At 47.4% G+C, this 288,358-nt stretch overlaps 1 protein-coding gene and 2 long non-coding RNA genes across 8 annotated transcripts in view; 2 read left to right on the top strand and 1 right to left on the bottom strand.

The window, feature by feature from the left end:
• Positions 1-12,169, top strand: part of LOC138810583 (uncharacterized) — a 13,201-nt gene extending 1,032 nt beyond the window's left edge. For 2 of the 3 annotated variants that reach the window (XR_011367177.1, XR_011367176.1), the window contains exons 2-4: positions 3,735-3,813; positions 7,511-7,653; positions 12,014-12,169. This is a non-coding gene — a long non-coding RNA (uncharacterized lncRNA). Of the gene's footprint in view, positions 1-877; positions 949-3,734; positions 3,814-7,510; positions 7,654-12,013 lie in introns of those variants that run through there. The other variant, XR_011367175.1, reaches the window with a different exon arrangement.
• Positions 12,170-20,556: 8,387 nt separating this feature from the next.
• Positions 20,557-23,351, top strand: LOC138810584 (uncharacterized). The gene is made up of 2 exons (XR_011367178.1): positions 20,557-20,902; positions 22,541-23,351. It is a non-coding gene; the product is annotated as an uncharacterized lncRNA (long non-coding RNA).
• A 26,371-nt stretch (positions 23,352-49,722) lies between these two features.
• On the bottom strand, positions 49,723-261,660 carry LOC138810518 (tetratricopeptide repeat protein 7B). 4 transcript variants are annotated; one of them, XM_069997742.1, is made up of 22 exons: positions 261,486-261,660; positions 238,721-238,875; positions 234,805-234,973; positions 206,844-206,974; positions 192,569-192,690; positions 172,283-172,361; positions 166,801-166,973; positions 158,777-158,840; positions 154,390-154,527; positions 139,369-139,452; positions 138,237-138,341; positions 136,867-136,984; positions 134,172-134,229; positions 127,680-127,752; positions 124,867-125,027; positions 107,760-107,876; positions 101,195-101,292; positions 96,335-96,499; positions 92,612-92,662; positions 84,331-84,471; positions 76,548-76,750; positions 49,723-50,727 (listed from the first exon to the last, which is right to left on the bottom strand). In XM_069997742.1, the coding sequence occupies exons 1-22, from the start codon at positions 261,604-261,606 to the stop codon at positions 50,506-50,508; spliced, it is 2,748 nt and encodes a 915-aa protein (XP_069853843.1). In that variant the 5' UTR covers positions 261,607-261,660; the 3' UTR covers positions 49,723-50,505. The 4 variants fall into 4 exon arrangements, with proteins under 4 accessions (XP_069853843.1, XP_069853844.1, XP_069853846.1 ...); XM_069997743.1 differs by lacking the exon at positions 96,335-96,499 and having other exon boundaries at positions 261,486-261,658; XM_069997745.1 differs by lacking the exon at positions 261,486-261,660 and having other exon boundaries at positions 234,805-234,969; positions 238,721-238,803.
• Between the last annotated feature and the right edge of the window lie 26,698 nt (positions 261,661-288,358).

Below are 288,358 nucleotides of genomic sequence, written 5' to 3'. Positions count from 1 at the left end.
TCTCTCTCTCTCTCTCTCTCTCTCTCTCTCTCTTTCTCTTCTCTTTCTCTCTCCATCTTTCTGGCATTGTGAGGGTTTGAACTCAGGGCCTCTTGCTTTCTCTTGGCTTTTTCACTCACAGATATGCTCTACCACTTGAGCCATGCCTCTAATTCTGGCTTTTATGCTGGTTAATTGAAGATTAAAGTCTCTCAGACTTGTCTACCTGGGCTGCCTCTGAACCTTGATCCTCAGATAAGCCACTGGAGCCTGGCCATTTCAGCTTTTTAAGAAAGAACTGTGAATGAGCTGTCATTTGACTGTGAGCCCCCTGTCTGCAGAGACAGACAAGGGAACTCAGATCTCTGACACTGATCTCTGCAAGACCTTATACTGTGCGGTAAGCTGGAGGCACAGAGGAGAATGAGCAGTGGGGAACCATGCTGTTGCAGATAACAGTAGTGATGCTGGACAAGTGGCAGCCTGGGCACCTGGGAGCACAGGCAGGGGTCCTGAAGGACAAGGGCACAGAGCCGTAGGAGGACCAGAAGGCCTGGGAAGAGGACTGCATTCCTTTGCATTCAAGTTATAGTTTCTGATATAGAAGGGCATACTGCAGGAAAAAAAAGTAAGTAGCAATTGGGGACAGGACTGGAGGACGTAAAAAGAAAATGCAATGTGGCCTTCACTATGGGTAGGGAGAGAAGCTTCTGGGGAAACTCCCTCCCACCCCCATCCCAGCAGAGTTCTAAGAGGGGCCTGGACCTTGCCCCCTCTTGACAGGTCTATCAGCAAGCTCCATTCCTCCTTTCCCCTCCCCCATCACAGCCTGTCCATTCTGGTCCACGGAGCTCCAGAAGGAGGTTCTGAGAGCTGCGTATCCTAGCAACCTAGCAACCTGGGAGGCTGGCATCTGCAGGGCTAGGCTCAGATTCAAGGCTCTTTCTAATTCCCCAGCCTTCCTCTGTGGTGAGCCTTCCTGCAGGGACGTGGGGGAGGAGGAGGAAGGAGAGGAAGGGTGCGGGAGGCCTGGGTTAGATCTTTCCAACAACACAGCCAGAGATGGGAGTGAGGGAAGTGCAGTGGGGTCCCTTAACTGAATACTCCACCTGCCTGTCACCAGGCCAATTAATATCCACTTAGAATATAATGAGTCTACGTAGTGATTGTCAGTGACTACTAACATCCGAGATAGACCTTGGACACTATGTTCCTTCTGATGAAAGATCACAACCTGTTCTCAAACAAGCGCACAAACCTGAATCAGATCAAGCAAGTAACCTCAGCTACATGACTTACAGGGAAGCCGGGGAGGCATAAAGGAAGGGATAATACAATAGCATGTTAGTGTGTTTAAACCACATGGTGGGGCCATGGCCAGATTTTCCACAGACAAAATAAGTGCCAGTTTTCATCAGCCAAAAATAAAAAACTAAAGATGAGAGGGGAAAACATAGGAGGAATTTATAACTTTACAAAAGCTGAAGAGAAATATCCAATCAATGATCACACATGGAGTTAATTTGGATCCCGATTCTTAACCAATAAAAAGTCAACCATGATGAGAAAAGCTAAAAACATTCATGAGACAAAATTGAGGAAATCTGAGCACAGAACTGGATATTTAATGATATTCCAGGGGATAAAAAAGGTATGGGGGATAACGTTGAAGGTTTCAAACTGAAATATCTAGGAATACATTGCACATTGTCTTTGATGTGCTTCCTGATAATCCACACAAAGGAGAGAATACAGGATTGAATGACATGAAATCAGTCCCGAGTCATACAAAATTACTGCTATGGAACTGTTGTTGTTTGTTTTTATGCTGGTACTGGGGATTGAACTCAGGGCTTTGCATTCTCAGCATTTTTTGCTCACATTTTTTGTTCAGCCACTTGAACCACACCTCCAATTCTGTTTTTTTTTTTGCTGGCTAATTGGAGATAAGTGTCTCTTGAATTTGTTTACCCAGCTTAGCTTTGAACGGTAAACCCCAGATCTCAGCCTCCTGAGTAGATAGAATTATAGATATGATTGATACAGGACTATTTTTGACATTTAAAGCAGCAATCCTTTGGTATATGTTTGACGTTTTTGTATCGCAAAATATTCTCTTATAAAGATGCATGCCTGATAGTTATGCCAGTCACCCGGACCTGTTTATTATACATTGTGTCCATGTACCGAATGTCACACTGTAGTCATACATCCATACAACTGTTTCATAGTCACTAAAAATAAAGGGGCAAAGGAGAGGGTCAAGCCTGCCTTCCTAGAAGTCTCTGCCCAAAGGAAGAGATAAACGAGGCTGGCACCTGTTGGACTGCCAAGGTTGGTGGTACATGCCTGTAATCCCAGCACTTGAGAGGCCAAGGCAGAAGGATTTTTTTGAGTTCAAAGCCAGCCTGGGCTATATAGTGAGACCTTGTCTTTAAAACATAGTGAGGAAGTGGTGCTGTGGCTCAAGTGGTAGAGCACTAGCCTTGAGCTGAAGAGCTGAGGGATAGCGCCCAGGCCCAGAGTTCAAGCCCCATACCCGACCAAAAACAAAACAAAACAAAACATAGTGAAACAAGATAAAAATCCATAAGGAGGGGCTGGGAAGGTGGCTCAGTGGTAGAGTGCTTGCCTTGCATGCCTGAAGCCCTGGGTTCGATTCCTCAGCACCACATAAGCACAAAAGAAAAAAGCTGGAAGTGGTGCTGTGGCTCAAGTGGTAGAGCGCTAGCCTTGAGCTGAAGAGTTGAGGGACAGCGCCCAGGCCCAGAGTTCAGGCCCCACAACCAGACCCCCCCCAAAAAAAAATCCATAAGGACTGTCATTTAAAAAATCAAAAACCAAAACCAAACAAACAAAAAACCAGCTCTCAGAGACAGCTGTAACCAGCACAGACTATTTTGGTTCATCATCACTAATAACATCATGATGATGATGATGATGATGATGATGACGATGATGATGATGATGATGATGATAGGAATTTACTGGTCACATGTGACATGCCTTCATCTGTTTGAACCACAGAAGATGAGGTGTCCTGGGTCATTCTTGAAGCAAACGGTCCCCATGCAGAACGCTGGCCAGATGACCTGGTGGTGGGGACAGAGTTTGGCTCCCGGAAGTGAGAGGTCTCCTATCACCTTCTGCTTCATCCAGTGGCCTCTGCCAAGCTCCCATGGCTGGGCACCTCGGTGTTCCTTCCCCTCCACCCCTGGCTGTTTGTAGAGTGGGGTCTCCATATGTGGAGACGGCTCAGGTCAGTCGATAAAGTTCCTTGCCTAGTTCTATTTTTATCTGGGTGCTGACTCCATCATTCAATCAGCCAGCCACAGGTCTTCTTCATTTGGGGCTAGTGTAATGTCTTTTCTGAGCTCAGTGCTGGTTGCTGGGGCAGGTGGGTGGGGGGTGGGACACGGTTAACAAGTTCATGCATCACACCTTGGCTCCACTTCCTACTGCCTTGGGGACTTAGACAAATGTGTCATCTCCCCTTGGACCTCAGTTTCCTCCCTTGCAAATCTGGGATAAGCCTGATTCATAAGGCTTTGTGTGTGTGGGGGGGTGAGGATTAAATAAGGTAAAATATAAAAATATTGAGTAGCATCTGGCACACGGTAGGGCTCAAGAAACAATAACTCTTGTACTAAATGGCGAGGGGAGAGCCAGAAAATTCTAGATGTCTTTAGTATTGATTCTACTTTTCCTTTAATAACTATACTGAGATTTACATTTTCAAGTTTCTCCACTTTTAGGTACAGCCATGTGACAAAGTTCTGCCATGAAATGGAAACACATGTAATTTTGGATTTCTGGAAGAGCAACTCAAAAGAGGTAAAGCAGTGGGGAGGAGAGCTTCTTTGTCCCATGCCTTTCTCTGCTAATCTGGAATTCATACTTGATGGTTTGAGCTCCAGCATCCTCTTTGGGATGTACAGTGAGGATGATGAAACAGCCTAAGAGTTTGCCTATCTGATGGCGTGGTGGAGCTGTGTTAGGGTCCCTGGATTATCTCCTTCCTTCTTCCAGGTGTGAGAGAAGAAAACTTGACTAGATGAAGTCTCTTAGTATCTCCAACTTAGTCTCAGGGCATGAATTGTACATATGTAACAACCAGAATGGCATAGACACTGATGAGCAAGGAGAGATCAGCACTGGGCTAGAGCAGCAGAGGAAGGGGCTGGTTGTCTGGGGGACCTGGAGCTCTTACTAGAGCTAGTTACCTGTCAGTACCTGGCTTTTAATATGTTAATGCTCAGTTCAGCCCTTACCAATTCAAGCCAACTGGAAAACGGCTGAATACCAGCCCATCCTTGTTCTCACTTACATAATGGGTAAAAAAGACAACGAGAAGGCCTTTTAGACCTCCAGTGCAGCTTGAAGAAATGTTTAATGGGTGAGTGAAGCATGGGTGATTTGATGTACCATGTGACCTGTGGATCCACTTGACTGGTGACAGAGAGGGAGAGAGAGAGAGAAGGAGAGCTAGACACAGACAGACTGTAGAGGGCCTGGTAAATATCCCTGACAGAGGCTCCCTCTGTAGCCCAGACTGACTTTGAGATCCTCCTGCTTCAGCCTCCCGAGGGCTGGGATTATAGGTGTGTACTGCCATGTGAGACTCAGAATATGCTTGAATTTGAGGTAACAAAGAACATTGGTGGAAATCAGTGGATTTTAGGTGATTGCAGAGTGAGGAACCACTGTGTTGTCAGGCCAGATGGGTGTTTAGTTACTATTATGGTATACGAAGACATCTCTGTCAGTCAGAGCAGTGATGCGCCCAACTGGACCACATGGGAGCAGGCCTGGATGTAACTTCTCTGTGGGAGAAATGTCAAGGTCACAGTGCCGGGAAGTGCAAGGCTGCCATCATTTCTGAGAACATCAGCCTCAGCCCCCAGCCTGGGGGCCAGTGTGCCCTGACCATTCCAGCTGGCTCCAAACTGCTTAGAATGGTTCTTACTGTCTTCTAAATGGACTAGGCCATGTGCCCTTAAAGTATTAAAAAAAACACCCAAAACCCATCTATATCTTCGGTGGAAAATATCCAAAAAAGAAGCTCTGAAATAATAAGCACTGAAATAATTAGCTTGGGCCCTGAGTTCAAGCCCCATGACCAACTCTCCCCCCCAAAAAAGGGGGAAGTGTTTGCATATACATATATTACATCCTCGAATAAATCCTCTCTAGATAACATGTAAAGGATCTAATATTACCTAAGTGTGATGTGATTAGCTATCATTTTTATGGTCCAGGAAGGAATGGCCTATAAAAAGGCTGCATATCTACAGTGCAGATGCATTTGTATATATTTTTCAATCTACAGTTGGTTGAATTCACAGATGCCAATTACACAGAAATACGGGGCCGCCAGGGAGGACCAAGCAGAGCTCCCAGAATCCCCGCAAGCCTAGAAGCAACCGTTCATTCATATTTAGGGCAGTTCTGAGCTCTCCACATTGCACATTATTTCTGGGATCCACCCAGAGGATCATATTTTAGACCAGTTTTATGTCTTAATGGAATAGTAACCATCTTCACGTAATTTAAAAAGACTGTTTACACAGACTCCTGAATCTGATCATCCTGAAAACTCTGTGAGTTTCCCCTTCATTTTTTTTTTTTTTTGGTAAGGCTCAGGAAGTTTGAGTAGGTTGCTTGAAGTTACATAATCTCATTCTTTGGCCATACTGGATTTTTCTGTGGAGCAGTTATTTTTCTGGATTGACAGGCAATGGATTTAGTTTAGCATTGCAGATGGGAGGAAGGCAGAGCCTTACAACATCGCTGGGTTACTCTGAGCTTTGACATCTCATAGAGGAGTTGAAGAGTGTAGACCACCACAAAGGGGAATTGTTATGGCTGGGTTAGGACACCTGCCTACATTATACTAGCTAGAACTCAGCCACATGGCTCCATCTCAAAGCCAAGATGTTTGGGAATACTTCCATGGGTAGACAAAGGCTTTCTAATATCAGAGTCCTTTGCTGGGTGCTGGTGGCTCATGCCTGTAATCCTAGCTACTCAGAAGGCTGAGATCTGAGGATCACAGTTCAAAGCCACCCCAGGCAGAAAAGCCTATGAGACTCTTATCTCCAAAAGCCGGAAGTGAGGCTTTGGCTCAAGTGGTAGTGCTAACCTTGAGCACAAAAGCTCAGGGACAGTGCCCAGACCCTAAGTTCATATTCCAGAACTGGGACACACACACAGTCTCTCTCTCTCTGTCTCTTTGTCTCTCTGTCTCTGTCTCTGTCTCTCTCTCTCTCTCTCTCACACACACACACACAAAGGTAAGTAGTGGTGTGAATTGTCACAGGCCACAGACTACACAATGACCTGTCTTTTACAAAATCCATTCCATTCTATTATGTACTAATTGGTCAGCTCTTATTTTGATGGATGGAAGAAGCACCCAGTGTCCCGTGCTCTTGTAAAACAAATTGGCTTTCAGCCCACACCACTGAGTAAATAATAGATCTCCACATTGGAAAGCCCAGGTGGGTCACTGGTGTCCTACCCATGGGTGTCAAAGTCTATGATCCTTCATTCTAGGGCACAGATGACTGTATTTACTTATGGGGGTACTCACAGAGTGACTCCTTCTGCAGTCTCTGTAGTTGAAGTTGGGGTTTCTCTTTGGGGACACTGATTGCTAGGGTTCTCAAACCCTGAGCTCTAGTATTAGTGCAATGGGAAGACTGGGTGAGGACCAGAGTTGGTAAAGCCACAGGGAAGCAGACAAGCTAAGGAAAGACCGGACCTGCCCTGATCCAACCTTTTCTCACTGGACTGTCATATCTGTTCCTGTCTTTGCCTCCTCCATCAGACCGAGGCTCCAATATCATCCTTATTATTATTATTGTTGTTGTTGTTGTTATTGATTAGTATTAGTGCTGGGGCTTGAACTCTGGGCCTGGGTGCTGTCCCTCAGCTCTTCAGCTCAAGGCTAGTGCTCTACCACTTGAGCCTCAGCACCACTTCCAGTTTTCTGGTGGTTTATTGGAGATAAGAGTTTCATGGATTTTTCTGCCTGGGCTGGCTTTAAACTGTGATCCTCAGATCTCAGCCTCCTGAGTAGCTAGGATTACAGGCGTGACCCACCTGCACCCAGCTCCAGATTTTTTTTTTTTTGGTCGATCATGGGGCTTGAACTCTGGGCTTGGGCGCTGTCCCTGAGCTCTTCAGCTCAAGGTGATCGCTCTACTGCTTGAGCCACAGAGCCACTTTTGTTTTTCTAGTGGTTTTTATTGGAGTTAAGAGTCTCACGGACTTTCCTGCCTGGGCTGGCTTTGAACCACAATCCTCAGATCTTAGCCTCCTGAGTAGCTAGGATTACAGGCATGAGCCACTAGTGCCCTGCTCAGTTTTTTTTTTTTTTTTTTACTGGTTAATTGGAGATAAGAATCTCATGGATTTTTCTGCCTGGACTGACTTTGAACTGCAGTCCTCAGATCTGAGTATCTAGGATTACAGGGGTGAGCCACTGGTACTTGGCTAGTTCTGATTTTATTCTTCCCTGTTGTCCCAGGAGCCAGCAGTGGACTTGATGGAGTGGATGATGTCATATTTACCCCATGGGAGGGGAGAGTCCAAGAATTACAATCCCAGTAGCTGACCCAGCCTGGCAGCCATCTTTCAGCTGATGATGCATTGACTTCCATTCCCCCAGAGGTATGATTTGGGAGCATCCTCCTGGGCTAGGTGCTCCTCTGGCATGTTTACTCATACTCAGTATTTCTAGCTGATGAGGTCTCAAAGGATTTCGCAACTGATATCCCAAACTCTTAGGGACCATTTACCATTAGGCAAGCACTGATTCAGGTGTTTACTCATTGACTCTTCATAATAGCCCTGTGGAATTTGTGTAAACCTTACCCGTGTTTTATAGAAAGCTGAAGGGTAGAGATGATCAGGCCACTTGCTTCCCTGTACCTTGGCTATGGTGGGCTAGTGTCCAGGCCAGGGCTCCCATGTTCCAACACTGTTGGTTGTTGATTTCCTATTGCTCATCCTTGGTGGTCCAGTGGCTTGCCTGGACCCTGTGATCTGGAAGGCTCAGACCGAAGGGACCTGCTTTCCAGGTTGAAAGCCAGGATGTAACAGGGCAAGCCTCATTGGTCAAGGATATTCCCTGTCATTGCTTGCTTTCTAGACATTAGCAGCCAATGATACTTGGGCAGCCCAATGTCCCTGGATGGAGAAGTAAGTACATTTGGTCCTCTGCGAGACCATGGTAAAAGCAGGAGCAAGCTTCCTTATCCCACCAGAAGCAGTGGCTTGAGTTCACAGGGGCCAGGTCATCTAGAAGGGCCTGCAGGGAAGATAGGGATGGAACTGTGAAGTCACAGTTCTGCCTTTTATAGAAAGCAGACAACAAATAAACCTTTTTTTATTATGAAAAACTCAAATATACAGTAGCACCAAGAGTCTGTAATGAACTCCCACTAAGTTATCACTTAGATTTCACATTCCACAAGCTCTGCTTCATTTATCAGACACAATACCATCCTTACTTCCAAATTAACATTTAATTGCTTAATGGCTAGTAAATTGAATGGCCCCATTATCTCCAAAAATCCCTTCTGTCACTGTTTGAATCAATATTCCAATAAGGTCCATGCACTGTCTTTGCAGTGTTATAGACTCTTTTATACTGTTACAGAGTTTTTGAGATGTATAGACTCCTTTTTTTTTTTTTTTTTTTTTTTTTTTTGGTCATGGGGCTTGAACTCTGGGCATGGGCGCTGTCCCTGTGCTCTTCAGCTCAAAGTGAGTACTCGCTTGAGCCATAGCGCCACTTCCAGTTTTCTAGTGGTTTATTGGAGATAAGAGTCTCATGGACTTTCCTGCCTGGGCTGGCTTTGAGCCTCAATCCTCAGATCTCAGCCTCCTGAGTAGCTAGGATTACAGGTATGAACCACTGGCGCCTGGCTGTATAGTCTCTCTTAAGACTCTCTTGAGAGTCTATTGACATTGCCTATCTAGTCAGTGTGGAGCCAAAACAGTGATAATCTCATGATGTTAGGCAACTTTCTGGAATGGTGACCAAGTAGCTGAGATGCTGTACTTGAAAGGAAGGAAGATTTGAGCTCATGGTCTCAGAGGTTTTAGTCCATGGTTGTGTGGCCCTACTGCTGTGGACCTGTGGCTATGGCAGGAATCATGAGACTGAGGAGCCTGCTCACCTCATGACAGCTGGGAAGAAAAGAAAGAGAAGGGCTTAAGGTGCCAACACGCCCTTCAGTGGCACATCCCCAATGGCCTAACTTCCTTCCACCAGGCCACGCCTCCTAAAGTTTCCACCACTGCCCCAAAGCAGCACCACTCTGGAGACCAGACTTTCAACATAAGGGCCTTGGGGAGACAGTCCAGATGCAAACCATAGCAGCAAGACTTCTCCTGCTTTTATTAGCTCCAGTCCTTCTGTAAAGGGAAACTTTTTTTTCACATACATGGCTTGTTTATTCCAAAGCTATGATAAAAGCTTAATTCATTCCTCTACAGAGGAAGAAAGAATCATCCTGTGGTTTTGCTTTGTGACAGAGTCTCCCTATGTAGTCCAGGCTGACTTTGAACTCTCCACCCTCCCACCTCATCCTTCCAAGTGCAGGGATTACAGCAGATCTCTCTCTCTACCACGCTTGGCTGAATGCTTTTTCAAAAGTACTGTGATAACCAGTAGAATTTAAAAACATACCTGAAATATTCCCATCTATTGCATTCATTATTCTAATTGACAAATAACGTTCCTTGTCTTTGGTTAGTGGGCATTCACTCAAGTTGCTTCTTGTGTCCTTTTGTCATCAGCCCTGTTGTTCCAAGGACAAAACCTGTGGTTTCAAGGACAAGATGATCTAGGCTCATCCTGCATGTTCTTTGCTCCAGTCCTAAAATCAGCTACTTCTCTAGTGAACTCTAGGCTTTTGTATGAGAAGTGATACTTAGAGACCACAATGTGGATGCTAAATATTCTTATTACTATTCGACTTTTATTGGCTCCAAGATGGCTGAGTGGACAATGCCAAGGAAAAGTTAGGAAAAGGAAAATAAGCTTTGATGGCTACTGACATTTCACATCAATAATAGAGTCTAGGGTAAAGTTTTAACTTTCAACTTCGTATTTGTATTTCTTTTCTCTAATTCCATAAATACTATGCGTGTCTCCCTCTCTGTCTCACTCATCTATCATCTCATCCAACTGTTATCCATCCATACATTTATGTATGCATCCATCTGTGAACCTGTCCATGCATCTCCCCATGCATGCCTGTCTCCACCCGTGCACTCATGCATGCATCCATATCCACTCACCCATCCATCCACATTCATTCATGCAGCCATCCCTCCACCCATCCATCCACCACCCACCTATTCATGAGTGTAGTCATGCACATAGGAATAGTTTGAATGTAGACCTTTCTAGATGTACCTGTTTTAGTAGTTTTGATACAGAATCAAGTAAAAAATTTTTTGTCAGTTATGGGGCTTGAACTTGGGGCCTGGGTACTTTCCTTGAGTTCTTTTGCTCAAATATAGGGCTCTACCACTTGAGTTACAGTGTCACTTAGGGTTTTCTGCTGGCTAATTGGAGATAAGAGTCTCATGGACTTTCCTGACTAAGCTGGCTTTGAATTGTGATCCTCAAATCTCAGCCTCCTAAGCAGCTAGGATTCTAGGCAGGAGCCACCAGCACCAGTGGATTTAGCAAATTTTTTAAATGGAAAAAAAAACTTTAAACATTAAAAAATCACTTTTAAAACTGCAAGAAATTAACCTCATTTTACATCTTAAAGTTACATGTTATTTTGACTATATGTCCTAAGGGAAAGCACACACACACAATTCAGTCTTCATCATTTTTCTTTCCTTTTTTTAAAAACAAGGTTTCAAGTTTTTGGAGTACAGGCTGGCCTCAAATTCATTTACCGCCTGCTTCAGTCTCCCAAGTGCTAGATTACCATCACAATTGTCACAAAACAATCTTTAATTGTCTTGCCTGTATATTATTAGTGACAATATTGTTATGGTTATGTTGTTTTTGTCTAAATATTTTACTTTACTTTTTACTGTTATAAATGCTCTTATTATTATTTTTTTTTTTGGGTCCGGTTGTGGGGCCTGAACTCTGGGCCTGGGCGCTGTCCCTCAGCTCTTTAGCTCAAGGCTAACGCTCTAACACTTGAGCCACAGTGCCACTTCCGGCTTTTTCCTTTTTGCTTATGTGGTGCTGAGGAATCGAACCCAGGGCCTCAAGCATGCAAGGCAAGCGCTCTACCACTGAGCCAACTTCCCAGCCCAAATGCTCTTATTTTTGCAATGGCTAACTTTTAATATTTATGGCCACTATTGGTATGTTCATATTAATTTCATATCTTACTACTTTATTATACTGCTACTATTATTTATAACAATTTCCCAATATTCTTTTGGCTTTTCCACATAGCTAGCTAGCAAGATATAGTCTATTTTATTTTTTGTATTTTTGCCAGTGCTGGGGCTTGAACCCAGGGTCTGGGGCACTGTCCCTGAGCTTCTTTTGCTCAAGGCTAGCACTCTACCACTTGAGCCACAGTGCTACTTCTGGCTTTTTCTGTTTATATGATACTGAGAAATCGAACCCAGGGCTTCATGCATGCTAGGCAATCACTTTACCACTAAGCCACATTCCCAGCCCAGTGTTTTTTAAGTAGTTGTATGGAAGAGTTTCCTACATATAATCCCATCATCAAAAATAGTTATGTTTTACTAGTTGTTTTCCAATTCTTCTTCAACTTGATTTTTCTTATCTAATTGCTTTGGCTGATATCTCCACCATTGGGTTAAATAGTCACAATGTGCTGTATATTCATTGCTATGGCTTTTGTTTGTTACTATTTGTTTTTGCTTGTTAGTATTTTAGTTAAGATTTTGCTAGCTGTAAGACAGTCAATGAAATGTGACCAGAATGGTGCATTAACCACTCCTACATAAGTCCCAGAATTAATCTTGCAGTGTAATTTTTCACACTTTTCCCTCTGCTATTTAACTGTAGACAAGCAAGATGAAGATGTGGAGGGCTGAATTACCACTGGAAGGACATTCATCTAGTAATTAAGAATATAGTTTTGGAATGCACAGGAAGCAATTAGAAGCTTCTATCATGTTGTGTCTATTGTCCATTTATGGGTTGCTTGTTATACCAACTAACATTACCTGAATAAATACCATGTTTAAACAACATGTCCTCTTTCTCTCATTTTCCCCTCCTCTTATCCTCATGACCTAGCTCAAAATGCCAGCTCCCTGGTGAGGCCTTCTTCAATCTTGGTAGGCAAAAATTAATGAGTCATTCAAATCTTCTATGCTCCCAGGGCATTCAGTATATGCTCCTTCTTGATCACTAACTAGGCTGTGAGTTTTTTCTTTTGTTTATGCATTTTCTTTCCGTCTGCAAGGTGTCTGGTCCGCAGCTGGTGCCTGGGTCCTTGAGTGAGGAGGGAGTATGTTATATATACCTGTGTTACATATACGCTCTGCAGAAAGTTTGATATGTACAGAGGGACATAGCAATGGCACCTAAACATGTCTTCCAGCTTCAAATCTCAAAGCAAACTGCCGGTCTAGCTATAGCTTTGGGTCACTGCCAGGGACAGCACTTAGTAAATTAGGCTCCAAGTTTTGCATCAGAATGAATGATATGGGTAGTATTTCATGGTCCTATTTCCTCCTACATGGGGTTCAAACTCTGGCTCTGTTTGCAGCTGGCTGTGTGGTCTTGGATGTGGCAGTTCCCCTCCAAGAGTCAGAATCTGGAGAGAGGAGAGAGACCTGACCTGAGGGTGGGCTTAGAAAAGCTGAGATGTAGGGAACAGAGGCCGAAGGAGGCCACCAGCCTCAGTTGAAGCTGAGGAGCCCGGGGGAGTTTATGTCAGCAGTCCCTCAAATGCCCAAATTATGGGCCAAGCCTCAGCTTTTCCTGTTTGAGGTAGCTCAGCCCCAGGCAGTGACTCATGCCTCTCTTTTCTGTGCTACACTTACCAAGGTTTTCTATTCCAAAGACATTGTGGTGTCCAGCCCCGCACCATACAAAAGTAAAATGTACTGTAGTGGCAATATCACAGTCCAATTTGATCCTGCCCCGCCCCAATTATTATTTTGATAGCACTTTTGCAACATTGCATATCAAATTCTAAAATGCATGATTCTTTCTCATTGGTGTCTGGTGCACCAGTGTGCCATTGTCTCCAGCGCCTGCTTGGGCTCCTATTGCAGGATTCTGAGGGTAAATGACACTATCTCAGAGCACTTGGAGAGTCTGGTGTCCCAGCTATCCATGGGAGCTGAGCCTGATTCCTGTTCCTATGGACAAGTGCTAACCCTGAACCCACCTATGGATGGAAGGGAACCAGGTCTCAGAGTGGCAGGTCCCAGTGGAGCATGGAGGAGGTAGGAAGTCTCGCGAGAAGCAATGTGTAAGGTGAAGGAGTGACAAAAGGCATGGGGATGTGGACAGGTGGGATGAGGGGCGGGCTGAGATGAGGAAAGCTAGCAGAGGGAGGTTTGTGGGAAATATGTCCTCCTGTGAGCCCTCAGGTTGGCAGAAAACTGTGGAACAAGCTCCAGTACTTCCTGGTTCAGAAGCCAAGTGGGCTGGTTGGCTGGGGTGATTGGTGAGGTAGGGAGGGTGAAAAACAGCATTATGGAAGAAAGAGCCCCAGGCTGGACTTAGAACTAGCAGCCATGTTATTTTATAAAGTACTCACTTTGGAAATAGATTGCTAGGATCCAGATCTGGGCTCCGACATGTACTACTAGCTCCATGATCCAGAGTTGATCCAAACTAGAAAGTGTGGACAAGCTTTCTTTAGCTTTCTTTCTGCTGAGGTTCTGAAGAGAAAGGAAGCAACTCCAGCAGTCCCAGCTAGCAAGAGGCAGAGCTGGTGCCTGAGCAGTGAGATTCTGACACCAATCTAAATGCTTCATCGAGGACATCAATGTATCTATCAGGCACTAACCACTATCTACCCACTAACCCCCCAATATAACCCTCCATCCCAATACCCATCATTTATCCACAAAGTTACTAGTTCCTTCATTTCCCCATCCATACCTACCAACAGATCCGTCAATTTGCTCATCCATCCTTCCTGCTATACCTTTACCTGTTGACCTCTCCACCCTCTGTCTATCCACTCATCTCTTCACCCATTTGTCCATCCAACCACCACCACACACATCCATCCGGAGGGAATGGCAGTTAGATATGTAACCAACAGTGTTTGTCACAGGGTGTGAAATCTGCAAAGATCCCTTTTAACCCTCCTGTTTGTAATTGGAGTCAAAGTATTTGCTTTGTTGCTATTAGGCTCATAGTATTGTTCTAAGTGCTGGTGAATGGGATAAAGATTCAGAAAAAAACCCACACAACATAATTTTTTTCTAGAGAACTGTGACACTGAGATCTGAGAATCATGGTTTTAAGCCATGCCCAGATAGGAAAGTCTGTGAGACTCTTATCTCTAATAAACTACTCAGAAAAAGCCAGAAGTGGCGCCATAACTCAAGTGGAAAAGTGCTAACTTTGAGCATAAAGAGGCTCAGGGACAGTGTCCAGGCCTCAAGCTGAGGATGGGAAACAAAAAGGAAAGAAAAGAAACATGGCAACTAAATGAATTCAAGATTATGGATTTGATCTTGGATATAGAATATAAAAGTACATTATTGGGACAATTGATGACATTTTAATATGGAATAGATAAGAGTAATTTCTGGAACACTTAATTTTCTGTTTTTGGCAGTAATGGACAACTGTTCTGTGGTTATATAAGAGAATGTTCTTTTTCTTAGAAAATTCCCACAGAAGTTATTTATGGATGAAGGGGAATGGTATCTTCAACTTACTGCAAATAATTTCAGGAGTTACAAATATCAGAGATAGTGTATATATAGTATACATACATATATACACACATATACATATATATCTAGATCTGTCTGGACAGACGAGGAAAGAGGGATAAAAAGAAGGGTGAGTGAGGAAAAGAAAAAAGAGGGAATAGAGAAGAGAAGGAGAAGGAGGAAGGAAGAAGGAAAGAAAGGAAGGAAGAAGAAGGAAGAAGGAAAGAGAAGAAAGAGAGGAAAAAAGGAGTGGAACAATTGGTGAATCTGGGCCATGGATATAAAAGAGCTTTTTGCACTGTTTTTGCAAAATTTTTGCCTGTTTGAAATTAGGGGAAAAAAGCCAACCTTCAAATCCAGTCCCTTTGTTCTGGAGAAAGATGTACGTGAACATAAGCAGACACTCGGGCCTGCGGGCACTCATCCCCACCACCCAGCAGCTTATTCGCAGGAGATCTAATGGGAGGGTGGAAAGCCTGAGGGGGGTGGGTCAAGAGAGAAGAGGTGTGGGTGGGCCCAGGAAGGCTGCAAAACCTTCAGGCGGTGAGAATTTGGGAGAGGCAGAAGCAGCTTCGGAAAAGCCTACAATAGGTTATGAATTGGATTATGTGTCAAGAGTAAAAGGAAAGATTGAACTTTGAAATGCCTTCTTGAGATTACTTTTGGGGGCTAGGAATGTGGCTTAGTGGTAAAGTACTTGTCTAGCATGCATGAAGCTCTGGGTTTGATTCCTTGGTATCACATACATAGAAAAAGCCAGAAATGGTGCTGTGGTAGAGGGCTAGCCTTGAGCAAAAGAAGCTCAAGGACAGTGCCCAGACCAGGCCTTGAGTTTAAGCCCCAGGACTGGCAGAAGGAGGAGGAAGAGGAGGAGGAGGAGGGGGGGGGGAGGAGGAGGGGGAGGGGGAGGGGGAGGGGGAGGAGGAGGAGGGGGAGGGGGAGGGGGAGGGGGGAAGAGGAGGAGGAGGAGGAGGAGGAGGAGGAGGAGGAGGAGGAGGATGTTGGTGTGGTGCTGGTCTAGGGATGGAACCCAGGGCCTCATGTATGCTAGGCAAGCAGTCTACAGTATGAGCCGTGTTGCCAGAGAGGTTCTCACTAACTTTACCCTAGATGTCCTCAAGCTTATGATCCTCCTGTCTCTACCTCAAGAGTATCCAGGATTACAGGCATGTGCCACTATGTCTGACCACCTTTGTACAAAGACTGATTCCCATGGAGCCCTGTACCATCTTCTGGTTGTAAGTGTCTAGCTTGATCCTATGGCAAAGAGGTCACTGACATGATGGCCGGAGAAGTCCCACTGAGCTACTGGAAGACTAAACTGTACAGCCAGCCTGAACTTACGTGAATGGTTGCTAGGCAAGCAGGAAGAGGAAGCCTTGTGCATCCAGAGGAGATAGGGAAACCCACAGAGAAATAAAGTATCTATGGCACCATCCCACACATGATTCCTGCTAATTCTTAGTAACCCATTTTACAGATGGGAACACTGAGTCACAGAGATTGTCTACTGATAAATGGCAGAGCTGGGAATTGCAAGACTCTGAACACCTCAATGTCATCCCATCCAGAGAAGAGCAGCTGGTGAGGAGACATTAGGGCCGGCTAGAAGGGGAAAGCCTTGAGTGCCAGGAGCAGGAAAAGCTCAGATTTTTCCACAAGAGAAAAACCTTAGCAAAGAAAGCCCCTGCTAGACATGGGATGTTAGGAAGAGAAGCCAGGGTGTCCCTGGTTCTATCCGCCATGGCTGCCAGCCATCACAAGCCAGCTTCCTGAGAGACCCTGTCTCATCCGAGTGACTCCCCTCGGAGGCTGGAGCTGCTTCCTTCAGCACTGGCTTGCTGGAAATCGGGGAGGGGAACTGGTGGTTCTGTGTGGGCAGACTCCAATTGTGAAGCTGCTGCTTCCAGTTCTTTCCTGACACAGGCTGGGGAAAGCAGGATGGATGATTACTGAACGGCTCCGGCCTTCCTCTGCAGGTTGACTTGCATTGCAGCCTTCCTTGTTCCCGTGGTCTTCCAGGGCCCCGCAGCAGGGTGCTTTCCTGGGCTGGCAGAGGAGCAGAGCAGATAACACCAGGGCTGGGACATGGCTGAGGTTTGGAGGAATAAAGATCTCAAGGCCAGGGTGAGAGGAATGACAACCAGAAACTCACTAGGTGATTCCATCATAGGTGAAGTAGGAGTCTTGATTCATCAGGGCTCTTTTTTTGACAAGGTGCTGCAGGACAATGGAGTCATGCGATGGAAGAAACTTGCGTCTTTGAAGGGTAGAGTGAAGGACAGCATCCTATACCTTCCATCACATATTTGGGCCTATTTGTCACAGCCACCCCTAGCTAATACTTGGTTGGAGCTGTTGAAGGGTACCCCTCAATTCCTTCTGCCATGGTGGGAAGTCACATTTTTTTCTGGGTCTCTGTGTTCCTATGTGCAAGAAGAGGGGCAGTTAGGTGACTGGCCATCTTTTCTGTTCTGTGACTCGGTTTCCTAGTGGGCAGGCAGCACGCTGTGAAACCAGAAGCCCAGTCAAATATTTGATGAACCAGCCTCACACTATCCTTACTGCTGTAGGTGGAGAGGAGTCTCAGCAGGTTCGAGAATGTGAGTGAGAAGCAGGTGCTGGCGGATCAATTACAAACTGACAGGAGGGCCTCCAGTGACAGGCCGCCCGGCTGGCTCAGACAGCACCTGAGAAGCACACAGAAAGGAAGCTGAGTGAATACACAGAAAGCACAAAACTAGGTGGGCTCGCTGACAGATGGACAACAGACTCAGGGTTCTAAGTAGCCTTTCAGGAAAGACATTGGAACAAAAGTTACAGTGGGAAATGAACCAAGATGAATTCAAACCAGCAAAATGCAAGAAAGAGACTAGCTAGTCTTGGCAACAAGACTTCCCAACACGTTGTCTGTCCCCAGGTGGCCTGGGCATTTTCGATGACCATGTACCCTTCAGGAGCCATATTGGATCACTACTGGTGAAACACCTGAGGGTGTGTCCAGAGTCACCCTCAGTTATACGTGGGGCTCACTTAGAATACTCACTCCTGGGGCTTCCTCGGCTACCCTGGGGACCATTGATGCTTTACAACAAGGACTGATAGTTTCTATATTAACTAATGTCTGATGCAAGCTTTCAGCTTAGCCTTTGTAGCACAAACACAGCTACCATAGACAATCATGAACAAATGGGTGTGGCTGTGTTCCAAGCAAACTTGACAGGTCAGATTTGGCCCTTGGGTTGTATACTCTATCACCAAAGTTAGCAAAAGGACAGACTTCAAAGTGGATGTGAGGAAGCTTCTGAGGTTGGAAGGTGGGTAGACCGGTGACAGAGCTGGGCGGGGCTCAGCTGTCTATTCAGGTGTCCCAGAGGAAACACTTTTCAGAGGCTTACTTTAACATATATTAAGGGAGATCCCACAAAATACCAAAGGGGGGATTCTGGAGGCTGGAGGCTGAGGGGATTGGACAGGGTGTAATTCAGTGCTCAGTTCTGCTTTGGAGGAAGAAGTTTTTTGAGTTGCACAACTCTCCTCTCTGTTCCTTCCCTGTTCTGGCGCTGAGCTGGTTTGTTCTGCCCACACATGGAGACATGAATAATACATCTGAGAGGCAGTGTCTTTGATCATGTGGCTCTGGGAGCCAGGTAGACATGTGTAGGGATGGCTTCAGTGGAGTCTGTGGTGAGCCCACAGGTGGCTGGGGAAGTCTGTGGTTGGCTGAGTCTTTGGTTCTTTCCAGCATAGCCAATAACTGGGGTAGCCTCATGAGTCACTTTTTCAGTCATTGTGAATAGAAGTGAGAACTCCAGGTTTCTTAAGGCAACCTTCTGGAACATTCTAGAATAAACGGGAAACAGGTTCTGATTCCTTGAATCTCACAAGCAGCATATGATATGGGATCTCCCCAGAACTCAGCTGTGAGACTCTAGGTTACCATCAATACATACTCCAACCCAACTGGCCAAACTAGAGAAGCAGCTAACTCATCTCAAGGGGCCCAAGACACCACCCAGATCACAGAGGTGGCTGCTCAAATCAAAGGAGCCCCAAATTGAACATGAGGAAAATACATCTAATAGCTTAACAACAATGTTCAAGTATTAGGAGGCTCCACCTCCCTGATCACAGCTGACTGGGCCTGCGGGAGCACTAGACCTATAGAAGCCAACTGGTATCCTGGTAACCAGGCAAGGCTGACCAATGGTATCATCCCAAGGGAGTAGTTCTGCCCAGGGTGGTGGTACCAGTAATTAAGGGTTCCAGGCTGAATCTCTGAAATTTGAGCCAGAACTTTGGAATAAGTGTGGGGTGATCATAGAGGAATCAGAAGATTAAAAAATGGCACCAAAGGGCTGGGAAGGTGGCTTAGTGGTAGAGTGCTTGCCTAGCATGAATAAAGCCCTGGGTTTGATTCCTTAGCACCACATACACAGAAAGCCAGAGGTAGAGCTGTGGCTCAAGCGGTAGAGTTCTAGCCTTGAACAAAAGAAACTCAAGGACAGTGCCCAGGCCCTGAGTTCAAGTTCCAGGACTGGCAAAAAAAAAAAAAAAAGTAAGAGTAAGGCCAAGTAAGAGAAGCCTGAGAAGCCTGAAGCCAGAAGGCAGGGAGGAGCAGCTGGAACCAACCTGGAGAAGACTTCAGCGATTTCTTAAAGCCAGGAAGAGACCATTCTTTGTCTCCAGATAAAAACATCTGCTACTGTCCAGACTTTTGCAGTAGCCAGTTTGTTCTGATCTTTATAAGCTTGGTCAAGTCCTCACCACAAGGTCTTGCCCAGGGACCAGCAGAAGCAAGCTATAAGTAAGATATCCTTATCTACCACCACCTGAGAGGCCTGGAGGGTAGCAGTGAGCCCTGGGAATTTGGAGGAATTCAGAGGTGGGATTATGTGACTTGAGCCAAGCATCCTGGGTGAAGTTCTTTCTCTCTAGGGCACCCCTGGCTAATGGAATGAATGCTGGGAATGGTGCCTCAGTCTCCTGCCTCCTGGACTTTCCAATGTCCTTCTCTGAGCACCAAAGGTAAGAAAAAAAAAAAGCATTTGTCAGCCAAGTCAAGGAAAACAGCCCCAAAAGTAGTGGCAGGGAGGCCTGGGCGGTGGGCATTGCCCTCTGCCCTGGTGTCAATCAAGAAGGTCGGTGCAGGGTGTTGATAGAAGTAAGGAAGAGATGGGGAGATCTGTGGAGTCTCCAGAGTATGGTAACATGCCCTCCGTGGCCCCTCTCAGGGCCACCCCATTTCCATCTCATTATCACCCCGCAGGTTCTCAGACAAGGAAGACTTGGTGGATGGGTGGTGGTGGTTGGAGTCTAACCATTTACTATGGGAGCTGAGTGAGACACTGAGCCTCCCAGGAGCTCCACTTCCTCATCTGTAAAATGGGATCAGTCATAGTACCTATGGCCTGGGCTAGGACAGGGAGATGACTTTGTACAGGTTGAGTCTGGGGAATGGCCCAGCCCACAGCCGAGCCAATAACAAATGTCAGCCGGGAATCCTGAAAGCGAGGGCTCCAAGGGACACAAGGAGAGGAAAGAAGAAACATTATACGAGAGGGAGAAGGATGGGGGTGGGGAGAAGGCAATGAAAAGAGGCAGAGGGGAAACGTGGGGTGTGTGGGGTGCTGTCCTTGGCATCTCCAGGTTGGTTCAGGGCTCATTTTTCTTGTTCTTACTTTCCCTCATATAATCTCCCCGGAATTCGGAGGAATTCTACTTCCACCCTGCTGCACGGCTTGCCACCGTCCCCCCCCCCCGTGGTTGTCATGGTGATGGAAAATCTGGACCCAGTGGAAAGTTCTCTGTACTCTTGGCAACGAGGCTGCAGCACCCTGCCTCCTGCCTGCCTGTCTGCCTGTGCGTGGGCGGCCATCTCTGGCTGCTGCCAGGATGTGGGGCCAGCGTGGCTGGCTCTCCATGGAGGCCCAGCCCTGCCCCCATACCATCAAAGGTGTGTCCAGCACCAGGAGCCCTCAGAGAGCATCATGCGTGACCTATTTTCCAGCCAGCCAGCCATGACTGGGCCAATGCTTTACAGGTATCTATCTCATCTGGGGCCTCTCTTCTGGTGGGCTTGAAGTGCTTAGGGTCATTGCAGACAGGGCACAGGACAGCTGCCTAATCGACCACCATGGCCCTGGAGAGGCCATCCCCACTTCTGTTTCCCCCCACCAAGCACGGCGATGGTAGGAGAGTGGCTGAAGGTTTGCTTCCCTCCAAACTTCATGTGTTAAAAGTTGAATCACCAGGGCTGGGAAGGTGGCTCAGTGGTAGAGTGCTTGCCTTGCATGCATGAGGCCCTGGGTTTGATTCCTCAGCACGGCATAAGCAGAAAAAGCCAGAAGTGGTACTGTGGCTCAAGTGGTTAAGTACCAGCCTTGAGTTGAAGAACTGAGGGACAGCGCCCAGGCCCAGAGTTCAGGCCCCGTGACTGACAAAAAAAAAAAGTTGAATTATTAATGTGATGATTTTTGACAGGCATGGCCTTTGAAATATGATTGTCACAAGATAGAGCCCTTATGATGTTAGGGAGGCCCCAGAAAGCTCCACACCCCTTCCAGAAGGAGCCAGCTAAGAATCAAAATATTAGGCTCTCGCCAGACACCTAATTGTGCCAGTACCTTGGGCCTGGACTTCCAGGCTCGTATGACTGTAAGAAATGCATTTCTGTTGTTAATGATTCACAAACTCCATGATATTCCATTATAGATTAGCATGAATGGATCAAGACATCTTTTCAAAACCTTTCCCTAAACAGACCATGTTCATTGAGTAACACACACACTAGCCCAGGATGGTCCCAGAGCTGGATCACCCAGTGATCGCGTGGTGGAAACAGGGACAGTTCCACAGCTAAGGCATGAATGTTAGCCTGGAACCGGCAGGGGAAAGTGCTCAGGTTGGACATTCACGGGGTTCCCCAGAACCCACAGCCCAGCTAGAGATGAGAAATGAGCTGCCCGAGGAGCGCAGGCTGTGGACAGCCAGGTAAGGTGTCCTCACTCTCCCATGCCATCCCACCCCATGGGACTCTGCACATTTGGGAAGAGTGAAGGGGCCCTGGGCACTTGAATGTGTCCAGCTCTTGTAAAGAAAGGGCCTCCCTCCCTGTTTCTGGGGATAAGGTGTGAACCACAGAGCCCAGGGCTCTGCTACCTCCATGGTCCCAGAGAATAGAGATGAAGCCCTTTGCTTCCAACTTCCCATAAAAACTTGGTGTTGAGAGAGCACTGCCAAGACAGTTCTCATGAACTCTGTCTAGACACGGCATGAGGACCAGATGCTGGGGACAAAGGGTGGAGGCGCAAGCTTATTCACAGTCACAGAAAGTGACTCTCCTCCTCTCTTATAATAGGAGGCCAGGGACAGTGGGTCAATCCTGTAATTTCAACTATATGGGAGGCTATAGGTAGGAGGGTCATAGGTCATCCCTGGGTAAAGATGAGACACTACCTGATATACAACTAAAAAACAAAACAATGCTGGAGGCATGGTTCACATGTCAGAGCACTTGTGCCTAGTGCAAGTTACAGAATTCAACTCCAGTACACACACACACACACACACACACACACAGAGCTCTGGTTATTAACTACTTTTAATTCCTTCACTGGGTAGCTACTCATTAGGGCAAGGACTGTGCCAAACTCATGTTTCTCTTCCATGTTCCTAACAGAGTCTGGCAGAGTAGTCCTGGCTTAACCTAAAGAGAACAAGCAACAAACCATGAAGACATTCCTCTCCCTGTCCTGTCCACCACACCTGCGTTTCATTCATGAATTCAGTCATTGGTTCAACTCGAATTTACTGCCACGGACTATGTGCTGGGCATCTAGCAGTGAAGGGAACAGACTGGAAAACTTAAGGAGAATGGTGAGGTGACATCACACAGGAATGTGAGAAGTACCGGGACCCCCACCTGAACACAAGCGAGACCTTGCTCAGCTGTTCAGAGTCTGAAACGTCTTTGTTCCAACTCCACAAAGACCTCAAGGATAAGGTTTAGTATAAGAAAAAGAAGCAGGGTTAGAATTCCAGGAGGTGGGCAGAAGTATAACGTGGAGGGGGGAAGCAAGGGGCCACAAGTATTCCCTCCTCCGCCATCTACTTCCCAAAGTAGATCTCAGCAGGAGCTGGAGAGGCAGTTCAGGACCATGGAGAGCTCTACCGTGTCCATGCCGCTTTTAAATAACCCTAAGGGGACCAGCTCAGGCTGTCTGTGGAGATGAAGGGCAGCTCATGCAGGTAGAGAAGCCAGGCTGAGAGCCAGGGAAGGAGGGCTTGGGGGAGATGACTTCGGTCAAGGATACTGATTGTCACCTCTCCAAGGCCCCGAGAGAACTAAGCCCATAAAGCACCTTACGGGAACCCTGCAGACCACAGAAAAGCTGCAGGATGACAGAGACAAAGTGTTCCTTAAGAATCAAGTGAATAGCATATGGTACATTTAGAAACATAACATAATAAATCAGTACATCAGAAGGTGATTAATGCTGTCTCCCTCCCCGCCTCCCACTACCTTGAGAAAACAAGTGACCCTAAAAGTATTGGTAAAGTTCTAGAACTTCACATGGATATAGTTCAGTCCTCCTCCAGGGGGAACCCAATCTGTGTGAGAGAGAATGGTGGGGTAAAGGGCCCATGGAGTGCTGGATTGAGTCCATTTTATCTTCAAGGCACATATTGGAGGAGCAGTTGCTGTGGCCATCCCAGGTCACCTGTTGTCCCCAGGTTTGTGACCCCAGTTTCCACCATCATTCCTGCTTATTCTGCACATGCATTGAGGCAGTGCTGTAGTAGACGTTTAGAATCTATTTATGAGCAAAAAAGTAGTAGGTGTCCCCATAAAGCTTATGCTTTAGTGGTTTGAGAGACATAATAATGTGTAAAACAATGTCAAATGCTGTAGTACTTTAAAGTGGGTAAGTTCTATGGAAAAATCTAGCAGGGGATGAGGTAGAGATCTTGGCATATGAAGTTTAGTGAGGAGCATAGAGCAAGAGTACACACATGCTGGGCACTAGTGGCTCATGCCTGTCATCTTAGCTACCCAGGAGGCTGAGATCTGAGGATTGAGGTTTGAAGCCAAACCAGGCAGGAAAGTCCATGAGACTCTTACTTCCAATTAACCACCATAAAATCTGAAGTGGCGGTGTAGCTCAAAGTGGTAGAGAGCTAGCCTTGAGCCAAAGACAGTACCCAGGCCTGGAATTGAAGCCCCAAGACCTACAAAAATGAATACAGACACAATTTTATTTTCTGATTTTTTTTACTTGATGTGCATGGAATCTCTCTTCATGTCAAACACTGTGAATCTTTATCATTTGAACAGTGGCTCACTCTACAGTTAAGCATACAGCCTGTTTCCAAGGTTTTACTGTTTCAGTACAGTACTGACTAGGATAAATAAAGACCATGCTATCCACAATTAGTATGTATTATCTTTGTCTTAGACTCACCATACAAAACTATCATGGATGAAATCTGTAGCATGCCCCAAATCAATAGAGTCAACTATCAATAGAGTCTGATCACCACCATGTATTTGTCAGTAAACTTCTTTCTGAGCACAAGTGCGCACGCGCGCGCGCACGTGCGCGCACGCGCACACACACACACATACACACACACACGTCTAGCAAGGTAGGGGGTTTTGAAGCACCAGGGACTTCTGGTTGGGGAAGCGCAGGTGAGGAAGGTGAAGTTTTAAATATACTAGATCTCACTGAGCAAGTGACGCCTGAGCGAAGACCTAACAGGAGTGAGGAACATGGCCTTGCAGATATGTGGGTGATCGGGGCTCCAGGTAGAGGGGAGCTGGTACAAAGGCTGTGAGTTGAGGAATGTGGCTGTGTGTGGGAGGGAACAGGAGTGGATGGGTGAGACCACAGGGCACTCAGCAGGTGATAAGAGGGAAGGTAGGAGCCCTTGTGCAGATGAGCTCTTGCTATGAGTGGGTAGGAGTCATGGGAGTCAGGCTTCTGAGCAGAAGAACAATGCAATCTGTGCCTGTGTTTGTCAGCTTTATGTTACTGTGACCAATACCTGCAATAAATCAACTTAAAAAGAAAACAGCCTTCTTTTAGATTTCAATCCATGACCGACTGCCTGCATTGTTTTGTGCTTGTGGCAACACAGTACATCATGTGATGGAGGTGGCCATTCACGGCATGGTAGTGCAGAAGAAGAAGAAGAAGAAAGGGCTGGAGTCATGGTCTTCCTTTCAGGGGAGTGCCTGCAGTAACCAGAAGACCTCCCTTTTAAGGTCCCACCAACTTCCATGGGCTGGGGACTAAGCCTTTCACACTGGGACTTTGGCGGCCATGTAGTCAAACCATAGCAGCTAGGGCTGAGGATGGACTGGACAGGAAAGGGGATTGGAAAAGAGGCCACAGCACTTATCCAGATGAGATGCTGGCAGCACGGTCTAGGCTGGTGGCCAGGGCAGTGAGGACAAGCCAGACTCAGCAAGTTCTGAAGGTAGAAACAACAGATTCTGCAGGTGGTCAGATAGCGGGGGAGTGGAGGACGAAGGGAGCCCAGGGTGACTCGAACGTTGGCTTGATCAACTGAGAGGATGAGAGGGGCAGGTTAGGGGGGGGTGCAAGTGCTTTCTGTGAGATGCCCATTGGCCATCCCAGGATGACACTGAGGAGGTTTTTGCATTCTGGAGTTCACAGCCTTAGAAGGCTGCCTGAGCCCAAGCCTCGACGAGAGCATTGGAATGTAGGATTTTGTCCCTCTCTACTTGTCCTGTCACTGCTGGCTCAGGTTTAGGAGCCATTGGCCCTGCCTCCCAAGGCTGTCTCTTGTGTATCTGAACTGCTCAGATTAAGATTTCTGTCCTGGGGTCTCAGGCCCAGGGAGAAACAGATAAGAGATGATGTGTATGTTTTTGGCATCTAATTGTAATCCTTCATGACACCATGTGCTCCCCAGATACCTGGCCTTCCCACCAGGCCCCTTCTCCCTGAAGTGGGCTCCAGTGAGCTTCTGTGAGTGCCACCAGAGGCCTCTACCCAGCGTGAAGGAGCATTGACAGAGGTCATGAGGATTCCATGAGAGAACTTGCCAAATGCTCAGTCTGGGGCCTGGTAGAGTGCAAGTGCTAGACGCAGTAAAATACTCACCTGGGAGGCCACAGATCGTGTGCTGACTCTGAAGCTAAGTCTTGAGAGGCGGGTGGTCACTAAACAGATGAAGAGAGGAAGGAAGAATTTCAGAAACTGACCAGAGTCTGGTGGAGTGACACATAGCGCACAGAAAGAAAGGGGGGAAAAAAAGAAAAAGGAAGGAAGGAAAGAAAGAAAAAAAAGAAAAGGAAAGAAAAGAGGGAAAGAAAAAAGAGAAAAAGGGAAAAAGAAAGGAAGGAGAGCTAGAAAAAGAGAAGGGAGAAAGTAGAGAAAGAAACAAGAAGAAAAGTAGCACATGAAAATAAAAGTTAAAATATTCCACTATTTGTCCCTGTGTCCCCAAACCATCTGTTCGTCCTGGGCATGGCAGCCCCTCCTCTTCCCATAGCAAGTGAGGTCCTGACCCTCCTTAAAGGACAGTGCTTGGACAGGATGGAGCTTGGAAGGAGAATACAGCCCGACATTGAGCCAGAGGAAACTGGCACCAGCTGGTCTGGATTCAAATCTAAGCCTCACACCTTTCTAGCTGTGTGACCTTGGGTAAGGCACTCACCCTCTCTGCTGAGTTTCCTCAACCGTGGACCAAGAGGTCATCACAGGACTTGCTTCACAGACTTGTGAAGACTAAAGGACATCATGCATGGAAAGACCCAGGAGATGTGAGGCTGGTTCTGCTCTGGCCTCAGCCTCCTGCTCATGGTCCATAAAGCCTGTCTCAGTCTGTGGCGCCATTTTATGGAGCAGGATGTAGAGGCAACTGGGAGTGGTCAGGTGACACATCAGACCCCAAGCTTGTGGAGGGTACAGTCAACCAATCAGAGGCTCGGGGTCTGGCTAGGCAGGGAAGCTGTTACCAAGAGACCTGGTGAACACAATGGTGAGAACTGAGGCTCGGGAAGCAGAAGAGATAGGGTGACGGGGAGGCGGGGAGGCTGGTCCCATAGGAAAGGCCGTGGAGGCTCTTGCCACAGACACCTGGCTGTCTTCTTTGGCTCCCCCCAGATCCCTCCTGCCTGGGTTTTCAGGCCTGCACTGCAGCAGCAAAGCCATGTACTAAGTCACCCAGCAGCTGGCACAGCTTCCTTTGGCTTCCTGGAACCCCTACTCAGTCCATGGTCCAAGAGTGCCTCAGAGCCTCCGCTTCTGCCCCTGCCCAGCCGGCTCACCGTGTGTCCTTCAGCAAGTCCCTTCACCTCCCTGGGACTCCGCCCCCGCCCCCAGCTGTCCAGTGGGATTTACCACCTCTGGAATGTTGTTGCAGGAGACCAGGGACATTGAGGACCTGCGTGTTGTGAATCGCACGGCCTGCGGTGGGCCCAGGGATGCTTAGGGAGACTTTTGAAAGGGAATGAGCAAGTGCATGAATGAAAGAATATCCGACCTTGGTCCCAGGAAACTGATGAGCAGTTCAATCTCATGTGCCTGCTGCTGACTGTCCTCTCCTGGATGCCTCAAGGAACAGATGCCCATACCTGGGCAAGGCACCACCTGTCTGCCCACCTCTGCATCCTCTGAGCATCAGCATGGTCGCCTGCTTCCCCCAGTGGGAGGCCTTTCAGCATACCACCCACATCCCCTGTGCTGCTCTGCCGCCTCAACTACCCTGCCACTCTCTCCGGATCACCTCTGTCACCTTGGCAAGACTACATCATCTCTCTCCAGCTACTTATGCTTGTGACCTCCCACCTGACTTTTATCCAGTGACATGCTCCACCCCCCTGCCACCCTGTCCAACCTGCAGATCTCAGATGAACCGTGTGTGTGTGTGTGTGTGTGTGTGTGTGTGTGTGTGTGTGTGTGTGTGTGTGTGTGTGTGTGTGTGTGTGTGTGTGTGTATTGTGAGGCTTGACTTCAGGGCCTGGGATCTTGTATGCACACTAAACAAGTGCTCTACCACTGAGCTATACCTCCAATGCATTGTCATACATCCTCTAAAGTGGGGAATAAGGTTGGGTTATAGGGTCACTATGCAAACTTGCCAAATATTTATCAGTTGATTTGTGTGTGTGTGTGTGTGTGTGTGTGTGTGTGTGTGTGTGTGTGTGTGTGTGTGTGTGTGTGTGTGTGTGTGTGATAGAGCTTGAACTCAGAGCATTGGCACTGTCCTTGAGCTTTTTTTCTCTCAAGGCTGGTGCTTTACCATTTTGAGACACAGAGCCAATTCCAGTTTTTTGGTGATTAATTAGAGAAAAGAGTCTTTCAGACTCTCCTGCCCTGGCTGACTTTGAACTGTGATCCTCAGATCTTAGCCTCCTGAGTAGCTAGGATTACAGCATAAGCCACGGGTACCTGGCCAGATGAACCTTTTTCTAGGAATCCTGTTACCCCTCAGTATAGCCCACATGGCCACTGGAGACTAGACTTCAGCTAGTCTCTCTTTTCTACTTCAGCTCTTCCTGATCTGTTGCAATACAACCTTCCTTAGGTTTCTAGAACCTTTCTGCTCCTTCCAGGCTGTGTCGCTTTGCCCATTCTATCCCTTCCTTGTCTGTATGACAAATACCTATTCCTCAAATCCTTGAGAAACATCGGGGGAAACCCACTGTGACTACCCAAGGTTACATGGTTCCCCCTTTTCTTGTGAACACATTTAGTATATTGTGTTTCTCAAGTTGTATGTTAAAGTGTTTGGAATCCCTCTTCCATCATATGAGGTATTTCTAGAACAAGCTCATGGTTTATTCATTCAGATTGCAAAAATTTAGACATGAATATAGATGTGGCTATTTAAATCTAAGCAGTTTCTAGCCCAAGAATGTGTTCATACAAAATGTAATCAATGAATGTATTGACAGATAGAGAGGCTGGGGGTAGACCAGTGGAAGGATTTAGGCTTATTTATAGATGGAATGGGGGTGGATGGAAGCAAGGAATCCAGAAAAATGGCTGGATGGTCAGATAGATATATTAAAGCAGTGAGGATGGTAGAAAGACATGACAGTTGAATGGAAGGAAAAGATACATATTGCATGGAAGGATAAAAGATGAGTAAGTGCATGGATGGACAGAAAGAGAAATCTACAGAGTTAGGAGGAAGGATGGAAAATGGAAGGAAGAGAAAAAATAATGAAAAAAGAATAGTTGTACAGAAAAGAAATGAGGACTGCAGGTGTAGCTGTGTGGTAGACTGTTTGCCTATTACATGTGAGTCCCTGGGTTCAATCCCCAGCACCACACACAAAGAAGTGTATGTATGTGTGAAATGAGGGCCAGGGGAGTGGAAGGGAAGGCAGAAGGCAGAATGGATGGATGAATGTATGGCAGGATGCATGGATTTATAGGTGGATGAGACAATTTTTATGTCCATTGAGCTGATCATTTTAAGCCACCTGATCTAGTTCATATATCTTACATATTTTGGCCGCTATGCAATAAAATATTACCTATATGTGGTTATTAAGAACTAAGGTGTTATTTGTCTAACTAAGGTCAGTCAGACAAATCGATTCAAGGGAGGGGTACAGGGGAAATGGGGCTCAGAGGGGTTCTGAGCAGTCTGCCAGGTCACAGCCCCTTCTCAAGTCCTTGCACTTGTGCTCAGTCCTTTGAACTACCCAGAGCTCTGAGCTCTGCCCTTCTGCTCACTCACCTCTCCCCAGAGGCTCATTCTGAGCAGTACTTGCCTTTGCATTGACCTACAAAGAGTTTTTCATGGAATAAATGGGAAAGGAAATGACCTCACCCTAGGCCTGCAGCTGGAGAGGCCTGGCAGCGCCAGCTGCCTTTCCACCTTGAATGTGACCACATGAGGAAGAGAATCTGGCACCTGCCAGGCTCCTGACAGAGATGTTTGGACAGCTTCAGAGAAGTCTAGGTGCCCAGAAGACCTCATGGGAGATGAAAGGAGGGGGTCAAGGTGCTTCGCATGGAATCTAGAGCATGAAGAGCTCCCAGGCTGTGGTAACGGCTCAAAGGCTAACCCTCTACCCTCCCGCCTTTTCTCCTGGTGGCACTCGCTGCTGCGTACCATAGCTCCTTTCCTATGGATCTCTCTAAAGAAGCATCTGAGCTGGGTGCTAGTTATCCCTGCCTTTTGTTGGTTAATTGGAGATAAGCGTCTCATGGACTTTTCTTCCCAGGCTGCCTTCAAATCCTGATCCTCAGATCAGGTAGCTAAGATTACAGATGTGAGCCACTGGCTCTGTCTGGGTTGGTAAGCCGTGCTAGCTGTTTTCTCTAAAGCAGCCTGAAGACAAAGAATTCACTTTTGAAACTGAAATGCTTCTGTGTTTTTCCTCTTCTCTGTGTCCTCCTGAAAACAATTTGGGCCTTTCTTTTCATGCTTCATGACCATAGAGACTGAAAAAAAAAAGAAGAAGAAAAAGAAAAAAAAGAAACTCTCTGCTTTGGAAAGTCAGGGAGAGTCCCAGTTTCCAAGGGACAGAGCTGTGGGGCAGGGGGCAGGCCCTTTCCTTCTGACGTGCAAACGTGGTCAGCCAGTCCCCACCCTGGCTGGCTGCAGACACTCAGCCCTTTGTGGGCCTCATGCCAACTGCGGGTTTTAATGATCTTGTTTTCTAGAGTTAAGAAGCTGTGGTTTTTAATCACACCTCAGACTACCACCCTGGTTGGTCCCCACCAGTGTGTCCCTTACAGGATTCAACATACATACAATCAGAGGACCTGTGCTGTCACTCATTCATGAAAACACACAAGACTATGTGTCAACCTGGGTGCCAGGGGTTCACACTTGTAATCCTAGCTACATAGGAGGCTGAGATCTGATGATCAAGGTTTGAAGCCAGCTGGGGCAGGAAAGTTCAAGAGACTCTTAGCTCCAATTAACTATTAAAAAGCCAGAAGTAGAGCCATTGCTCAAGTGGTTGAGTGCTAGCCTTAAGCAAAAAAGCTCAGGAATGGTGCCCAGGCTGTCAAACTCCAGGATTGGCACACACACACACACACACACACACACACACACACACACACACACACACACACACACACACACAAATATATATATTTGTTCATTTAGAGACTTGTCCTAGAAACCTTTACAGAGAACTAGAGTATGTCATCCAGTTTTAAAGCATGCTTCTATAAATTATATTTGAGTTGTGCAAATACATAGCAAAAGCATGAAAATATTCTACTTCGGGGCATTGTAACTGCTCATCTCCAAACAGGCCTGGCCTCTCTCTCCCTTTCCCTCTCCCTCTCCCTCTCCCTCTCATCTCCCTCTCCCTCCCTCCCTCTCTCTCTCTCTCTCTCTCTCTCTCTCTCTCTCTCTCTCTCTCTCTCTCTCTCTCTCAGTCTCTCCCTCTCTCTCTCACATTTCTCCCCTCCCCTGCATTTTCAGCACAGCAATGAGGGCTTCTATAGCAAAACTTTATGCACCCTTTAGGATGGGGGTCAGAAAACCTTGTTTATAAACCATCAGATAGTGAGTGTCCTAAACCTGTAGGTCATGCGGTCTTCCTTGTAGCTCCTCACGCTGCCATTCTAGCACAGAAGCAGACGTGGGCAATAGCAAATGAATGGACATGGCTATATTTCAATGGAACTTATAAAAATGAGTGAGGAGAGGGCAGACCTGACCCCGGGGCTGCTGTTTGTCTCCCTCTGTTCTAGAAAAGGGACAGGCATAGATGACCAGCATGGTGAGGAGTCAGGAAGTCCATATATTTGTGGCTTGGTGGCAGAGCTGCATGGGGCTCCAGGTGGAGAAGATATGGAGAGTCCCAGGGTGAGGGAGGGGATGCACCCCGAGGCTGTTCATGTTGGGGGATGTCACAAGGGGGGTCATTTTCATTCATGGTAAGAAAGTCCAGCCATAAGCAATGAAGAGGTGAGCCTCCCTGCTCCCCCGATCTTTATAAGCATGCAAGCAGAGGTTGGGGGTTGGAGAACCCTTGATGTTTTCTCTTCGAGTCAGAGGTTCTTTTATTCTAATCAGGACTCTTCACAGATACTGCTTTGCTCAGAGAAGAGCCCAAAGTCCCCAGAGAAGGATGACAACCTGCACGTTCCGGTCCTGCTGTTTGGTTGTCCTCAACTTTCTCTCCTCCCCACAACCCCACTGCCCATGCTCCACTGAGCCCTGCTGGCTTCTGGATTGTCCTCTGAGCCCCAGATACACTCAGCAGCACCTCTGCCCCGGCTTGAGTCTTGGTCTCCAGACTGTTTGTCCTTGTCCCTGCCCAACTCCTTTCCCTCCTCAATGCCTACTCCTGCTCCAAGAGTCATTTAGTTTACTCACCCATTCCTCCATGGTCTGGCTTTCCCTACGGGAATGACAGCTCCAGGGGCAGGGGCTTCTCTCCCTTCCATTCCTTGGTGTGTCCCCAGCATCTGCCCAGCTGAAGGCACACAGAGATGGCCTAGTCCTGCCCTGGCCATTTGCTCTTACACTATGGTGCTGCTGCTCCTCCCCCAGAGCTGTGGGGTCTGTATTATTGCTCCCTTGAACCTGGGGTTTGTGTCAGTAGTGGAGTTGCGGGGTGATGTGAGGTATTAGCCCAAAGAAGGAGTGGTCAACCCCAAAGTCAACAGCTCACCCAGCCCACAGTGAGGAGGACACTGTGCGAATGGCTCCGTCCCAGCCCTGTTGTGGGACAGAGGCTGGGAGTAACATCCTGACAACCTCAGAGCAATGGGACATGGTCACTAAATCTTGGGTTGCTGAGCTCACTGGAGAACCAAGCGTGAATGAAGGCTGAATGTTTGCTGTTCATAGCCATGGTCTCCATGCTATATGCTGCTCCCTTGCAGAATACTTGGCCCTCTGTGTGTGTGTGTGTGTGTGTGTGTGTGTGTGTGTGTGTGTGGTTTGTGTGCATTTTTTCTGGGCACTGCCTCCCTCTTATGCTTTCTGGAACCTTCTCCTGATACAGGTAGAGTGAGGTGTATGCTCTGCTCCGTTTTGTCTGGAGTCTGCTGAGATTTGCTCCCCAGGGCACAGATCTCTGCTGGAGGCCATGATGCTCAGGCCCTGGGCCCTCCATACTGGTATCCCAGAAACCCTTTGTCCTCCTGCTCTCCACGCTCCTCCTGCCACCTCCACCAGCAACAGTGAGAAACTGAGGCACAGCTTTGTCCTTCACTTCCTGCTTCTGCCTGTGTGACCCAGGAAAACTCAGCCCCTGCCAGACCTCGGGAGTGGAAAATGTAAGCCTGGGCAGAGCACAGCTGCTTGCTGCTAGGGGAGCGGTGCACCCCTGGGTCTCACACATGAGCTTCATCCTTACGTTGTGATGCTGCCCCAGACAGTGAATGTCTCTGAGCCTCAGTTTCTGATGTGTGAGAGGAAGGGATCGTCGTGGTTCCTTCCAGGGTTGTTGGGGGGATCTGGGAGGCGCTGGGCACACAGTAGGCATGCAGTCAACAGCCGTGAGAGTCGCTGTAATATGCCCTGCTGAGGCCATGCAACCATGTCATGTGGTCCTGTGGTCCTGTGGCATTGTGATCCACAGAGGTTGTGTGACGAACTCCGTGCCACGTGGCTAATGGATGGCAGGAATGGAGCCTACATTATAGATTCAGGGCCAATCTCTAGAGCCAACATCTCCCCTAAGTGCCCCCACATGTACCCACGGGCTCATGAGCTGCTGGTTCCTCATTGTAGGAGGGGTGGGCACAAACTCTAGGCCCTTACATTTCCCCTGCTACTGCCATCCTCTGGCTGGAACAATGTGCTGGAGTGAGGGTGAAGGAAGAACAGATCTAGCCAGGAGCCAGATACTAGGACTAGCTCCAGGAAGGGGAAGCCCCAAGACATGCCTTCCCCAGGTGAGGAAGGGCCCACTCACCCCTGACCTTCTCCGGCAGGAGGAAAGCCAGGGCTGGCTGTTGGGAACAGTGGGCCAGGATCCTGGCAACCCCAGGCCTTGGCTCGGAGCTGTGGGCTAGTGTGGGGCGGGGAGGCCTCCCTGGGCTGGCCTGCCCCCAGTCTCCAGGAAATCCTCATCGTGGCTTGCTGCCCAAAGGATTCCCTGTAGCGAGTGCAGACTGGGCCAAGCAACACGGGGCATTTGTTTGGGGAGTCGAGGTGTGCAGCAGGAGTGGGTGGGTTGGGGCACTGGACAGGAGAAACAGCCGCTTGGAGTCATGGGCGGTCTCTGAAATCAAGCTGTAAGGCAGAAATGCCCTCCCCCTCCCTCTGGACCCCCAGTGTGGGGCAGAGGCCAGAACACAGTTTGCCCTGCTTGAAGCCAGGGAGTCAGAGAGGGTATGTGCTGGCTGAAGGTCACACAGGAGTGCTGACCGTCTGCCGTTTGGGGCCAGGCTTGGCACGGGAGGACTCTGTACCAACAGCCTCGAAGGCAGCCTTTGATGTTTTTCCAAAGAAGCTGACAGTGTCTGTCTAGCATGGCCGAGATAACTTATCCCTGGTAGCTAAAAAGCTACCAAGATTTCGCCAAACACGCTTCCTGTGGTCCCCTACCTCTTTGGACCAGCTGGTGTCTACCAGTAGCTCTTGCTATTGCTCTAGAAGGCTCAGAGTGATCATTTGTTCATGGAAGACATTAAAAAAGAAAATAACACCAGGATGCCTAAAACTCGATCTCTCTGTACTTTTAAGCTTGAAAAATGCCCACAGTTCTGATGGCTCCCTACCTCCAAGGGCCTGGCGCTAGGAGCTGCCGGGCGGGCGGAGCTGGCTGCCACCCTGGTGACTTGGCCAAACCCAGGCAGGCAGCATGTGAGGGACAGGCAGGTGGCCGCACCTTCAAACCAGCTCGGGGCAGAGGACAGCTGTCTCTATGCTGTGATCGCGAATGAGGGGGAGTCCCTCCAGCCTCAGTTTCTCCACCTGGGCGTTAAGGGCTAAGCAGAGTGACCTTTCCGAGGCCTTCCCACCTCGTCCCTGGCAGTGGAAAACCACCTAGCACACGCTGTGCTGCACGCGAATGCTCTCTAAGTTGTCACAGCAGAGCAGGCCCCCAGGCAACTCCTGTTTACCGAGGCTGAGCAAATACAGCTAGGCCCTTAGCAACAAGGCACAAAGGGGCCCTTGTCTTGCTGCTCCAGTGGCTCCCTCACCCCTTGGCTCTGCCCAGCTGGGAGCTCTCTGAGAGGCAGGCCGCCTGATTCACAGCCACCTGATGGGTGGCCATAGGGGGCTGTAAGGCCGGTTGTGTGGGGTGCTGTGGCCTAGGCCTTGAGTCTGTGAAGGCCCTGGTCCTCCCACTAACCGGAAATCAAATCTGTTCTTCAGATCAGCCATCAGAGGCTCAGGGACATCCTTTAGAGGAGCAGGTGCTCCCCGGATGAAGAGGCAGGGCTCCGTCTCAGTCGTGGCCTTGAGATGTTAGCCTGTCATGATGTGACTTGTGACAAGGAATCCACTTGGCTCCTCTGGCCTTGGAGGAGAAGAACAAACATGAGATTGTTGTTTCAGGCCGGGGGAATTAGACTAGGGGGTGAAAGTCTGGGGTACATTTCTGGTGCCTCTTGACATCCAGCGCTTCCACAATCTACTTTGGAATAAGAGGAGAATGCACAAGGACCAGGGTTCCAGCCTCAACCCTGCAAAAGAAAGTAAAGAAGAAGAGAACTGTAACCCCTCTGTACAGTATCTTTATGATTAAAAAAAGAGTATGAAATCTGAAGAGGAAGGAGAAGGAGGAGGAAGATGTGGAGGAGGAGGAGGAGGAGGAGGAAGAAAAAGAAGAAGAAGAAATAATATGAGCTGGGCACGGGTAGCTCATACCTGTTATCTTAGTTACTTAGAAAGCTGAGATCAGAGGACTGTGGTTTGAAATCAGCCCAGGAAGAAAAGTCTGTGAGACTCTTATTTTGAATTAACCAACAAGTTAGAAGGGGAGCTGTGACTCAAGTGGTAGAGGGCTAACTTTGAGCAAAAAGCTAAGGGACAGCGCCTAGGTCCTGACTTCAAGCTCCATTACCAGCACACACAAAAAAACCCCAAAACATAACAAAAAAAAAACAGTACAAAGTTCTCACGTACCCTCATTTAGATGAACAAAAGATCAGAAGCCCTGGGAACAGGGCAGTGAAGAAACGTTTTTGTCCCTGTTCACTTTGGGACCTACAATATAATGGGTAGTGACAGACCCACCTTCTCTGGGTTTGAGGAAAGATTAAATAACTTATGTCTAAAGTGTTTGGAGAAGTGCCAAGCACGCAAAACAAAAAGCTTACTACAGATAGTTATTACTTTTATGATTACTGTTGGTTCAAAGGATAAGTGGATAAATCTCTTTAAAGGCCCATTTGGAGATGTAGCTCAGGTTTCAATGAACTTGACAATTCTAGAGCCAAGGAAATAAGATAAGTAGACAGAAGAGGATGTTCTAGCCTTTATCAGAAAAAAAAAAAAAATGGGAAAGATCTAAATGTCCACAGAGAAGGAAGTGGATAATTGGATTACAACCTCATGTATTGGAAGGTTTGCCAGGCAGGGTGGAGATGTTTATGTTGACATCACAGTAGTGAAGAGCTGCCAATCCAAGGGTGCCATTCCATAGAAAGGCAAGCTCACCTCTGTGAGTGTGTGTGTGTGTGCATGTGTACACACGCACGCACGCGCATGTGCCTGGTCTTCCTATCTCTACCTCTTGAGTTGCTGGAATCATAGATGTACACTATCCCACCTGCTCTTTATTCTTTACACTTTCCTCTACTGTTTAAGAAAATATAAAACTTTTGTTCCTAAGTCTCACTAAAAGGCTTTTAGTGCTTCTAGAACACTGGTGGCTCATGCCTGTAATCCTAGCTACTTAGGAGGCTGAGATCTGAGGATCACAGTTCAAAGCCAGCCAGGGCAGGAAAGTTCATGAGACTCATCTTCAATTAAGCATCAGAAAACCAGGAGTGGAAGTATGGCTCAAAGTGGTAGAGAGCTAGCATTGAGCAGAAGAGCTCAGGAACAGCACCCAGGCCCTGAGGTCAAAAAAATGAAAAGCTCACTAAAGCTAATTTTTGTTTGTTTAACCTTCGGATGTAAAGTAAGTTCAGAGAGGAGACCTGAGGCCTCATCTTCTGTATGTGGACGCCGAGGAGCCTGGAGCAAGGGGCTGCGAGAACTCCGAGGCTCCGCAGAGAGGCCACCAGTGTGCAAGAGTGGGACTGAGGAGCAGGTGGAGGCAAGGTCACATGACTGGAAGGCCAGGTCCAGGGCAGAAGCTTTATCCAGAAACTGCCAGAACTTGATTTAAAATGGGATTCTGATGGGCCCAACCGCTCTTAGTGGCTCAGGGCTCAGGGTTGCGGTGGAAGGGTCTGGGAAGGGGGTGTGGGCTGAGCCTCCTGCCTGTGTTCTGCAAAAAGACAAGCCCCAAGGAAGCAACTGGACTCTCACAAATCAGCACCCTTCCTGTTGCCACCTGCTAGGGCTGTGGCCATCACTGGGTTCGGTCAGGCCTAGACCACCCTAGAACCTTCTAGAAGAGCTGCTCCCAGGAGTCTGTTGGGATGTTTGAATCCACGGGCATGGCTCTGTGCCCTTCAGCGTAGCAGCAGCATGAGCAGCTGCTACTGCAGGATGACTGGGGACTCCTGTGCCCATTTTCTGGGTCCTAGCCACTCCTGGCATCATCAGGGCCCATTGCCCGAGGGCAGAAGCAGCAGCCCAGCAGCATGCTGGTGGTCCAAAGATGCCCTGCTGTCAGCCGGGGCCCAGAAAACTCCACCAGGTGGAGACTCTGTAGTGCCTTGTAAGATTTCCAGCAGCGTTGCTGGCCCCTTCTCACAAGAGAAGGCAGCCGGGGCCAGTGGCTCATGCCTGTAATCCTAGCTACTCAGAAGGCTGAGATCTGAGGTGTGAAGCCAGCCTGAAGTGGGCAAGACCATGAGAATCTTATCTCCAATTAAACACTAAAACAACCTGCAGTGGCACAGTGGCTCGAGTGATAGAGTGCTAGTCTTTAGCAAAACAAAACTCCAGGACAGCACCCAGGCTCTGAGATAAGCCCCAAGATTACCACACAAACAATAACAACAACAGATACAAAGCAGAACAAAATTACTGGTGGCCATCCCACCAGTTGTAATGATCCAGAAACAGCACCGAAATGGTACAATCACCCCCTTGTCTGGAACCTCCGCTCCAGGGTGACTTTCATGGCCATCGGCCTCTTCTTGAATAGGGTCTCTGTGCCTTCTCTGTCCTATACAGGCACTGCATGTGGTGGGCGCTCCGTGGGCCTGGGGTGCTGCAGTAGCTCTGGGTCTCACCCAACCCTTTCCCTCCGTCCCCTGTCCTCAGTCAGCCCACAGCCAGGAAGATGAGCTGATGTCAGGCTGGGAAGATGAGCTGGCTCACATTGGAGCTCTCCACTCCAAGGGGCTATGATGAAAACTCCAGTCCTCAGAAATAACCTTCGATGGTCTCTTTCTAAGCAACTGTCCCCATGCCTGCCTCAGAGTGGGACACCAGCTCTGCACATGCGCCCTCTCCTAGAATCGCTGCACCTGGGTCCTTCTGCCAAGCCATTCCCTAGTACTGACTCTCAGCAACTAGCGCCACTCAGAGGAGCCTGTCAATCCCTCCCCTGCCCTCCCCTGCCCTCCCCTTCCTTCCCCTTCCTTCCCCTTCTCTTCCCTCCCTCCCCTTCCCTTCTCTTCCCCTTCCTTCCTGAATTCTTTCTTTCTTTCTTTCTTTCTTTCTTTCTTTCTTTCTTTCTTTCTTTCTTTCTTTCTTTCTTTCTTTCTTTCTTTCTTTCTCTCTCTCTTTCTTTTCTTTCTTTCCTTCCTTCCTTTCCCTTCCCTCCCTCCCTCCCTCCGTCCCTCCCTCCCTCCCTCCTTCCTTCCTTCTTTCCTTTCTTTTCCTTTCTCTCCCTTCTCTCTCCCTCTCTTTCTTTCTTTCTCTTTCTCCTCCTCCTCCTCCTCCCTCTCTCCCTTCCTCCCTCTTTCCCTCCCTCTTCCCCCCCTCTTTCTGCCAGTACTAGAGTTTGAATGCAGAACCTGAGTCCTGTCCTTTAGCTTTTTTGCTCAAGGCTAATGCTCTACCACTTGATCCACAGCTCCACTTTTTTTTTTTTTGGTGGTTAATTGACAACACAGATGGGAAGACTTTGCGGCCTGGGCTGGCTTTGAATCTTATTCCTCAGATCTCAGCCTCCTGAGTAGCTAGGATTACAGGTGTATGCCATTGGTGCCTGCCTGGAACTGTTACATTCTTCTTAACACCCAAACACACTTGTGAAGGGTCACAGTCTCGGAACAGCAGCCCTGGGACGGGGGCTGGCGGGTCCCTCAGCCGGGGAGGAGACAGCCAGGAAACTTCCAGAGCCACATGCAAAGCCAGAAGCCATTCATGGTAGGCAGCTGACCAGCATGTCGTAGAGGGGGTTGAAGGTTAACTTCCGCAGCAGCTGCCACCAATGTGCCCACTTCCTGCTGGCTCTGCGTGAGCCCTGGAATGGGGACCCCGGGACCTCCTGCTGTCTTCGGTGAGGGGGTCCTAGAGGACTCTGGCAACAGTGTGAATAAAGAGTCCTGGGAAAGCCACCCCAACAAGGGCCTGGAGCCGCAAGCCCCTCCCGCCTCCAAAGGGCTCCCGACACAGGCCGGTTTCTGGCTATGGTTGCCCCTGTAGGGGACAGATGGACTGGAGTTCAGGGCTCCTCGTGCCTCTCAGGGAGTTTGAACCCCTGTGCCTTTTGTGTTCCCTGTCCCCTACTGACCTCCAGAAGAGGATGGAACTCAGAGGCTCAAGGGGTAAACATCTTGACTGGCCCTTTTTCTCCTCTTCCTGCCCAATGGATTTCTGATTTGGTTCAAAGTAGCAGGAGACAAATCTTGTCTCATTTCCAATTGGTCTGGTCTTCATATGACCATTTGGTGTCACTTTGCCAAATCCTGTCTTTTGAAGCTGGAGGCAGCTACTGACCCAGTTTCAGCAATGAAGTATAACAGCAACTTTGAGGGGGAACTTCTGGGAGAGCTTTGGCTTCTTCATGGGTGTAACAGGAGAGTTTTCTTGGTTGCTCTTCCCTTTTTCCTCATACTGGAGCACGGACATGATGACTGGTGCTGTAGCAGCCATCCTGTAACTATGTGGTCTCATTAACACTGCAGGTAGTTGGTAGAGAGGTTGAAAAGCCTGGTTCCTCAATGTCCTCAGCAGGCTACCAAACGGCCCTGTGACCACCTATGTGTAGCTCAGAATGATGTGACTGGGTCCCAGTTCTGGAGTGTTACTTGGCCCAGGCTTCAGGCCACCCCCCCTTAATATTTTTTTTTTTTTGTGGGTTGTCAGGCTTGAACTCTGGGCCTGGGCACCATCCCTCAGCTCTTCAGCTCAAGGCTAGCACTCTACCACTTGAGCCACAGTACCACTTCCGGCTTTTTCTACTTATGTGGTGCTGAGGAATCGGACCCAGAGCCTTGTGCATGCAAGGCAAGCACTCTACCACTGAGCCACCTTCCTAGCCCTTACCCCCTTAATCTTGCTGAGTTGGTTTTCCTAATGTAAAGGGGAAGGAGAACGGTGGTGAGGGTGGGCTGAAGTTGACAATTAGCACGTCCAGTCTCATAAAACCCGAGTGGGCCAAGAAGACCACTGCACCCTGGGAAACCAAGACAGAGAAATCCAGCAAAATGCCAGTGGAGAGCCAAGACCTATGGAGCCATGCCACATCACAGGTACCTGTGTGTTAGAGGGCTCTGCGCCTGCATGAGTGTGCAGGGCTGTGTGTGTGTGTGTGTGTTGAGGGCCGTGTATGTATGCAGACTTGTTGTGCAAGAGTATATTGTGTGTGCACGTGTGTAGGGACTGTGTGTATGTGTGTGCATGCAAGAATGCATGTGCAGGGGTGTGTGCCCACATGCATGCAGGGGGTCATGTGCAAGGGATGTGTACACAAGTGTGTATGTACACGTGTGTAGGGCGAGTTCATGTGTTGCATGCAGGGTGCGTGGTGCAGGGTGTGCTCACATGAGCACACAGTAAGTGTGCACACAGTCACCTAGGCCAGTGCGCAGGTGTCTCCTGGACACGGCTGCAGCCCCGTCCCTCTTCCCCAGCCTTCCCAGGCTCCAGCAGGGCTCCACCCCCACTCCTGCCCTGCTGCTGCCCAGGCTACCACTGGTACCCACTGGCACCCCAGGGCCCAGCTGCTCCCCAGGGGGCGGGGGCTGCCTCCTGCTCCCTTCTCCAAAACAACCACCACTGGCTGTGGCATTGGCAACAGCTCCCCAGGGGCTGCCACCTCCTTCCTGTTGGCGCCAGCCTGGGCCTCCCCTACCGCTTGCTCCAGTAGCCAAGGTGGGCCCGACCCTTCCTTCTCCTCCTGACATCTTCTGGCTATGGGCAGTGGCTCCCTTTCCTAAGACCAACCAAGTCAAGAGGATCTTACCAGGCTGCTTTCTCCAGCTCAGGCCCGCCTTGGGAGCGGGGTGGGGGGGGGGGTCAGCAAGGAGCCTGCACGAGAGGGTGGGACAGCCCCAGCTCCCTGCCCTGCCCTCTTCTTCCACTTCCTCTTCCCGTCAGAGCAGATCCCTAGAGACCGGTGGGGGGGGGGGCCCTCTAGGACCTCAAGCCCTGACCCAGAGGTTGTCCAGACAGAGCAAAGCCTCTGAGCGACCTTCCTGCCCCTGCTTCCCCCCTGCAGGCCCCTGCTTCCCCCCTGCAGGCCCCTGCTGCCTGGCCTTACCTCCTCTTCTGTGTCTGGTCCCCGTCTCCCTGCAGCTGGAGCCCAAGGCAGCCCCTCCTCCCCGGCCCACCTGAGCCACAAGCATCATCTCCAGGACTTTCTTGTCTCCCTCAGCAAACCCACTGTCCTGCTCCAGCGTCCCCTCCAGCCCCAATCCCCGCCACCCACCCCCACTCCCACCCCTGAGTCCTTGATTTGGCTTAGGCCCTGAGCCAAAAAGTCATTAAAACCAAGTACAGCCAAGGACAAGGGAAAATTGCTCTTCTGACAGGAGAAAGCCAAACACTGTCACACTCCAGGGCCACTGGCCCTCTCCCAGGAACTCAGGGAGGACTCGAGGTGGGGGCAGGGTGGGTGAGCAAGGCAGGGAGTCCGGCTGGTTACAAGTCGCAAGAGGGCCCTGCAGGGCCAGGCAGGCTGGATGTAGAGACCAGCCCCAGTTCGTCCTGCTGTCTGACTTGGAGCCTGCACCGTGGGACTCCTTGCAGCACTGGGTGCCCTGGAGCCTCTGCTAGGAAGGACTGGCTTCGGCCTGAGCCTCACAAGATGGTGAGCGAGCAGAGGCCAAAGGAGGGTAAGCAGCCCAGATGAAAGACACTGGGAAGACACCTGGCTTCTCTCGTGTTGCCTGGGGTCCCCTGTGCCTGCCCCATACCTGGCTTGCAATCAACAACACAGAAATTGCAGTGTCTTTTTTTTTTTTTTTTTGTCGGTCGTGGGGCTTGAACTCTGGACCTGGGCGCTGTCCCTCAGGTCTTCAGCTCAAGGCGAGCGCTCTACCACTTGAGCTACAGCGCCACTTCCGGTTTTCTGGTGGTTTATTGGAGATAGGAGTCTCACGGTCTCTCCTGCCAGGGCTGGCTTTGAACCGTGATCCTCAGATCTCAGCCTCCTGAGTAGCTAGGATTACAGGCGTGAGCCACCAGCGCCCGGCTGCAGTGTCTTTTATTTACTTATTCTTATTTATTCTTAAACACAGGGCCTTGCACTCTTGCTCAACTTTTTCACTCAAGGCTGGCACTCTACCATGTGAGCCATGCCTCCAGGTCTAGCTTTTTGGTGGTTGAGGGGAGATGAGGGTCTCAGAAACTTTCCTGCTCTGGCTGGCTTTGAACTTAGCTCCTCAGAAGCTATCTTCCTGAGTAGCTAAGATTACAGGTGTGAGCCTCTCCTCAGCCTCCTATGGGGGAAACTGTAGCCCAATGAGAACTCTGGGATGGGCAACTCATTTAAGAGGGTTAAAACACAAATTTGGCTCTCCTTACCTCATGTCCTTTCATCTAGGGATTACTACATGTTGTGCTCTCCATGTGTGCGCATATATTTTTTTTGTTTGTTTGGGTCAGTCATGGGGCTTGAACTCTGGGCCTGGGCACTGTCCCTCAGCTGTTCAGCTCAAAGCTAGTGCTCTACCACTTAAGCCACAGCGCCACTTCCAGCTTTTTTCTGCTTATAGTGCTGAGAAATTGAACCCAGGGCCTCATGCATGAAAGGCAAGCACTCTACCACTGAGCCACCTTCCCAGTTGGTTTTTACAACAAGCCATCAAGTGCCTTTATTTCCTGTCATTTGTCGATGAGTACAGTGTGGCACAGACTGGGTAATCGGTAGACCCCAGGTGACAGTGCAGATACACAGTGGAGCCGGGACTAGAGTGCATGCATGCCACGGGACTCCAGCCCTCATGGCCGCATCCTCCAGTGAGGCCAGCAAGCAGCTGTGAGTCCTCCACCCTCGTCACTCCCCCAGCCCACGCGGAGCAGGACGCCTGCTGAATCCCTCCAGTGGTTAGTGGGGGTACACAGCAGGTGTTCCAAGGAGGCTGATCTAAAGTGAGCAGTCCTGGGGTGCTCTGCTGAGAGCCCCTGAGGACAAGCAGGCTGAGGGGGCTCAGGGGCAGGATTTGAGTGCAAGCTGTTCACTTCTCTCGCGATTCCTGGGCAGAACACCAGCCCTCTGCCCTTATGCAAGGACATGCAGAAGGACAGAAAAGCAGGCGTGTACAGCGTTGCTTAGGGCCCTTTGTAGGGCTCACGAGCTTCGTGTGTGAGACCCCTTCGATGTGGGTGCATGAAACGCGGCGATTTGGGTTTTTGAAGTAAGAAAGGGTGGAGGCCTGAGGATTAAGCCAAGCAGCTGGCCCTCTTGTTTGTATTTCACTGTCCCAGGTCCTCAGCCCAGCCATGTCACTTGGCCGTGAATCAGGTTGAAGGATGACTGTGCGCAGTGAGCCACCATCTGTGCCATGCCAATCCAAGCCATTCCTGTGGGCATGTCCACCGCTTCCCCCAGCCAAAGAGAATCAGGGATCTAGGAGCAGAGGGCTCTAGCCAGCTGCTCAGTGAAGGGGCTGAAGGGCAAGGCATGATGGGAAGTGGTCAGGGCCACCAGGTTTCTGAGAAATACCACTTTGTAATTCTTTCTGAGTTGCTGGATTTCTCTTCCTCCCTCCCTTTCTCTCTCTTCTTCTCTCTCTTCCTCCCTCCCTCTCTGTCTCTCATTCTCTCTATCTCTCTCTGCCAGTCCTGGGGCTTGAACTCAGGGCCTGGGCACTGTCCCCAAGCTTCTTTTTGCTCAAGGTTAGCGCTTTTTCTGTTTTTTTTTTTTGTGGTACTGAGGACTCGAACCCAGGGCTTCATGTATGCTAGGCAAGCACTCTACCACTAAGCTACATTCCCAGCCTTGGATTTCTCTTTCTTATAGATTCTCCAAGAGGAAAACTCAGCTTTTAGGTTAGAAGAGAGCCAGACACACACACAGTCGGTGGCCAGAGCATATGGCTTCCATTTCCCCCAGCACAGGCCCAGACATATGGTGCTTGCAGATTGCAGACACAGTCGCAGAGACCTGTGCTATGTGTTGGTGCTGGCTTTGCTTGGCTATTCTTCCCGCCATTCTTCCTGAGGGCGGGCGGGTGGGAAGGAGGCCACAGGAGGAGGCCCAGCCTTTACTGTCTCCAACCTGCAATGCCATCACATAGATGGTATGGGTCCTCAGAAGGTAGGCCATGGAACAAGCCTGCATCCTGTTGTCTACTTCTGTCTCTATGAGTCTCAATCCCTGGACAGAACAGGAAGAGGGTGGAGTGGTTCAGGACTCCTGATACTTGTTGATTCAGGGAGGCTCAGCTGCGGGGTGTATGGGGAGCGGAGGGGGGGGAGGAAGGGGGAAGTACAGGAGTCCTTCCACTGGAAGCTCCTTTCAGGGTAATGGGATCAATAACTTGCACCATACTACCATAGATTTCAAGGCTCATCTATCTCTTCCACCTTTAAAGGGGCAGGGCTTTCATAGGGGGAGACTGAGGCACTCGGCTGCTCTTCCGTGAGTCCTAGCTGCAGGGTAGAAAATGCCCAGCCCAGACAGCAGCAAGGATGAGGCCACTACCTGCAATCTCCACATGCTCCTGGAAGCCTGGCCTTCTAGTGAGGCGGGAGAGGGATGGGCCTGGCAGAGCAAGGGAAGGGTCTCCTGCCAGGTCCTCGGCCCCGGCTACGCGTCCTGCCTGGCTGAGCACCATTTCCTGAGCTGCCCGCCAGGACAGCCCAGGCCCCTGAATCCCTTCCTAAAAAGGAATCCGGCTGTGGTGGCCCAGGTTATTTTTAGACAATTGTGTTGGAAAAAAATCCCAAAGTACAGTAGCATCATGTGTTTTCTGGAGTTCAAACCCATGACCAGCATGTCCATTAGCCATATCTTTTTTTTTTTTTTTTAACTCTTTTTACAGATGAAGAAAACGAACTTCAGAAAGAGGTGTGTCCTTTATCATCATGCTGTCATCAGGAGAATGGCCTGGGGGCGCTGACCAGACAGCATTTCCCTAGAGGAAATTGCTTAGTAGGTATTCCCATTGGTTGAGATGTGGGGCTGTGTGGGTTGGATTGGCACAGGTGGTCTTTATTTAAGGCTCAGGGAGATGGGACAGCGTGACAGGTCACCTGCTGCCCTCGGGCTGCTTGTACAGATCCTCGAATAGGGGGTTTCAAAGAGAAGACAGCCTCACACTCCCCTGCTGGGGGGGGGGGGGAGCGGAGTCTCCCAGGGGCCAGAGCAGGCTGCCTCCTCCACAGTCCGGCTGGACAGAGATGCTGGATGGAACCGGGTGCTGGTGGCTCATGTCTGTAATCTAAAGCCAGCCCAGGAAGAAAAGTTCATGAGACTGTGATCTCCCATAAATTACCAAAAAGCCCATAGTGGAACTGTGGCTCAAGTGGTGAAGCGCTAGCCTTGAGAAAAAAAAAAGCTCAGGGACAGTGATAAGATGATGCTAAGTTCAAGCCCCAGGACTGGCAAAAACAAAGAAAAAAGAAAAAAAGAAAGAAAGAAAAGAAAAGAAAAAGAAATGCGGGGTAGAACGAGCTGGAGTCCAGGTCTCAGCTGGCCACAGATGACTCCCCACGTGGCCACCTGTGAGTGGACATACTCATCTCCTGACAAGTGGCAGGACAGCTTACCATGACATTGGATATTAACGATACGACATTACTCCAATAGCCCCAGCATAGCGGAACCGAGAGTCAGCTACTGCCAGCCAGCGTTGTTTTGAATAAAATCCCCAGAGCTGATTTAGGGAAAACCCATCACTACCACCATCACCACAACACTATTAAAATGGTCATGATTTTTGCTCTGGTTTCCCTAGGAGAAAGACTCCTGTCTAGCAGGTTTATTTCTTCTTTCATTCCTATTGGATGGTACCATTCACATTCAGGGCCGGTCTCCATCCCCTTAGTTAAAATTGTCTCTGTAAACACTCTCACAAACACATTTAGAAACAGGCTTTATGACTCTTCTGGGTATCTCTCAGTCCAATCAAGGTGACAGTTAGGATCACCCACCGTGACAACCCTCTGAGGTGGATACTGTATCTAAACACAGGGACAGGTGAGAAACAAAGGCTTCTTTGAAGAGGAAGGAACTTGCCCAGGGCTGGGTCTTACAATTGGAAGAGTCGAGCCTAGCTAGGTTCCGTGCCCGTAGCACGCAGTCTTACCTTAGCTGTCCACTTACCCATTCCACGCCCCCCTACCCCCCAATTATCTCTGACTCAGGACAGACATCTGCAGCAATGTTAGTTCATTAGCTTGCATTTATTGAGGACATTATCTCTCTTAATCCTCAGGGCTCTTGCATTTATTGAGAGCTTTTTTTGTGTTTTTCGTGTATTATCTCACTCCCCATGGCTCTAAACAGACCAGAGTCAAACTCAGGGTTGGAATCTCTGGGTTCTGTCTCCTCCAAGACTAGCTCACCTGAAAATGTGGCTAGATCATACCATAGCACCCACATGGTCCAGCCAGAGCGGGGTTCCGGCTCTGGCATTTCAGGCATGGATAAGCACTCACATGAAAAAAACCTACACGAAACTGATGGAACTAGAGTCTGATGACAGGATTCAGAATCAAGCAACCCAAACCTCAAAGGATAGTGGAGTCCTCACAGTTATACCACCTGTTAAAGCTACCTCCTATAAATAAATATACATATACATATACGTATGTGTATATATATATTTGGTCAGTTGTGGGGCTTGAACTCTGGGACCTGGACACTGTCCCTGAGCTCTTCAGCTAAAGGCTAGTGCTCTATCACATGAGCCACAGTGACACTTCTGGTTTTCTGGTGATTAAATTGAAGATAAGAGTCTCATAGACTTTCCTGCACAGGTTGGCTTTGAATGGCAGTTCTCAGATCTCAGCCTCCTGAGTGGCTAACATTACGGGCGTTAGCCACTGGCACCTGGCTTGGTTACATATTTTGAGGACAGTTGTAGTTAGTGGGCAGATTGAAGGCACCTATGTTCCCCACGTTCTAGATTCTAACCGGTACTGGAGTGTCTTTCTGATTGAGGTTCTTTTAAAATTGTTATTATTATTGTTGTTGTTATACAAGGGAGGTGCCGTTTAACAAAGCAGTTTATGAATACTTCTTGGTCAGTGTCACCCTTTCAACATTCTCACTCATCCCTCCCCTCTCCACCCTCCCTCGCTCTTCTTCATCTGATTGAAGTCCCTACAAGTGAGCCTGTTATTCTCAGATACACATGAAACACAGCAGCACACGTATGAGTCACGTGATGCACTGTGGGTTATCATAGCAACTGAAGATAATGCAAGAGGTAGGTCTGGTGATCACCCCTGTTTTGCATGTGGGAAAACAGACTCAGAGATGCAAGTGACTCACCCTGGACACCCTGCATTCTATCCAGGATCCTACCTGATATGGGTGGGGTCCCACAGCTTGTTTATCTATTTATCTGTCCAAAGTGTTGTGATCATCAGCCACATCTTAGCTCACTTTCCAAAAAATAAAAATAAAAAAAGCCTTCTCTGTTGGGCAGACCTGGGCACCTGTCAAAGGTTTACCTCATTGTTGCCAGGTATTTCTCCAGGGAGTGTCTTGTCCTTTAGACTTCTGCTGCCTCATTTCCAAGTGAGGGAGTAAATGAGTGAATGCCTGTAGTTGGGCAGGTGTGGGAGGTCAGGGGATGCGGGGGGAGGGAGGTCAGAGGACCGGGAGAGAGTCAGGGTAGAGAGCAAGTAGGGCCTCTGGAGCCTGGATTCTGTTCCAGGCAAGAGGTGGGGCAGTCATTGAAGTGTTAACAGAGCAAAGAGATATGATGTGCCCAGAGCTGCGTGGGAAGGAACCCAGAGGGCCTGTGGAAGGCCAGGATGAGGGGGAGAGGCTGGGTCATGAGGCTGGGATGGAGGTGATGTGGATTGGGTGGGAAAGATAGGATTCAACGAAAGGCAGAATTTGGGGTGATGAGAATTTGGGGTGATGAGAATTTGGGAGAGGCCTTGGATGGGGCCTGTGGGAGACCACAGCATTTCTTTGGTACATTTTAGGGATGAAGAACCACCCACTATGTGTGCTCTGAGCAGAAGAGGGAACTGTAATGCACATGTGATGGATGGAACAATGCTGGGCTCCCATGCTCCAATGGTGACCCTGGGCTGCAGGCTCTCTTTCCATCCTGCTCTCTCTTCCTGAGCTGGCACCATGTTCACAAAGAGCCAAAAGGCCCCCAGTAACCTCAGCCTGCATCCTGTTAGGACATCAAACCTAGTAGCAAGAGGTAATTAAAAAAGAAATATTCCATAACCAAAGTGCCAGGGGGCTTCTCATTGGCTAAGCTTGGGTCACATGCCCAAATCATTGAAATTGGGGGGAAGGGGCTGGGAAGGTGGCTCTGTGGCAGAATGCTTGCCTTGCATGCATGAGGCCCTGGGTTCGATTCCTCAGCACCACATAAGTAGAAAAAGCCGGAAGTGGTACTGTGGCTCAAGTGGTAGAGCACTAGCCTTGAGCTGAAGAGCTGAGGGACAGCGCCCAGGCCCAGACTGACCATAAAAAAATTCCATGGTTTATTAGCCACTCAGAGCCCTAAATACTGCCCTGCAAGGTCAGGCCTGAGACTGGAGGCTGACATGCTCTGTCCACAGGACTTTCCTTCCTTCTTGTCATCTCTCCCCAGTCCTCGGCTGTCCCCTCACCTGTCTGCCTCAGCAAGCCAGGGATGAGTTCTTCTTGACTTTGAGGTAATTAGAGCACAGTTCAGGCCTTCCACATTCCCTTAGATTCTAGCAAGGGTGGGGGTGGGTGGGGTGTGGTAGGCTCCCCACAACTGCTCAGCAGAGTTGTTTTGGGGGATGGCAGAAGTCTGTTCTGTTTCCCTCTGGTTCCTGGTTTTGCTGTCCTGCTCTGTTGGATTCTGTTTTTAGCTCCAACCCCTCATGGTGGCTCATCTCAGGCTCACATGCAGTTAGAAAGAGTGAGAACACCTCCTTGATTGGACTATGTTTAAGTCACATGCTGACTCTGGAACTTCGGTGACCAGTGAATGCAAGATATCGTTTGGCCGGGCCTAAGTCATGTGATCTAAATCTCTAACCCTATCCTGAGGACACAGGAAACACCTATCTACTATGATAGACAAACATGTGTTTTCAGAATACAAATGAGAGAGAGGCTTGGAAGGAATAAAGTACTTACTTGCCTGGCTGGCTCAGACAGAGGGTGACAGAGCCAGGCCCAGACCCAAGGTTTGTTTCTCTAGTGGCTGTCACTGGGCCATCTCAAGTAGGATGCAGGCTCCCCACCCCAGGAACTACGCCATAGCCTTTCTCAGGTCTGCAGCGCTTGTGAAAGACACGAGCTAGAGGTCCATTTAAAAATTATTATTTTTTTATTAACATCATCTTCCCATTTAGCCAAGTGTCTGTTGTGTATAAGGAATGTCGGTAAATATTCCATTTGAAGCTTCTTTGTACATATTTCCATCGATAAATAAACTCTGAATTCACATAAAAAAGTTAAACTTAAATAACTCATATTTTCCTTCTCTTGTAACAGGCATATATTGGTAAAATATAAATATTCTTGGACTCAGGCTTTGTTCTAAGTAAAGAGAACAGTTATTTATCACATGGTACAATTATTGACAATAGAACCAAGAAGTTGTCAGCTGGTGTCCTGGCATGGACTGGTACTGAGGTGGGAACAGAAGATTCACATTTGGTTTCTGGGCCAAGGAGGAGGAGGGGAGGCAGGAGGGGACAGAGGACAGGACAGTTGCTTTCTTTACAGCTTTGATAAAAATAATCTGTTCTGCCACTGAATTTTTTTAACTTGGAATATATTCTTCTATATTTACTGATTAATTCCATAATCATTTTACTTAAAACTCAGATGTCAACTAACCAAACAAATATGGCACATAATGATCCATTTTGAACAACGTTTGGAGATTTGAAACTATCATTGGGCTGGCAAAGAACAATGAGAGAAATCAATGCACGAGGAGAGAGCGATGATTTGGGGGTGGCTTGGTGAATTCACTGTGGTCAGCAGAACACCTGTCCAGGGCCTCCATGTGGCAGATTCGTCCCCTGGTGGCCTACGCAGGGCCTCTGTGGTCTGCAGGGCAGGTGAGGCAGGCGGCCGGCTCAGAGCACACGGGGGATTATGGTGAAGGGCACAGCAGGGCTGCTGGCCTCCAGCTCCAAGGCTGTCAGGAAACACTCAGTGGCCGCTGCGTCGTTGCCCTGAGCTTGGAGGACCTCACCCAGCCCGTTCCATACCTCGTGGGCTGTCGAGTTCACCTGGACAGCGTCCCGGAGGATCTTTTCTGCCAGACTGTAGCGGCCTAGCTGGTGAAGGATCAGGGCCTGCAGGAGTGAGAGACAGACATGAAGACAGACGGTCAGAGACTCAGGAGCTCTGGTACCTATCTGTTCTTGGGTTGGCAGCCAAGTCTGTGGATGAGGGAATTATGTCTCTACTCAGCTAGTTCTCAAGTAATTCCTGGACTCCAGGTTTAAAGCCAGGGCCTTATACTCTCCTTTAGCATTTCTAAATTTTTGCTCAAGGCTGGCATTCTATCACTTGAGTCATACCTCTACTTCTGGCTTCTTGCTGGCTAATTGGCGATAAGTCTTACAGATATTTCTGCCTGGGTTGGCTCTGAACTGTGGTCCTCAGATCTCAGCCTCCTGAGAAACTAGAATTATAGGTGCAAGCCACCAATGCCTGACTTCTGTTTTGGAGTCTTTTATAAGACTGAAATTTACCTACCATCATAACTTCCTAGTCTGTTCTTTGACTTCATAAATTTGTTGATGAACAATAATGGGGGGGTGGTACCTCACTTCAAATGCCTGACTTCTGTTTTGGAGTCTTTTATAAGACTGAGATTTACCTACCATCATAACTTCCTAGTCTGTTCTTTGACTTCATAAATTTGTTGATGAACAATAATGGGGGGGCGGTACCTCACTTCAAAGCTTAGAAAGCTAACCTTCCACAGATCTGAGATGTCTCATTTTCCTTATTGAGACATTCCTGGTTTTAAACTGAGCCTTGACCAACAGAGATGTGTCTGTGTTACTGTGCTAGACACAAACTGGCCATTCCGGCCTGCCTTCCATGCTTATAACTAATTTTGGATCAGCACCATACTGTTTTAACTTCTGTGACTCTGAGCCATGTTTTAACAGGTAGCTAAGTCTTTCCTCTCTGCCCTTTGACTACAGGATGCTTTGTCATCAAAGCAGGTGGACTACAAATTTATAGATAAAGCAATTCTTAAGGCTCCTCCCAGCACTCTCCTAGCTCCTGGGGACTGTCTGGAGTCCTCTTGGTGGAGTCCAGGGTGATGTGGCAAGGGATCCTGCCCCTTGGCTGGGACAGAGCCCTCCCACCCGAGACCTGCTTGGAAGGAAATAGAGTATTCAGACAGCCTCACTACCGGATCTCAAGCAGACCACATACATGGGGACCATTTCCCTGGGCTGTGGTCAGCAGGATGTCAGGCCTACCAAAGCTTCTGGCTGCTTCCTTTCAAAGGGAACTGTCAGCATAGGCTCCAATGAAGTCGGTGAAGGTGGGGACAGGCAAGGGTCTGGGCAGGGTCACAAGCAGCCATGGGGTTACAATGGAGACTCTTTTTGTTTTTCAAGAGGTGAGGCAGTATTGAACACACTCTGCAAGAAGGTTCTGATCCATTCTCCTGGCAGGGAAGCCCACTGCCTGCCACTGGCAGCATGGGGAGGGACAGGCCACCACGGAAAGGCAGAAAGATGCCTGCACTTACTTGGCTGTGGGTGGAGGGCACAGATCAGACACCAGGCTCGTCGCCTGTACAATCGGTTCCTTTCTTCCTTTACGGGGGAAGTGCTGGGCACCGTGCTGGACACTTTACTTGGCTCATCTATTATCACTGCTTTAACTACAGGGAGACAAGCTTTCTGAAAGGCCACATTTGTGCCCAAGGTTACAGAGAACACTGAGTTACAGGCTGCCTGCTGTGCTCACGGCCCAGAGCTGCCCCCATGCCTTTCAAAGGCTAGCCCACATCTGTGACCACGGGCAGAGCACTGTGGGCTCTCTCCCATCGTGCCCCAGTGGACTCAGGCAATAACCCAATCACAAACATGCAAGCAACAGCAAATGGGCGTCTGACACGCTGCGTGTTCCCTTTCATTTCTTTGGCCACTAATGGCTGATTTGATTGCTCCTCTCCCCAGCCTGCTGCTCAGTAGGGTTGTGTGCCTATTTGCTCATGGATGGGGAGGGTCCCTTGCTTTCCTTTAGGTGGCCCATAGGCGGCCTGAGGCTGGGGATGGCTGCTGGTGCCAAGGCACCAGGGGATACTGCTACTGGGGACACCTGGAGGTGTTCTCTGTGCACACAGAGGCCATTCTCTGATCCTGCTTGGGCTGGGTGTGGCCCAGCCCAGGGCTCACCTGACTCTCGTCCTTGGTGCTGGGCAGCTGCGCCCCTCTGCATTTCCCTAGCATTTAGGGCTCTTGTTTGTAAGAAATCTGGATTTGTCCTTCCAAGGTAGGAGCAGGCTGCCCTTCCCAGATGATCTTGTGGCTTCCTGAGCAATCTGCTTAGTAGAATTAATTCCTACACCCGGAGCTGTTCAGGGACATAGCACAGACTTGCCAGGGGCTGCCAGGGTAGGCTTGGCATGGGAATGTTGAAACAGGCCTCGGTCCAGATGCCTAGCAAGCCAATGGTAGCTCATGAATCAGCCCCATCACAACACTGACCCGAGCAGGCTCCAGCTGGGGTCTGCACCACTGCAGGAGCCAGCAAGGCCAGAGGTGGGGTTGGAGCTGGACATGCCTGGCTGTTAGGGGTGATGCTACCCGGAAGCTTGCTTCTCCTGCCCTGGACTTGAGCAGTTCTGCTGCGGGATCCTGACTTCACAAAGATCTGAGTTTTCACTCCAGAGACTGGCACTCAACCATCCTCACTGCCAGGGGGCCCCACTTTCTGGGGTCTCTTGGGGATGGCTGAGTTTTTCCCCCTCCTCCCTCTCCCCCACCTGGCTACTTCTTGCTCCAGGCTTGCTCCTCTGCCAGGGCTCCAGTCCATCTGCCACCCCTACAAGGCCCCGGGCTGCACTGCCTCCCGTGGGCAGCCCGACCCAGAAGGGGACAGCTTTTGCTTCCCACCCCCCACCTGACAAAAGGAAGAGATTCTGTGACATATTTCATGGCCAGGATGCTTCCTGTCTCCTTATCAAAACTCAACCAACAACATCAAGAGCTGGCCCAGGTGTCTAGAGAGGAACTTGTAAGACCTGACTCTCAAAGACCAGTGAAAATGGAAAATGTGTTAACAACGCACAGCCATTACTCTGTGCTGGGTGATGGCTCTCTGCTTGGCAGGCACGACCCCTCCATCTTCATTCACCTCTGGGAACCCATGCAATTGCAGATCATGTTTCATAGACCAGATGACCTGCCCAAGCAAGCCCTTTGCTGAGCTGAAGCAGGAACTGTGTGTGTGTGTGTGTGTGTGTGTGTGTGTGTGTAAACAGATCTCCACCTGTGTGTGTGTGTGTGTGTGTGTGTGTGTGTGTGTGTAAACAGATCTCCACCTGCCCAGCCTGAGGCTCCTGAGCCAGCTGGGCCCAGCCTGCAGCAAGGAGGGGGAGTCACCTCTGAGCTCCTTTGCTAGTCCCTTTCATCAGACACAAATGAAGATGGTTCTCAAGCTTGTAATTATTCTAATCAGGTGTTTTGTACAAATAAGATCTTGGTGATGCACCAAATTAGAAATAAAGGATTAAATGAAACCCGTTATTTCAAATGAGACAAAATGGACTTGGCTAGTTGGAGGGCAATTAGCATCTTCCTCACTCCTGCCTTTCTCGTGTGGTAATTGCTGCCCCAGGACTGAACACCTTGTCGCATGCCAGGGAGCCCTGCAGGAGCCCTGTGTGTGCTACTGTGCACACGCCTGGCTCTGGGAGTGCAGGGCAGCAGCAGGGTAGCCTGAGTCAGAAGCCTGCAGGGTCTCAGGCCGTTTGGGAGACCTTAGACAGCCCCATGGTGCTCTGTTCATGAGCAAAGTCAGCTGTGTGCTGGGCTGGAGAACATGTTATGGCCTGCTGCGTATGCCGCTAGATGAGGTACAGGCAGAAAGAGATGATGTCCCCGGAAGAAAGCGTCCTTCCCAAAGAAGCCATAGCTCCGAAGTCCTGTGGTTCAGCTCTAGCTGGGGTGCTGGCTCCTTAGGCAGAGTTTGGGGAGTATTCTGCCTTCCACAGCCTGGCTGGTGCTGCCCACACCACACTATGTGCTAGCTGGCCAGGTGTGTGCAGAGGCTCCTGGACCCACAGCAAGGTCAGGGACAGAGGAGGGAGTCTGCTGTCAAGCGTAGGACTGGACCACTTCAAGAGCATTTGTCCCTTTTCTAGGTCAGAAACGCCACCATTATACCCCTGCAGGCGGCAGTGGTGGGGCTGCAGCTCTTCCCAAACACAAAAGCCTGGGAGGACAAAGGCACCGGTCCACCAGCTGTATTAGGTTTTAGTGTGCAAGGGGAAGAATAAAGGATGCACGGTGTGTTTTACTGATGGCAAGCTGCTTGCCTGCTTGTTCTGCTTGGTGGTTTTAGCTCCAGCTCTACCTCCTCACTAGGTGGGGTTGTGGGTACCTGGAGGACAGGGACCAGACCTGTGTGGTCATCTCTGCACCTCCAGGTTCCCCCTGACAGGTAGCATGTACTCAGGGCAGAATGGGTAAAGAAGCAGCCACGAAAACCCAACACACAAGAATACAACTTAAGCCACTGCTGGTGTAGCTTTCAGAGTGGCGTTGTTAGAGGCAGAGGCTATGGGGCAGGGACATACTGTCTGGCAGGACAGGTGAAGTCCTGGAGGAGGTGGGTGGGGCTGAGGAGCAGGTGCAGCTTTTCCAGGGCCTGGCCTGGGCCTCGGCAGCGGGCACCCCTGGACTTTTGGACAGTGTGATAGAGGCCTGCCAGGGCGGGATCCTGTGGGGAGGCAGCAGCCAAAGGAAAGCTTTGTTACCCTCAAGAAGAGCACAGAGTAGCAGAGCTGGCTGGGCCCAAGCGGCAGATGTGCTAAAGGGATAAGGACACTGGAAAGGAGCCGGAAGGACTCTGCCAGCCCTGGCTGCTGCAGGGGACTGTGAGTTTGAGCCTTTTCCACAGGGGAAAGGCTCTAAGCTTTCTGTAGTGTGTGAGCCCTAGGGTCACCCAATGGCTAGGTCTGACTTCCAGCTCAGTCATCTACTTGGTCCAGTTGCTCTGAGTCTCAGAAGCTTTTTCTGTGGGATGGGAACTGTGGAGACTAATGGGATGTGCCACGTGCTAGCAGACTGCTCCACACACGTGTCAACCTTGGAATGGACCATCATCCCATGTCCTTCTCATTTCTGTGAATGACGTGAGGGGAGGGGACCTCCTTACCCTGTGATGCCAGTAGTTGATGTACCCTTTGATGCCATCCCTAGCCTCTGATGTACCCTTTGATGCCACCCCAGCACAGGGGTGGCTGGCACCAAGAGGTTCTGTGTAGATGCCGGCTACATGGAAGCCATGGGGAGTGGTGTGGGAGAGTGGGCGTGGCCCACTAGTGGGCTCTGGCTCAGGCTTTGCCACCTTTGTCCCAAACCCCAGTCAGGCCAGCGTGCTAGAGCCATGCCTCTGGAAGAAATCTATGGCAGCTGTCTGAGGGACAGGTTCTGCTCCCAGCTCAGCCCAGGGCCTGCCATGGCTTTTTCGCAGGCTCTGGGCTCACCTATCACAGAGCTGATCCACTCCCAAGAAAATCTCAGGATCGTTTTCAGACCATCCCTTTGGTCTGATGCTGCTCTGCAAGTGAGCAAGCAGAGGGCCAGACAGGAAAGAGCTCTGCTCTAGGCCGGTCCCTGCTGCCAGACACGGGGCGGAGAGGCCCAGGAGAGCACCTGTCCCACAGCAAATCTTTGCTTTTTCCTCTCTTACCACAGGGCTCTGACAGTGCCCAGGCCTTGACTATCCATTCTGCTTGTTCTGCCAGGGGCTGTGTGCACAGTAGATTGAGAGTTTTCTGGAAGCTGTTGGAGTTCCTGGGCTCCATAAGCCAGAGAAGAGGATGCCACGGCCAGTGGGGCTGGATGTCTAAGTTCACGGACCGCAGAAGAGCAGCTCACCCCACCATCACCCTCTGCACATTTGCATTTTCTATCCTGAGGATGCGGCAGGAGGCAGGGGATGCTGGTGGGATTTTCAAAACTTTCTTTCAGACCAGAATATACATAGCAAACTAGTGCCACTCTAAGTCCATAGGAAACATTGGCGTTAGCAGGAATACAGAGCTTTGACCTCCCTCCATGCTGCCCTATTCTCTTTAGGAAACACCAGAGGTGCATGAGCAGGAGGTTCTGAACATGCAGCATTCCGTGCTGCAGGTGTGGGGCCCTTTCTGCTTCCCTCTGATGCCTCCAGAAGGAAACTACAGCAACGCATGTGGGAGGGGTGGGGCTGTGGCTTCTCTCCCTGAATTCCAGCAGCTCCTGGCGGGGAGGCCTGGTCTCTCCTGGGCTTTGTTTTCTATTTCCTTTGTTTGGGGAGCTTTGAAACAGCTTGGGGGAACAAGTGTGTGTTCATGCCAGTTATAATAAGCTTGAAGGTTGACTGCTAGGCCAGAAGGTCTTGAGAGCCAGGTCCCTAGGCAAGCTGGCCAAGGCCAGGTGTCCCTAGCTCATTCCCATGCTGCCTGCACACCTCCACCTCCCAGAGCACACAGTGGGTGGGACCACCGCAGACAGAAGGCCCCCCAGCCTGCTGGCACACAGCCCTCTCCCCTCCAATGTGAGGCTACTGAGCTAGCTGTCCCCTGTGGCCTCCAGACCCCAGGCTCCCCACTCAAGTCCTTAAGGGAGAACAGAGCTTTATGAGGCCACTTAATCTTCAGAACCACAAAAGCAACTCAAGCCCTGCTCTGGGAGCCTGGGCTGGAAGGCCTGGAAGGGGAGAATGCCAGGACAAAGGACAGGGAGGAAAAGGCCAGCAGGCCACGGCTGGGGACCTGCTGCCCCGGGAGTGGCTTCTTCTGCCAAAGGTCAGTTGGAGAAGAGCTGTGGCGGACGTGAGCAGAAGTCAGACCTGCACGCTACATGATTCTTCTCCATCTATGATGGACAGGGCTGGGGTGACAGGAAAGACAAATCTTGAAATCCCGTGGCCTCTGGCTTCCGTGTCCCTCCAGTGTCCCTGCTTGAATGGCACAACCAAAACTACAGCAAATACCCCAACTTGCTGCTGTCAGTCAGACATAGGGCCCCGAGCCCTGGGGAAGGGATGCTTCTGGCCTGGGGAAAGAAGACTCCGTACCTGGTGCTCAGCAGACACCAAAGCTCTGCCTTGCCAGGGTGCGATGCCCACATCCAGAGTGAACGGCCCCATGCCTCCTCCACCAGTCATAGCTCAAGAGGAGGCACCCCTCTACTCCCTGAGGACTGAAGAGGCTGCCCTCTTGTGGGGGGATCCCCCCCCCTTTGCAGGACACACTGAACCAACTGGAAGAAAGCAAAAGTCAATTCTTCAAAAGCCTTTCCGTTTTCCAAGCTAGTGGCCACCCAGCAGTGGAAGCGGAAGTCCCTGGGGCAGGGCTGGGGGCTGGGCCTCTGCCCTCGGATGCACAAGTTCCTGCTGCTGTCCACACAGGGAGCCTCCTAAGCCTGCTTGTACCCCCTAATGCCAGGGAGCTTCCTACGTCCCTGGAAGCTCACACCATCAGTGGACTGACTGAACTGTGGCTGAAAAACATGGGGCTCTAATGAAACTCTTCATTAAATACTCATGCTCTGATGTTCTGAGTCCCCTGGAGTCATGTGGAGAAGTCCCTTTCCTTTCTACCCAACAGTCCTTCAGGATCTGAAGGAAGCTTCCAGAACCTCCCTCCTTCCCCAGGCTTTCCAGAAGTGGCAACCTCAGGTCTACCCATTGTCTCTAACTTGCTGAATTCTGCTGCCTAAAGCAGTGTCTAGAAGAAGACCTGTCTTTGGGTCCACACAGAGGCACCCCCAAGCCTCGGGGAAAATGTGAACATTATTTATGTTTTCAGGTACCTGTCTAGCAGAATCTTTTAAAGCAGCACCTGTGTGGCTGCTTTCTTCCAAGAAGGTTTGGAATATTACAGAGGAGCTTATACTGCAGTTAGCGGTGCCAGGGCGACGGGCCGTCAGGCAGTAAACACCAGCAGGTCAGCAGCAAGGATGCGGCTGTCTGGCTCTAAGCCCAGGGGCCCATCCAGCCTCTGCTCTGAACTTCCTCCAGGCTAATTTCTCTGAAACCGGGTACTCAGCATTGGTGCCAACATCTCCACAGGCTGTGCTGGCTTTCAGAGGACAGTCAGTGGGGATGGGTGGGAAGAGAACCTGCCAGCAGCCCCCCCAACCTGCCACACCCCACAGCTGCCCCTCTCTGCAGCAGGTGTCCTGGGTGGTAAGTGTGGCAGAGAATAGGGCACAGAAACATTCCCTAAGGGCTAGCATCCTTATTTAATAGGGGGACAAAAATGGTCCATGGCGGATCGGCTCTAAGATACCCAGTCCTTGATATAAAAGGGCACCGTGTTTGTCTCTCACCTGGGCACCACCTCTCATATACAGCAAACCATCCCCAGATTATGTGTAAGACCTGACACAAGGCAGATACCGTGCAACAAGTTGCCACACTGACTCACTTAAAAATAATGACAAGCAAAATAAAGGTTAGACACGTTTTGTACAGATACATTTTTTTCTCCCAAATATTTTTGATCTGTGGCTTGTCGCGTCTGTGGATGCGGAACTGTGATGCCAAGATCATAGAAGTGAGCTGTGGGATGGCATCCGGGAATCTGGGTTTCCCTCTGCTACAACCAAAGCCCTTTCTAGCTCTTTCCTCTCTTCCACAAATGTGCACTGGCACATTCAGGATGCTTGAACCTGAGGGTGGCATGCTGTGGACCCCGCCCCAGCCTGCCGTGCCCTGAGCCGGGAGGGGCTGTCTTACAGGTTCAAGGTCAGGCTGACAGGAGGAGGAGGATGTCCCAGAAGACATGATGTGAGGCTCCCACACTTAGCTAAACAGATGGGAAGGCTGAAGCTCAGGGTCTGGGTGGCAGGAGTTGTGACCCCACGCAGACTATTTCTAGAAACTTCCTGTATCTAATCTTGATGCTCACACCTGAGTGGCCTAAGGCAGGGCGTAGATGGTAACTGGTCAACCTCCCAGTCCAAAGGCAGGGAAGCATGGGGGTAGCAGGTCATTTCCACCCACAGATGTCAGAGACCAGGCACCCTGGCCTCAGCCGCAAGCCCAGACGGCTAGAATGCCACATCCCTTCACTCGTCCTTGAGAATTAATAGTGGGATAATTTTGCTGGTCAGGAAAAAAGGGGAGAGCAATGACTTTAGTAATGGAGGACAGCTTCACCTCAGTGCCAGCCATCTCCTCCCTGGTGTAGGCACTGCAAGGGCAGGGGCGGCGTCTGTGTGCCCTGTGCGCAGCGGCACGTGGAGCTGAGCACTGCCCTGCCAGCACCGGAGGTGGTCACTCAGTCGCTCTCGCACTGCAGCACTGGGGCACTGGGTGCTGCTACACACAGGGAGTGGGGAGGGCGTCCCCAGAGTCAGGGCGGTCCCCCACTGGCTGCAGCCTGAGACTTGATGCCCACACTCGCAGAAGCACTGCGTGATGTGCTGACCTAATTGAGAGAGTGTCGGGTCAGCAAGTCCTAGGCAGCATCCAAGGACGGCCCGGGAGAGGTGACACCAGGTCCACCTGGTGCTTGGGCCATGCTGGACGAGGAGGCAGAAGCCCTGCGTCCCCTGCATGATGTGGGGACACTAGGCGGAGTCCTCCCCTCCCCGAAGTGGAAGGCAGTTCTTGGGAATATTCCAGACGAGTCTCCAGCCTCCCTCCCCCAACTGCCATTTCATTCTGTGCTTTGTGGCGATGGAATGAGCTCTGAGGCAGGGCCTGACCGCTGGACCTGACCCCCGACCGGTCTCCTGGGGGAGCAAGCCTGCCATGTCCCACCTGCGCATGCGCTGTGCTCTGTGGGTGCCAGCATGGGTGCCCTGATTACAGTATTTTTCCATCGGCAACAGGGGAGCGACGCCTGTTGATTTATTTGTACATCTCCCTGGTTGACTTATTTATTTATGTTTGACTACCTTCCCCAACAACGAGCCAGGCAGCCTGGAAGTCAGCGCTTCCCCATGGCCCCGAGTTATTGACACAGTGGAAAGTCTGGTGCTAATTGCCCCCCCAGGGCCTCCTCCTGTCCTCAGGGAGGGGGGTGCTGCCCCTGCTCCACTGTGCTTGGGAAGGTGCCACTGCAGGTGGCTTGTGCCCAGGCAGAAAGTTCCCGAGACTTTTTGCTGGAAGCGAAAATCTGGAAGTAGAGCCTGGCTCAAGAGGTAGAATGCCAGCTTTGAGAAAAAAAAAAAAAAGCCAAACGGCCTACCTCCCCTGGCTCTGTACCCTGACTCCACAGTGAAAAGAGCAGGTCTAGGCAGGGCCCAGGTCCCCCTTGGGGACAGTGTCTGGACCTTAGGATCAAGGGGGGAGACATGTGAGACGGGCTCCATTGTATGTTTTCCACAGCCAGGGTACGATTTGCATGTGAGCCCTTTGGACCTGCCCTGAGGGGCTTCCTGGAGTACCAGTGTCCTAGGGACCCTAGTGCCCACTCTGGTCCAAGGCTGCAAGCCTTTCCAAACACCGTGATAGGGCCTCCTCATTCTCATTCCAACCTGTGCTCAGGGGAGGGGGAGGGGAGCCTGTGCCTTTGTGGGATGTTCTTTGTACTCAGGCTGACCAATTATCACCAAGCACTGGAAGCCAGAAGTTGTAATCACTGGGCGCTAGGGGCTCAGGCCTGTAATCCTAGCTACTCAGGAGGCTGAGTTCTGAGCATTGCCAAGGTCTGAAGCCAGCCTAGGCAGAAAAGTCTCCTACACTTATCTCCAGTTTACCAGCAAAAAGCCGGATGTGAAGCCAGGCACCAGTGGCTCATGCCTGTCATCCCCAACTACTCAGGAGGCTGAGATCTGAGGATCATGGTTCAAAGCCAGCCCGGGTTGAAAAGTCTCTGAGACTTAGCTCCAATGAACCAGCAAAAATCTGGAAGTGGAGGCATGGCTCAAGGGGTAGGTTGCCAGCTTTGAGCAAAAAAGCCAAACAAGGGCACAGAGCCCTGAGGCCAAGCCCCAGTACCAGCACAAAGAAAAAGAAAAAAGAAAGAAAGGAGAAAGAAGAGAAGGAAAGTAGAGAAAGAAAAGTTGTGTCAGTTCTGGGGGAGTAGTGGGACTGGGTGGGGCAGGGCTCCCCAAGCAGCCCTGTCATTTGCCATCCACTGCCAATTAAGAGTCTTCTCTCTCACCTACTTTCCTAATGTAGAAGACAAAGTATCTGAGTAAATAATCTCCAGCTGGAAAATCTATGGTCTAAGATCATCAACCACTGAGTATTCTGGGGACACGACCATATGCTCCTGGGACCTGCATGAGGGGTGCAGGAGGTCAGGAGGGGCTTCTCAGAGGAGGAATGGGGCAGAGGCCTGGCGAGTGCCGACCTCCAGCAGCAAAACTGAGTGTTCCAGAGCTGAGCAGAGGATTCGGCGAGGTGCGGGCCACCACAGATCACTCCCAGCCTCCTGAGGGACAGGCCATGGTGGAGCAGTGTCAAAGGCTGGGCTTGCTGGGCATGCTGGCAGGTCCCTGGATTTACAGAAAATGCTGAAGAAAGCTGGAGAAAGCCAATAGTGCAGAGGAGAAAAAGCACCACCAACTGCTGGACTAAAAATACCCAGACTCCCACAGACAAGGGCTATGGCCACTCCTGGCATCTCCAGAGACCATGTGCTGATTCCTTGGGACTCAGCAGATAATACCTGCTTGGTGGCAGTTCAGCCCCTGGCACATGCTGGGTATTCTGTAGGCACTCCACAGTTGACCATGGAATGGGTATCAACTCTTTCCATCCTGTCCATCCCAGGGACCACAGGAGTCTCCATGAACCACGGGCCCAGTGCAGCAGGCTGTCTGCGTGGAGGTGATGACAGATGCTCTCCCCAGTTCAGATGACCCATCTCTGAAGGCTGCCTGGGGATGAAGTTCCCTCAGGTCCAACCTGGACGTTGATGTGCCAGGCCGCCAGGATCACAGGAAGCCTGAGTGCTTCCCACAGCCTGAGTTTTCAGGGGATGGGGGAACAGGGAGGAAGGGCCCTGCTGGGGACTGGGCGTGCTCCGCTGCAGCTGGAGCCAGCTCATGGGGACACAAACACAGGCTGACTCATGACCTGCCACGGAGGATGTGATCATTTTGGCCAGCACCTGCTCCATTCCTTCCAGAGTTTGGCGCGAACTCCCTTTCCAGTTTTAAAGAGGAATAAACAGAAATGATAAGATACTTTCCAATGAAGGGAAAACTGGAATTGATAAGCCTTGGAAAATGATTTTCCCTCCCAAATTACAGGAGAACTCACAACCCCAACTCTAGCTGGCCCTTGGCTCTGCCCTGCTGCTCCTCATGACAGAATTGTTTTAGGGTACCAGTGGGGGGGCATTAGAAGTTAGTGAGTAAAGAGAAGCCTTGAGAAAGGGGAACTGTGATTCCTGGAGTTTGTACAAGCATTCTCTCCCAGAGCTCCTAACTGAGGCCGAGGGCTGAAACAAGGACAACAGAGAAAGGCCAAGGCAGGGTGGGGAACTGCATGCTTGGGTGGAAACTAAGGAGAGGCTGGAGCAGAGACCCAAACCCAGCATTTTCCTTTTCCACACGGTTGAGCTCTTATCATTTCCCACTTCAGGGTGGGATACATCAGCAGCCAGATCTGAGCCATGGCCTCAAAACCCCCAGGCAACTCCAGGGAAGAGCACTCCCACAGCCCAGCTCATCCACGAGGTCCCCTGCTGCTGCTAAATAGGCTGAGGCTGGCACAGAGCCTGCCAGACTTCCCAGAAGCCCAGCGCCCCAGCACACAGTTCAACACCTCCCACCCCACCGGAGGGGGCGGGGCTTCAACAATGCCTTTCAGGGGGATGGGCAAATCAGAAGAGAAAAAGCAACCGCCTTGGTTGCCTGCGCACCTGATGCTTGGTGGCCAGTGGGCTCAGGAAGAGGAGTGGCTGTTGTGTGTTCCTGGTCTAGAGGGCTGCTCAGAGTAGAAGTGACACGCCAGCAGCTCTAGCTGCCCAAGATCAGCCCTTGGGTAACTGGGCACCTCTTTGCTCCTGGACTGGGCCCTTGCTGAAAGGGAACCCTGTCCATCACAGACTAGGGGCAGGGTACAGGTCCGTGGGGGAGACCTGTCCGTCTCTAGGGAGCCTGGGAATCTTTCGTTTTCTCCAGGATTTCCACAGCCATTCTGGCAGAAGAGAAGGCACAGGAGATGGCTGGCTGCAGGGTGGGGCTTTATGTATGGGGCACGTGCTAAGGTCTATGTCTGGCTCCAAGAACTCTGTTCACTTCTGCATTATGGAGGTTAAAGGACAAGCCAAGGTCACACAAATCGCTAATGCATAATGCAGCTAGGTACCAAATATGGGTCTTTTCTGCTCCAAAATGTGAGCTTCCAATTCCACCATTCTTCCTGCCACCAGCCATCTGGAGGGCAGGTGAGCTGTTAGATCTAGGCCACGTCCTTTGCCCAGGAGTACTGAGTTAGGGCCGCTGACCATGGCTGCCCGTGGCTACTGCTCCCTAACACCTCTGTTTCCTTTTCTATGGAATAATAATGGCCCATCTGGACCCATGGATGTGCTTGTAAGCTGAGCCCCTGAAAGCAAGGAAGCCCTGATTTGTGGTACTTTGTCATTTGCCATGGTATAAATGCCCCCTCCATGGCAGACTCCAAGTCACCCACGTACAGGCCACTGTAGCAGCAATGTGGTGAGATGGGCAGGCGAGTTTGCTGGCCCTAGCAGCACTGCAGGTACCTCCTAGCTGGCAGGGGCTCCCGAGGCCCTGGCCCCAGAGCAGAGGGACCACCAGGAAATACAAGTGATGCCGTGTTTAGTCACCAATGCCCGAGTCCAAACCACACTGCCAATCTCACACTGAGGTGAGCAACACACACACACACACACACACACACACACACACACACACACACACAATCCATTTTCTTCAGTCTCACGATACAGAATGGGGCAGAGTCAAGGAGGACATCATCAGGGTTTTGAACACCAGGTCTTGAGTACTCTGCTGCTTGAGCCCCACCCTTCCCCAGTCCCCTTTCACCTTAGTTATTTTTCAGATAGGGTCTTGTACTTTTTGCCTAGGGGTGGCCTTGGACCATGATCCTCCTATCTCTGCCTCCCGCCTAGCTGGGATGACAGGTGCACATCACCATGCAGAGTTTGTTCTCTGAGATGCAGTCACGATAACTTTGGGCCTGGTCTGTCCTTGAGCTGAGATCCTTCCTATGTCTGCCTCCCCGGTAGCTGGGATTCTGTGCATGAGCCACTTACAGGACAAGGTATGTTTTCTTTGTTATGATCAGCTTGAGAGGAGGGCTCAGGGCTCGTCCAAAGCACCCTCACAATGCTTCCTGTCCTGGAAAGCAGGACAGAATGAGCCTTCTCCCCAGCAGCCTCCAGTAGACCATCAGCAACACAGCCTTGCCCGGCCTGATTTCCTCCAGCCCCTCCCCGTCGTGCTTGCCGGTAGCTGTGTGGGTGTCTGAGCAGGGGTAGGGGACGCTGGAGGGGGACTGCTGTCAGCAGGAAGGGGGAGACTGGCTGGCTTTCTTTAATCATTCCAAAGGCAGAAGCGGATTTGTCACCTTTGAATAAGATGCCAGGCAGCAGGTAAAGATTTTAACAGCTTGTGGGAGTTCTAATTAGAGAGCCAATTATAACTCGATTGACCTGTCTTGCTTTGAAAGGCCTGGAAAAAAATGCCTGTTGTCCTTAGGAGGAAGCAGGGCTTGCTTCTAGTCTGTTCTGGGAGGTCCTTGCAGGGCGCACCTGCTTGTGCTCTGGTTCCAGCCCCGTGTATCTGCCTGGATGCTGTGGCCCCTGTGCAGAGGATGAGAGAGAGGCGGCAGGTTCCTGGGGCCCTGTCTGCTGGGGCTGCTGGTGGTGGCAGACGAACTTGCTTTTTTATTTATGAAGAAAGACACAGCATCATGTATCAGAGGCTCCCCTGGGGCTGGCTAGCAGTTTCCACTGCATTTGGAAGGACAGTGGCCAGAATTTCAATTTCGGATCTAATCAAGACTGAACTCTCAGCATAGCCGGATCCAGGCTTTGTGTATGTTGCGTGTGCATGTGCCTGAGCGGGCGCGTGTCTAAGAGACCTTTCACTAACTGTCACTGTTGTTACAAGTGTGGGTCTGTCCACTATCACCTGGGTAACTGACACCTGGCAAGAGAGCCAGGCAGGTCTCAAACAGACACAGAGGAGGGATGGTTCAAATGACTCCCAAGAACTAAGCCACAGCATCTGCCATTAGGTTCTACTGCATTCAATCAATCACATCTAATTCCTACAGGCTGGTGGGCTGGTCACCATTGTTCTTACATACTCAAGAAGAAACCGAAGCCCACAGAAGGAAGGCCTGGAGGCCCTAGAGCCTCTGTGTGGAAGATCTGACTTGAAGTCAAGCCACCTCTGCTCCTGATGAAACGTATCAGAGTGACTTTGCTGACCATGCCCCGCCCCCAGCAGTGCAGGAATAGGGCTGGTCACGGGCCTGTGTTGGCAGTAGGTTAGAATTGTGGAAATGAGGGCAGAACCAGACCCGAACGCCAGCTACAGGGGAGATGGAAGAAAGTCTGCAGGAGTAGTTATCAGAACCTAAATGTCCACTGAAGTCGTTTCCTCCCTGCTCCGTAACTGTCGTTGCTCCTTGTGTTCTGCTGCCAGCCTTCTCTCTCTCTCTCTCTCTCCTCTCTGAGACTCACACTCCAGCCACAGCTCAGCTACCACCTGCTGGCCACAGCTGCTCCCATGGCCAAGGCACTAGCCTAGTCATGCTCTGCCTGCAGACCCACCCATCCAATGCCACAGGGCAGCTCTTACATGGCAGACCCAGGCTGCCCACTGCAGCAAGGCCTGTGACACCTGCGCCCAGCCTTCTTCTCCAACCTGCTCCTCCTGGGTCCTCTCCCCCAGATTTGGAGACATCTTATCTATCTAGGCATCTGAGCAACTACCTGTGGTCCACACCTGATAGGCATGTTACCATGTGCCCCACCTGACCTGTATATGTTTATGTTTCTCCCTCTAGATGTCCAGCCCTGCTCTGATGCAGTCATGTTGGTACCCTCAGGGTCTAGTCCATATCTGGCACACACTGCATATCTCTATCATCTTATTTAATCTGAACGATCACAGGGGCAATGCTCAGGGATTGCAGGAAAGTAACACATAGAGGTGAGCCAGTAGCTACCTGACAATGTAGGTGCTTAGTCTTGAATCTTTTCTGTTTCATAGACCTGTTGGTGACTAGGCTGATATTCTGGAAGTTTCCATTACAAACAATGTCTGTAACAGTAAAAATACTGTCTGTTTGCTGGGTACCATTGGCTTACCACCTGTCATCCTAGCTACTCAGGAGGCTGAGTTCAAAGCCAGCCTGGGTAGGAAAGTCCATGGCTATCTCCAATTAACCACCAGAAATCTGAAAGTGGCGCTGTGGCTCAAGTGGTATAGTGTTTGCCTTGAGCTGAAGAGCTGAGGGACAGCCCCAGGCCCAGTGTTCAAGCCCCATAACCCACAAAAAAGAAAAAGAAAAAGAGACCGATGCGGTGTAACTACCAAGCAGATAAAAGGAGGGCAGCTCCTGGAGAAGGGAGAGCAATCCTGTGTCTGTGCATCCGCACTGGGCCTGGTGGGCAGGAAAAAGGCAGCGTGGGCCTGGAGGGCACCTCCTGCCTGGGCATAGGGGACTTCAGTGGAAGCACTCTTACAGGGCTTTCTGGGGCTCTGGGAGAGTGAGCTCCCAGCCCTTGGTTTGCTCTGTTCTCTCCTTTCCTAGATGCGGAGAAAGGCGGCTCCTGCTTGGAAGGGGCTCTCAATGAAGCCCTGGTAGACCTCCCCTCCCCTTGCCCAGCACTCAGTCTTCAGTCAGCAGAGCTCTGAGGCAGAGCCCAGCACAGGCTTTGGGACCTGTTGGGCATAGAAGCCACCACAGCTCACCTGAGGGGTTGACATCAACTTCTGATACAGTGGCCTCCTTTCCTAAGCCATCCCCAGCCCCATCGCCTTGGCAACTAGCGATGCCAAAGGCTAACTAGAAACACACCCTCCCTGCATTGGACTGGCCTCCTAAATGAACGGCGAGGGTGGCAATCCAGACACACTCTCACTCCAGGCAGCTGCGAGGCAGAGCAAGGGGGGAAGAGGTCAGTGGCAAGGGGAAAGAGCAAGACTCCATGCCATGGAGAGAAAGAGAGAAGCTGAGCAGAGATACTGCTTGAGCCACCTGCCAGTCACCCAACCCTCAGGAGGACCACGAGAACCCCCTTCCACTGAGTAGGAGCCATGTTCTCTGTGGCCAGGGTCTGTGCCACTCCAGCCTTCACCTCAGGATACAGGTCCTATCCCATTTCTCAGGTGGGAAAGGTGTTCCTGGACCTTCCACCATGATAGAGTCAGGACTCCTGTGGGAAGAGGGGCTGCCACACCCAGCTCTGTGCCTTCCCCCAGTCTAGCCTCAGCTTCCTTGTCTGCAAAGGTGATTAGGTTAGGGAAACGCCTAATTACCTTCAGGTAGAAGCAAGTGTCAGATCAAGGGTTTTCACTGCCTCCTAGCCAATTTAGGCTATTGGGGTGAGACTTCTCCAGTCTTCCTCCCCTCCTCCGGGTAGAGGTCCTCTCCAGAGCTTTGGGCCTGAGAGTTTTAAACTTAGACAACAGATAGGGGTGACATGGCCCAAAGAGAGTCACATCAGCCAACAGAGAGTTTTGGTCCAGCCCTAATGGCAGAAAGAAACTCATACCAGATGGGTTAGAACCAGAGAGCCCAGATAGTCCAGGCCACACCCGTGTGTGTGCGTGTAATATAAAACAGCAACAGGCTAAAATTCAGAGGCCAAGAACCAAGCGTGGAGTTAGGACAAGCATCTGGGAGCACAGACAACCAGGCAGCACGCAGCTTACTGTCTCGTCCAAGCCAAGGAGTACAAACTGCAAAGCAGCGAGGCAGAGAGCTGTGCTGTCAAGTTGCACTGGAATAATTTCTAAGAATAAACGCCTTGGGTAGGATATGTCAGATTTAAAATTTTTTAGGTCATAATTACTAAGGAGAGATGGAACTGCAGTCCCCATAATTAGTCATGGAAGACTCTGAAACAGGAAATAGAAATAAACACAGAATCGATCTTTTCCTTTAGCGGGAGTACAGGTAGGCCTGGAGACAAAGGAGACAGCAGTGCAGAGTCTGGCCTGGCTTAGGTTGCTTCTCCGACTGTGATTTTGGTCTTCAGGGAGAGCAGAGCCACGGTCCTAGACAGCCATGTTCCTAGCACCCATCAGCTGTGGAGGAAAGTGCAGCTGAAGACCCAACAGAAGATGTCCCCTCCCCTGGGGATGTTGGGGGTGGGAGGGTGACCAGGGGATTAGGAGGTAAGGTAGGCACATGGGCCACAGGCAGACAGGAGCCATCTGATGGAGAACTAGGGTTCTCCATGCCTAGCATTCATTCCTTTTACTTCAAGGAGAACACAGTTGCCCAACAGCCAGGGTAAGGTTTCAACTAACAACTTGCAGTTTCAAAAGGATCTGAAGACATGGTGGCGTTGGTCATAAGGAACTGTTAACAAGCTGATTCCTCTCAAGATCATCCCCAGGATCCCCTGCTTCCAAGCATTTCCACCAGGCCACCTTCCCCCACACCTAGATGAATCCACAGGGGAGCCATTGTTGAGCCAGATGCAGGCAATAAAAGCTTAAGGCCAAGCTGCTTTCCTTGAAAGGGCAGGGCAAGATAGGAGTGTTCCCTCTCCCTCCCCGTCCAGGCCAGGAGCAAAAAGCCCTACCCTCAGTGAATACCAGAGTACTAGGGACCACCTGGCTCACAAAGCAAGCATTCTTACCTGAGGGTAAGAATGACTGACAGAAGCTATTACTACAGAAGTCAGCTGACCAAGGGAGCAGGGCTTGGGGGCCTGCTTTTCCCCCCACCTCCGAACAGATAATGGTATTTAATGATATTCAGGTGTCCAAGTAGTCCTAGGCCAGGGGTGACATCTGGTTCTCTCAAGGGCCAAGTTTGTCCCTTTCTAGGTTTCTCTGTGACTACAGGACTCTGGCAGGGAGGCTGTGATTTAAAGGTATAACTGGTCCATTCTGAGTCCTAGGAAGAAACTCACTGGGGCAGAGGCAGGGCCGCTGCCAGGGCCTGCGGGATCCAATTCCTTGGCCTCCGTGCCACCCTGTCACCAAGACTTCTTAAGTGACCACAGTAACACGAAGTCTGATACTTTCTTGTTCCAACATGACCTGGGGAAGGTCACCAAGCTTCCCTACCTGTTAACAAGAGATTCCCTGTTTCATTGAATATGGGGACAATGGACGCATCAGATACAGCCAATAAGGTTTCACATTTCATGGTAGAGAAGAAAGTGAGATTCATGCCAAGTATTAATAATGTCGCCTAGGTCTCAAGCTGTGCAAGGAGCTGATGACTGGGAGAAGATAAAGAATGTAGACCTCCACAACAACGTTGCTTCCCCCTGCCCTGTGCATCTGAGCCCCAGTATGCTGAGTCTGAACCCCCATATACCGAGTGAAGACAGTAGACAGATGAAGACCTGCAGGCTTTTCAGAGACCAGGAAGACATCTGAAGACCTTTCAGGCTTCATCTTCAGCAGCCAGAATTTTTCTCCTTAATTTTCAAAGCAATTTTATTTTTATGGCTCTTGAGTTTGAACTCGGGGCCTGGCACTTCCTAGGCGGGTCGTCTACCACTTGAACTTTGCCTTCAGCCCTTTCTGTGTCATTGTATTTCAAACAGCATCTCCTATTTTTGCCTGCGCTAGTCTAGGCGCTATCATCCTATTCGTGCTTTCAGCATAGCTGGGATGGCGGGTGTGGACCACTGACACTTAGCTCCCCCACCCCGTGGTACTGAGGTTTGAACTCAAAGCCTCCTGCCTACTTGGCTGGTGCTCTATCACTTGAGCTATGCTTCCAGCCTTGCTTTTTGCTGGTTAATTTTAGAGACGGAGTCTAGTGGGCTTTTCTGCCTGGGCTCTCAGTTCTCTAGATCTCAGCTTCTTGAGTAGTGAGGATTACAAGTACAAGCCACTACTGCTCAGCTGTGTGTGGATTTTTATTGGTTGGGATGAAGTCTCAAACTCTATTGTTGCCTGAGTTTGCCTTGTACCATGATCCTCCCAATCAGCCTCCTAAGTAAGTTAAGATTATAGGTTGGCTGGCTTCAAAGAAATGTTTTCAATTGTGAAAGAAAATAAAATACAATTAATAGATGAAAGAACCTCACTCTAGAGCCTCACATCGACCATCTAGCTTTGCTTGGTGCCAACCTCTCTATGTGTTGAAAGAAAGCTGGCACTCTGGATGAAAGAGAGTCATGTCTGAGGGGAAGGATCTTCAGATTCTGCTTCGCCAGCCTCCTTGTGCCTAGGTTTTATCCAGACTAAAAGAGGGGAAAATGGGTGTTGCCTGTCTGTGCTTGAGGGGCTTCACTACACTGGACAGACGCGTCTGTACTCAGAGGGCTAGCATCTCTTCTCTGGGCAAGGATAAAGGCTCCTAATAACATACAAGACCCAGAAATTTCCTAAATCTCAAAGAACAGATGGACACATTCAAAGATGGGAGAGAGAGCAAAGCACCGAAGTTTCATGATTAGGGATGCCAGCTGCCTTAGCAAGCCGGGCTTACCTTTCTCCCTCTGTTCCCCCTCTGCCAGCTTTCTAGCCTAGCGTGTAAAACCGATGAAATGCTTTCTCACAGTAAAGGCATGAGAGCTTGAAGAAAGTTTAGGCCAACTGTGACCGCAGGTCTCTTTGAACTTCAGAAGAGCTGTGCTCTGCTTAGAGCAGTGTCGCTCCTCAGCTTTCTCTTGATGGGTCAACCTTCAGAACCGCTGACACAACTGAAGATGTAGGTGTGATCCAGAAGACACGTTCTAGGGCACCCCTGGCTGTGGTACCCCCTTTCCAGGCCCTCCACCCTCCATCAATGTGGGGCACCTCTGGGTGTCTTGTAAGAAAATGCATTTTCCAGTAGCTCAGTTGGTGGCTGCCAGATTAATGCCACCCATGTGATCTCTCCGACCAGGACTACAGCCCACTTCTAGGGCTTTCATACTTGTGTCACTCCAGAGAGAAACCCTGGCAGACAGCCTTGGTGCGACACTTTTGGCTTGAAGCCACCCTGATTGAATTAGTTTTTTTGTTTTGTTTTGTTTTTTTGTTTTGGTGCCAGTCCTGGAGACTTGAATTAAGGGCCTGAGTACTGCACCTGAATTTCTTTTGTTCAAGGCTAGCCCTCTACTACTTGAACCACAACTCTACTCCTGGCTTTTTTGGTAGTTATTTGCAGGTAAGAGTCCCACGGACTTTCCTGCTCAGGCTGGCTTTGAACTCCCATCCTCAGCCTCCTGAGTAGCTAGGAGTACAGGCGTGAGCTGTGAGCACCTGGCTCTAAGAGAGTTTTGTATCTCACAATCCATCTCCCAAAGATTGGACCCTCACGGAAACTGGAAATGTGTTTTTCCACTGGGCCACTGTAGCCTCCCTGGCCCACCATCTCCAGAACTCTGGGGGAGGCAAGCAGTTTTCCGTCACACTCATTAGGCGGGGGAGCCTAATCCTCATCCATTGCCCCTCCACCCCCTCCCCAAAAGTCTCTCCTCCCAAATACCTTCCCTTTGTGAGGAATCCATCACTGGTCTGTGATCACCCCTTGTGCTCTGGGCATCTGAAACTTGGCACCTCCCCAATCTGCCCTCTTCACATTAGCATGGCTGCCTGTGGCTTTCAGGCCCAGCCCTTGTGGAATGTCAGCATTCTCATGGATAGCCCCCCTTCGTGCTTTCAGTTTTCTCACCTCTCATCTCCGACTCTGACACAGCATTTCTCTGTCCCCTTCGAGGAGACTGCCATCCCTCGCGCAGACACACTGGCTCTCCTCCTTCCCACTGTGGGTGGGCATGGCAGACGTGTCACCAGTGCCCCTCTGTCCTCTTCTGTGGCCATTGCTAATGCTATCTTGGGCACCTCTACGCTCCAAGCTGTCCACTTCTCTAGGACCTAGCTGGCCTCACCATCTGCTCTGGTTCCACACCTTCTTTCAACCTGTCCAGCACAATGGAGGAAGACCTAAGGCTCCTGCTGACACCCAAAGTGCCTGTTTATTGTTGGCCTTATTGACTTCCCTCCGCACAGCCTTCCTGGCTCTCTTCCATGGTCACCTAGGTCCTGAATGCCCTTGTTCCTTTCTTACCTTCCCATCTCACACATTGCCCTCAAAAGCCCAGACTGACGTTATCAGAGGGCAGCCAGATGTCCCTGTTTGCAGAGCCTGTCCCCATCCTGGTAATTGTGTCCTCAGCCGCACTGCGTCTCTGTGCCTGTCCTTGGCCTGGGAAGGCTGGCCTAGGGCTCCAGGCCTCTGGCCTGCAGTCACCTTGCGCCACCTTTCTTTCCTCTCCCTCTCCTTGCAAAATGCATCTCTGTGTTTCATTAATTCATTGTGGGTACTGAGAGCTTAAAGCTTTTTAACATCGCCAGCAAATACATGTAAATTTATGCATTTATGCAAACGAATATGAAAATACGCCTTGAGATTTTCTTGGGGAAAGTCTGCTCCCTCTGAATTGCTCCCCTTGTAAGCAACATTGCTTCGTAATTTTCTGTCCCTTCAGCTTATTGCTCCCTTCGTACCTGCCCACGCTCAGCTCCGGGTCCGGCTCGGTGCCCCCTTGCCTGTGCACACTCTCTGCCACGGCTCAGCATGGCGGTTTTCTCCCTGCTGTCTGTGTAGGGTTCTACACGTATGAAGGCTAAAATGGTTAGAAAATTGCCTGCCTCTCCCGGGGCTTAATTTACATTTCTCTTGTCAAGTCTGACCTTCAGAACTTCATCTCACTTTCTCAAATACTAGCTGCCTCTCCAGTCACCATTGCTTTTTTAACAATGCTAACACACATTTGCATTTTTACATAAACCAAAGATCTCCACTGTTCTGGTGGTCTGGCACATGCTGCCACTTGTACCCCCTAGAAGTTTGTGATTGCTCTCTGCAGGGGAAGCTGGGACTCTTGTCTGTTCTCTGCAGCTGTCTGTGGCCACCCTGTTCTACAACGTGGCCTTCTAGACAACACACACACACACACACACACACACACACACACACACACACACACACACACACACACACACACACACACACACACACACACACACACACACACACACACACACACACACACACACACACACACTCCCCTCACTCCAAGCATCATGGTGGCTACAGGTCCCCTAACTCTACCCATCTACAGTTTTGTCCATGACCCTGATCTGCCTCATGACTGTTTCTTTCCCTTAGACCTTGGTCTGGTCTCTCTCTGGTGCATGTTCTTCAAATTACTAGCCTGGGACTTCTGGCCTAGGCTTGGCACAGGCCCCTGGCTGCGCTACCAGGCAGCGGTCAGGAGCTCATCTTGTTTCGACCTTTCTCTGACATGTCTTTCTGCGGCCCTGACTCTCCTCCCTGAACTTGGCCTGGTGAGAACACCATGATGTTCTCCCAGCTCCTGCCTACCTCTGGGGCTCACATCCAGTCTGCTTCCTGTGATGGCAGATGGGGCCTTCTGTGAGCCAACAAGAGATTAGTTCTTGTGTTGACTTTTTGTCTCTACGACATACTGGTGCTAATATTGTCTTCATTTATATGGGTGGGGAAACTGAGGCACAGCAAGGGAAAGTAATTACCTCAAGGTGAAAAGCCAGTGAATGATAGTGCCAGGATTCTAGCCCAGGCCAATCTGGAGCCTCAGCCTGGCCCCAGGGTGGAGTACGATCTGGGAGGCAAATGGGGCAGAATGCAGGCCAGGGAACATCAATTACCTGGCACCAGGAAGGACAATGACTGAACAGTGACCGCAAGAGTCGGAACCAAAAATCTCAAGGGCTGTGGCTCTTAATCTGTCTCTAGTCCAGAGCGTTTCCTCGGAACCAAAAATCTGAAGGGCTGTGGCTCTTAATCTGTCTCTAGTCCAGAGCGTTTCCTAAATATATCAGGAAGTGCTGAGGAAGGACTTGTGAGTCTGATATTCCTACTCATTTCTACAGGCAAGCCTTTCAAAGCAGCTGTCATCACTGGGCCGTTGCTGCCAATGCGTGTGGCAGGCAAGGCCCACTGCTGGCCAGTCCCTAGCTCCTCAGCCCTATGCTGGATGAAGTGCTTGCTCCTTCAGAAAGGAAAGCGCCTGGCAATTATCAGGAGCTCAGATGTCTTGAGAAGCTCTAAGACAGAAACAGAAAACTCTCCCGGTGCGATTTTCCTATTTGATCTTTTGTCTCATATGTTCCCCCTTGGGGATGAACAAGAAATACTTCTCTGAATAATTCATAACCCCCAAGGTGGAATAAAGCCTGGGCACATGGAGTTGATTATACCTCTTGTAATGCTCTACCAAAAGCTTGGAGATCTGAAAAGCTCTTAATAAATTCTTACAATACAGAGACCAAAATGAAAAGCCAGGTAATATTTTTCATCAAACAGATCAATGTTTGGATACTAGGTGAAATTATTTATGAAGCCACATTGAGCTACAGCATCTTCTTAAAAGGGGGTTTAAAAAAACTAAGTGGCTATAATTGTTAGCTACTTAGTTTAGGTTGGGTTTATTTGCAAAACTGAAAGTGACTATCTTTGGTGTTCTGGTATCAGGAGCTCTGCTAGGTTTACTCCATGAATCATTTGGTTCTCACACAGCTCACCAGGGTAACAGCCCAGTTCACAGAAACACCAAGGCTCCTGGAGGTAAGTGACAAGCCCAAGTTCAAGTCCAGATCTAGCACTTAGGCCCACACACCTTCCAAAGTGCCTGATTCTTAGTGTATCAGTATTCTGCTGAAAACTAGTAGCTATTGGCCAGCCCTACCAACGTGTTGCCACATTGGTGAGAAATGGCAAGAAAATGAAGGCTTTTGGAACCTGCTTAGTTACAAATGACATCCTCTCAGTCTTTGACCACATTCACAGCTTACCGAGATCAATGTCTTTCCCCTGCAAAAAGGACAACGAGGCTCAGAGAGCTTATGGGTCTTTCCCCAGGTAAGAGGGAGTGAATGACATCCCTAGAGTCAGGTCTCTGTCCCCAGACTTCTCATCCACCTTAGCTTTCCATCTCACACCACTGCCTGATTATGAGCACTGAGCTCCCAAGGAGCCACCAACTCAAAGGGCACCTCAGTGTTTTCACAAGGCTTCTCTTTCTGTCATCTGCTAAATCAGAGCTATCCCACTGCTAAGAATAAAACAAGTTTGGAACCCAAGCCTTACACACAAGGCACAGAGAAGGCAGCACAGCTTTTCATCAGCCCCACAGGGGCTTGATGGACAGACCTCCAGAGTGACTGTCTGTTGCCTACCTGACTGATGCTAAAGTAGCTGGTGGCCAATTCTGGGGCCTCTCAAAGATGGGCCATACATGGGGTGAGGAGCATCAGAGCACGATGCCTTGTACAATCTGGGTACCCAGAAAAGGGAAATGCGCAGCCAGTGTGGGAACTGGCCTAGATTTCTTCACTTCCCAGTGCCACAGCCCCTCCTCTCCCAGTGAGCTGCCCCCTACTGGCCTATGGACCTGAAGAACCACCATTGTCTCAGGCTCATCAAGGAAAAGGCACCCCAGGTGTACGTGTTCTGACCTTTGAACCAAAGTCTTAGGGGGTGGATACTCCTCCCTCAAGGTGGCTGCTGCAAGCAATGCAGAAACCAAGATGACAACGACAGTGCCCAGGACTACAAGAATGTCCTTATGCACCCTGGAGATCCTCAACTGTCAACATCCACAAAGCCTTTGATAAACCAGGCTGCTTTCACAGAGGGCCTGGGCCCGGACCGCCCCATGATACCTGGAACCTGGAACTTGACCTTTGGAAACCAAGGGTTTAGGGGGGCCAAGACACCTGCTACTTCCAAGGGGAGCCCAAATTCCAGAGAGGGGGCGGGCATCTAGGCTCAGGCCCAGACTCACCAGTCGCTGCATGCTCTTCACGTGGGTGGGGCTGATGGATAAGGCTTCTTCATACCACCGCCGGGCTTCATCGAAGTTTCCTCGGAGCTCAGCCACCTGGCCCCGCATGTACAGGACGTTGTGGGACATGGGGAAGAGGTTGGCAGCTTCTTGGGTGCAGGCCGTGGCTTCTGCGGGCTTTCCAATGCCGATGTAGACCTCAGCTGTGGGAGGAGAGCAGAGATCAGATGCAGTGCTGGTTCCCTCCTGTCCTGGGTCCTGTGAGCAGCTGTTACTCTGCTTGGGGACCTTTGCATTTCCCCCCATGGGCATCTGGCAAGGCCCAGAGCCAGCTGGTCCCCTACCCTTGTGGATGGAGGCCAATGGTCTCCTGTGCCCAGTCCTGCTCAGGGACTCAGTCGCTCTGGCAGTGGGCCTTGCAGGGTAGCCATATGTCAGCACCCAGCAGAGGAGAGTGAGGTCTTGCTTACAGCCTCTGAGGACACCGCCACCGGGGACCACCTCGGGCACTTCAGCATCTGGACAGAGGCAGTCCTGGCTCTGCCCTCAGCTCCGACCGCTACAGAGAAAGGACTGGCAGGAGCGTAGGGTCAGGCAGGCCTGAGGCGCACATCCCTCACAGGAACACAGCTCTACCTTCTGGCCTGCTCTTCTGAGGCCCAAAGCATATTCCAAGGCACTGGGCCATGCACACATTTGAAATAAAATGGCTGCTCCACCAGACTCAACCCCCTCTGGAGAAAGCTAGTGCACCCTGGAGATCCTCCACTGTCAATATCCATAAAGCCTTTGAGAGAGAGCAGGCTGCTTTCCGAACAAGCAGGAAAATGACCATTCTGCCAGACTCTGGCCTCAACTTTCTTGCCTCTGTGTAGAGAATCACCATCATCATAGCCTCTCATGCATTTCCAAGTCCCTAGTGTGTGTCTACTCATGTGTCTGGGTAGGAACACAGGGTCTTGCCCCTAGGCCTCTTCTCCCAAGGTCTTGTCTGAGCCTGGAACCATTTTTCTCCTTGGCTGGACCAGAGGCTTCAAAGACACTGCAGCCTCTCTCCCCTTTCTTTCCACAGCAGCCACATCTGCTGCTCCTGTGGCCCAGCGCTTTCTTCAGTGGCTGCTCTGCCTGGGCTCTGTCATCCTGCTACCTTCAGGAAAGCCCCTCGCTTGCCTCTGGTTTCATCCCTTATCTATCTCCAAGTTATTTACATGGATATAGGAACTAATATATTCATTATACTACACAGAGGCACCCAGAAAGGGAAACATTAAACTGGGCATGGTGGTATACCCCTATAATCTCCCAGCACTCAGCAGGCTGAAGCAACATAGAGTTCCAGACCAGCCTGAACTTCATAGTGAGATCCTGTCTTAAAAAAGAAACAGCTGGGCTCCAGTGGCTCACACCTGTAATCCTAGCTACTCAGGAGGCTGAGAGCTAAGGATCACGGTTCAAAGCCAGCCTGCAGCCCAGAGTTCAAGCCCCAGGACCAACCAAAAAAACCCCAAACACACAACTAAAACAATAACAACAATAATAAAAAGAGAGAAATGCCAAAAAAAAAAGAAGGGGGATAAAAAAAGGTAAGTTCATTATTTTTTTTTCATACTCAGAAGTTGCTGGATCACAGCAGATGCTCCCGTCACTCCTCCCCTCCCCCCTCCTAAGGCCTTGGTGCTTCTGTCTGTGGGCCCTGGGGCTGTGAGGATAAGGTCCACCCCTCCCCTTAGCCCTTCCTCTCAGCTCCACCTGCTGAACCCTCTCTGACCAGCCTGTTGGCCCTGCCCCTCCCCCACACCTTGTACCCCTACTTCCTTTCCCTTCTTTTTCTTTGGTCAATCCTGGGGATTGAACTCAGGGCCTGGGCACAGTCCTTGAGCTTTTTTGTTGTTTTTGCTCAAGGCTATCACTCTATCACTCCCACATGCCTGGTGATTGTATACACACCAGACTGAGAAAGTGCGCCTTATCCTGGCACCGCCCTGGGCCTTCTCTCTGTCCTTCTATCCCATCCTCCAGTCTCTTCCATGGTGAGAGCATAGGAGGTGACAGACTGGCACAGGGACTTACAGAAAACAATCGTGGAAACCTGGGCAGTTCACACACAACTTCCCGAGCTCTCGGGTGGCGAATGCCAGGCCACACCTGCCTCATCTTCTCAGGAGACTTGACTCAACAGGGAAACACAGGGGACCTATGGGAATGAGGGAGGCACTTCCGTCCTCAGTCTGGCTCAGGCAAAACCCTCAAAAAGACACCGTCAGGGCTGTCCGGTGTCTTCAGTAACATAATTCCCTTCAAGCACTTGCCAGGTGGGGTGAATGCGTGCTTTGGGCTGCCCCTGACCCCTGAGCCTGGTGGCACAGAATGTCCCTTTCATTGTCCTCTTGGCTCTGACTTGCTTCCATTTTAGGGGGCAAGACTGTGGACATGTGCAGGATCCCCAGACCTGGAGTTATATGTGGGTGGTGAGGTACTGAGCCTTCCCAGTGAGGTCATGGAGGAAGCTCAGTGTGGGGAACAGGGACAGAAGGCTAATAACAGGCCTTAACCATCTCACGACAGTGTCCCTGTAAGTCCTGTTTCACGAGGGCCCTCAGTGAGACCAAATGGGTGCCAGGTACCTTATTCATTATCGTATCATTATAAACATCAGGCCACTTGTGACCGTTCCTCTAAAGGAGGAAGTGGAAGACAGACAGACTTAGGCCAGATAATAAGGGAGGGGGAAAAGGTCTGTTCAGCATCCTAGAGGCTGGGGGAGGGGCCGCACTGACAGGGCCTGTGCTCCAGAGGCAGATGTGGCAGCCAAATGTTTGGCTGGGGGCTGCTCCCATCTTAAGCTCAAATGCAAGAGCCCAGACACTGCTAAGGGTCTGGATCTGAAGGGTCCCCTCAAACGCACATGTGTTGAAGGCTTGGTTCCCAGCTGCTGGCATGACTGCCAGGTGAGTGGATCACGGGATCAAGTTCATACTGAATGGGCTCTGAGGGGGTGGCCCCTGGGTGGAGGAAGTCCTCACTGGGGTGTCCTCAGACCCTTCCTCCTCTCTGAGCAGACTGCTCGACCACATGCTCTGGGCCATGGCGCTTTAACTCACTGCAGCCTAAAAGAGATGGTGCCAATTGCTTGTGGACTGAAACCTCTGAAAATGTGAGCCAAACTAAATCTTTCCTCCCTTTGAGCGACCTCAGGCATTTGGTCACAACAGAAATGTGACTGACATAGGCACAATGGCCAGAAGTGAGTTTTCAGGAATCTGACACATGAAGGTCCAAACAGGACTCTGGATTCTCTTCTTCCCTAACTTGGGAATAATAGCACCTCTGGTCACCGATGGACTCAAGCCTAGCATCCAATATTCTTCCTGGATTCCTCTTTTCCTTCACTCCTTAGGTCTCACTCATCAACCAGACCAATTGGCTCTTCCTTGAATGGGATATCAGATATACCCTTCCTGCACTTACTGTCACCTGGATCAAGGTCTATCACTGTCTTCCTGTCCCTCAGTCCTGCCTTTGCTGCCTTATCTCCATTCCCACATTTAGCAGGAGGGAGCTTTGTCTGTGTGTGGGGGGGATGGAGGGGGGGCGGGATGGACGCTCGGGTTGAACTCAGGACCTGGGTGTTGTTCCTTAGCTTTTTTGCTCAAGGCTAGCACTCCATCACTTGAGTTAGCCCCATGTTCAGCTTTTTTTGGTAGTTATTTGGAGATAAGAATCTCACAAACTTTGTGGCCCAAGTTGGCTTTGAACCATGATGATCGGGTCTCAGCCTCCTGATAGCTAGGATTACAGGCACCTAGCTTGAGCTTTCCTTTTTAATTTGTAACCATGTATCAAAGAAATTTGCCTTGTGTCTAGGATAGGTGTTACAAATATTTCTTCCATTTTAATTTTATGCTTTTTGTCAGTCTTTTCTCCCAAAAGCTTAAAAATTTTTATTCATCTAGCTTTTCTTATGGCACCTGGAAATCCCATGATATCTTAACAGCAACTGCCCAATTCTTGCTTTTCCTGAAGTGCTAAGTATCTCATGGTACCATTTGTGCCATGTCTTATAAAGAATGGCAGAGGGAGGGGCTTCCCTCTACCCTGTGAGCACTGTCAAAGAGCAGAAGTTAGGGGAACCAGAGCACAGCACAGGGGTGCTGCACCCCAATCCAGAACCTGTAAAACATGCACTTTAGGCCAAAAGCCTCACTATCAGCCACCAGAACCTCATACAACCATACTAACTGAGCCAGAGCCCTTCCAAGCCAGTCAGCTTCTGGGTACCCATCTCTGAAGTCCTACGTTGAGATGGCAGCTAAAAATGCTTTGGCAGTAGGTGGTTAATTTCTGCTTGTTACTTACTAATAATTATAGCTTTCACTTTGGCACCTCTCACAGCCGAAACCAGTGGCTATTCTTAGATGTGCAAGATCAGATTTTCTGATTTCTGCTGGGAATTTAGATGCTCTCCCGAATTCTCCCAAATTCCTTGGTTCTAGCCTTGTCTGTCCTCCTTTCCCTTCCCTTGTCCCTGGCTCTTCCCAGGCTCCAGGACACTGCATCCATAGGGTTGAGGGGCAGCCCTGGGGCTGGTCTACCAGAAGGAGATGCCAGACACGTAGCATGTGAGCCACAGCAAGGGTGCACCTGTGGGATGAAATGCAGTTCTGCCAGCTCCACCCTCCAGCCTCTTCTTCCCGGAAGGGTTTGGTGAATGGTATACAGCTTGCAGATAGCTGACACTGAGCGAGCACCATGTGGTGTGTCAGATAGGATTCTAAGGATACCACACATCTTCACGTGTTTCATCTTCATCATAACCGAGCAGGGCACAGACACCCTTATTTACCCCCCCCCCCCCACCAGCATGAAGAAAGCAAAGCACAGCTGGCAAGTCATTTGCCTGAGGTTGCATGGCTCGCATGTTGAGAAACTTGATTTCAGAGCCAACCAGTGTGGTCCAGAACCCTTCTCTAATCCTCATTTCATACTCTTGACCTTACTAATACATTACCTCCAAGCATCTGGTCAGTGCCAGGCTCTAGCTCAGTGGTCATGGAGACAGAAGCAGTCCCTGCCTTCCTAGAGTTACAGGTACATCACAAAACTATTATAGACGTCTGGGTGCCAAGAGCCATCACAGGCTCTCACCACACTCAGTTCACTGAAAAACAAGTGAGAGAAGGAGCTGCAATTGCCACAGAAACACCCTGACCTGGGGGTTGGGCCTTCATCAGTTTTCTCCAAAGCTGCCAAGTTGATGGAGTGTGGCAGTCTTGACGATGGGCACACAGAGCAGATGGCACCTGGTTCCTGTGAACTGTCAATGAGGTCACCTTTATTTTTCCTCTCAGTACTCTGAGAACAGAGCTCAAGGCACATATGGCACCCGGCAGTTGAATGGAATCTGTCTGTTTTCTTCTGAATTTACCTCTTTAAAGAGTACATGAATATGTGACAGAATTCTAATCTTGATTCCATCGTCACCACTTTGAAGGAGTCCATGTAGCACGCATTCCAAGATGCTACTTGGCCTTATCCATTCATGCTGCCAGCAGAGCTCACCACGAGTGCATAGTACCTCTGCCAGAGTCTTAAGACAAACATAGCATTTTCAGTTAGTACTGTTGAATAGTAAAGTCATACTGGTTAACTAGTAATGAGATCTTTATTCTGTCCTAGAGATCATAACAATGAGAGAGCTTCTAGGATGACGTAAAAGATCAAGGGTAACTATAAAAATTTCCTCCCCAGGAGGATTGCAATTTGAGGCCAGCCAAGGCAAGAAGACTCCTTCTCAAAGAGCTGTGCGTGGTGGTGTGTGCCTGTCAATCCCAGCTAAGTGGGAGGCTGTGATTGGGAGGTTTGCAGTTCCTGCTTGGGCAAGAAAGTTCACCAAGACTCCATCTCAAAGGAAGAGATACAGTAGTGAATGCTTATCATCCTAGCTACAGTAGAAGGTATAAAATAGGAGGATCACAGTCCAGGCCCAGGCAGAAGGTGAGACCCTATCACAAAATAATCAGTGCAAAAAGAAAAATAAATAAAAGGGGGATTTGAGGTGTGGCTCAGTAGTGGAACTCCGACATAGCAAGCATGAAGCCCTGAGTTCTAACTCCAGTACTACAAAAAGAAACCCCCCCAAATAAAACAAAACAAAAATCTTCCCTAACAGTCATGTCAAGCCATGCAAAGAGGGGTAAAGTGTCTGGATAGCTGTGGGAGAGATAGGGGCTACCAGGCAAAGCTCTCTGGGGCGTGTGGCCCTTGGATCATCCCATTCTCCAGGAAGCAAGCAGGAGAAGCAGCAGCTGTTTTGTAACAGTGGTCAACAACAGGTCTACCTGGAAGCATGCTCATCTGTCTCTCAAGCTTTACACTGTAGCCTTGGAAAACTCAAGCCTGGCGTGAAAGCCAGCCCTGCTCTCCACCAGCCCTGTGTGTTCCACTGGGCTTCCTGGGCCTGCACACCAAACCTCACTCTTTTCCTGTCTGGCCCTCAGGGTCACTACCTCATGGATGTGATGGAACAGTACCATGTCAGAATCCTATGTGGTGAGTGGGTTGTTTGGGCAGAGAGCCGGGGAGAAGGTCTTCCTACGGAGCCCCAGCTCTTCAAGGCAGCCTGTCTGTGACCCCTCTGGCTCCAGGCCCAAGGCTGGGGAGCGTGTGCCGTAGGGAACAATAGCACAAGCATGAATCAGCCCTCTTTTGTACTTCTGCTCTGAAGAATATAATTTGTTAATTGATGCTAGTTGTTATGGCTCAATTAAAGATGTCAATACAGAAAATGCTGACTGGGTTACGCTTTGTGATTTCAGAGCCAGGTAAATCTAGCCACGCTGTCATGCGCACAGGTCTGCCAATGGTGGTACACAAGGGTGAGCATCACACGACTGGCATTGGCAGTAAACAGAGGGGTAAACAGACAGAAGACTGGTGGGCAACACGCCCTTCTCAGCCACATAGGCCTTGGAAGGCTCATCCAGGTCATGTGGATGTGTGATTAAGCCTGAGGGACAAATGCTACCTTTCACACAGAAATAGAAACCTGCAAGTACATTGGCAGCCATCCTCCGGGAGCCTGGGTAGGGTGGGATTCTCCATGCACAGAGGCTGAGTGCTGGGATTTCCAGCTGTGAGGCAGCAATTGCTGAGCCAGCTGACGGCCACATGAAACCAGGACAAGGGCGACTGTCCCTGCTCTGGGCTGGCTTCCCAATCAATGGCAGCTGCTACAGCCTCCCTCTCTGTGGGTGACCAGAGGTGCCAGTCGAGAGAAGCGGAGAGACTAAACACACTGCTCTGCCCTGGTCCCGATAGAGACAACTGAGCCATCAATGCGCCACCCCCATCCCCCGGTCCCCTCTCCTGGTGACTCTGAGATTTGACTGCCAGGATGTGCTAAGACCTACGAGACAGGTGCTATTCTAACTCCACCACGCAGATGAAGAAACTGAGGTAAAGACAAAACTCAGCTCTAATCTGCTGGGATTTCACTCAAGTTACCCACAAAGTCTGAAGGGGTGTAGCGCTGTATGCTACGTGACAAACTCTCTCGGAGTCCTAAGCCTGATTCAATTTGCCTGCTTTGGGCCAGGTGTAGGCTCTGGAAGGGATGGAGAGATGCAGAGTGACTCAGGGTGTCTGTATAGAAACAGTACCAGCTTGGTGCTTGACTTCAAGAACCTTGTTCTCCTGACAGAGGAGGGGTCCTGGGCTCGCTGAGAGCCTGTGGTAGTTGGGCCAAAGCGCCATGGAGGAGGGGTTAGAGGGGGCAGAGCAGTACCTGCATGGAGCCAGATCTGTGCCAGGGTCATCCAGGGGTGTAGTGGGCCCTGTTTAGGGGCGCTGCTCTGCAGGGACGAGGCCACTTCCGACAGTGCCTGCTCCACTCTTGAGGCTGCTACTGATGTGGCATGGATGGAGCCTGTGGGGGGGGGGTTGAGAAGATGGCATCAGGGGTGAAAGGGTGGAGCACCAACCACACACCAGACAAAGGACCCCGCCCCCATACACAGACACTAGCGCGGACGTACACACACCCCTTCCCCAGGATGTTTCTGAGTTATTGTCCGTAAAGAAATGGGGACAATCATTACGGTCTGGGACCTCTCTCCCATCCTGTTGCTCAGCTGTTATTTAGTCAACACACAGGGCACATGCTACGCTGAGCGCCCTTCAGGAGCTCAGCGGCAGTGTGAGAGCAGGGCGGGGCGGTCAGCTAGACACACAGCGAGTGGGCAAGTGTTAACACACACAGAGAAGAAGGGCTACAAAGGGATGTTCCAAAGCACCCACTAAGGGCTGAAACTTAGCAACCATACGGGAGAGGGCAGGGGCAGGACTTCCCTGTCTCATCAGAGCAGCCTGGCCTTCACGAGTGGACAGCCATAACCCTGGACTGGGAGTGACAGCCTATGACATGGATATAAACCACAGAGAGAGCACACTTCTGCCCTGAGTATAGCACATGTCTGTGCTTAAGTCTAGCAGTAAATGAGTGGAGGATGGTTTTTACGCCAAAGCTGCTTAGACCGCCACCTAACTGTTCCATAAAACCTGAAAGACTAAGGAAAGAGGGCCACTGAACACATTCACCAGGCAAAGCATAGATGTGGTCCAATAGTCAAAATGGAATGGTGGCCCCTGGGGACCGTGATGGGGGGGAGACCACCTCCTTAAATGGACCCCATCCCCTCCCTCCTTCCAACATTCACTCCTGCAGGTGCGGTTTCAGAAATCTGAAACTGTCCATACTGACTCTGACCTGAAGCAATTCTGAATTTATAATTTGTCAGAAAGTTTGATACGGAGAAAACCATTTCAACATGGTTTGTGGCAACTTGTCAAGGTCTCATGAGGTTGAAAACAATGCTAATATGTAAATGCTGGCTATGCAAATAAGCTGAGCTGGCTAGACTCTAGATAATACAGAATTGTGATTATAAACATAATTGTAGCTGGGATTCTGAGTGCACAATAAAGGAACTCCAAGCTGGGTGTATGTAGTAGTACACACCTCTAATCCCAGCACTCAGGAGGCGTAGGCAAGAGGATTGTGAGTTCAAGGCCAGTTTGGATTACGTACTGAGTTCCAGGCCATTGTGGATACAGAGTGAAACCCTGTCATGCATACAAAAAACCTTTACAGTAGCAACTGGCTACTGGTAGCCATTTCATTATTTCAACACAATATTTATATAGCTTCCTATAAATACACTCAAAACTTTAGTGGAGGTTTGGTGGATGGAAGGCAAGGCATTCTACCTTCTGAGGACATCCACAGGCAGACAGGACAACTGGGAGGAGTACTAGAGAGGGAAAGGTGCTAGCCAAGAAGAGAAAAATGTGGCCAAACTAAAAAGACCCTAACTGATGACATTATGACATGGGAGGGGCCTCTGAAGTATGCCTAACTCTATTCAAAATGATTAAACTACTGTAAACAATTTTGGTCTTCTTTTTTTTTTTTTTTTTTTTTTACAGGAAATCCTATCTTTAACATAAAAAGGACCTGAGGTAGTTTCCCTGGCAAAGATGAATGAAATGAATAATCTGGAGGTTTGTGGTTGCTACTCTGTGCCATGACCACCAAGCTGGTGTGGCTTCTCATTGGTTACCCTGAACCAGGGCTCTCACCCCTGACTTCATGTGGCAGATACGTGGGGATTTAAAAACTCATCATGTCATAGCTATACTCCAGACTAAATGAGGCACAACCCAAGGAACAGGGCTGGGCACGTACTTATGGATCATCCCAAGTGATTCATATAAGCAGTTAAGATGGAAAACCTGCCGAGATGGGCAGAAGTGGATAGGACTCATGGTGAAGAGAAGCTGGACACAGACTGTGGCCTGAGCCCTTCCACTTGCTATAACCTGATGGTCATCTGGAGAATAAGGTTCCAAGAACAAGGCTCCTTGTTTTCTGAGAGAGTGGTTCTCAGTTGTCTTGGTCTCACAGAATCCCTTCTGGATTCTGAAAAATTATTAAAGACCATGAAAAGATTTATATGGCTTTTATCTATTGGCATTTACCTCATTAGAAACTAAAGTGAGATGTGTTTAAAATATTCCCTTGTTAGAGTCTTTTATAAATTGTGTCAAATTACTGCCATAGAAAAATCCTACTCATGTTCCACCAGATCTTTTGCTACAAGGATCTATGGCTTTTAGAGGGGCTGATTTTGCTTTGTGGAGCCATTATTTTGTTTGGCCCACAAAGGAACTAATCAGAACTCCTGCCAAAGTTCTTCCTCTTCGTAACATTTATATATGACTAAACTAATTAACTTGGAGTACAGTAATGCATTTATTATGAATGAGGTTGGTTAAATGGTGATGATGATGATGACAATGATGATGACGATGGTACCTATAATGGTGATAGTCATCAGGTTTGGGGAACAAATTATGTTTTGGGCCCGGTCATTAGCATTTTGTATAGACTATTTAAATAATCCCATAGCAATGTCATCTGCATTCATTAGATGACAAAACCACGACTTAATGAGGTTCAGTAACAGCCTATAATCCTACATCCACTCCAAGATAAAACCAGGATTCAAATCCTGGTCTGAGTGCTGTGAGCCTCCATCTATCCCTGGGCGAAGCTAGGCCTCAGGTTCTTGGTGCTTCCATGTGGGTGTCTTTATCCCTGTACAGACCACAGGCTTTACAGTTGATGTAACTGTCCTTCTTACTAGACTATGTGATGTTAGAGAACAGGTATATGTCATCTGCTTAAGGATTTTCAAAGACTAACAACACCAGGCCCATCCTAGATCTCAGGTCATATTTTGTGGAATGTGGATGGATGAATGAATGAATGAATGAATGAATCATATCAAGAGCCACAACCTTACAGAACAATGGACAGAGAGTAGTCCCTCTTTAGGGTATGTGTCTGTGTGCTCTAGACCTCTTCTCTAGTCAAGGATGGAAGGTCAAAACTTTCATCACCTCAGAGATCTTTCCAGTATAGCACTGCTGCTGAACTGAAAATGACAGAGCTCAGTTCAAATTAAACACTGGCGTTAGTGACTTTCTTCTCTCTGACATAACCAGCCAATTAAACAAAAAGAATTGTGTTTTATCAGAAATACAGTTTTATTTCCTTCTTAGCTAATTTCTTACTACAGAAAGCCTTCTTGTTCTGAAATACAGATATAGCATTATAGTAGATTCATAGTAGCAGCTAACAGTAACAGTAAACATATGCAGTAACTGCTGGCATCTACAATTCTCAGCAACAGCACAATAAATAAAAAATGTAGCCACTGCATTAGAATTCGGGGGGCTGAAAACATACCATGACAACATGTACCTTCTTGTTCCTTAAGTCTGAAATGGTGTCAGTATATTTTCTAGATTTTGATTTGTGTAGGTAAACAAGAAAATGCTAGTTCTAGCATGTATGCGATCTCTTTTCTTCCTCACTGAAGCAAATGCAGTCTTGCAATGTGCATGGCCTGGGCTGGGAAGGTAGCTCAGCGGTAGAGCGCATGCCTTGCAATGTGCATGGCCTAGAGTGGAAATGAACACACTGGGGCTTTAAAAGGGAATCAGAAGGAAGACTAGAGGATATAATCCCAAACTGAAATCCAAGACTCTGCAGAAGTAAGTTTCCAGATAATCAGGTTCAACAGACAGGCAACCTGCCAGGACTGCGGACATCTCTTATTTATCAAACTAACTTGAGAAGTGCTTATCACTGCGCGACCTTGGGGGCGGGCAGCTGTGTGGCCACAGCCGTATCCCACACCAAAGAGATAATGTGCCCCTTCCTTCAGAACTCAGAGGCTTGGAAAAGCCACTGGGAAACAAAATGACCTGAACGTGAGAACACCTCTCAAAATCTGGCCCAGGGTCTGTGATCTCCCTGTACAAGGGGTTCAGGGTTGAGATGATGTGAATTTCCTCAGCCAGGGCTTCCTCTGCTCTCCTACTTAGACCCTAATGAGAAAAGACTGTTAGTCACTGGATACAAAGGCAAAGTGCTACTTGAGGAATGGTTCCAAGCTTGAATCCACAATCTTCCTGCTTGCTGTTCCTCCTTCCCTCCCTTCTTTCCTTCCTCCCTCAGTGAGAGGAACTGAACCCAGGGCATGACACTTGGGAGGCAAGCGTTTTAGCACTTGAGCAATGCCTCCAGCTGCGGGGTTTTGTAGGCCCCCTCCTGGACCACCATGTGTGTGGCATCAGGTGCTGTGGAAAGACATTTCTCCACTGACCTCAGGGCACTGTGAAGTCACGTTCTGAAGGCATGAGTGTGACACGAACACTCTCACTGCTTGGCAGCTGAAACTTTGCCAGAACTCTTTTTCCAGCTAGGGAAAGAGACCTCTATGGTGGATTTCTCTCCCACCCTCCTCCTCTCTGTCTCTGTCTGTCTGTCTGTCTGTCTGTCTGTCTGTCTGTCTCTCTCTCACACACACACATACACACACCCCTCAAACGGAACAATTCCTATGGGCCCTATTTTACCACCCAAGCTTATCATCATAAGGGATCCCACAGCCAATCATCTTAGTTAAGCAAAAGGCCCAATAATGAAGGAGTTCAGTCATTATGTAGGACTGCCCTGTCCCAGCTGCCTTTTTCTATCTGGTGGTGTCGGGCAGGGGATAGTCATCTGGAGTCCTTTGTCCCCTCACATCTGGGCATGGAGAAGGTGAACTAGATATCAGCTGGAATGCTTCCTACCTGGTGACCTGTAGCAGAGTTGGGGGTTAGATTGTGTGTAAAAGGAGCCACGTGTGACGTGGGTTCTCAGGATTCTGGGCAGGGTTTTTGTGTCCCAGCCCTGGAGGTCTAGCTCAGGTGCCTCCTGTGAGTGAATCTGGGGAATGATAAGCACATGTGGCCTTGCCCCAAGTCCCACTTCCACCTGTCACCCACATTCTTCCATGCTGCTGCAGCAGATGCCTGCCCTCCCCAGGTTTTGTTTTTCCTTAAAAGAACCTGAGCCAGGGTGTTGTCAGGCATGTGGAAATGACCTGCTGCTAATGAATCTGGGCTTTATTTTCTCCAAGTCCCCAAATGGGTCCACATTATCTATCAGCAGACTTTATTCAGCTTCTATTGCTTAGAAAACATGTCCCCAAAACCGTTAGAACAAGGAGGAAAGCAGCCATTTCATCTCCTCACAACCAGAGACCCTCAAGAGCAATCGGAATGACTGAGCGTTCTGCCAGCCCGAGGACAAATGTTCATTTTTCACAGGAAGAGAATGTCTGATTCTCAAGACAGGGCTCCGAGCTACGTCTAGCCAACACCGCAGTGAGCTGGCAGCCACAGCTGCTGTCACCACACCTGCCACCTGCCCCTCGGATCAGGATGTCTTGGGTTGAAGAAGGGGAGGACTGATGACGGCTAGTCACTTAACTTTGGGAGGAAGAGGAAGAGATAAGGGAGGCCATTTTCATTGCAGCCAGGCCCTTGTCCCCCTAAATTAGGCCTATTTTGGTCCCCTCCCTCCAGCCCCCAGGAACCAGTCCTGTGTTTGCTGGAGGGTGGCCTTGTTTTTCTGGGAAGGCTGGAGAGAGGCTGTGACCCCTTTACTACATGGATCTCTTTCCAATGTATCTGTGCGTGCTTCCCTCTCCTCTCTGCTCGGTCTATCCACCATGGGCCAGCGGGGCGGGACTCTTTCCCCACCCCGAGTAAAGAAGACACTGTGGCAGCCACCCCCGCGGCTCTGACACAGTGTCACAATCGCCCAGTGACTCCGACAGCATCCATCACGGTTAGCCCTGATGCAACATGTCTTCTGGGAAGGGAAAGCTCTGTCTGAGGAACACAGGGCAGGACCCCACTAAGACAGGGAGAAAGTGGGCATGCGGGTAGACGTAGCATGCTGCCGGTGGTCACACGGAAGCGTGGGGGAAGCCATTCACACACGTGCGGAAGGGAGCCAGCTGTCCGGGTGTGCCACACCCGTGGCTCTGGGCTGGAGACAGTACCTTCTGCAGGACTACAGAGGGCAGATGCTTCCTGCCCACTAACCTGCCCCGCTGCATATTCATGAGGCTGCTGCTCAGCGTGGCAGTGCTCTGGGCCTCCACCCCAGTGTGTGACTCTGACTTCGGCATCAGGGCTAAGTCTGCCAGGCCTGGCGCTACTCTAACTCTGGACACTCACTTGCATCTGAGCATCACACTTTCTGCCTTGTCAATCTCCTGTCATCTCACTCAGCCTTGCTTAAAGAATGACACCACAGAGTTAATTAAGGGGAATCATATTAAATGAATATTAATTTATCCAAACAATAAGAAAAAAGGCTTTCACTGCAAAGGGTTACATATCTATATCATGGCTGAATTTTTGAATATTGTTACTACACGGAATATGGGATTCCAGGGCTGGGAAGGTGGCTCAGTGGTAGAGCACTTGCCTTGCATGCATGAGGCCCTGGGTTCGATTCCTCAGCACCACATAAGCAAAAAGAAAAAAAAAGCCGGAAGTAGCGCTGTGACTCAAGTGGTAGAGGACTAGCCTTGAGCTGAAGAGCTGAGGGACAGCGCCCAGACCCAGAGTTCAGGCCCCACAACCAGACCCCCCCCCCCAAAAAAAAGAATATGGGATTCCAGCATGTGCTGGGAGGGAAATGACACATAAGCATACATTTCTCCCCCACATGACAGCAGCTCTGGAGCAGTGCCCAGCCTCTCCCACACCTTCCATCCTCGGGGTGGATAGGTGGGGGGAGGCTTCTTGGGGAGCCACGTCTCAGGGAGAAAGGCTCCTGGCTGGACCCTAAACCCAGCACCAATAACTGGTAAACCATAAATGGAGTAAGTATTAAACTTGTAGTTGTCAAGATGAGGAAACTAAAGTCCAGAAAGATAAAACGAAGTGCAGGGTTCCTGGTAGAGCTGACCCTTGAACTCAGTGTTCCCCGCTGCTGAGGGAGTGGAGCTGTTTCCATGGAAACTATCCAAGGCTCTAGTATAGACACATTGAGCCTCACTTTGAGCAATAACGGCTGTTTGAGGGGTTTTAATGTAGCCTGATTTTCTGAAAAAAAAATCAAGATTTTTAAAAATGTCTCTGTAGAACTCAATATTAAAAGAGTTTGTTTTTTGTTTTTTGAAGAAGAGCTCTAAAGTGAAGCCAATACTCAGACCAGCCTCTTTGCTATTATGGATTGTTTCTAAACCATGAGTGAAGCCACATGTAGGCAGAGCTGAATTTCAGAGGGGAATCAACTCCTTGGGATAAGAGCAGGAATTTGCCATAAGCTAAAGGCTCTGGCTGTTCAAATTCACTAGAACATCACAGCCATCAGCAGCTTCCCAAATGTAATCAAAGGAACATTAATTCCATAGAGGAAAAAAAAAAAGATGAAATTAGCTCATGAATACTAGGTCAATGTCAAGAGTCTTGATTTTTTTTTAAAAGGACCTACCTGAGCTTTTAATGTAAATCACAAATATCTAGGCAGGAGAGGATGATTTCCCTAAAATATGTGTTCAAATGAAACACCCTTATTAAATGCAATCACTCACCACTGACTTAATAGAAGTGATCCTATGTCCAGAGAACTGCTCAGTCTCTTTTAGCTTTTTTATTTTATTTTATTTTTCTGTCACCCATGAGGCTCAGCTCTTCAGCTCAAGGCTAGTGCTCTACCACTTGAGCCACAGAGCCACTTCTGGCTTTTTCTGTGTATGTGGTGCTATGTTGGAAAGGATATCAAGATTCAACTGGTTCTGTCCACCTATAATTTGGAGGCGACCTGCCTTGGGTGTGGGGGCTAGGAGCTGTACTCTCGTGATCAGGGCCAGAAGCCTTCTCAACTATCCACTGATGGCCGTGACTAGGGGGCTTTTCCTCCCAGGTTTTCCTTTGTAGTCCTCAGAGCAATACTGGCTCCCCAGGGTGGAAGCCCAGGCTGCAAAGCGGGAGAGCTGGCCCCAGCTGGCAGAGTGGGCAGGCAGGCGGCAGCAAGATGTCCACATCGTCCCCACATTCCCCACACTGGACAGCCACAACACAGATTCCATGGGAGGGAAGTGTGATGGTGGAGACCCTCGGGAGGATTAATAGATTGGTAAACTACTTACTAACTGAAAAAAGGGAGGGAAAACCATGAAAGTATGCTTCTGGAGAGTTGCCTTGGAACAACAGATCAAACCAAAAATTAAAACCAAGAAACAGAACAGTTGAAAAAAAAAAAAAACACCACCAAAAGTAAGGCTAAGAAAGCAAAGAGTTCTGATAACCTTCCAACTGTAAGTCTGGCTGTCTGGGATCAGATTTCAACAGTGACATATATTTTTCCACTAACAATGAATTAAGAAAAAAAAAAAGCTAAAGTAAAAGAGAGGCTAATGGGGCATTCCCTTCTACATCTACATGTTTACTTGCACATGGACACTGACTAATTCATGTAATGTCTTGTTTCCAGAGCAGGAAATTCCAAAAGGGAAAACTAATGAATCAAACAGGTTTCAAATCTTTCCACTTATTAACCCTAATTCTGAGTCCAGCAATGTGCAGGGTTAGGCGAGTTTTCATTCCTTGGAAGTCAAAGGATGGGAGAGAGAGAGTTAGAAGACCTCAGCCTTGGCTACCTGCTTGTCCTAGAAAATACTTGGGATTCAAGTTCAATGCAACGGTGTCAAGAAAAAAAATCTACATTTATAGCTGGGTGTGGCAGCTCATGCCTGTAACGCTAGCTACTCAGGAAGCTGGGATTAGGAAGAGTGCAGTTGGAGGACAGCCTAGGCAAAAACTTCATGATTCCTCTATATCCCCAATAAAAGGCTGGGTGTGGTACTGTGTGCCTGCCATCACAGCTATGTGGGAAGCATAAATAGGAAGACGGTAGTCCAGACTGGCTGGCTAGAAGACAGATCCTATATGAAAAACAACAGCAGCAAAAAGGGCTGGAGGTATAGCTCAGGTGGTTGAGTACCTACCTGCCTAGTGAGTCTAAGGCCCTGAGTTCAAACCTCAATACCACTGGCTGGGTGCCTGGAACTCAGGAGGCTGTGATCTGAGGATCAAGGTTCGAAGTCAGCCTAAACCAGAAAGTTTGTGAGGCACGTATCTCCAACTGATTGCCAAAAAGGCTGGAAGTGAGCTGTGGCAAGTGGTAGAGGGCTATCCTTGAGTACAAAAACTCAGGGGCAGCACCCAGGACCTGAGTTCAAGCCCCAGGACCCCCTCCCCCGCAAAACACAACAAACAGAGAATCCTCAGTACCACCAAAATAAAATTCATTACTCAGAATGTACACCCTTCTCTAACTAACTAAATGTACCTCAGGGAGGACTTGAGAGCTTCAGGTTAGCTAAAACATCTGGCTACTGTCTCATCACCCACCAACTTCCTGACTAATCAGAGAGGGGTGACCCAGTTGAAGAGCCAGAACTGCCATCTCCAAAGGCTTGAAAGAACATGGTTCCCAGCATGCAATGGGAAAAACATGGGCAAGGGATAGAGATAGGTAGACTTGATCTGCAGAGCAGATGGGGCAACAGGGACATATGCTATGGTCTTGAAATGGGTCTTTATATTATATGTAAAAATGGGCACGGTGGTCTATGCTTATAATCCTAGCTACTAGGGAGGAAGAGGCAGAAGGAGTTTGAATTTGAGGTCTAGATAAAGTTACAAAGACCTTATCTCAAAAATGAAACTAGTAGGGTGCTGGTTGGTGGCTCATGACTGTAATCCTAGCTGGGGGGGAGGGGGGAGTGGCTGAGATATGAGGATCTTGATTTGAAGCCAGCCTGGGAAGGAAAGTCCATAAAACTCTTTAAGCACCAAAGAGCAAGAAGTGGAGTTGTGGCTCAAGTGGTAGAGAGTGCCAGCCCTGAGAAAAATAGTTGAGGAATAATGCCTAGACCCTGAGTTCAAGCCCCAGAACAAGCAAAACTAAACAAAAAACTAAGCTAGTTGAGTGCCAATGGCTCATGTCTGTAATCCTAGCTACTTGGGATGCTGGCATCTGAGAACTGCAGTCAGCCCAGGGAGGAAAGTCTGTGAGTCTCTAATCACCAATTTACCACCAAAAAGTCAGAACTGAAGCTGTGGCTCAAGTGGTAGGGCACCAGCCTCAAGTGAAAAAGCTAAGGTACAGCATCTAGGTCCTTATTTCAAGCCCCACCCCAGTACTGGCAGCAAAAAATAAAACAAACAACAACAACAACAACAAACCCACACAAAAACTAAAACAAACCAAAACCACTATAAAACTTAAAAAAAGAAAAAGAAAAAAAGATGGCTGGAGTCATAGCTCAAGCAATCTATGCTTGCCTGCCATGAGGCTCGGGGTTCAATCCTCAGTGCCATCAAAAACAAAGTTAAAATAAATTCCAAAAAAGATGATGTAATAAAGCAATCTTTCTGGAAAAACCCAAGTTGGCAACTGTCCTTAGGTATTATATTAAGGAAAAAAATGTCTGTTTTAAAGTGGATTAAAAAGCAACCTAAGCAGTTTATAAATATCATCATCATCTTCCATTTCATATAATTGGAGTTGCCATAAAAGCAAAGTTAGGCATAATTAACATGCAGATGGATAATGTCAGGAGTGTCTGATGGTGTGAATGGTTTATTGTAAAGGTCTTGGTTCCTGTGCTGTGTGTGTGTGTGTGTGTGTGTGTGTGTGTGTGTGTGTGCGCGCGCATGCTCGCATGCACACGCGTGTGCTTAGGGGCCAGGTGAGCCCAGTGGTCATGGTAAGTAATCCTAAAGACAGCTCAGCAGAGAAAGCATTCTTTCTGGCAGCAATCCCCCTATGAGCTTTTGCTCAGCATCTGACTGAGCATTTGGAACAACGATGAGCCCTTATAAATCTCACACTCAGAGATTAAATTTTCTGGCAGTGTGGGCAGTAAAGTGAACATTAAATAAATGAGTAAAAGAAAACAAGGATGGACTCTCCTGGTGAGATTCATATTTAGGTCACTTTAAAAGGACCTTGCTAGCCAATTTGTTTCATTTTAATAAAGGGATTTGGGGGTTTTGTTGTTGTTGTTGTTGGTGGTGGTGGTCGTGGTTTGGATTTTTTTAAATTGTTTTGGTCCTGGAACTCCCCAAAGTAGCCTTTCAAAATTTCTGTATTATTTAAAAGCAAGATTAAGCTAAAATGCTATCCAATTTCCCTACACAGTTTTATGACACAAATCCTCCATTTTCCTTCCTTGCAAATGGAAAACCATTTATGGCACTGCTTCTCAGAGCATGTTCCGTAACTCACAGCTGTGGGGTCACACAGGGGTGGCCTACAGAGCAGATTTCTGGGCTGCCCTGTGGGGTAGGGCCAGAGGCCTGGCAGTTCTGACAGGTCCACGTGTGATTCAAACTCACAGCAATGTCTGACAAGATATATGACCTTTAGCTTTAGAATATAGCCTCCATTATTATATACTGTTTGGAGTAAATTAACTTTGAAAGTGAAACCCAGACTTAAATGATGATTTGTAAGACATTGTACTTTAATTTTTTCTTCAGCAGGATTACTTTTATGCATTTATATCAACTTCAGGAAAGCCCAGAAGGACACAAGAGCTGGAAGTGGTGCTTCCACAAGCTCTGCTTGTTCAGCTCAGGCCTGGTCTCCTTCACTTTTTCAGACAAGGTTGGAACTCTGGCACTAATGTCTGCACTCTCAGATTTCCTTCTGCCTTGAACAGTTTTGGATTATAAAATAAGTAAGATCTTCTCTCTGACAAGTTTGATAGTTTCCTTTCCAGCTTACAGGTTGGAAGATCATCAGAAAACAAAACATCAGGCAAATGAAGCAGATCAAACAAGAAAGGAAAAACCATGTTTACAGAGAGAGGGCTCCCGGCGGGGACCCGAGTCACCGAGTGCATGACTTGCGGGGGGCCACACAAAGGTATCAGGTTTGGGATGAGAATGAAGATGAGAAGATACAAACAGGTGGAGAGGAGATTCAGTTCTTGAAAGAGAAGAGGAGGAGGAGGAGGAATCTGACACTAAAAAAGTAAAAGAGAGAAAAAAAAAAGATAAAAGCAAAACAAAAACAAAAACAAAAACCTCTTCAGGAACACAAGGAAAGAATGAACTAGCTTTTGATATACTCACATATGCTGCAAAGAAAATGAGGTCATGTAATAATACACAATCATCCCTCTACTGGACAATACAATACAAAGTGCATTTTTGAAGAGAACCAATTTGTTTTTCCACTGGTTATTGAACTTTTCTGCAATAACATCATGGAATTCAAAACAACTCAGATTTACCTGGGCACAGATTCAGCAGCGTGATCCAGTGAAAACAACACATCTTTAACTTATAGCACCCAGGGCAGTCTGTGGGACACTATTCATTTTTCAGTTGGAAAAAGGGCTAGAACTTGACTTTCCATATGTTTGTTACGTGTGAGAAGGATTTATGGAAAGTGAACTTTCAGACTAATACTTGCCAAGGTACTAGCAGTCCCTGAAGTGTGGGCACAGATCATGGTTCCCATGCCAGGCTTTCTGAGACTGTCCATGATTGGGTGCCCTCTCTGTGCATTTTGGAAAGGAAGCTAGTGCTTTCATATCTGACAGCTGGTGAGATCTGTGCAATGTGGAGATCACTGCAGCTCCCAACTAGAAACATGTCCCAATAAAGGGCACCACGCTTCCACGTTAGGAAAAAAAAATTGTTTTGTTTTGGGTAGGTATCTGGTAATATCTACCAATGATTAAAGACAAATCCTTTTTATCCCACATCCTGTTTTGAAGTAAAAGGAAGAAAAATAATATTTTTTTTCATTCTCTATTTAAGGAACTACCAACTTATTGCAAAGAAAAGACGGTGACTCATAGTGTCAAAGTAAAGATTGTCACTCCATTTGATTCTTCTTTGGGGCTGGCTAAACCTCCTAGAGGTAGGGGAAAGGGAGCCAGAGGGCATCAGACAGGAATCGGGGTCTCTAAGGGGAGCTTTCTGCTGTGCTAGCTACAGCGGACTTGGCCAGTCTCCAGACTGCAGATGTGCGTTCTACCTCATATTATTCCACAGATCTGCACACGGATAAGCTCAGAGATGGAAAATAAACTCCTAGCTAGCCATTCACTTCTGGAATCAAGAATACTCAGTCTGTACTGCATAACGACCTGGGATGTTTTAAAGTTTTTATCTGTCAGACCTACATTCTAAAATTTTAACAGGCAGAATTATGATGTCTTAAAATACTTTATAAAAAACCAAGTGTGGGATAGGAGAAATAGATGAAAGGAGTAACTGTTGAAAGTTAGTGGCAGGTTATGATAATCTATTCTGGTCTGATCATCTCAATTTATTTAACATTTCAACATAACTGAAATTTAAATTAATTAATGAATAAAGTTAACTCTGGGAAAACCCCAAACCACTCCAAAAGCGGACCTTTGTTCTCATCAGGGAGTATGTCTGCAGAGTGGGGGTACCGGCTGGGGCTCAGTTACAGAATCAAGACAGTAAAAGTTCATCCTCTCTTCGGCATGCCCCCTTCTGATGTCGGCCTTGTGTGGCTTTGCTCATGGGGGTGGGGGGGGGGAGACCTGTGCCCTTCAAAGTGGATTCAGGAAAGCAGTTAGGCATTGAGCATGGTGTAGACCAGTGCTAAATACAGAATTCACTCATCAGGGCTGAGATCTCCCAGACTAACTCTGATCTCGGAATCACTTCTGTTAAATTCAGAATCATGCTGACCTCCCTGTTCTCTTTTCTAAATGAGCAGTGCTACAGTGACTGCTTGGAATCAGCCAGCCTCCCCCAGCACCACGTGAACACCCCTGTGCCTGAGCTGGTGCTGGATGGTAAAGTGAACCACAGTTCATGGAATACATCAGCCCTGCAACAGAATAAGGAGAGTCTTTATGATGGGGCAGAGGCATTGTCAGGATAGGCTAGCAGCAAAAAATACCTTATGTATGGGTATGGGAAACAGTGCGTATGCTTCTTTGGATACAGAAAGACCAGAAGAGTAAACAAAAAGCTAGGAAAAATGGTTGCTTTTGGAGAAAGGGACAATGCGGGTGCAGGGATGGAAACAAAAAACAAATCTTAGTGGAAGCTTTGAGTGCTGGCTTTTGAATTATGCAATGGATTTCTTCTTGAAGTGAAATCAAGATGTGAGGAATGACCAGATCTGCAGGCAGGTTGTCCACTCAGGTGTGTAAACAAGGTAAGAGGAGCTATTCCTCCTGACACCTCCCCACAAGTCACATCCAATAACACTGGGCTTCATAAACCAAGACAGAGGCAGCGTGTCCATTTCTAGGTGAACTTTCCTAATCTTTCAATCTCTCTAATACTGTCATTTCACATTTGATTCTCATAGACCTCTATTTTCTTGCTCCTCTGGTACCTTGGTTTGACTGATGGTGTGCAAACATGCTTTGTGAAAGGGATTCCTTCAAATGGTTCCACAAGATGGCATTGACCTGTCTGCCTGGGGACAGTGAACCCCCCCCACCCCCAATTGTTCTGGAAGAACATAGGAACCAGCGGTTCAAACATCCGGGTTCCCAGGTAGTGAGTGGGAGACCCACCCTCCTTGAGAGAGTGACTGCATGAATGGCACTAAGGCAAAGGAGGAGAGGAAGCAACGGCTTGTGCCACAGACACAGCCTGGACAGCATGACACATGAGGTTTCACCTGTGGGGTGGGACGGTGGCTTTTAAGAGCGCTAGGAAAATGCCCCCAGGGGCGAAGAGGCATATGAACTAGGGCCTCATTCACTTCCTGTGGTTATCTGTTTTCATTGTGCTGTGACATTCACATCTCAGGACCTCTGGGAAAATAAAGGTCCAAGCCAGCTGGAAAGGAAGAGGTGTGGATTTAGCATGACTGTCCTCACAAGATACTAAGAAGGAGCAGAGGGGCCCACAGCAGCAGGGTCCACATCGCTGCAGGACCATAGTAAGTGTCTCTTGCTTCCCTTCTCTCTGCTGCACCTCACCCTGGCTACAGCTTATGACTGAGCTACCGGGAGGAGTTGGACAGCTCCCTGGCAGGACCACACCTCCCCACATAGAATTCCGTGCACTGTGCCAGTCCTGTTTGGCCTGGCTTTCCGTCTATGCTCACCCATGACTGACAGCCAAAGAGGAGAGGGGAGCTGTGTGTACTGGGTGGGTTTAACCTGTGGCTTGGTCAGCTGCAAAGTGAGCTAAGTTCAGATTTGCACCACTCCTCATGCCTAGTCATCTTTTCTTTTTTTTGTTGTGTTGGTTGTGGGAACTGAACTCAGGGCCTGGGTACTGTCCCTGGGTTTTTGCTCAAGGCTAGCACTTCACTTTGAGCCAAGGCTCCACTTCTAGTTTTCTGGTGGTTAATTAGAGATAAAAGTCTCAGAGACTTTCCTGCCCAAGCTGGCTTTGAACTGCAATCCTCAGATCTCAGCCTCCTGAGTAGCTAGGATTATGGGCATGAGCCATCAGTGTCCAACTTTTTTTTTTTTTTTTTAATGTGCCAGTACTGGGGCTACACCTTAGGGCCTGCCTGGGCACTGTTTCTTAGCTTTTTCACTCAAGGCTGGTGCTCTACCACTTTGAGCTACAGCTCTATTTTCAGCTTTTATGTGATTAAGTGGAGCTAAGAGTCTCACAGACTTTCCTGCCCAGTTTAGCTTTTAACTGTGATCCTTAGATCTCAGTCTCCTGAGTAGCCTGTAGGATTACAGGGGTGAGCCACTTGCTCCTGATTGATACCTAGCAGTGTTTTGACCCAGCGCCCCGGGGCCTTGCATCTGATTCCTCAGGCTGACTTTCACTTTGTGGAGGAGAGCTTCTGCAAGAATGCAGGCTCTGCAAGTACCACCAGATGGGGCTCCCCAAAGCCCCATTCCTCCCACCCAGGTGGGGTCAGCTTTCCCAGGGTGGGTAGGCCCAACTTCCTTTGCAAGGTTTTGTCTTGGGAGTTGGGGTATGGCACAAGGATTGAAAAGGGACCTTAAGGCTCCTTTTGCAAGGCCAGTTCCCCAAAGACCGGGCCCATTAGACAGGGATGGAGCCTTAAGGGTCCTCTAGGGGTGAAGATGTGACAGGAGCGGGTTCTAAATGATGTTCTAGAACTACCTCTGAGGCGCTACGCCAAGTGAATTTCATTAAGTTTGTGAGTCTGCTGAGTCTCCCAAACTGCGCTTGGCATTATGGTTGGAACGGCTTATTGGGAGACATCCTTATTCCCCTGTACTCAGTCAGGGGTGGAAATGTTTGCTTGAGAGGCAGTGTGTGCTCTAGGCCTCCACAAGGGCAGTGAACCAGCCCAGGGGGCTCAGCAGCTCCCTGCCACTCCACACATGGGTACAAGTGTATTTAAATGCGTATCGGATTAGCAGTCAGAGGCTGAAGCCTAGAGGGAAACTAGAGGAACGGAAGAAAACCTGATGGGGATGGAAACCATCCAACTTTAGTTCCAAATTTTAAGTTCCCAGAATAGGTGGAAAACCCAGATTTCAGCACTGTGATGAACATATATTATCATGACTAGCTCTACCCCCTAACCCCCGACACCCCTTGAACCAACACTTGGATAACCATTGGAGGAAATCTACCTCAAACCAAATCTCCCCCGTTTGGGTGAGGAACTCTCTTCATCCCGAGGCCCTGGTGATTTCATGCACACCACGTGGCGCCCAGCCCTGCATACTGCTAGCACCATTTCATCCCCCCTGGCCTTTGATTCTCACCTGTCTCAGGATCGCTGAAGTCTGGCAAAGTGATTGTATTAAGCTGTCGTCTGTCAGCGATGGTTCTGTCTAAGAGGCTGCTACCACGTCCAGAGTCACTGCAAAACACATTGGGATGTCAGTCACCTGGAAGGTGGGAAGGGAGCAGAGAGATCCAACCTCTTCGGACTCCTGAGGGGCATGCTGGAAGGTCCTTTTTACATGGGAAAGAGGCTTCCCGTGCCAGGCCAGGCCAGGCCTGGCCTGGGCCTCATTCCAGCATTCAGTATCCCTAATACGGCTTAACCCACACCCACAGATCCTTGCTGATTTTACTCCGTCATAATAAGAGACGAAAATGGACACTTCATGCGTTTTCTCATCTACTGGGCAATGAGAGACTGGTTGGCATTTTGTCCTGTGATGCTTAGAATTCATGGAGCTCCTGATCATACCACCCCTTGACACGCCTCTACCAGCCACTGTGCCATGTAGGTCACCCACAGTTTTTCCCCCCCAATCCCCTCTGATGCCAGGGTTCCATCTCCAGACCAGGTAAGTGAGAATTTCAGGGGCAGATACTAGGTTCAAGGGCCCCAGAACCTTGCTTTTCAGAGTGATGGTTCGGGAGCACGAGCCAGTCTTTCAGCTGGATCACATGGGTAATATTTTCTTTAACAACTGAGGAAAGGGAGGTCTGAGGGATTTGGGGAGCATAGGGCAGGGTTTTATTGCCCACCCCCACTGCCATTTGCTCCCATTTCCTGCCCTGCCCACCTTCACTGACCCTTATCCCCAGCATGGCCTACCAACCCAGTATAGCACCATTCAGCCATGTCACATGTTACCATAGCAAGGCCTTCCTGAGAAGGAAACAGTTAAAGGATCTTAGCCCATATAAACCACTAACCAAAAGACCTTTTTGAAGCTTGTAAGTAAAAATCATTGCTTTTTTCTCTCCTATTATCCCCTTAATCTATTTTGGGGGCTCCAGGAGTGAGGTTTTGGTGCTAAGATGCCTGAATTCCACAATAAAGGGGCACAGTTTCCTTCCTGCATGCAGCTGTTGCTAAAGGCAGTACAAACAAGATTTGGTATGAAACTTAATATAGTTTACAGGCTGTAATTTCCACATCCAGTAATGCAGTTAGAGAAACCCACAGGACAGAGGAAGCATCCTTCCATGTAGACTTTTTGGCAGCCCCTACTTATTTTATCATCCCAAACAGTGTTGTTGTTGTTGTTTTTGGAAACTGTGCTATTAATTATTTCTACAACTGAGAAACTATAATGACTCTGACTAAAGATAACATAAAAGTATGCATATGTTTTCATTAATCAGAAAAGTAACTGAAAATTGGTAGACATTGAGTAGACATGAGTAGACATTCTATTCATGTAGCATCTTTACCATAACAACCAAGATTGATTATCCAAATGCTACCATAACTCCTCATTTGAAAGGGTTTTAAGAAGACTTTGTTGCAAAATACCGTGCCTTATCATCATTGTTATTATTACTAGTGTTACTAAAATTCAGGACACATGGTGAGGAGCTGCCACTTCATGGAAGGAGCTGTCTGGAAAGTCAGTGGCCACACCTGGGGTTGTTCCAGCCATAGTGTCATAGGCTTTCATTTCACCTCGTTTTATAGCTTGAGCCTCACTGTCATATGTATTACTTTGACAGGATTCAGAAATTGGGGTTCTAGAACCCGGAAAGGGGATCATGGCTCTCATACTACCATTGTCACTAATGAATGAGAAGTCCCTCCGAAGAAGGGACAGAACTGTGTAAGGATGGAATGAGTTTGTATAGATAGAGAATTCTGGAGAGTTCTAGCTTCTAGGTACAAGCCAAGTGTCATAAATATACCTGCCCACAGATGTATATTTGGGACTACCCACATTCAGCTCAATTTCTTGGCTTGTCTCCCACAGACAATTGGTGTACAAGCACCAATTAGCTATTTAAAGTGGGGATGCTTTTGTTTCCATATTGAATGCTTAATCTCTAGAAATAATTAAGTATTTGTGATGGATGCTGGATGCTTCAAGCCATCTTTAGTTCTTCATTGACTTAGTGCAGAGTTTTAACCAATCGAGATTTGCATGGCAAAGGCAAATGCCCCTTTTCTCCATGGGGTGAAGGGGCCAAGTGTGGGCACTGCCCCACCTTTAGTCCTCTTAAGTCTCTCACTCTGACCAGTCCATCTCATGTAAATTTAAAAGTCACTTTCCTCTCTCCCTCTGGGACACTATCTGCTTGGGCACCTTCCCGCCATGACCCACCTACCACCTCTCTCTTTCTCTCATTGATCCTTAGGCTGACAGATGAGCCATCTATCATCTATCCCCTTCTCTCATTGGTCCTTAGGTTGCTAGAGCATTTCCCAGGGAAGAGAGAAAAGTTAAGTCTGGTCAGTGGTGCCAGGGAACAGTTTAGGGAGCAAAACTGAAAGGACCCTCAACCCATGGTACTGAAGCTAGAAATGTCTGTATGTATAGATGGAAATGCCCAGGGAACTTTTTTTTTTCTATTAGGAATGAAAATTCAATGTATATTCTAATGATGGTTAAATTTATACTGGAAATTGTAAGCTCCCCTCAGAAATTATGTGTTCCACAGCCATACAGAGGCTAAACACAGGAGTCAGTGGTGGAGGTGGATCAAACCCCTGGAGTTCTTGTCACAGCTTTGCCTCTTTCCACCTCCAGTGCATGGCACATGATCAATTTTGGGTGTAAGGGAGGGGCTGGCACAGAAAACCAGAGCAGAGACAGGTGGGAGGGGCTCCTGCTTTCCTGCAAGCCTCCAAGGCCTGGATTCTAAGACTGACGCAGGTTCTCAGATATCCCTGAGTCTCAACTTTCTCATCAGTAAAGCAGGTATGAGATAACATGACATTCATCCATTCTGTCATCTTTGAAGATGAAATGAGAGCAACGCCTTAAAAAGAAAAGCTATCTCTAAATGCTGGGGACTATTAATATGAAATAAGATTTCCAACTTCTGATGGAGGCTAGAATGAAAGAAGTCTGTTCTAACGGTAAAGCTTATTTGCTGTAAAGGGGTTGAAACAAGACTTAGGAAGAAGACATTTTTTTTCCAACCATGGAGTTCCCAATCTATGGTTAAATAATAGGGATGATTGGTTCAAGTAGCAGCAAGGAGAGGAGTGGGGAGAAGTAGTTAACAATAAAATTTTTAAAAAGACAAGGAAACTGTCACTTCAAGAGGCAGCATGCTGTCATGGAAAGAGCCTTTATATTAGACAGACTTGGTTTGAGTCATAGCTCTACTGCTTGGTTACTGGGAAAATGTAGGCACATTCATTTAGCCTCTTTTGGCTTCCATTTCATTTCCTATAAAATGGAGATTACAATAGCTAATCTTGCAAGGCTACTAGTGCAGGGATGGAAGGCAATACTTAAATGACCTAGGACAGTACTGGCATGGAGATGTTTTGGTGACAGCAGTCATTACTGTCCCTAGCTGACCCACTGTAATACCGATATAGAGATCACGCTGTGACTTTCTGCTTCGATTCTGGTCACATGCACACGGTCCTGAGTGACCAAGTGAATGTGTGCAGGAACTGAAGGAGCTTTACACTTCACTATGGAGAGGAGACAGGAGGCAGCTTTCTATCATACACACAAGACCTAGAGAAGGAAAACCCAGGCATCTGAAATGACCATTACTTCACCAAATGTATATTAGAAAGAATGCCCCTACCATTTTTCTCAGAGTAAGACTCAGGCTCTACCACTGTAGTAGAACCCTACTGGCCCAGTTCTCTGAGGCCCAGTTCAGTGACTAGTTCATATGGTGAATGAAGAAAAGTTGGGCGCCGGTGGCTCATACTTGTAATCCTAGCTACTTAGGTGGCTGAGATCTGAGGATCTCAGTTCAAAGCCAGCCAGGGCAGGAAAAGTCCATGAGACTCTTATCTCCAATAAATCACCCAGAAAACTACAAGTGGTGCTGTGGCTCAAGTGGTAGAGCACTTGCCTTGAGCTGAAGAGCTCAGGGAGAGCACCTAGGCCCAGAGTTCAAGCCCTACAACCAGCAACAAGAAAGAAGAAGAAGAAGGAGAAGGAGGAGGAGGAGGAAGAGATGGAGGAGAAGGAAGAGGAGAAGGAGGAGGAAGAACAGGAGGAGCATGAGAAACCAAACTGTTGAGAATAGTCAGGATCTGGCCACTCACTGATGCTCCCCACCTCTTCCTCCGGCCTCCTCTGAGGCTCTGTGTGAAACCTCAGGATAGCCTTGGAAGAGCCTGGGCAAGACTAGGAAACCCAGGGACAGGTTGTAGCACAGGGCCCACTACCACTGGGCATGCGTAGAGCTGGGGCTCGGGAGCCAGGAAGTCAGCAGGAACCTATTCCGGATGGAAACCAACTGCTTCCTGCCAAAATTTGCTGCTCAATTTTCAGTGTACTTTATTTTTAGGAAAGGATGCTTCTTCCTGAGATTCTGCCCTTTTCTAAAAGCCCCACGTGCCCTGAAGGCTAAGCCTAGGCTGCTGGGGCCACACTGGCACATCAGGAGGCTGCGGAGTGGGTAGAACCTGGCAGAGGCCAGCCCTCCCGCTACAGGCCTCACGCTCCGGCCTGGGTCACTTTCTCACCCGCAACACAAGAACATAGCTAAATGGTGACAGCTGGAGAGAAAACATCTATTTATCACCTAGAAAAAAAAAGAATGTTTAAACCAACAGGAAGCTCTTTAGTAAGGCGCTTCTCAGTCTACTTGCCCGGACCCAGGGCGTTAGGAGGTGACCGCCCCATCAAGCTGTGTGTGTCAGGGGGAAGAGTGGGGGGTGGCTGGTCCTTCCTGTTCTGGCACTGAAAGATCCTTCAGGGAATGGAAGAAGCATGCACAGAGCCCAGACATTTGGTTACGTATTTTCAAAAGGCTTTCCAATTCTGCTATTTTGTTCTCCTCACATTCAATATTCTTGGTTGCTAAGTGGGAGGAAATGTGGGGAGGTGGGAGAGGTGTGGAGAACTGAGGGAGAATTGGCAAGGCGAGAGCTGATGGGTTTATTTTCTCCATTGGAAAGGAGAGACAGGCAAAGGGTGTGCTCCAGCATGGAGGCAGCCAGCTGCAGTGACTGCTGCACCCAGGGTACCAGGCAGCCACCCCAAGTCTTGACACTACTAATGGGGTGGGAGTAGGGGCCTTCTGGGGAGATGAATATAGGCAGTTTCTATTTCTGCTTAAGACTTAGACAAGGAGAGACCTCTTCTAAATGAAAATCATCTTTTACTTTTGGATCAAACCTATGAAAGAGAAGCGGCCAGACTCGGAATTACTTGCCTCTCACCAAGAGAAAGGCCAGCCTGGGGCAGCAGGGACGTGGCACAGGTAGTAGCTGTAAAGGGACTCTCGTAAGGGGCCGGCTGTTGTCGGGGCAGGCTGTTCAGCAGGCTTGTTCGCCAGTCTGGGCTTCCTGGCTCATCTGACACCAATTTACATCCCCTTCATAGGCCCTGGTTTCAAACACTCGTTTTTTAGTGGCAGAAACTCTCCTCCATTTGCTGTTACCTAACTTGCATCCCATCATTCATCTGGCTGTCTCTGCAGACTACAGCCATCAGCCAACTAGCCTGTCTCCTCCCTGGCTGGGTTGGGCAGGTCACACCCTTGGCTCTCACTTCCCATCTGAATGACATCTTTTCAGGCTTTTGACTCTTCAGAGCACACTATAGTTTATAGGCACATCTCACTGTGAATATACCATAAGATATTCGTGTACATGCACTCAAATCACTGAGTCCATCTTCCTTAACAGGGCAGCAGTCTTGAGCAAATGGACGATTGGAGGTCTCTTGGCAGACTGCTGGGGGTTGTCTGGCTGCTCTTCCCCACATCAGCTGATTCTAAAGGGTGGCATCTGACTTCCTGTTGACTAATCTACTCTAGAACTCTGAAGAAGCAGAAGTTAACTTGCAGAAAACTGATAGTAAGACAAATGGGTCTGTGTAATATAGCCACAATTGATCTTTACCCTGGATATGGTTGTCGTTGCCTAGATATGGTTTTGCTTCTGTTTGCAAATTTATTTCAGCATTTCTGCCCATGGATATCTATCTAAATTTGTTTCTGAGTAGATCTTAACAGTGTACTTGGTCCTTCATTAGTTAATAAGGCAAATAAGATCTATGATATGTGTTTATCTTATATTAGTCATGGATTTAACTTTGAAAATTGTATATTATGCTAACAACAATTTTCCTTTCCCTTCGTAGGACACAGGCTGTTCTTAAACAGAAGGTGTTCTAAAGAACCCCACTGGAATACATCATTAACTGGGCTATACATAAACTAGAAAGATAGTGAGACTTTTCACAGGAGTTAATGGCTGGTAAAGAGAAATCAGAGAGGTCATTTGTGAACTGAGCCTATGGGTCACACCACAGCAGCAAAAGCAACGCATACCTGAGAGGCTCCATCAGCCAGTGGGAGAAAAGTTCCTTAAAACATTGTCTGCTGCTTGTGGCCACTGGGGGTGCAGGTGTCCCTGATAGGTGGGAACTCAGGTAAACTCCACACAAAAGAGGCACTGCTGGCACTTACCTGGGGTTGGTCAGGTTGTAGCAGGATTTCCATATTTGTAACATGTGCTTACAGGTGAGCAGTGCCTCGTCCGGGCCCCGGCAGAGCGACTCCAACTTCACTTTGGAAAACAGTAGTCTGCAGTGAGAGACAAGCAAGAAGATAACAGCTCAAGCTGAAGCCACCCCGCAAACCAGATGGAGAGGAGAGCTTGGCCCGGGTTGGGCCATGTTAAAATGGAGACACCCATACATCAGACCAGGGGACGCAGCAGCAGGGCCAAGGATCCTAGAAACCACTGCTCAATAGAGAGCTTTGCATAAGTCTTAGCACAGAGGCAAATGTAAACACACGATGACGAATTGTGGTCAGGTCAGAAGTACTAGAGTGGCCAATTTTATTTGGAACATGGGGATTTATTAAGAGTATGCTTCTTTAGAACAAAGCCAATGTACTTGTGAAGCTTCAAAAGTTTATTAAAAGTGAATCTAGATTTATTTACAAAATGACACAGCAGATATGACTCAGTTGATATAAATATCTGCAGATAACCTTCTGGAATGATGCTTATGTGGAGAAGCTACAAAAGCCTGCTTGAGGGTGCATCAGGAAAGGGGGCCTCTGGTCCCCCCTAGCCCTGCTATTAGGGGACACATCTGAATTCCCTTCAGGATCACTCAGAGATTGCTTTCCTATTTGTGTTGCCACCAGTAGCCTCTGTCCAGACCTTCTAAGTGCCAACTTAGAACTTTCGCTTATACCCTCAGCCAGATCCCACTACAAATTCTCCTGTTTCTATTTAGATGTCAGCCTATTGATTATAAATCAGTTCTGTTGGTCCATGGACTCATCACTCCTATCCTCCTATCCTCAAGAAAATTCTAGAAGGAAACCAGACCAATTTCTTTATGTTTTTCCTATTCCTAGGCTTTTTCAACTCCCAGTAATCTTACTCTAAAGACCTCTAACAATCAGTTTCAGGCCCAGCTTGAGAAACAGTAATGATTCCTTACTGCTTTCTTCTCTAGTCCTCCAAGGCTGTCATCTTGCTATCCTATCCTGTGCGTGTGTCCTGTTAGACGCATTACTCCTCCCAGCATAAATCCCTGCCTCTCCCTGCACTCTACCACTGTATGTGCCACATTCTCAACTGGGACCTCTGCTAGGCCACACTTCTTCATCTCCTAATCAAATAAATCTTCCACTAGCCACTTTCACACCTCTATCTCTTTACCTGACATGTCCTTAGCAACTTGAGTCTGTTGTTAATAATAATAGATCAAATAATAATAATAATAATAATAATGAGAAGGAATAGTTACATCTTTTTTTTTTTTGGTCAGCTGTGGAGCTTGAACTCTGGGCCTGGGCCCTGTCCCTCAGCTCTTCAGCTCAAGGCTAGTGCTGTACTACTTGAGCCACAGCAACCACTTCCGGCTTTTTCTGTGTATGTGGTGCTGAGGAATCGAACCCAGGGCCTCATGCATGCGAGGCAAGCACTCTACCACTGAGCCACCTTCCCAGCCCAAATAGCTATATCTTATCAAGGGCCTCCTATGTGCCAGGCTTGCATGTGGCACTTAAGACACTGTCAGAGTCATCTGTGTAACCACCCTTCTCAGCAGGCGGTGTTTATCACTAAGGCTTTGTGCTAATGCCATCTGATTTCTGGATGGGATCATCTTCAGTATACGGGTCCCTGACTGCCCTCTCTCTGGCCTCCCTCCACAGAACCTAGGACAGTGCTGAGCTCAGTGGGTTTTTTTTCCCTGATTGGTCATGGGTCTTGAACTTGGCCTGGGCATTGTCCCTGAGCTCTTCAGCTCAAGGCTAGGGCTCTACCACTTGAGCCACAGTGCCACTTCCGGTTTTCTGAGTGGTTTATTCGAGATAAAAGTCTCACGGACTTCTCCTGCCTGGGCTGGCTTTGAACCGCAATCCTCAGATCTCAGCCTCCTGAGTAGCTAGGATTACAGGTGTGAACCGCTGGCACCTGGCATCACTGGGCCTTGTATCCACATCTGTTCACTGACTACCTTCTCTATAAACCATAGTAAGTCAATACATTGAGAGAAAGAAACAGAGACTGTTAGGTAGATAGGCATAGAAAATGGTGTACATAACATGTAGCAGACAAGGTGGCTCATTATGGTCCATAACGTGGCTCACCATGGTTCCCATAGTGCCTCAGGCTCCTGCTCAAAATGGCGCTTCTTTCCATAATGCCCTGGGTTTCTGCTTAAAATCCTACATCAAGGGTGCTCAGTGGTAGAATGCTTGCCTTGCATGTATGAGGCCCTGGGTTAAATTCCTTAGCACCACATAAACAGAAAAGGCTGGAAGTGGCACTGTGGCTCAAGAGGTAGAGTGCTAGCCTTGAGCAAAAAGAAGCATTAGGGACATTGCTTAGGCCCTGAGTTCAAGCCCCAGGACTGGCAAAAAACAAAACGAACCAAAAATCCTACATTAGTAATGAGGTAATCCTTGATCCTGATCAACCAGACATAACCAACTGGATTTACTTCTACACATGTGCCCAGAGATAAGAGAAACAACAAAAAGAGCCAGAAAGGTGGACACACAAACTATCAAGCAATCAGCAAAAAGACAGAGAAAGGAAGGCCACACAAGGGAAGAGAAATGGGGTGAGCCCTCTGCTATAACAACTATAACAACTGCCCTCACAGAAGACCATGATGAACTCTTGGTCCTATGCAAAGTCTGTACTCTATTTTCCATTTCAATATACTCACTGCTTTACTATACTTCCCTTAATTCTTTACTTGGCAGAGAAACAGACAGCATCAAAGTGAACTTCCAGTGATGGAACTTAGCCCTACATGATGTAATGCTTTCACCCTAGGTAACTGGGCAGAGCTGAGCCTTCTCCTCTGAGGGAGAAGCAGCAGAACAGACCACCCTGCTTCTGTCTCAGCTTAAGAAGGCTCAGTTCCAGCCACTTCCTCCCAGTGGAACACAGGAAGTCTGCGGGTATGGAGGCAGAACCTAGGCTGATGGGGTGACAGGCCAAGCGATGTGAAGAATGGAGTCCTTGGTGAACAAGCCGGTGAGCATAAAGAATCAGGCTAGATGAGCGGCCAGACTCAGGTCCTGCCCTACAGCATCTAAAGGAGCAGAAATTCCCTGAAGCCTTAGCAAGGATGCCTGCAGGGAGTGACAACCATACAGGGTCTCCCTGGGGAGCGAAAGGGTGTTAAAGGAACTATAAGCTGACTCCTGACAGCGTCTGTCTGTGTTCAGAGACAATTTTCCGCCTAACTGTCCCAGCAAACTCAGGTTAACTGGGAGGTGAGTGACAGGGGCAGGAAAAGCTACCAAGTGGTTACCTGTCTGTCTTTGGTAAAGATCTATTCAGAAGCATGGCTGCCAAGTAACTATGGCCAAAGGAAATCCCTTAGGACTGTGGGGACCCATGAGGTCCCATAGGTGTAGTAGATGGAGAAAGTTTGAGCTCCTCGGGCTCAGCCAGGCTCAGAGTAGGGCCATGGAGGTGGTGGGAGGGTTTCCCTGCCCAGTAGGTAGTCTAGAAGCCCTCACAGCAATTAGCACAATTCCTTTCACTGCACCCAGAGTACAAAAGGCCAGAGTGTGTTTCTAAGCTTCAGCTTGGGCTAACAGTTCCTGTGTAAGGATTCTTGACTGAAAAAAGAACTTCTAATTAACATGAAATAACAGCTTTCACACACTTGCCTCAGGAAATGCACTTGAAAAGGTGTGGGCTGGTTTTAAGAGAAGCAGACAGGAAGAACAATGGTAGAATTACTGAGCACAAATGATGGAGAAGGCACTTGGAAGTGAGGCAGGAAGAAGTAGCATGAAAGAGCCTGGCAGAAGGGAGAAGCTGCGAGCCTTGAGCCAGCCTTCTGCTGCCTGCCTGACATCTTGTGAACACTTGAAGACAAGAAGGGAAAGATGGCATCACTTTCTCAGCCTCTCCCCAGACCTTAGCTGGTCTATGAGGTGAGAAACAATGCTGAATGCAGAACTGGCGATTGCTGTCGTAAGATCTGCCACACTGGCATTTCGAGGCTCTTGGAAAACATCTGGTGGGCTGGAATGTGAGTTTTGTTAGCACAGAAATGTGGGCTACACAAATGCTGACTGGGATGGACCCAGGTGATTGCTACCCAAAGATATTAAAGATACACTCTAGTGAGGGAACTCTGGTACAAAAACACAATGATGAAAAAGCTTGGGACAAAACCAGCATTCTCCCCATTTTAATATGTCTAATCACCTTGCTGATACAGAGAGCAGCAGGATTGCCTGGCAGGGTGAGCCCACTCATGACTCCAGTCAGAAGGCACGTGCTGGCCGATACTGTCTTCCCACCCCTTACACCTGGCTCTAAACTTTAAAATATTTTGCTCAGAGACTTGACTATACTAAAACAGTAATCAGATTCCAGTGCTCGTCATGTCAATCAAGCATCATCTACAATGGTCCTTTGTGATCCGCCTCTGTCCGCAGGCATGACCACCAAGGAGTTGGTTCCCTGCTCATCCTACAAACCCCCACCTGAGCTTCGGCCATCTTCCCCATGTCTCACATGCCTCTGTGACCCTGGGACTTTGGAGATGCTGCTCCCAATGTCTGGAATGTCTTCTCATCCATTCACTTCTGCCCTTTAAGTACCTACTCATCATCAAGACAGGTCAAATGGCACTTCCTCACTGAAGGAAAGCAGCCTTGAAGGGTCAGAGTAAAACCTCTCAGATGGAAATGCAATTACAAAACACTTGAGAGTTCATAACTGCAGAAAAGCAAGCTCTCAAGTCGGGTAATTCTCATGAAAAGACAAGTAAAATATTAAGAGTAACAATAGCAGCTGCCAGACATTTTAATATTTAATCACCGATTCTTACTGCCACCCTGCAATTAAATTCACACTACTAGGGATTGGCAGAAGAGAGATTTTTAACCCCAAGTCTATCTGACTCCAAGTACTGAACACGAAACATAGGAGAATGAGTTCCAATCCCAGGATACTATTGACACTAATGAAGATGGATAACATGTTCTAATCCACTGCCAAATATTTAAAGCCCTAGGTTAGATGCTGTACAGACTACAACATGGTGTATGGGACCGTCCCTGTCTCTCTAAGGACTTCTGGTATAGTCAGGCTACACTGCAGCTCTGAAACTTGGGAGGAACTGGGCCCTTGGCCTCTGCTCTTAGAATATCCCATACCAGGTTCTTTAAAGGATGGTGACATTTATTTATGGGTGTGTGATCATGACTTGCCTTTTATCCCAAAGGATACATCTAAAATTCTTGGTATCTAAAGAATCCAATTCATCCAAGTTTTGCTTTTCAATAACCCTAATAAAGATGTTTTACCAATTTCTAGAATGATTTTTTTAATAAAAATTCCAAGATGATTCTGGAAATAATGAACATGTTTAGCTTCATGTAGAGCTTGGAAAGGACCTATAGCCAGCCCAGTGGGGCTCTGAGGATGTGGCATTGTGACTGCTCATTGCTAATTGTAGGAAATGAGTCAAAGTGGCATTTGCCAGGCTAGGTTGATCATCTAGTGGCTATCCCCAGGAAGACATCGTGGCCCCGGAATCTGCCTAACCTACTAGATCCTCATATCTGTACCTGACTCTGTGTGTGTGTGTGTGTGTGTACGCATGCGAGTGTGTGCATGTGCATGCATGTGTGCTGGTAGGTGCTTGAACTCAGGGCCTCTTGCTCTCACCTGGCTTTTTCAATCAAGACTGTGGCTCTTACCACTTGGAGTTACACCTTCACTTGTAGTTTTTTGCTGGTTCATTGGAGATAAGAGTCTCATAGACTTTTCTACCTGGGCTGGGTTTGAACCTTGATCTTCATATTTCAGCTGCCTAAGTAGCTAGGATTTCAGGAGCAAGTACTTGGCCATACCTAACTCTTGTTGTTCAGGTTCATGTTGGGCTTATTGACAGATTCCAGACTTGGAATATAAAGGGGAAAATGGTGCATATATTTCTAAATTCTGAAATTCAATATGCTTCACAAAACTTTCTGATGAAGAGCTATCAATGAAAATGACTTAGAAGAGTCTGAAGTAATGCTAGAGTTCTAATTCCCTCTGAATCATATTTGGCAGTATAAAAAAATGTACCTGTTGAATACATCTCAAAGAAGTCATGGGCACTCGAATACAAACCCTTGTTAATTAGCAAATCTGAGTGTTGCATTCATAGCAGCACATTTAGAAATAAAATCACAGGAACCAAATGAACACTTGTTATTTTGGGCTGCTCTGTGGTGGTGAGCTCTAGGGCTCAGTATGCCAGAGCCCTCCCTCTGTTAGTCTACTGGATATGGGCAGAGATGCAAAGCAGCTGTGCAGAAAAGCCTGTGGGCACTGCCCAAGTGGGGCACTGGCCATGGGGCCCCTAATACTTCCCCCATCTCTCGCAGCCAGGGAACTGGCCCACAGAGCTAGAGCAGGGCTGCCTGCCAACCACTTGAAGGAAAGTGAGCATCTGTCACCAGGTAAAAGAAAGACGAGAGGGGGAGGGGGAGGGAAGTATGTTGAAATGGAATTTTAAATAGAGAAGATGGTTTGGCAGCCAATACATCAGAAGGTAAGAGAAATGAAAAGCTATGTGCCAAAAGCATGTGGCGATGAGCAGAGATGGAGATTTGAAGCCAGATGAGTCAGCTGGGAACAGACGGTCTGCAAGGGAGGGCAAAGCAGGCCACGTGCAGCCTAGCTCTGCTCTAGGAGGAGTGTGTCTCCAATGCCATCTAGCCAACCCCTCTGAAGGGGACAAGGGATTCTTTCAAGTTCAAATGAAACTTGAAGGAAATTCACCTCATTCACATTTCTTTTTTTCTTTTCTTTTCTTTTTTTTGGGGGGGGTCTGGTCATGGGGCCTGAACTCTGGGCCTGGGTGCTGTCCCTCAGCTCTTCAGCTAGTGCTCTACCACTTGAGCCACAGCGCCACTTCCAGCTTTTTTCTTTTTTCTTATGTGGTGCTGAGGAATTGAACCCAGGGCCTCATCCATGCAAGGCAAGCGCTCTACCACTGAGCCACCTTCCCAGCCCAACCTCATTCACATTTCTGATGGCCTAGTATGTGCTGCTAGGATCCTGACTCTCCTGGCTGAGTTTCTCAGGAAGGTCATCTTAGAAGATGGCGTGTCTCTGCAAAAATCAAACTGTGCTTGCGGGCTGAGTCACTGTGATGGAAAACCAATGCCGTGACAAAGTTCAACAAGGTCTGATCCCTGCCGGGTGAGCCCATGAGTCTGTGGGGCACCAAGTCTGTGTCTCCTAACACAGGAGTCCTCTCCTGGAGTGGAGGACTTGAACACCAGCAACTGCTATGGAAGGAGACGCAGCTAGTCCAGCCCATGGGGAGCCCATCAGCCTTCCTCCCCATCGGGCCTCACTCTCAGTGGGAGGGGGCTGCACTGTCCCACCCCAGATGCTCAGATCTACTAGCATGGGAAAGCAAGACCACATTTACACAGCAAAATAGAGCTTCGTGTGGCCAAAGTATGGGAAGTGTTAGCGGAGACGTCTCTTCCTTCAGGGCTTCATAGCCCCTTAGCTGCCCATGGGTGGCCATGCGTGAGGTAGAGCTGGGGACACATGTGTCTGACTCTGGTGAGCTAAGTGCACCCCTGGGTGACCTAACAGTGCCTCCTCTTTGTGATAGGTAGGAACTCCTGCCAGTGCCCATATCGGTTACATTTTGCCTCTCATTTCAGTCGAAGTGTCAACAATCTGGAATACACCCCCATCGTTCTAGCTATATTTTTAGAACAAATAAACAGCTGACATATTTAGCTGGAATAAATCACCTCGAGATACCCCAGTTGGCTTGTTTTAGTTCCTGCCTCAGCTATTGATCTCATTTCCAATTAGCATAGTGGAGCCAGCACCTAAGGGGACAGTGAGTGACTTGGCTAGGTTGGGCTGCCACTTGGAAAGTCACTGCCCATGTCTCAATGGTACATGTGTCACCTGACTAATGGGAGCCACTGTATGCAGTGCTGGACACAACACAGAGGTCCACAGAGACAGCGCTGCTTCCTGAAGGTGGGGATACCTGGCACTAAGTGGGGACCAAGTGAGAGGGAGGAAAAGGTTTGGTGAAGGAGCTGGTGAGCCCAAGCCTGTGAGAGAGAACACATGGTCACGTCACAGCAAAAGAAGCAAAATGGGCAGGAGAAGAAGCAACAGCAGACACACGCCTGGCTACAACCAACGGCCGAGAGTTTCAACAGCTCATTGCACACACACATTACTCATGTCTGCAGCATGCCAAGCACTGGACTAGGTGCTGGGGACCCAGAGGTTTCCAGGAAATGAGCTGTATGACTTCTGACGATGACATTCCATACTTGGAATTGTTGAATGACTTCTCTAGGAGAACTTGGAGATCTTGGAAAGAAAAGTATTAAAATAGACTTTCCAGATGCCATGGCTGGAGTCGGGCTTTTGTGTGGGTCTTGTCCCAGTTCCCTTCCTGCCCTAGCATGGCCTCTCCCTGCTGCTTGGCTTTCCAAACCCAGGGAAGCCACCCCGAGGGGGACATTCTCTTGGGCATAATCAGGAGAAAAAAAAATACAGAAGAGGGAGTTTTCTGGAAGAGAAGCAGGACACTCCATGAGGACTTTAAGGTGGGTATCAAAGAGCTGCCTATGTGCCTAGAACCGACCAGGAGGTAATAAGCAGAAAAGTTTGGGCAATACCAATTCCTACCCAAGGAACAGCAGGACAGCGATCTTCTTATGAACAACTTGACTACAAATACGCGTCTCTACCTCTCCTTTTCCAGTCCTACTCTTGTCTCAGAAACTCACTTTTCATTTTCCAAGCCATTTCCCCCTGCCTTTTGGGTATTCTGTCTTGACAAGTGCTAAGCATTCACATTTACTTCAGTTTTGCATGCACAGACTCAGAGCAGCACAGAAAGGTGACACAAACAGAGCCAGAGGGTTTCCAGGGGAGAAGAGTCCCCAGTAATCTAATTTTAATTTTCTGGGAATATACATCAACAATAAATAAGTTCTTTAAAAAGTAAAAGTAGTGTATATATATATATATATATATATATGTGTGTGTGTGTGTGTATATGCTATAAAATTTGCATGTCCAGCTCAGTGACCATTGTGCAGTCATTCTGACCACCCATCACAACTTGTTTCACCCATTCAACTCCTTTGTGCATTTTAAAATCAATCTGTTTTCTCCTATTATCGTGGAGGTTGGTTTTAAACAAACTACTGGCACCACCGAATCCTGCTCTGCTTTGGTTTATGGTGCCTTCCAGGCTCTGCCATTCTCTTTTTCCACAGGGCCCCTCCCCACCTTGTTTTCTACAGATTAGCATCCCTGGCCTGGTCCCTGTGACTCATCTCCCCTCTGGGTTCAGTGGATCAAGATTTGTGAGATGAATAGTTTCTTTCCTTGAGGTCCAGCTTTTTATGACATGCAAATTTGATGGGCACATTCATTAATTCATCACTCAGCTCAGGCATCAAAGTAGACCACAACACCTGGCCTCTTAGTAATCACTGACAAAGCATTGCTCAAGAGATGTTTCAACTTACACTGAGTTTCTTTGAGAGACTGCGTAAGACAGAGAGAAAGAGATGCTGTCTCATTTGCCAAGTAATGATTAAAAGAAAAGAAGCAGACCTATATTCCACTTAAGGAAAAGATGACCTCACCTACGTTTTCTAGTTTATTGATGAGACGAGCAGGGGAGATAGCATAAAAGACCTGCTTAAATGGACTTAAGCTCCAAGACAGCATTGGTGGTGTCCCCACCACCTACAACGCTGTAGGAACCCAATGCTTCCAAGGCATTAGGAGTTATGAGCACACAAGCCAAGGCCAGAATGCCTGAGTTCAAGTCATGGCTCTGCTGCTTTCTGGGTATGGGATCTTGGGCAAAAGATTCCCTGTACCTCCACTTTCTCATCTGTAAAATAAAGATGATACTGCTTTGTTCAGATAGTTCTTATTAGGATTAAATTAGTTCTACAAAGTGCCTTTCATAAAGCAGCACATAAATACCAGTGGTTGTTGAATAAATGCGTGTTTACCTGGCCACATCTTGCCTTAGATTTAGTTTCTACCATGTGAAAAGAAACATGGTTGCTGACATCTGCTTCTTCATGTATGAGAGTTGAAAAGCACAGACAGGAACATGTTTTAGGAGAGCTGTGTTTCTCCAATCAGGTGGCAAATGATTTGTTTTAGTATCTTCTGCATCATGGTGATGGATCAAAATCACAATTAAAAGAGCTATCCAAATAGGAAAAAGTTAAAAGCTCAGCTAAAAATCTACTGAGACCTGTGCATACCTATAATCCCTGCTACGAAGGAGGTGGTGTAGGTGGATTTGGATTTGGAGACTGTCCCAGGAAAAGATAGACTATCTGAAAAACAAAACATAAACAAAAAGGCTGGGGTTGTGGCTCAAATGGTAGAGTGCTTGCTAGCTTCTGCTAGGTTTAACCCGAGGCCTGAAACACACAAACCAACCAAACAATCTATGGGACAATTACATAATCACAGTCTGTCTCAGGGCAAGAAGCGCACAGCCTGATGGCTTCCTTTGGCAGACACTGGAAGGCTTGCTGCATGAGAATACTAACATTTAATAACACTGAAGTCTTGAACGTCACCCTGAGTATAAGACCTGATCCATGTTCCAAAGACAAAAACACCAAGCTGTCACTTCTCATCTTCATCTTTCATCTAAAAACGAATTTCAGTGGCAGAAACCACGTCTAAGGTTTGATCAAAGCCCTGGCCCACAGTCAGCCTCCCTGTTTATGGGAGACAAATGCTCCAAACATCACCTGGCACTCACTTCTACCTTGTAGGGCCAATATGGAAAATTACTAAGTAAAATGTATTCATCAAGGGAAGTTTCTGCAAAGCTTCATTTCAGAAGAAGGAAGATAAGAGCTCGTATACCAAGTATACCAAAACAAAGATTTGATCTGAAACCATGAACGTTGTTAAACATAAAAAATGAATATATTGTTAAACTTTACTTAGGGGGAGGGGGGAAAAGTATAGCATTACTATTAGTATTCCATGGGCTGACACTAGCTTTTCATTTTTTTCTCCACTGAGAAGGGCAGTAGTTTTAGGAACATAATGACACCACAGACAGGAGATGACAGCTACAAAGTCAACCATGTCATTAATTATATTAAATGTGAATGTACCAAACACTTGAGCAGAAGGGAAGACTTTTTAGACTTAAAAAGAAGTAATATTTTAGAACAATAGTGAGAGAGAACTTTCTAGAAATGATAAACAGGATCAATACCACCTGCAGTTTTAAAAACCCAAGCAAGATCTCCCCCTTAGATGGATCATCTGAAAACACAGCACACCAGCAATGATGGCAATTAACACAGCCAGAGAGAAAAGACAGATGGCACTATGAATCACAATTAAACAAACAGTTGACTTTTTGATGACTATAAAGAGGAGCAAGATCACTTGGGCTATTATGCCAGGTTTGAAGTTAGAATGGTAAATCCACTTTGAAAGCCATTTTTAGACATAAACTGAGGAGGGCTGTAAGCAAGAGACCCTCACTATAAGACCCTCGCTGAAAGACCTGCACTAGAGTGCTTTCTAGAATAATCACAAAACAACAGCTACTGAAGCAGAATGTTTCTGTATGTAAAGAAAAACATATAGAATAATAACTTACATACATAAAAGGAGGTAGGTTCCTGGTTCCTATGGCTCACACCTATCATCCCAGCTACTCAGGAGGCTGAGATCTGAGGACTGAAATGAGAAGCCAGCATGATACTCTCTTATCTCCAATTAACCACTAAAAAAGTGGGAAGTGGACCTGTAGTGCAAGGGGTTAAGCACTAGCCTTGAGCAAAAAAGCTCAGGGATAGTGTCCAGGCCTTGAGTTCAAGCCCCAGAACCAGCACAAAAATAGATAGATAGATAGATAGATAGATAGATAGATAGATAGATAGATAGATAGATAGATAGATAGATAGAGATAGATAGATAGATGAGAAAGGAGAGGATAAGCAAGAAGAAAATGCAGGTTGAAGGCAAAGTGCAAATGAGTAGAGCTGTATAATCAACCCAGTATTGACAAAAAAGAAATAAACCAAGTGTTACAGCTAAGACTGCCAATGGGAGTTAAAAACCAGCTATAAATAGTGAGCAATATATCAAACACACATACATATGAATAGGTATAAAAATTCAAAAAGAATAGTAGTCCAAGACTATAAATATACTTAGGCATCCATATATATAGACATGTGTATGTGAATGTGGACTAAACTGAAGCAAAATATCATTATACCTTAACATCTTAATGCCAAAGGGTTGACTATACCAGGGAGATAGAGCAGTGCTAAAGTTATATGCACGTAATAATAGCCTGGCTTGAAAACACACAAAACAAAAACTGCCTTAAATATGTGGTGAAAAAGGCGATGATGCCATCCTAGAAGAATACTTCAATATACGTCCTCTTGGTAATTGATCCATTACATGGACCACAAAATCAGAATAACAGGATCTGACTAATATGGATTATAGCAAAATATGTATAAAATGAGGCTCAACAAATGCAGAAAGCATTCTTTTTAAGCACACAAGGAATATTTACAAAAAGTGACCCCATGCTGAGCCATAAACCAAGTTCAACACATTTCAAAGCTATGTGATTACAGTAATAAAATACAATTCAAAGACTTTAAAAGCCCATAATAAAGTTCAGCTGCAAAAAACTTAAAAATTGAACTTATAAAAACACAATTCTAAAGAAACTAATAGGCCAATGAGAACAATAGGCATATTGAAAGTATTAAGAACTGAACAATAATAAAAATTTCACATATTGAAAAACGTGTAGATTACAGCTTAATTAATGTTTAAAGGGAAATTCTTAGTCTTAAATATTTAGATCTGAGGCGAAGAAAGGCCAAATATTAATAAACTAAACATGCAGGACAATCCCAAAGAAAATGGAAGACAGAAAATAACAGAAATTAATAAAAAGAAAGTCAACCAACAATTGCAGTGATTAAAAAAAAAGGTACTTGTTCTTTGAAAAGATGAGAGTAACAAGTAAGTATCTAGCAGACAGCCCAACGAAATCATGTCAGGAATGAAAAGAAGACAACTATAGCTATTGTAGATATGGCAATAAGTAAATAAAAACCAGTAAGAGCAATTTCATGCCAACAGATTTAAAATTTAGATGATGTAGACGTTTGTTGAATGTATACTTTATAGATTTCCTCATAATATACTACCTCATAAAATAAGGAATAGAAAGTTCATAGAAGTAGAAAACTTCCTATAATCATTTCTTTTAAGAAGCAGCGGAAATATCATAGGAAAACAAAAAGACTGGCCACACATACTTTTATGGGTGAATTCTACTTAAATTTAATATTCAAGGAACAAATGGTGCTAAAACACACACACACACACACACGCACGCACGCACGCACGCACGCACGCACGCACAAAAACACACACCCTACTCCAAATCATTTTATAAGGCTAGTCTAAGCTAAATGTTAAAAGCTAACAAGGGTATAAGGACAAAGAAAACCCTTCTAAGCCTATGTTGCATACAAACATAAAGTTTTTTTTTAATATTAGTAAAGAGAGCTGGGCACCAGTGTCTCACCTTCTCAACTGAGAGCTAGACACAGTGGCACATGCCCGTTATTCTAGCTAGGTCAGGAAACCTTAAGTAGGCAGATCATGGGTATGGTGGCATTCTTCTTTGGTCTCAGCCACTCTCAGGAGGCAGAGGTTCCAGAGGGGTCCAGGCAAAGTTAGTGTGGGACTATCTAAAGAACAAAGTTAAACCCAAAGGGTTGAGGGCCTGCCTTGTTGGCAGTCCCCAGCAGAATTCCCACCTTCCCCCAGGCAGTGAACTCATAAAGAGAAAAGCTTATGCTGGCTCATGGTTCCAGAAGTTCCAGTCCAAGGTCGAGTAGGCCCATCATTCTAGGACCCCTGACAAGAGCAGCACAGCATGATGGGATCTCAGAGTAGAGTAAAACACTCACCTCATGAACCAGGAAGTGAAAGAAGGAAACAAAACCAGGGATGAGCAGGGTCACTCTCCCCTTCCCTCCACCCTAAGCAAAACAAGAGGATGAGCAGATCACCCCTGTCCTCCCCAGTGACCTTAGGACTCCCACGAGGCTCCACCACGCTGGGGACTAAGCCTGAAACACATGGGCCTTTGAAGATCAATCATCCAAACCAAAGCAGAGGCTGTATGGTGTAAGGTTCAAGTATGTCCCTCCGAGTTCGTGTGCTGGAAGCACACATGGTCTTCAGTGAGGCGATATGGCGGGGACGGGGCCTGCCTCGGAGGTAAGGGATGAATTCTTGTGGGCTCTCAGTTCTCCCAAGAATGGGCTATTACAAAAGAGCAAGGCTGGCTCCTCCCACTCTCAGGCTTCCTGTCTCACGGGTGACCTCTCCTTCTGGCTTGAGTTCCCTCCAGGATGCCATCTGCCCTGCTTGATGTGATGTAACCAAGGGGGCCCTCACCAGAGCTGAATGTGGCACCATGCTCTGGAACCTCCAGTTGTGATCTAAAGAAACCTCCTTTCTCTGCCCATGCTAACCCACCTTCAGATGTTTTGTTATAGCAACAGAAAACAGATGAATACAGATGGGGGAATGCTGGAAGATCGGCTGTTCTCCTAAGAGCCTTCAGCTGTCCTACTTGGCAACTGGTCAAGAGATGAACACGGCCGACCCTAACTGGGAAGGATTTTCACTTCCAAGGAGCAACTCCTGATGAACCATCCCCTGGTGAGCTGGCTCTGCGGGAGGCCTGGCTTCCTTGTCACCAACAGGCAGACAGCACGGCCTGGCTGGGACGGTGCCCACTCAATTTTGTTTAGGTTGCCATTGAAGTGTTTTACCCAGGTCAGGATCCACTAACGACACATGGCCTCAACTTTTAATAAGTATGCTTGGGAAGAAGCTTCCCATCACAAAGGAAGAAACAGATATTTTAAAATCCAAGCAGTCTCGGCTGGTCTCAGACCTGCTGCCATATGCTTTTGCTTTTTCCAGCTTACGGCTTAACATTAAAATAACAGGCCTGCATTCCTCAAATATCTCCACTGCTGTTCCTTCTGTGGACTACTTGAAAAGGCTGTCAGCTGCTGTCACTCCGAGGTACTCACATACCAGTCACCACTGTTTACTGCCTATCGGCTGCGGTGGCTGCTAGTCTAATGAACTCATCGTGACACTGTAGGCTGTGGAAACAGCAACCACACACTGGAGTCCAACATCGAACGCACACACCTGGGCACATGTGGGCCAGAGGTGGGAAGCAATGGTACTTGATAAATACAGAGAAGAGAAACTGAGTTAATTACATTAGGCTGTACTTTCCTGTATCAAGATGGGGAAAGGCCTGATTTTTTTTTGTAGGACTGGAACTTGAACTCAGGACCCTGTGTTCTTCACTTTGCTTTCTTGCTCATGACTGGCATTATACTACTTGAGAAAGACCTCCAGTCTGATATTTTGCTGGTTACTTAGAGATGGAATCTCATTAACTTTTCTTTTCTTTTTTTTTTTTTGGTCAGTCATGGGGCTTGAACTCTGGGCCTGGGTGCTGTCCCTTAGCTCTTCAACTCAAGGCTAGCACTCTACTACTTGAGCCACAGCACCACTTCCGGTATTCTGTTGGTTAATTGGTGATAAGAGTCTCACAGACTATCCTGCCTGGGCTGGCTTTGAACTGTGATCCTCAGATTTCAGCCTCCTGAGTTCATTAACGTTTCTACCTGGGCTGGCTTTAAACATTGATTCTCTAGGTCTCAGCCTCCTGAGTAGGTAGAATTGCAGGTGTGAGCCACTGGCACCCAGCAAGAACAGATTTTTTTTTTTAAAGAAGTTAATTTAGCCATTTTAAGGTTGTATGGGTCAAACATCTTGGAATAAAATACAGAATTAGGTGCACAAAAGATTAAGTTAGAGATCTGCCAAAGTAAACACTGCAGCAGAGTTCTGTAATTCATGCTGCATCAAGAGCTGAGCCTACAACAGAAATCTCCAGTCAAGAAGTTTCATAACAAGAATTTCTTGATGGGGAGAGAAATGTCCTTTTCACTTGAAGACAAAGAAATGTCTGTGATGAAAATGTGTGAACCGATTTTCCATGGAGAGCTGCTGAAAAGCACTGATTAAAAACACAGTGAGGTGAAGAGGTGGAGAAATCCAGCCAAAGCTGACCCACTTACAGGCTGCCGCTGCAATCACTTCTGAGAGCGAAAGAGGCCACCAGAGCTACCTTCTACATTCCTTCCTATCTCCCCTCGCCCCAAGGCCCCAAGCTGCCCCTCCCCATCTCTGGCTCTCTAGAACCACCTAGACAATTCGAACCTTCCAGCCTGCAGGAGGCGTTACTATTTCTGGCCACTGTGTGCTGGTTACTAAGCTACCATTGAGGACAGCGATGGTAACCCAGTAGCCGAAGGCAACGCTTTACACAAAGCCTAACCATCAGGCATGGGTTCCAAATGCACGGGTTCAATAAACGTGTGAGTCAGAGGAAAGATGTGAAGACAAATAGGCAATTCAAGCATATGACAAATATTGATTAACTTATATTTAAGGAATGCTAGTTCCTAGAGAATAAAAGTAAGTTCAAAGGTGGACTCAAGCTGCCCGCGGTAACAGGACACGCAGACAACACGGCGATGCTTTCCAAATTCCAGTCGCTGAAGTTTGACAGCATTTTTGCCACCTCCAAGTATATTAGAATTTGTACTGACTTCATATTTTTCTTCAAATTGATTAAGGTTCTTAGTCTCCCCCTGGATCAAAATCTCATATTGACAGACATGTTTCTTCCCTCCCCTCACATATGCATTAAAAGATGTATCTGTCTAAAATCATCCTGTGTTCTCCAAAGGTATATGCCAGGAACGAACGGAAGCAGTTTAGCTAGTGAACCATTAAAAAAAAAAAAAAAGACAGGGTAAAGGAGATTCTGTGTTATTTCAGGATACTCATAAAAACTTACATTAGACAGGCTAGGAGAAGGAGCAGGGAAGAAGTGCACTTAATAACTTCTGAGTGAGGATCACTTACATAAAATTTTCTGGATATTCGCTCAGGGCCATGTCGATGATGTTGAGGGCGTCGTGGTAATGTTTTTGTGCTGACAGGAGGAGGGCTAGGAGGTGCAGGCTGTTGGCATCATCGCCTTGAAGCTGGAGAGCTTGGCGGACGTACCCTAGAGCCTCAGGTATCTAGTTTAGAGCAAAATCAAAGGGTGTTTTTAAACACACACACACACACACACACACACACACACACACACACACACACACACACACAATCATACCACAAAGAAGGCACTGTCTCTGTAAAGGCCAATAGTTACTTTGTATTGTGTCACATCCACATTTTAAGCCAGACCTTCACAGCAACCCCTGGATAGAAATAGATGCTCACTTCCAGCCAGAGGACAGATGAAGCTATATCAAAGAACCTTTTCTCTACGTAACTGCCAATTCCCAATCTCTTAAATAAACACTTTCTCCTCCCTCCCCCAAAATGTACCTCCTTTTGATTATGTTCTTTACAATTTCACTGTCAATAGACACAATTATCTGTGGTTCTTTGTGGAATTAAAGTACCTCGCTGAACTGTTTTTTAAAAGGTATTTCAGAAATTAAAGTCATGAAAACCTTGAATAGAACTTTCCAAATGATCAGATGTTTGAATCTCTGTTGGACATGAAGGAAATACACACACACACACACACACACACACACACACACACACACACACACACACACACACACACGTGCGCGCGCATGCGTGTGCGCGTGCCAACTCTGTACATTTCCAAAGTTGGACCCCAAATAACTGGATCCCAAGATACAAATGATAACGCCACAATCAAAGTGGCATTACAAAGTAGCATTGTATCCGAATTCAAATGGGACCAGAAACAACTTTAATCTTTAAATGCAACAGCTGCACAGAATGTTCTTCAAAGCCTCCCATCACAGAGTTGATAAAATGCATACACAGCGGCTATTTGAATAACCTAGATTCCACATAGCTTTAACAGCAACCAAGGGAAACAGAGCTGAGAACAGAAGCATTCTGCCACATCTACTCCAGAGACTCCGACCCTCTGGACTCAGATTCCAGCCTCCGTGGGGCTTCCTTACAGCTGGCCTGCTTCTCTTCAAAGCCTCAGTAATTTCAGTTCCTGGTTGAAGTCAAACCATTCGATTTTTCTCCTTGAGCTTTTGTTCTACGTGGATTTACTTGTAAGTGTTGGCGCTGGAGGCTCTGAAAGCTAGCCAGAACCATGGCTGTCACAGCTGGCAGGGAGATCAGCTCTTCCTACCCTTTATTTGCAGGGAAGATGGGAAAGCACTGAGAGGTGAAATGACTTGAGGATGGTCACCCAGCTGCCACGTGACAAAAACTAAGTGACTCTAGATCACCGGATTTCTTCTACCCCTTTCTCCCGTCCAGATGGCTGTGGCTCTAAATTGGACAGGAGGGTCACAACTGTTTGCTGAGCACTCTGGCATTTCTCCACCATGTGCCCTAAGCCTTCAGTTGGATCTACAAGGCCCCATCTATTTATTACCCGCCAGGGTGACAGCCTACTGTGGGACTAGGACTCAGTGTGTGGCTGTGGGAGGGTCAAATGGCAGGCTGGCCTCGCCTCATAGGGCTGACCTGCATGGATGGCCAGTGTAAGCAGGGACAAACTGACCCACAATACAAAATGATGGCTGTAGGCAACTTGACAGACTTTAAAGTTGACTCTCATTCACTAGTCTTACTGGGTGCCAAGTGACAGAGGAAGGCAATGGCTATGCCAGATGTGGGTGCCTGACCTCCTGCAGCCTCAAGAGCTGAGCAAGAAATACAGGTTATCAGGTGAGGAGGCATTGAGGAGAAGGTGGGAGGAGCTCCCAGCCAAGGGGAGACCAGATGGTCAGTGCTCAGCCCATGTCTGCTCCAACAGCAGCTTCTGGCCAATCCAGCTGTGAGCCACATCAGGCCAGGTGAGAGGACCTTTACAGGGCAAGCAGCTTTGTCTCCTCCATCCCCAGGTTGCCAATAGGAGCCATTTCTCAACACCATCCCTGGGCGACAGAAGTTAGATGCATGGTTGAGCCTGGCCCGCTGGGGAGCTGACCTCTGATTCACAATCCCTCCCTCCTCCTCCGTCCCCACCCCCAGCCCACCAACATCAGCACTCTGGAATCCACTCTGGTCACCGCCAGTGTCCAGCATCTGGTGGACAAGCAGGTATGTGGCTGGAATCCCCTGGGAGAGGACAGGAGGGGTATGAGACTGTCACAGGCAGCTTTAGCTCTCTTTGGGAAGTGAAGTTTATGCCCCACCCACCAAGGAGAACTCTGTTCAGTCTCCTACTGTGAGTAACTACAGGTTGTCATGATTCATATGCTCCATGCATTTTAACAGACCCAACAGCTTTGTTAATGCCTGATGGCATCTTCCTGTCGATCATGAATACCCTATCCTATGACAACCAGGCCACACCAGTGACTACATCCCCACCCTGCCACTCAACTCTGGGCTTTGCTATCTCATTCCTGTTAGCAAGAGACCAGTTCTTTAAGGACTCTTGATGTCAAGGTGTATGTCATTGTTGCACATCCCAAGTTGTCATCTGAGCCTAGGCTGGAGTATCCAGATTTGTGGATTTCATCTCTAAGAGCAGTTTGGGGTCTTCACAGTTGATGCTCAAACTGACCCAAAGCCCAAGCTCTTCTCTAAGAGGACCTGGGGATTCTCAGGGGGTCCCGCTTCAAGTCAGCCTCAGGTACAGGAAGGCCATCTACTGCCTCAGAGATGCTGAAGGAATTGGACGGAGACATGGTGTACACTCTAGAGACACTGACCTGTCTGGAGATGGCGAGCTGCAGAGCCAGGTAGAAAGCTGCTTGGTGATCTGTGGGTGACAGGCTGTGGGCCCTGAAAAAGTATTGATGGTCATTAGTAAACGGGAGAGACCCCTTTCATTTCCCTATTGAACATTTCCTTCTCTTCTGCATTTTGATGCCATACTTTATTATCTAGCTTAGCTCTGCAATGTTTCACTGACTCCTACTTCCTCCCCTGCTAACAAATGGAATGCATTTTCCCCCTACTGCTGTCCACAGAAGCCTGTTTCTGGGTTTTGTCTCCCAGACGTTGCAGAAGGGCCAGGAGGTACAGAATGCTAGGCAGGAGAGGGCCATGTGCCACACTTGGCCAAGGTTGCATGTGCCATTGGCCAGAGATGGCTGCTTTGGGTAAGTCCGGCTTGGCCTTAATACCACCTTCATTCACATTTCTGGATTTCAGAGAAACCATGTGAAAAATCAAATATCTGGATTGGCTTAGAAAATGAAACAGAAGGGGAAAAGAAATTCACTCTTTTGAAGTTTCTACTAAATTCCATGTAGTTACCTCCTGGGGTCCACATAACTGTGCTATGTGAGATGACGTGGTTCACCAGGCTTGCTTCCATGAACTGGCCTCTGACACCGGATGTACGGAGGCTGTCCTGGTATCTAATGAGCTGTAAAGCTATCTTCTCTGCTTTTATGAGGAAGGCAACTGTAGTTCGCCATAGGCAAATCTACATGTGACCAGTTCAAGACATGTTTCTGTGTTTAACAGTCTAAGGGGTGGGGGCAGGGAGAAAAACAAACTTCCTTCCCTCACATGGGACCAACCATAGCAGACTAATTATGAATGGTGGAACCCAGATAGTAAACAAACCATCACACTGTTCTGTCAACATTCTGTGATTAAAGGAGGATCTTCCACCAGCAGAAAGCAAATCCAAGATAAAACAGAAAGCCAAATCATTATGGATTCAACGGCATAAACCTGCCAAGGCTGGCTTTCCATAGAAATAAGGCCTTTTAATTAACCATCTGTCTGCCACGTGGAGAGGCACAAAGAGAAGTGCTAGGTGTGTGCTGTCAGGACAATACGTCACATCTATGAATTTGGGGCACTGTTTGGGCAAATATGGTAGCTTGTGTGCAACACCGTCTTCTTACTAATCTTAAGAGCCTAGTGGACTCCCATCTTCAAGAATCCTCACCAGCAACCTGTGTCTTAAGACACAGCCTTGGGAGGGTTCTCATCTGGACATAAGGAGTGAAGGCTGTGAACTTACCTGTGTTGCCTTTACCATGACTTCTTTCTACCAAAGCCCAGACTGCGCACTCCAGATTGTACAGCTTTACAAATATGGCTTTTCCATGCCATTTGTACATGAAAGAATTTTTTCCCTTTGGCATTCATAAGGAAGATTAAAATGGCATGGTTTCCATCTTTCCTAATTATTCCGAGGAAACCATTACAAAATCGATTATGAAGAGGCTTTGAATTATGTAAGATTATTTTATCTCATCTTCCTTCAGAAATAATATAAAACCAAGTTTCAACAGCCCTCACAGAGAATTTGTCAGAGCTGTAATTTTCTCAGCCCAGTTCCTATTTTTCACAAATGAAGTTAAATCATGGATGCCTCTACACAATGCCAACCGAGTGAGAAGCTGGCAATGGTCTGAAGACTTCGGCGTGGATAATGGTAGCTCTGTCAAAGGCCCCGCCCTACTCTCATCAGATGACTGTGAACTGTTGGCCACAGCTGTGTGAAAGGAACAAACCAGAAGCACTAGCAACCAGGGGTGCGTGCCTATCTGCATCTGATCACACAAAATAAAATTTATAGAAATGAACTCCGGGAAATGGAAAGAAGAGTTTTTTTTTCTTTTTTTTTTTGCTGCTTTTGTTTCTTTTCTTGTGTTCTGTTTATTCACTGATATCTTTGGGAAGGTAGAGGGGGCACAGAAATGGTGGGACAAAGAAGGAACAAATGCAGCAGTGGTGCTAACTAGACACTATGTTGAAAATGAACTATACAACGATGGCTGGGGATGGGAGGGGAAAAACTGGGGTAGTACATTGTCCCCAAAGAAATGTACTCTTTTATCTGACTTATGTAACTATAACCCCTATGGGTGTCATCTTTACAATAGCAATAAAAAATTTTTTCAAAAAGAATTTCCAACCTGGCTATCAATGAAAACCTAACTACCAAGTTTCTAGTGGGGTCTGCTTTAAACACACACAGTTTAAATACCTTCCTCGGAAATTCTGGCCAATGGATCAAACTGTCTACTTCAGCCTAAGAAAGGAGAATGGGAGTAAGGAGACGGTCAAATGATATGAGAACCAGTGCAGTGCATTCTTTCTATGTAGGCTCACAAATGCTGCTGGACACTTTAACCTCTGGGCTTCCCCCTTTGATGTGCCCCCTGCTAACCTGCTCCACAGAAACCATCAAGCTGTGCAAGTCAAGCCCACTGAGCTCTGCCAGGGGATTGAAAGCAGCCCCCACAACCCATCCCCAGGCAGGGAACACCTGGCCTGGCTGCTACAAGACACCCAGAGACCCAGGGAGGCTCATAAAGCACTTCCACAGTTAAAGCACTTCCCCATTCATGAGTCCAAGTTCTCTGCCACCGCTGCCCATGCCACCCACTCACCTGACCTTCCACATCATGCACTGCCTACTGTTAGGTTAGGCTGCGGAGCCTGGACATCAATAATATCAATCCCCTCACCAGAGGGGGAGACCAAATATGATCATCGAGGACCATGGGAGCAGTGTCCAGGGGTGCTGTTGGAGCATGGACTGCCTAGACCACCTGGCGGGCCCCCAGCATGCTGTGAGAACCCAGAGGGCTCCCCAGTTCCAGCTCCAGCACTCTCTATTGCTGAACCAAGACTACAAAGAAGGCTGATGATCACACTTAACCCTGGTCTTTAAGACACATACCTTGGAACAATAAGAGCTATGATGCAATTATCTACTGTCAAGCATCTGGCCCAAGAACACTCGGCAAAAGAGGTATAGCCAGATATAGAATGGGGGAATGTGTGCTGCCAAGGTCTGGTCTCTACACAATCACCTTGTTGCCTTTTTTATTTTTTCCCTCTGTTGTGGGGCCTGAACTCTGGGCCTGGGTACTGTTCCTGAGCTCTTCAGCTCAAGGCTAGTGCTCTACCACTTGAGCCACAGCACCACTTCTGGCTTTTTCTCTTATGTGATGCTGAGGAATCGAACCTAGGGCCTTATGCATGCAAGGCAAGCACTCTACCACTGAGCCACCTTCCCAGCCCCACCCAGTTGCCTTCTGTAGCCAATGCTCTTGAAGTCTCTGTCATTCTTGATTACTGTGGACATTGAATTAGTAAACTAAGAAAAAAATGTGTGTAACTGGGTAACTCTGGGATCTCCCAGTAGTTACATACCTAGAGCACCCAAGTTGGTGTGCCCAGGATATCCCTGGCTTCAGTACTAAAAGTCCTATGTTCTGGAAAATGTTAAGAATGTCCCCAATAAATCAGAATGGATTTACACTAGCCACACATGCCACAGTTAAGGTCAAGTCAGGACGCTGTAGGAAAACCGAGTGGGGTTATATACTGTACCACAGCATTTGACCAGCACAAACACCCTTGGGCCTCCTCTCCCATAGGGAGCAGCCCTGGCTCTCTGTCTTTGTGGGTCAGGGCACTGGAACATGCTCTCCACATCCCCACAATTGCTCTTCTCAGCAGGACGTGAGAGCCCACAGAAGCGGCAATGCATAACATTACAAATAATATTATGCTTTGTGTAGAGCCAATGAATTGATGGAGCTACTCGGGCTAAGTTTCTCAGTGTAAGAATTGTCTCATGATTACAATGTAGCTCCACTATTTGAAGATCTTAAAACATCACTCTTGAATCTTCCAAGGAGAAACATATATCTGATTTCTGGCTCTAGTAATAATTAAGAGCTATTTTTATATGCTGTATCTGCAACTCCATCTCTTGTAAAATTATATTCCTTTTTTTCTTCTTTTTTTTTTTTTTCGGGCACATGCGTGGTGGAACTGGAGGAGTTTGAACTCAGAACCTGTGTGCTGTCCCTTAGCTTTTTGCTCAAGGCTAGCATTCTACCACTTGAGACACAGCTCTATTTTCTGCTTTTTGCTAGTTAATTGAACATAAGAGTCTCATGAACTTTGCTGCCAGGCTGGCTTTAGACCATGATCCTCAGATCTCATCCTCCTGAGTATCTGTTATATCTGAGTATCTATTATATCTGAGTATCTGATCTCATCCTCCTGAGTATCTGTTATATCTGAGTATCTGATCTCATCCTCCTGAGTATCTGTTATATCTGAGTATCTGTTATATCTGATATATCTGTTTGCAGATATATAGGTGTGAGCCACTGATACCTGGCTTTTTTTTAAACAAAAATATAAATAGAATTATGTGCAAAATACATATAATACATACTGGAAAAAGTACTTCTTATCCAAGTGGTTTTAAATTACTTCTTTACATGTAAGAAATAATACAAAACATTTTTATTTCCTTCAAAATCTTTCCTTTAAAGGTTTTAATGGGACTCCAACTATTGACTTTTCACACTAGTCAATGTGTACTTGAACCAAAATTTTATCCCTTTGAAAACATTCTATATTTCACACAAATACTAATTTAGGTTAGACTTCACAATAGTTAGGTTAGTAGGGTTTTATTACTCTTTATTCCCATATGAACTAAAATTTTTACATCTCTTTGAATTAAAGCCTAAGCAGAAAAGGAACAAAAATGAATTCAGGCCAAGGAACAGCAGTTACATAACATAGAGTTATCCTGGCAGCTCCAGGCAGACCACCACAGGGGCTGTTTTTAGAGACCCAGTAAGATGTGATGATATAAGAGAAACGAAGCAGATGTAATGGCCACTTTCTTAGGCATTCATGTGTGGGCTTTACAAACTAGGACTGGAGAATCTAAAACCTGAAATCATTTGAAATGGAAATGTTCTCCACGCCGTGCTGAAGAATACCAACAAAAGCTTAGCACAGAGACAGGAGATCTGTTTGCAGATGACAACTGGTACTTTCTGTCATTAAGCAGATGGAGCCTGGCAAAGTAAAGCAGCCATCGGCAGGCCTGCTAGGAAGCAGGAAGGAATGAGATGAAAATGCTGCAGCCTCACTGAAAGCAAATGATAATGACCTTTACGGAAAAAGCACAGGGACGCCATGACCCACCTGGGGGCCACCCTGGCTCTCACACAGGTGTTTGGCAGGGGAGGGTCTCATGAAAAATCCAAAGAAGTAACTGTCGAACATAATTCTAAGAAATCAGTGTAAACCTAGATGTATTTAAGTTCACAAGATCATTTCCATTTCTAGATTTGAACTATACATTCTGGCAGCAATTCATTTTAGGGATTTGTTATATCTATAATAGCAGTAAAATTAGAGGCGTGGGATCATGGCTCAAGCGGTAGAGCCCTTGCCTATTCAACACAAGGCCCTGAGTTCAATCTCTAGTTCCACCAAATAAACAGGACAATGTAGGACAGTAGGTACAAGAAAATCTAGGTTAGAGTCAGGATATCTTGATGCTACAGTGTCTTCAATCATATGGTGGTGACTTTTACAATCCTTGCAACTCAATCTCATACTGCAATGACATAACTATTGGTCTACACACCTTAGTGCGCAGGGACATGAGAGGACACCAGGGGACACTCGGCATTGTACCATTAGGAGCCCCGAGTTCACTGTCCTAATCACTAGGCATTAGGGAGCAAAGTGGGGAATGGAGCCTGGGGCTCACTGGGCTGGTTTGTTTGCTGTTGTTTTTTCCCCCTGGTAAAGAGATGGTCATTTTACTTATTATTATTTTTACAATTATATTTTTATTATCTTTACACAGTCATACAAAGAAAGGGGTTCAGTTCAGCCTGTCAGTTTATGAGGACAATGCGCCAGGATCAGTGTCACCCCTTTATCATTCTCCCCCTCCTCTCCCAATCCCACCCATCCCCTCAGTTTTTCTCGTTCCATTTCGCATATATACATTGAATATTATGACTGCATTTTTCCACCTTTCTAATTGAGCTTTTTCATCTCATAATAGAAAAGCCTGGAGCTTGATGTGTATTCAAAAAAAAAAGGAGAAAGAAAAAGATTCCTTCTCTAGATGATGACAAATGTCTTTAATAAAGGAACCGTCATCTCCCTAGACACACAGAGCGTCTGTCTTTTCTGAGCTGAAAGCCATTTGTTACCAAAGATGAATAGAATGTACCCAAATGGATAAACAAATTAAGAATGTAGATTTACAGGGCAACAAGTGATGCAGCAAGTTTTGATTCTGCATGTTGGCTGCTCAAGACGAAAGGCTCTGGGGGCAAAACACTGTTTACATAATCTTTATAAATACCTTCTTATAAATACCTTCTTTTTATACTTATCATCTTTTGAGTGTCATTACGTACAGCCGAGTGAAAAGATGAACTCCCACTCACCTCTGAAATGCAAGCAGCGCTTTCCTCTGCAGGACCTCCTGCATGCCTCGCAGGGAAGCTGAGAGAAGGGTTCCATTAGTCAGTGCACCAGAGATCAGAGTTCTTTTTACAATAAAGAGCCCATTCCCAGGGTGACACATTAAGAGTAACAGCTCCCGAGGGCCTCCTGCAGCAGGCAATGTGAGGCGGGATGGCAGGCCAGGCTCAGCCCCAAGACACTTGCATTCAGTGAACCCAACCATAGAACAACATCAAGGGAACAGTGAAATGGAATGGTCACTCTTGGTAGCCAGGCTTATCCAAGGCTATTTCCACAAAACCATGTGGAACTCTAGAAGGAGCACAATGGCCTTTCTCAGGTGTATAATGTCACTAGCTCTCATGGGCTTGTAGGGATGGGACATCAGTGGCATTGGACCAATGGCCTTAAGAGAGCAACTGGCACTGAGAGGCTCTGATCCTAGCTTGGAGCCATAAAAGGCCACTTTAACTCACACTGGCCAGGACCTCTACTACCTTGATATGAATGGAAGAGATGGGGCTGCCAATCTCCACCTTGATACTGGAGTATCAGCTCGAAAGTGTGTGGCCACCCAGGTGTGCCCTGTGAGAGCACACGAGTGTGGGCACCTTCATAGCCTCTCCATTAACAAAATAAGTGATGCTGGGACAAGAAAGTACAGCCCTGGAGGAACATGTCTGTGGTTGGGAGTGCAGAAGGGCCTCATCAACAGCTGGACCATAAAGCTCCAGCCCAGGGCTACCAGAACAATGGTGACTGAGCTAAAGAGAGCCTCAGAGCAACTAAAATGAGCCATGAATGTAAGAGGAGGGCCAACAGGGCCAGTGACCCTGAGATTACAGGGCTAATTTGGGGCAATCTTCTGACCTGGGTAAGTCTATGGCACTAAGTTACTCTTCCATGATTGGCTCTTATATATGAGGCAATGTGCTGACTATGGTCAATATGTCATGTGGAAATGGAAAATTAACCAGAAATCCATTACTGAAAAATACCAGATATGCAAAACTTCTCCAGGGTCATTCATATTTTAGGACAGAAGAAAAGGGGTAATTTCTAAAAACAGGCTACAACAAAATTATAAAGGAAAAAAAGCAGCACTGTGTAAGTGAGAATAAGATTTTCTCTTATGGGGATGGGGATGTAACTGGCATGGGCTTGTGGAGGGCTTCAGGTGGGGGGCAAAGTTCTACTCCCTGAGCAGGGTGAGGGTTACAAGGCATTTTGCCTTACATTAAACTGGTAACTCACACCTGCAGTCCTAGCTACTCAGGAGCCTGAGATCTGAGGATCACAGTATGAAGCCAGCCCAGGCAGGAAAATCTGTGAGATTCTTTTTTTTTTTTTTTTTTTTTTGGTCGGTCGTGGGGCTTGAACTCTGGGCCTGGGTGCTATCCCTCAGCTCTTCAGCTCAAGGCGAGCGCTCTACCACTTGAGCTACAGCGCCACTTCCGGTTTTCTGGTGGTTTTTATTGGAGATAGGAGTCTCACGGTCTCTCCTGCCCGGGCTGGCTTTGAACCGCGATCCTCAGATCTCAGCCTCCTGAGTAGCTAGGATTACAGGCGTGAGCCACCAGCGCCCGGCAATCTGTGAGATTCTTAACTCCAATTAATCACAGAAAAAGCTGGAAGTGGTGCTGTGGCTCAAGTGGTAGAGTGCTAGCTTTGAGCAAATAAAAAAAAAAGGAGCTCAGGCCCAGAGTTCAAGTTTCAGGACCAGCAAAAAATAAAAAATAAAAAAAATAACAAACATCAGAAAAATAACTTATCAACTTATTTCCTACAAAAGCTTCTTTAAGAATGTAAAATATAATTCAAGTTTTGTTTTTTTAAGTCAGAAGCCCGTTGACCAAAATTTTAAGGAAACCCAAAATATATAAATCACTGCCATTGAAGGGCTCAAATCAGTAATTCTAGCTACCTGGGAAGCAGAGTTCAGGACTTCAGTTCTAGGCTAGCCAGGGCAAAAAGTCAATGACATCAAATCCCAGCAAATAAGCTAGACATGGTGTTCATAAGGTAGGCAGCAGTCTCTAGGTCTGACGCCAGCCCCAGGGAAGACCTCAGACCCTATCTAAAAAATGCCTAGAGAAAAAAAAAGGGGGGAGAGGATGGAGATGTGGCTCAAGTGGCAAAGTACTTGCCTACAAGGCATGAGGACTTGAGCTCAAACCCCAGTTCTACCAAGGAAAACTAAAGTTTATTCCCCATAAGAGCTGTGGATACTTGGTGACCTGCTAGACTACATGTGTACCTGCCTGTGAATTAGAATATGTGAACGCAAGAGGGGCAGTCTCCCGCCAGGTTCACTTCCTGGGAAAGTCTGGTCCTGAACTCTTCTATACTCTCATATCTACAGCCAACATCTTTCACTTAGAATGGTCCAGGTCAAGTGCTGGGGCCCCGGCAGGTGCAAGGAGGGGTCGGGTGACTCATTTCTCAAGGCCCAGCTCATCCCACATATTGGTAGTTGCCCTTCTCCAGCTAGGTAGGAGCCTGGGGTGCAATCAGCCCCCTCCACCTCTGAAAAGAGCCTTCTTCCCTCCCCTCCCAGTCCAGGCAAGGAGGTTGGCAGCACAGGTGCCCACAGGCCTATGTGCCAGGATGACCCAACTCTGCCCTCTGGCAAGGCTCAGGTGAGCCGGGGTCCCTGCACGGCAGGACTTCTCTTACCATCAGTGGCCTGCAGACTGTAGGTGAGCCCCAGGGCTAAGTAGCCTTTGGCCTTGAATTCTGATGTTTTTTCTCCCACATCCACGACGGTTTTGGCAAACTTCTCAGCCTCTTCCAGCTGAAAAATGAGACAAGTTAAAAACAACAATCTGCAGAATATCTAACATGAGTTCCCGTGAGCATCTGCTGCCCAAAATGAATTTCTGATGAGTCACTGTGGAAGTAAGTCCCAAACCTTCCAATACCACTCCAGCCACTCTGTCTTCTTTATTGAGCCTATCCAACGGCCCTCAGGACTCCTATCCTTGGATTTTTTTTTTCTTTAAGTTTTCCCTTATTGCTTATTTGCCTTCTTTTCCAAAGTCATTTTTCTACTTTTATTAGTTTGCAGATGAGTTCTGCAGTTAGGTTATACTAGGAATTCAGAAGTTGAATTAAGTCTATTTGGAAAGAATAAAGTTCTTGGAACTTTACTTTTGCTTGGGTCTTTTTTTAATGACATAAAGAATCCATTTGAATTCTATTTGTCACAAGCTGTTAAAATTTTCAAAGCTCCCATCTTTTTTTTTTTTTTTTTGTATAGTACACAGTACGTGGACCATGCCAGCGGCTCGCAGTGAGAATGTACACAACTGTGCACTGTATTTCAATGGCCAGTTACCAGCAACTCAGGAGGCTGAGATCCAAAGGATCAAGGTTTGAAGCCAATAATCCAGGCAGAAACGTCTGAGACTCTTATTTGCAATGAACCAGCAAAAAAAAAGCCTGAAGTGGAGCTGTGGCTGAACTGAGAGAATACCATCCTTGAGCAGAAAAAAACCTAATGAGTGTGTGAGGAACTGAGTTCAAGCCCCAGTACCAGCACAAAATAAAACAAATACAGCAAAGAAATGAAAACTTCATCCTATGAGGCATTTATCTATCTCGCCCTCTTCACACATTAGCCTAGGCGCTCTATTCTCTAATGATATATCTTTGAGGAATTAGAACTGTTATCAATCAGGTTGTTGCACTGATGTAGGAACATGAATACTTGAAGAAGAAAGCATGAGTGAAGGAGAATGGCAGAGAGTGGGTGTGCACAAGCTGAAGCAGAGAACAGTTTGGTGTCACAGAAAGCCCAGACTGCCCCAAGGGTGAACTGGTGTGGCACACGCTTCCTATGGCCTACATGACTTACACATAGCAAAATGGGCCTGAATGTGCATTCTAAATGGTGTGATCACTGCTACTTTTCCGGTCCATTTCCATGAAAAAGGAAACCAGGAGCAGACCCCTTGCTTTGGCAGGAAATGGTTTTGCATGACTTGGAGACCCCCTGAGGAGCAGAGGGTGGTTCTCCCCCCCCCCCCCCCCCCGCCCCTACTCACCCAGTGAAGGGAGCCCATGCACAGCTTGGCAGCCAGGAGCGGGATAGTGGCATCGTCGGGCTTCAGCCGGATGCATTCCTTCAGCACCTTCACAGCCCGGGCAGACTTGGCAAGAGGAGAGAATTTCAGTGAAACTCAACATGTTGGACTGAACCAGATAGCCTTCCCAGAGGGCTTTCCCAACCAAGCAGGGGTCTGAGGATGGCCAGAATCAGAATCCCGAGTAACAGGGGAATACAGTGCAGCCAGAAACAAGTGATAATGTACCCCTGGCACGCCCTAAGGTCCCTGCCACTTGTGTAGTCATTGGGAAAATAACAGAAGCTTATGCTATTATAAAAATAAAATATCCCGGCAAGGTGCTGGTGGGTCATGCCTGTCAACCTAGCCACTCAAGAGACTGAGATCTGAGGATTGTGGATCAAAGTCAGTCATCTCCAATTAATCAGCAAAAAGCTGGAAGTGGAGATGTGGCATAAGTGGTAGAGTGCCAGCCCTGAGCAAAAAAGCCAACTGAGTGAGGCCTTAGTCCTGAAGGGCCCCAATGAATGAGAAAAACAGAAGCTACCCCCTTCCCACCTTTCCATACACCTGAGTGTGTGTAGTGAGCTGCTGTCCTGAGCTCCGAACTCACAATGGCTCACCTGTCCAGTCAGAACTCTAGAAGCAGGTTCTTGTATTGCTCACTTTGCTAGGCGGGTAATGCAACATGTGCTGGGTCATTTAGCTGTGATGGGACCCAGGCTTGCACCCTGCGGCTGCCCTCTATCTGTTCCCTACACTTCCAGTGCCCTACGCCATCTTCTATCACACACTGCTGAAGACCACCAAAAGGCCTCCCTTCGAGGAATGTCTACACTTCCAAACAAGTATGAGGGTCGTCAGTACCGGCTTTAGTTTAAACCAGTCCATTTCATATGAATGTGTCACAACAGCCAGCAAAGGCCAATATTTCAGAAACGTTCATCATAGTACTATGTCCATCTTGGCTCCAAAATGATGACATTTGTTTTTCCATTATGAGAGGATCCCAGCACAGTATGAAATTGTGGCTTAGTCTTACGTAAGGCAGTGTGGAATTCAGTAACAGACTAGTCCACACAGCAAAGAGACATCGTACAACACCACTCACTTTTCCAGCAGCCATCAGTGACAGGGCAAACTGGTACCACAGGTGGAACTCCTCGAAGGCAAACTTCATGGCTCTTTCTAAGCACTGGGGTGGAGAGAGAAACAAATGCCAACAGGTGAGAGTCTTCACTACTGGATCCAATGAGTTTGCATCTACATGCAGTACGCCAATTCCACCAGCATGGCTTCCCTTGTGTGCCTAGCTTGCACCTTCCACCAAACACCTCCAGAGAAGTCCCTGTATTGTGCTGTGGATGGAGCCGGAGGCCAGAACAACCCACAACTAGCCAAGACACAATCCCTGATTCCAAGTAGCTTTGATCTACAATGTAGGCAAGGAGTAGAGAGAAGAGAGGAGAGAAAGGAGGAGGAGAGAGGGGAGGAGAAGGGAAAAGGGGAGGGGAGAGGAGTGGGAAGAGAGGGGGGAAGAGAGAGGTAGAAAGGAGAGAAGAAGGAAGAAAGGAGAGAAAGAAGGAGGAGAGAGGGGAGGAGAAGGGAAAAGGGGGGAGACGAATGGGAAGAGAGAGGGAAGAGAGAGGTAGAAAAGAGAGAAGAGGGAAGAGAGGACAGGGAAAAGGAAGGAGAGGGGAGAGGAAAGGAGGGGAGGAGAAAAGAGGGAAAGAGAAAAAGAGTGTTGAGAGGAGAGAGGAGGGGAGGGAGGGGAAGAGAAGGGAAGGAAGGAGAGGAAAGGGAAGGGTAGGGAAAGAGAGGAGGGAGAGTGGATGGGATGGAGAGGGAAGGGAGGAGAGGTCGGGCACTGGTGGCTTATGCCTGTAATCTTAGCTACTTAGCTACTCAGGAGGTTGAGATCTGAAGATCGCAGTTCAAAAGTAGTCCAGGCAGCAAAGTCCATGAGACTCGTATCTCCAATTAACCACCCAAAAGCTAGTAATTGAGTGGTAACACAAGTGGTACAGCACTAGCCTTGAGTGAAAAAAAAACTAAGGGACAGTACCCTAAGATCAAGCTCCAGTATTAGCACCAAAAGAAAAAGAAAAAAGTAAAAAGAAGCACTGGCATATGGCTATGAAGCACCTAATTTATGCTGAGTGATGTTACAGCAAGACACTGGCAAAGTGCTTGGTCCAGCAGGAGTTACTGGGTAGGGCCTAAGGTGTTCACATATACTTTGCTGGGCCCTGCCCCTTCAAAGTTGGTGGTGGGGCAGCCAGGAGATGCCAGCAAGGGGACAGCAGCCACCCATCCACGTGGGTGGGAAGAGAAGTGCCCTGCCTACCCCGCCCCTGCCAGGCAAGGCAGCTGCCTCCACCAGGCTTGTGACTGGGATCAGAATTAATTCATATTTGGATCAGTCACTCTACACTGCCTTGGTTACTCACACTGGCATATAATCTGCACCGGTACAGGTACTAAGTGGCAGAGTGGGGCCTGAACTTAATTCTAGAGCCACCTAACTGCGCATGCTCTGGGCATAGGCGGCCAGCAGCTACAACTGAAGCCTTTAAGAGGCACTGTGGCAGCAGGTCAGGTTGGAAGGACACCAAACAAGGAAAAGCCAGTTAAGACTTAAAATTGACTTGGGGAACTGGGAGGAGGGCTGAGGGGAAGGAGGAAGCAGTGGGTGGAGGCCGGGCAAAGGAGCGAGGGTAGATGAGGACCAAAACTGAGGCTTGATCTAGGGCCCCACTCAACGAATTCACTGCCATGCGCTATTAAGCTCTTAAATACTCTCTCTCTCTCTCTCTCTCTCTCTTTCTCTCTCTCTCTCTCTCTCTCTCTCTTTCTCTTTCTCTCTCTCTCTCTCTCTCTCTCTCTCTCTCTCTCACACACACACACACACAGAAAGATTTAAATGTTGAGCAGGGTGAGGTGGCACACACCTGTCACTCTAACACGCGGGAGGCCAAGGCAGGAGGATCTGGAGTTGGAGGCCAGCCTAGGCTACATAGTGAATCCCAGTCCTCAATATCAATTGTTTTCCTGATGGACAAAAGCAGCTCAGCCGTTGAAACAGACTGTTCTGGGTCCTAAGGCTAGACACTCAATATAAATGCAAGTGAGAGAAGACAGTAAATCCTTTCTTTTCTTTAATGCTAAAGGCTACCATCCGCATTGTGCTCTGGGGGCAGGGGTGGAAGTTCACTTCCGGGTAAGGTAAGCACCTCCACAGGAAGATGGCCCTGGCCGCTGTGGTGCAGGGTATTCACCAAACCCTGGGGCTGGAGAAGACGGGGAGTGCCCAGGGGAAGCAGCGAGAGGAGAGAGCACTACTCGTTTTTAGTGGGGGGTGGGAGGGGTTCCGCTCCAGTTACCAAGCCAACCCAGGCCCAAGGGCACACCCAAGCGAATGGCTCCGCTCTGCCTTGCAATCACCCCTGCTGCCAGCCCCACGTATTTGTACAGCTTCTACCCTAGTACCCTCTAAACAGGGAAGTCAGAGCCAGGCGCCAGTGGCTCACCTGTTCAGTAATCCTATCTACCCAGGAGGCTGAGATGTGAGGATTATGGTTCAAAGCTAGCCTGGACAGCCAATCTGTGACCTTGTTTATCTCTAGCTAACTAGCAAAAAGCCAGAAGTGGAGCTGTGGCTCAAGCTAAGGGACAGCACCCATGTCTCAAGTTCAAGCCCCAGTACCGGCACATAGAAACAAACAAACAAACAAGAACAACAACAATAAAAAAAAAAGAGGAGGTCATGAGCTTTACAGTAGCTGGAAAGGAAGAATGTGGGCCTCACCACAGGCTGGGTATGTATAGACAAGACAATTAACTCTGCTCCTGGGAGGCCGGGTTCATACTTAAAAAAGGCTACTGGGAACGGACCTCAGATACGGGCTAGGAAATGCTAAATCAAGATCACTATTACTCCTTCAACATTTCTAACTAGCTAACTAACTAACTAACTAACTAACTAACTATATATATATATATATATATATATATATATATATATATATATATATATATATATATATATGGTCTCCAACCCCTGGGCTCAAGTGACGCCTCTGCCTCCTGAAAACTGAGACAAAATGGTGTGCACTCCTCTGACCAGCGAAGTCTTTCAAAAACACTTTTCATCTTAATAAAGAAAATGCATCCAATTTCATACTTGTCAGTTTACTCTTTCAGGAGAAGACGCAATATGAGGCCTTTGGAAAGAGGGCACAACACTAAAGAACTGGACTAGAATGCATGTTGGTTGATTTATTTGGCAAGTTTTCTGGTAAGGCTTGCAAAGTAGTCAGGCACTGTTTTAGTTGCTCTCCAAGTCTCCCGGTACTGGGTCACCCCTAACAACCCCACGTGGCCTGCGCAGGTGCGGCTGATCCCGCCCTCCCAGAGGGGAGGGGCCGGGAGTGGGAAGCACACAGGTGTTAAGTGACACACCATCTCCTGTCTCCTGGAGCTGGTGGCAGAGCTAGCTGGAAATCTGAGCCGCCTGTTTCCAGAGTCTGAACTCTGTAAGCTCTCCACTCTCCTGCCTGTAGGACTGCAGTCACTGTGAGCACTTAGCAGCCCCAGTCACACTGCACCCAGTGAAGTGTAGCTGAGAAAAGGCCTTTAAAAAGGCCACGTCCTCCTGGAATGATGTCAGAGGTTCAGCAGTGCATTTTCTGCTAATGGAGGGTGTGGGGGGGTGGTGGGGGTGGTGTCTGTGTGGCCTCTTGGGTATCCCTGAGGCTACAGAGTACCGAGAGCTTACAGCCTGTGGGATTTTCAAGATGCTCCCCTGATTCTGAATACCCAGGGGCACACGGTAGGCAAGGCATACTTCCCCCTCAAAGACACTTGACTAGACAAAGATTTAGGCAGCCACACACTGCCTCTATCCCGCTGCAGCTCTCACTGTCCCCACCCAGTCTGGATAGCTTTCTTGTAACTATAACAACCCATATCCCATAATAAGCCTTGGGGATGCCATAAAATCACTGTAAGCCAGTGACTGCAAACTGAAACTATCTCATCACAGCTCAGAGGCATAGGAACTCCATCACAGTTGAACGGTCTGCTTTCCTGCGGTCTCCCGACAGCACGTGATACACAGCCAGCTCTCAATGTGTCCGGACAGCTCCAGATGTCCCCCAAATCCTGATGTACCTAACATATCTTCTCTTAGGTTTCCATAAACAGCAAGAGACACACTCTTGCCCAGCCCAGGTCATCCAGGCGCCCCCAATCGTAAGAAAACACCTGCCAAAGAACACCTGTAAGTGACAAGGAACTTGTCATGGGGGAGGTTGGCATGGGGGAGGTTTGGTATCTACAGCCTCTCAGACAGGGTGTATGTTCCCCCAATTGTCTGAGCCCTTTAGGAAACCCCGATCCTATCTGTATGTGACAGCATAAAAATGTAAAAACTGTACACAAATAAAAATGCAAAAGTATCTACAAATCAAAAAAAAGTCAAATCAAATCAAAGCATTTCCATTTTAATGTTGGTCCCAGTGGAAAAGTACTGGAGAAAATGGATTTCCCAGAAGATGGCAGGTGTCATATGTATGGGGCCCAGGAAACCGGCTACTGAAGCTCACAGGCCTGGTGTGATGAGGAGGAGGAAGAGGAGGAGGAGGATGGAGGAGGGGGAGGAGGAGGCAGAAGGGCAGAAAACGGAGAAAAGGAGAGGGAAGAGAAGAGTAGGAGGAAGAAGAAGGGGGAGGAGGAAAAGAAGGAAGAGGGGAAAGAAGAAGGAGAGGAGGAAGAGGAGGAGACACTAAAGGAGGAGAAGGCAGGGAGAAATAAAGGGAGGAGGGAAAGAAGCAGAAAGAGGAAAAGGAAGGCGAGGAGGAGGAGGAGGAGGAGCAGCAGCAGCTACATTCATGCCTTCTTCAGAAGGCACTGGCTCTGGGGTGACTGCCTAGGCCTAATCAAGCGTCTGTCTCCCCATGCAGAGGGCTGTCCTGGGGGCTGAGGGAGCGCATGAAAGATGCTCCCATGAGTGTCTGACCCAGAAAGAGGACCGCTATCATGACAGTGGCTATGGGCAATGCTGAAAAGCAGGGCTTGGAGAAGCGAGATGACCGGAAGTGAGAACCGCTGGGAATGGATGTGTGGTACCCGTGGATGGCCAAGGGAGAAGGGGCAGGAGTCTTTGAGGGTAAAAGAGGGTGATGGTGGGATTCAGTGTCAGGTGGAGGGAGGGGATAAGGTATGTGAGCACGGCTGCAGATTTGAGACCTGGCACAAAAAAACAGGTCTAGATCACCTTCTTCACGGGCACAGAGGACAGGCTTGGCAGCAGTACTAACGGCCTACCAGGAAGGGCAGATGCAGCCAAGGGGGGTGCATCCCTGCCACCCTCTTTAGTCATGGTGACACTCACTTGATGCCATGGGAACCTGGCAGAATAGCTGTCAAGCCCTCTGTGGGATTAGGATTATTCATGGCATGGTAGTGGGAATGTCACTTGCAACGTGTTCCCGCCGGAGCAGAGCTGGTGCTTCTCCATGCTCTTATTTCAGCTTCTCATAAGCAGTGGTCTTTGAGGGGTTCCGGATAGGAGCCGCTCTTCTGGCATCAGAGGGATTTGGTAATTATAGCCCCTTGTACGCAAGGCCTAATCACACCAACTGGGCCCTGGGCAAAGACAGCTGCATAATGCCACAAGCAAGGAGAAGCCAGAGTCTATTTTTGGAACCTAAGAGTGAGGTTTAGCATCCAAAACCCACAGGGGAAGGGGCAGAAATAAACAATCTGATACTCACAAAGCTGGCCTCAAGCCCAAGGCTGAAGTCCATGAAAGAATGGTCACACGGTGAATTGCCTCACCTGCGGACAGGTGGCTGGATGCTAGCTGTTTGTATCACACACATGCTGCATTGGGTGCGGAGGTTTTCCTCTCTACATCATACAACCTCATGAGTCAGTGGTTAAATGTAACTTTTTAGGGAGTACTAAAAAGTTTTAGAAATTTTAATCTCAGAGCCAAATCCTTGCTAGGCTGGTACTCTGCCACTTGAGCCATTCCACCAGCCTTTTTTTACATTATTTCTTTTCAATATAGGGTCTCAATTGATGCTCCAGTTAGCCTGGACTGCAATCCTTCTATTTGTGTTTTCTAATATCTCTGGGATGACAGGCACACACCAGCATGTCATTGGTCAAGATGGAGTCTCATAGATAGATAGATAGATAGATAGATAGATAGATAGATAGACAGACAGAAAGACAGACTGACCTTGAACCACAGTTCCTCAATCTCTGCTGCCCAAGTAGCTAGGATTATTGGCTAAAGCCAATGCACTCAGCTGTAATCTTAAATTTTTAACATGGTACGTGGATAGTAATTTGCTCCTTTACCTCCAGCAATTAAAAATTACCTACCTATTTAGACAATTTGACCATTGTCTTAGACCTACAGAATGACATAAACAGAAAACAAGTAACTAGAGACCTTAAGGATTATCTGGTCCCCTTTTTACTCTATGGATGTAGAAAGCAAGCCCAGACAGGAAATAGGACTGGCTCAAGGTCACATAGTTGTAGAGATGAAGTTAGAACTCAGATCTTACAATGCCCAATTCAGAGCTCTTCTTCCTTTTTTCCCCCTTTTCTTTCTTTCTTTTTTTGTTGGTTGTGGGACCTGAACTCAGGGCTTGGGTGCTGTCCCTGGGCCTCATTGTAGTCAAGGCTAGTGCTCTACCACTTGAGCCACAGCACTACTACTAGTTTTTGAATAGTTTATTGCAGATAAGAGTCTCACAGAGGGCTGGGAAGGTGGCTCAGTGGTAGAGCACTTGCCTTGCATGCCTGAGGCCCTGGGTTTAATTCCTCAGCACCACATAAGCAAAAAGAAAAAAAGCCGGTAGTGGCGCTGTGGCTCAAGTGGTAGAGCGCTAGGCCTTGACTGAAGAGCTGAGGGACAGTGCCCAGGCCCAGAGTTCAGGCCCCATGACCAGACCCAAAAATAAAAAAAAAAATTAAAAAAAAGAGTCTCACAGAGACTTTTCTGACCCAGGCTGGCTTCAAAACATGGTCCTCAGATCTTGGCCTCTTGAGTTGTTAGGACTATAGGCATGAGCCACTGACAAGGGCTCTTATTTCTAAATTAGCTAAAAATAAAGGCACAAATTAAAATGGGGTTTGAGAGATCTTCTCCACAGGAGTCTGGGTCCAGAAGAAGATTCTAAAAAGTATTCAGCTACAAAAACAAGTTCCCTCCGTCTCCCTGAATTGTGAGGACACACAGATACAATGTTTATGTTTGACCAAGTTTTCTCCTCTTACTTTGGAAGTAAAATAGAGCAAACTCTGTATCCTTGTACCACCTCTTTCTGTTTCTTTTTGCTTTAAAATAGCAAGACTGCGCCAGGCAGAGGAGTCACGAAGTTTTATTTCTTTGGCAAATGCCTAAATTAAAGGATATCATTGCCTGTGGCCACAGTGAGAGGGGAGAGAGTGAGCTGTTTTTGAAAAGTCTCAGACTTTAATAAAGAATTTGAATGTTGGATATCATTCTCAGGCAAAATCCCTTCTCAACTACACAAAGCAACTCCATCAAGTCTGGACAGGAATTTGTAAATGGGTCTCCAGGGCCCAAGACCACTCACTCCCTCTACTGCTTGGCTGATGTAGCTGCCTCCTTGTCATCCTTACAAAATATACTACACTCAAGACACAAGAACCTCATTCCTCTCTCTCCCTCCTCCTCAACTGTCCCACCCCTACACTTCTCAATCTATCCGCCTTGGCTCAGGGCACCTGGTTTCAGCACTTCAACCTGAGCTGCAGCCTCACCATGCATAGATGAAGGAGAAAAGTATGAAGCTCAGCTAGTGGCAGGCCAGCAGCATGCTATATACAAAACAAATGTGCATTATTGGCTCAAATGGAGAAATAAAAATGGATGGAGAGTTTGGATCAATTTGTTTGTTATCCTTTAAGTAGGGCCTCAGAACAACTAGAGGGATGCAGGGAATTGCAAAGATGGTGGCATTCCAAACAAGACTGAAGCAGGACCTCTAATCTATAGTCTGAGGGTCCAGTCTGACCTGTAGCCTGTTTGCATAAAGATAAGCATATAAACCAATGGGACAGAGTAAGGAAACCAGATTTCTATTGTTAGTTGATTTTTGTAAGGGTGCCAAGTCCATGCAATGAGAGAAAGAATAGTCCTTCAACAAACTGTGCTGGAAGAACTGGATCTGCATGTGCAAAACCATCTATAAAACCAACCCAAAATGGACCAATAGCCTAAATATAAGAGCAAACCCTACAAAATACTTAGAGGAAAACCTAGGGTAAAACTTCAGGATCTTGGATTTGCCAGTGGAACATAAGCAAGAGAAGAAAAATATACTGGGCTTAATTAAAATTAAAAACGTATGTATTAAAGGACAGTCTCATAATCAAGAGTGAACAGAGAACACACAGAATGGGAGGAAATATTTTCAAATCATATTCCAGTAAGAGTTTATTATGTATGATAAATAAAGAATAACTATAACTCAACACTATGTGACAGCAAAAAATGAGCACTGGGGTTGAACAGTCATTTTGGCAAAGAAGATAAATGGCTAATAAACACATGTACAAGGTCATCAGTGACTAGGGAAAGTCCAGGCAAGGCCACAATGGATACCAGTTACCATCCATTAGGATAGCCATTACCAAAATAGCAAGTGTAGGTGAGATGTGGAGTTACTAGAACCCTAGTATATAGGAGCAGAATGTTAAATGGCACAGCCACTGTGAGAATCAGTTTGGCAGCTCCTCAAACAGTTAAACATAGAATTACCATATGAGCTGGCAGGTATTGCTAAAAAGAACCGAAAGGAGGAACTCAGCTATGTGTACGCCAGTACTGTGACATATTTGTGATAGCCTCAAGGTGAAAACGTGCGTGTCCCTCAATTAATGAATGGACAAAACAAAATGTAGCATATGCATACGACGGAATATTGTTCTGCCGATAAAAAGGCATAAAGTTCTAAAAGAATACTAGCTGACAGTTTGTCATGAGATGGCTGAACCTGAAAACCATTAAACTAAGTAAAAAAGCCAGATATAAAAGTGAATACTGAGGCTGAGAATGTGGCTTAGTGGTAGAGTGTTTGCCTAGCATGCATGAAGCCCTGGGTTCAATTCCTCAGCACCACATAAACAGAAAAAGCAGGAAGTGGCGCTGTGGCGCAAGTGGTAGAGTGCTAGCCTTGAGCAAAAGAAGCTCAGAGACAGTGCCCAGGCCCTGAGTTCAAGCTCTAGGACTGGTCAAAAAAAAAAAAAAAAAAGTGAATACTGTATGATTCCATTTAATACCAGGTACCTAAAACAGGCAAATTCATAGAGACTGAAAGTAGACTAGAGGTTGCTGAGGTGGGGGGAACTATTGCTTAATGGGTAGAGTTTCTGTCTAATGTGATTTTAAAAAGTCTGAAACTAGATAGTTACAATATTGTATACAACAATGTGAAGGTAATTAAATGCCACTGAATTGTGCCCTTTAAAAAGTTGAAGATAGCATATTAAATTATTGTTAAAGCAAATAAAACGGGCATCTCTGCATGCTTGTTTCTCTAAAGCTAGCCACACTAAGGAATTTCTAATGAGTGCCACAGATGAAAGCAACACTTCATTCGAAAGACGGAAGCACCATCAATCACAGCAGGAACTGAGATTATTGTTATTATTTTTTTCACAACAGTACTGGGGCTTGAACTTAGGGCCTTGTGCTCTTACTTGGCTTTATCACTGAAGCCTGGCATTCTCCAACTTGAGTTATGCCTCTACATTAAAGGGCTAAGATTCTTTGGGGGCAGGGTGTCATGGAAAGATAACAGAGTTGAGATCTGTTCATGATCTATGTACAGAGTAGGGCCCAACTCGTCTGCTGCTGCCTAATTCCCATTAACCTCAGCCTGCCTGCTGCCCTTCTGGGGGGTGGGGAGGGGGTGGGAGGGGTCAGTTTACCGGCAAAGCTCAAGAAATGACAGTGAGTACACCTGGGCTGGGAAGTGCTGGCAATTCAGCAAAGTTTTTTTTTTTGTGTGGGTTTTTGTTTTGTTTTGTTTTGTTTTGGAGCTTGAACTCTGGGCCTGGGCGCTGTCTCTGAGCTCTTCAGCTCAAGGATAGCACTCTACCACTTGAGCCATAGCGCCACTCCAGCTTTCTGGTGGTTAATTGGAGAAGAGTCTGATGGGCTTTCTGGCCTGGCCTGGCTTTGAACTTCAGTCCTCAGATCTCAGCCTCCTGAGTAGCTAGGATTATAGGTGTGAGCCACTGGCACCTGGCTTCAGCAAAGTTTTGTTCTTTTTGTTGTTGTTGTTTAATCTTTCCTTGTTATATAGCCCAGGCTAGCCTGGAACTCCCAATCTTCTCATTTTCTTCCTCCTGCTGGCCAAGTGCTGAGATTACCAGATTGATTCAGCAAGATTTTACTCAGCCTTCCCCAGGAGCTGAACTCTCTGCCCTGGTTTTTCACAAGTCTGTGTCTCTGTTGGCACCTCTCACACCACTGATGTCTTTCAGGCCTCTTGGTGGTTCAACTCCAAAGCAGCTTAGCAAAGAGCGGGCTCCCAGGCAGGCCCAGCTCCATGTATGGTGCTCTCCAGCCTGTGTCGGCTAGGGAGGTGCAAGTGTCCTTTTAGAACTATCAGTAACTAACCAGACAGGCCTACCCACAGAACCATAGATCAAAATACCATTTCAGCCTTAAAGCGGCCATGTCTATGCAGGGGCACACATACAGCCTGCAGGAAGGACGCATGATATTCCGTCAAAATGGAGCGACGAATAGTCAAATTCAAGAAACAAACCTGCTTAGCGGTTTGGGCTCATTCTGAAAACCAGAGGAAGCAGGGCTCCTTGCTTTACTTTTAATAGCGTGGGTTGTCATGCCAACCAAGGCTGTTGTTTAAATTAAAGGGGGAAAAGAAATGTTCCTTCCTACACAAACCTTTCAGCAGGACTCACAATTAGTCTTCTAAAAAACATGAAAACGAATACACTGGAGTGATGGTAAACATTGTGCTTATATTTAAACCTGTCGGAGTGAGGCTCTCATCCACCTCGAGCCTGGGATGGTTGTTCTGTCATCGCTGCCCAATATCAAGGCCTGAAGGAAAGCAAGCTTGGTGTGGGCATGCACCAAGGCTGCTGGTCTTAAACCGGGAGAGTAGACTTCAGCCTTAAATGAGCACTGCAGAAGAAAGGGATCGAATGATATCCCATGACAGAGCCTCTGCTTCCCAGATACAACCAGGCTCTTTAAAGGCTGGGTCTGCACAGAGCTGTAGGACACACCCATCGTCCATGGGCACCAGTGACAGGAGGAAAGATGAGCTTGTACTTGTATTCATAGTAGTTGCTCTCCTTCCCTCCCCTCCCCTTCTTTTCCCTTCCCTGGTCTGTGGACTGGGTCAGCCAAGGAGAGGAGAGCAGGAAACCAAGTCCCACCCTGCTGTAGGAGTGCTGCTGCTGGCTGGGATAAGAAGAAGAGGAAAAGCTCAGGACAGACCCTCTTCTGTCCTAACAGGCTGATGGCTGCCAGCTCTTGTGTATGCATACCAAGACTGCATGTGTGCAAAGCACACTCACCTCAGTCTTTCTGAGACAGAGAGGATCTGCTCGCAGATCAGTCCTCTACAAGACCCATTGGGAAGGGTATCTCTTTCTCTTAGACTAAAGCAGACCCCTTGTTCAAAATCCCAGTGGAAATCTGAGGCCACTAACAGTAAGTAGCAAATCCCACACATGCTGCTTCTCCTCTACCTCCCGCAGCACCGTCACAAAGTTACTGTCCTGCCCTGTCTGATTCCCTGATGCCCCTCCTACCACATCCTTGCACTTGAGGTCACCACTTGTTATGTGAAATTTACATAAATTAAAATCAAATTCTCTTCACTCAAAGTCCTGAGGAAGTGGAAGGGCAGGTGAGAGAGAACAAAAACGTAAGGCAAATGGATTTAAGACAGCAGGAGAGAAGCAGGAGGTGAGGGAAGCAGGAGGTGAGGTGAGGCAGGGGAGAGATGGCTTCTGCAGGGCAGAGTAGGGGTGCAGGCCCATCCTCAGGAGGGGTGGCGTGGCCTCCTGGGGTGCCATGAGCTTTCATGTTTCCAATATGACATCCGCCATATTGGTCAGAAGATCTGAATCTCAGGTTGGCAGTCATCACATTTGCCATGGGCATACCAGATGCTTACATAGAAAGGGCAGGGAAAAGCCGGGCAATGGTGGCTCATGCCTGTAATTCTAGTTATTCAGGAGGCTGAGATCTGAGGATAGTGGTTTAAAGCCAGCCCAGGCAGGAAAGTCCATAAGGCTGCAATGAACCACCAGAAAACCAGAAGTGATGCTGTGGCTCAAGTAAGTGGTAGAATGCTAGCCTTGAGCTGAAGAATTGAGGGACAGTGCCCAGGCCCAGAGTTCAAGCCCCACGAGGGAGGGGGGGGGGGAGGGAGAGGGAGAGGGAGAGGGAGAGGGAGAGGGAGAGGGAGAGGGAGAGTGCAGAAGAAACCAAAGCCAAGTATGCAAGCCCTCCAGCACAGGATGTAAGGGGTGCTGAGCCCCCTGAGGTGTGCTGAACTTCTAGGGAGGGCATGCTGAGCCTTCCAGGGTCAACTGGTCCCTTCTGTCCCCATTGGGAGAGGTCCGAGGACAGAGGCTGCACTGTGTCCACACTGGACCCATCTGATTGCAGGCCCGTGGCAGGGAACAGCTGACAGCACACATATGTGTTGAATAAATGTTTTTTGTTTTGTTTTGTTTTGGTTTTTTAACTCAGGGCCTGGGCATTGTTCCTAAGCTTTTTTGCTCAAGGCTCATGCTCAACCCTTTGAGCCACAGCTCCACTTCCTGTTTTGGGTGATTAATGGGAGATTAGAGTCTCACTGGGCTGGCTTTGAACCATGATCCTCAGATCTCAGCCTCCTAAGTAGCTAGGATTATAGGCGTGAGCCACCTGTGCCTGGCTAAAGATGTGAATTTTATATAGTCTATCATTTGAGTTATATTTCTAAGAGTAGAGATAAAATACAAAAATCTAAAAGGCTGGAGGGATGGAGAGGTAAGTCCCCCTTGTTTCTCCCCGCACCACATCCCCTGAAGGCCCCCACTTTGCCCTCTCCAGTACCCTGAAGGCAGCCTTTGGCACTGCCTCAAGCATGTTAATGTTATTATTATTATTTTTTTGGTGGGTGATAGGGCTTGAACTCTGGTCCTGGGCCCTGTCCCTGAACAATTCAGTTCAAGGCTAGAGCTCTACTACTTGAGCCACAGTGCCACTTCCAGTTTTCTGGTGGTTGATTGGAGATACAGGTCTCATGGACTTTCCTTGCCCGGGCTGGCTTTGAACCGTGATCCTCAGATATCAACTTCCTGAGTAGCTAGGATTACAGGTGTGAGCCATCAGCACCCAGCTGCTTCAACCATTTTAAAGGTGGCTAGTGAGGTACACACAGGGCTCCAGACTCTGCAGTGACTTGGTGTCAGATCATCCCCACAAGGTGGAGGCCGCATGCGACATCAAGGTGAAAGTCATCTGAGTGAAAACAAGGATTCCTTGCTGAGAGGAGGCATACGCCACAGAGCTGCGGGCACACACAGTCGTGTCCCGGGGCCATCCATGGGAGGACACTGAGCTGAGAGCAGAGACTCTGCGGCCTGTCAGAGGAGCTTCTGCCCTGAGGGACGAGGGTAGATTTCTACCTGGGGAAAGGCTGCATTGCTACATGAAGGTATGAAGACATACGGTAGGCCACACCCCACCAGAGACCTGGGGGCTAAGTGATCTGTCTATAGAGGAAGAAAATACCTAGACCATGAGCAGGAGGCCTGGAGCCCATACCTGACAGGATCAAGCTGGTCGAGAGGAGGAACCCAGAAAAAGCAAGGCTCCCAGAGGAGGACAATCTGAGCTGGGTGAATATGCTAGGACCAGGCCCTGGCAAGCAGGCCCTGTGAGCGGGGCTTCTGCACGCACCATGTTATCCTGCCTCATCGTGGGGGCCTTGGTGTTTTTGAAGGCTGAGTAACCATCGCTCTGTATAGTCACCAAACCAGAGACTAAAAAAAGATGCAAGCCACGCGGGCTCATCTGTTCCCCAGGCTCCTGCCTAATGTGGAGATGCACCCGGGCTGGGGGGCGAGGCGAGCTCTGATCTGATTTCAGCCAATCTGTTACTGTATGTCACTCCCTGTCCCCATGCCCAGAGGCTGCCGCAATGAGAATAAATTTAGAAGGAGAAAGATAAATAACATGGGAAAGTTTATTTTAACAAAATAGGTTGTTTCTTTCCCTCTTATTTTTTTTTTTTAAATTTTGCTGGCTGGGTGCCGATGGCTCCCGCCTGTAATCCTAGCTACTCAAGAGGCTGAGATCTGAGGATCATGGTTCAAAGCCAGCCTGGGCAAGGAAAGTCCGTGAGACTCTTATCTCCAATCAACCACCAGAAAACTAGAAGTGGCTCTGTGGTTCAAATGGTAGCATGCTTGCCTTTAGCTGGAGAGCTGAGGGACAGCGCTCAGGCCCAGAGTTCAAGCTCCACAACCAACCTCCCCCCCAAAAACATTTGCTGGAGAAAAGATAAATTAATCTCTGTACCAACACGAAATCTGGCATTCTGGGAAGGAACATAATACATAACCATAGCTCAGATAAACCTATCCCTTCTCAAACCATGAAACATACAGAAGGTGTCCTGAGTGTTTCCTAGAAGCAAGAAGACAACAGAAGACCCTTACAAGGTCTACAGTCAACAAGCCCCTCCTAGCCAAGTAACACTTGCTAAACACAGACAGCATTTACTCTGACAAGGTCCCTACCAGTCAACCTGACCATACATGGGCCAGACAATGCCATCACCAGACTTTCGTAATCAGGGGGCAGTGGGAATAACAATGGAAGAGAAACTGCCTTCCCTCCCCATTCACAGCCTGGAGTTAGAAACCATCCAGCATTCTACAACTCAGTCATTAAGTCCAATCACAAAGGAGGAAATGGAAGTTACATGAGTAGCCCCATATAAACTACCAATGACGGAGAGGTGCCTGGACCAGGGAGCTCTTCTCTGAGCCATCCCGCCATCCCTGCCACCTAGTAGTCAACCAGACTCAGCAGGTGTACCTCAGACAGCATCTCATACTGGCCTCTTCTCCCAAGAGCAATGGTCAGTAAATCGTAGACCACGGATGCACTCTGCAGACTGATGAGGCGGTCGCTCTTGTGCTCTGGTATCCTGCTCAGCACAGCATCTCGATTGGCCTAAGGATGACATGGAAGAGACAGGCAGATGGTGAGCTGGTCCACACGCCTGCCCATCACTGTGTGGACCAGAGGCCACCAGGACCCTCTTGCCGCTAATGGTTTGCTGAGAGGTAGGAGGGAGGGAGGGAGGGGAGGGAATAAAGGGCCTGTTCATCTCAGGTCATGTATTCAAAACCTCCAGAGCACTTAGGTGCACATGGTACATGGTTTGACTCGCGCTGAAGGCCTGGCAGGTATTTGGAGAAAGGTCTGGGAGCTTAGAGAAAGCAGGAAGTGCTTCCCAGGGCTCTGGTGCACAGCCAGCCTTGTGGTAGACACAGCAGGCTCTGGGCAGCCTCTCCATCCCTCAGGGGAGGCCCTGCCATATCTCACTTGGGATTTAGCTTCTGCTCTACGTTAATCCGTGGAGGACATTCGCAGCCCTGCTTCTCCCATCACCACATGGTGTCCTCCATTCCTACCAGCCCTCCAGAGGTGGGGTGTCCCTTTCCTGAGATCATGAAAAGCCAATCACGAAACAGATGCAGAAGAGAAGAGGAGAGAGAGAGAGAGTGGTTTGCACTCTACATGACACTAACATGGAGGGCTCAACTCCACAGCCCCGTGGCCTGAGTGCTGAAATCCATCAGGCACAGCGAGGCTGACGCATCTCTTCCTCCCAGAAATCGAATGCTCTTCACAGCAACATGTTTTCATTACTGCTGAAATTTAATTTCGCCACAGATTCCTCCAGATAGACCTCACGTACTAGAGACGCAACAGCCAGCTCATTTTCCTTTTTTCCCCCTTGGATTTTGCCTGCCACTCTTCCCCCGCCCTGCACTCAGCTCATTAGGAGAAGTCTCACGTCCATCTGTCTGAGCCCCACAGGCTTGTCTGTGACAGTGGCACACAAGATTTGGGGGTCACTTGTCTCCAGGCTGGTATTTCTTCCTGCCTGACATTCAGAAAGGCCAGGCGTATACCTTCCCCCTCGCTAATGAGGCAAAAAGCCTGCTTTCTGTGTGAGTCCAAGGTGTTTACTTCTAGCCACCCATCAGAACTTACTCACTTTAAAACGCCTGGCTCTTAAATGTCAAAGTCAACGAGAATACACAAGACAGGCCACTTCCTACAAAGTGAGTCACCTCTTATGGAAACAAGCCTGCTTTTGAAGATTTCATTCTAAGTTTTTCTCTACGCAGTATCTTTGGAGCCCAACAAAAGGCTCTCTAAAGGAGGAGGGCCTGTATGAACAGCCTGCTTTTACCTATTTGTTATATATATTTCATACCCAGACCAGTGCCTGAAAGGGAGCAAAACAAACAGACACTCCTCAGGAGAGATTTGCAAGTTTACCTAATGTATCCTCTTTTCCCACCAGGGAAAATCTTTGTATCCTTTGATTAAAAAGGTACAGTCTAGCTGGGTATGGTGGTACTTGTTTGTAATCCCAGCTTGGAGGCAAAGACTTGGAGGATCACAGTTTGAGGCCAGTCTGGGCAAAGAAGTTAACAAGATCCCAGTAAGCTGGTAAGGGGGCACTCACTCACCTGTGGTTCTAGCTATGTCTGATGTCACATAGGATCCTGGTCTGCTGAGCTCAGGCAAAAACATGAGACTCTATCTGGAAAAATAACTAAAGCAAAAGGACTGGAGCTATAGCTCAAGCGGTCGAGTGCCTGCCTAGCAAGGCTAAAGCCCTGAGTTCGAACTTCAGTACCATCAACAAACAAATAATATAATCTCCAACACAAAGCAGATCCACAAGTAATAAGCCTCCTGGAATACTGTCTCCGTGGTAGTTGTACAAATACAGTGTGATAATCTCTCTGTCCAGCAGAAAACTAATTTGCTATACAGTGAGAAAGCAGTACACTTCCAAATGATTTCCTGTAGGTGGATAAATGCATGCTTCTAAGTTACAGTCAGATCTCTAAAAAACAATCCTCATGTTGGTTCTGAAATCGAGCATATATTCACCTTCGACCTAAAAAGAGAGAATTAAGAAATCCCAGGACAGGAACAGAACAAGGCTCGTAGGAGCAACTTTACTTGGGACAATGCCCAAGGAGAATAGGGTTGCTTGGGCTGGGAAGCCGGTCCTTCATACTTCAGGCCACTGCTGGCTTTAACCATCCCCTGAACAGATTGTTCCAGCCCAAACTGATTGTCTCAGAGCGATATCAACTTTGAGCATTACTCATTTCTGTCACTTCTGGAAAGGAACGGGAGGGTGGGAGGCGCCATCACAAGATGGAGCCACGAACAGCAGGCTTTCAACAAACTCAAGGCTAGCACACGGGCTCTGAGTGTGGAACACAGTATTTTCCATCAGAATTGTCCAAGTAACCTAAAATACATGCTACCATGCTTTCAGAGCTTTAACAAGTAACTGTGCGAGTTGTGAAGAGTCCACTGTGGGTCCAAGGAACTGTGGCCAGGCGGCCCTCGATCGCCATCCTGGTGGCGAAGCAGGTGACATGCATTCACCTGAAAAACAGTGACTGTACTACCGCCAGGTACCACCATGGCACACACATGCCACCTGTATGCCTCTCCGGCCAGTGCTAAGGCAGAGCAGAGAATAGAAATGCCACTGCCCTGGGTTTCCAGCTGGCAGTCGAGGAAAGCTGAGCCAAGGGGCAGCCTGCGTCCTGGACAGGAAGTGAGTCCAATGACGTCAAGGGTGCCCAAGTGAAATGCAATGGTAACTTGAGCGGCCTGGCTCAGGTAAACATCTCTGGGCCATTTCGTAGAGGGAGCAAAGCCCAACTGTTGTTTTTCTGTTGAGGTTGTTCTGTTTTGTTTTAATTGGAGGCAAGGCAGTTGCCCACCTGACTCGCTGCAGCCTCTGGCAGCGCACAGCACTCCTCCTCACACCGCTGATAGAGCAGCAGGGGTGGGGGAAGGGAGCGCCTCACTCTAGGACTGCTTTCTCCCCACTTGCTGCCCAGAGGATGGACACCTGGGAAGAGATCAGCATGATCTAGCAGGGAGACCAGTGGACCACTGCACCACATGTGCATTTTGCCTGCTCTGGGCCTTGGGTCCTCATCTGTAACAAGGAGGTGAATGGATGGCCTGTCGAGCTCCGAGAGCTTGCTATTTTGCTCAGCTTGTAGAGGTAACACCACATCCCCAAGGCTTCAAGCCAGGGCCTGCATAGGGCTGTGAGGAGTAGCTCCATAAATAATCAACGATTCCATTTTAGAACTCAAGCTCAATATCCCAGCCAAACCCTGAGAGATGGGCCAAAGGTTTGGCCGAAGCTCCCTCTCAACAGCAGAGCCCGGCAGTGGGGAGCAGCTCGCATGGCCTGGACCCTGTGGGGCTTCAGAACAGGTGGTATGTGGAGAGGCGACAGGACCAGGGTATTTCATCAGGCCCCTGTCACAGAAACCAGAGTTCATGTACCCAGCCAGTGATTTATCCCAACACCTGTGCACTCCAGGGTGGGGTGGGAAGCGTGTAAAGGTCACCCCAGGGCTGGTCTCCCCAGGAAGGGGCCAGTGGGGGCCATGAGTAGCAGTTTACTTATACACACATGAGCCAGGACACCTGCCAGCTACGAAGGAGGGAGGAGGTGCAGGTAAGCAATCGACAGCGGTAACAGTTCAAGACTTAAACATCCTAAACTATGACTGCTTTCTTCCCACCCAAGTCGTCCCTCCAGAAAGTATGTTCTCTCTTTTTTATTGTTATTGTAAAGGTGATGTACAGAGAGGTTATGGTTAGTTACAGAAGTCAGGTAATGCGTACATTTCTTTTGAACAGTGTTACTCCTTCCTTCTCTCTCTCCCAGTGTCTCCCTCCTGATCTTCCCCCATCACAAGTTGTATGGTTCATTTTCAGCAGTGTCTAGCGAGGCTCACTGCCCATTTGTTCAACCTTTGTCCCACTGTTTCTGTGCTCCCCCTTGCCCTCCCCCAAACAGATAAACTTACATACAGGACAAAATGTATAGAAAGCAAAAAGTGACCAAGGAGAAAACAAACAAACAAAAACAAAAAACCCAAACTAACAAAAAAAACCTTTGTTTCTATTTCTTGGAGTTTATTTTGATAAATACCATTTGGACCACATGTACATAGCTATTGTGCCTTTGTGAGCCTCTCATAAGGGTAGCCTTTGGTCTTACCGTGTGAATGTCTAGAGTCCAGGAAGTATTTTCTCCAGACAAAAAATGTTACCATTCTGAGGGCATAGCATAGCAAAAGAGGGGCCCAGGGACAGAAGACAGGACGAGGAAACACATTTCACTTACCATGGATTCACTAATCAGCAGCAACAACAGGGCTTCTTCCGTGTTTTCTTGAGGACAAAAAATGCTGCATAAAGAAAACTCACTTTGATATACAGCAGTTTCAAAATAACACAAAATATACAACCACAAGCAGAATGGAATGCTAAAAGCATCTCGATTTTTATAGAGCACCCATGAAAAATATGGTTTAATTTGGACACTTGAATTAGTTTGCTATGCTAATCTGTGGAATTAATACATTTTAGACACACATTTTAATGGCAAGCAGAAGGGTGAAGTAAAACTGTAAAAACAACAAGTTAAAAGCCCAAATAACATATGTACCTATTACAGAGGCAGGAGCTTCCACAGTTAGAAGGAGATAACGCGTGGAGCTAGTGGAGCTTTTAAAAGCTCCCACTCAGGATGAGGTCACAAACTGCATTATTTCACTACACCGTCCCTTCTTACTTACTTGCCATCTGACCTGTCTTATACTGTCATTCAAAGGAAGTAAGAAACCGAAGGCAGTTCTAGTTAGCATAATTTCTCTCATTCTGCAAGTGTTTTGTGAGCTATCTAACTTAAAACACACGTTTTACTATTGGCCATCATGCAAGAGCCATCTTGTTAATCTATTTTATGGCATTTGGCTGAACTCTAAAATCTTGGATTAAAAGAAAAAGCTTTTAAGCACAATTCTGCTGAGGATTAGAAAACAATAAAAACCCAAACACAGCCCCAGCTGTACCCTCTGTAGCCCACTCTTTTGTGCCCTGAGTACTTTTAAGGACTTGCAGCTTTTTTTTTTTTTCTTTCTTTCTTTCTATTCTAAAGCTCTAGAATCCTTTGAATAGAATTGTGAATCTTATCACCATTTGGGCCAAACTCAACTATTTCCCCCCTCCTCCCCCCCCCCCCCCGGGGAATTCAAAGAGTTTGAAATAAATAAAAATAAACTACCCCCCTTTAAAAAATTTTTTTTAACTCCTGCATGTTTTGAAGATGACTAAATAAAGGCTAAATTTACACCTTCCTGGAAATAACATTACAATCATTTAATTGAAGAGATTTCCTTCCCTTACCACAAACCCAACGTTTACCATGTGAGTATAAATACTTGTTCTCTGTAAAGGGTTGGCCATTTTTATCCTGCATCATAGGCCACTGAGGCGTGGGAGGAAAGCACGGCGCTCAGTCCTCTCATGACAACTCTGACTTGTCACAGGCAAAGGAACCATCTGGAGATGTTTCTGTTGTCCCTCTGCCACTGAGGGCTCCAGGGGCAAGGCCAGCCTGGGGCGCCAGGCAGCATTCTGGGGCTTACAGTCACCTCCTTTGGGGGTCAGCTCCTGGTAACCTGGGGTTTGCAGAGAATGGAACACTTCTCCCCCTTAAATTCAGACACGGAATCTAAGGGGCTTCAAGGGCAGAGGGCCCCCTTCTCCACATCTGCTCTGTACACACCAGTCATGATTTCCTGAGATCCTGGCTCTGCTTACATGCAATGGGGACCTCATAAATAAAGCAGGAACTTTAACCATTTTGTCACGGCTAGCCAGTCCTGCATTATTCAGACTAATTGAAGAGAGAGAGAAGGGGGGGGGGGGGCGGGGAGAGAAAGTTCGTGCTAATTATGACTTAACACTAGCCAATTCCATCCATGGATAATCTCCAGATTCCATTTGAGCCATGCAGCCTGCTTAAACACTAGGTTGTGTTATTTTTACCAGAGTTGCTAACAAGCAACGCATTAACTGTGCCTAATGTCACTTCCTGGGCCCTCCCTGCTGTGGTAGGGGATGGACAGGCCCTTGGGAGCACTGTGAAACCCTAGGGCTGGGAGGAAGGAGGAGAAGAGAGAGAGGGGGTTGTATAAGACAGGCCTGAAAACCCACACACTGTTCTCTCTCAATAATTAATGAATTCTGGAAACCTACTTCTGGTCATTTCCTCTTTTGTCCTTGCTCATGCAAGGGTAGGGCAGAGATGTTCACAACTGTCAGGGCCTTGGGCGAGACTTTAGAGTGCTTAGCCCCAGCTTTTGAGAGTGGGAAAATGGAGCACTCAACCAGAGGAAATTATATGATGGGCAGGCCAAGGGCAGGGGGGACCAGCAGGCAGGAGGCTAGTTCGCAATGCCAGCAGGGGCTGGTCAGTGAGGGCTGTGGCTGGACTAGGAGTGGAGGGTGGCGTGCTCAGCCCCACTCCGGAGGCAACGGGTAGGCCCAATGCTTGTTTTCTTACTCTGGATACACTTGCCAGCTCAGGAAGTCTTCCTGTGTAAAGATGCTGAGGGCACAGGTGAGGAGTTTCCCGTGTAAACAATGATCACGTCCTGCCAGGGCTCCCAAATAATCTTTCTCCCCAATTTTCCCAGATTGGTAAAAACAACAACAACAAAAAGACCTCCCCCCCACCAACAAAAACCCTCAAACAACAACAACAGCAACAAAAAATCTCACCCCACTGTATAGAAACAATCACAGCAAAGAACTCAAGCCAGGCTGATCTGACTGCATTTGATCTCTGTCCTGTGGGGATACCTCAAGGAGAGCGGCATGTGGGAGAGTCAAAGGGACTCTTTGTGGGTACAGGAGAGGCCTGGAACTCGGTCACCCCCAGAAAATGTATGTAAATGCTACTTACACAGCGCCACTTCCGGCTTTTTCTGCTTATGTGGTGCTGAGGAATCGAACCCAGGGCCTCGTGGATGCAAGGCAAGCGCTCTACCACTGAGCCACCTTCCCAGCTCTCGGCTTTCCTAATTCTGTACCTGGCTGCAATGCCACTAGAGAAGCCAGCCAGGTAAGAGCCAAGGAGTCCAGGGCAGGAAGGGCTGAAGCCCCAGCCTCCGCAGCCCCTCTGCCTATGGAATACACCAGGGAAGAATCAACACAGCCTCCGGCTTATAAGAAGAGGGGAGAGCACCAAGCAAGGAACTTAAACTAGAACCGAGGGTGCCTACATCATTAGGGATTAGCTGGTCCAACTGAAGATTAGGTCTCACCTCAACTCACATGAGTCAATAGCACCTCATGACTAAGAAAGAAGGGGCTCCCTCAGGTCACCCTAGGCCTCTGGAGTTTCTCTCTGTGGAGGGGACGGGTGAATACCACAGGGTACACTGCCCAATCCAGACTCCTCTGGCCCCAGTGAGGAGACAGGATCTACACAATGACCCAAAGGTGAGTCAGGTTCACTAGAGAAGAGGAAACCAAGCAACTCTACCACCAAAAAGTTGTCCTGACCCCACAACATCCCCCGTCTCTCCACTTTAATCAGTACTTTATCCTTACCAAAATCCTCAGCATGGATTCTATGAAGTCCAGACCCATTCTCTGAGCTCCAAGGGATGAGCACCTTTTCCTATGTCTGCCAGGGAGCTCAGCTCAGTAGCTGTTCTCACTGGTGTTCATTCAGCAAATCTCAACATCTATTTATGGGCCTACTAGTGGTTTCTAATTTCCTGGTTTGCTGTGCTAATTATCTGGTCTAATTCGTATTTTATGATTTAAGCCACATCAAATGATTTTCAATGAGGGAGCATATAATGAGACAGACATCTGACTGAAATACACACATTTATACACAAGAAACACGTACAAGAATACTCATAGCAGCACTACTACTATCAGACCCAAATGGATGGGAAATAACTTCACTAGTCATCACAAAGAGAAGAAAGCAATGTACTGGAAATGGTCATATGATAAAATCATATACAGCACTGAAAACTACTGCTACACAAAAACAAGCAAAAATATTTCAAACATAATGCTAGCTAAAAGAAGTTAAACATAAGTATACGTTATATGATTCCATTTATATAAACATTTTTAAATTTCATTGTATTAAGGATAATGCAACAATGACTTATTTATTTGCTTGTTTGATTAAACATGTGGTCTTGCTACATTTCCCAAACTGGTCTCAAACTCTTGGGTTTCAGGTGATCTTCCCATCTAAGTCTCCTGGGTGCTGAGACTACAGGTGTGGACTACCACACCCAACCTAAATAACATGAAAAAAAAGAAAGGAGACTAATTACTATGCTAGAAGTCAGGACAAGGCTTCCCTTAGAGATAGTAGTTTTCAGGGGGGAAAAGGCAGTTTGTTTCTAAGGCTCTGGTAATGTCTATTTCCATTTTTTCATTTATTTGTTTTTCCCACCTTTTCTATGTACCAATAAAAAGCTTGCTCTATAAGTAAGTCAACCAAAGCAGAAGATCTTCTTCATAGAAAGACCCAGAATAAAGGAAAGAAGAAGACAGACTTATGACAGAGGACCCCTCCCCTCTTTCCATCTAGGAAAGAGAGTCTTCATTTTATCTCACTTCAAAATTCAAGCCATGTGGCAGAGAGTGAGTGCATGGAGTATGCAGCGACAGGCTGGAGCTTCTGGCTGAGCTGGCCTTCCAGCTGTTTCTTGTTACAATCAGCGTTCTCAACATCCTTGTGGTTTTCTGCAGCTAGAAGGATATGTGCCACCAAAACTTTGCTTCAATTTCCCATAAGAGACTAAGCAGAAGGGGTGAGTGAGGGACCATTGGCCAAAGGAAGTCTGAACCTTATCTCTGGATTCCAACTGAGTTGGTGGTTAATGTCCGTCCATTCAGTCGTACTGCTGACTGACAAGCTAGTCCTGCCTTAGTGATAGGAGAAACCCAAGCAAGCCCAGCCCAACAGGGTTTCTATCATCACTAATACTCCAACTAAGGAGGGCTTTGCACATCCAAAGTTAAAAGGCTAAAAACTGATGAAGGAATGAGGATTACTGCGGAAATGAATGAAATAGAAACTAGAACCACAACAGAGAAAAGGACCAAAAGTAAAAGCTGGTTCTGTAAAAGAGTCAATATATAGACACTTTTAGTTAAACTGATCCTCTCTCCCAAAGAGAAAAAAGACTCAAATCACTCAGTGAAAAATGTAAGAAGGGACATGACAACCAATACTGCAGGAAAAACAATAACAACAACAATAGAATACTTGCGAAGCTGTAGGCCAACAAATCAGCTCACTGATGAAACAGGAAAATGTGTGGTAGATACAGATCACCAAAATCGATTCAAGGGACCTAGATCAAAAGATTGGATTTGTGTTCAAAAACTTCTCATAAAGAAAAGCCTAGAATGATGGCTTCCTCCTCTTTTTAAAAATAGAAGGGGAATGAATACTCCTTAGGTTGTTTTATGAGTCCAGACTAACTCAGATACTAACACTAGACAAAGATATTACAGAACAGTATCTCTTAGGGATATAGATATAAAACTCTTCCATAGAACACAGCTAGATAGAGCCCCAAAATAAATAAAAAGGATTTTGTAGCTGGGCGCTGGTGGCTCACGCCTGTAATCCTAGCTACTCAGGAGGCTGAGATCTGAGGATCGAGGTTCAAAGTCAGCCAGGGCAGGAGAGACTGTGAGACTCCTATCTCCAATAAACCACCAGAAAACCGGAAGTGGCGCTGTAGCTCAAGTGGTAGAGCACTCTCCTTGAGCTGAAGAGCTGAGGGACAGCGCCTAGGCCCAGAGTTCAAGCCCCACGACCGACAAAAAGAAAAAAGGATTTTGCACCATAACCTAGTGAGAGTCAACCCAGGAATTCAAGGCTAGCTCAACACTTGAAAATCAATGCAATGTACCACATCAGTAGAATAAAGAACAAAAACTACAAGATCAGCTTAATAGGTGCAGAAGGAATATGATAAATTTCAACATCTATTCCTTATTTTTAAAAATACTCAACAAAGTAGGACCAGGAGGGACCATGCCCAACCTAATAAACAACATTTACAAAAGTACATAACAAAGATCATAATTAACAGTGAGAGACAGGATGCTTTCCTCCTTCTAAGGACAGCATTATAACAAATGATGTTCTGTTATTGTGCCAGAGTTCTAGCCAGGTCACTAGGGAGGAAAATGAAATGAAAAGCACCAGCTTTTTATTAATGTCATCTGTCTACAGATGACAATTATCTAAAATAGAATATACTAAGAAATCAAAATAGTGTAAGAACTAACCAATTTAGCAAGGTTTCAGTATACATCAATATTCAGTATACATCAGTATTCAAAACCAACTGTTCTTCCATATACTTGGAATGAACAATTTAAAAATGAAATGAAAACAATTCCATTTGCTATAGCATCACAAAGTACTGCATGGTTTGGAATGTAGCTCAGTGATAGAGCATTTGTCCAGCATACATAAGGCCCTGAGTTCCATTCCAGACACCACAACAAATGAACAAACAGAAACCTGCACACATACACAAAAACTTAAGAATAACTTTAACAAAACAAGCACAATCCTTATGTTCTGAGAAGTATATGAACCATTGTTGAAAAAAATTAAAGAAAATGTAAGTAAATGAAAAGACATTTCATATTTGTGAATAAGAAGATACAATACTGATAAGATGATAGTACTACTGTACAAATTCAAGGCAGTTCTTATTAACATTCCGTTTTTTCTAGCATAGGCCAAGCTGATCCTAGGATTCATGGAATTTCATGGGGCTGGCAAAGGAGGGTGAAGGTGACAGCTAAGAAGCATGGGAATGTTTTGAGAGTAATAAAAATGTCATAGGGTTGATTATTGTGATAGGTTCACAACTACAGGGGGTTCTAGTAGCTCTGCTCATATAAACCCTGCAACAGCATCTCTGCACACATAGAAACGAGTCCTGGTATAGGAATGTTGTCTTAGAGGTTGTGTTTTGCTGGATCTGTGTTTTGCTCTGGAATTCTCCTCTCATGGGTAGAAAGCAAATGAGGTCAGGGATGTCATACGAGAGCCGAGGTCCGGCTGGCACAGAGGGAGCCAGCCCGGTGAGCATGTCTGCCTCTGGGGTCAGGCCATGTTAGGACAGAACTCACACTTTGTCGGGAAGATGTAGACCAGATTCCTTCACATATCTGGCATCTCAAGCAGGAAATAAATCTAGGGTCTGTTTGCAAGACATAAACATCACTTCGAATCTGAATCTCAAATGGGCTTCTAACAAGCTCATCATGTGGGATCAGCACTTTTCCAGTGAGGGTTTGGGAAGTGCTGGAACAGATGTTTTATGACTTCGATAAAGACTGAGGAGTAAGCACAGGCTGTCAACCAAGTGAACTCCTGGTTGAGCAAGGCTGGGGAAAAGGGAGATGGGAATGAAATTAAAATGAGCCCAGGGGAAAGCTAGGAATCTGCTTCCTTATCTGAATCCATCCAGAAGCACAAGCTGATCAAGAAGGTTACAAGGGGAGAGAAATGCCACAGGTCAGCGTTAAGAGGATGAAGCCACAGAGGCCTTGAGAAATGCTGAGCCCTTGGAAGTCAGTCCCAGGCAGAAATGAGTCAACCCCCCATCCTCCCCCCTCCCCCGCCCCCTCACCTCCCTTCCTGCAGCCTCAGCCTCCTTCCAATCAGAGAATACCAGAGGTTTTCCATATTCATTCACAAGTAGAGAGGTGGAAGGACCACCCAGCTGTGTCCCTGCAGGGCACTTAAAGGTCCCTAGGAGGTCTCTCCCTCCTCTGTCCCCTGTCCCTGAGAAGACAGTGGCTCCCCAGGCCATTCTCCTCTCAGGTGATCAAGTCCCAAATGTGAAACTCACAAAATGGAGTTCTAAAGAGAACCAGCTTTCAATAGCTGGAAAATTATTTAATTGTCCTTATATTTAGTTCAGATTGCAATGATTCAAAAAAAACACAACAAGAATTTCTAAAGAAAAGAAAAATGTTAGCTTTGGCCCACAATAGCTCTCTCACTGCTGTGCAATGCCGAGGTTCCCAGAAATGCTGTAAGAATCCCAAAGCCCAGTGGTGATCACCGAGCTGGGGGCAGAGCACTGAGAGGGGAGCAGCTTCAACCCGCAGCACCCACAGGACAGACACTAGCTGGAGGTAAGGGCGATGACGTAGTATGGGGGGCACCTGTCCATCTGATGTTCTTTCAGGGGAAAAAGCTGCCCCAGAATCTCCACTCACCCTGGCGTTTTCCTTCTTTCCTTCCCACCCTCAGCCCTCTGAGAATAAGAACGTGCATACTTCTCTCCTGAGTAGACTCGGGCTCTTCGAGGCAGCGTGTAGGTTTTGGTGTTTGCTCCTTTCCGGAGTGGGTCGTCCAGGGGTGACTGGCAGGGGGGGTCTTCCAGGGGGTTCCAGTAGCTCTGCTCACACATACCTCGCAACAAGATCTCTGCCAACTGCCTGGCTATTGTCTGAAACACACAGGAGGAAAGGTGTCGTGGGAATCTGATTTATAGAATTCACTTGCTAGATAGTTATGCTGTTACTTGTATGAGGTGCAACTCCAAGACTCACAATTAAAAATGTTTACTTCCATGATGAAAAGTATGCCAGAGTTCAAAGAAAATACAGTATGCCAAGATATTTGAACACTTAAAGAGCCATTTTTAAAAATTTTTTTATTGTGAAAATACTGTACAGAGGGGTTATAATTACATGGGCAAGATAATGAGTATATTTCTTATCAAGCATTGTAGCCTCCTCCTTTGTTTCCCCTTCCCATCCCACCCCGTCTTCCCCTCGCCCCCCCCCCCCCCCGTAAAGAGCCATTTTTTAAATGAGTCTCAACCACTTCCACGTTGCCTTGTCTCTGCTACACGGGAGCACTGCACATGACTCATACCTGAGACAACTGGATTTGTGGCTCGGCCCTTCCTTTCCCCACAGCTCTTAGAAATAACGGGCCAGCCAGGCGCTGGTGGCTCATGCCTGTAATCCTAGCTACTCAGGCGGCTGAGAGCTGAGGATCACAGTTCAAAGCCAGCCCGGGCAGGAAAGTCTGTGAGACTCCTATCTCCAATGAACCACCATTAAACTGGAAGTGGCGCTGTGGCTCAAGTGGTAGAGTACTAGCCTTGAGCTGAAGAGCTCAGGGACAGCACCAGGCCCAGAGTTCAAGCCCCTTGACTGACAAAAAAAAAAAGAGAGAAAGAAAGAAAGAAAGAAAGAAAGAAGAAAGAAAGAAAGAAAGGAAGGAAGGAAGGAAGGAAGGAAGGAAGGAAGGAAGGAAGGAAGGAAGGAAGGAAGGAAGGAAGGAAAAGAAAGAAAAGAAAAGGAAAGAAAGAAGGGAGGGAGGGAGGGAGGGAAGGAAAGAAGGAAGGAAGGAAGGAAGGAAGGAAGGAAGGAAAGAGAGAGCAGGCGAGCTGTTGGTATTTTCACCACCTTGTAACAGATGCCCACAAAAGCCTAAGCCTGGCAAAGACCCAGAACTGACTAAGTTGGTGCCATCCCTGAAAAACACCTTCTCACTGGCCATGATGCCCACCGCAGGACTTTGGAAAGCCCCACCCCCAAGCAGCACCAAGGGTGGTTCCTACATGGCTCTTGAGTGGCTGTTCTCAGAGAAGACAAAGTAGGGGGCTGTGGCTTCTTCCCAGAGGGCCGTGAAGACCTGTGGACAAAACAAGGTCTTTCCCTCCTAAGTTACTACTGGTTAATTAATGAGCTTTCCCAAGCCCTCTGCATCACCACTGCAAAGGAGAGAGTGAGAGAATATATACTGTTCCGTTCATAATTTCTAGGGACAAAGAAGAGCCTGAAACAAATCCCTAGGAAAACAGAAGTCCTGCAACTCAGCCTGGTCCTGGCCATTCTTGACCAGCCAGAGCTGGTACAACAGATCTTCAACCTGTGAGTTTTCTGCAAGAGACTTGAATTCTCTGAAGCTACAAAGGATGTTGATCTTCCCTGAGACTGAGCCCTTCTGAATATATATGTTCCAGAAGAGAAGCTTGCTAAGCTTTCATCCGTGTAAAAATCTCTTAAGGCTCCCCAAGGAAACGTAAATGCAAGCAAATCACTAGCTTGGTGGCTTCTGATAACCACTGAGTAAAGGCAAATGTTTCCATGTAGGACCAGCTGCCTTTCAATGTCTATAAAAATGTGAAATTAAATGCACTCTGATCATCCCCAGCTGAGCCATCGGTAAAGATCTCATAAGAACACAATTTTCAGAACCTAAACAGTTCCTGAGCTGTTTTCTTAAACCTTTCATTATAGTTTCATTCTGATCTCACTGAAGCCATATAAGCTAATGACTTCTGCTGGAAATCTCAGCTGCCAGGAGTACCCTTCACTCGGTACAGTAGAGAAATAAATGCTAAAGAAGGGGGAGAAGAACAAGGAACATCTTCATTTTCTGGATATATTGCTACATTGGGATGGTAACAGTATAAATTACTTTTCTTCTCCTTTTTCTATTATAATAATAATAATTATTATTTTCCATGTGTCCACTATGAGACCACCTTAAAGTGTACAGTCGAATGGCATTTAGTTCACTCACAATATTGCGCAACCACTGCCACTATCCAGTTCCAGAACATTTTCATCACCCCAAAAGGAAACCCTACACCCTTTAAGCAACCACTTCTCATTTTCCCTTCTTCCCAGGACCTGAGCACAACCATGCGCCTCTGCCTTTATGGATTTACTCATGTAGAACGTTCTACAGGGACAGAATTATGGCTCTTCTTGTGACTGGCCTCTTTGCTCAGTACAGCGTAGGAGTTGTATCTCACCCCACTTTATGGCTGAATGGCATTCCATTTCATGGACCCAATCACACTTGGTTTACACATTCTTCAGCTCAGAGACATTTGGGGTACTCCTTGCTTTTGGCCGTTACAAACACTCATGTTCAATTCAGTGTGTGAACACCTGTTTTCCATTCGTCAGTACCTAGCAGTGGGATTGCTGTGAAAGCGTTTTTAAATCTTATTCTGTGGTCTCACATCGAATTGAATTTCCAAGACAACTTTACCATCTCATAAGAGTATCACAAATCCACAATGATTAGCTAATCTAAAGAGAATCATGTAGGTATTGATCAAGGCTGATGGTAAATTGTCATGGGAATGGCGTCAGCTGGAGAAAAGCTTTCTGACATGTGGTACAAACCCAAACAGCAACGAAAGGCCCAGGAAGTGTTTCTTGACCCAGGAAATGCAGAAACTTTAGAAATCATCTTTTCCAGCTCTGCCCCCGGCCCACTCCATTGGAATTTCTGAGGTCAAGGTCAAGAATGTGCCTTTCTTTGTTTAAACCTCCCCAGAAGAAGGATGCAGCTCTCTGGCAGCAGTCCTGGGTTTCATTCCTGCCACCACAAAGGAAACAAAAACCAGAGCTCCCCAGCCAATTCTGATGTACAACTTTGGTTAAGCACTCAGGGATTAGAAAGGGTTTAACTAGGGTCACTTGAAGACCATCAGCTGAGACCACAGGGGGCCTCAGTGTGACATAAAATGGGACACATCTCCCTTGTACTGATGTGCCAGATCACAGCTAAAGGGCCAGGGGAAGTTCTAAGCTACCACATATTATTGGTTTGTTTGTTCTCTGGTGCTGAGGCTAAATGTGGGGCCTTGCACATGCAGGCAGTGAGCCACATACTCAGCCCTTTGTCACTCATTCTTTAGAAGTATCTTCCTTTGCCTTCTCAGAAAAACAGTAATTTTCAGAATCCTACTTTAGACAAGCTGAATGGTTAAAACACATTGATTTGAAAATGAGAAACCTTAGATAATAGTGGAAGACACTCTCTAGAAATAAGCAGCAGGTAGACTCCCACAGTGTGTTCAGAACACTTGTATCTCTTAGTGGGCAAACCCATTCAATTTCATACTAATGTGGGAGTTATATGTACACACACAAATATAAGTCAACAATAAGACTGCATGCTCTATATTGAAGCCACTTTCATAGATGGGCCTTTCAATGTGCTTTTAAAGGAACTAAAGGAACATTTGAAAACGTAATCAGTTATTTTTGTTGTGCTTTGAGATCTTGGAGAAAGACAAGATCTGACGATTGAGAAGCTTTATGGGGTGCTGGGAACAAGTTTGAAAAAAAGATCCCTGGCAATAATAATTTTCATCCATATATTTGCAGGTTCTTTTGTCTTTAATAAGGCTAGAAATTAAAATGCTAGCAATTAAAATTCCACCAATACATAAATATCAAAGAACAAATAAGTTCTTGGTGGTGGAGGGTCATCGTGGAGAGTGTATATGACGGTGCGCATGTATGAAGTTGCTCTTCTTATCCTAGCCACCCGCTCAACTCACATTCTACCATCCTGAAAGCCTGGAAGTGCCCAAATGAAGCTCCAGCTTCATTCCTCATGGCGTGGGGCTCAGCCTTGCCATGCTGAGTACTCCCCCACAATGCTTGAAGAGTTGGAATAAAGGAGGCAATACCATGTATGACAAAAGCCAAAAGAAACTGCAACCTAATACAGGGTTGCTAGCTTGTGACATGTGGCCTTCACTCCACTTCTAATAAGCACCAGGCCTGCACCCAAACACCTAAAGGCTTCAATGTATGGGGCAAGCTATAGAGGTAAAGGATGAGCCTCTCCAAAAAGAAAATGTAAGAATTTTAAAAAGAAAGCAAATTCTAGTAAACAGGAGAGCCTAATTTCTAATCAACTGTTTGATTGCCAGTGTACTGATAAAACCATATGGAGTTCACAAAAATAAACCATCATGTTTCTCTTTTTGAGTGTTGTCATCAGTATGATGATGCAAACCACGAGTGCTTGAGGATCTTGCCTCCTTGTTCTCATGGTTTTAGTCTGAGTCACAAGTGAACACGTGACTCCTTCTACACCCTGGTATCTATCCCAAGAGAGCACTGCCAACAAGCACAAAACAAGAAGCTCCACACTACTGGCCATTAGGGAAATACAAGCCCAAACCACAAGATACAGCACTACACACTGACTTGGGAGGCTGTTCCCTCCCCCCAAACAACAACAGAAAATGATGGTTAGGGTGAAGGAGGAACCAGAACCCTCATTACTGCTGGGAGAGTGAAATGGTGCAGCCGCTTTGGAAAACAAAACGGCGATTCCTCAAAATGTTAACCATAAAGGTATGATAAGGCCCTGTAATTCTGCTCCCAGGGACATAGTCAAGAAAAAGGAACACATACATCCACTCAAAAACTTGTATGTAAATGTCCAAAGCAAAATTATTCATAATGTCCTGAGTGTAAGCAACCCAAATGCTCATCAAATGATAAATACGTGAATAAAATGTAGCATATCTTACAATAAAACCTTATTTGGCAATAAAAAGGATATACTAAAAAACTGCTGCCACATGGAAGAATCATAAACATAGTATGCTAAGCAAAGGGAGCGAGAACAAAAGAACACATACTGTATAGCTCCATTGCTATAGAATCAAAACCGCTCAACGCTATAGAAACAGGAAGTACATTAATGAGTGCCAGGGGCTGGAGGGAGGGAACAGTAGGAACTGATTACTAATGAATCTAGGGATTCTTTTACAAATGATTCAAACTGTCTCAAATTAAATATTAGTGATAGCTGAACAACTGTGAATTTGCCCCCCCAATTCCCACTGAAATGTACATTTTAAATGAGTAAATAACTATTTATATCTATTAAACATCAATATATATAAATGTAAAAATACATGTGAGTCTCTGGCTCTGGAGACTCTGGTGGCCTCAGCTAGTGGTTAGTCACACTTACCATTCGCAGGTTTTGGGTTGTTCTTGTTTCTACTGCTCTGAGAAGCTCTCTAAATCTCCCGACTCCTCTTGTCAAGTTCCTGTGTGCACACAGAATTTGATAGGGTTTCCATCTGGTGTGTGTTAATACGCAATATTTTATACACATACTTCAGTGCATTTTGTCTACATGAAAGCTGTTGGCTAGATTTTAAGCAAACAATTATTCTGCACATGTCTATCCATCTTTGATCAGCTGAAAAATTTCACCTAAGAGGGATGAACTTTTCTTCTTTTCATGCTAGGGCCTGAAATCAGGATCTGGGAACTGTCTTTGAGCTTTTTCACACAAAGCTGATGCTCAACCACTTGAGCCACAGCTCTACTTCTGACTTTTTGCTGGTTAATTGGAGACAAGTCTCATGGACTCTCCTGCCTGGGCTGCCTTTGAACTGCAATCCTCAGATCTCAGCTTCCTGAGTAGCTAGGATTACAGGCGTGAGCCACCAGTGTCTGGCAGATTGATATAGTTTTGTGCTTTCTTATCAAATTTCCTCAAGGAACTAAAAATCTGTAAATCAGCTCTGAGACCAAAAAAAAAAAAAAAAAATCAATCTATCTTATGAGGTCTATTTCCAACCTTACCCTGGCTCTCCCACAGTATACTGGGATCTATATTTTCATTTGAAGGGGAAAGGGCAGCACAGGGCAAAGGGCAGAGGGTATTGTGAGACACTGTGGCACTTATAGTAAGGCTTGTTACAAAGTCACAGTCAGGATAAGGAAATAGGTATGGAAAGTGAGGGCTCTACCAAGCCACTACTCGGCATCTTTCTGAATATAAACCGCCACCCTGTCAATCCATCAGCCCAGCCCTCCCTCAACCCTGCACTGAAAAGAAGCTAAGGCTTCCTTGGAGACCAAGTGTGTGGTGCCTGGGTCCTGGGGCTTTCCACGTGTGACCAGAGCACCTCATCCCACTCCCCACACACCCCCATGGAGACAAGTCAGGTGACATGTTTCATCCAGAGATGGATCATTCTCTTGGCAACAATCAGGCCCATCTATCCAGGCCCCGCTTGTCTTCTGAATGCTGGGTCCAGGGTCTGCAGATGGAAACTCCTCCAGCTCTCTGCTTTACACTGCGCACTGCTACCACCTATGACATAACTCAACGATGTTTATATCATGCTCACTAGAACACATCCCATCTTCCCAAGAAGCCACAGAACGAAACAGTCAGCCGGCACAAACCTGTCGGCTGGCCTGTGCAGGCTGTGGCAGATGTTCTAGGTATTTGGCTCTCTTCCTGGCTGACATTTTAAATCACATAAAAGAATTAAATCAAAACGTGGGTTCTTAAGCACTCAGGAGGGCTATTAATTCTCATCTCATACCTACATGCCTTCCCAGAATGCTCATTCACAGCAATGGCCCAGAACTTTAAGCTAATGGCTTATTGGCACTGCTACGTAAATATTCCCATATGTATTCCTCTTGCCCATACTTATCAGATGATAGCAGATCAAATGCTTTATGGTGGCATAAAAAGAGAAGCCTGTGCTCAGGACTCCAAGCAGCACTAAAGAAGTCTAACCAAGATGTGAATAAGAATTAGGTAACAGGCCCTGGGACATACAATCTCCTCTGCTTTCCCCTTGGTTTGTTTTTATGGGATCCATGCTCACAGGCAGCAAAGTACATTTGCTCTGGGCTGAAGCTCAGTTCTCTTAAGTAACACAGGGGAAAGAAATAGCTACAGCTAAAAAAGGGACAGGAATGGCTCTGCTGGCTAATTTTATGCCAGAATCACTGATGAAGCGCCCACTGTGTACAAAAGTGCCCACTGTGAACCATGTGAGATCAGAGTTTCCTCAGGGAACATCAGTGAAAAACTGGAGAACCTGGTAGAGGGTCTGCTTTGCCAGGGTAGAAATGAGCCTTGAATAAGCAATATCAAAGCTAAGCATTATAACTTGGGAAGTCTAATAGGAAATGGTCACTCAGTGTCTTCCATGCCCTTTGTGCAGTTTAAGCTATTTATACAGTCACAGAAGCATTGAATTTTCTAGCTTTAAATGACCCAACACAATTGAGCTCACACAGTAGGGACTTAAGTTCAAAGCCTGGTAAGAAAGCAAGCTGGGAGCTTTCCACCATATTCTATTACTTTTTTGGGTAAAAGAAACACAAGCTCTAAACAGGAAATGTAACTGGCTGGGCGCTGGTGGCTCTCGCCTGCAATCCTAGCTACTCAGAGACTGAGATCTGAGGATCGCGGTTTGAAGCAACCCCTGGCAGGAAAGTCCATGAGACTCTTATCTCCAATTAACCCTCAAAACTGGAAGTTGCACTGTGGCTCAAAGGGGTAGAACGCTAGCCTTGAGCAAAAGAGCTCTGGGACAACACCCAGGTCTCAAGTTCAAGCCCTATGACTGAGGAGAAGAAGAAGGAGGAAGAGGAGGAGCAGAGGGGGAGGAGGAGGAGCAGGAGCAGCAGCAGCAGCAGAAGAAGAAGAAGAAGAAGAAGAAGAGGAGGAGGAGGAAGAAAAGGAAGAGGAGATGCAACTGAATGATGAAAGAAAAAAATATTAATGCAAGAGCCTAGGTGCATATTTTGTAACAATATGCAAATTTGTATACACATATATAAATTCTATTTGTTCCAATGAAAACAGAGAATGAGATGCTCCTGGGTATTGGTTTAAAATTGTAAAGCAAATCTGTTGAACCAGGTGAAGAACTCTGCCGCCTGAGGATAATGCCTTCTGCTACCTAAAGAGAAAAATGATTGACAGAAGAAACCCAACTCCCTAAGGCTGCGTGAGATAAGTTTCTTCCATGCAGGACCGAGGCCCTCTGGTGGACACATGGAAGAATCTCTATGAGTAGAATGTCCAGCACGTGATGAACATTCCCAAGGAAGCCATTAGAGCAAAGACAAGCTTTCCTCACGCTCTTTGCAGCTTAGTCCCGGAGAGGATTTAGGATCCATCACCAGATTCTTACTTAATCTGGGAAGAATCCTGTTTGTAAACAAAGAATCTACAGAGAGCTGAAGGCTGTGGCTTGTAAAAACGAATGTGGCCTTCTGAAAGGCTCATGCGAGGCTGATTCCCACCCAACACCAGGCCAGTATGGAGGCAACAGAAAATTAGAAAAGGCCCCACCAGCTCAAGGGCAAGCACATACAAATCTCAACAAGCCACACACCATTCAAACATTTAAAAAGTCACATGTTACTCAACCAATCACTGCCACTGATGCAAATGAGAGCAGGACTATCCACCCTGCAAGCTGGGTGGGTAGTCACGAAAGAAAGGGGGAAAGGGAAATATGTTTACAAGAATTACATTCTAAATGTGAAAGAATCACCTAATTTGAGGAAAACAATCAATGCCCACAGGATTGCCTTCCTATCTCTAAACTACTGGCTCGTTCTTTATAATGCAGAGATTTATTAAATATCTAGAAGGAACGGTTACTTAAAATTTCCACTCCACTATGCAGAGCAATGAGCCAATGGATGCGCCTGGTTCTGAGGGGTTCCACAGACCCCTGACATGAGGTCATCTAATCCATTTCAGCACCCTGAACCGAGGCCCCACAATGATGTCAGAATTCATTATGGTAAACTATTCTCCAAAGGAATGTTCTTGCGGGCACTGGAGCCGCAGCCACCTTGGCGAGCTGTCAGAACCTGGGTTCATCTGCACTTTGCTTCTGCAGGCTTCCTGAGCGAGGTGCCTTTCCCTGCGGGCGGGGCAGCTCCCACAGCTCAGCTCTGACCAAGAAGGGAAGGGCCTGCCAGCCCTGAGTGCCCACAGCCTGTTCAGCCTGACGGGCAGGCATAGCTGTTTCCACTCAGCAGCCCATCAGGGAGAGCCCAGGCCCTGCTCCCGCGGCCTGTTCTCTGTCAAGCTTTTTGGCAGGCAAGCTTGTAACTGTTCATGGGAACATATTCTGCTCTCCCTTGACCTACTTTCCACCTTTTTCTTCTCTCCTCCCTTTTCTCTTGTCCTTCTTCTAAACCTCTACCCTTGTTCTAGTGCTCCCCGGGGGCCCTGAGGCAGCCTTTTACAGCCAGCCTCTGAAGTCTCATTCTTCAAGTTTACAAGCATCATCCAATTGTCCTGTTCTATCATTCTGAACTGGCTTAGCGCTCTCTCGCTCTCTCTCTCTCTATCTCTCTCTGTCTGTCTCTTTCTGTCTCTCTCCCCCCCATTCCCTTCTCCTTCTGTTCCTCCCTCCCATCAGACCGAGAGATAAGTGTATTCAAGAAGGAAGTCAGAGCTCTAACATCTAAACACAATGGAAAACCAACACTAGGAGAGACCAGGAGACTCGAGGGCTCTTTCAGATTGTGACAGGCCAGTTCAATGTCAAGTTCAACACATTCTTCTGTTATTTCTCCTTTTATTTCTTGAGACTAAGGTAGGAAAGATAATTCTTCAACATGTCCTTCTAAATGATCTCCTGATTCCCAAGTGTGACCCAGGCCTCCAATACCCTTAAGCTCAATATCACTTGCTATTGTCACACAGATCACAATTGTGACATGAAGAAAGGACTTTTCGTGCTACAGAGCAAATCCCTATGCAATAAAGAAAAGGTGGCCCTGCCAGTATAAACTCAATTTCTCTCCTAGCTGAGAATTTCATAATAGAAATCAATTACAGAACAAGTCAACACAATGGATCTCTCTGAGCAAAGAAATTGACTTTCTGCAAGTTCCTTCTTGCCACTGGCACTTCTGAACCACTCACAGTGGGTCACTTCACCAATCATTAAACTCGATTTCCTACAGGCGCCAGGCCTGTCCCAAGTACACACTGATGGACAAGGGACACCATACCTGCCTTGGACAGCTTCAAAACCCTACCAGGATGGATGCATCTCTAAGCCAGCTTGGAATGTGCTCGTTTCTCCATCCAATCTCTTGGAATAGAGCCTGGCTCAGCAAGTATGTGAATGGGTCAGACCAGCATGAACCAAATGACCAAGAGCACAGCACAGGGGATCCACTTCCTACCTGCTTCTTGTCTCCCCTGCTTTCTCACCAAGGATGGCTCATGAGCCCCCTGAAAGCACCTAGAGGGCCCTCAGCGGTACTCCCTGTGGTGTGGAGGCCAGGTAGTGATGCCCCCTACAACCAAGTCACGTATTAGATGGAGCATGTCTGGCCTGACAGCTTCACAGAGCAGAGTGGACAGGAGGAGTTCAAGAATGTCAACGAACAAGCAAATAACAAGTCCTTCCAGGTATTTTAGAAAATCTGTCCATCTGGGTCCATGTGCTCCTCTATCTGTAGACTCAGGTATCTTTCAAGACCAGGGCCAAAGCTACCCCTGGGAAACTTTCCTAGCTCCCTTGGGACGAGGCAGGCATGATTTCTGGGGGCTTCCAACAAGGCTGTGTTTTGAGCCTCACAGCACAGATTTTGATTGGTATTTGAGTCTTTTCCACTGACAGCCTTCTTGACAGTGGAGGCCCTCTAACTATCCCCATTTCCTGGTCTTCATCACCTACAGGGCTAGCCAGGCATTCAGTAACACTTAGCCAGCTGGGTACCCCAAAAGAAAGAGCGTCTAAGGTTGGATTCTGAAATCTCTTTCCTCTGTGCTTTTGTGATGATTCGAGGATAACAAAAGCACATTCTTCCTATCTCTCAATATCTACAGCAACATGACTCTAGAAAAAAACACAGATCTTCCAGATCAACTGCACATTAGTCCTCAAGCTTGAAAACTGCTTTTCCTCCATTTATGTAACCCTTAGTTGTTGTCTCTTTTGAAGAATTCTGGAACGGGAGCCAGATTTCCAGCTCTGGAAAGTGGAAGATGAAAAGCGACATCCTTCATAGGCCAGAAGGGCACTTGTGGCAGGTTGTCAGGAAGCTGCTTTTCCTGAAATGGATTCCGCTTCCCCTCTGTCTGCACTCTCCGCCTGGCATCCAGTAACAGGCACTTGTGAAGACAGATGGCTCTGGGCAGTCAGGGGCCAGGGATCAAACCCACAACCTTGGCCTTGTTAGCAAAGGACTCTCTGGTCAACGGTGGGAGCCAGCTGCAGCATAGATCTAGTGACGGAGGGTGTGACCACCCTCCATGCTGGGATGTGAGCAAGCGGGCAAAGCTGGCGAGGTCTCATTTCAAACCTAATGAGACTTGTAGTAGGCTTAGCAGCATTTTTTGGACTACTTTACCAACAGAGGCTTCCTCGTGACAAAGCAAAGTTAGGTTATACATTGGGTCAGACAGCCAGAGAGCATGTGGCACACTTAGTTGGCACTAGGTATCAGGCAGCCGCACAGGAGCCACTAGGGACATGGTCAAAAGGCTCAGAGAGAAGCTTCTAGCAGCTCATATTTAATGGGTCAGGACAGGAATGCATGAGCAAGTCCTTCCCACGTGGTATGAATAAGGCCTATGTCCAGAAGTTGGGAGAGCAGCTAGAGAAACAGAAAGGGCTGAAAGACCAACTCACCCTTCTCCCCCATTCTCCTTGTCCCCAAACTCTTAGTCTCTGAGGCATACTATAGAAAGACTTATCCCAGCTCCTCATGTCTGTCCTCCCGCCCCGACACAGAGACAGAAGAAGGACTGCTGTGCACCAAAAAAAAAAAAGAGTTAGCACAGAAAGTACAATAGGAAGCCAATCACCAAGCACTTTCCCTCATGAACTTCTATCTGAAAGATGTTCTGTAACCCCAAAAGCCCAACAGTATCTAACGCAGTCTTGGATTCCTTTGCATAATGGCATTTTTAACAAGCTAACTAGAGGATGGCTATCATAGAAGGACTGACCTTGGGGGCACCCATACACCTGTAAATGTAAACTGTGACTCTTGAAACACAGCGCGGTTAAGGACTGCAGTCAGACCGCATGCACTCCACTCAAATCTAAGCTTCCTCATTTACAAACTGTTATCATGGGCAAGGACCCGTGCCTCAGTTTCCTTATATAAATGGAAATAACAAGGAGCCTGCCTCACTGATTCACTGTGAGAACTAAGCGGGTGGAAACATGGAGGAAGTACTTAAGTACTTGCTTATTACTCTAGCAGCTTCAAAATTCTGCCTTTCCTCAAAGCCTTTTACAATTCTGGAGTCTACTTTCAAGCAATTTATAGCACATATATGTCTGCTTTAGAATTATTTAACTTTTTCTTTAAAATGGCATTCCCCGTGCTGACTCACCTCTTTATTTTGCTATTTTCTGAAAGCTCTCTCCTGGGACTGTGTGGCCACTCCCCTGGGAGGAGAAGATGACATCTCTAAGAGACCGGGGCGCAGAGTCTCCACCAAAGGCCACAGGGCGTGGCACAGACCATGGCAAGGTATTTCACAAGTGAGTTCTCCGTGTGCCATCTCAGTCAGCACAGATACCATCGGAGACCGTTCTGAATTAATCAGCAAGGGCCAGGCCACACAAAAAGACAATGTGAACTTGGTAGCAAACCACCAAGGTTTGAGGAGCCTGTTATAAAAGCTGAAAAGAACAGAGCTGAGTCCCAGCATCATTCCTTTCCACCAGGGGCATCCCTGCTAAGAACGCACCTTGGGGGGCCAGGGGCAGAGGGCGGGGGGGGGGGGGGGGAGAGACAGACATGCTCAGTGAGAGGACATGGGTAGGCTAGGTCCCCATCGGCCTTCTCTGTAAGATGGGGTTCAGTCAATTACATGAATAACGTAGTGCTCGTGTTAAAAGATAAGGAAAGTGAAGAAAGGCAGGAAGGTCCTCACAAAGGGGCTTCAAACATTCCTCACTTCCAAGCAGCAGAGGTGCATGAAAGTTAAAAATAAAAATAAATTACTTGGATTATCCCATGCCACCAGCACCTTGGACTGTGGAGAGGAGAGAAGCAGAAAGAGTGCCAAAGGGAGGCAGGGACTTCCAAACTCAACACATGTGCTTCAGTGGAAAGTTTTAAGTTCAGGGATAAGAGTACATCGTTCCCTTCCATTTTAGAAAAAAAAAAAATCTAAGGGAATCATTTGAAAAAAAATACCAAGTAAGAGTTTTAAACATATAGGAGGCAGATTCCTAATGGCTCCCGGACCAAGCAGTTAAGTAGCACCCCTTGAAGAGGGGCCTCGGAGGACCAGCAGTGGTGGCAACTTGAGGGTAGGCAGGCTCGGGGACTCAGCCCAACCTTCCCACAGGGCCAGCTATCTGCAGCCAATAGGTGACCAGGTCGTGAAGAGAGGATCCTGCCGATTGGTTGGTGAGGAGACACCTCCAGGGTTGCAGCACCGCTTGGTTTGAGGCAGCATGGCGCCCTACAGGACTCTTGCGCATTCTTGTGAGTTGTCCCAGACACTTGCTAGGCCTGGGAAAGGCTGATAGTTTGGGGATGGGGAAGAAAAAAGGGGCAAAGGTTGGGCGTGTTTATGAGAAGAGGAAGGACAAGAACAGAGCCTGGGACATGAGACATCTGGAAACGGCAAAGGGAGTGAGTACCAGATGCTCGGCCAATACTGAGAATGGCCAGAATTGACCAATCCATTTACCTTGCCTTCTCCTGGCCCAGGACTTGGGCCTCCTTCTCACACCTGCTCCTGACCTGCTGCTCAAAACATCATCCTTACACTCCCCAAACATTTGCCACCTCCACCCACCATCTGGCTCTTCATGGCACTTATAAACACTTATTGGGCAAAAGCCGAAAGCAACACTTTTAGGCTTGAGAACTTTTAGTTTAATAGCAAATAGAGCAACATCAAAACTGGTGTCTAGCCAGGAGCCAGTGGCTCACGCCTGTAATCCTAGCTACTTAGGAGGCTGAGATCTGAGGACAGAGGTTCAAAGCAAGCCCGGGCAGGAAAGTCCGTGAGACTCTTAACCTCCAATAAACCACTCAGAAAACCAGAAGTGGTGCTATGGCTCAAGTGGTAGAGCCTTGAGCTGAAGAGCTGAGGTGCAGTGCCCAGGCCCAGAGTTCAAGTCCCACAACCAAAAAAAAACTGGTGTCTACCCTATCCTATTGTCATGTTTTTCTTCTCATTTGTAGTTTCATTTATGAGAAGATAGTTCAAAAAGACCACTCACTGCCCATACTAGTCCAATCTACAAACAGATGTGCTGGGATTTGAACCCAGTCCCAATCTGGCTCCAGTGCCAAAAAGTGTGGAAGATGCTTCCCTTATGGCAGGTGTCAGGTAGTTTGTGAGCTCACAACCAAACTCCTACAACCAAAATGCATCCCGGAGGCAGGAGAACAGCTAGGATGGTCAAGACAGCACAGGCCACACTGGCTGCCTGGGCACACGAGGTCAGCAACAGGTCAGCCTGTAGCCGTCTGGCCAAGGAAGAGAGGAGAATTTCTATTGAGTGATCTCAACTTCACGGCAGAAGCACCACCCACCAGGAAGATGAGATGAGATGGAGAGGCTTGGCGTTAGCATGATGACAATAGTGGAGAAGTGGGCTTGTGCATGTGTCATCTGCACAAGCACCTAAAGAAAGTTCTCTCATCCATTTGGCTTTGCCTAGACAGATGTCATACTTGCCCCTCCAGACAGGAAGTGCAGGTTTCCCTGTGTGGAACCTATAGGAAAAAGGCTTGCTTAAAGTTCAAAGCAGGCAAGTATGATCTGAGAGAGAGTTTCATTTGGTAGAACAAGCTATTTTCAAGGCTACTCTATGCCATCCAGAACAGCTGTTCTTCATGCAGTCTCTCTAATCCACAGACCGTCCATAAGACGTTGGCTCCTCCAGGCAGTCTGGTCCCCATGCACGGGGTCCTGCGCTGTTCCCAGGCTTCTGTAAGGACACAGGGAGGGGTCACTGCTCAGGAACTGTTGGCCCACTGCTTCTTCAGCCAAACGGAGGTGCTATAACTGATTTCTAGGCCCTGCTCATTCTTTGGACAACTTCCTACCCACTGAGGCAGGCAGGAAGGTACTACCCTCCACTATCAGAGAGGAAAAGGAAGTCCTGGAGGGGAAGCAGAGGCCAGTTTCACAGCTTCCAGTTGAGCCAGAGTTTAAATTCTGGCTTCCTTCCCCTCCTTCTCTAGGCATTGTTGTGTTCTATCTTTTATTGTCCCCTAAATCCATGTAAAACAAACATATCATCTAGGGCATTGTGATAAGACAATCCTTTCAATTGCCACCACCCAAGCCTAGATGGATGGATGGATGGGTAGATGAATGTATGGATGAATGTATGGATGGATAGATAGATTGGAAGACAGACAGATCACTGCATCTAATTTACAGGTTCCCTATATCTAAAGTGCTAATTACCCAGACATTGCTTTGTTACATTTCATTATAGGTTAGCCACTCAAGTCGGTATCTCTACACTACAGGTTAAGTCAGTTTTTCACTTGAGGATCCTTTCCATCTTACTTTTCGGATCCCACTCTTCCCCCTCCCTTGGCCTCTTTCATTTCTTTCCCATTGAGCTGCTAAAGAATCTGAACTGTGTGACCTGTGGAGTTTCCCGTAGCTAGGAAGCCGCACGTTCATGACAAAGTTCTCTCCTCTGTTCGCTATTTCCCTGCAGTCTGGCAGCTGTAGCTGTCCTGAGTCTTATCAATGCCACTCCATCTCTTGGCACACGTGGCAGTGGTGTGCTCCTGTCTGAGATTCAGCAGCCCCTGATGCTCGACGCTCCTGGCCACTGCGGGCTACATAATGGCAGGGATCGCCCTGCACTTTCCTTGTTGCCTCAAATAATGTTACAAACAGCTGTTTCCCTGCATCTACAATTTGGTTCTTCAGTGGCTCAGTACATACAGCAAAATGTTCAATTATTATTCAGTTTTGGTTTGGAAGACGTTGAATTATAACTCATTTATTTAAACATATTTGATCAGTCTGTATAATTTTTTTCCTTCTTGAAATTCAAGTTGTTCCATATTTGGCCTGAGTCTCTGCGTTAGTTTCCTGCTCTCTGGATGTATGTAAAGATGTTGCCGGTTCATTGTTCTCATTCCTATTCCAGGCAGGCAAGATGATGCTTCAAGATTACAGTCTAGGAGCTGGGGACATGACTTGCTGGGGAACCAGTCATGGCGACTGCCAGTCCTCCTTCCCTCCTTTTCTCCCTCCCTCCCTCTGTTCCTTCCTCTCTCGCTCCCTCTCCCCCCTTTCCTTCTCTGTCATATGCACACATAAATACCTCATAACTTACTGTTGATATTTCTAATTTAATAACAAAATCAGTACTACAGTTTTTCCTAGAGTTATTTTTCTATACTCAATTTATTTTCCTTTCTTCCATACCAAGAATCCAGGGATGATTGGATAAAAACATTCTCTATTATTCAATTGCTTTATTTCATGTTACACAAGAGAGATTAGTAACAATATTAATACTGACATCATTAATGTCCTCAGATATATGAAAAGGATGATCTATAAAAGGAAAAACTGATACACCCAACTTCAAAATTAATGTCTTTTCCTCTTTAAATGACATTAAGACAAAAATATAAGCAACAGACTGGCAGAAAAAATATTCCAAAACACATTTGTGAATATATATCCAGAATAGGTAAAGAATTCTTAACATTTAATAAGAAAAAAAACTACTTAATTGAAAACGGAGCAAAAATTGAATAGATATTTTACCACAGGAGATAAAATGATAGCCAGTAAGCACATGAAAAACTGCTGACATTAACCATCAGGAAAATATACATTAAGATCACACAGTCCACCATTACAAACTTTAGCATGGCTCTAACTCAAAAATCCAATACCAAGTGTTCATAATGAAGAAGCTGGAGCCCTCAAATATACTGCTGGTTGATATGTAAAATGGACAACCACTTCAATGAATCTGTCCCAGGGAATGAGAAACTGTACAGAAATACTAGCATGGAAATTTCCATAGCAGCATTTTCTCTGGTAGCCCCTAAGTGGCCACAATCCAAACATCCATCAATTGATGAAGGGATATATAAAATGTAATGTCTCCATACAATGGAATAACCTCTCAGCAGTCAAATGCATTACTGAGTGATTAGTGCTATGTTATGGACAACCATTATGTTAAGTAGAAGAAGTAAGCCATACTGAACTACATATTCTGTGATGACTTTTGGGAGGGGGGCAGGGGCTAGAAGTCGGGACCTGAGCATTGTACTCAAGGCTAGTGTTCTACCACTTGAACCACAGCTCCACTTCCAGCTATTTTGGTGGTTAATTGGAGATAAGAGTTTCACAGGTTTTCCTTCCTGGGCTGGGTTTGAACTGTGATCCTCAGATCACAGTCTCCTGAGTAGCTAGGATTACAGGTATGATCCACTAGCACCCAGCTTGTGAAATTTCTAACACAGGAAAATCAAAAGGCCAGCACAGAAGCAGTTTCCAGAGGCTATCGGGGGGCTGGAGATTGATTAGAAGTAGGCACAAGAAATTTTCTAGAATGACAGAAATGTTCTAAACCTGAACTGTGGAGATGACTGTATAGTTATACTTGGTCCTACTTCAGGGTCTGCTGTCAGATGCATCACACATCCTATTGCTTCTTTCTGCTTTCCCTTGGCCAAATGTAAATGAAGTACAGCCGTGATGCTATTGCAACTCTGTCCCTCATGAGAATACCTTGTCACTCAGTTTTACTGTAATGCATTGTTCATGGGCTTTAGGTTTTTCCATCCAGTTACTCTCTCTTTTCCATGTGGATATTTGAGAAGATCAAAAACTATGTTGCCAGTGTTAGTATTTTACTTCTCAGCTGCTAACCCTTGCCTTCTCTCTTTGGGCACTGACAATCCCTCTCCTCTGTAGCATTTTGCTGATTCCTCTCAAACCCTTGTGTAGTGCTACTAGAGCTTGAGACTCTGTTCAAGCACACAGTAATCTCTAAATCCACCTATAAAGTAGGTACAGCTTCAGAAACAGAGTACAGGAGCTTGCCGATGTCATGCTACAAGTAAATAGAACGTGGAGGACTGGAACCTAGGTAGTTGGATCCAAAGTAAGGGACAATGCTATGTCTCACAAAACACATCAAGTGTGTCAGCGTCAACCACAACAACCGCCATCCACTTCCCCTATGGTCTCCACCAGACAGTAAATCTCACCACTCATTCAAAGATCAGATTCAAATGTCAATCTTCTAAGAAACCTGGTGAATATACCCAGGCAGGTAGCTACTTCCTCCCCCCTCTGCTTTCTTCCCCTCCCCTCAATACCTCCCTGCACTACATTAATCCACAGGGTACTATACTTTTTCACTGGCATCTTGTCTTCTGCCTAAGCTCAGAGAACATTCTTATTCACCAGCTATATCCTTATGGGCTTCCCACAAACACACATGAAATCAGGGAGGCAAGAGTTTGGGTTTTCTGTTTTGTTTTGTTCTAATTTACTAGCTTGAAATGTCCATGTCTTCTTATAGAATCTGTGGGCTGTGCACTAGTAGCTCACACTTGTAATGCTAGCTACTTAGGAGGCTCAGATTCAAGGACCACAGTTTGAAGCCAGCCCAGGTAGGAAAACCTGTGAGACTTTTATCCCCTATTAACTACCTGAAAACCCAACGTGGAGCTGTGACTCAAAATGGTAGGATGCTAGCCTTGAGCAAAAGAGCTCAGGGATAGCACCCAGACCCTGAGTTCAAGCCCCACAATCGACACAAAGCAGAATATGTGATAAAGGTTTCACTAAGTCTAGCTAATGAGTTTTTCTAGGTGTTCTCAGAACACGCCCAGCTTTAGATTCTTCCTGGCTTCCAAAAGAAGAATCTACTTCTTCGAATGATCCAAAGGAGACCCAGCTTCCAGGACTGTCAGCCAGCTCGGAGATACGAGGAAGGTGCAAATGATGCCAAGGGGAGGCAGAAGGAAGAAGATCTAGCAGAAGAAAGGTACAGTGTGTTCATGCCAAACCCAGAGAATTATCACCAGAGGCATTTGTGTATAGAAAGTAAAAACTTCAACCTCAATAGAGAGGAAGGTGGAAAAACCAAATGTCACTTGAGAAAAATGAATTCATCAGCCTTTAAATCCTGTAATTTGATGCAGAAGCCGGCTACGGGAACACACAGTCATGTTACAGGTTTCCTTCTTGGTGGACTGATCCACGGCAGATACTGCCATTCAAGTATAAAAGGTAGGCCACTGTAAAACAGCCTTTCTCACTTTAAATGGAAGGATCTAGTAATGTCTAAGAAAACTCATAACCTTTTCCAAGATGTCTTAGTCATTTTAGGGGCTTTAGCTAGATCTCTCTGTAATTCTCTCCTATGAGTTGACTAAAAATATCTCTGCAAAACAAGAATGGAGAGGAAAGCGATGCTTTTTAAAAATAGGAAATAATCCCTTGAAAAGAACTAGGGCCTCTTTCCCTCACCCCGCCCACCCTCCTGCAAAAGATTAATGCATTTGACACCTAAGCCGGCAGGGGAGAAAGAGCTCTAAGGACGCTGCATGCTCCCCTAGCCCTCCTCCCCACGCACCTGCACCCAGGCACATTCATCTAGACCTCTCTGTGCAGACGCCACGGAATTACCAAGATAGCTTCCTGCAGTCTGACAGGCTCAGAGAGGATGACATTTCGCTCCCTTCATGTGCAGACTGGATGTGAATTCCTCTTACCTAACCCGTGTGTCATATCAATGATCTGCCCTTGCGGGATCTCTATAAAGGTCGTATTAAACACTCGTGTGCTTCAGTGACCAATTTTACCACATGAGATTTCAACTACATACTTGAAGGTTTAAAACAAAATCAGGTCTAAGATCAGACACTGGTGGCTCATGCCTATAATCCTAGCTACTCAGGAAGCTGAGATTTGAGGCTCAAGGTTCGAGGTTAGGTCAGGCAGGAAAGTCTGTGAGACTCTTATTTCCAGTTAACCACTAAAGTAGAGCTGTACATCAAGAGAGAGTACCAGCTTTGAGTGAAAAAGCCAAGTGCCAGTGCCCAGGCCCTGAGTTCAAGCCTCCCACCCCCTCAATACAAGCAAAAAAGGTGTATCTGTACGCCCCAAGAGCTCTGAACACTTAGTTCAAGGGTCTTGTGCTGTAAAGTGTTCATAAAAATCCTCAGATTGCTAGAGTGTAGAATACACAGAAGAGCATGGTCAGTTCTAACTCCATACCTGTAACAACTACTGAGAACATCCACCTGGCTCTCCCTAATCTGTCTGCATCTACACCATTCCAAGCACAGCATTCTTCACGTTTTCTCTCCATTTTCCCAAATCATGCGGCCATCCCAGCATGGCAGCCCTTCTGCTTGCTTCTGTGCCAACCTGGCTTCCCCTGACACACCTGAACTAATGATCCCCAAACCACTTGGTTTACTCCATAACTCTGCACACGCTTTAACCTCTCCACAGATTTTAGGCAGTCAGGAGCTTTGTCCATCCTTCACACCTAATAGGTGCACAATTAATCCTCATGAAATGAAAAGATACCTCGCTTTACTGAAGAGTCCAGGACTGTGGAAACTGCATGTCAAATGGTGAGGAGTTCTTTTGTTGCTAAAAAGACCATGTCTTATCCTGTTCTTGAACTACCTTCTGGGAATAGCTTCTATTGTCTACTTCTTCACCCGTTACTGTCTGAAGAGCATCAGGAACAAAGTTGGTAGCTATTAAACGCTTATTCATTTTCTGTGAGGAAACGCATTGACAGGATTCAGAATGCCAGAAGCAGGTGTGCAGGTTACAATGTGAACTTATCACTGAAAGAGGATCATGGCCAGAGGGCTAGGATGCAAAGGCTAAGTTGTTCAGCATCTAGGAGACCAGAGATGCATGGAACAAGAGAACCTACTACCTAGTCAGCTCAGCACCCTCCATGTTGGCCTCCCATGATCCCACAGGCTGCGGGGGGAGGGGGCTCATCTGAGGCCTCTGCTGTCCCTGGGGCAATGAACCAACAGGCACCCGCTCCCAGCAGCCCTGGGACAGCACAGGTTTCTGGCTGAGCCACACTGGGCTGAGCTGAACAGCTGCAAAGGTCACGAGATTATTTGAGAAGACCAAAAGCTGTTCAAAGTCCAGGAATGATGGTGATTACTGGTCTGTTTAACCATAAAACCAGAACTCCAAAAGCCCTTCCAAATGCCTTTATCACCTGGTGCAGCTGCACCCAGCTCAAGGGAGCACCCTCCCCGACCCCCACAGCCCCATCCATGCTTGAGTGGACGCCCCCTCTGAGTCAGGGAGAACTCATGATGCACCTAGCAAAGGGAACAACCCCACAGGCAGACCCATGGCCCATGTATTACAGGCTGTTTACCTTCTCATAGCAACTTATACCCTATACCCTACTCCCTGAGATACAACCAGTTCCCAGGCAGGAGCGGCACACAGAGTGTGCTTGTACCTGTATCTTCTCCTTGTACTCACACAAAACTTTGCTCGCTTCCTCTACTTTTGGTGGCCAATCTAATAGCTCTACATCCAGAACAGAGTTCACTCGGGTCAGCAGTCATTATAAACCTGTGCCCGGCCTCCAAGCCTTGGCCCAGGAGCCTAACAATCAGATGAATGATGCCTACTTCTCTGTGAACTTGCACTTCAACAGGACTGTAAGAGGAAGATGGCCTGAATGCTAGAATGCAAAGGGCCAGTGCCTGGGGAGACTGATGGTTAGCTACAAGCCTAGCTTACTGGTCAGCACCCCTTTCAGGGTCTCCCATGATCCCACAGCTGTGGGAGTCTGTCTGTCCACTGATAGACTTAATCTATCCCACTTTCAGCTGGTGATCAACTGGCTGCCATCATCATAGAGTGTGCTGTTTGACTGACACTTTATAAAGTGCACTTCTTCTTTGGGCCTCCCTGCAGCTCTATGTGGTAAGGGGCATTAGCCATATGTTACAGGTAAAGAAGCTGAGATCCAATAAGTAAACAAGCTAGTTCCAAGTTCATAGCCAAGTGCGTTCACTGTCCTTCATACAAACTCCCAAGTACAGGGAGGCAATTCTGGGGACCCTGGAGGCATTTCCCTCTCAGGAGAGACATCACATAATTTTTCTTTATCCTTAACTGTCTCTGCTGGAACCCAGAGGGATAAGAGATACAGATGTGAAAGAGAAGGGGTGTGCTCCTATCAGACCAAGCTAAGGAGTCTTGGAGCCAGAGGCCAAAGATGGCACAGGTCTGGATGGCAACTGGAAGAGGAGGAATGGAGGAGAGGAAGCAGAAATGAGAGAGAGAGAGAGAGAGAGAGAGAGAGAGACAGAGAGAGAGAGAGAGAGAGGGAGAGAGGGAGGGAGGGAGGGAGAGAGGGAGGGAGGGAGGAAAAGGAGAGGTATGAGGGAAGAAGGAAGGAGGGAAGGCAGGATGTGAGGGGCACAAGAGGGGGAAAGAGGAAAGCAGGTGTTTATGCCATGTTCCAAGTCAGGAGTGGCTGGGAACCATCGGTTGGCAACATCACAGATGTTCCCTCACAAGGAGTCAAGATGGCGGAGGGGGCCTCTCCCTCCACACAGGGTGACAGCATTCCCCCTCAGGGATCTAGTGAAGGAATTAATGTCAGAAACCTGGAACCTAGACCACTGTGTGACCTGCAGCAGGTTATTTCTTTTTTTTTTTGGTCCGGTCGAGGGGCCTGAATTCTGGGCCTGGGCGCTGTCCCTCAGCTCTTCAGCTCAAGGCTAGCGCTCTACCACTTGAGCCACAGCACCACTTCCGGCTTTTTTATTTTTGCTTATGTGGTGCTGAGGAATCGAACCCAGGGCCTCATGCATGCAAGGCAAGCACTCTACCACTGAGCCACCTTCCCAGCCTGCAGCAGGTTATTTCTGAGTTTCGACTCCTCTATAAAATTGGGGTGCTACCACTTTACTGCCAGGTTCATGAGTGGCAGTAAAGATAAGCAAGACAGTCACTGTGGGCATGCATGCGTGAAGACAAGGCCACAGGCTTGTAGACACTGGGCTCTAAGGCATCAGGAGCCCGGGAACTAGCCCGGCCTCAGTCTCTCTGCAAGATGATCAGGTCACCAGTTTGGTAGTCATTCCTGGAAAAGATGGGGGCATTATAAAAGACTCAATACTATCACTCATTGAGTCCTCAGGAATGACAGCCAAAGCTGAGTTTATATATAGGATGTGTTTCACCATTCCCCACTTCTTATCACTACACTTACATATTGTACTTTCCTTCTACTGAAGATTATTCCTGTCCATTAAACTCTCCCAGACAGTACAGGAAGTGCCCAAGAACAAGTGAGCAAAATGAGGAACCAATGCATCAGAAGATGGAAGTGCAGAAAGCCCCGGGGTTTAGGGACCACAGCGCCCTCTGTTTTGCTTGCAATTTGTAGTGATACCATTGGCAGCCCACTAGTGCGCATCAAGCAGCCCTCAGGTATTTGTTTTTTGTCGGTCATGGGGCTTGAACTCTGGGCCTGGGTGCTGTCCCTCAGCACTCCAGCTCAAGGCTAGTGCTCTACCACTGGAGCCACAGCGCCACTTCTGGTTTTCTAGTGGTTTACTGGTGATAAGAGTCTCATGGACTTTTCTGCCCAGGCTGGCTTTGAACTGTGATCCTCAGATCTCAGTCTCCTGAGTAGCTAGGATTATAGGCGTGAGCCACTGGTACTTGGCAGCCCTAAGGTATTTGGCACAGCAAAAACCTCACACTGGTCTCTTCTGTCCACTCAGGGGCTCTAGCACTGAGTCCCACCCTCTACCTACCCACGTAAGATTTAGCCACCACTGCTGACCCTGCCTTGACAATCCCACAGCTGGCAGAGACAGTGAGAGTACCTGGTCTTTAGAGTGCAGAGAACAGCAAGGGGGCAGGAAAAGAAGAGAAGAAGCTTAAAGGTAAGCAGGCCCATAAGGCTACACCAATGCCAATGGGCACCTCTTTGGACTTGGAGAAAGTGAAATGAAATGAGAAGTGAGTCAGAGATCAATCCATCATCTAGTAATCCATCATCTAGGGCAACCTTGTCAGGACTACACTTCAGCATCTCAGGGGATGAGGTCAGAGTCCAACATTCTGCTCCCTCCCTCCCACGGCATGAAAGATCAAAACAAGCTATTCAACCTACCACCAGGCCAATCACACAGAAAGCATTCCCAATAGAAGGCCTTGGTTTGGTCCCCTCCAATCCCCAAGAGAACTGATTCCTGCCTCTGGGTTCCATCTCAACACATTCCCACTGGCTAGAGGGAGGGGCAGCAAGAGTTGGGGAGGTCCCTCCATGAAGACCACCAGTCATTGTGAAAAGGAAGGCGAGAGAAGATGAATAGAAAAGTATTCCCTGTTCCCTCCCTCCCCCTCTATCTCCAACAGCAGAAAACAGAACCCAGCCTAGGGGACATGCACCATTGCTCAGGTGGTCTCAGTCAGCAGCAGGCAAGATCAGACTCCAGAGCATTTTTGTGCTAAAGCCACTGAGCCACTCCAAACCTTGGGGTGTTAACTGTGGCCTCTCATGGGCCATGCTGAGCTGAGCCTGTGGCTTTTGAAACAAAGCAAGATTCTCCCCCGCCCCAGAATGCAGTAAGATTTGGAATATAAGGATTTATTCTTAACAATTCAAAATGGATGGATGCAGTGAAACCCCACTTCTGAGAGATGCACCCCAAGGTTTGAATCTCTTAAAAATGAAGGAGGGAATAGTTCCATTGTTCATTTTTCCAGAGACTGGGCCTCCTATCCCCTCTGCATCCAAAGCACTATTGGACTATGGTGCCTAAGGAAGGAGCGGACGTCTAGAGCCGCCTGCGCAAAGCCTAGGAGGAGCTACAGAGGTGGCAGATACCTACTGTTGGTCTTCATGCACATCTATCCTGCAGCACAAGGTCAAAACAAGGGACAACTGAAGAGATGTGGAACAGAATCAGCACGATTCTCACAAGAGCAACATAAAAGGAAAACAGACATCAGTGCCTTGAAGCTCCAACCCCGGCCCCGCCCCTTCCTTCTCTCCTCTAGTGGAAAAGGTTCTTACAGCCACATCCATTTTCTCAAAAACCCTAGGCAAATCCATTTCTTGACCTGACCAGCCTTGGTGTGTACCCGGGCCTCTAGTTTGCAGTTTTCATATCAAAGTGGAGAGATGGTGGGACACCCATAGCCGGGGCCCCTCTAGACCACCCACCCCGCTCACGGGCTCCCCAACTGGGGGCTCCCAGTCATCCAGACTCCCTCTTCCTCCTACTCTCCACCCCTCCCACCTTCAAACCTCATGGGAAAGCAAGAGAGTCAAGCAGAGAGAACATAAAAAGGGATCATGCTTGTTCTTGTTAAGGGGAGAAACCTAATTGTAGTTCATCTCTAAAACTGACATTATAAAAACTAAACTGGAGACAACATTATATGGCTTCTGTTTTCCTTTTCCTAGGAAGTGGATTGAAAACAGTGAAGAAAGCTTACCCATTTTTGAAATAGAGGACATGGGCTCTCTGAAGTCCTGTTTCTAGGAAAAAACCTAGTTCTTGATCGTGGGGAGCAGGGCCAGGCTTAGGGCTTCTGTTCTGAATATTAGTAAGTATTACCTAGAAGGGGAGAAAACCGGAAAACTAATCAGACGCATATCCACGCCTACTTTCTTCAAAGGCACTGCACAGCTTGAAAAACAGACTTCCTTTTGCAAACATCACCTCGTGGAGCAGGTACCCAAAGGCAAGCATCCGGCTAGCACAGAAAATAACTTCTACTGGACAGGCGCAACCATGCTACTGAGCATGCGGTCCCCCTGGGTCTGAGATGGGAAACGCACGTCACTGCTGAGTGCCAGTGCCAGAAGCATTAGAGGTGGCGTGCTGGACAGGAAATTGACAGGAAGGCTGAGTGACACAGAAGCAGTTCTCCGAAGAGTGAAGAGGGGAAGAAAGTCAACATCCACTGAGGGCCAAGGCCACCAAGAGACATAAGCCTATGGGACTCTACTGAGAGCTGATAAATGCCAGAATAGGCCCTGGCTCCAGAATTAATCAGAAGGCAAACCCATCAGGCCATAGCACCTAGACCAGTAGAGCTGAGCATCGGTCATTGAACCCCCAGGGGAGAACTAAGAAAGCAACCTAGATTCCTTCTCTCCTTAAACTTGGCCTCTTACCAACAGATAATCAGGCTTAAAAGTTTTAAGTCGTTAGTGTTGCAAGAAACACTTCTAACAAGCCAGGGGAAAGACTTACACATTGTGTTTGTTACAGTTTAGTGTAGATACATCAGCTACTCTCTTAAACTCACTAGTCAAATAAGTCATTTCTTACAGAGAAATCTACTTGTGACCCAGTTAAAAACCATATAACAGGGAGGGGAAAAGTGGGAGACAGTGAGGGAAGGGGCGATATTGTCCAAAACCAAATGTACTTATTGCCTGACTTGTGTAACTGTAATCCCTCTGTATAGCATCTTTATAATAATAATTTTCTTTAAAAATTATCAGTTGTGGGGCTTGAACTCTGGGCCTGGGTGCAGTCCCTCACTCAGCTCTTCAGCTCAATGGCAGCGCTCTACCACTTGAGCCATAGTACCATGTCCAGTCTTCTGGTGGTTTATTGGAGATGAGTCTCAGGAACTTTCCTGCCTGGGCTGGAATCCTAGTGCTCAGATCTCAGCCTCCTGAGTAGCTAGGATTACAGGCGTGAGCCACCAGCATCCAGCTAAAAATGAAAAATTTCAAAAACACCATACAACACACTGCTGTAATGCAGTAGCTCTTTTAAAGGCCAGTTTTTAGCCAAACCCCAAATATCCTAGAGGTCGGAAAATTATTCTCCAAATACAGATGAAGTAATTGCTGGCTCTCTAACCCAAGAACTTTGGGGCAAAGGAAAGTAGAAAGCACCCCAGGATACTGCCATGGAGGAAGAAAACCTACCAGGATCTCACCAACAGCTCCCATGGCTTCCAGCCCTGCCCCACCCTCCATGGTGTTCCTTGTCTGGGGCCCTCGTCTCCCCTCCACCCCAGATCCTCTCCACAAGCGTAGGAGATGCACAGGTCACTGTCTGGGGAGCTCTTCTGTTTTCTCTTATGTCTGTCGTGAGATGACCTCATCCATTCTTATGAACTCAACTCCATATTTGACTGCTAGTCCAGACCTCTCTGAATTCCAGACTCATGCAGCCAAACACATAATTTGGAGGTCCTGGAACTTTCCAAAATTATCCTTCCTTTGCTTTTGAGCATAGTTCTTAGTTTTGAAATACCATGGCTACTTTAAAGCAAAAATAATTCAATATAGGCCAATGAAAATTAAAAACTACGACAAAATCCTACCACACAGAAATAACCACAGTTAACATCTGTTGAACAACAATACAGATATCTTTGGGTACATGTATATCAACAGAGAAAGATAAAAATCATTTTGCAAAAAATGAAGAGATATTATGTTTATATATATATATATACACATACATATTTATAGCAGATTTAAACTACATTTAAATTAGTTAAATTTGACAGAAGAAACTGAAGTGCCATCAAAGTAAACATTCAATTCAGAAATACATTTTTATTCACAAAATTCATTAAGTTTCTCTCAAGTTAAAAAACATGTTTTATTATGTGAATATACATGTATACATGTGTGCACAGATACACGCAAAAAGTAGATCATCTTTTTTGGCCTACATACTTCAACTTTATACAGTATCTACTGGCACACAATAAAGAAATATGTTCTACTTTGCATTCTCCTTCAGCTTTCCATTTTTAATTACATTAGTATTTTTACATTTAAGCTTCCTAGTTTTGTTCTATTATTACTTTTATATATTGCCAGGTAAGTCTTTATATTATATGTATGTACATATGCATATACATACGTGAATACACACATATATTACATAAATATATACATATTCATCTATGGTTGTTTTATTTTCTTCTTCATGAACACTAATTGTGTGTACTGACTTTTCCCTCCCTCCCACTTCTTCTTTCCTCTCTCTTTCTCTTTCTCTCTCTCTGAGGATGAACCAAGGCTGTTTGGTACTAGCTAGGCAGATGCTCTATCACTAACCTACCCCCAGCCCTGTTCACTATTTTGATCATTGTAGCTTTGTGGTAAGTTTTGTCAGTGATGGGGCTTGAACTCTGGGCCTGGGCACTGTCCCTCAGCTCTTCAGCTCAAGGCTAGCATTCTACCACTTGAGCCACAACGCCACCTCCGGTTTTCTAGTGGTTTATTGGAGGCAAGAATCTCACGGACTTTCCTGTCTGGGCGGGCTTTAAACCATCATCCTCAGATCTCAGCCTCCCGAGTAGCTAGGATTATAGGCGTGAGCCACTGGTACCCAGCTAAGCCCTTCAACTTTATTCTTCAAGATTCATTTGGCTATTGAGTCACTTGAATTTTTACATTAATTTCTGAACCAGCTCTCCAGTTTTTACAAAAAAAAAAAAAGATAATTCATTTTCATAGGGGTTGGGTTGAATTTGTAAATAAATTTAGCAAATATTACCATTTCAACAAATTTGTCAGTCCACGAACATCTTTCCTTCATTCCAGTATCATTTAATTCCTTTTAACAATGTTTTGTAGGTTTTAGCACATGTTTTTATTGAGTTGATTCCTACGTATTTTGTTTTTTGGATATTTTTGTTGTTGTTGGTCATGAGGCTTGAACTCAGGGCCTTAGTGCTGTCCCTAAGCTCTTTTGCTGTAAGATAGCACTCTACCACTTTGAGCCACAGTATCACTTCTCACTTTCTGGTGTTTAACTGCAGATAAGAATCTCACAGGGACTTTTTAGCACGGGCTGGGTTTGAACTGAGATCCTCAGATCTCAGCCTCCTAAGTAGCTAGGATTACAGGTGTGAGCCACTGGTGCCTGGCTTTTGGATATTATTATAGGTGGAACTGTTTTCTTAGGTTTATTTCTGCATTACTCATTGCTGGTATATAGAACAAAAGTGATTTTTTAAAAAATAAATTGTCCTTGCTATCTTGCTGAGTTTTTTTTATTAGTTCTAATAGTTTTTTGTATGTGGATTTATTAGGATTCTATATATTTAAAATCAGGTCATCTGAAAATAGTTTTATTTCCCCCTTTCCAGTCTGGATGCATTTTATTTCTTTTTCTTGCCTAACTACACTGGATAAAATGACTAGAACAATAAACAGTGAGTAGAAGTGACAAAAAAAATCTTTATCTCATCGCTGATCTTAGAGGGACAGCATCCATTCTTTCATCATTAAATATGCTGTTTGATGTGGGTTTTTCTTAAGTGCCTCTCTATTTTTAATCAATCAAGTGTTTTTAAATAGCATATATTACTTCTACAAATTGATAGGTTACAGTATATCATTTTCAATACAAAGGCCTGCACACTGTCCCTGAGCTTTTGTACTCAAGGCTAGCACTCTACCAGTTGAGCTACAGCTCCACTTCTGCTTTTGATGGTTAATTGGAGATAAGAGTCTCCTAGGACTGGCTCAAACGGTGATCCTCAGATCTCAGCCTCCTGAGTAGCTAGCATTACAGGCACAAGCCACTGTGCTCAGCACCATACAATGTTTTTTTTTTAATAGTGAAAAAGTATTCGATTTTATCACATCTTTCTCTGCATCTATTAAAATGATCACATTCAAGTTTTTCTTTGGCTCACATAAAGATTCTGCCTACTAAGATAATCAGATGGGTATAGTGGCTTAAGCCTGTAATACTCTGCACTTCGGAGGCAGAGAGTAGGGGATTGATGCTGCAGGCTAGACTGGCCAAAAAGAAGTTTGAGAGATTCTATTACCAGCAATGGCTGGGCTTAGTGGTACTCACCGTCATTCCCAGTAACACAGGGAAGCACACAGACCAGGCCTGCTGAGGCATAAAACAAGATCCTAATTCAAAAATAACAAATGCATAAGAGAGGATGGAGGTGTTGATGAAGTGTTGGGCCACCTACCTAGCAAGTGTGAGGCCCTCAGTTCAATTTCCAGTACCTCTCACCAAAAAAGATGATCAAACTTATGGTTGGTTTATAGGCTTTATTATATTTATAGAGTTTTATATGCAGCATTAATGTTTATAGATTTTCAGGTGTTATATCACCTTTCATTCCTGAAATGAGTCTCTCTTGGTCATGGTGTAGTATCCTTAGCATAGAGGTTTCTCAACTTGAATAGAGTTAATTTTGATAAATACACTATAAATTGAAAATACCATGTCAGAATGCATTAACTATACCTTCTGACCATCAGAGCTCAGACCTCCCTATTTTAAATGTGCTCAGACCTACAGTTAGGCAAAATCATCTCATACGAGGCCTGTTTTATAGTAAAGTGTTGAGGGGCTGGGACGTTGGCTCAGTGGTAGTGCTTGCCTTGAGTACATGGAGGCCCTGGGTTCCATTCCTCAGCACCACATAAGCAGAAAAAGCCAGAAGTGGTGCTGTGGTTCAAGCGGTAGAGCGCTAGCCTTGAGCTGAAGAGCTGAGAGACAGAGCCCAGGCCCAGAGTTCAGGCCCCATGACCCACACACAAAAAATAATAATAAATCACTGAATGCATCATCTAATTTATTGAATGGCTTTAATCTGGTGAGAGTTACTGTATAGTAACTAGTTTCATGGCTGCTTAAGAACTACTGCAGCTTACCACTGCTGCCTCCCCATAGGGAGAGAACACTGTGCTGCCTGCTACTAGCCAGGAAAAGATCAAAATGCAACATGCAGAGTACAATTACTATTGTTATTTTCAAAGTAATATGCAGCCGGGCACCGGTGATGCCCAGCTGTAATCCTAGCTACTCAAGAGGCTGAGTTTTGAAGACTGTGGTTCAAAACCAGCCTAGGCAGGAAAGGCTTCATGAGACTCTTAGCACCAATTAATCATCAAAAAGCCAGAAATGGAATGTGGCTCAAGCGGTAGAGTACCAGCCTTGAGCAAAAAAGCTAAGAGACAATGCTCAGGCCAGGAACCTATCCCCAAAATAAATAAACCAAACAACAAAATTCAAGCAAAAGGGTATATTTGTACACCCCAAGTGCTTGGTAGAACACTTGCCTGAAAAGCATGAGGCCCTAGATTAAATCTGAGAGACATAGAAGAGAAAGAGGGGGGGGCGGTAGAAATCAACTGTAAATCTATAAAAGACTTCAGCAATGTGGCCAATGATCCTTGTGAGCCTCAGGTGTCTTCTCCGCCATGAGCTACCCCTGAATTTCCACCCTGGCTCAAGACCTTTCTTTAGCTTTAAGATTCTCTGAGTGTTCTTCACCAAAGCATTCTCCATATTGCTTATGGCTTTGTGTCCTCAAGAGATGGTAATATTTAATCAGTTCAGTTCCCTTGGTATCAAACAGTGTCCAAAACACAGAAGGAACTAAAAAATGTTTGTGTAAGTGATGTTAAAAATTAGTAAATATTCTTATGTGTGAAAATTCAATGGAAAAATAATCATTCAACAATGAAAATGGAAAACTATTTGGGAATAAAACAGACCTATCAAAATCTATAAGACAGAGACAAGAAATGGGCAATAAGAGTGGCAGCTGCCTATAATTGCAGTACTCTGGAAGCTGAGATGGGGAATTTCAAGGTTAATCTGTCTTTAAAATAATAATTAAAAAAAATTCTTGCTGGGCATCAGAGGTTCACACCTATAATCCTAGCTACTCAAGAGGCTGAGATCTGAGGATAATAATTTGAAGTCACCCCTGAAAAGAAATCTCTGAGAATCTTATCTCCAATAAACCACCAAAAAGCCAGAAGTAGAGCTGTGGCTCAGGTGGTAGAGTGCTAGCTTTGAGCAAAAAAAAAAAAAAAAAAAAAGCTCCAGCACAGCACCCAGGCCCAAAAAAAATCTTTATGGAAAGAAAAGAGGTCTATAGATGAGGAGAGGATGAATATATAACTCCACAGATTAATATAAAGAGTTAAAAAATTCAACCAGCCAGGTGCCAATGGCTCACACCTGTAATTCTACCTACTCAGGAGCTGAGATCTAAGGATCGAGGTTCAAAGCCAGCCCAGGCAGGAAAATCTGTGAAACTCTTATCTCCAATAAACCACAAAAAAACCGGAGGTGTTGTTGTGGCTCAAGTGGTAGAGTGCTAGCCTTTAGCTGAAGAGCTGAGGGACAGCGCTCAGGCCCAGAGTTCAAGCCCCATGACCAACCCCCCCCCCCACAAAAAAAATTCAACCAAATTCCAACAGGATTGTTCTTGAACTCAACAAATTATGCTAAAGTTAATCTGGAAATATTCAGAAATGAACATAGGATATTCTGAAAACTAAAATAATAAGCAATCACTAGTCTTTCAGATGTTAAAACCCATTCTGAAGGAACACTTGGTAAACAGTGTCATATTAGTGGGATGTAAAATTAGTAGAAGAAAATAAGAGGGCCAGAGATTACTGCCGTATCTAAAGTTGTAGACTATTTGAAAGGAAAAAAATCATTTTGAAGAGGCATTGAAGTTATAAAAAAGATAATTTAGAGTCACACCAGCCAGCAGCTAGTGGCTCATGCCTGTAATCCTAACTACTTAGGAGGCTGAGATCTGAGGATCACAGTGTGAAGCCAGGCAGGAAAAGCCCATGAAATTCTTATTTCCAAATAACCACCCAAAAAGCCAGAAGTGGAGCTGTGGCTCAAGTGCTAGGAAATTAGCTTAGAGCAAAAAAAAAAGCTTAGGGACAGCATCCAGGCCTAAGTTCAAGCCTAGCGTGGCACTAAATAAATAAAGTGTAATAAAAAGATAGCCAACTTTAACCATATATAGACTTAAAACTTATGAACAAATTAAAAATGGAAAGTTACTGAATATAGCACATGTGATAAAGGATTAACATATTTATGATAAGTTTATTTAAATTATAAAAAACTATTACTTACAAAAATTAGATATAAAGTATGAAACAAAAAGAATATATTAACATCAAACATATGTTCCCATATGACCCAGTGATTCAACCCCTAGAATATACCCTACAAAGGAAGCGGAGGTGTGGCTCAAGTGGGAAAGCACCAACCATTAGCAAAAGAAGCAAGAATATAAGGCCCTGAGTTCCAGCCCCAGTACTGACACACACACACACATAAAATAGGAGTCAAGATATACCCAAGGAAAATGAAAACTTGTCCAGGCAAGATCTAATATGTGGACGTTTATAGCAGCACTGCTCTAAAACTGAACTATTTTAAACTAAAAACTATTCCAAACCCAAATGTTTTCTCAAATGGTGAATGAATATATACAATAAAACATAATCATAGCTTATTATGTCCTTAAAAAAAGTACCCATGCATGATACAAGGGTGAACCTTGAAAACATTTTGCTGGGCCAAAGGAGCAAGTCATAATAACTTCCTGTATTGCATGGGAACATGCAAATCTGTAGAAGCAGAAAGAATATTAGTAGGCTGGAGAGACTGGATAGGGAACAACTGCTAACAGGTGCGAAGTTTCTTTATAGAGTGGTGAAAATGTCCTGGAATTAAATATTAGTGATGCTCATGAAACTCTGGGAATATATTAAAGCCATAGAGAGCCAGGCATAGTGATGCACACCTGTAATCCCAGTTGCACGAGAGGCAGAGGTTGGAAATCACAGTTTAGGCTAGTCTCAGGCAAAACCATGAAAACCTGCCTGAAAAATTAACTAAAACAAAAAGCATTTGGGCATAGCTCAAATGGTAGAGTGTCGGTTTAAGCAAACACAAGGTCTTAAGTTCACACTCTGGTAATGCCAAAACTAAACAAAACCCTAAACTTGCAAGGTGCTGTTTTCATCTAACAAATAACTTCTCCACAATTTGTCAAGATTACAAAGCAACACCTAGTCTCTTGCACTACCAAAGTTAGAAGTTATCAGTGTGATGTACAAGATGTCAAATTGGGCATAGTACATAGTAACAAAAAGGGTAAAAATACCCCTAATTCTGGGAATTTTCCTTAGAAAAACAATGTAAATCTGTTTTTTGTTTGTTTGTTTTGTTTCTGGACTGTCCTGAGGCTTGAACTCAGAGCCTGGGCACTGTCCCTAAGCTTCTTTTCACTAGCCACAGCTTTTTCTGTTTATATGGAACTGAGGAATTGAAACCAGGGCTTTATGCATGTTAGGCAAGCACTCTACCACTAAGCCACATTCCCAGCCCCAATCAGGCATTTTAAAACTAAAAATAATTAATACTATCACAGTTCCAGACGGGTTACCTACTTGAAATATACAGCCATGAAAGCAATGTGAGGTATGATATTACATGAAAAAAACAGACATTTAAATGCAACTAGACAAAAGACAAACAGAAATGTACAAAAAAAAAAAAAAAAGAACCTAGACTTGGAAGAAATTATATAAAGTGAAGTAAGCCAGGTTCAAAGAAACATAGGTCCGGCTGGGAAGGTGGCTCAGTGGTAGAGCGCTTGCCTTGCATGCATGAGGCCCTGGGTTCCATTCTTCAGCACCACATAAGCAGGAAAAAAAAAAAAGCCGGAAGTGGTGCTGTGACTCAAATTGTAGAGCGCTAACTTTGAGCTGAAGAGCTGAGGGACAGTGCCCAGGCCCAGAGTTCAGGCCAACAACTGGACCCCCCCCCCAAAAAAAAGAGGAAAAGAAACATAGGTCCCATGGTTTCCCTTATTTGCATTAACTATGTCTAGGACAAGCAGAAAAGGTCAAAAGCTATGTACATATGACCAGATAAGATGATGTTAAGTGAAATGAACCCCAAGATAGGGACACAAGTGGTTTTTTCTTTCTAGCTATTGTTTTTAATGCACTATGTGATTTTTTTGTTTCTTTGGTATGTTCCTCCCCCACAGTATAACCCCTGTTTTCACTGTATTTGATTCCAGTGCCCTGCATTTTGTATATACATTTTTATAATTTGGGGAGGGGAAGGGAAATAACAAAATTCTTAAATAAGGATACCGGATGTTGAAAATGGACTTTACAACTTCGGGGGGCAGGGAGGAGTTGGTGAGGTGGGAAGGGGAGGGATGGTAGGGGAAAAACAAAGAAGGAAGTAACAAGACTCGATAGGAAATTACCCTACTCATGTAACTGTAACCCCTCTGTACAGTATTTTTACAATAACACACACACACACACACACACACACACACACACACACACACACACACACACACACACACACACACACACACACACACACACACACACACACACACACACACACACACACAAAACAAAACAAAAAAGAACCTAAGTGACTGCTCTTTCCTGGCTTCCAGACTTTTCTATCTCAAGAGTTGTAGACTATCCACTTAATCAGATGACATGCTCAAAGTCTGTGGGGCAGGGCTAAAGACCCACAGGCTGGCAGGGCAGCTTCTGGACGTTTCTATAGGTATTACAGCAAGCTGGGACCCACTGCCTCCTCTGGAATGAGGAGGGGCAAGGCTCTTCTTTACTGTCTCCCAGTTAAGGCCGCCAGGCAGACACCTGGAGCTCCAAGCTCACACGCTGCTTTTCTCAGCAGCAGCACAGACTGCTGGGACACCTGGCCTGAAGTCAAGACACACAGTGAGCTTAATCTAATCCCACCCTGATGCATCCCATGGCCATGTCCACAGGTTCCCCTCGCGGGAGGACATCGTGAGCTCTGGAGTGACCCTGCAGCCCAGAAGATGCTCTCATGAGCAGAGGAACGTGGCTCAGGCCCTGCAGTGTTGGAAACCTGGCATTTTTCTTCAGTACCTTAGCAATAACACATTCAATAAAATGGAGTGGATATCTACAATTGAGCATTACCTCCTTTTCTAAAATAGGGTGTGAAGAAATAACGGGTCAGCAGAAGGTTAAGTTCCACCCTGGCACACCTGCTCAAGAATGCCACAAGCAGCTGGTGGCTGATGTGTGCAAAGGATAGGGACAGGATGGCTTCCCATGCCAAAAGCTGGGCTCATATGATGATATCCAAGGCTGAAGTCACCGCTATTCCTGTCCTGTGCTACCAGATGCTCTTGCAGGGCAGAATGCCAGAATTCACTGCTGGCACCACACCACCATCTGAAGATAAACTAATGAAGCCCATCCTAGGCCATGCTCCATCTAGTTGCTCTGGTTTGATCTGATTGATTAAATTATTTTCTATACAAAAATGTTGTTATATTCTATTCCCCTTCAGAAAAACAAACTGTATCAGTCCTTAGTTGATGTCTCTGTAACCCCAGTAGGAGCAGGGCAGCATGAAACAAGTACTTAATGCACACAGCTTTCATTTATTCTCATTTTTGACATCTGGCACAGGGGTTAAGGATGACTAGCTAGCCAGGTGCCAGTAGCTCACACCAGTAATCCCAGCTACACAGGAGGATGAGATCTGAGGATCAAGGTTAAAAGCCAGCTTAGGCAGAAAAGTCTATGAAACTCTTATCTCTAACCAGAGAAAAAATATCTACAGGTAAAGGTATGGCTCTAGTAGTAGAGCATCAACTGTGAGTACAAAAGCAAGGGAGATTACCCAGGCCCTGAGTTTAAGCTGTAGCATAGGTACGCACATATGTGTGCAAAAGCAAACACACACACACACACACACACACACACACACACACACACACAGACTAGCTCCTGCCAGCCTCCATGGACTGCCTGCCACATTGACTGTCCGTGAGGGACCAGCCTGTGAGGTGAGATGAATCTGGGAGAACTACACCGAAGGAAAGCTGAGGTCACAGGGACAAGCAAGTGCACCAAGCTCAACAGCCAGTAGTGAATGGGAGCCCAGACCACAGCATGGACAACAGGCACAATGGTGTTGAGTTAGCTTTAGCCAAACCAAACACCTGGAAAGATGACTTCACCACAGACATGTTCCCTAGGAGTTCTCTTACATTCCCAATAAAACAGTATGCCTGTATATTCTAGATTATATTTCTGAATACCTGGAATTTTCAAAGGATAGGGAAGGTTCCTCAGCAAGTGACCCAAGGACATGTAGTGTGTGCTGACCATGCTCTGGGCAGTCCACGCATGGGCCTCATTGTCCTCATGCCTCCATACGGTGCTATTGTTGGTATTTTATAGATGAGCATTGGGAGCACAGAGAGGTTAAATGACTTTTCCACAGATCCACAGCTAAGAGATGACACAGCCAGCATTTCAAGAAGTCATTCACTTTGGTGCTGCCTATAGTAGCTTAAGCTAGTGGCCAAAAGGGCAAGTCAAGGTCAGCTTCCTTTCTAAGGGGTCACTTCCCTCTAGGAAAAAAAAAACAATAAAACCACCTCCAATCTGACTGACACACCCAATGTGGGGAAACTCAGACTATGGCCAGGCCTTGCACGCATGCCTGGAGGGGTTCTAGATCTGAGAGCATACTCTACCTGTGGTGCAAGGCAGGCGTGACCCCGGCTTGCACTGCTTTCAGATTCTACTCTAACATTTCTGTTTGCAGCAATGCATCATTTTCACAATTCAAAATTCAGTCCATCAGGCTCAGATTTTAAAAATAAAAATAGCCAGACTGATGGCTCATGCCTGTAATCCTCACTATGAAGAGGCTGAGATCTGAGGATCACAGTTTAAAGCCAACCCCAGACAGAAAAGTCTGTGAGACTCATCTCCAGTTAAGCACCAAAAGGCTGGACATGGAGCCATCGCTCAAGTGGTAGAGTGCCAGCCTTGAGCAAAAAAGGTCAGGGGCAGTGGCTAGACCCTGAGTTCAAACCCCAGGATAGGCACAAAAAATAAACAAATATCTACCTTCCACACAGTAATCAAGCCTCAGTGACGCTGACACATACAAACCCTGAACTTTCACCAAGCCCACTGGTCACTTAAGGCAACCCATTTTCTCCAGACTTTACATTGCTCAATACATAATTTCTTACATATCTATTACAATCAAAACACATGTTTGGTTCATCCAACCTGTCTCACTATTAATATTCCAGCTTGTTGAAATCAAGGAGGAACAAAGTTTTCCATAAAAGAAAACACAGATTGAAATATCAGGGCCAGACATAGGTAACTGTCACCTAAATAGGCTGAGGTTTAACCCTAGTCTAAGAAGCTTCTCCCCATGCTAAGTTGGCTAAGCCTAACTTCCTGTGTCTTTGGGCCCCAATTTTCTTATCAAAATCGAACTCCTATAATCACTACATCTCCAAAACAGAAAGAGGAGGAAGAAAAAAGAAGGAAGGAAGGAAGCTTTCTCTTGAATTTTATAACTGAATGAGTCTCCTTTATGGCCCCACTAAAGAAGCCCATAGTGAATGAGGTATATGAATGAACTTAACAGGAAGTATCTTCAGATGTCTGCCAGCTTCACGTCATGGAAGACAGAGGCTGTGATTCTATTTTCTCCCCGTCAGGAAGAGGCTCTGACATGACAGGGCCAGACAGCGGCTGGAGAGTAACTGCTTGTGGTCAACAAGAACATCTAGGCTAGGTGACACAGGCTGGCTCTAAGTAGGCAGACAGGAGAAGGAATGTGGATTTCAAAAACACCTGCGTGATCATTTCTCTTTTGATGAAATTCTGGATAAGAGGAGCAAAACTCCTTCCTCAGAGAACCTGGAATAACATTTTGGGACAACAGCCACATAGCTCCCTGAGTTCCCAGACATCATCAACCACGGCTTACAGCCATGGTCAGGACCAGGTGAGGTGCTGGTGCAGCTCCAACTTTGGTGATTCTCACTCTGCTCTCCCTCAAAGGCAATTCTGATCTACATCCTACCCCCCCCAACTCAGGACAAAATCACTTATTAAAAAGATTATTTCCAGACACTACATATTAAAAATAACAAAAGCCCACAAATGATAGGACCTCTCCATTCTAATCCTTAAGGAGAAGAAAGGCCAGAAAATTGATAGAACAAGCCTTCTGATCATTTTCAAAGACTTATAGGATTTATAATAATTTCAAACAATCCCACAGGGTACATTTCTGGCTCTGAGGGGGTTGAGATCAGAGTCTAGCCTTGGTTAGAACTCCAGGAAAATTCTGATATAGCAGACACAGCTGGGAGCTATTGTCATTAAAAATAAATGCCATTTCCCAAGAATCCAATATGTTCCCCCAACCTAGGCTAAGTGCCTTTATCATAGACATGACCTTACATAATCCTCCAAAGAACTTCAAGAAGCAGGAACTATTATTATGCTTTCTGTATAGACGGGAAAATCCAGGCTAAGGGGTGAAGAACTCAGTAAAAAGAAAAACTAAAAGACAAGGATCCCTCTTCGACAGACAAGGTGCCCAGGCCTCCCTGGCCTCACCCAGCTTCCTCTGCCTGAAGGTGTGAACGTAGGACTTCTTGTGCCTTTGTCCTCTGCTCAAGAGCCTTCTTGTCAGTGGGCTTCCCAATGAACTGCCGGAGATCATCTTTGTTGGCCTCAGAGAACACAGTGGAAGTCCCCAGCAGATCTCTGCCACCCTTCAAGGTAAAGCCCTCCCTCCCCAGAGGACCACGTGTTGGCACAGGGACCACACAGGGCAAAGGATTCATGTTGCTGAAGAGACCAGGAATTACTGGCCAGCTCCAGTGTGCTAAGGGTATGGACAAATACATCACATCTGCCGAGAGGCTCTTAAAACACTTTACATTCACTAAGCAATCTGCTTTGGCAGGTTCCTGTCCTGAGCATCCAGGAATGTAAGTAAGGCTTTGTCTGCCCAGAGGCAGACAAGTCAAGGACTTGTCTGAGGCTGACTACCAGGGTCCACAACCCAACTGGAAACAATACGACCAGGGGGAAGGAAGATGGGGCCTCACTCACCCTTTCTATCTCTTGGAGGTACAGGAGTGCAATGTCCCCAGCTTTCTCGTAACAGGTGATGACGTCCTGCTCCCGGTCCACATGGAGATTACTGGTAGAAGATGAAATAGGCAGCTTCTCTAAACAGAGTCCTAAAAACGCAAAAAGCAAGCCCATAAAAATTGGGTAGTGTTCATGGGACTAATATTTATTTTCTAGAGGATCATGAAATGGTTCTAGGACATAACAGCCATTAGAGAAGTGGTTTGTCAACCTGTCTTCTCTTTGTAAAGCAAAAATGGAACCTTCTAATGTAGTAAGAAAGAGAACACACACACACACACACACACACACACACACACACACACACACACAGAATGCGGATTGATTTGACTGACATGCAAGTTGAAAGATACAGAGCTACTTCCACTCTGGCTATTAGAAACCAGGCTGTCACAGGCACTGGAACAGCATGGACATGGACACATGTTTCTTCTTCTTTGAAACGTTTTAGCGATTCCATTTTCCAAAGAAGCTGTACCTTTTTACATGAACACTCCATTTTCTCCACAGTCATCAATACTTGCTATTGTCTGACTTTCTATTTATAGCCATAGTAGAGCAGGGTCTTTGATTTGTATTTCCCTCATGACTAATGGCATTGATCATCTTTCATGTGCTTCTTTGTAATCTATACATCTTCCTTGATGAAGTGCCAGATAGAATCCTTCACCCACTTTTTTATATTTATTAACTTTTTTTATTATTATCTTTAAGTAGTTGTACAAAGAAGTTCCCATTCTACAAAATAGTATATGAATACAATGTGTCTGACAACATTGTTACCCATCGCTCATAACCCATTCACCCACTTTTATAAGAGAAAAAAGAGAGAGGAAGAGAGAAAGGAACAGAGGGAAGAAGGGAAGGAGGAAAGGAGGAAGAAGAGAGAAGGAAAGAAGATGGAAGGAAGGAAGGAAGGAAGGAAGGAAGGAAGGAAGGAAGGAAGGAAGGAAGGAAGGAAGGAAGGAAGGAAGGAAGGAAGGAAGGAAGGAAGGAAAGAAGAAAGGAAGGAAGGAAGGAGAACCACAGGACTCTATTGGGAGAAGACAACTGGAAACTTGAGCCTGTTTTCTCCTCAACTCTGATTTAGGAATCTTTTGCTTTCAATAATTTCAATCTATACCTTTTTGCTGTATTGAAGTGTAACCATGAGTAAAATAGCTTTTCTAAGGTGAATCAATAGCCTGAGGGTCACTGACCTCCAGTAAAATCTCTGAACATCAAGCTATCTAGGGGACTGTCCACATCCTATGGTCTTGAAGACCTTGCACACAGGTCAGAGAACACAGTCTGGACCCTTCTAATATAGTTGAAACTGGTTTCTGGTCTTGGTGAATGATATACTTTAAAAGAATGTACTTGAAGCAGGATGCCGGTGGCTCATGCCTGTAATCCTAGCTACTCAGGAGGCTGAGATCTGAGGATTGCCAGCCTGGGCAGGAAACTCCATGAGACTCTTATCTCCAATAAACCACCAGAAAAACCGGAAGTGGCGCTATAGCTCAAGTGGTAGAATGCTAGCCTTGAACTGAAGAGCTGAGGGACAGAGCTCAGGCTCAGAGTTCAAGCCCCACGACTGACAAAAAAAAAAAAAAAAAGAACGTACTTGACATATAACTGTAACCCCTCTGTACATCATCTTTATAATAACAAAAAATTTAAAAAACAAGAATGCACCCTCTTCTGTTGTTGGGTGAAATGTCATATAAATACCTGTTTGGTCAAGTTATCTCACTGTGTAATTCCAGACTTTCAACATCCTTCTTGGTTATCTGTGCTACTTATTATATCATGTATTGAAACAGAGGTATTGAAGTCTCCAAATATAGTATAACTGTGTATTTGCCTGATCTCTTTGAAATTCTATCAAGCTTTGCTTGGTGTATTTTAAAACTGTCATTCAGTATACAGACTTTTGGAATTGTTACATCCTTTCAGAAAAGTGCATCCTTACTCTGAAATCTATTCTGCGTGCTATCAATATAACCAGTCCGGTTTGCATTTCATTTGCGTTAGCATTCATATCTTTAATCCCTGTACTTTTTTTGTATGAGTGTGCTGGTCTTGGGGCTTGAACTAAGGGCTTGAGTGTTGACGCTTTTTTTGCTCAAGGCTAGTGTTCTACCACTTGAGCTACAGCTCCATTTGTGGTTTTTGAGTAGTTTATTGGAGATAGTCTCACAGGCTTTCCTGCCCAGGCTGGCTTCAAACTATGATTCTCAGATCTCAGCCTCATAAGGAGCAAGGATTACAGGCATGGTTGGCTTAGGATTTAGCCTGCCACAATCTACTTGAAATATTATACATTTCACATAGTGTATATGACCTTTATGACTGCATGCTTCCATACATATTTCCGTACATATATGCTTCCATACATATTTTACTTTTACAAAGTCATAAGCCCTATCCTCTGTAATAATTATTTTTGTCTAAATGGTCAATTATCTTTTTAAAAAAATCTTAAATTATTGTGGAAACTCTTACATGATCACCAGTATAGTTATGCTACCTTTTGTTCTTTGCTCATTTGTGTTGACTCATATTTCCTTTTGGTATCCTTTTCCTTCTGCCAAAACTAGTTCATAGTTTTTGTGGTATAGTCTGCTACTGCTGGCTCTCACAACCATGACACGAGTGGAAAATGTTACAGAGACATTTTCGCTGAGTGTGGTGTTTGAGGTTGGCAGTTTGTTTTCCCCCTTCCTTACTCTAAAGGTGCCTTGCTGCATGCCCAGTGACAACGAGCTGACTATCATACAATGTTCATTTGTATTTATCTTGTGTGTGTACGGGTGTGTGTATGCGCGCGCGTGCGTGCACATGCAAGCACCAGTCCTGGGTCTGTAACTCAGGGCCTGAGTACTGTCCTTTAGTTGTTGTTGTTTTTTTTTTGTTGTTGTTTTTTTGCTCAAGGCGAAAGCTCTACCACTTGGTCCACAGCTCCACTTCCAGCTTTTGGGCAGTTAACTGGAGATAAGAGTCTCACAGATTTTCCTGCCCGGGCTGGTTTTGAACCTTAATCTTCAGATCTCAGGCTCTTAAGTAGCAAGGATTACAGGCCTTGAGCCCTGGGTGCCTAGAGTTCTGGATGCTTTTAAGGTATTTTTTAAAATCAATGGTTGTGATCGATTTGTATTAGGAAAGTTTAGACTTCACTGAGCTTCCTAGAGGATTTATATAGTTGGGTGTTTTTTTGCTGTTGTAAAATTAAAGTGTACAGCCAGTTTCTCCAAAAGTGTCCATGCCAGCCCCTCCCTCTTTGGGGCTCTAAGCACACATATATCAGGCCACCTTAAGCTGTTACGTAGTTACGTTATGTTCTTCCCACTTTCTTAAAAACATTTTGCTGTTTCATTTTGAATTTTTAAATTTTATTTTCTTGAGAAGATGTTATACGGGGGGAGGGGGTTATAGTCACATGAGTAAGGTAATCAATAAGTACATTTCTTGTCAAACATTGTTACCCCTGCCTTTATTTTTCTCCTAGTATCCCTTCCCTCCCTCCCCCACCTCCCCCAGTCCTCCCCCCAACCCAGAAGTTGCAAAGCTCATTTCCAACATAGTATCTTGTGTCATTTTGAATTTCTATTGCTATGTTTCCAAACACACTAAGCTCTCCTTTTGCCCTGTCTATAATGTTTTATATATATATGTATATATATATATACATATATATATGATATCCAATTATACATATATATTATATATACTATTTTTCATGTCCAAAATCTGACATGGGTTTCTTTTTATCTTAAATATGTTTCATTGATAAAGATATATTGTGTTTATAAACTGCTTTGTTAAATGGCAACCCCTAATATAAAGATAATTATTACTGTTATTATAATAAAGAAAACAGAGATAACTAATGTCCCCAGAGTTCTAAGTCTCAGTATTCATTCTCTTCCCATTAGAGCCAAAAGTGTTTAATCAGTTGCAAAGAAAATCACTAAGTCTCTCTCCAATATAAACTATGATATAACTCCTTTTCTTTGGAGGAAGATATGGGGTAAAACGAACAATTCAGCATTGAACACCACAGCTCCAGAGCAAGCCCTGGATTGAAGCTCCCTAAATGTGCTTTAAGTATTTAACTTACAAGGCACCAAGGGGGTAGAAAGAGGAAAAAAAAAAGTCATTCCTTAATGTGTCCTTGGCTTGTATGAGAAGTAACCAAGAAAGTGCAAGTTGGTGTCAGGGATTTGATAACAGGAAAATGAATGCTCCAGAGTATGTCAAAAGGTCAAGAAAAATCAGTTCCCTGACGTTGTACACCAAAGAAGACTGGACTCTGCACTCAGACAAGGCCCCTCGGTCAAACCAGTTCCACGCAATCTACCACCTGTATTTAACTGAGTTCTAAAATATGGAGAACAAGTTACCTAGGGCTGTGATCATGATCATACATGGTTGGTAAGAATATTCAAACCATCACAGCTTAATCCTCCACTAAGGAGAGAGGGTATTTTCTGTGGGTTTGGGTTCTTAATTAGGCAGGTGGGTGGGTGGACACTTAAGGTCTGTGCAAGCAAGAGAACGCCTGGTAATAATTCCTTTGATGGGCAGAGGAGCCTTTATGGCAACAGTGTAATTAAGCATTGCTCCTTTCTTTCTCCAATTTTGATGGCAATCATTCCAAGTGCCACTGGGCATGTATCAAAGAATGGCAAATCTGGACTTACCACCCTGAATTCAGGCCTCTGTAGCTGAATTTCAAAATACTTAATTCCATGTCAAGACTTTCTATAGGCCCATTGTGGAGATCTATGTCAAGAACGCCTCTAGTTGCTTTTTTTTATGTTCCAACAAAATATATGACCACAAAAAAAAGGTGAAAAATAGACTTGATAAATAGCTAGTGCAACACCAGTGCCTCATGAAGATCTGCATTTCCAAAACAAAACTGTACATAAAAAAGGTGGAAATTAGGTAGGTGGTAGTTCAATTTTTGTTACTATAATAAAATACCTAAGGCTGTGTACGCTACAAAGAAGTCTTTTAGTTGGAGATTCAATAGCACAGTCCATGATCTGCTAGGCTTTGACAGGAGGCTTCTGGCTACATCAGCATGTAGTGGATGGCATAATGGCATGAGTGTATGTGAGAAGGTAGGAAAGGAAGCAAGAGATATTCAGGAACTATGCTCACTGTATTTACAACAATCCACTCTCACAGGAACTGACTAGGGTCCCTCGAGAACTACATGAGACCCATCTAAGGGCAGAGCCCCCGTGATCTAATCACTTTCCACTAGGCCCCACCTCTTGAAGGCTCTGTCATCTAACTCCCCTATATTGGGGAGAGGGGGCCTTTTAGTCCATGAACCTTTGAGGGATGGGGAAGGCATGTTCAAGCTACATCTCATGGCTCTTCTGTGTATATTGGCCTTTGTGGCCACATTTAGTGGGCACCCCCCCTTCCCAAACTTGTGGAAAAAAGGAACAGAGGTTCAGAGAAGCTGAGCGACTTGCCTAAGCTTACACAGGAGTCAGAAACACCAGGAAGAAATATATGTGCTGGGGCCAACAGATGCTGCCCTGGGCCGTAGTCTAGGAGAGGCACAGGGCCGTGCCGAGCGTTGAAAACAGAGGAGACTCTGGGGATGGAGGTCAGTGTGGGAGAGATGTCCTCCATGAAAAGCTCCAGTGTGCCCTGTCTGAACTGTCCCATGTAGGTTGGCTTTACAGAACACGACACCATCAGCTAGACTCTGCTCCATGTCTCCCTGGGCACTGAGGTCTCAATGCCTCTGACAGCGAGGCTCCACTTTTCTCTCCCATGTCCGGTAGCTTCTCCAGCTTCTCCCCCAGAAAGCCCCATCATCACCGACAGGTGAGTTTCCAATTCTTTCAGGTCTAAATTGAAGATTCCTCAGCTAGAAGCCTTGTCTGAGTATAGAACAGTTGCATCATCATCATCATCATCATCATCATCATCCTCATCATCATCATCATCATCATTCCTTCAGTAATGCCCCCTCAGCACCCAGCACCGTCAGCAAAGCCCCCCTCCACAACCTAGCTCTGTACCTGGAACTGGACAAGCCCTGTTTCTAATCCCACAGCCACCTTGCAAGGAAGGTGCTGACAGAACCTTCTAGATAAGACTGAACTTGGGGCTCCAAAGCTGCCAAGTGATAAAAACAGGTGCTGACCCTTGACTATGGACTAAGAAGCCACACGCACCATTCCCTTTCTCTCGGATCTGCTAACAGCAGCATATTCCAAGTCTGATAACAGCAACAGTCATAAAAATGAGCTCCGATTGTCAAGACACAGAAATCAAAGTCCAGGGCTGCAGAGCGCTGATTTTCTATCGATCAGCACCACCCAGGGCATTCCCCCACCTTCCCTCACCTCCCACAGCCGCCTCAGGAAAAGTTGTCCTAAGGCACTACCCTGAGCTATGGGACTCTGAAAGACTGGCAGCTTAAACAAATACTTTGCTTTTCTAAAATCTCATTGAAATAAACAGGATAGTAATTTTTGTTTAATCTTTAAGTAGTTGTACAAAGGAGTTGCCATTCAACAAAGGTGTTTATGACTACAGTGTGTATTGATGGATGTCACTCCTTTTAACATTGTCCCCATCCCTCCTAACTCCCCCCTTCCCTCCGTTTTCTTACTATTGTAGGATATGCTTTGAATTTTATGACTGTACTTTCTCCCTGTTCCTCTCTTTTCTCCTCTACCCCCCTCCCTTGGGCCCTACCCCCACTTTTTTGGTGTTTTGGGGGTTTTTTGGTCAGTCTTGGGGCTTGAACTCTAGGACTGGTTGCTGTCCCTGAGTTCTTCAGCTCAAGGCTAGCACTCTACCACTTGAGCCACAGAGCCACTTCTGGCCTTTTCTGTGTATGTGGTGCTGAGTAATCAAACCCAGGGCCTCATGCATGTGAGGCAAGCACTCTACCACTGAGCCACCTTCCCAGTCCTAGCCCTACGCCCACTTTTAAGGACCCAGTTCTTGGTGTTTATTTTGTTGGACTGTGAATTAGATTTCCGAGGAATGACATCATTTGGGTTCTCTTGGACATGTATCCTTTGTATGTCCCCTCTGCCCAGTGTCTATAGGATTCCAGCTTCCACACATGAGAGAAGACAAGCATCTTTTGTGCATCTGGGCTTGACTTCATTTGATTCCCCTCCCCCGCCCCCACCCACCACCGCCAGGTCCTTCCAGTTCTTTGCAAATGTTACAAATTTTAGTCATCCAGTTTTCTAGTGGACAATTAAAAATTCCATTGTGTATATACACCACATTTCTTTGACCCATTTGTCCACTGAGGGCTGATTCCATACCTTGGCTATGGTGACTAGGGCTGCAATGAACATGGTTATGCAAGACCATAATTTCTTACCAAGTTATGCTATGCATAAAAGCCTCTAAGGGATTATGACAGAACTGGGCAGACATGTCACCACTGTTTCCTCTTATCTAACCACATCTCTGGAAGTCAGACCGGGGACAGGCACATCCTGTGGCAGGCTTGGCTGCAAGGTGACACACAGGGAGTTTCTAGCTGCAACTACCAGAAAAGCCCAGCCCTGTGATACAGGGTTCAAAGGCCGTAAGACGGTTTCTAGGGATCTCAACTTCCAGGGCTCAAAAAAAAAAACTCAGGAAAAGAGATTGAAGATTCACAGAACAAAGCCTTGGCAAAGGCAGCCCAGGATGCTGCTCTGTATTCTCACCTCTGGAACAGCAGGCCCCTACAGGTGTCAGGTATACTCAGCTCAATGAGAGGACCCCCCTGGGCTGGGGTGTAGAGAACAGGGTGCCAATGGACACCACAAGCTGCTGGGACAGAAGAGTGGGAGGTGGCCGAGACCTCCAGTGCGGTGTCTGTTCACTCAGGCTCCTGACATTTTAACATGTCTCTGTGCTGGGAGCCACGGCTGGCCCCTCCTGTGTGCCTCCATATGATTGTTTACTTTTGTAAGGGTTTACTAGGAGGTAAAAGCTCTCTCATTCTCTCTCTCTCATATGTACATAAAAAAGGGACACAATTTATCAAAATGAATTCCAGGAAATGAAAATAAGAGATCTTTTTCTTTTCTTTTTCTGTTCTTTTCTCTCTTGTTTTGCTGTTCCCATTTTCTTTCCATTTTGTTCTATATACTCACTTATATGTCTTTGGGAGTGTAAGGGGTCACAGAAATGGAGGGACAACTGGTGAACAAATGCTGAAGTGGTACTCACTGGACACTAGGTTGAAAATGAACTATCCAACTTGTGGGTGGGATGGAAGGGAAAAACTGGGCAAGAGTGAGAGAAGAGGTGATATTGTCCAAAAAGAAATGTACTCTTTACCTGACTTATAAAACTGTAATCCCTCTGTACAGCACCTCTATAAAAACTTTAAAAAATTTAAAATAATTAGCTTTAAAAAAGGACACAATTCCTAAAGAAGATGATCTTTCCATTAATGCTTCTTCTAGATCTATACTTGTATACAAAAAGACATTAATCCAAACTGAAATGCTCATGAAATTATGTTCTTTATCCATCAGTCTATAACCATGATAGTAATAATAAAATGTATTGAGTACTAGCTACACATGGGTCTGATATAAATTATCTGACTCTCAAGAGCGCTCCCTCCATTAGAGGATTTACCTGCATAGAAGAGAGGCAAGTGGGCCTTGAGCAGTGACGTATCAAGATGACATGAAAGTAGCAGGGCTCAGAAACCCACAGTCTTGAGTCCTTATTCTTCAGCTCTTTGTCTCTTGCATAAACCTGTGCAGCGCAATGTAGTGGCCAAGGCTGTGGGCTCCAAAGCCAGACTCCCTGGTTCGTAAGCCACAGCTGGCCTTACACTATGTAAAGCCAGTGCTTTGTTCAGAACAGCATGTGGAAGACAGACTCAAAAAAAAAAAACAAACCCAATGGTTCTAATGATTGTTTACATCACTGTTATCTGTAGGTACAAATAGGCTGGAAAGACTCCCAAGTGGAAGAGTCTTATTCATTTGCTATACTACATATGAGGCATATTGAGATATTAAAATTCAGTACCTTAGGAGATTTACACAGTTGTGGAACCCCCACCAGATAATTCCAGAACCTCTGTCATCACAAAAAGAAGCCCAATTAGGAACTGGAGGCATGACTCAAATGGTAGGATGCCAACAATAACAGCTGGAGGCCCTGGGTTCAAAACCCAATTCAGGCATAAAACAAAACAAAAACAAGCCCCATTCTATGAGTAGGACTTCATTCCACCCTCAGACTCTGGCAAGTATTAATGTACTTTCTTCCCATGGGTTTGTCTGTTCTGGACACTTTTCAGCAACTGAATCATACCAAACATTGACTTTTTTTTTTTTTTTGGTCAGTTGTGGGGCTTGAACTTGGGGCTAGGCCCCGTCTCTGACCTTGTTTGCTCAATGTTGGCACTCTATCACTGTGAGCCACAGCTCCACTTCCAGTTTTCTGATAGTTGATTGGAGATAAAAGTCTGGAAGACTTTCCTGCCTGGGCTGGCTTTGAATTGAGATCCTCAGATCTCAACCTCCTGAGTAGCTGGGACTACAAGCTGTGATTAGAGGTGTTAGCCACCAGCAGCCAGCCAGAATACATGGCCTCTTGGAGTTCACCTAATATTTTCAAAGTTCATAGTTATTGTAGTGAAGTGAGGAGACTGGGTCTGGCTGGCGCCATCTTGACTACTTGGTGGGTAAGAAATTGGATTTAACTGGTGTTATCTTGTCATCCTGGTGGAGGAAGGGGAAGTCCCGCCTCCCAGATGATGGGCATGCCTGAATTCCTAGAGGCAGTGGAGGGGACTTAGATAATAGATTACTGGGCCTGTCAGTCCCATGCTTTGAACTCTACAGACACTCTCAAGAGTTTCCTGTGGCCCTGCCATGTGACCCTGACTCTATTTAGGCCCAGACCGGCCCAGGTGGGGGTGTGCCATGCCACCTGTCTCCATGTTCGTGTTGCTGTATCTCCTGGCACTTCCGGTCAGCATGGCGCCCACTTCAGCTCTCTGTTGGAGCTGATCTCTGGTGTGTTGGTACTGTTTTTCTGCTTTTTCTTTCCTCTCTCGCTCTCATGGCTCATTTTCTGACAGTGTTAAGTGTAGTTGCAACAAGAATCCATCTGTCAGTCACCGGCTTTCTAATAAAGACTCCAGATTCAACCTCTCAAAATGTGGCTTCTCTGTATCTCGCCGACTGGATTTACCATACAAGAGTAGCAAGTATGTAAGAAGCTAATTCTTTTTTTAAGAAACTGAAGTGAATCTCACAAAGCTCAATTCAGTATATTTACACTATTGTATGACTACACTTTAGTCCCAAAACTTCATTCCTTTTTATTGCCCAATAATGTACTGCTGAATGGAAATACTACACATGCTTATCAACGTTAGTTGCCGGACATTTGGGTTGTTACCCCTTTTTTTAGAGCCTGGAGAATCCTGCTCTGAGCATTCACATGCTCATTCTTGTGTAGACATACATTTTCAATTCAGGATAGATCCTGTTTTGTTACATTATGTTCAATCTTCATTGGAAGAATCGGTACCTACAGTCACTGCCAACCTACTGGGTGAAACAGCTAGAAGTGAAAAATGTGTGGGCTTTTGAGACCAAGCTGGATTTGAACCCCCACATCCCCTCTGTGGCTTGGATGAGCAGGAGCATAAACTGCAAGGCTGGGGTGGGGGATGGGAGGGCAGGGATGGGAAGGGCAAACAAGGGAGGAGGCAACGATCTTGATAAGAAATGTACCCATTGCCTTGCTCATGTAATTGTAACCCCTCTGTATTTTCATAATAAAAAAAATTTTAATTAAAAAAAACCCCGCAAAGCTGAGCCAGTGTCTGCATGCACAAAACATCAGTGGCTGGGTGGAAACTGCTCACATGGACTTGCACTCTCCTGGGGCCGATGATCATCTCTCCCTTTTTTATGGGGAAGGGGTGTGTGAAGTGGTGGAGTAAACAGCCACCACCCAGTCCCCACTACCTGGTGAGAACATTAGCACAGCCGCTACCTTATATATGACACCATGTCACTCTGGTCTTCGCTCTTGCTCCCAGAGAAAAGAGGATTCCGCACTAGTATGCCCCCTACAGTGCAAAGAGGGCCCTGGTGCAGCCAATTCCCCCAAGGGAATTGGCCGCCAGTGTCTGTCCTTGCTCACTCCATCAGAGCCCAATGAGCAGCCACTGCACACCGGGCTCTGGCTACATCCGAGCTGCTTAGAGCAGCCACCTCTAGTGACACTGAGGAGAAAGGCCTTCTCGAACAATAAAAATGGCAGTGATTCCCTGAATAATTAGGGACACACCTCAGGAGACCTTCACCTAAGCCTCCTGTTCTCCAAAGTTCCTCTGGACCTTGCTGCTTGCAAGAAGAGAACCAATGATAAGCCTATAAAGGCAAATAACATTAAATGTGAATGTGGGTCTGTGGCAGAGAGAGGACTCCTCTTACACCATCTAAATATAAACAGGAAGCTCTGACAGGCAACCTGAGAGGAGCAGCAATCCGCAGCACCTCCACGGCTGGAGCAATCATTAACTCTAGATCAGGAAGGGGCTCGGAGATCAGAGCTGGAGATAAGAGCCAGCAGAAGGCTCCCGGGGATCTCTACCCCATGATGGCCCCAAAACACCCCGGCCGTATTGTCTAACTTTGCCACTGGGGCAAAAGCTGGCACACTGCAAGGACTGCCATGACCCACTTTGATCCCTCTCACCCCCTTCCTCTCCACACCGGGACTTTTCTAGAACACTATCCTCTGTACCCCCTAACCCCGCTGCCTCAGAGATCTCAACCTTGCAACAACTGAAAAGCAGTTTCTCCAGGGAACAGAATGGAGCTCAATAATCCAACCGTAGATGGGAAATGGTAAGTTCAGAAAGGGTTCATGATTTGTCCAGAGTCACACAGTGGCAGTTGGTGGAACAATCCTGACTCCTGATCCAAGGTGCTGTCTGGGAAGACCAGACACCGGCTCCAAGAAAAGGAGACTTTTTTTTTTTCTGCCAGCTCTTGTCTGGCCTGCAGCTGCAAGATGGCACCCAGAGGCATGGTCATTTGCCGACACCCAATTTATAAAGCTTGGGCTAAGGCCATGCCACTTGAAACCCTGAATAAAGAAGCTACCAAGAGAGCAGGGCGCCCGTGGCTCACGCCTGTGAGATCTGAGGATCGCGGTTCAAAGCCAGCCCCGGCAGGATAGACCGTGAGACTCTTATCTCCAATCAACCACCAGAAAACCGGAAGTGGCTCTGTGGTAGCGTGCTTGCCTTGGGCTGAAGAGCTGAGGGACAGCGCTCAGGCCCAGGGTTCAAGTCCCAGGGCCGACAAAAGAAATAAAAGCTACCAAGAACTGCACCTCGGGGCTTTTCTGCCCGGCTCGGCGACCAGAGCGCGCCGCTCGCGTCCTTCATCAGAATGACCCACGCGCGGACACGCCACGGACAGGCGGCGGCCCGGGGAGACCCCGATCCCGATCCCACGGACAGGCGGCGGCCCGGGGAGACCCCGATCCCGATCCCACGGACAGGCGGCGGCCCGGGGAGACCCCGATCCCGATCCCGTGGATCAAGACGGCGGCCCGGGGAGACCCTGATCCCGATCCCGTGGATCAAGACGGCGGGCCGGTCACCTTCCTCCCCCGTGTCCGCCGTTGAGTTCAATCACGCGATGAACCTAATTTCAGGGATGGCCAGTAGTAACGGCGGGCCTCGGGGAGGGGGGGACGGCAAGGGGACAGAGGGGGGCCCGGGATGCGGGGAGGCTCGGTGCCGGGGGCGAGGGGACGCCGGGGGTCGCGCAGGCGCCGCGGGAGGGGGTGGGAGTCGGCCCCGCGCATGCGTCGGCCACAGCGCGCAGCCCGAGCCAGGATGCGGCTCCCGCGCCCCCTGGCGGCGGCCCGGCGGCGCTGCACGGCGACCCGGGGCTGGGGCGGGGTCTCCGGGCCAAGGCGGCTTCTCCACTCGCCTCGGGAGGGAGGAATTCCAGGTTCCCAACAAGGCCAAGTTCCCAAGCGCCCTGCCGTCAGTCACGGAAGCCGAGGGCAGTCTGCAGTGTAGGGAAAGGCTTTTCCTCGAACCTCCTGCACTGTCCACCACGGCCGACTGCAGGCAACTGAGTGCCGCCCCAACACCTGGAAAAATCCGCTACTGCAAAGTGACGCGGCCCGGAAAGGGGCTGGACGTGGGGATCCACCCTGGTGAGCCCCGTTAAGGGGAGACCCTACCCATCCATGACTAAGGGGCAAGTGCTTAGAACGGGGTTTGACAAGGATTTCTAATGCTGTGATTAATACTAATTATTATAATTAATAATGCTACTCTAGAACCTGGCACACAGAAGCCATTGCATAAACCACAGAAGCCACTGCATAAACCCAAGTGCTTCCGTGTTGAGCGGCTGCAGCAGGCCTTGAAGATAATTGCCTTCTGTTGCCTGTTCATGGGTCAGGGCAGTGTGCAGGGAGCCGGGCCAGGGCCCCGGCCAGGGCCAGCCTACAGCTTCCTGCTCTTCTGCACCCTTCCCAGCCCACTCAGGAGAGTCTCACTCTGAGCCACACTCAACCTCCTCCTTCTCGGCGGAACAGTCTGTGCTCTGCTCCCGCCCCCGAGAGCGCTCAGAGCTTTCCAAATATGGATGCTTTTTTCATTCCCACTGCATCGGGAACATTTGGGGGAAGAAAATGAACGCCAGCCATGATTTAGATAGAACAAGCACTGTGCTAGGTAGGAATCAAGCATCCTGGCCCTAAAATACAAAACAAGAGCCAGGACTAGGTGACCATGCCAGCTGTGTGTGCATCTAGGCCCCAAGGAGATTTGCAGGAATGCAAACACACGTGTGGCTGAGGGGAGACAGCTAGGTTCAGGAAGCCCAGAGGGTCATTGGCTTTCAAAGCCAGGTGAGTCAGGATCAGTAGAACCAAGAGGCCAACAACAAACAGGTGACCTGCCCTAGAGGTGAGGGTGGCCAGGAGAGAGTGAGAGACAAGTCTGGCTTCGTAGCAGGCCAGAGTTCATTGTCATCTAAACATAAGAGGCATGGAGAATGAAAACCCCACACTTTTCCGTAAGCTACTTGAGTGTTAAGCAACTTGGGCAGTTTCTCTTCAGTGGCGTACCCTCGGATAGCAGAGCAAATGTGTAAAGAGTGGTCTCATTGTAAGCGCCCTCCACGTGGCAGGCACAGTCCTTGTGCCAGCGCAGGAGGGACAGCTTAGACAAGAGGCAGCACTGGGGGGCCCAGAGCTGGCCCTGTATCTTCCGGCTTCATGAATTAGTCTATAATCTAGTCTGAGAGAAGTAAATACCATGGAAAACAATTAAACAAAACCCAAGCACCAAACTAGGTGGTGCTGGCTAGAAACAGGGGGGGATCCTGAGCTGGTGAGGTCTGAATGGAAGGCTGGGGGCAGAGCAGGGGAGGAGGAAGGTGGGGGGGGGGAGTGCACTGGAAGGGGAAAGAGCAGGTGGGTGGGCAAGTGGGCAGGCAGCCTGGAGTGAGTGTGGGCGGGACACAACAGGACATGTGGCCAGCCTGGCAAGACTGGGACGTATTGTGCAGAAATCTGGAGAAATGTGTGGCCATGCCTAGACTGGCTGTAGTTACCAGGAGGACTCTTGGGGAACCTGAGCTTCAAGCATAAGAGAAAAGAGGACATTTCGGGAGAGGGTTAGGGGAGGATCAACTCCATTACCTCCATGTGGGCTTTGCCATGGCACATTTACTTCGGCTTGTCTTGTCCTGACCCAGGCCTTCACCAACCACCTTAGTCACCTTTGCTGAGCATACACAAATGCAATGCTTGTGTGTTTCAGGCCCTGTAACACCAGGCTAGAAGTGTGACTCTGGTGGCAGGCCAGGTACTTGGTGGACACGGAAGGGTCCAAGCTCCGTCCTTGCCTCCTCACTCACCATGGTTCTCTGCATGAGCTTCAGTGGCTCCTGAATCCTGACCAAGAAACCAGTAGCCTAGGCACCCTCAGGGTGAGCAGCAACCCCACAATTCGGATGGGTTCTAGGACAGCGCCCTCTACTGGACACGGAGTTTACTATTTCAACTTCAATCTGCTCTCTTTGAGGAAATTCCACTCCTCCTTCCCGGCCCAGTGAGCTCAACTGAAAGCTGGGTCACCTTCGTTCTTCCCTCTTTCACCTTGCACGCCAACGCCACTGCCACACAACCTGTCCCCATAGCGTGCTGCTGCGCCCGATGCTTCTGGAGTCTGGCCTCCATACAGCCCTCTATATTTGGAATCTAGGCTTTAGGTGGATCACTGGAGTCTGTTAGCACCCAGTGAGAACAAAGAAAGCATCTAGTTCTTCCAAGTAAAGGGATCTGACGTATAGAACGAAAGAGAAAAAGAGGGAAAGCATTCAGCATAGCAGAAATTCTCTCACAGAGGTGGGAGGGACACGAGGAGGAGGGAGATCTTAAAGAACTTACGGCGGGAGCCATTGCCTAGGAGCTAAGATCAGAGAGGAGCCTTTCTGTGATGGCAGCTGGCCACAATGTGTCTGCAGAAATCCAGAAGTGGCGCTGTGGCTCAAGTGGAAGAGCGCTCGCCTTGAACTGATGAGCTGAGGGACAGCACCCAGGCCCAGAGTTCAGGCCCCATAACTAACCAAAAAAAAGAAAAGAAGGGCTTCTCTCTCCTGCCCTTCAGCTTCCTGCCACTACCTCCTCTTGCCTGGGACATGTATTGACATCCAATTGTTACTGAAGAACAGAACAGAGGCAATCTTTTAAGTCATCAACTCTGAAACTGGAACTAACTAAATACAACTAGTGTTATGGCCAGGGCTGTTTGCCATGATCAAGAAGCATGGGATTCCAAATCAAAGATACCACATAGGCAAGGCAGAGTGGTGCACACCTGTAATCCTCTACCACACAGAATGTAGAAAGTAAGGCTTTAAAAATCTCTCACGACAATAGAGAAATTGGAATACTTTTTAAACGTGTGGAAAGGTAACAATGCAATCTGCCTATATAGCTAATATAAGCTAATTTTTTTAAAAGAAAACATCGTAATCAGATATTGAACTAGTAACTAGAAAAGAGCTACAAAAAAAGCTGAGTCTTAAGCAGATTCAATTGGTGAATTGTGAATTACCAATTGTGAATATACCGAATGACCTAGAAAAATTAACTCTATAAACTTTCACAAATCCGTCATATACTCTTCCAAAATATAGAAGAGAGAACATTTCGGTTTACCCCATAACAGTATTACAGGGTACCAAAGCCAAAGACATCACAGGAAAATTACCAATATCCATCATGAATGCAGATGTCAAAATCCTCAACAAAATATTGGCACATCAAACCTAGCTACATATAATGCAGATTTTATAAATATATATATAGATAGATATAGATATAGATATAGATATCAACCAAATGAGAGCTAGCCCAAAAATGCAAGGTGAGTTTTACATGGAATCCAACAAATGTAAAACATTATATTGAAAGAATGAAGCACACAAATGTCAAGTACTTGATAATACCTTAACATCTAGTGATTGAAAAATAAACAGCCAACTAGAAGAAAACTTCTTAAGGTTGATAAGGATTCGTATGGAAAGTTAACAGGTAGCATCATGCTTAATACTTAAAGATGGAAGGCTTTCCCCTTAAAGTAAGGCTACCTATGTGCAGACTTCTGCTCAATGTCATACTGGAGGTATGGCACTAGCCAGTGCCATTAGGCCACAAAAAGAAACTATGTGATCCAGATTGGAAAGAAGTAAACTATCTTTATCTGCACATGATAAATTAAATATAGAAAACCTGAAATAAATTTTTAAAAATATATTAAGAGCTGATAAATGAGTTCTGTAAGCATACAGGTTACAAAATGAGCTGTATTTCTATAGCAATAAACACTCTTGAAATTAAATTAGGAAAGCAACTCGATGTATAATATCAAAAATAAGAGACAGAACAAAGTGAAGAAAGGAATGGAAACTGGTAAACAAAGAAACAACAACTATAAAACACTTGAAATGAAGGAAGGCATACTTATGGACTAGAAGAACTCATATTGTTAAGATGACAATATTCCCCCAATTTACTTACAGATTCAAAATAATGCCTGTTCAAATTTGTCCTGCACCACCTTATATCTATGCTAAAATATAAGGGGTCAGAAGAGCCAGGTACCAGTGGCTCATGCCTGTAATCCTAGCTATGCAGGAGGCTGAGATCTGTGGATCATGGTTCAAAGCCAGCCTGGGCAGGAAAGTTCGTGAGACTCTTATCTCCAGTTCACCATCAAAAAGCCGGAAGTAGAGCTGTGGCTCAAGTGCTAGAGCACAAGCCTTGAGCAAAAATAGCTCAGGGAAAATGCCCAGGCCCTGGGTTCAAACATCAGGACCAGCACGCACATACACACACACAAACACACACACACACACCCCTGTAAACTGTGGATCCTTGAGAGATGGTAGAGTACACACACACACACACCTGTAAACTGAGGATCCTTGAGAGATGGTAGAGTACACACACACACACACACACACAAAGCTGTAAACTGAGGATCCTTGAGAGATGGTAGAGTACACACACACACACACACACACACACACACACACACACACACACACACACACACACACACACACACACACACACACACACACACACACACACACACACACACACACACACACACACACACACACAGCTGTAAACTGAGGATCCTTGAGAGATGGTAGAGTAGGAAGCCCAGGAGACAACAACAACATAGGTGCAATATGCAACTCTAGAGCCTATTAAAGGTTTGCAACTTCCAGAGAGGGGGTTCATGGGAGATTACAGCTAGTTCAGCACAAGCACATCTATGCTAAAGTAAGCAAACAGCGCCCTCCAAAGATCGAAGATTTCACCCATTTAATGAAAGATATGAATACAAATATCCAAGAATCTCAACCAACTTTAAATAATGTAAGCTGAAAGAGACACCAAATCATCAAACTTAGGAAAGACAAAAACCAGGAGAAGCAACTCTTCACATACAAAGGATTCTCAATCAAGATTATCAATAGCTACCTCATCAGAAACTCTGGAGGCCAAAATGTAGTGGCTCAATACAAGTAAAGTGCTGAAAGAGATAAGCTGTCAGTCAAGAAGCCTTATCTGATAAAGCTGGCCTTGGAAAGAGAAGGAGAAATGAAGAAACTCTGAGGTACACAGATTACCAGTACCCCTGCCCCGCAATGTGAGATGAAAGGGAGCTTGGACAGCAATAAAGCCATATGAAGAAGCAGATCCCAACAAACACGCGTGCATCTCAATTCTCCAATCAATTGGTAGAAAAGAAGTTTGAAATGCAACCAAAAATGGGTGCTGGTGGCTACTCTGGAACGGAGATCTGAGGATTGCCTTTCAAAGCCAGCCCAGGCAGGAAAATCCAGGAGGCTCTTATCTCTAATAAACTACCACAAATGCTGGAAGTGGAGCTGTGGCTCCATTGGTAGCACACTAGCATTTAGCACAAAAGCCCAGGGAAAGTGACCAGGTCCTGAGTTCAAAAACAGGAAAATGTAGTTCTAAATAATAGTTGTCCATGTCAATGCTTCTCTCAATAATGAACAGAACCGAGGGAAGTAGGAAAAAAGACGGAAACAACACCATTAGCCAATCAGATCTAATGGACGTATTTAGTCACTACCTGAGAAGAGTAAACACATTTTTCTCCAGTGTACATGGGACATTTTTCCAGATAGGATCACATATTTGGTCACAAATTAAGTGAAAATGTAGTAGATACATACAGTGGAATACTATTAATCCTTAAAACAGAAGCAAAGTCTGACACAAGCTGTAACATTATACAAGTAAATTCTGACACAAGCCATGTCCATTCTTTTGACAACATTATATATTTCACAAAAAGACAATACTGCATGACACTACTTATATGACATACCTAATGTAGTCAAAATCATACATTAAAAAATGAAATCATGGCTGTCAGGAGCTGGAAGAGGAAATAGAAAGCTGTTTAATGGATAGAAGAACAGAAAAAAATTATGTATATATCCAGCCTGCTCCTGGTGACTCACATCTGGAATCCTAGCTCCAGAGGTTGAGAACCAGACAACTGTGATCTGAAGACAGCCTGGGCAGAAAAGTTTGTTCAGAAAAGTTCAGCAAAAATGCTGAACTGGAGATGTGGCTCAAGTGGTAAAGCACCAATCCTGAACAAGCAAGCCAAGAGATATTGCAAAGCCTTGAGTTAAAGCCACAGTGCTAGCAGACACACAAAAAGATAATATATGTAGCATAATCTCATTGTATATACAATTTTAAGTGTTTATATATAAGTATATATACATATACATATATACATACCTATATACTTACATTCACACACACCTTAACCATGGTTAACTAGTTCAAGTGGTAGTATGTTGCCTGATATTATATTCAATATTCTTAAATGAAGGTGCATATGATATTAAAATATGCAAGTATCTTTCCATTATTTTCCAAATAGCCAATGCAGAGATCATACAATAAAAGAGCAAATGTTAATTTTTCAAGGCAAAGTGCTTCCATTCATCGTTGGTCAGAGTGATAGGAAGCCGGGCCATCGTACCGCAGAAAGGAAGGCAACAGGTAGTGTTAGTTCACTTGTTGCTGCTGTAACAAACACCTGAGAAAAACCAACTCATAAAGGGGAAAGGTTTGCTGTGGCTTCCTTTTCAGTTCCTGGTCATATGGCTTCTCACGGGGGCATCATGGCAGAGGGTCTAAAAGAGCAGAAATGCTCACCTTGGGGTGGCCAAGATGCAGAGGGGAGAGAGAAGTGGATCCTTCCGGGGGCCCTGATGACTCACTTCCTCCAACCAGGCCCCTCCCACTTCTGCTATGTCCCCCCATGGTGCCAGCGGGGACCAAGCCTTCACCACACAAGCAGGATGGCCCAAGTGGCAGAGGACCAGCAATGAACAAAAAGGCTGAGTGTAGGAGGCCTGAGTTCAAGTCCTAGTAGAGTTCTGTGTCCAAGACAAAATGAAAACGGACAACCAAGCCAGAGGGCAATCCAGAAAGACTTCTTTCTTGACACAGGAACTCCATTTCTGGAAAGTTCTCCTATGCATATCATGAGGAAGGAGCACAAAAGCTCAAGTTAGGAAGATGTTCATCACAGCCCATGTGTAACAATGAAAAAAACCCAAAAACTCCACATCTGTCTCAGGAGTGTATAAATCACACCTCATCCGTACAACAAAAAAGTGTATCGCTTCTAAAAATGAATAAAATATATTTACCATCATGGAAAACGTTTGAGATCTCTGATCAAGGGGAAAAAGCAGCTCACAAAAGAGTATACGTGGTTTTAAAAAAAATTCCCATTCTTATTTTAAAATTCACACATATGGCAAGTGCAGGAAAGGTCTGGGAGAAGATGCAGGAAGTGCTAGCAGCACCTGCGTCCATGGAGTTGGAAACAGTTATTTTTATGTTCTCTTGATTTGTTTGCATGGCTGGGTTTTATATAATGCACATGTGTCGTGTCTATATTAAGAACAAAAAAAAATATCACTGTAGGGGAGGGGACAAGAGAAGTACCCAGGGACAGGTAGAAGCGCCACATCTAGCGGTGTGGGCGTGGGCTGTCAGTATGGGTGGGAGGCCAAGGCTGTACTGAAGTCACACGACACAAAGCCCCTTAAACTGACCTCATCTACATATTTCAAAGCATCTTCCTGCTCTGTCTTATTTCGTCTTCCAGGACTCTGAGAGTAGGTTTTTGTTTTTTTGTTTTGTAAAGTGACTAATGAAATTACTTACACGTCACAGAATGGAATCGGAACACATTCCACTGGTGTCATGGGACATCGGCAGGCCCACTCCAAATGAACCACGGCTGCCGTGGAGGGCAGCTCTGTGGAGCAGAAAGAGCATGCGTGCTGGAGATGGAACCCCAGCTCCCCTCAAACTGGACCTCTCGGCCCCTCCCACGGCACAGGAGTGTCTCAGACAAGTGCATTCAAAAGCCCCCAGCTCACACCTGCACTTCGGACAGGGCTCCACAGACACAAAGCCAAGCATCCACCGCTCAGGGCAGCCCATACCTATAATAGTAACATATGCAAGTGCCTTTCCATTATTTTCCAAATAGCCAATACAATACAGAGATCATACAACAAAAGAGCAAATGTTATCATTATCATTATCATCATCATCATCATCATTATTATTATTATTATTATTATAGCCTATCCTGGGGCTTGAACTCAGGGCCTGAGCACTGTCTCTGAGCTTCTTTTGCTCAAGGCTAGTGTTCTACCACTTGAGCCACAGTGTCCCTTCCTGCTTTTTTTGTGTATGTGGTACTGAGGAATCAAACCCAGGGCTTCACGCATGCTAGGCAAGCACTCTATCACTAGGCCACATTCTCAGCCCTAGATGTTGGTCAGAATGATAGGAAGCTGGGCCTTCATACTGCAGAAAGGAAGGCAACAGGTTGCGTTAGTTAGCAAATGTCTGAAAAAAAAACCAGCTTATAGAGGGGAAAGGTTTGCTGTGGCTCATTTCAGTCCCTGGTCACATGGCTTCCTCACTGTGAGGCTGATGTGAATCCTGCTAAAACCTGTGGATGTGGACTTTGTGTAGTGTCCACTGTCCACTCCCACACTCTGAGGCCAGAATGGGGAGGCCTTCTTCCTCCAGAGTCCTCCATACTCCAGAGCTGATGCCCTCGAGGCTCCATGCCTCTACCATTCACCTGCTCCCAAGGCTCTCAGAAGGCCGGGAACCAAGGGGGCTGGGCGTGGTGAGGAGAGCCACTACTGTGAACCTCTGTCGGGGCTGAAGTGGGTCACGGCAGGCGTTGCTGCTGTACATCAGCCTAGAACCTGGCTGAGCCTGAGAGTCTGGAGCTGCTCCACAGACATGCAGCTTAAGCCGGGAACTGGAGAGAAGGTGCCCCAAGAAGCAGAGAGAAAGAATGTGTGTCTTTGAACCCCAAATCCAGCTGCCACTCAGATCACTTGGGGTTGGTATTTTTTTAACTTACAAATAAAGACATCTTGGCAGAACTACAAAAGGGATTTTTTGTTGTTGTTTTTTTGTTTGGCAGTGGTCAAGTGTGAATTCTTTCTTTTTTGGTTTATTTTTTTATTTATGCCCGTCCTGAAGCTTGACCTCAGGACCTGGGCACTGTCCCTGAGCTGCTTTTAGCTCAAGGCTAGCACTCTACCACTTGAGCCACATGCCACTTCCGGCTTTTTCTGTGTGTGTGGTGCTGAGGACTCAAACCCAGGGCTTCAGGCATGCTGGGCAAGCGCTCTCCCACTAGGCCACATTCCCAGCCCAGAACCTTGTACTTTCTAAAGTGCCCTACCACTTGAGCCATGCTCTCAGACTTCTTTGTTTAGTTATGTTGTTTATAAGGCTCACATTTATGCCTGGACTAGCCGGCCGCAATTCTCCCACTTATGCCTCCCATGTAGAGGGATGACAGGCACACACTACTATGCCCAATTCCATTGACTGGCATGGGGTCTTGCCAACTTTTTGCCTGAGGTGGCTTCATAGTGCAATTCTCCCAATCTCCGTCTCCCAGACAGCTGGGATTACAGGCATGAGCCATGGTATCCAACCCAATAGTTTTTAGCCTGGCTTGAGGTCAATTGTCCGTACATTCTTTGTGCCCCGCACCCCCTTGCATATGCCAAAGGCACAGGCTGTGGCCTGGTGCCCCAAAGCCCTGCTTTTCACAGCCCCCTTTGCACCCTCTGCAGTGGACACAGCTGTTTACCTAAGAAGCAGCTGGCTGGGGCTAGGCAAGAGTATGACAAGGTAACTCACCTCGGCTCAACCTTCCTACAATCCCCAGCAGCCCCTGAACCCCAAAGTGGGCTCATGACCTCTCAGCATTGTCCTTGCCACCCCAGGCAGCTCCTACCAGCACATGTGAATGAGAAGCCTCCAAAGTCAAGTCCGGGTAGACGTGCTGGGCCTGAAGCCAGCAAAGGAGTCACCTGGCTCAGATCCTTCCATCTGTCCATGCCTAGGGAAGCAGCAGAAAGGACCTGTGCCCCTCCCCTCCACCCCCTAACCCCCCCCACCTCTCCCCCCTCACATACTTTGGGCACAGGTGGGAGACAGGCAGCCTAGAGCCAATCCACCACGCCCAGTTCTCGGACGCGAGGATGGAGTCCATGCCAGAGACTCTATTCCAGAATAGAAAAAACGAGCTTTGAAGTAAAACAGCAAACTCTCTGTTAGAAGCCTCATTCCCTAAGTTACCCTGTTAGGGTCTCATCTTCTTCCTGAAATACACTGCCCTTAGAGTTAGCCCTTCCCCTACCCTTGAGGAGCCAGTCCTAGGAGACTGGAATTTTCTACAGACTTCTCTTCCAGACTGTGGAGCTCCCAGTCCTGTGTTTCTCGGGGCACATGAACATAGGAAGAAGAGCAGAGCTCCAGCCATGTTCAGCAGTATCATGCTGGTCTAACAAGTACAAAGCCCTGAGTTCAAATTCCAAACACACACACACACACACACACACACACACACACACACACACAGAGTTCAAATTCCAAACACACACACACACACACACACACACACACACACACACACACACACACACACACACACACACACACACACACACACACACACACACACACACACACACACACAGAATTAGTCCTAAGGAGAAAAGAGCAGCTAGCTATACACTCACTCTTTAGCTTCCTATTGCATGGGAAGAAAATCTGTGACCGCCTTTGGGAAGTATGACACTCTTCAAGTGGTAAGTGCCTATCACATGAAGAATATCCATGTCACTTTGTCTCAAACATTTTTGGAGACCACCCCTGCACCCAGGACTGACTGAGCAATGCTTGATAAATGCCGGTCACCAGTGAATTGTCTGTGTAGTGCTGGTGTATCCACACTTTGCCCTGGTAGAAATCAGGGCACCATTCCCAGAGGGTCTCTTCCCAAAACATTCTGTTGGCCGATGCTTCAGGTCTCCTGGCCTAACGACCGAGCATGCTCAGCTTAGGCCTGTAGGTATGTGCAGACACAAAGCTAAGCTGCACATGTTTTGGGAGTGGGTCCTCTGTTTAAAGAGAAGTACCTCATCTGAGAGCCCGGTGTGGAGGGCAGCCCTCTCCCTCCATCCCTTCTCTGAGCACAGCCAGACGCACACAAGGGGCAGTAAGTGGTCAGTTCTATGCATTGAGATGGGCGATGGAGTCTGAGCCATTCTCCAAGGGGAGCAGTTTAGAATTCATCACCACCCCCTCACTGCTGGCCCTATGTACACATGGTTCTGAGAAGCACAGGAGGTCAGTGAACTCCACAGTTTGGAAGAGAAGCCTGTGGCGAATTCCAGTCTCTTAGGACAGGTCCAGCTCCTGGCTGGTAGGGGAAGCCTGGGCAGTAGATACAAGCCCTCTTCCCTGGGGCCTGGCCCACAGATGGCTTCTCCTCCTCTGAGCTTCCTTCCCAGTGGCCAGGGCCTCAGCAGGCAGCTCACTATGGCAGTTACCCAAGGCCCAACTCAAAAGACCTCAAATCTTACCAGATCGCATCTGGGCAAGGCTGGTAAGTACCAGGACACATGGCCAAGCCCCGCCTGCCAACATCCTCCTTAGGAGAATGCCTCCCAGCACCCTCAACATTGGATATGCCCATACTCCAACATCAAGAGCGTTCTCTCTGCCCTAAGGAGCCCCTCCAGTCTGCAGTCTCCAGGTGATGCTCCCCTAAAAAAATTCCCTCAAGCTCAACGATGCCAAGCTCTGCATCGGAAAGGCAGGTCCCCTGGGGCCTCGACATGCTCACGGAAGAAAGCCAGCACCTCCCCTGTCCCACAGCTGGAGATGCCCGGGGGAGTCTGAAAGGTGCCCCAGGGGACATAAGGAAAAGTGAGTGCTTGTGACGTGCCAGGCACTGTGCTAAGTGCTGCGAATGCACTCGTTCCCCACGATGACGGGAAACACTACGGTGCAGACAGGACTGTCGCCCCCATTCACCTGCTCACAAAAGCCATGGAGCCTGGCAGAAGAGTTTCCTACAAGAACCTCCCTCTCCACTTGTCTACAACCTCTCATCCTGCCCCAGCCCCTGGCTCCCTGGCCCAGTTCCTTCCCCCTTCTAGAACAGTCTTCCACCCTGGAAGAGAGAGCATTTGTACAAGAGATGCTCATGTCTCCTTCATTTACTTTCTGGAGCAACCTGGGCAGCAAGCTTAGTACCTGCTCTTTCCGGTTCCCATCGCCCTCTTCCTGTGGCCCTGCATGCCTCTTTCCCACCTATGTGCTGCTGACTTCTGTCCTGGCATCTTCCAACAGTTCCAACTGGATCAGAGACAAAGCCCTGATGCACATCCCTGCCCAGCGGCTGACATGTCCTGCAGTCTCTCACTCCTCTGGTGGCTACAGTCTTGTAAGTCCATCTCACTGGAGAACCGTGAGCAGACCTGACATGCGCTGCTCCCACTTGTCCTACATGGCTTCTTTTCCCCTGGCATGGGCTGCAGTGTGCGCCCCAGTTGCCAGCTGCTGATGAGAACTGAGGCCTGGGGGTTGGTGGAGGAAGTGCCCGCGGGGGGCGGAGCCGCCCTGCCAGCCTCACCTGGTGGGTGGATTTGGGTCCCTTTATCACTGTGAGGCTTATATCGAGGCTATTTACAGAGACCATCTCAGGAAGGCACACAGCTTCCAGCTACCCCCATGCCCTGCAGATCTAAGTCCAGTACGGACAATGGTCATCGTCTTATTGTTCCAGTTCTTTCCATGGGAGAAGAACGTCTGTGGCTACTGGCTGTCTTGCCCTCCACCTCTGTCCCAGAGCCAAGTTCTCCACTCTTGACTGACCTAATATGACAGCAGCTACAGGTTCCCCAGATCTTCTACTCCCATCCTCAGTTTCTCTACTTAGGTTTAAGAGGGGAGAAGGGAAAGGGGGCATTAGCAGCTCCCCAATGAATATTCTCTGGGAAAAACAGAATATCTGTGGAGAATATGAAGGCGCTATATCAGCTGGCCCCTCTATGGCCCTCTATGGCCCCATAGATGTGAGAATGAGAAGCTGAGTGAGGGACAAGGGCTCAGTGCATCGCATAAAGACACAGCAAACATACCTGACCATAGCAGGCTAGAAGTAATGGCTCCCAGAACACTAGACTAACATCCAGGAACATTTACCACAATGACATGGTTGCCACGTCCTGGGAACAGCAAGTGAGCCAAATGCATACTTGTGGCCAGGGGCCTGATGCTAACCACCTATTATGAGGGACAAACTCAGGGGCCAAGTCTCTTGTCCTTCTTGCCCATCTTTCATGGTAGCCATGAAACTAAGCCAGCAGCACCAGCTGTAGAGTCTTCCTCCATTCTGCCATCTTAAGACTGATATTTAGACCTGCGCTCCAGTGCTACACAGGGACACAGCCCTCCCCCCCCCCAACCCTGCCACCACTCACCAAATCATCTCCTGCCATATCCAGCATGCCCCAGGTCAACAGGGTGACTAGAAATTAACCAATGAAGCTTTGCTCTCATTCCAGAATATTTCCCAAACAACACACATGCACGAGTACACACACACACACACACACACACACACACACACACACACACACACACACACACAGAGCTCCCTACAGCCTGTGGGAGGCTGGGAACACCAGAGAGAGAGAGAGAGAGAAGGACAGCTGTGTCTGAGCCTGAGCCTCCAGCACACCCCACATCTCAGACACAAACAGAGGCAGATGCTCCCAGAACCCCAGGGACAGCCTCAATGAACCATGCCCACTAACCTGCCTGAAGGGCCTGTCAAGAGTGATGGCATCTTTTCCTAGCCCACAGGGGCATTTAAAGATTAATTAGATGAACCTGGCAGTCCTTGAGGATCCCCAGGGAACTGGGTAAACCCATCAAGCCTGTCACCAAGCCTTTAAGAAGTGCACCTTGGCCAGGCCTCTTGTTCAGTACTGATAGTCGATCAGACAGGCTGGGCCACCTCAAGCCGCTGCTGCACATGGGCAGCCTGCTGACCTGGACAATGGGGCTACCCAGGGGCCCTGGACCCTAGGCAGCTACGGGCAGCCACAATGCAAGGAGTGCACAGCCGGTGGCAGGCAGTAGAGAAACTGCTTCTGGCTGTTCACTTCCTGAGGTCTCAAGATGTCCAATCCCAAGCGCCCCTCATCCTGGAAGTCTACACATGCTTTTCTTGCCCCGGGGAAGGTGTCACCATCGCTGGCGTTCACCACTGGCTGCCTTGCTTGAAGCTTCCACCTCCTGAGCGCTGGGTATGTGCAGTACCGCGTGAAGGGCTCCACATACGTAACTCTGTGAAGTGGCTATGATTGTACCCGCTCCAGAGGAGGGGCTGGCAATAAGATGTGCCACACAACGCACACGCCCCACCTTTCCTCTCACACAGCCTGACGAGCACTTCCATGGCCCTAGGGATGTACACTTTCTTTTGTCCCATGAACAGGAACCCAGTTAACCAAGGACTGACTAGCACCATGATTGTCATGGAACAACCCAACGGCCTTTGTTAACCTAAGGGGGCATCAGTGAATAAAACTATGATCCATCTTGTGGCCAGTTGACTATATAAGTCCCTGGATATGCTGTGCAGTAACTTGCAAGGCCAAGAACAATCCCTGCTCAGGATGCACACTTAATTCTCAAGAAACCTCACCAAAATAATTGCCCTTGGTTCACTCCAGTGGTAACTGCAGCGCTGAGGCTCTGAGGAAACAATGTGTTGATAGGCTAAAAATTAGCCAATATGTGCAATGGACCGACCCAGGCAGCTGTGCTGGAAATACCCAAGTCCACCACCAAGCCAAGGGCACAGGAGTCAGCCATGGGATGTTGTGCCAGCCCAAGGAGCATGTGTAGAAGGCAAAGCACGCAGGCTCACCTTTGGTAGCATAGGCTTCGGCAATCATCCGCAGCCTGTATGGAGGGACGGCGGTCAGCGCCAAGTCATCGAGGCCCACCCGGGCATAGATGTTCAGAGCTTCCTTAAAATCACCTTCCACATAATTCAACTTGGCCATGATCAGATTGGATTCTTGTAGGAATTCTGACTAGAAAGAAAACGAAAAGAGACAAAGAAAACAATGTTCATATAGTACTACATGTGCTGCCCCCTCGCGGCCCGGCCATCTGGTGAGGTAAAACCCCACAGCTCCCCAAAGGACAACTTGTGCACAGTGTTCATAGCAGTGTTCTCACAAGAGCCAGAAAATGCAAGCAACCCAATGTCCACCAAAATGGAAGAGCCCTAACATGGAGTATTACCCAGTCATAATAAAAATGAAGTAGTGACACAAAAAAGAAACCTCCCAATCATTATAATCAGTGAGAAGGCCACAAATGACCCCATTTCCATGAAATACCCAATTATCAAATCTGTAGAGTCAGAAAGAAATTTAGTGTATGCCTATGGCTGCTAATGGTATCACATTTGATTATTGTTTGTCCAAGAATTCATCACAGTCATGACTGCACAACTTCTTGTAGACACTGAAGCCACGGAACTCCATAACTTATATGGATGAATTGCATGGCTGGTCACTTCTACCTAAATAAAACTGTGTAGGAAAACAAAACAAGGGGCTGGGATGGTGGCTCAGTGGTAGAGCACTTGCCTTGCATGCATGAGGCCCTGGGTTCGATTCCTCAGCACCACAAAAGCAAAAAGAAAAAAAGCCGGAAGTGGCGCTGTGGCTCAAGTGATAGAGCGCTAGCCTTGAGCTGAAGAGCTGAGGGACAGCGCCCAGGCCCAGAATTCAGGCCCCACGACCGGACCCCAAAAAAAAAAAGAAAAGAAAAAGAAAACAAAACCAACCAACCAACCAACCCCTGCAGCTCCCCTCAGGTTCCTGGACTGGGCTGGACACAGAACAGAAGGAATGCTTCCGCAGTACAACATGAGCATCAGTAGAACATGAGCATCAGAGCACACATTTCCAGAGAGATCAGCATAGGAATGAGGAAAGATAAATACGCTCTGCTGGAGTGGGGGTAAGGGGGTGGGGAAGGAAGGATCGTGCCAAAGCCCTGGGGCTGGAACCCAATCCCAGGAGAAGCTTTCCAGATGGGTGGAGAGCCACAGCTTGTTTGCTTTCCAGGGGCAAATCTTTCCCACAGCCATTCCAGCCTGTGAAGCTACTTACCACCTCCAGGTCCCCTCCCTGGGGCTCCCCCAAACCAGCCCCCCCAGCTTTGACCTCTGCCCTTCCTCTCCCATACCTCATCTAGTGGGGAGAGAAGAGACACTGAGCCAGCGAGGTGAAGAAAGAGACACATCACCTTCTCCTATACCTTCCTCCTTTGAGCAAGCAACCAAGGAGAATTCTCTCAGTGCCCACCTGAAGCCGTGACCAGGCAGAGCGCAGCACAGCAGCGCTGCACAGTCGTGTGGGGAGAGGAAAGATTTCTGGAGATGAATGGTGGGGATGAGTGCACCACAACATCTAAGACATCAAGCCACCGAACGGTGCGCTGCAAAATGGTTAAGATGCTAAACAATTCTGTTACGTGTATTTTACCACAAAAAAGTTCTTTTTTCTTTAAATTCTCTTTAAGTAGCTGTACAAAACCATTTCAATTCAATAAATCAGTTGTTTAAAAAAAAAAGAAAGGGAAAAGGAAATTGAAGGAGCAGATGGACGTTCAGCTTGGAGGAAATTACAAGTCCAGAGACACAGGATGGCCACCTGGTAGGCCTCCCTGGGTGAGTCCAGACAAGGCATTGTACAGAGAGGAAGCAGCGGGGCCAAGGCCAAGGCCACTCCACGGCTGAGTGGTGAGAGACAGAGGCTGCCTGGCTCCTGACAAGCACAATTTTCTTGTCTTAAATCAGAAAGCCAAGTTCTCCATCTCCTATTCCAATGCTCTTTCAATCACCCAGCCTCGGGTCACTTGAAACATGCTGGCTGAAGGTCAGAGAATGAGGAAGTTTCACACTGGCCAGGGTGACTCGGGCAACATTCAGGCAAAAGCTATGCAACTCTGGAACATTCTGCATAAGGTGAAAGAAGCCAAAAAACAGCAAGTGAAAGCCAGGTATCAATGGCTCACATCTGTAATCCTAGCTACTCAGAAGGCTGAGATCTGAGGATTGCAGTTCAAAGCTAGCCCCAGCAGGGAAGTTCCTGAAACTCTCATCTCCAATGAAATAGGCACTGTGGCTCAAAGTGGTAGTGTGCTAGCCTTGAGCAAAAACACTAGGACAGGCACCAAAAAAAAAAAAAAGCAATGTTCTTAGGTAGATACGACATACCAGTCAATAGCCTCACTAGGGTGACACAGTTTTAAAGAACATCTACATTTGAGCCTCAAAGCAATCCTGAACAACGGAAATACCCAACTGAGAAACAGGGAGTTCAAAGAGGTTAGTAACTTCCCAACACAACACAGCTCTCACATCCAGCACTGGGACTCAAACTGTGGGATTTAACCTGAAAATGCAATGTTTATACTGCCAACATCTTGTTGGTAAGGATGAGGCCCAGTGACTGGTGAAACAACTGGCTCATTTTTCAAGATGAAAGTAGGAGTTTAGGAGTGAGAAATAAATGAGCAAGAGGGCTCTCCTTAACATGCAGGAACTGCCTCACACCTCCTAGCAAAACATTCGGTGGTGCCTGGCAGTCCCTGTGTCCTATGGACCTTGGACCCATTGCCCCCTCTCCTGCTGATCAACAGCTATACCACCAGGGTCAGGCAGAGCACCTCAGTTAAGAAGAGCTTACATGCTCAAGTGCTCCCTGACTGAACCATGACCTCAACTGTAACACAATGAGGAGTCCCGACAACAGAGAACACCTCCAATGAAAGCTCCCCACTTGGAGCACATAGAAGCTGGGAGGGTCAGGTACACCTCACTCCTTTCAAACCCACAGAAACTGAACCCCCCAGAGAAGTGACATGGCAAGCTGGAAGCAGACACACATTTGTAGTACAGATGCAGAAGGTAAAGCCCAAGAAAATTTGGCTTTCAGGGGGGAGGAGCGGAAGCGTGCAGTCAGAGAAGAGTGAAGGCCAGAGAAGTAGCCCCAGAGGCCTGGAAGACAGGAAGAGAAGACAAACAGCAGCAAGTCATCGACTGAAAGGAAAAGAAGCCAGAGCTCCAACCACAGACTGACTGCCTGTCCTCTGGGGAAAACTCATACTGGGAGCGAGGGAGCGTTGCACAAGATGAGCCAGAAGGGCTGGCATGCTGGCGGCCATCTCAGTGAAAGTGACCTCAGAGAGCAGGAAGCGCAGTGGAAGCATCCAGGGGATAGGATGAAGTGGCCAGAGCACGAAGGAGCGGGCCAAGTGAAGCAGAGGTGGACACTGAGGGGTAGGGTCACCACGAGGAAGAAGTAACACACAAGGAGACAGAAAACAGAGCAGGTAAGCAGAAGGGCAGCTCCCGAGATGCCGGGGTCAGGAGATGAGGACCCTGGGGAAGTTCCTGATTCCCACCACACTGAAGAGGTGCCAGGTCTGCTGGCACCAGCTCTGGACCACAGCAGCCACTGGTCAGCAACATGACTGAGGCAGGAAATTGTGCATTAATAACCTCCTGATTGACTTCCTACTTTCCCAGAGCAGGGTAAAGCATCGAGCTGAGCTCTGAGGGATGTCTGGAGCATCAGTAGAGAGCAGTGCCCTGGCTCAGAAGGATGTCACTAAGACTCACCGAGACCCCTTTGGGCTCCAGCCCCTCAGGTGATCAGCCAGCCTAGAGGCTCCTCCCTGAGCTCCTTCCAGCCACACACTGTCCAGAGATGACACCAGCACGCCCCGGAGTCCCCGCTCATCCCAGAGGCCCACAATACCTTGAGGTTCCCCCGGTCCAGGGCTGCCGTCAGGTGCTTGCGGACCTCAGTCAGCTGGGGCCTGGGGCCTCGGGGACTGGCCCCCTGCCGCAGGGGGTGCCCCTTCAGGTGCTGCTCCAGCTTCGCCTCCCCCAGGAGGAGTTCTGCCATGTCATCTGCAAGAAAGTGGGAGTCAGGGATGGTCTGTGCAGGGGACAGCACCAGAGCCTCGGGACCCCTGCATTAAGACCTCAGGACCCCTGCACCAAGGGCCTTGGGACCCCCACACCAAGACCATGGGACCCCCACACCAAGACCTCAGGACCCCTGCACCGAGGGCCTCTGGACCCCCACACCAAGACCTCGGGACCCCCGCACCAAGGGCCTCAGGACCCCCACACCAAGACCTCGGGACCCTTGCACCAATGCTGCAGGGCCTTCAGGGCCCTTCTAGAACCTTGTCTAAAGGGGGTCTACGTGGGGACCCTCTTACAGTCAGAGGAGAGAGTTCAAGATCAGAAAGGAGACAATAAAGCTTTCCTGGGATAAGACACAGTGACCAGTAAAACCTACACCAAACCCACCATGACGTACTTGCAAGAGACGGACAGTGAGCTGTGCTTCTCTGTGGTCTGCGTCCAGGTGACCTGAACGCACGCTGTCTTTCTATCTAAAAGTCAAAACTAAACACACCTGATTTCTCAGAATGTGTGTGGAAGTGTTTTTGGTTTGTTTTTCACTTTTAAGAGTATATTCATTACCTGAAGTAGTTACCACCTTGTGAATGTCTACATTGACTTGTTAGTTTGCAAAACAAGCTCACTCTAGGAGCAGTTCTTCTAAAATGAACCCAGCACAGTTCATGCACCAGTGTGTGGTCTGTAATCCTGTGGTGGACAGAACATAATTATAATATAGTATAAAGCCTTTTTAAAAGGTCTAGAAGGATATGTCTGTAACCCATGGGAACAATTACTGCTGGGGTGCAGGAGAGACCTCAGCTGGAACTAGTAGCAAAAATGGACTTCGCCTTTATCTGGATTTAAGAATCTAGTCCCACAAGGGAAAACAGCTTTGCCTGTTGTACATGCAATTTACAATTAATTCAAACAATAATCACTGAGGAGGCACCAAAGACAAGCGCTGCAAGAGCCCTTTCTATGTCTCCTCATCAGTTCACCCCAAATGCTAGGCCCAGATGCCTCAGAACTGCTCAATTTCCTCTGAAGCTAAAATAATTTCTTAGCTGGACACCAGTGGCTCACGCCTGTAATCCTAGCTACTCAGGAAGCTGAGATCTGAAGATAACGGTTCAAAGCCAGCGCAGGCAAGAAAGTACATGCAACTCTTATCCCCAACTAACCACCAGAAAACTACAAGTGGCACTGTGGCTCAAGTGGTACAGTGTTAGCCTTGTGCAAGAAAGTTTAGGGACAGTACCCAGGCCTTGAGTTCAAGCCCCAGGACCACTCGAAAAAAAAAAAAATCCTCGAGATGAGATCTACAGTCTTGGGAAGGGCCAACCAGCCCCAGAACAGGGCCAAGGTAGACTGCTGAGCAAAAAAAAAAAAAAAAAAAAAAAAAGAGCAAATTCTATATACATGGAGAGAAAACCAGCAGCCACAGCAATGTTCAACACTACAGGACAATGTGGCAATATCTAGAGAGGACAGACAGACACAGATCATCACCTATAAAGATAGAACCACTAAAACACCTGCATAGAGCTGAGTGCCATTGGCTCATGCCTGTAATCCTAACTACTCAGGAGGCTGAGATCTGATGATCACGGTTCAAAGCCAACGTGGAAAGGAAAGTTCATGAGACACATCTCCAACTAACCACTAAAAAGCTGGAAGTGGAGCTCAAGTGGTAGAGCACTAGCCTTGAGCAAAAAAGTTAAGCAAGAGTATTTGGCCGTGCCAGGTGCCAGTGGCTCACACTTAATCCTAGCTACTCAGGAAGCTGAGATCTGAGGATCGCAGTTCAAAGCCAGCCTGGGCAGGAAAGTCTGTGAGATTCAATAAACCACCAGAAAACCAGAAGTGATGCTGTGGCTCAAGTGAGTAGAGCGTTTGCCTTGAGCTGAAGAGATGAGGGACAATGCCCAGGCCTAGAGTTCAAGCCCCATGACCAAACCCTCCCCCCCAAAAAAGTGTGAGGCCTTAGTTCAAGTCCTGGAACTGACACCAAAAATTAAAATTAAAAAAAAAAAAACAGAGAATGCGGCTCTGAGTTCTCGGTTTAAATCTGTTTCTCACTGCATGACTCAGTCCCAGTGACTTAAGCCTCAGCCTTCTGGGGGGCACTTCTCCCTGAACTGAGGATTCCCCCATCTCCTCCCATGCTTTCACTCTCCTGCCTCCCTGCTACAAGATCCTCCACCTGCATCTAGAGGTCTCTGCTCAGAACAGAACTCAGGACCCAGGAGGAATGAGCAAAGATTGGGCTCCTGCTACTCATTCTCACTGCAGGATAGGGCGTATTACCCAGTCTCCATACCAACAAATAAAGCAACCATATTGCCATCTGGACCATGGACTCAAGCCAGTACATCCCTAGAGGGAAACAGGCACCCAGTGGGACACACCTGGGCCTTAGAAGAAGAGCAGAGCTGGGCTGGCAAACACAGCAAAGGACACAGCAGGCCGAGGGAACAGGATGACCTAGACAACAGGAGGAAGACTGGAAAGCAAAGCTCCTGGAGAACATGGAGAGCATAGTGGGTCAGCAAGCCCAGCACAAGGCTGGAACAGAGAGATGCACAATGACTCCGGAGCCCTCAGCACAGAAAAGAGGTCCCAGCCCTGTCCTAGCCAATGCCTACAGGTCACTGTGCTAGGCCTCCAGCCCCAGTGGGTATCTGGGGGACACCATTCGTCACCACTCAGCAAACCCCTCCCTACGCATTGCTGGCCTCTCACCTCATGCTCAAGCTGAAATATCCCTACTACTGCAGGATCCCTGTCCACCGCAGGCAGCTACTCTATAGATCGTAAAGAAGCAGCAGGAAGGACCAGCTAAGTGCTTTCTCACTCCACTCCCAGCTGAACACAATGTCTGGCACAGAGTTTGTACCAGAATTAGTGGGTAGTGGGTCCAGTGGCAGGCCGAGGCACTTGAACTGCTATGGCATTGCTAGCTGTCCTGAGTACTCATTCCCTAAGAACTCCACTGGTCCTGGTCCAGGCTCCTTGGTAGCAGATGCTGCAGGTGCCAAAGATGTGGCCTTTGGAACATCAACAAGGGCTGGCTCCTTGCTTGAGAGGGGGCCCACTCGCCAGGTCTCTCTACCTTCCTTGTTGGAATGGGAGACAGTAGGGTGTCCATCTTAAACCCGGGACAGAAGCAGAGCAACATGCCATAGCAGCCTTGGTCCTTAACAGTCAGGAGCTGCCTCCAAGCCCTGCACTGGCTGCATGAGTTCTTACGCATGAAACATTAACTTTCCCTTACTCTTGCTGAAGTCACTGCTCTTCTGACCTTTGTCACAGTGGCCAAACTGGTGTCTTCACCAAAGCTCCCAAGGCAGAAATAGGCTTCAGCTGAGAACCCTTGTATGACAACACCTTACCAACAGCACTCCCCAAGATCAATGGCTTCCAGCTGGAATTCTGCAGGACCCAACTGATACTCTGCAGTTGCTCTGACCTGTTGCTTTTGTACTAAGTGTGTACAACTGCAATTTAAACAGAAGCTGATAGTTAAAGAGAAGCATAAAACCCACTCTTACAGTGAGTGCTCCAGGCTAGGGGAGGAGCCCGAGTCTGGATGCAGGAACACATGGGAATCCTGATAGAGCTGCATTCGGAGAAAGCTTTCCCTCAGAATTAGGAAGCAGCCCATTGCTAATGGAGGGCCAGTCTCGATTCCACCTGGGCTCTAAGGACAGGTGCTCAAGGTCCTGGGTGAGTGGGGAAAAAGACAACAAAGCTTTTCAGGTGGAAAATGTGGGGAAAAGGAACAGAATAGGCAAAGGCATGTCACCGCTTAGTCATTTGAGGGCTCTGAGTTGCTTGTCAGTGGAGTGCTGAGAGGAAGAGGGGATGGTCGGGAGTCTTGCCAGTAGGTAAGGATCATCACCTTTGTTCCAGAAAGAGCTGTCTCCTCTGGGCAAAGAGCTTACAATCTAACTTGGCTGCAAAAAACAACTTTTGAACTCCAATTTGCCTTCCAAGCAAATTATGCTTTACTTTGATTTCTGAAGGGAAAGGGAAAGGGAAAGGGAAAGAGGAAGGAAGGAAGGAAGGAAGGAAGGAAGGAAGGAAGGAAGGAAGGAAGGAAGGAAGGAAGGAAGGAAGGAAGAAAGGAAGGAAGGAAGGAAATTCCCTGCCACTTCCTTCCCAACCAGGGCAGAGAATTAAAGATAATGATGACTTGGCCCACTGATGGAGGGAGGGTGCTGGTGTCCCAACGCACCCCACCCCCGAGCTCTGCCTGTACCCGTCAGACCCCAGAGCTCCCAGTTCAGAATTCATGGGCAAGAAAAGAGTCAGACATGCCCTTGGCACCTCTTACCACCCAATCATATATCCAGCTACATGCTGAGGCAGAAAGGCAGGGGGGGAAAAGCACCAGGGGCATAGAGGAGAATTAATTGCAGATGGATTAGAGAATTAAATATAAAGCAGCAGAGGATCAAAGTGTTAAAATAGGCTTTCCCTTTCTACCAAGACAGAGTAACAGGGACCACATGACAGATTCTGAAGACCAGAGGAGAGAGAGAGAGAGCCCTGCAGCTGCTCTGCCCGTGACACCGGGATGGGACCGTCCACCATCTGTGAGCTGTTCCCCACTCACCCACGCACGCTCATCATACACAGATCAGCGTGTAGCTGGCTGTGGGTGGGCTGACACGTGTCCCAGAATGGAGAAGCCCAGGCAGCACTTCTACCTGGTGGAGGAAAGGTAGCCTGGGCCCCAAACCCCAGCAGCCTTGCCTAGCAGCCTTGGTTTGCTCATCTGGCTAGTGTGAGTACTGGTTGCATGCAAGTAATGCACACACTACGTGTAAGACATACAGAAGGAAACAGACACTACACAACATCAGCTCCTACTCAGTGGCAGCTTTTGCCGCTTCCCAGATCAGTTAAATATTGTGAGGCCAGAAAGCTGTGAGACACAACCCTAGGAGGCTGAGCTGCTCTTCACCCTGCGGGGAAGGAGGCATGTGAGAGGAAGCAAGAGACTGAAGTCCCAGCCAGCTCATCCCGGGACTGGAACCCAGGCTGTGTCCTCTGACCCGCTCTTTCCAGCACACCAGGCACCAACCGCTTGGGCCCTGGCATACAGAAGCGGCCCAGCTTCCTCAAGCAGCAGTGTGACCCTGGCCACGCCACTGAAGCCCTCTGCAGCAGGACCTGGACAGGTGGATGGGAATCTGCCTCTGATACCAAGCCCCTCAGGGCTACGAGGAGAAGGGACCTGAGATGCCCAGGCTGGCCTTGCCCTCCCCACTGGCACTTTTCACGAAAGAAACCAGCTGCCCAGTGACTTAAACAGAACTTAGGCCTACGCCAAAAAGACCCATAGAGAGGACCCTGGCCTAGGTGAGCAGGGAGCCCCAGGGAGTCCTGTTGCTCTGGCTCAGCCCTTCACATGTGATCCCATGTCCCATGGCTGGCACAGCTCACTGCTTGGCATCCCAGGTGCTTGGGCTGAGGCCTTTGGCTCCTGAAGGGGCCTTCTCACCAGGGCTTCCTTGAAGCATACACAGCTGAGGCAGACACTTGTGAGCAAATATAAGGAAAAAGACCTTGCTGGTCGCTGGCGGCTCACACCTATAACCCTAGCTACTTAGGAAGCTGAGATTTGAGGGTCGTGGTTCGAAGCCAACCCAGGTAGGAAGTCCATGAGATTCTTATCACCAACTAACCACCAAAAAGCCAGAAATGGAGCTGTGGCTCAAGTGACAGAGTACTAGCCTTGAGGGGAAAAAAAAACTCAGGTATAGCACGTAGGCCCTGGCACAAAAAAAGAAAGAAAGAAAAATCATAAAGTTCCTTCTCTATTCCAGGGAAAGTACTTGATGCCAACCCAAAAATCTCAGCTACTTAACTGATCTGTCAATGAGCCACACTTAGGTGTATTCAAGCTATTCCTGCATTCCTGCACAGCTCAGACCAAGAGGATAAACAAACCTCTATTCAATCAGGAGGGAAAACAAACCCTTATTCAATCAGGAAGCTGGTTCTTCAGGTCCCCTTTGTCACTGGGCAAAGACAGCCAGGTTCTCCGTGTCTCAGGTCTCAAGGAGATTCCTGTAGGTCCCAGATAACACTATCTCCATGACCCAGTCACGGAGGGCCGGCAGGGGCATCTCCAAGGGGCAATCCAGCAACTTCTATATAACTGCTTCGTCATTTGACCCCTGGACCCAGGAATTCCATTTCCAGACACAGACACCACAGATCCCAGCAGCCTGGTGCACACACTCAGAAGTAAAGGGTTGCTCACTACACAAAGCTCTGCTGGTATTTTTTTTTTTTCTTTTTAAAGAACAAAGAGCTGGACACCAATGGCTCAAGCCTACAACCCTAGCTGCTCAGGAAATTGAGATCTGGGAAAATTGTAGTTCAAAGCCAGTCCAAGCAGGAAATGCTGTGAAGACTCTTATCTGGAATTAACTACTCAAAAGCAGGAAGTAGAGCGATGGCTCAAATGGTAGAGCACTAACTTGAGTGGAAAAAGCTAAGGGATAGCACCCAGAACAGGCCCTGAGTTCAACCCCAGTACTAACACAAAAAGGAAGAAAGGAAAGAAGGAAGGGAGGGAGGGAAGGAGGGAGGGAGGGAAGGAGGGAAGGAGAGAAATGGGAGGGAAGAAGGGAGGGAGGGAAGAAGGGAGGGAAGGAAAGAAAGAAGAAAGAAGAGAGGAAAGGAGAGGACCTACAGGGTGGAAGGGGACCTGTGCGATCAAATACAACTAGACACAGTATGTCCATAGAACAGATCTAAACACAGCTTCAGCGTAGCCTGCACCTTCACCCTTCCTGTGTCCCCACTGTGTGGCTTCCTATCCTCTCCAGGGTGTGGCTGCCTTGACCAACAGCACAACAGCAGTTCTGACACCCAGATGCTGAGAGGGGGTGACTCGCCTTCTCTTCCCTCTTGCTGTCTGTGCTCCCACAAGGCATGCTTGGGCAGCACCAACCTGACCCACATCAAGCCACTGGTGAAGGGAAGGTGGTGGAAGGTGGTGGGAAGGGGAGGGGAGTTGTCTTAGCCAAGGCTCCACACATGGACAGCCAGGCCAAGAACTGATAGCAAGCACTCTCATAGGGGAAAAGACCAAGAGACAAAATAGGGTGGGGAGGATGTCATTACTGTTATTACGGATGGCAGAGTACTTCTGAAGACGCTCACGGAAGTCCTGGAAGTGATATCGCAGGACCCTGAGATGGTGTGAGAGGGGGCTGAAGCCTTTCCTCCTACGGAAGGGCTTGGTTTACAACAGTCCAACTTCATGACTTCTCAGCTTCATGATGAGCCGTGTGCCATAGGAAACACATTGCAGGTTTTGGATTAAATCTTTTCCTAGGCTCCCTTGTGGTGCTGGGGAAACCCCCATCAGCCCTGTTTTCCTTAATAATTATGTACATTCATTAGCTACACAAAGCATTAATCCTTTAATTTTTTTATTCTGTTTTGGGTGTGTTTGGCTTTTGTTGTTGTTGTTTTTGGTGGTACTAGGGTTTGAGCCTTGAAGCGCACCCATACTTCCAGCCTGTGGCCCTATTTCCCAGATAGGACCTCACGGTCACGGTTTTTGCTGGTATCAAACTGAGATCCTCTTACCTTCACCACATAGCTGGGATTACAGGTGTATATCACCACACTCAGCATACCTGACATAACTTTTTTCTTTCTTGCTTGCTTTCTTTGCCAAAACTAGTCTTAAGCCTTGATCTTCCCAACTCTACTTCCCATGGAGCTGGGATTATACACCTGCGTCACCACACCTTACCCCCAAGAAGTTAATTTCCAAGGAAAAAAGATTATCCATGTTACAATGTGCCCTAAATCTTGAGGTACAGCTCAGGTTACCCCCTACAGGAGTTCACATGGGTCACAGTGTGAAATCCAGCTCACTCCTGAGGTACCCTCCCCTGCTCCCCCAGCCTACCAGCCTCTCAAGGCTTATCATAACTCCAGGTTCTCAGCATCCTCCTGAGACTCTGGTCAGCTGTCTCCCCGAAAGAGCCTTCAGCCAAACTTCAGCCTCCGGTAAGACACACTTCAGCTCTACCTGGAGCAGCGCCTCTGGCTTCCCTCAGCCCCAGCTCCTCCAGCTCCTCAAGTACGCTGCATAGTTACCCATCACCAGCACTTAGTGTCTGCCAACACAGGACTTCTAGCTACGGCTGCGCTCCCGCTCCCCCTCACCCCTAGGGAGCTCATATTCCAGTCAGGAAAGACAGAAGAGCCAGAATGGAGCAGATGAGGTACATGTTCTGTGGACTGGGTGGTCATGGTCAGCTCAGGGAAAGACCCTCCAGGGACAGCACACGACAGGCAAGGACAGGACAGTTCGACATGCAAAAACCCCAACCCAGGAGAGGGAGCTGGGCGAGGGGCCTGGCTGGTGGCATCTAGAACAGACAGCACGAAGGCCACATGTCTGTGGCAGAGGGCACTGGGGTGGGGATGTTGGGGAGACAGTGTTGAGGGGCTGGCATGCATCTAACTAAAGGAGAGGTCTTGGAGGTTTATAAGCGGGGGTGAAATACTCTGATTTAAGATTTTTTTTTTTTTTTTTTTGGTCGGTCGTGGGGCTTGAACTCTGGGCCTGGGCGCTGTCCCTCAGCTCTTCAGCTCAAGGCGAGCGCTCTACCACTTGAGCTACAGCGCCACTTCCGGTTTTCTGGTGGTTTATTGGAGATAGGAGTCTCGCGGTCTTTCCTGCCCGGGCTGGCTTTGAACCGCGATCCTCAGATCTCAGCCTCCTGAGTAGCTAGGATGACAGGCGTGAGCCACCAGCGCCCGGCTGATTTAAGATTTGACGAGTGCTGGGCTGGTGGCTCATGCCTGTCATCCTAGCTACTCAGAAGGCTGAGATCTGAGGACCACGGTTCAAAGCCAGCCCAGGCAAGAAAGTGTGTGTGAGACTCTTATCTCTAGTTAAACACCAGGAAACCAGAAGTGACGCTGTGGCTCAAGTGGTAGAGCCCTAGCCTTGAGCTGAAGAGCTCAGGGACAGCACCCAGGCCAGAGTTCTAGCTCCACGACCAACCAACCAACCAACAAACAAAAAAGACTTGACAACTTCCCTCTGTCCACTGGTGGGGGAGAAGGCAGGGTAGGATCCCAACGGTAGTCAGGTGAGAGGTGAAGAAAGAATCAGCTTTGCTTTTGCTGATCGTGTGAACGAACTAAAAGTCCCCCAACTTTGTCTCTGTGCCCTTTGAACTGAGCTATTCTCTGCACAGTCCCTTTGCACTCGTCTTGTTTGCAGGAGGAAAGAGAAGCTTCAGACAGTCATCTCCTGTGGAAGACAAACTGCCCCTCACACAGGCAATGTCTCCTTCTTATCATCTTAAAGCAACTAACCAAAATGCAAGAGATCTTTTTGTTCCTGTTCTGTTCAGTAATACAGTGACAACAGTTCTTCAGGACTCCTCCAAGGTCAAAGGCTGAGCTCACGGTCAGCCAGGCCTCACCTGTGACTTGAGACTGTTGTAACTCTGCATACTTATCCCAGCCCCTGCCCCCAGTTCTCTCTGATTAACCTGAACCCAATGTCTGCACCCCTGAAGATGGCTGAAGATATACTGAAGTGCTGTCTTCCCATGGCTGCCATGTAATAAACCTCTTTCCTCTGTCCTCACCATGTTCCTTTATTTGGGAATGGGGGAGAGGGTACAGGCAGTGGCTAGACCTAACTTGGGACTCCTGGAATTCTGGGCCTGAGATGTAAAAGCCTGGTTTCAGTGACAGCAATTTAGATGGGACAAGGTGAGAAATAGTGCAGAAAGGGAGACATAGACAAATACATCTAGAATCCCATAGGTCAGGAGTCGGATATTGGGCTCCATGCTAAGGACAAAGCTGGAGGTAAAATAAGTAAGACCTGCTGGTAGGCTGACTGCAGGTGTGGCAGGCAGAACAATGGCCCTAGAGGAAGTCCACGCACTGATCCCTGCAAGCTGTGGGTATTATTTTACATGCTGAATGGGGCTTTGCAGAAGAGTGGGAGTCTTGTAACAGAAGGGTACTCTGGATTGCTAGGTAACCAGAGGGCAGCCGTGGGCCAGTCTCAAGGGAAGGGGTGTGGCATCCTGAGCCATGTGGACACGGTGTGGCAGCATGGGGACAGAGACACCCCCGGAGCCCACAAAAGGAACACGGCACCATGACACTTGCTTTAGCCCAATGAGACCACTTCCAACACCTGGCCTCTGGGATTCTAAGAAACTACACATTTTAAGACAGCAAATGTGGGGTGTCTTGTTACGCTGATCACAGGAAGTTAACAGAGGACAGGTGAGGAATGGAGAGGGATTAAAGCTGAGGGCTGCAATGGTGGACAACGGAGTACCACGTCACCATTTCATGAAGCGAGGAAGAACAAAGCCACGAGTTCAGTGCCTGCCAAGAACCGCGTGTGATGGCATTCGTGATCCGAGCGGAGAGCGAGAGTAGGAGGAGTGGGAGTGGGAAGGTCCAGGAAGAGAAGTCAGGACGAGTTCGCTACAGAAGTCAAGATCAGGCGGAATTTCCAGAAAGGGGGTGACCCAGTGGGTTATAAGTGTTGGAACGCAGGAAGACAAGAAGGCCTCCACAGCCATTAGATCACGTTGTGGGTAACTGGGGCTGGGGCCTGAGGAGAGGAGGCGAGGGCTGCTGTGGTGGAGAGCCAGGGCAGAGGCTGGACGGCTGCAGTGGGGGCTAAGGAAGCTGTGGAGGGCCATGCAGGCCCCTGTGGTACAGAGAAAACATCCGAAGGGGCAGAGAGAAAGCGCGGCGCGGGCTCAAGAAGCGGATGAGGGCCTTCGTTTCCGCAGTAAGGCCCAAGGCAAGGCCATGAGCGAAGGGTAAGTAAAGAAGAACAGCCTGGAAGGAGTGAACACAAACCCAGCAAAGAGCAGGGTACTCCCAGGTGTGGCCCAGGGTCTCCCCAGCAGCAGGCTGCTGCACGGAGTAGGCAGAACAGGCAGAGGGGGCTGAGGCCAGAGGAGGGCCATGTGGGGCAGCGGCCTGAGAGGAGAGGAACACTACCCCAAAGCACACACTGGCCCCCTGTTCAGGAAGGTAGATAGTACCAAGTGACCCTCCCTGAAGTGAAGGCGGGAAAGCCTCTGAACTTAACCTGGCACTCTCTCGTTCACGCTTGGCACCCTGTAGGCGCTCAGAAAGCATTTCTGGAATAAATCAGTCCGTGCGCGTCTCCCCTTTGGAACATGGCCCAGATCCACGACTCGGTCTCAAGAGATTCAGCTCACTGGAGCCATCCACACTGGATGGCCATGATGTTGACCAAGACCCAGGCCTGCCAGTTCCTACCTCGGGCTCCTCTCAGAGCCGCTGTCTTCATTTGAACTGTGACCCAGCTCATAGGGCTGAAAAGCAAAGATGGCAAAAGTCAAAGACTACCAGGCCCAAGAGAAGTTGGCAGAAACGATCTTCTTGGAAAACCCTGGTGGGCAGAGTGGAGGCTCTATGCCAGAAAGCCTCTCCAAATCCACACACTGCGCAGAGGCTGGAGGGACAGACGATGGGAGACACCAGCGTGGGAAGAGAAGACAGCGTTTCCACTGCACTGGCACAAGAGACGAGCATGCTGGGCCTAAACCCACACACTTGAGCAGATGTGTGAGTGTGTGCGCATGTGCACACGCACATTCACTTCCCCTAGGGAGAGAGACATAACCTAAGAAAAGCAAAAGCAACCTGAAAGTCAGTGGCCTGGGTTGGCCTGGCCTGGCCGTAGAGCTCATGGGGCAGGAAGTGACTGCAGCAGGGGACCTTATCAGGCCAGCCCAGAGGCTTGGAGAGGGCCTCAGGAAGCAGGCTCCATACACACCAGCTAAACACACCCACCGGATGCAACAGCATCTGCAGGCAAAGCCCCGGTCTAGGCCTGGCACTCGAGGAGCACAGCTGTGGAAGACGGGGAGCTGGAATCTTGGTACAGGTAGAAAGGCCACCTCTAAAGAGGATCAGGGGATGTGACCTGGAGGCTGAGGCATCCTCCAACCCTGGTGACACCTCTCCAGTTTGATTCCAGGCAGGAAGGAGGCTCTGGCCTCTGAGACCCAGGAGGGAGGATGATGGGTAGAAGCAGAAAAGGGGTCTCACAGAGGGTGTAGCCCATAGCCAAGGGTCTCAGAGACCCCACTTCCTTGGCCTGTGGGCCTAAGTCAAAGTGGAGTCAACTCCCTTGGCACAGGAGTGAGGGAGAGAGGCGTTTGCTGCAGACCCCAGCCCTGCCCTCTCACCTAACAAAACAGCCTGGTCAATCAGCCACTGCTGGGGGCTGGCCAGCTTGAGAGGAAGCCCCACTTTCCAGCAGCTTCATGGCACAAGGCTGAACAGTCACACGTGTAGAGAGAGGCGGGACAGGGACAGCAGCAGGGGGAACCCAGAGCCCAGCACTGTGCCATTCCGTGAGACCACAGAAAAGGAAGGTCGGCCAGGACTCGCCCGCGGCCAGCAAGCAAGGCCCCCCAGGCAGCCCCAGGATGAAACACCAGTCTTGGATATGGGACCGGGTCTCAGGTGGACCCCCCTTCCTTAGCCTCCAGGGTCCTCAGCCCTCTACCCCTCCAACCCAGAGGAAGCCAGTAATGTTAAGTGTGTAGGACAGCTGAGCAAAGGTCATTCCAGGCATCTGGACCCTAGCCCTGCTTAAAGTGAGACCTTACCTCAACCAACATTGGCTGTGGTGGTCATACCTACAACCCCAGGAAGGCAGTAGGATTCTTACCTGGTCCCAAGTCCCAGGTAAAGATGCAAAATCCTAAGCTGGGCACCGGTGGCTCACACCTGTAATCCTAGCTACTCAGGAGGCTGAGATCTGAGGATCATGGTTCAAGCCAGCCCGGGCAGGAAAGGCCACGAGACTCTTATCTCCCACAAACCACTAGAAAACCAGAAGTGGCACTGTGGCTCATGCAGTAGAGCACTCGCCTTGAGCTGAAGAGAGCAGGGAAAGTGCCCAGGCCCAGAGTTCAAGCTCCACATCCAGGAAAAAAAAGGCAAAATCCTACCCCCAGAAATAACTAACGCTCAAGTGGTAAAGTGCCTGTCTGGCAGGCTGTAGTCCCTGAGTTCAAACTCCAATGCCAGTAAAAACAAAACAAAATGATACAAAAATGTTGGCCTTAGGCCGGGTGCAGGTGGCTCACGCCTGTAATCCTAGCTACTCAGGAGGCTGAGATCTGAGGATCGCAGTTCAAAGCCAGCCTGGGGAAGGAAAGTCCATGAAACGCTTATCTCCAATAAACCACCAGAAAACCAGAAGTGACTCTTTAGCTCAAATGATAGAGCTCTCACTTGGAGTTGAAGAGCTGAGGGCCAGCACCCAGGCCGAGTTCAAGCCCCACAACCGACCAAAAAAAAAAAAGTTAGCCTTGTAGGGCGGTCAGGGGCCACATTCCTCTGTGACCCCATTACACATACAGCACCCCACATGCCAGGGCAGGCTGACCAAGGAAGATTGTAGGCAGAAGCCCCAGCTCCACAGATATGGGTGTTGTGGCCCCAACTAACACCATTTGTCCCCAATGGGGCACTGCAGAAAGTCCCTGCAGCACCATCCTCCTCCCTGTCTCCTTTACCCCCCTGAGAAGAACTTAACTCCCTGCATCCCACCCTCCCTCCTCACACAGTGCTCCTGGACGGAAGAGTGGGGACAGTGTGTCGGGGACACCCCCGCAGCCTGGCGGGCAGTCAGAGCCGGGACTCCCAGGCCTAGCAGGGCCCCTCCCCTTCATCACCCACCTCCTCCACCTGGAGGAAGCTTCTCTGGGTCTGCACCCCACTTGCTCAGGGCTAAGGGGCTTCCAGAACACAGGGCTTCGTGTTGCCAAAAGCAAGAAGATCTGAACCGCTTACCCTGACATCACCAAGTTCCTCCTGTTGCTCGGCCAGGCCTTACCTACTGCCACCAGGGCCCACCCTGGCCTCAGCGCTCCAGTTAGCCGGCTGTGACATCGTCACTGAACTCGCACTGCAGGCCAAGGGGCCACTCATACCTCAAGTCCAGTCATCAGATGCCCTGCAGCATACCTGGGGCACTTTCTTCTTCCCTCCTTGTCCTGCTTCCTGACCACCAAGACTTTCTAACATACAGAGCTCCAGTATGGTGGGAATCTGCTAACGGCCCCAGGGACACTGCTGCCCAGAGGCTCTGTGATTCCCCAACTCATTTACTCTGGCTGGTAACCTGGTCACTCTGTTTCTTCTGACGCTTCTCTAACACCAGGTGCTGTGCCAGCACACAGTAAGCACTCATCAAATGCTAAGCACTGTGATTCAGAGCAGAGACTCCCATACTTGTTGGCTCAAACCAACTGAGGCTCTGTTTAGTAGTCCAAGAGAATCGCCATATCCAGAGGAAACATCTGGAAGTCCATAAGGTCCAGAGACCTTTATTTCAAGGTTACCCAAAGCACTTCAAGTCCCAGCAGACTAGACATCCTCTAGGGACTTAAGAATGCAGACCCCAAGCCAGGTGGTGGTAGCTCATGTCTGTGATCCTAGCTACTTAGGAAGATGAGCCCTGAAGGATCACAGGCCAAAACCAAGCTGGGCAAAAAAGTCTGAGACTTCATCCCAAAAATATCCAGCACAAAGCCAGCTGGAGGTCTGACTCAAGTGGCAGAACACGAGTTGTGAGCAAGAAAGTTAAATGAGAACAAGCAGCCCTGAGTTCAAACTCTGGTACGGAGAGGGGAGGGAATGAGACTGCATACCCACCCCATCAGGACCTCTAGGAATGGGGCTTTGCACTTCAGACAACAACAAGCAGTCTCTGTGACTTTGTAATTGACCAATTTGGAGTAATCAGACTGTATTAGTGCATTACAAGAATAACAAACAGTCACAAATCAGCTAGAATCCAGGTCAGTGGATAGCTCCAGGCCTCAGTCTACTCACGCCTTGCTTGAGAATTAGGAGGCCTGACGTCACTTGATTACTTGACAGCTGCCTGGGATCCATGTGAAAGTTCAAGTCCAAGGAGTGTTGTCCACTCTTCTTCCCTGCTGGCCCTGCATAACACCTGTGGGCTAAAACTAAAGCTGCAGAGCATCAAGTAATGCATGCAAGGTCATCTGAAGGACAAATTCGTGAGTACCCTGATCCCAGGCCTGGGGGGCTCTGAGAGAATCAGAAAAGATCTTTGGCCCAGTTCCAGCTCCTCCACCCCCAATTACACCATCTGGCTTCTGGTAAATGGTGGCAACCCTTCCTATTTTACATGGCTACTGGCTACTATGTACCCCAGCTGTCAAACATCTGAGTCTCAGTGGCCAAAGGGACACTTCTCAGTGTTCTCAGAAAGCCTCCTCCCTCTTTCTGGACTCCTCAAGGAGAACACTGGCTTTTACACACATTGAGAGCCTGCAGTGCCTCACCAGCCTGAGGTCACCCAGAGGGGCAGGGAATCCACCCTCAGTAAGATAGGAGACAGGAGCAAAGGCCCTTCCCAAGTGCCCAGAGCATGATGCCAGGCAGCTGGGTTTAAGCAGTACTCTGGGGAACTGAGGAGGTGAACCAGCTGCAATCTGCACAAGTCACCAAAGGACTCCACATGGTCTTAATGAAGGATGTTTCATCACACAACAGGGAGACCAGAGAAGGGCTACTCCAAGCCTGGTGCTGTCAGCAACTCAGCAGCCTTATTCTTGTCTGCCTGCCCTGCCACTCTCTGGGTCTGCTATACTGACCTCAAGGGCATGAGCAAACCATGTCTACTCTTTTAAAACATATATGTGTACCCGGAGCTGGGGTATCACGCCTGTAATACTAGCTACTCCAGAGGCAGAGATCTCAGGATCGCAGTTTAAAGCCAGCCCTGGCAGGCAAGTCCATGATACTATTATCTCCAATTAACCACCAGAAAACCAAAAGTGGAGATGTGGCTCAAAGTGGTAGAGTGCCAGCCTTGGGCAAAAAGAGCTCAGGGTCAACATCCAGGCACTGAGTTCAAGCCCCATGACCGACATAAACAAAACAACCAACAGAAAACACATGTACGTGGTGGTTGTCAGCAGGAAGAAATCTTTCCCAAGAGCACCCGCCCGCCCCCGCCATGCAATGGCCCTCCTGATGTCTCATTGGCCACAACTAAGTCACACGCTTGTGCTTCAACCAATCACAGGCAAGCAAATGACCCAATCACAGGCAGGCAAATAAACCAGGTTGGCACTAGGGGCCAACCATAGTGAAGCACAAAGAAAGAGCTGAAAGTAGAACCAACCTAATCAGGAAGAATGACTGGAGGTGGAAAATCCCTCGATTCCTCTGTAGGAAACCCTGAGCCTTACTTCCTTAAGCCTGTTCCATTTGCTCAGCGGCTTGGCTCATGAAAGTCTATGGGTAGGCCAAGAATGAGTTCACCTCCATGATTTGGGACCATAAAAAGAGAACCAGGGTCCTCAGCCACCTAGAAGCTAGTGCCACTTGGTGAGGAGACAGGGCCCAAGCCAAGAGAGGTGGTAGAGGAGCAAGCAACAGTGCTGACCTGGGAAAAGGGAGACGGTGATGTCCATCACCAGTAGCACAGGGACACCAGCTGGCTCCGAGCAGTGCTTACACTAAGAAGCACTGTGTGGAGAACTCTGAGGAATTTTGGGCTTTCCCTCATTCAGTCCTACACCCATCTTGGCACCACTGCTTCGACAAGTTCACAAGACCTAATCAATATCTTCTGAAATCCCCAACTTTAAAAACCCAAACTTGGCAGCGGGAGGCTTTAAAGAAGATACTTCCCTCTCTTCAAAAAGAAGCCTTAGTTGGGCACTGGTGGCTCATGCCTGTAATCCTAGCTACTCAGGAGGCTGAGATCTGAGGATCGCAGTTCAAAGCCATCCTGGGCAGGAAAGACCCTGAGATTCTTATCTCCAATAAACCACCAGAAAACCAGAAGTGGTGCTATGGCTCAGGTGGTAGAGCACTCGCAGGGACAGCACCCAGGCCCAGAGTTCAAGCCCCACAACCAACCGACCAAAAAAAAGAGAAAAAGAAAAAGAAGAAGCCTTTTCTTCAAAAGAAGCCTTAGGGAAAGGTGTGACTTCTCCAGTGAAGGAGGCCTGCCCAATCACAACTGGGCCCTATCGCCTGTCCCCAGAGGGGTTTTCTGACAGCACTGTTTAAAAACTGCTACATGACATAATCTCTAAGGTCTGACCCTGTTCCAACGTCACAGCTTTTTCTGTGAAGGAAGGGCAGCTGGAACTAGAACCAGACACTGACAGGCAGGTAGGCTATTTATGTACAGTGAGGATGCCAGAGCTGAATGATGTGAGCAAAGGTGGACGGTGAGCCAGGAGTCTAGGAATCCAAACTAGCCCAGGGAGGTGGAGGTGGAGGGGCAGAACACCAAGGTGATAGAAGGACACGCTGGAAAGGCTGGCTGACCCAGCAGATAAATGTCAGGAATCCAGAGCCTAAAAATTCCTCCCAGCGCAAGGCTGGGAAGAGAGGGGCAGACCCAGCCCCCGCTGGATTCAGCCACAAGAAGTCAGGGCGCTTCTGCCTGGACTGCCAGCACCATGAGCCCCAATGCCCAGCTCTGTGCCATGAATCCCAAACTTAGGATATAAGGTCTGCTACAAGGCCTGGCCTTTGGAGGACACAGGATAGCATGTGTGTGAAGAGCAAGACACTGGCCGGAGAGGCCAAATGCAGGAGTCGCACTGTTGCCCTTTCCCGCCTTCTGAGGACACCTGACTTGCCCTTGATCTGTTGTGGCCCAGGAAATGTCCCATGAGCCATTGCTAAACATCAGGACCACCTCCCCACCTCATAGCAGAGCCTCTGTTATAGCTCAGCCTGTTTGCTAAGTCTCACGGCCACCAATGATCTGCCCTTCTCGGGAAGGCTGCAGAGACACAAGCGGGACCCAGGAATGGGCCAGCACCGCAGCCGGGGAAGCCAAGACACCACCTGCACCCTTCCTGCAAACAACAAGAGCTGCAGCCTTGGGCAAAAGGCTAGAGCCTCATAGCCACTCAATGGTTCAAATACCTTGTAGAGCCAAACTCAGGCCCAGAAAGCCACCATTTCCTACCAGCTCATTACCAAGAGGCAACCAAAACGTCTTGAAATCTTACCAAAATGAGTCGGGCCATGACCCCGTAAAGGAGAACTACCATGCGGAGCCTAAGTGAGGTCAGTAATGGAGCTGCCTAAGAAGATTAGCAGGTTTAGGAGAGCAGGCACACTGTCTCAGAGGGGAGGGCTGTCTGCAGGCTGCTGGGTCCCTGGAATGTCTGCTCCCGCCTCTGGGCTGGGACGGGCAGGACTTCTGACCAGGCACCAGCTCCCCGGGTCATTTCTGGGGCCCCCACTGCTTTTTTCCTAGGCCAGCAGTCACCAGGCTCAGTCTGCCTTGCCAAGGGTGGCAGGGAGTCACTGGAGGAAGGGACCACCAGTTTGCATGGATAGAGGTTTCAGGCAGCAACCCAAGGAATCCCTTCAGCCCTCGATGGAACTGTGATTAACCCTAACAATGGGGAAGGGCTGGCACAGAGAGGTTAAGCATGGGCTTGAGGCCACCCAGCCAGCTCTCAGGAGAGTTGATATTAACCTAGATGGCAGACCACTGTACTCCACACGCAGTGGTGAACCTCACAGCGGGGAGAGAGGCTAGTCGAGACTGTCTCCCAGAGACCAGGAGGGTCCTGAGAGCCAACCAGAAGCCAAGGGAAGCTGGCCGTCCATCCACACCCCCTGGATCATTGGCTGCTGCCTCAGCTCTCATCAGCTTCCCTGCGCCCGCCACCTCGGACACTTTCTTCGCCCCAAGGCGGTCCTGACCCCGCAGGTCTCGCGTGGGCCCAGGAGCCTGCACTCCCCACAGGTCCAGCCGACGCCAGGCCACACTTCAGGTAGAAGAGACCAGACTTGAGTATGCCCTTCTCCTGCGCCCTGAGCTTCTGTGATCATTCTCTTGCCAGGACTCGCCGAGGCCTGGCACGGAGCCAGCTACCACCGCCTTGGTTTTTTAAGACCACGGTGCTGACAACAGGGAGCAGGAGGCAGAAAACAGATTTGTGCTTCTATTCCCATCTTGGCATTTGACCTTTCTTCCTGATCCACCTCTTGGCAACACGTGGGATCCAGTTTATCTCAAGAGCCAGGCTGGAGCAGCCAGCTCTGAAGGTGGCCAGCCGCTGTGTCCCTTCCCAGGAGCTGAGCCGTGGCGTGGGGTCACGGATGACAACGAGGGTGATGGGGGTGACTGCCAGCCCTCTGAAGGCTCCAGCTCCCTCGAAGAAAAGCCACAGGCTTACTCACAGCACTGAGCAGGAGCCGCCCTTACCCCACCTTACCGTGACCCCTGCCTCTCTGCCGTGGAGTCCCGGCCCAGGAGATCTTATCTGAGGAAGCCTTTTCAGAGTCACCTTTCCATAGGACCTTCCCAAGCCACCCTGGTAGCCCCTAGAAGTCCCCATACCCCCAGCTCTACCTCCTCCCAGAACACCCTGTCCCTTGGCTCTCAACTCTTCTGATAGGCCCTTACCACCATCAACATTTCCTACATATCACTTCATGATCTTATTATCAGTCCCCCAGTCCTTTTGCCAGAGACTATGGGCTTCATGGGGGATGGAGGTTATGTCCTTGTGTCTGTTTGGTTCACTGGTTTATCCCAGTGCCCAACAGTGGCTAGTACATATACTCAATAGTTGAAGAATGGATAGATGGATGAATGAAGGAATGAGTGAATGATGAGCTCATGGAGTAAGGCTACTCATGTATCCCAGGGCTTCAGACTAGCCCTAGGGGACATAAGGTCCTCTGAGCTTCTTAATCCCTGCACGTTATACCTTTGAATTCCCTTTCTAAAAATGAAGGAATGAGGGCTGGGAAGGTGACTCAGTGGTGGAGTGCTTGCCTAACATGCATGAAGCCCTGGGTTCGATTCCTCAGTACCACATACACAGAAAAAGCCAGAAGTGGCGCTGTGGCTCAAGTGGTAGAGCACTAGCCTTGAGCACAGAGAGGCTCAGGGACAGTGCCCAGGCCATGAGTTCAAGCCCCAGGACTGGCACACGCGTGTGCGCACACACACGTGTGCACACACATTCTCTCTCTCTCTCTCTCTCTCTCTCTCTCTCTATATATATATATATATATATATATATATATATATATATATGAAGGAATGAAGCTCAGAGCAGCTGTGAGATTTGACCTGGACCAGGACTCAGGCCTCACCCAGTCTGCCTGGTGGACAGAGTGCTCTCCGCTGCCTCCGTGGCTCTTTCCAGCCTCTTTCCAACTCTCTTAGTGTGACAAATGTAAACGCAAACACTTGAACTGAAAGATGCAAAATCTGCCAGAACTTGTCTAGTGTACCCAAAAGGGCCCAAGGGGAAACAAAGAAGTCTCACCTGGCCAAGGGAGAGCCCAAGTAGCCAGGAAAAGAAGACCCACCTTCAAGTGCTTCTCTCTGTCCTCAAGGACAACCTGAAGAATTCTGCTTTGTTTCATCTTTCTTTGCTTTCTTCCTTTGCTTTCTTCCTTGCTTTATTCTGGGCAGTCTCTCTGACCTTTCCAGGTCTAGGTGACCTTTCGCCATCTCCTGCTGTTGCTCACCAAGTAGGGTCTCTGGAACCAAAACTCTATCTCCCAGCACTGAACACAGCCAAGACCCACAGCACCCCACTCGCCCTGCCCTAAGTCCTATTCATGAGCCAGGCACTGAGAAGAAAGCCGAGCCTTACAGGGGTTTGTGACATGAAGTCAGATGGGCCCATGTCACCAGAAATTTATCTCCCCTGTCCTTCCAAAAGCCAGCTTGAGTCCTTCCCCTGCTCCCGTCCATTGCTCACCACATTCACTCATCTGTTTTCTACCAGTCACTTCATACTATCTACCCTGTTTATTTATTTCCATATTTGCTTGTCAGCTGTCTGAGGCCAAGGGCACAAGGGCAGGCGCTCCCTTGGCACGTTCACCGTGGTTCTGTGGCAGGCCCAGGTGTGCTTGTACACCATGATGAATGAGAGGAGAGAGAACAAGAGGATTTGGAAGAAACACACAAGAGTCTCACAAACGAACACATCTAATCCCAGCACCCACCTGTACAGGGCTCGTGATGCCACACAGCTGGGAAGTAACAGAGACGACCCAGGATGCCCAACATCAAGAAGAGAAAATGCTGGAGGTAAGGACAGGAAAGGTAAGAGGACAAGCCAGGGAGTCTTAGAAAGAGGACAAGGTCAAGCTGCCTCGACCTTGGGGATTAAACACCTTCTAATGCTGACTTAGAAGAGTCAACTTTTTCCACCAAGCTGACACCAGGGAGTGGCTGTGTTTCCTTCACGACCCCCATACCATCCTGGCCTCTACATTTACCCCCAAAACATCGACCCAAACAAGGAACTATAGCTGAATGCAAAACCAAGTTCATATTGGAGGTACCAATGCATAAAAGACAAACAGAAGAAGACACATAACGTCCCTCTCTTTCTGGGTAGCTTGTGGGAGAAAGATTGGAAATAGTGTGGATGTCCTTTCTTGAAAGAGCAGTGTCATTCATTCATTCATTTGCTTTGATTCATTTCTTCAGCCCCATCTATCTGCTCTCACAGCTTGGAGAAGTCAGAGATGAAGCAGGACAGAAACCTCTGCCCTCTCTCTCTCTCTCACCAGTCTCCAGGAGCCTGCGGTTTTGGCGGGTACTAAAAGACAAGCAAATATTAACCATACTTGCTTCCAAAACAAATAAGGCCACGTGGAGCTGTGCTCTGGAATGGGATTTTGGCTGCAATTTTGATTCAATTGGTTGGAAGAAGCAGTTCAGTCACTGGGGTCACACGGATCAACTCCAGGGGACAGGGCTCCCACCCTAATCCCTGCTCCTCTAGACTCCAGCACCTCACCCACACCCCAGTGTGTCTCCCAACATTCACCTGCCACTCCCCAACACACACACACACACACACACACACACACGGTCCTCTCTCCTGACTCCTCTGACTCTGTTTCCCCTATGCTTCCAACCCTGACCTCTCCAGGCCTCCTGTCTTGCCATAGGACTCTCTGAACCCCAAGGACACACATCACAACCTGTCACCCACACACACACACACACACACACACACTCACACCCATATACTCCCAAGTCTGCGCTTCTGCCTTGGGGCCCTTGGACACCATATGCTGACAACACCCGCATTCACAGGACCCCAGAGCTCTGCTCCGTCCCCTGCCCTCCACATTGGCTCACATACAGGTCTCCAGGCTGCCACCCTCCAACACCTCCAACTTCTCTCAGCAGCCAGGTCAGCAGTCCCTGGCCCGGGTCTGCCCCAGCGGCGACCCCCCCAGCCTCCTGCACCCCGGCCTCGCCAGATGCCGCCCTGCAAGCCTCACCCCCGGGACGCCCCCGGCGCCCGCCCCCCCCCACCGCGGGACCTCGGGAGGGGGGGACCCCGGGCCCCCCACGGGCCTGGCCTGCGCACCCCCCCCACCCCCGGGGCCTGCGCCTCGCGGCCCGGCCGCGCCCCTGCCCGAGCCTCGGGGCCCGGCGAGCGGAGGCCGCGGCGCCCCCCCGCAGCCGCGGCGCGCCCCGCGCCCGCGCCCCCCGCGGCCCCCGCGCCCGCGCCCACCGTTGGCGATGAGCTTGGCCGACAGCTGCTTGACCAGCTCGGGGATCCGCTCCCACTGGCACTCGGAGCGGCAGCGCTCGATCTCCGTCTCCAGCCGCGAGCCCGCCTTCCTGGTCGCCATCGCGGCCCGGCCTGGCCCGGCGCGCGCCCCGCAGGCCCCGCAGGCCCCGCAGGCCGCCGCCGCCGGGCCCCGCGCCGCCTCCCGCTGCCGCCCGCCCCGGGCTCGGGCTCGGGCTCGGGCTCCGGGCTCCCGGCTCCGCGGCGTAACGGGAGCGCCGGCCGGGAAGGGGCGGGGAGCGGGCGGCGGCGGGCGCGGCGGGGCCCCGGGCGCCGCGAGGAGCGGCCCCTGCCGGCCAGGGCCGGAGCTGCAGCGGGGCCGGGGCCCGGGCCGGGGCCGGGGCCGGGGCCGGGGTCCGGACTGGAGTGGGCCGGGCTGCGGCAGGGCGGGGCGGAGGGCCTGGGCTGCGTGGAGGGGAGGTGGGGGGGAAGGCAGGGCGGAGAGGCTGGGGTCCTGGGCGGGAGGGGGAGCAAGGCCTGTGTCAGGATGACCAAGGCGACCAATGGGGACCGGACGCCAGGAATGGGGTCAGCCCGGGCGGGGGGAAAGGGGGAGGGGGTCTGGCCCGGTACCGTCGGGGGCCTGAAGCCTGGGGACGGGTTTGGGGGTCGTGAGTCCTTACAGGCTGTCTGTGGCTCCCTAGGCCTCGGTGGGCCTTTGCCCCCCTTAGGGCCCCCCTGACCCCTGGAGCCTTAGCCCCCAAAGCTGGCCAGAGACTCGTTCATCTCTGACACCTGCCAGAGGTTTCTGCAAACGTCTGTGCGCAGTGAGCTGCAGCGGGTTCAGGGGCCTGCCCCCTGGCACCCGAGGGGAGCCATCACCCCGGGGCTCCTTGTCTTTCTTTCTTCGCCATGTAGACTGAGCTGGGACACGTGTTGAGCTACGTGTGCATTCTTCCAGGACCCGCGTGTCCTTCTTCCTCAGCTCTGCACTGAACACCCGGGGCGAGCAAGCGTGTTTTCAGAGCCCTGAACCAAGACAAGCAAAAATTCCCACCTTGGTGGAGCTTACATTCCGGTCAGGGGCATGAATAAGAAAACTTCCCCAGCCCCCCACCCCCCTGTGGCTCAGGCCTGGAATCCTAGCTACCTAGGAGGCTGAGATCTAAGGATCATGGTTTGAAGCCAACTCAGGCAGTAAATCCAAGAGACTCTTAAATCCAATAAGCTACTCAGAAAAAGCCAGAAGCAAAAAAGCCCAGGGACAGTGCTCAGACCCTGAGTTCAAGCCCCAAGACCAGCAAAAGGAAAGAGGAGAGGGAGAGAGAGGGAGAGAGGGAGGGGAGGGGGAGGGGAGGGTGGGCAAGCTAGCTTGGCATGTTGTCATGCCTGCATCCCTTGTCATGCCTGTATGGGGCATGTGGCACAGTGGAGAGACCTTTAAGAGGAACAGCCTAGCGGGAGGTCTTTAGGTCATTGGGGGAATTGCCCTCAGAGGGAATTAGGAAGCTCTGTCAAGTGAGCTGTTTTAACAACAAGCCTGAGCGCCCCCCCCCATTACTCCTGAGCTTCCTGTTTGGTGATGTCATCTTTCCCTTTCCCCATGCTGCTGCCCAACACCATGACATCTCACCAGAGCTGAGCTGACGTCAGACATCTTCAGATTGGTGAGGTAAATAAACCACTTTGCTTTCTAAAGGGAGTCTGCCTCAGGTGTTACATTATAGTAAAGAAAAACAAACACAACTACATTCCAGGCTTGGACCTTCACCTACAGCCAGCTGAGGCCTGCTGTAACATTCTTTAGGCCATTTTCTTGAGTGCAGATAATTGCTGGGCACAAGGGTTGGTAACAGAAGCTGAAGTCATCCGGACCCACACAGAGAAGCAACCTGCTCATTCCTTGTGTGGAGCCAGAAAATTGGGCCCTGGGATCTCTGTTGAATGTCACCAGTCCAATGTTGGGATCCTCACCCACTGTACTGGTGCTGTACTGGGAGCAACAACAGCCCTAGAAAGGACAAGAGACCATGAGGACAGAGTTCCCTGGAGTGGTTGGTTTTCCAGAGTAAAAAGTCATGCTAATAACACTAATTAAGCCAGGCATTCGGGTATTACAAGTCTGACAAGGATGTGAAAAATCACAGACTATCAGCCAAATCCTGTCCCACCCCACCCCCATCCTCCCCACCCCTGCTGGAAGGAAAGCAAATTGAAGGAAGGGGAGGTGAGCTCACTGGGAACTTGGGGTTGCCAGGAACAGGCCACAGGTTCAGATCAAATTTCAGAGCCAATGGTAACTTATGTGATCTAGAAACTTCCAGGACCCCCTAAAGACTCACCCCTCTTCCCCAAAGCCCAGAGTTCCTGTACAACTAGAATAGAGGAAGACATGAGCAAGGGGAGAGGGCTTGATGCAGAATGCCTGGGGTTGGGAGGGAGTGTAGAGCACGCCCAGTAAGGAAATCCTGGGCGAGAGGAAGGGTCTGGGCCTTTGCCCTTGCTCTGCCTGGTTATGCGTGGCCAGGAAGGGTTTTCCCCAGAACCCACGTAGCACCCCCAGGTCATGTGTCCTCAGGGCTTTCCTGACCACCCAATCTCAACTCCCTCTCCCATTCCCTTCACCTTCTCCCCTTACTCTGCTGCGCTTTTCTTCTGAGCTCCACCTGCTTTGTATTGTTAGGTTTTTAAAAAGAGGTAGCCGAGTAAGAACAGCACCATGCACGTGGTATTCAGGTAAGGGGTAGGTTTATTTAGTAGACCTGCTGGGACCAGGCAAGGTTGGCACTCCACTCGGCTGGCAAAATGGTCTGGCCCTGGGTTGGGTCTTATATAGGGTAGGGGGCGGGGAAAGTTGTGTCTAGGTAAAGGGAAGTGGGACCAGGTAAGAGGTGGGACCAGGTGGGAGAAAGGTGTGGTTACATCAGATGCAGATGTGACCTCAGTGGATGCAGATGTGACCTCTTCCAGGTGTCCCAGTTGCCTAGGTAACGCAGGTACTGGGCGGGGTCTGCTCGCCATCCAGGAATGGACCTTACATATATTGTTTGCTAATCCGTGTGGCTTGCCTCCCGTCCATGTGGTTTTGTTCATTTCTGCATCCCAAGCAGTGCTCAGCACATTAGAAGTGCTTGGGGAGCTCTTGTTTGCGTTTTGGGTGTTATTCATTTTGTCTTTTGTTTTCTGTTTTCCAGCAATACTGAGCTTTGAAATCAGGACCTATTGCTTGATAAGCAGGCATTCTACCCCTTGAGGCTTTAGTTACTTTTAGTTATTTTTCAGATAAAGCCTTTCAGTTTTTGCCAGGAGCTAGGCTTGGACCAAAGTTCTATTTCTGCTTCCTGAATAACTGAGACCACAGGCCTAAGCCACCACACCCAGTTTCTCTCTGAGATAGAGAGAGACTCACCAACATTTTGCCTTAACTAGCTTCAGAAGGAGATTTTCCTATCTCCATCTGTTGTATAGTTGGGATTGCAGGAGTGTGTCACCAAACCAGGCCCAAACATCTGTGTGGTGCATGAATAAATGAGTGACAGGAAGGTAGTAGGTGGGGCCTGGCCAGGTGCCATCCAACAGATAGATACACACAAAGCAGAAGGGGACTTCTTTACCATAAAATGGATGGTTCTGGACTAGGAGGAGCTGGAAATCCAAAAGTAGGAAAGAGAGGCTCTGTGTGCTAACAAGGAGGGCATTCACTTCTAACTTTTGACCTTGCCCTGCCAGGGCAGCACCCTGTCATCTGTCTGCAAAGCCAGGGAGCAGCTTCAGCCCTCTGAGGTGTAATACAGAGACAGCTGGTGCTGCGGGGGGCAGCTGCAGTGAGGCACCGTGAACCGTGGCTTGTAGGCCTGGAGTATGCGCAATGAGGGCTGCGGTGCCTTTGGCTGGCTTTAGATTCTGTAATGTTGATGCATACAAAAATATAGACATTCAAGAGATGCCTCACCAGGCACCAGTGGCTCACGCCTGTAATCCTAGCTATTCAGGAGGCTGAGATCTGAAGATTGTGGTTCAAAGCCAGGCTGGATAGGAAAGTTTGTGAGACTCTTATCTCCAATCAACCACCAGAAAACTGGAAGTGGTGCTGTGGCTCAAGTGGTAGAGTGCTCACCTTAAGCTGCAGAGCTCAGGGACAGTGTCCAGACCCAGAGTTCAAGCCCCATGACTGACAAAAAGAGAGAGAGAGAGATGTCTTGATGGTAAAACAGTACAATGAACACCAGTAAAACTATTTTTAAATTCTTCTTATTCTTCTATTTCTTCTTTTCCTTCTCCTTCTTCTCTTCCTCCTCCTCTTCCTTTTTTGGTGCTGGTCCTGGGGCTTGAATTCAGGGCCTGGACGTTGTCCCTGAGCTGTTTTGCTCAAAGCTAGTGCTCTATCCCGTTAGCCACACAGCTCAACTTCTGGCTTTTTGGTGGTTAACTGAAGATAAGAATCTCATGGACTTTCCTGCCTGGGCTGGCTTCAAACCGTGCTCAGATCTCAGCCTTCCGAGTGGCTAGGATTACAGGCATGAGCCACCAGCACTTTTCTGTTTTAAACCAGCTTTCTCACCAAAATTCCTTTTTGCAACTTGTTATATGTGAATATGATGTGGCTCTGTACAGGGTATTGTGCGGCTTTGCTTGGTTTTGATCTTTCTAAACATGATGTTGGATTCTACAACTTACCCTCTTCTGATCACAAATTTCTGAATTCATCCTGTTATTGCCTAAAGTTCTTCCCCCTTTTCTCTGGTGTGTAATATTCTGTGGTGTGACTATGTCACATTGGAATTATCCATCCATCCATTTGTCCATCCATCTGCTTGTCCATCCATCTGCTTGTCCATCCACCTATCCAATAGGGAACCTTTTTTTCTGCTAAGGGCTATTTGAATATTTGTAACATTATTATGGGCCATACAAACAGATCAATACGGGCAGACAGCTTTACAGGCAGATGACAAGAAGCATACAAGAAGCCTATGTGTCTGTCTTGTCCTGCGCTAATAGGCAACTTGCTGGATGATTGCAAGCATCATAGTTGGCACTTCTAGTTTATCATTAGTTGATACCTGGGAGGGACAGACAGGTACTAGAAGTTGGCTGGCTGTTCAGCATGGTGTGAACCTCATTCATAAAACATGGTTAGAGTGTGACCTTCAGCTTTGAAGGTCTAGAACATGTTGTGTTGCTGGGTACTGTGCTCCTCTGGCTAATGAGAGATGACTGTGGAAGCCCCACACCAACTCCCATTGACAGTGGAAGCCATTCCAGGAGACCCTGTTTCCAGTGCTATGATGCTAAGCTAAAGTGGTCCTTAGCTGAAATCTCTCCTGCTTGGTTGGCCTGGACTTGGTACCAGAGAGAGAAGCCCTCAAGAGGGTTGTCATCTACCACACTGTGCATTACTGCACCCTCGTGTGCTCTGAGAATGATCTGTGCAGACTTTATGGGGAGAGGGCACCAGATGCTTTGGAGCTTTGGGTGTTTGCTGACTTCATGCTCTGCATCTTTTCTTTTGGCTGGTGCTTTTGCTTCTTGGCCTTTTGGTGACGATTGAGTGTAGCATCCCCCTGTCCAGGAGGATGCTGAGCCAGCTTGTGATTTTCATCTTCATCCGTGCTAACCTTGCTTTGGCTTTGGACAGCATAACAAGTGGGTTTTGGTTTATCACTGTGTGATCTCAGCACTTAGAAGGCCGAGACAGGAGGATCACAAGTTTAAAGCCAGCCTGGCTACATAATTACATTGCTGCTAAGAGCAAATACAACTGATCTTAGGGCTTCCTAGGAGACTAGACATACAAGAAAACACATGGAGGGGTTAGATATAGACATGTAAGGAACATGGAGTTGTGCAGAGGGCTTGACTCAGTGGTAGAATGTGTGCTGGGCATTTATAAAGACCTTGATTTAATCCACAGTGCACAAGTACACAGCCACAAATGAGACTGACCCACACGTCCAGAGTTTTAAAGAGAAATCAGGACCCAGGAATGCACAAGAGGCTGAGTTGTTCCTAGGGAGCTGGATTAGCAAACTGTGTTAAAGTTTTTTGTTTGTTTTTAAATGTAAACACTCTGCCACACACACACACACACACGCACACACACACACACACACACACACACACACACACACAAAGAGAGAAGCTAACACAAGGATTTAATTTTCTCTGACCAGTTGTGTGACCAATTAACATTATATACCCCCTTGGTGTCATGAATTCCCTGGTAAATATCAGTGGAGTTGATGACCATAGTCAGGTGAGGAGCAGGGTGTTCATCCACTGAGATGCTCAGTTACAGTCTATGATTAAAATAAGTTGAATCTGGCAGATATTAAAGACAGGGAGGAGGGAAGATCAAAGAATCAGCTACATCAGGGGCACAGCAACAGCAAGCTCAGTTTAGGAAGCCAGCACTCCGGCTGGTGCTTGATCTGAAGGCCCGTTTCCTTCTAGGGGATTTGTTGTTTGAATTTTCCAGAAGCCTCCCGGGGCGGCAGAGCAGCCTGGGAACCTAGCGTCTTGGGGGTTGGGAGGGGAGCAGGGGAGATCCGGAGTGGTGGTAGCCAATGAGAGCGTCTGCTGATGAAGTCATACAGTTCCCTCGCTCCCTCATTGGTGGTTCCTCAGGAGCAGGGCGGGGCGGCACAGCGGGAGGCCACAGGGCCTGGACTCAGGTTCTGCTTTTTCCCACCCTGGGAGCAGGGAGCCTGGGATGCCATGACTCAGGCCCATCAGGCCCATCTCCAGCTTCCGAGAGGAAAGAAAATGCTCAGGAGGTGTGTGTGGGAGAGTCCCATCACCCTGGAGAATGGTTTATTTGTTTGGGGGTGTGGGAAGAAACGCTCATCTTGTGAAGTTGTACGGTTGGTCTGCTTTGTTTTAATCTAGTCAGACAGGCAGATTCACGAATCACTTGAACCATGTAAGGACATCAGCCAAACCTCCATGGGCTGGTCACTTCTTTCTGCTGGGTGAAACCTGTGTCACGTGGGTACCGCCCAACACTTTGCTTTGCAGCCAGGGAGAATTGCCCAGGTGGTGTGGCCAGGGGCAGTGGGACACCGGGGCCTCTCCACATCCCCGGGACACTCAGGTCATGACCTTGAGTCTCATATCAAGACTACCCACAGCGTAGCAGTAAAGTCAGCCTGGGCCTTGTTGCTTTTAATAACTCATTTTTATTTTCAGAATCCTGCCTAGTATTGTGTGTGGTCAGCAGGAAGAAGCTGTCCCCCGCCTGGTCCAGAGAGTGACTTTTCCAGGGATGCAGTGGGAAGAGGGTTTGAATGTCTTTTAGAAAGGGTGAGGCAGGCATTAGGCTGGGCTGGCTCTCTCCTACGTGTGTGTGTGTGTTGTTCCTGGAATTGAACTCAGAACCTGGTGCTGTCCCTTAGGTCTTTTGCTTGAGGCTGATGTTGAGCCACAGTGCCACTTCCAGCTTTTTGCTGATTAACTAGAGGTAAATGTCTCCTGGATTTTCCTGCCTGGGCTGGCTTTGAACCGCAATCCTCAGATCTCAGCCTCCTAAGTAGCTGGGATTACAGGCCTGAGCCATTCATATCCGGATCACAGATGCCTCTTGTAAGTTGTTTCTAGGAGCTGGTGCAGCCTTCATGTTACTGCAGTCCAGAGCACCCTTGGCCCACAGGAAATCTTGTCCTAAGCACTGTGTGCAGACTGAGCAACTAAGGCAGCCGGGGGAGCTGGAGCCCTGGTGCTGGCTAGAGAAGGTGGGCAGTTAGATCTTCTTTGGGGAGGCAGAGTGGACCTCTCGCAGGTTTTCCTGGGACCTAGGATCTCGATCCCCTTTCCTTTGAATGTTAGTAGAACCCCCTTCCCACTGGTGACAGGCACTTGGTGCGCCACTCTCCCTGTGGCTGAGATTAGGTAGCCTCAGAGACAGGTATGGGAGGGTGGCAGCCACCTCTGCCTGAGACATCAGGCCATTTGTTCCGGCAAGCTTCACAGGTGGGGCAGGCAGAGCTCCTGGAGTCTGCACCCGTCCCCATCCTGAGCTATGCCTAGCCTTTGTCTCCACTGCCCAGCTGCCCAGGCTGGCTCTTTACCCCCAGAGCTGTTGATCATTTTTGGTTAATTCCACTCCTGCCTGCAGTGGTCCTGGGTAGTGGGTCTGCAGCTTATACCAGACAGAGACTGAATGGAGGAAGGAGGTTCCTGTGGGAGGGCAGCCCCGGCTGGTCAAGAGGAGCATGCCAGACAGAAGAAATAGCACAGGGCTAAGGGTGGGCTGAGGATGCACACAGCCATCAAGGGAGAGGCCCCACAGCAGGGCTTTCCTTCACACTAAGTCTCCAGCCAGCAGAGGGAAGCGAGTCACATAAACAGGTCAGTAGGGGCATCCTGCAGCCCCTGCAAGAGTCACCCAAGGGCCTGGGAACCCTGAACTGCTTGAAGATCTTCTTGCTAGGATTTCTTTCACTGCTTTCTGATCTTCGTATTCTGCAGGCTGGGCTTGTTTCCTGCTATAGAAAGGGCAGTTGGGGCAGGAAAGAAAAGCAGGCAGCTCTGTGGTTGGAGCAAGCCACCTCCTAGCACTTTCCTCTTCCTGCCCCCAAAGCTGTCCTTCACCTAGAGTTCTAGTTCAACTAGGGGTGAAAACCTTGTTCTACACTGCAAGACAAGGCTTAAAATGCCCCCTCCCTCAATGCCAGCACAGCCAGCTCTTACATACATCCAGGCCTCTGATGATGCAGAGCAATCCAGCAGGACCAGCCCTTGAAGCTCTGTGCTCCTTAGAAGGGGTGCAGCATCTGGGAAGGACCCGGATCCCAGGTGGGATTCTCTGAGCCCACACTGCAGGCCCAGGCACACGGGCTTTCTTGGGAGCACAGTTTGAGAAAGCAAGGGATGGTGAAGGTGGGTGGTCACTTCCGGCTCAGGCCTCCTGACTGCAGTGCCAGTGACCCGAACGAAGTGTCACCTTTCCCCAGTAGGGCTGGATGACCCCCCTCAAGTCAGCCTGTCTTCCAAAAAACCCCATCAGTCAGTACCTGTCTTCTCGGCTCAGAGGAGCACCTGCAGAGGTACACAAACATCTCACCCTTCAGCTACTCTTGTCACACAGCCCTACGGTTGGGAAGATTGTTGGAGTTGTTTGCCAGGAAACTGGGTTGAAGTCCAAATACACATTTTAGAATACCACACTCTCACCCTCGTGTGTGTCTTTGGGTTTAGCCATTCATGCATACATGAAGTGCATTTCCTTGTGATTTTGATTCCTTCTTTCTTTCTTTCTTTCTTTTTTTTTTTTTTTTTTTTGGTCGGTCATAGGGCTTGAACTCTGGGCCTGGGTGCTGTCCCTCAGCTCTTCAGCTCAAGGTGAGCGCTCTACCACTTGAGCCACAGCACCTCTTCTGGTTTTCTGAGTGGTTTATTGAAGATAAGAGTCTCACGGACTTTCTTGCCCAGGCTGGCTTTGAACATGGATCCTCAGATCTCAGCCTCCTGAGTAGCTAGGATTACAGGCGTGAGCTACCAGCACCCGGCTCTTTCTTTCTCTCTCTCTCTCTTTCTCTCTCTCTCTCTTTCCTTCCTTCTTTCTTTCCTTCCTTCCCCTCTCTCCCCCCTCTCTCTTTCTCCGTCTCTGTCTTTCTCTTTGTTGCCAATAATGGGTTTGAACTCAGAGTCTGGGTGCTATCCCTGAGCTCAAGGTTAGTGGTTCTTCTACTTGAGCCACAGGTCCACTTCCAGCTTTTGGGTGGTTAATTGGAGATGAGTCTCTCACAGACTTTCCTGCGCAGGCTGGCTCTTAACTGTGATCCTCAGATCTTAGCTAGGATTACAGACAGGCATGAGCCACTGGAACCCTGCAATTTTGATTTTCTTGATAATTGTCAGCCATTTTTCCATCACTGTGACAAAATGCCTGAGAAAAACAACTGAAGAGTGGGAAATTTTACAATGGCTCAGAGGTTGAGACATTTCTGTGGGCCCAAAGGGAGGCTGAAGCGTCATGGCAGAAGCATGTGGTGGGAGAGCTGCTCATCTCATGGCAGCCAGGAAGCAGAGAGAGGAGGAGGTTCTGGGAATAAGACAGTACCTTCAAAGGCACATCTCCAGGAATCTACTTCCGCTAATCAGTCTCCAGCTAAGAAGTCATCAATGGATTATCTATTGGTGGGTGAGGTTAGCATTCTCATGAACCAGTCATCTCTTGAGAGATGACCAAGACTTCAATATATGTACCTTTTGGGGGGACACATGTCCAGACTGTAACAATAACAAATAATACTGAACAACCCTTCATGTTGGTCTTTGGAGAACTCCAACTCTCTGCCCATTTTTAAATTGGATTATCTTTTTATTATTGAGTTATGAGTTCTTTATATATTCTAGATAATTCCCTTATCAGATATATGATGTGCAAATGTTTTCCATTATCTTTCCATTTTCTTGATGGTGTCTTTTGAAGTATAAACATTAGATTTTTTAATTTTTTGAGATAGTGTATCACTATGTAGTCCAAGTTGGCTTCAAACTCAAGATCCTCCTATCTCAACCTCCTGAGCCTGGGATTACAGGTACGTACTACCACACCTGGCAGTGCAATTTCAATAACATTCAATTATCTAATTTTTTCTTTTGTTACCTAGACTTTCAGTGTTATAGTTAAGACATGATTCAGAGGCCTAATCCAAGATCATGAAAATGGATGCTTATATCTTCCAAGAATTCTTTGGTTTTGTTTTCTATGATTAGGTTTATGATCTATTTTGAATTATTTTTTATATGTTGTGAAGAACATAAATTCTCTTTTTTTTCTGGCAGCACTGAGGATTGAACCGAGGACCTGTTGACCCATGCCTCCAGTCCCTTTGTCATATTTTGTTTTTGAGATAGGGTCTCTGCTAATTTGAACTTATGATTTTTCTGCTTCTACCTCCCAAGTAGATGGTATCATAGGAGTGCACCACCACACTTGGGTCCCTCAGTATCTGTAATCTATTCATAGCAACTATAATTTTAGAAAACTTGAATATATAGACATACTCTATAGACTTTACAATTCTCTATGAAGAATGCTTTATAGTGAATTACCTTTATATAGAGTACTTTGTAAGGAATACTTTATAAAGAATTTGTATTTTATGAAGAATACTTTATAAAGAATTACCTATTACCCATGGGATGTTTCAGTCTTCTGCAATTTGAGGACCTGGTAGAGAGAAAATGACCAACATATTATCATTTCATCCCTCTTTTACAGATATGGGAACGAGAGGCTCAAAAAGACATGGCTGGAACCCAACATCAAGTGGTACTATCTAACATGCTGAGGAAGTAGGGTTGGTTTGTTTGTTCGTTTGTTTTGGGTCCAGTTGTGGGGCCTGAACTCTGGGTCTGGGTGCTGTCCCTCAGCTCTTCAGCTCAAGGCTAGCGCTCTACCTCTTGAGCCACAGCGCCACTTCCAGCTTTTTTCTTTTTTTGCTTATGTAGTGCTGAGGAATTGAACCCAGGGCCTCATGCATGCAAGGCAAGTGCTCTACCACTGAGCCACCTCCCAGCCCCTGGAAGTAGGTTTTTTGAGGCTCACCACAACTGGTTCTTGCTTCTCACTGGCTGGTCTAGACATTGTCTTGGTTGTTCCTTAGCCACTAACAGTTGTGCTAGCTATCCAATGGAAGGACCCAAAGTGCTTTACCCTGTTTTTGAGTTCCAGATGCCAGTACCAGCTGTGGCCTCCAACTATCACAGGGAACAGCTTGAAAAGCAATGGCTGAAGGTGTTGTTCAGTCATATCACATGATAGAATAATAGAATGATAGCATTTACTAGAAACGATCATGGATGCTTGACATCCATTATTATCTTCCAGATAGTACATTCTTGAGCACATGGTACTGTATCCTTTGCAAACCAACATTCTACAAAGTAGACAGACAGTGGGGGCATCTCAAGCCAGAGCTGTCCCTCTGTGGCTGGGTGAGTGGTCAGAGGTTAGCCCACACTTCTGTGAGGCAGCTGGTGGTACTGCCTGGTTTACCCTGGGGATTACTTCCTCTCTGTCTTATAAATAGTCAAACACATGTCTGGGTTAGCTGTTAATCTGCGGGGCTGTCTCTGGAGATTTCAGAATTGTGTCTACCTTAGAGCTGATACACACTCAGCAGAAGTGACCATGGTTAAAGAGACAAGTAGGAAGGTGTCAGTCTAATTTTTAAGTCTGTAGCAATTAGAGAGTCCTGACAACACAATCCTGGGTGCTACCCCAGGCTCACGTCCTAGGGCCACAGGCCTGGGTCTGAGGAAGAGTCACAGGTGGTAATCAGTAATTCTTTGTAGCAAACGTCAACTTTTTCCATTGGGCCAGGAGATTTCTGGCCCCAGTGAGAGGGAGAATGGGCCAGGTGTCCAGGGCAAGGGCTCCAAATTTGGAAGGCATGCCTAAAACACAAAAGCAAATTTAGAGTGCAAAATGGACCATGGCTGAAAGTGATGTTTCTCTTTCAGCAAATAAAATAAATTCCTATTCTTTTTCACTCACACAGTTTACAAAGCTTTAGAAAACACGTCCTGCATCACAAACTTCATGCAAAGCATAAACGAAGGTGTACACTGGGCCAATGGAGGGAGCCCAAGTTGGGCTGGAGAGCCAACATAGCTTACTCTCAGCCAACTACTGTCCTCAGCTAGTATGCTGGGATCAGGGCATTTCACCCCTCAGTCTTCCTGTGGCTGGCTGAGCTCAAGATGGCAAGTCTTAGGCAAAGCTCTGCGCTGAGGGCCGGATCCTAGGCAGAACCAACGCAGAAGAAGGTGGAGGCAGGGGAGATGAGGCAGTCCTGTCCTCCGCTCCCCAGAGCCATCTCTGTGCCAAAGCCACTTGGGTGTGATACAAAGCCCGGGACTCCAGCTGAGAAGAACATAGTCTTCTCCAAAGGCTATGGGGTACTAAGAAGAGAAAAAAAAGAACAAGAGAGGAAGGGAAAGACGGGGGGGGGGAGTCTGTCTCTCACACACATAGTGTGGAGCACACATAGTGGGGAGACAAGTGGGAGGGTCAGCGGTGGGTGTAGACAGGGATGAGGGTGTGCCATTTCTTATGGTTTCTATAAGGAATTACACAAACATAGTGGCTTAAAGCAACACAAAGTTAAGTGAATCTATTTAAAGATAGATTTGCTGAGATCTAATTTATTTACCACACCATTCACTTAAAATGTACAATTCAATAGATTTTTTGGGGGGGGGTCCGGTCATGGGGCCTGAACTCTGGGCACTGTCCCTCAGCTCTTCAGCTCAAGGCTAGCGCTCTATCACTTGAGCCACAGTGCCACTTCCGGCTTTTTTCTTTTTGCTTATGTGGTGCTGAGGAATCGAACCCAGGGCCTCAGGCATGCAAGGCAAGTGCTCTACCACTGAGCCACCTTCCCAGCCCCAATAGATTTTTTTTGTTGGTTGTGGGGCTTGAACTCTGGGCCTGGATGCTGTCCCTCAGCTCTTCAGCTCAAGGCAAACGCTCTACCACCCGAGCCTCAGCCCCACTTCCAGCTTTTTCTGCTTATGTGATGCTGAGGAATCGAACCGAGGGCCTCATGCATGCAAGGCAAGCACTCTACCACTGAGCCGCCTTCCCAGCCCTCAATAGATTTTTTAGCATAGATTACATAGATGATGTACATTATTATGAGTAATTTTATCACCTATACCAGTTAGCTATCATCCCCATTGTGCCAAACCCCCAGTCCTAAGCAACCACAAGTTTGGTTTCTGGCGGGCTGGGGACCATGGTGAGCTTCCCCTGAGTGACACCCTGTAGGAGATAGAGAGGTTCTGTGTGTGTGTGTGTGTGTGTGTGTGTGTGTGTGTGTGTGTGTGTGTGTGTGTGTGTGTGTGAGAGACAGAGAGAGAGAGAGAGAGAGAGAGAGAGAGAGAGACAGAGAGAGAGAGAGAGAGAGAGAGAGAGAGAGAGAGAGTCAGGATGACAGCAATGACAACACAATAGCCTCAAGTCCTCTGGGCTTGTCCCCTGCAGCACGTGTGAAATCTGCCCTGAAGCTATGTTGGGCCTCAGTGTTCTCAATGCACCATGAACTCTGCCTCAGGTCAGAAGAGACCCACAGACATGACTTCTCCTTGGAGGCAGCCTTGGCTTTGGCTGCACCATTCTGGAGTAGAGCTTCTGACATGTGAGCTGGAGGTCAGAGGTTAAGATCAGTCTCTCTGGTCTATGTCAAGGTGCCAGAAGGACTGGCTCCACTTGGCAGGTGTTGGGAGAATATCTCTCTTTGTCCTTTCTGGTGATGCCTCTTGTCCTTAGGCCTGGTCTGCAATAGATCATTAACACAGACCCTGAATCTGCCCTTATCCTATCAACTGCTGCTGCCTCCTAGATCAACTCCGGTAACTTATTCCTTATGAGGACTGAGAGAAGCTGTTTTGAGAGGTGGTGATGTTAGAGGACAGAGCTAACCTGAGGGATGATGGGGAGGAGCAAGCCAAGGAGACTGCAGAGCTAGCTACTGGGAACACAGAACTGAAGAACCAGGTATTTCTTCCCCCTTTAACCAGTGTGCTCAGGGCTTTTTCCTTCCCAACCCCAGGGCTTCGTAACAGGGGCAGCTGAAGGGTGAGATGTGAATGCACCTTTGAAGGTGTTGCTCTGAGCAGAGAAGACAAGGGGAGCTCAGAAACTCGCTCTTCAGCTAGCCACACAATGTGAGTTCAAATGCAACTTATTTCAAGGCTTCTCACCTGTAGTTACACTACTGACATGGACCACTGTACTTAAATACTGCTATTAGCTCCCCAAACAACACACACTCGACCTCCCTAAAGAAAAATCCCAGCAAAACCAAGTCAGAGATCAGGAGTGTGTGCACGGACAGGTTTATTCTTTTCTTACAGCTCAAACAAATACAGAGAGAAGTTAGTAAAAAGTAAGCCCTTCCTACCTTAGTAAAAAATGAAACCTATCCATTAAGCATCCTGGCCAAATTCTCCAAAGAAGAAACCATCACAGTTCTACACAAGTCATTTTTGGATTCCTGTGTTTTAAAGATCTCACTGAGAGATGCCAGCACAAGGAGAAAATTAGTTTCAAGACCACAGCTGGGGAAAAGTACATGCCTCGAATAATGGTCAAAGACAAGCAACTATGGATCCCTGACAATTCTCCACAAATAAGAGTATAAAAATTCTTAGTTCCAGCTGGGCGCCGGTGGCTCACACCTGTAATCCTAGGTACTCAGGAGGCTGAGATCTGAGGATCGCGGTTCAAAGCCAGCCCGGGCAGGAAAGTCGTGAAACTCTTATCTCCAATAAACCACCACAAAACCAGAAGTGGCACTGTAGCTCAAGTGGTAGAGCGCTAGCCTTCAGCTGAAGAACTGAGGGACAGCGCCCAGACCCAGAGTTCAAGCCCCATGACCAAAAAAAAAAAAAAAATTCTTAGTTCCAGTTAGATTACTTTTAATCAAGTAGTACCAATTATCATTGAAAATAAGGCATTCAAAAGACATAAAAATAACTGCATATCTAAAGCAACAAAAGCACACTTAGCCCTCCTTAGTCATTCCCTAAGAAGAGGGAAAGTTTGTTATAAATTAATACTTAAAAGATTCTAGCCCAGCTAGAATGAATCAATTAAAAAATCTGTCATTAGATGTATAAATATGGAATTCAAGAAAGCAGATAAAGAAAAGCTCTATTTATCAAATGCAAGAGGTATCTCAAGCAAAAAGCCACTCCTTTTGGGGAAATTAATATTAATAAAATACTCAAAGATGGCATGAAAATGAAGATACAAAATAACACTGACCCCTTTTGCATTAGATGAATGTCTTATATTCTTCTAAAGAGAGAAAAATAATAGCCATGCAAACAAAATATGAATTACATGCCAATTACATGGCTTTGTCAAATGTGTGCTCAAAAAGTTACCCATAGACTTTACAGAATCAGGATTCATAATTGTGTTTTTGTTTCTTTTTAAAAGAAGTATGTGTGGAAGGGGAGTGATCAATAGATTCACAGGTAAAGAACTTCACTATGCACCCAGGCCCAGAGTTCAAGCCCCATGACGGACAAAAACAAAACAAAACAAAACACTTCACTATGCTGAGTTGAGAAGGATAAAGACCAATAAAAGACAGAGGCAAGCTGGTGGCTGGTGCCCACACCTGTAATCCTAGCTACTTGAGAGGCTGAAATCTGAGGATCACAGTTCAAAGCCAGCCCGGGCAGGAAAACCTGTGAAACTCTTATCTCCAGTTAACCATCAGAAAACCAGAAGTGGCACTATGGCTCACAGTAGTAGAGTACTAGCTTTGAGCAAAAGAACTCAGGGACAGAGTCCAGGCTCTGAGTTCAAGTCCCATGACTGACAAAAAAAATTCTGCCAGTGGGGAGGACCTGCCTATGCAGGCATACCTCTCAGATTTGGGAAAGGAAGACTTAGCTCCTGTTTATCAGGCCTCAAATAGTCAAAAACAAAAGGCTAAAAAGACAACCTTGGCACCAGCCTGGCGCAATGGGTGGCAAAACTTTCCTTTGACAGCCGCTCATTGCCATAGGTGACAGCAGATGTTCTTTTAGAAAGGCCATGTTATTTAAGTACATCTCTCGCTGACAGTCCATGGTGGACTGCCGGGAGGACTGCTGCTGAGGTTTAGGGCTCCTGGCTGGCTCCTTTCCATGCAGTTTGGTTAACGTGGTGCCTGCAGCACAGCCAGGCAGGTCTAGCACAGCTTCCCTTGGATAGGATAAAGAAGGCACTCTGTGTGTGTGCGCATGCGCTTGCACATGAAATGAAAGGACCCAAAGAAACGATACAATCAAAGTGACTTACTGGTTGATATTAATTTGGGGCCCAAACCAGAACAAAGGGTGGATGCAATTAACGTCAATGGTAGAGGATGACTCAAATCTGACCTGCTAAAGGACAATGGACATACTGTTTTGATCTTACCAGGCAGCTGGCATACACCAGAGCCCCCAGGACTCTCCAAATTATAAGTATCCCCGAACTACGCTCCCTGGAAGGAAATAATGATTCACGGCATTTTGATGCTTTGTTCTGCTCTGGGAAGGGACCTGGCTCTCTATGCTCTTTATTCAAGGGCATGAACCAACCTTGAATTCTTCCTCTGGGATCCTAGAAGTTATACCCACGGTGCTCAGGTCCTGGTTCTGTTTCTCAGGCACTGGTCTGCAATGATTCTGCTGCTGCAGCGTTGAAGAACTTACTTGAAGTAAGTGATGGTAAACAATCTAGTTGCCATAGAAAGATGAATATACAGTTGAGATTGCCGACTACCTAACCAACACCCACCCCATTTCCTTGCCACCACGAATACCCAGTGGCAAGCACCACTGGAGAAAAGAAGCTAAGCAATAGGGGAAGCCATGAGAAAAGCCCAGAAAATACTATGATAACTAGGCCTTTTGAGTAAGGATAGTATTAAAATTGAAAATGCTTTCATCTTGTAAAATAACATGGTTAGATCTAAGTTTTAGGATACTCTGGAACAAAAAGTGCACATCAGAGCTGGGCACTGGTGATTCACACCCATAATCCTAGTTACTGAGGAGGATTTGAAGCTCATGGGTTGAATCCAGTTCAGGCAGAAAAATCCATGAGACTCTTATCTCCGATAAACTACAAAAAACAAAACTGTGGCTCAACTGATAAAGTACTAGCCTTGAACCAAAGCTCTGAGACAGTGACCAGGCCCTGAGTTTAAGCCCCAGGACAGGTGTGTGTGTGTGTGCGCGCACGTGTACATATACACACACACATGCACACACAGAGTATACATCAAACCAGTGAGGTAGCAGCTCCACACTTCCCCAGAAGTTCCCAGGAAGAGGCTAACAAGCCCCTGGCACCTTGGTGTGTGAAGTCACCAGGAAGGAACCCAGCTTCTGGCAGGAAACTGCCCTGTGAACACTAAGGATTCTGAACTTGGATTCTCAAATATGCTAAAACACTGCTACAACATGGCTTAATCTATGTAGCTCTCAGAAATAAATGAGGCGGACTCAGATAAATGAGCTAAGTGCAATAATATTTAAAGCCACACTCAGATCTATAAGCCACGCCGTAAATGTTCACTCATGCCATTTGATGGCAATCAATACTCGACTGATCTCATTATTCACGTAACTTATCCTCAGTTTCTAATTCAAGAGGCCGGTCAGTTATTCACTGTACAGAAGCAAAGACACTTTTAAAATTAAATATCACCTCTCTGTTCTCCCTATTTTGGGGATCAAGGTACCGTGAGACAAGGTTCTGGCTTTTTGGGTCTTCTATCTTGCAGATGAAGAAATGGAGGCAGAGATGCTGAGTCAGCACATCTCTAGTCAGTCTGAGAAAAAAAATCACAAAATTGCCTTTCCACCTCCTTTTTGCAAAATCATTTTTAAAAATGGAAATATCATCAAAAATGTGTTCTCAAATCAACAACTCAGACACAATGCACTAATTTCCAATGTCTAAATATTCTCACAGGATGCCGACATTGGTGCCTTAATCCAGTGATGAGAACTTTACCAGAATAAGATCTGTCTGAGAGCAGTGTGAGCACAGCGCTGAGTTTAGCCTCTCGTGTCTGTGTGTGTGTAGGCTAGCTGGCAGTTCACGTAGTATTGGATACTTACTGCTTATTTAGAGTTTGCAACTCTACTGAGTTGAGGACCCCTTTGTACAACCACTTAAAAGTAACAAAAATGATCAGAGTTCGCAACTCTACTTTCTCCATGTGAAAAATACATTTACTTTTAAACAAAAATACATTTCAGTTGGCCTCTGCTGGGAAGACAATTATTAAGTCTGTGAAGCTGTCACAAGGAAAGAAGCCTAGAATGTAGGCTGAAAGGAGTAAGCTTGTTGTGCTATACATGAGTTCTCTAAGAAACAAAGGACAATTTGTCATGATACTTTACTTACCTATATTATAATACAGGCTTAGAGAAAGTCCTCTAAATCAAAGTTTCATACAAAGCAACTGTCTCCATGGGATTTTGCGCTTCAGAAACTTGTGAAGTTGTCACTCATAAACTAAACCAAGGGCTGGGAAGGTGGCTCAGTGGTAGAGTGCTTGCCTTGCATGCATGAGGTCCTGGGTTGGATTCTTCAGCACCACATAAGCAGAAAAAGCCGGAAGTGGCGCTGTGGCTCAAGTGGTAGAGGGCTAACCTTGAGCTGAAGAGCTGAGGGACAGTGCCTAGGCCCAGAGTTCAGGCCCACAATGACAACCCCCCCCCAAAGAAAAAAACTAAAAACTAAACCCTAAAACTTCACAACGTCATCCCTTTCAACATTGTCACTCACTCTCCCAACATACCCTGTCCCTCACTTTTCTTAATTTGTAGGATATGTACTGATTTTTTTCCATTTAGCAAAGCAGTTTATGCATACACTGCATCTTGATCTGTCATCCCTACAACATTTTCACCCCCTACGACTCACCCCTTCCTTATTTTTTTCAATTCTGTGCTACACACAATGAATTCTTGACTGAAATCTCCTCTCTCCCCAACCTCATTTGTCATCCCTCTCTCCTTAACTTCTCCCCCCTTGCAAGGACTCATTTCCTGGGACTTATTTTGTTGGACTCTGACTTAGTCTTTATTACCTATTTCACTGTTGATGAACTATATTGATGAGACATTTTCATCTGACTAATTTGTTGTGCTGGATCAAGTAACATTCGAATGGAAGTAAATGAATTTGGCTGTTTTTTTTTTTTGTCTTGTTGGTTATGGGGCTTGAACTCAGGGCCTAGGTAATATTCCTGAGCTCTTTTTACTCAAGGCTAGAGCTCTACCACCTTAAGCCACAGCTCCAGTTCCAGTTTTTGAGTGGTTAATTAGAGATAAATGTCTCCCTAGGACTTTTCTGCCCAGGCTGGCTTCGAACCATGATGCTGATGATCTCAGCCTCCTGAGTAGTTTGGATTACAGTCATGAGCTACCAGCACTCAGCAGATTTGGCTATTCCTTTATACAAAAAAACTGGGAAAAGCAATAGAGTACTTTTAGAAAGATCATAAGAATATCTTCATAACCTTGTGTTAAAGTTTTTTATCTAATAGGACCCCAAAATTTTAAGCTTAATAAAAGACTGGTATATAAGACTACACAAAACCTTTGATCACCAAGGAAACTGAAAAGTAGAAAAAAATCCGAGCTGGATGCTAGTGGCTCACACCTGTAATCCTAGCTACTCACGGAGGCTGAGATTTGAGGATTATAGTTCAAAGCCATCCTGGGCAGGAAAGTCCATGAGACTCTTATCTCTAATTAACCACCAGAAAACCAGAAGTGGAGTAGTGGCTCAAAGTGGTAGAGCTCTTGCTGGAAAAACAAACAAACAAAAACCCCAAACAAACTCAGGAATATAGTATTTAACAATAATATATTAGACCAAAACTTCACATCCACTAAATATAAAAGGATCTTGCAAACTACAAAGAAAAAAGACAATCTATTACATATGAGCAAATGTCTTGAACATCCACTTAACAAATGATATCCAAATGGTAATGAAAATACAAATGTGGTTCCATAATCATTACTTCTCAGGAAAATACACACGAAAAACCACAATCCAATATGTATTTGTCAGAATGGTTAAAATGATGGACAGTTAGAGACACTGATTATTGATGAGTGTAGGTTTTCAACCATTATTGGAAAATACTTGGCAATATCTTTTAGCTAAATGTCTATTCCTCTTATGTCTTAGTCGTTACACTCCTACATTATAAAGCAAAGAAGAATGTTCACTAGAAGGTATATACAAGATTCTCACAGAAGTTTTAGACACAAAAGCTAACCATGCACAAGCAATGTGAATGTCTATTTTGTCATCAGTAGTAAAAAGAGTGAACTAGCTGAGTGCAGGTAGCTCATGCCTTAATCCTAGCTACTCAGGAGGCTGAGATCTGAGGATAACGGTTCAAAGCCATGCTGGCAGGAAAGTTCAGGAGACTCCTATCTCCAATAAGCTACCAAAAAAATCTGGAAGTGGCTCAAGTGGTAGACTGCCAGCCTTGAACAAATGAAGCTCAGGGACAGTGTCCAGGCCCTGAGTCCAAGCCCAGGGACGGGCCAAAACAAAACAACCCCCTCTCCAAAAAACAAAACAATACCCAAGAGTGAACTAGTGAGCTGTCAGCTATGTCCTCCTAATGCAGCAACATAGATGAGTTTATAAACATAATGCTAACCAAATAAAACCAGACACAAAAAACTCCAGCCCTTTTTCTTTTTTCTTTTTTTTTTAAACTTCACAAGGCAAATTGTCATTTCTTAGGAGGGTCAAGAATAGTGACAAAAGTCCGAATTATGGTTTTGTTGAGTATTGACATCTTGGTCTTGATAGTGGCAATTTGGATGTGTACACATGTAAAAAAATCTCACAGAGCTGTATACTGAACCCTGTTCATTTCATGTGTCATATTATACAAATTTTAAAAGAATTACTACTCCTCTCAGATAGTCTTTGTGCTCCATTTGGTCTGGTCCTTTTGTTCCTGATGTGTTAAGTGCACTAGGTAGTGGAAAAGTTGGGGAAGGAGTTGCGGAGAGAGAGAAAACAATCCATGGGCCTCATGGAAGAAAGTAACCACCTTTCAAGAGGTCCCTTCACTCATACAACAGATGACATTTTAAAAACTGATTTACCTATACAGCCATCAAAATACCTTTTTTTTTTTTTAAAGTAGCCTTCCCTGTTTATAGGAAATATTTCTATCTAAAAGTTGTAAGTCTGAGTGCTTTCCCACACAGCCTCATTTCATTCCTAACGTTTCTTTTCTCTGTTCCAATCAAGCCTTTTATTTCTATGATCTTAATTAAATGTAAGTGTAGGACAATATGTGGGTACATTTTAAGAAGTAGGGAGAGAAATTTCAGTGTTAAGACATACTAATGTACATGCACTGCTGACTGAAAAACAAAACACTGCAAGTAAAAGTGTGTACTGAGGACAGGAGGTATCAATTCAGGTAAGGAAGACAACTTGGCACTGTTTACTCCCAATTATTCACACAGACAAAAGAAGAAAAACAACAATTTCTATCTTCTTAGCTCCATTTGCTTTCTAATAAAACCATTCTTTACATTTCTATCTAAGCAGTTGAAGAGTAGGTACACAGATGAATGCATCTTAGATTATTTTTGACAAGTCTTTAGTTACAGCTAAGATACTTTTGAAAAAGTATACCAACTATACATAAAATGCCTGTTCTAACAAATTGCTCTAACTACAAGTATGTGTTTCCTCTTTGGGGGGTGGGGAGGGGGATTCTTGAACTCAGGGCCTGGTTGCTATCTTAGCTTTTTGGCTTGAGGTTAGTGCTCTACCACTTCCAGTTTTGTGGTGATTAACTGGAAATAAGAATCTCATGGACTTTCTTGTCCAGGCTGGCTCTGACTCATGATCCTCAGATCTCAGTCTCTTGTATAGTTAGGATTACAGGTGTAAGCCACCAGTGCATGGCTTGTTTTCTTCTTTTTAATAATTCATGCCGTATTTCTCATTTCACAGACTGAACATGATTATACATTTAATAATTCATTTTGCCTGTTTATAATTTTAGCAAATAAAAAGCCATACAGTACCCTAAAATAAACTATTATGGGTAATCAAGTGCCTATCATGGCCCCAGGTTCATTCAACACAACAGGACAGACACATTTATAGGACCAGCCTCCGATTAAGTGAAAAATAAAACTGCAGTTGAAGATGTCAAATGCCTCAGCTTTTCTGGATTTAAAAACAAAGTAGACAATGGATTTTTTTCCCTCAATCTACCTACAAGTAAAAAAGTTATACCTATAAGTGTAAAGGTAAATTTCCTTCTGGAGGTCAAAATTTTGTGTTGTTTCTGTGTCATCTTTCTTTTCTATTTAAATACAGACTTTTTTGGGTTGGTTATGGGGTTTGAAGTCAGGGCTTAGGCACTGTCCCTAAGCTTTTTTTGTTTTCTTTTTTTTCTTTTTTTTTTTTTTTTTTTTTTTGTGGGTTGTGGGGCCTGAACTCTGGGCCTGGGCGCTGTCCCTGAGCTCTTCAGCTCAGGCTAGCGCTCTACCATTAGAGCCACAGTGCCACTTCTGTTTTTTTTTTTTTTTTTCTGCTTATGTGGTGCTGAGGAATCGAACCCAGGGCCTCATGGGTGCAAGGCAAGCACTCTACCATTGAGTCACCTTCCCAGCCCCCGAGCTTTTTTTGTGCAAGGCCAATGCTCTACTATTTGATCCACACTTCACTTCTGGCTTTTAGGTGGTTAATTGGAGACAAGAGTCACTGACTTTCCTGTCAGGGCTGGTTTCCTTCTGAGTAGCTAGGGTTACAGGCATGAGCCAGTATCACCTGACTTACAGAAAGACTTTCAAGACGTAACAATAGGATGTGAGGGTGATCTGGCTGTGACATGCCACCACCATTGATCGCCAGGGTTGATTTGGCTGATCTGGCTGGTTAGGGATATATCCCTTCCTCCCTCTGGCTCCATGTACATCCCTCCCAAATCTGTGTGCTTGGGGAAAGAGGATGACCATCCTTGAAAGAGAAGGACTGGTCTTCAATTAAGAATATACAAGTAGCTGTGCTCCCTGGCTTAGAGCCTCCAAGTAAACTCTCTAAAAACTTCTTCATGTAGGAATGGACAAGAATAAAATTAAATGGATTTTTAATGTAAAGGGACAAATTTTATAAGACTGTACAAAATGGTAGGGTTACCCAATGGAAAATGAAGACAGAAACATCCCGGTATCATCTAGGCATTATATAGGGCTTATCTCAAATTCCTGTGCTCTGGAGACCAGTCACTGGATTAGATACATGATAATTAATGTGAAGTATTCAATCAATGCCTCACAACCAGCCAAGCAACTTTCCAACTAGAAAATATTATAACATGTTCTTCTCCTATCCCAGCAGAAATACATGGGGAAAATTAAGCCTGAAAATGGCTTCCAAGAGTCTTGCCTTTAATATAAATCCGCAATACCAGCTTTTTGCCTAGTAGCTGACGTAATGAAGGAGAGGCGCTGGCTAGCAACTGGTGGTCCCCACGTGGCACTCATGAAGATACAAAGACATGTGTTTGGAGCTATGCCTCTCTTTATTCCTCTTCATGCTAAGGAATTATATTCTGCTTACCTCACAAATTCATGAAATGGATGGATCAAAGCACTGCATAAGGGAAGAGGACATTCAGGACAGAAATTAGCTACTTAATTACAGAAGTGGAAAGCTGACCATATGAAGGTTCAGAAGAAATACCCTGCAAGCTCAAAAGTAAGCAATGCTGACAAAGAGGACAGGAGTGGCACTAATCAAATGCTCTTAAGATGTTGTCTCCTTGAACATAGGCCTTTGTATCTACCACAGAATCAAAACTGAAATAACTACTCTTAAGGAAAGTACTATTTCTAAAGAATATCATGATTTGAAGTTACTTATCAACATGGGGAATAAAACCTTTATGTTGCTGTAGTAGATGTTTCCTTTGAGTAGATTACTGTACACTTAAAATAGGCATTTGATAAATACTTCGTTAATCATATGGCTTTCTTTTTCCATTGGTGAGTTTAATCATAGCTCATTTAGATTCCACATTTCATTAAGAGCTTTTTATGTCCATTTTGGTGCTGGATAAAGGTATCAAGTGACAATAGACACTGGTACAGTGTAATGAAGCTCAGAAATCAGACTCTTTATTTGGCATTTGGGGCTAGATATCATAATTTCAAGATCTTTCATTATGTTACTATAATTCATCTATTAGATGATTACTTTGAAATCAGGTAGGTGGGTATAATAGAATTTAACTCATTTACTTAAGATTTTTGAGATCTGGGCTGGGAAGATGGCTCAGTGGTAGAGCGCTTGCCTTGCATGCCTGAGGCCCTGGGTTCAATTCCTCAGCACCACATAAGCAAAAAGAAAAAAGCCAGAAGTGGCGTTGTGGCTCAAGTGGTAGAGCGCTGGCCTTGAGCTAAAGAGCTGAGGGACAGCGCCCAAGCCCAGAGTTCAGGCCCCACAAATGGACCCAAAAAACAAACAAAATATTTTTGACATCTGAGGAATGCGATTTTCAGCCAGTCCAGGCAGGAAAGCTTTTTTTTCCAATTAATTACCAAAAAAAAAAAAAACAAGTAAAACTCAAATGGCTTAAGTGGTAGAGCATTAGCTTTGAACAAAAAAAGCTCAGGGATAATGCCCAGGCCCTGAGCTCAAGCCCAAGAACCAGCACATATACACACACATGCACATACATACACACACACCAAGTATAAAAATACAAATGCCCAAGTCATGTTATTATTATTGGGTTATTATTGGTGGCTGGGAGAACACTCAAAGTAATTAGGTTGTCTAAGGTATTTAAAGTAAAACATTTAGAAATTTTCTTCATTGCAAAGTATCCTGTTCTTAATTAATCTAATAATAATGGGTGTTTAAAATAGAAGCAAGGTGAACAGACAAGTTGCATACGTTTATAAAATATCTGAGGATATACTTAAAGTGAGTTATCAAAGGAATTTCTTACTTAAAAAAATGAATCAGTCATTGCTAACTAGGATTCTTTAAAATACCTTGTAGTGAAAATGTAGCCATTTCCATGCTTATTTAAAATAAGAAAATCAGTAGCCAACTAAAATATTTAAAAGGTGACTTTTCATGGACAAGTAACCCTGTAACTCCAAGACAGACAATCATATTAAAATTAGCTGCATTCCAGTAATTCAGTGGTATCTTTGAAAATCAATTAAATTTAAAGTAGCTGGCATAGTAATTAAAGAAACTAGTCTTTCTTCATTTATTTATTAACTTCCTTTCCTAAAGATTCTTGCCTCTTAATAGATTAGGCATATGTAGTTTCAAAAATTTAACTTGATATATGATAGTATAAATTATATAAAATACAATCAATACAGAAGGAAGGAATTTGGCTCCATCCCTCAAGTTAGTCTCAGGAAGAGAATCTTATGTATGTTTTTCTGAGGTCTACTTCTATTTTGCTACTAACATTAACAGAGTTCTTTCATTTACAACCTGTATTGTTGAACTTTTGCTGTGACCAAATGAAAGCTTTGTGAGGTTTAAAGGGCAATTTCTTGGACACTAACACAGAGTCTGCACACCAAGTCAGCTGCAGCAAACTGCATCAAATGCTGTCTTTCTGTTCTGTCTTTCAGAGTGATACTGGACAGGAGGATACTGGACAGAGGATACTGGACAGGAGCATGTGGTTGAGTGTGTGTGGCCTACAGTCTTGTCAAAAGCCCTTTCCAGGGACTTCAGGGAGGCTCATTGCCTTTCCTCCGGTCTCTTCCTCTGTCTGCTTTCTGCCCATCTCAGTGTCTGTCAAGTCCTCCAGAAGACCCAAGGGGAAGAAATGAAATTATTCACAATGAGTCAGTCAATCACTTGGACTGCTTTTCTGGATCATTTTCGTTGTTACAACTCATTTATCACCAGAACATACAGTTTAAAACATGACTTGAGTCTGACAGTGCTGATGGCTCATGCCTATAATCCCAGCTACTCAGAAGGCTGAGATCTGAGGATCAAGGTTTGAAGCCAGCCTGGGTAGAAAAGCTTGTGACACTCTTATCTCCAAAAGAGCTGGAAGTGGAGCTTTGGCTTAAGTGGTAAAGCATTAGCCTTGAGCAAAAGAAGCTCATGGACAATGCCCAGGCTCTGAGTTTAAGCCCAGGGACTGAGACAAAAAACAAAACAAAACAAAACAAAAAAACCAAAAAAAAAACCCACTAAAAAAAACCCAAAACAAAAAACTTGAAGAGGGCTGGGAAGGTGGCTCAGTGGTAGAGTGCTTGCCTTGCATGCCTGAGGCCCTGGGTTCGATTCCCCAGCACCACATAAGCAAAAAGAA

The sequence above is a fragment of the Dipodomys merriami genome, unplaced genomic scaffold (genome assembly GCF_024711535.1).
Source record: "Dipodomys merriami isolate MVZ:Mamm:240054 unplaced genomic scaffold, mDipMer1.0.p SCAF_50, whole genome shotgun sequence".
In the NCBI taxonomy this organism is placed as follows: Eukaryota; Metazoa; Chordata; class Mammalia; order Rodentia; family Heteromyidae; genus Dipodomys; species Dipodomys merriami.
Note: the sequence above shows the minus strand (reverse complement) of the source record. Positions and strands in the feature narration are given on the sequence as shown.

Bases quoted from the DNA above. Each gene is read 5' to 3' on its own strand.
- LOC138810518 (XM_069997742.1), bottom strand. From the start codon at position 261,606: ATGGCGACCAGGAAGGCGGGCTCGCGGCTGGAGACGGAGATCGAGCGC. The intron at 192,691-206,843 runs GTGAGTGAGGCC...CTCCCCTTCTAG, and splicing joins ACCTCCAAGAGATAGAAAGG to GTAATACTTACTAATATTCA. The intron at 92,663-96,334 runs GTAAACATGGTT...TGTTGTTCCAAG, and splicing joins CCGCCGGGAGCCCTCTCTCT to GCAACTCTCCAGAAGCATAC.